The 248,634-nt window shown below is 37.4% G+C and overlaps 5 protein-coding genes across 7 annotated transcripts in view; 4 read left to right on the top strand and 1 right to left on the bottom strand.

The window, feature by feature from the left end:
* The first annotated feature begins 25,277 nt into the window (after positions 1–25,277).
* arpc5la (actin related protein 2/3 complex, subunit 5-like, a) lies at positions 25,278–31,815 on the top strand. Its single transcript, XM_073819510.1, has 4 exons — positions 25,278–25,653; positions 28,743–28,814; positions 30,947–31,123; positions 31,208–31,815. The coding sequence occupies exons 1-4, from the start codon at positions 25,513–25,515 to the stop codon at positions 31,268–31,270; spliced, it is 453 nt and encodes a 150-aa protein (XP_073675611.1). The 5' UTR covers positions 25,278–25,512; the 3' UTR covers positions 31,271–31,815.
* A 5,636-nt stretch (positions 31,816–37,451) lies between these two features.
* golga1 (golgin A1) lies at positions 37,452–68,579 on the bottom strand. 3 transcript variants are annotated; one of them, XM_073818990.1, is made up of 23 exons: positions 68,446–68,579; positions 67,582–67,868; positions 65,176–65,266; positions 64,404–64,478; positions 61,557–61,687; positions 61,294–61,422; positions 60,971–61,167; positions 59,659–59,770; positions 58,163–58,258; positions 57,502–57,627; positions 57,310–57,405; positions 54,750–54,845; positions 54,578–54,673; positions 54,222–54,374; positions 54,031–54,126; positions 53,261–53,350; positions 53,073–53,175; positions 48,065–48,225; positions 47,803–47,958; positions 47,651–47,710; positions 47,309–47,575; positions 42,779–42,865; positions 37,452–38,997 (listed from the first exon to the last, which is right to left on the bottom strand). In XM_073818990.1, the coding sequence occupies exons 2-23, from the start codon at positions 67,705–67,707 to the stop codon at positions 38,920–38,922; spliced, it is 2,622 nt and encodes an 873-aa protein (XP_073675091.1). In that variant the 5' UTR covers positions 67,708–67,868; positions 68,446–68,579; the 3' UTR covers positions 37,452–38,919. The 3 variants fall into 3 exon arrangements, with proteins under 3 accessions (XP_073675091.1, XP_073675092.1, XP_073675093.1); XM_073818991.1 differs by having other exon boundaries at positions 60,971–61,140; XM_073818992.1 differs by lacking the exon at positions 64,404–64,478.
* A 3,674-nt stretch (positions 68,580–72,253) lies between these two features.
* On the top strand, positions 72,254–132,248 carry LOC141286980 (multiple epidermal growth factor-like domains protein 9). Its single transcript, XM_073819111.1, is given in 8 exon segments — positions 72,254–72,886; positions 84,609–84,807; positions 100,154–100,293; positions 108,503–108,652; positions 118,952–119,221; positions 127,998–128,112; positions 128,114–128,259; positions 128,262–132,248. Coding segments are annotated over 8 exon segments (1,692 nt in total). The 5' UTR covers positions 72,254–72,438; the 3' UTR covers positions 128,486–132,248.
* Positions 132,249–160,835: 28,587 nt separating this feature from the next.
* On the top strand, positions 160,836–164,692 carry LOC141287591 (uncharacterized). Its single transcript, XM_073819751.1, has 4 exons — positions 160,836–161,202; positions 161,770–161,800; positions 161,896–161,958; positions 163,603–164,692. Exons 1-4 carry the CDS (start codon positions 161,014–161,016, stop codon positions 164,067–164,069), a joined length of 750 nt encoding a protein of 249 aa, XP_073675852.1. The 5' UTR covers positions 160,836–161,013; the 3' UTR covers positions 164,070–164,692.
* A 78,748-nt stretch (positions 164,693–243,440) lies between these two features.
* LOC141287167 (transmembrane protein 132C) overlaps positions 243,441–248,634 on the top strand; it is a 350,138-nt gene continuing 344,944 nt past the window's right edge. Inside the window, exon 1 of the mRNA XM_073819302.1 lies at positions 243,441–243,771. Coding sequence (XP_073675403.1) covers positions 243,576–243,771 — 196 coding nt within the window. The 5' untranslated portion in view covers positions 243,441–243,575. The remainder of the gene's footprint in view (positions 243,772–248,634) is intronic.

The following is a 248,634-nucleotide window of genomic DNA, read 5'->3' as shown; positions in this document are numbered from 1 at the left end:
AAGGGCGAAAGTAGCCCAGAATAATTGCTGCTAGTGAAGCAGAGAAAGGAGTGGCTTCCTATAGAAAGGGCAAAAGTAGCCTAGATTAAATAGTCCTACTGGTAGTAGGTGCATCAGAATGGAGGGCGTGGGAGCCCGGAGTGAGGGGGAGGTCTAACTCATAGATGTACACAAATGTAAGTGGCGTGGACCATCCCGCAGCGTTACAAATATCCTGCAGGGGAACCCCTGCTAGGAAAGCCTTGGACGCCGCAACCAGAAGACTTATAAGAGATAGAAATGGCATCCGAAATCCACCAACTTAGTGTTTGCTTAGAAGCTGGAAGACCTCTATTATGGGGACCGAAACATACGAATAATTGGTCCGTCTTCCTCCACAGGGCAGCTCTGTGGACGTATGTGTCCAGTGCTCACACAGGACACATACAGTTAAGCTTCTGTTGTCCCGGTTCCATGAAGGGGGGAGGACAGAAGGCCTGGAGCACAACGGGCCGTGGTACTACTGAGGGCACCTTGGGTACGTAACCCGATTTAGGGTGTAAGAAAGCTTTGACCATCCCAGGGGCAAAGTCCAGGTAGGAAGGGGGCACTGAGAGGGCCTGAAGATTACCAACTCTCTTCAGAGAGGAAATAGCCAACAGAAAGGCGGTTTTAAAGGACAAAAGCCTGTCCGTGATTTCCTCAATGGGCTCGAAAGGAGGATTACATAGAGCTTCTAATACCACTGCCAAATCCCACGTGGGGACGCGTGAGTGCACTGGGGGCCTCAGCCTCAGCGCACCTCGGAGGAAACGTGACACCAGGGGAAGTCTCCCAAGGGAGGTATCACCGAAGGGAGCATGGAAGGCATCTATGGCCGCCACGTAGCCCTTCAGCGTAGAGTGTGCGTTACCGGCCGTAAGGCGGGCTTGCAAAAAGTCCAGCACTGAACCAACTGGGCAGTGAACTGGGTTAATCTGGTGCTGATTGCACCACAGGACAAACATATTCCACTTCCTGGTGTACATTTTCCTCGTAGAGGGAGCTCTGGATTGGAGGATGGTCTCAACAACCTCGGTTGAGAGACCGGAATCTAGGAGCTGTGCCCCCTCAGGGGCCACACCCATAACTTCCATAGCTCCGGGCGAGGGTGCAGGATCGCACCCCCTGCCTGTGAGACGAGATTCCTCCTGACGGGAATTTCCCAACGAGGGCCATCTAGGAGAGAAATCAGGTATGAGAACCAGACTCGACCCGGCCAGAATGGGGCCACTAACAAGAGGCGGATTATATCCTGGCGCATTCTCTCCAGAACTCCCGGGAGCACGTCTCGGCCACGTCTGTACCATAGCATCCAGTCCCAGGGGAGCTGGATGACTGAGAGAGAACCAAAGGGGACATTGTGTCGTCTCCTGGCTCGCAAAGAGATCCACTTGGGCTTTCCCAAATTTGCTCCAGATGACTTCCACCACCTCGGGGTGGAGTCTCCATTCCCCGGGCCTCAGCCCCTGCCTCGACAGGACGTCTGCTCCCACATTGAGATGTCCAGGTATATAAACTGCACTCAGCGAGAGGAGTTTCCCCTGGGACCACACAAGGATCTGGTGTGCCAGCTTGTTCAAGGGGCGCGACCGCAGACCTCCTTGGTGGTTGATGTAAGCGACCACCGATGTGTTGTCGGTTCGAACCAACACATGGTGATCTCTCAGGTCTGGGAGGAAGTGTTTCAGAGCTAGAAACATGGCCTGCATTTCCAGGCAATTGATATGCCACGTAAGGTGGCATCCAGTCCACAGACCCTGGGCTGAGCGGCCACTCATGACCGCTCCCCATCCGGTGAGGGAAGCGTCCGTCGTAAGTGTCACACGACGACATGGAGCTCCAAACATCGAGCCTTGAGAGAGGAAACAAGGCTTCCTCCACATATCCAAGGCACGAAGGCAGCGCCGCGTGACCTTGATCAAACGGAGTGGGTTGCCCCAACGTTGGATGCAGCTGCCATGAGACCTAGCAGAACCTGAAACTGCTTTACAGTGAGTGAGCGGCCTATTTTGACTCTCTTGACTGTGTTGAGAATCGACACTATCCGAGCGGGAGACATCTGTGCCCGCATCGTGGTCGAATCCCAAACTACTCCTAGATAAGTGGTTCTCTGAGCTGGAGAAAGAACACTTTTATTGGAGTTTAGTCTTAACCCCAGGGCTCTCATATGGGCAAGAACGACATCTAGATGTCGAACTGCCACATCTCTTGACTGGGCCAGTATAAGCAAGTCGTCTATGTAGTTTAGAATGTGGATGCCCTGGAGTCGCAAAGGATCCAGCACTGCATCCACACACTTGGTGAAAGTTCGGGGTGAGAGTGCTAGACCGAAAAGAAGAACTCTGTATTGGTAAGCTTTGCCCCCAAAAGCGAACCTGAGGAACTTCCTGTGTTGCGTCCTTGAGATCTATTGTGACAAACCAGTCCTTGGACTTGATTTGAGACACGACCTGCTTGACAGTAAGCATCTTGAATTTGAGTCTCAGCACTGCGCGGTTGAGCAGTCTGAGATCTAGAATTGGACGCAAGCCTCCATCCTTCTTTGGAACTATGAAGTAGCGGCTGTAGAACATGAGATGAGGAGGAACCACCTCGATGGCCTCCTTCCTCAAGAGAGTTTCTACCTCTTGTTCCATAATCAGAGCCTGCTGAGGGGCCACGATAGTGGTCATAACCCCTTGAAAAGATGGCGGCCGGGCGCCAAACTAAATCTTGTAACCTCTTTCTACAGTCTGCAGGATCCATTTTGATACATTTGGTAGAAGTTTCCACACTGCTAAATGATGAGTACCCTTTCCCCAGCAAGGAAGATGTTGTTCTGAGAGGCTTGCTGGGGAGTGCCGAGGCCTTTAGGGACGATGCCGAGCTAGGGGACAGATAGCTAGAAAGCGTCTGTTCTACCTGTGGCATCGCCCCATAGCCGTGTTCACGTGCCCCAACCACATTGGAGTAGGTGGAAGCAGAAGGGGAGTGAACACGAGCAGAGAATGGTTTGGACCACGATCTCGATACCTCAGTATGGAGATCGGGAAAAAATGGCAGGCCTCGGCGTGGAGGTTGGGTTTTGGGGCGCAGAAACCTTTCGTCAAGTTTAGTTTTAATTTTCTGCTCCCCGGTCACCACGACCGGCCAACTGATGTTGAGTTTGGCAACAGCATGGGTGACCACCTCCACCAACTCCTCGTACTCGACAGGCTGTGAGGGCGTGGGACCAGCCTCCTCGACCATCTCCGTATCTTCCTCCTCAGAGGAAGAAAGACAGAGGGACGAGTGCTCCTCCTGGTGGGAAGAAGCCACGGTGCGGGCTTCCACACCAGAAAAGGGCAAACAATGCACACAATCAGCCTCCTCAAAGGCTGACTGGGCATGCCTCGCCCCCAAGCAAGCAACACACAAAGTGTGTGTGTCCTCAGCCGTAATGTAACGTTGGTATGGAGGAAAACAATGTTTAAACTGCTTGCTATTGGCCATTTTATTTTCTCTATCTATGTCAGCACTCAAATAAAAGTAGAGCAAACTGGCCATGAAAAACAGTGCTGACGGACAAACATACACACAGAGCGCGACTGAAAGACAGAAGCTGCCGGCTGCATTCACCGCACGTGCTTTATAGCTTCCTGGTTCCTGACGTCACCCTGTCCGTGACGTCACACGCGCTTCTCTATTGCATTACACATTACACACGTGATTCAGAGCGTGGTCACGCTGGAGGCGTTCCCAAAGCAAAGCGTTCTGACGCAGCTCGACGTTCCCAAAGGGGAACTTTACATTCACTTTTAAAACTTGCACATTCTCTTGTAAAAGTTATGTGTTAACACAAGAAATTTGTGCTCAACCATAAATGCATTGAAATATTGTTTTTCCATCTCAACTTGCATTCACTTGCAAAGCTCAACATTTGGTAAGCGAACTGATGCAAAGTTGCAAACGAACACAAAAGCATTAAAAAGTAATTTTTCCTACTCTCTCATATTATTGTTTTGAGTTTACATTCAAAAGTTTTTGCAAAAGAATGCAAATGTTTAGAAAGCGAACACATTTTCTTAGTGGAATGCAAAAGTTTTGTAAAAAAAATGTAAATAGAACCATTTAACAGGTTTTTACTGTAGCATTTTTACAGTTTTTTTTACCGTTAAATGTACGGCCATTTTTCCTACCATCTCATATTGTTTCCATCTACTATGGAAACCCATTTCCACCACTGAACAAAAAATAAAAAAGGTAATTGTGAATTTTTATCTTACAATTCTGACTTTTTTTTTTTGCACTTGTGAGTTTACATCTCTCACAATTATGACATATAAACTCACAATTCTAAGAAAACTTAGAATTGGACTTAACTTGTAATTGCAAGTTTTATCTCACAAGTTTTATCTCACAATTCTGAATTCTGTCACAATTGTGACAAAAAAAGTCAGAATTGCAAGATATAAACTCGTATTTGCGAGAAGTCAGAATTGCAGGGTTTTATCTCGGAATTTTGACCATTTCTCACAATTGTGAGTTTATGTTTCGATATAATGCAGTTCTGAAGAAAAAAATCAAAATTTGAGTTTATATTAAATTGTGTCGTAATTGTGACAATAACTCACAAAAAAAGTCTGAATTGAGAGATATAAACTCCCAATTGTGAGAAATAAAGTCAGAATTGAGGAATATATATCAAGCAATTTGGACTTTATAACTCATAATTGCGAGTTTACATCACACAATTTTGACTTTGTAACTCACAACTGCAATTGTGACTTTATTTTTTGCAATTGTGAGTTTATATCTCAGACTTGTGGAAAAAAAGTCAGGATTGGAGAAACTCACAATTGGTAGTTCCTATCACGCAATTTTCACTTTATTTCTCCCAGTTGTTAGTTTATATCACGCATTTCTGACTTCCTAACTCAATTGTGAGTTTATACCACAAAATTAATAACTTGCAATTGCAATTTTGAGTTTATAACTTATAACTTAACTTTACAACTCACAGTTGTGAGTTTATATCACACAATTTTGACTTTATAACTCACAGTTGCGAGTTTACATCACACAATTTTGACTTTATAACTCACAATTGCAGTTTATATCTCGCAATTCTGACTTTATTTTTTAAAATTGTGAGTTTATATCTCAGAATTGTGAGAAAAAAAGTCAGAATTGCAGGATATATATCAAGCCATTTTGACTTTATAACTCACAATTGGTAGTTCCTCTCATGCAATTTCACTTTATTTCTTCCAATTGTCAGTTTTTATCTCGCAATTCTGACTTTATAACTTGCAATTGTTTATATCTTACAATTCTTACTTTATAACTTGAAACTTGTGAGTTTATATTTAATAAATCATACTTTATAACTCTCAATTATAAGTTCATATCATGCAATTTTGACTTTATAACTTACAATTGGTAGTTTGTTTCACACAATTTTCACTTTATTTCTCTCAATTGTGAATTGATATCATGACATTCTGACTTTATAACTTGCAATTGTTTATATCTCACAATTCTGACTTCATAACTCGCAATTTTGAGTTTATATTTCGTAACTTAGACTTTATAACTCTCAATTGCAGGTTTATAGCATGCAATTTTGACTTCATAACTCACAAATGTTTTGAAAGTGAACAAAAATTTTCTTGGTGGAACGGAAAAGTTTTATCCCTTTAGACGCTCAGTATAATCCATTCTGTTTGAAATATTATTGGTATTATAATGATGAAATTTCAGAAGTAGTTAAAAAATCTCTAAGGGTACATTCAGCTCTTTATTTTCATCTTGTTAGATTGCAACTTGATCATTTTCTTTCTGTTGTGTAAATAATCAAGTCATCATTAATTTAGCTGAGTTTGACCAGAACATATCTTTGGAAATCTCAAATACCCTTTATATAAATATGTCCCCAGTGGCACAGTAATTGCGTTAAAGTTTAGGACATAGTTCAAAAGATAATACATAACAGAAATAACAGCACATTTTAGCACAAGATTTATGTTTATACTTTCTCTTTTGTTCTTTCTCCTTACATTCTCTAGGTGTAACCATGTTGACCCTCTAACAAAAATGGGCACAGGCATGCGATGCATTTCTGTCCCGTGAGACGTTTTAGAGCCCACACAGGATCCATCAGAACAGCAGGCTCAATGGCATGGAACTCCATAGTGAAACAAAGACTACAGCTCCAAGTCACAAACCAGAGAGAGGTCCCACCTCTTAAAACATTTCCAGTACATCAACATGGATCATCTTCTCCAAACACTGGTGCCTATAGCAACAGCATGCTTCAGGGGAGATTCCTTAGAGACTCAAGAAATCTCTCTGACAAAACCTCCAGGAAATCATTCACAGCCAAAAAAGCTCTGCTCATAGGTAACTATTTGTCAAGGCTTCTCTAAAATGTAAGCCAAATGTAAAGCAAAGTATGAAATATATGTTTTAACACTACATTACACATGCTTAATATGTTTTTTATAAATTATATACTATCAGTCAAAAGTTTATGAACAGTAAGATTTTAATGTTTTTTAAAGAAGTCTATTCTGCTCACCAAGCCTGCTTTTATTTGATCCAAAGTACAGCAAAAACAGTAAAAATGTTAAAATATTTTTACTATTTAAAATAGCTGTTTTTTATTTGAATATATTTTAAAATGTAATTTATTCCTGTGATCAAAACTAAATTTTCAGCATCAATCATTACTCCAGTGTCACATCATCCTTCCTAAATCATTCTAATATGATGATTTGCTATTCAATTATTATTATTATTATTATTATTATTATTATTATTATTATTATTATTATTAAAAACAGATAAAACATGTTTTTTTTTCAGGATTCGTTGATGAATAGAAAGTTTCAAAGATCAGCATTAATCTGAAATAAGCTTTAGTAACATTATACACTATACCATTCAAAAGCTTGGAGCAGGGGGATTTTAGAAATTAATACTTTTATTTAGCAAGGATGCTTTAAATTAATCAAAAGTGATGATAAAGACATTTTTAAAATCCTATTTCAGAGAAACCTCATCAAAGAAACCTGAAAAAATTATACTCAGCTGTTTTCAACATAATAATAATAATAATAATAATGAATGTTTTTTGAACAGCAAATCAGAATATTAGAATGATTTCTGAAGGATCCTGTGACTGGATTAATAATGCAAAAAATTCAGCTTTGAAATCACAGGAATAAATTACATTTTAAAATATATTCAAATAGAAAATAGTTATTTTAAATAGCAAAAAGAAATCAAAATTGTACTGTTTTTGCTGTCCTTTGGATCAAATAAATGTAGGCTTGGTGAGCAGAAGAGACCTCTTTAAAAAACATTCAAAATCTTACTGGTAGTATATATTATATTATATTAGAACGATAATATCTGTGTTACATTCTTGTCTGTTTTGGTCTTTGGTTTCTCCCATTTGGTCTCCCCCTGTCATTTTGTTGTCATTTGGTTTAGCCCATCGTCATTGTTATTCCCTGCACCTGTCCTTGTAATTAATAGTCATCTGTGTCACCTGTGTTTAATCACCTAGTCACCCTTTAAAAGTCTGTCTCTGTTTTCAGTTAATCGTCGGTCCTTAACGTTGTCACTGTGTGTGTGGAAGTTCTCCGTGTTCCTGTCTGATCTACTGAAGACTTTATTAAATATAGATTGTTATTCTTGATATCCTGTCTACGTCTCGTCCGTCCTGCACGCAAATCATAACAGAAGGACCGACCGATACAGTTTTCCCAGCGTGTTTCCCCTGCTTTTTTCCCCGTTTTTTTCCCCGGTGTTTATTTTTTTTGTTTTTTCGTCATGGATCCCGCTGTTCGAATCATTCTCCTGGAGCAGGGGGATCGCTCTCTCGAGGACCACATCAGAGACTTTGTGTTCCTCGCCCCATCAACACATTACCCGGACAGCTGCTTATGCACGTTCTTCCGCAACGGATTAAACGACACCATCAAGGCGCAGCTGTCCGGGGAAGGTCCTCGAGAGAGCATCGCTGATTACATCGTGTGGGTGCTGGTGTCCAGCAGATCTTCGTTGGATGCGGAGGATGACACCAGCCCCACACCAGACTCAGAACCCAGCCAAACATCACCCCGACAAGCGGAGTTGCAGCCCGAGCCCACCGACGATGGAGAGCCAGAGCCGAGAGCGACAGAGCCAGAGCCGGACCCATCGGACCAGGTGCGAGAGCCGACTACAACATCTGTGACGGTGGATTGTCACGTGGAGCAAGAGAGGGCGATAGAGAGCCCTGCCCACTGCACCACTGGGGGTGAGCTTGAGCATCATTCTGGGGATTTAATTGACTTTTTTTCCAAAGTATCCAACAGTTATGAACTACCTGTCTTCCTGGAATTCCCGCCCACCCGCCCTCTTCTATCTACATCCATGTCTGACTTGCCACCGCTGTCCCCTGACAGCCTCTCAGCTCACCCTCAGTCCAACACCTGTGCAGTGGGCTCGCCGCGGGGCTGCCAGCTTCCATCGACGTCTCGGCTGGAGGATCCCTTTGTTCCGCCTCCAGCCTCCGAGTCCAGGACTCCGCCTCGGCCCTCCGACCCCGCGGCTCCACCACGGCTCTCAGCGCCCTCGTCTACATCGTCGCCCGTCGGTCCACCAGCTCCACCAGGTTCCATCGTCTTTTCGGCTCCGCCCTGGTCAGTTGTCACCCCATCATCACCTCAGGACTCTGCTCCTCCGGCTGCGCCTCGTCACGCCGTCCCACCGGCTCCTTGGGACTCCTCCTTCCTGCGGGCACAGCCTCCATCCTCTGTCGCTCTGGCTCCGCCACGGACCTCCGGAACTCCGCCTCCGCCTTGGTCGCCAGAGCCTATTGTTCCACCTTGGCCCTCCGGATCCTCGGCGTCACCCTGGATCTTCGGCTCTCCGTCTCCGCCTCGGGCTCCTCCTCCACCTGCTCTGCCTCTGTCGGTCGGCCCCATGGAGTCGGCGGTCTTCCCTCCACCATGGCTCCTCCCTCCGTCGGCTCCACTGTGGGCCGTCATCATGGCTGTGGTCTGGGTCTTGCACTTTTCCTCCTGCCCCGGGTCCCTCCTGTTTCCTCCCTGGCTCCTCCCACCGTCGTCGCCCCCTTGGACTATGTTGACTTGTTTTGGTTCCCCTCCTGGGGTTGCGTCCTCCGCCGAAGCCTCCATGATGGACTCTAATTTTCTGTTTTTTCGCCCCTCTTTTTGTGTCCCGTTTTTTCTACAGCGTGAGGACGCGCCTATTCGGAGGGGGGCGTAATGTTACATTCTTGTCTGTTTTGGTCTTTGGTTTCTCCCATTTGGTCTCCCCCTGTCATTTTGTCATTTGGTTTAGCCCATCGTCATTGTTATTCCCTGCACCTGTCCTTGTAATAGTCATCTGTGTCACCTGCGTTTAATCCACCTAGTCACCCTTTAAAAGTCTCTGTTTTCAGTTAATCGTCGGTCCTTAACGTTGTCACTGTGTGTGTGTGTGTGTGTGGAAGTTCTCCGTGTTCCTGTCTGATCTACTGAAGACTTTATTAAATATATATTGTTCTTGATATCCTGTCTACGTCTCGTCTGTCCTGCACACGAATCATAACAATCTGTTTGTGAAATGTGTTTAAACAATATTATGCTTTGCATATTATCCATAATATCAATTACATATAGTTACAATTATAACCATAATTATCAGTTTAGAACGTTTGAAACAATTTATCCCTTGCACATTATTCAATAATATATAATTACTATTATATTATGTTATATCCATACATGTCTGTGTAAAATACTCTCTTGCATGTCATTCCATATTATTCATATTATTTTTATATTATAAATTATAACCATAATTATCCATTTATAGTGTGTTTAAAACAAATTATCCCTTGCACATGATTCATTACATATTAATATTATCAATTATTATATAATATCCACACATATCTGTGTAAAGCATATGTATTTAAAACATATCATCTCTTTGTCATTCCATATATTATTAATATTTTATTATATTATAAATTATAACAATAAATATCTGTTTATAATGAGTTTGAAACAAATTATCCCTTGCACATTATTCATTATATATTATATTATAATAATAATTACAATAATAATATTAATTATAATTAAAGTAAAATGTATTTAAAAACATATTATCCCTAATATTATGTCTTTCCATATATTATTATTATAAATTATAATATTATATTGTTAACCATAAGTTATATTTATAAAAGTTGTATTATTAATTATAACCATAATCATTTAGAATGCTCAAAACATATTATTCTTTTTATATGATTTTTTTAAATTACTTATGAATACATTATTAATTATATTATATTATATTATATTTTCCCAAACTCACAAAGACAATGATCAAGCAAACAAATATGACTTACAATAGGATAGAAACCGGATACAATAGGTTATTAGGATAAAAGCAAACAACTTCCATGTTTTTCCAATTAAATGAACTTTTATTATCCCCTTTTGAGTCGTGGCTAGACTTTTGCACTATTTTTCAATAATTCAACAGCTGTCCATTATTGCTTACTTATACTATGTTATACAAAGGATAATGTACGGTCAGCCGGTGAATACTGCAAAATAAAACCCATTAGGGTGATCATATTAAAGAGGTTTATTTTGCAATAAAAACCATATAACTACATTATCCTGCTTATTATTCGGCTACTTAACAGTTAAACAAATTTGCCTAATACATTACTGAGATTCAGTTGTTGCTGGCAGCGGGTGCAGTTAAAGCAGTTTAAGCCCTATTAAGATCTCTGTTTATGTTCTCACAGCATGTGGAGTGCGATGTGTCCTGTCACCACGACCCGCCAACTGCTCCACTTCATCACCCCATAAAGACGAGAAAGACAGGCCTCGTTCCACCTCTGCAAGAGGACAGAAAAGCAGTAGAGAAAACCATGTTGAAACCGAGGGTGAACTGAAGGTATGGGATGCATACACTGTGATAAAAAGAACAGGAGAGAGACAGAGAGCAAGGAGCAGTATATACAGACAGAGAGTCACGCCAGATTCAAGCCAACGGCCTTCAACTGTCCCACTAGAAAATCAGACAGGACGCCGAGCACTAAGCACACCAGGTACCACTATGAAACACTTCATGGTGTCTCTCTGTGTGACAGCTATAGCATTTTTGAACCATTAAAAGCACAAACTAAATTGGATTGTTTTAGTGTTTTAAATTGGAAGGAATAGTTCTCCAAAAAAAGAAAATGTACTCACCCTCAGGCCATGCAAGATGTAGATGATTTTGTTTCTTCATCAGCACAGATTTAGAGAAATGTAGCATTACATCACTCGCTCACCAGTGGATCCTCTGGAGCGAATGGGTGCCGTCAGAATGAGAGTCCAAACATCTGATAAAAACAAAACAGTAATTCACAAGTAATCCACACTACTCGTTTAACATCCGGTGAAGTGAAAAGCTATGTGTTTGTAGAAAGCAAATCCATCAATTGTTGATCCTTTGGTGAGCAAGTCATGTAATGCTAAATTTCTCCAAATCTGTTTGGATAAAGAAACCAGCACATTTTAATCTGCATGACTTCCATATGAAATAAACACAATTAAATACTTAAAAACTTCTTCAGAAATGTGTTTCTCCTGATAGTCAACAGATATTCTGTAAGCAACAAGGTAGGCCTCAGATTTTTGTATGGCATCTGAGACTCGAGTTAACCAACTCTTTAACATGATTGAGTAAACTGTTTATGTCATCTTGAAGGTCTCATGATCAAAGTTGTAAACTAGCGGAAGAATGTTGTTGCTGTGTTCTCCTTCCCAAAGTAAATAGTGTCAAATGCTTACACGACACAAAACAAGAGTAGCAAATTAAAAGATCATCCTCACAGTCCATGTCTCACACGCTAATTCGCAATAATGTCATTCTTGTTGGAGAAACTCCTGTCTGTAAGATTCTCTGGAGAAGAAAAGATGACCAAAACGTCCTTCAAGATAGGCCTCAACATTTTACTGAAGAGGAGAGTCTAAATCTAACCCCATCACTACATCTCTACCTGCCTTCATCATATCAGCCGCAGGAGCAGAGAGAAGACACAGCACCTGGACAGGAAAATAGGTAAACTTACCTGATAGATGATCATCATAATAACACCAGTATAACTAATGAACTAATCAATTCTGTTTCCGGCTCAGACTGCGTTAGTTAAGCTTATATGGGGTTGTCACGTAATGAAGGAACGATAGAAGTGAGGGAGCTAATCATGAAGACAGGTAAACAATGCATCAATCTTTTGTTTCTAATAGCTTATATTTTTATCTTGTTTGTAGTGTGATCAACGTTTGTATAAGCAATTAGCAATAAGCAATTTTTAATTATATTTTGGTAAAATGAACGAAATGACTCGAAAAAAAGATTCGTTCATTTTGCTAAACGAGACTCAAAGATCCGAGTCGGTAAAATGATCCGAACTTCCCATCACTAAAAAGAAAAGTGCGCCAGTGTACTTGACACGAAATCTTACCGCTCCGTCAGTGTTGCCAAGTCCTCAGATTTTACATAGAATCGGGCTACTTTAACACTGTTGTCGCGGGTTGTTTTAATATCCTCGGGTTGAAGCGACCCCAATACCAGTGGAACCCCGCCAAAAATGTGAATGTTACCCTCCGTAACGCGATTTCTACTTGGGGATCCCCTCCGAAAAGCCACTGGGCTAGTTTTGAGTAGCAATTGGGTGGGTTTTGTTGTGAAAACCTGGCAACCCTGCGCTCCGTTAACGCATTCATATCTCATTCAAATACGATAATGAACTTTATCGTTTCACTATCAAGAAACACGCAAGAGCCAGTGGCTTTAACGTTTACACGCTTCTATGGGTGGCATACCTTAACATAATCATATCTTGTCATGCTGGCACCCCAGGACCAGGATTGAGAACCACTAATATAGGACTTGGTAATAAGGAAGGGCACAATATTTTGAAAAACCAAAATGAATAGGTGGTAAAGATACATATGAGCAGTATTAATTAAGATAGTATTCTAATATTTCCCCTACCTGACTGGAATTGATAAGAACAAACATGCATTTTGTGGAAATCCTGGTTCAGTAGGCCTACCACAAACGCCTTTTGTTGACAGTTTTTTGCACTCTTCTCCTTGGTTTGTTATAACTTTTGGCAGTCTATAGTAATCCAATTGTTTTTCCCGGTCTGAACGATTAGTACAGCACAAAACATGACAATAATTGATCATTTTCAGCAGAAAATTCAGACCAATAATCAGCTAAATTTGTGAGTTTCGTTTGCTTCAATGGCATTGTTTACGTTCAGTGCCACCAATATGGCCAATTGATGACACGTCATGAAAACACTCTATACTGCACAAAAAGCGTCTGTCTTAAAGGAGTAGTTCACTTTCAGAACAAAAATGTACAGATAATGTACTCACCCTCTTGTCATCCAAGATGTTCATGTCATTCTTTCTTCAGTCGTAAGGAAATTATGTTTTTTGAGGAAAACATTTCAGGATTTCTTTCCATATAATGGACTTCTTTGGTGCCCCTGAGTTTAAACTTCCAAAATGCAGCTTCAAATGGCTCTAAACGATCACAGCCGAGGAAAGAAGGGTCTTATCTAGCAAAATGATTGGCTATTTTCTAAAAAAAAAAATTCCAATTTATATACTTTTTAACCTCAAATGCTCGTCTAGCTCAGTGTGTACTCTGTGTAGAGATTAAAAAGTATATAAATTGTAAATGTTTTTAGAAAATAACCGATTGTTTCGCTATAAGACCCTTATACCTCGGCTGGGATCATTTAGAGCCATTTGAAGCTGCATTTAAACTGTATTTTGGAAGTTCAAACTCAGGGGCACCATAGAAGTCCATTATAAGAAAAAAAAATCCTGAAATGTTTTCCTCAAAAAACATCATTTTTTTTTTTTTACAACTGAAGAAAGAAAGACATGAACATCTTTGATGACAAGGGGGTGAGTACATTATCTGTAAATTTTTGTAAACTACTCCTTAAATAGCTGGAAATCTTACAGCTCCATCAGTGTTGCCATGTCCTTGGTTTTCCTGCAGAATTGGACTATATTAACACTGTTGCCACTGGTTGTTTTTCATATCTTTGGGTTGAAGCGACCCTAATAACGTGATATTTAGGCCCTGGAATGGAATTTTACCAGTGGGAACCCCACCAAAAATGTTATTTTTTTCCACCGGAATGTAATTTTTACTGTGGGACCCTCTCTGAAACGTGATTGGGTAGCAATTGGTTGAGTTTTGTTGTAAAACCTGGCAAACCTGCACTCCATGAACGCATTGATATCTCATTCAAATGTGATTATGAACTTCACCAGTTCGAGAAATGTGAGTGAACCAGTGGCTTTAACGTTTACACATTTCTAAGGGGTGGCAAATTAGAAACTGAGAAATAGTTAGATTTTGTAGGTGTTCAAATTGAAAATCATACCTCAACATATCATAGTGACAAAATTATTCTTGTTTTGTACGGCTAAATATAGCTAAACGCAGATGAGACCAGAAACCAGACCCATAAAATGTACAAACGGCTGTGGAAAAATAAGGTGGATAGAGTGTTTATATTAGATATTTCTATATTCTTTGTAAGAATCATAAACATTTGTTGATCACTGAGCTTATTTTCTGCAATCCAAAAGGCAGTGCAAAAATCCTATCCATCTTATTTTTCCCATAAGAGTGGGTGCAGCCAATTGTAACTTTTATGGGTCCGTCTTCCAGTCTCATCCGTGACTAGCTATTTTTAGCTGTACAAAACAGCTCGTTTTGCTGCGTGATATTGCAAAGTCGTGAGTCTTACCATATTATTTTAATGTATTATCTTAGTTATGAACACACGTTTGTAGTGCAAACAATTTTACCTTTAACTGCAAGTTGTTATTCTTCTCGTTTTTTCCTTATAGCGGCTAATGAACCGGAAGTCTTGCACATATGCATAGTTCCCCGTTGAAGAATAAGGTGGATTGGGTTTTTGTGAAGGGAACCAGGGTGATTCTGGGTTGTCCTACAAAAAATACCCCTTATGAAAATAAATTATGTTTTTACTACAAAAAAAAAACATAGTTAAACTATGGTAACCACAAATTAACCATGGTTTTGCTACACTGACCATAGTATAACCATGGTACTTGTAGTAAAACTGTGATTATACAAATGTACTCAATATGTACTCAGTAGCAAAAAAAAAACATGGTTACTACACTTTTACCATAATAAAATCAGCCCTGAAGGCTGCAGCACTCTATAAATGGCAAATGTTTCTCATTGATAGCATGTCTCTTAAACATGCAGCAGTATTGGACGCCTTGAGAGTGAGAACATGTTGAGGGTAAAGCTCTTAAAAACTACATGAAACGAAATAGTTGGCCAGCATATTTAAATGCCAAAAATAATGGAATCATTCATCCATCCTTTTAAGCAGTTAATGAGGATTCATGAGTGATATGATGAGTCCTCTGTGGCACTGAGGCAGTATTAAGTGTCACTGTTAGCTGTGTGGTTAGTGTCTGGCATTCAGCTGGTGACAGTGTGATGTTCTCACTTCCATGGAAACTCACAATAGAGGAGGCCAGACTAGAGTAACTCATGCTAGGAATGGCATTAACCTGATGCTCACAGATGAAGTAAATTTAACTCAACAACTGCACTCAAGAGGTATTACAGAGCTGCAGGGCCGTCATCAGAGTATAGGAACATTGTCTCAGCCCCTGTGGTGAGGGGTTCCCATAAGGTCCTCTATGATATAGGCTATTCATTTGTCCAGGATAGAGGGATAGAGTAAGATTTATATCAGGATCAGTAAGATTTGTTTTAATGTTTTTTAAACAAGTTTTGTATGCTCATCAAGGCTGCATTTATTTGATCAAAAATACAGAAAAAACTGTAAATTTGTGAAATATTATTGCAATTTAAAATCTACTTAACATATTTAAAAATATAATTTCTTTCTGTGATCAATCATTCAAGCATTTATTAAAAATAGAAATATCTTCTAATAATATAAGTCTTTACTCTCACTTTTGATAGATTTAACACATCCTTTCTGAATAAAAGTATACATTTCTGTCAAAAAAAATAGAGAAAATTACTTTTTTTGTGAGTTGCACCACATTAAATTTTACAACCTATATTTGAATCAAGTTAAAATGTATTCTACAAATATTATTATTATTATTATATAGATACATTATTATATAGATTGAGAGATGTATTTATATATTTTAGATATAATATTTTCATGACATTAAGGCTTTTTTTTTTATGATGTCAGCAGAATTCTATCACAAAGCCATTTTTTATTTTATGCCCCCAGAAAAATCTTAGTATGAAATTGAATACAGAAATTACAAACATGCTTATTGTAGAAGAGGTATTCAAGTCATTGTGTGCATACAGTTGAGGTCAAAAGTTTACATACACCTTGCAGAATCTGCTAAATGGAAATTATTTTACCAAAATAACAAGAATCATACAAAATGCATGTTATTTTTTATAGAGTAATGACCTGAATAAGATCATTAGTCATACATATAGTCCACAAGAGAAAATAATAGTTTAATTGATAAAAATTGCCCCGTTCAAAAGTTTACATACGCTTGATTTTTAATACTGACTTTTAATATGAATGATCCATAGCTGTGTTTTTTTTTTGTTTGTTTGTTTGTTTGTTTAGTGATAGTTATTCATGAGTTCCTTGTTTGTCCCTGTCCGCTGTTAGAAAAATCCTTCAGGTCCTACAAATTCTTTGGTTTTAAAGCATTTTTGTGTATTTGAACCCTTTCCAACAATTACTGTATGATTTTAAGATTTATTTTTTCACACTGAGGACAAATGAGGGACTCATATGCAACTATTACATAAGGTTCAAACGCTCACTGATGCTCCAGAGAAAACATGATGCATTAAAGCAACACTAAGTAACTTTCCTCAACTTTTCCCTCAATGCTCCCTCTACAGGTTAGAAGCGGAATTGTCCATTACCGCTGTCGTAAATAATTTAGCCTACCGTCGTGTCACATGCACGTTATTTGTTTGAAAGGCTATCCAGGAGCGGCTTTGGAAATAACGATGTCGAGTGACAAGGTAGAGTATGTTGTATGACTTTATAAAAGTATGAAAACCTTTTGTGAAGCTTGCCGTGAAGCAAGTCGCATTTGTAGTATCATTTGAACTACAAAACCGCGACCCGACGACCCAAACTTACATAGTGCTGTTATGGCTGATAGAGGGTCGCAAAGTGAATACGAAAGTGCCGTTTCACCCTGTTATGAGTTGATGAACCACTGACATGAGTTCGGAAACATTATTTTAAGGTAAAAAAAAGTTCCTTAGTGGGGCTTTAAGAGCTTTTTGAATTTAAAAAGCAGGGTAAATGTAACTTATTTTGTCTTCTGAGAAACATGTAAGTATCGTCTGCTTCTGAAAGAAAGTACTAAATGAACAAAAAATGCTATTAGGCAAAATAAAAAAAATGCACACCTTCATTCTGTTCAAAAGTTTTCACCCCCAGGCTCTTAATGCATTGTGTTTCATTCTGAAGCATCAGTGAGTGTTTGAACCTTGAGTCCCTTAATTGTCCTTAGTGTAAAAAAATAAATAAAAAATAACATGCATTTTATATGATCCCTCTTATTCTGGTAAAATAATTTCACAAATTCTGCAAGGTGTATGTAAACTTTTGACGTCAACTGTATTTAATGCATTTTTAATAAATTAAAAATCAAAAAATGAGCATCACTGACTAACAAAGATTTACTAATGCCCTCTTGTAATGTAAAAGCATTTTCAGACAGCTAATAGTGTGTAAGTTCTCCAAGCTACGCAAATTACAATAGACAATTGTACATATTTTCACATATATGTTTTTCGTTTCCCATGACTTCCCTGTTCGCTGCATGTTTCTTTGTATCTCTGTATCATAGCAGCTGCAATACAGCTGTAGGTCAGGCTGCAAATATCATTTCACATTTGGAATTTGCAGGTTTCGCTCATGTTCTGGGCTAGCAAAACTCGTTTCTCTGAACATAGGTCTCCAGGGTGCAGCAATCGAGAAGGGATTTCTGGTTTGCCTAGCCTTAGGATGCAATCACTCCTTACAACGTTTGGACATCTGAGACCGCATAGTTTTAAAAGTAATATGCTGTAAAATTATTTTGCCCTCCAGACAAACCAGTCTTTTAATCTGTGAACAAATATGTAAACTTTATAGTCCTCATGCATTGCGTGTTACTTGGCTGGAATGTTTTTTCAGGTCAGACAAGATGTGATGTAGGCCTAAACACTCAGCTGAAAGTGGTTTTGTACCTTTTTCCCTTAAGTGTTGACAATTTGTTTTCCTTAAAAAGCAGCTCAGGGATAGACGAGAAGCAAGACGTCACAGAGGAACTCAGCATGGAGAGCCAAAAAGAAGACATCACCGTCAGTAAAACAGAACAAAATGATTTCACAGATGGCTTACGATGTGATATTAGAGATGTAGAGAATGACATGCAGAAAGATACTCCTGAGAATGACGTGACCGAGGAAAGACGTCCACGAGACGTCACAGATGACGACAGACAACTTGAAATCGTGGAAAATCAATGCAACATTGATGGATCTTTTAATATTGTGGAGAACAAGCAAGAATATGACATTACAGAGAAGACTGAAGTCATATACAGGAGAAACAGAAGTTCATACAAAGCATCTGACGGCAAACTCATCGTCAAAACACGTTATCCGGCCACAGCTACAGCGCTAACGTTCCCATCTACCTCGACGCACAGAAATCCCTCTCCCACTCTTAGCGTCCTGCCATCGTTTTATGGAACTTCTTTTGGCTATCGCATCAGAACAACGTCTGAGCCATGCCGATCCAAAACAAGGTCTAGAAAAGCCTGTGATGACAACAGAATTACACAGTCCATGATGAATGACATGCGACATGCTATAGAAATCAAAGGAAATCCTTGCTTATTCCAAACAAGGGCTGGAGTGCCATTCAGCCCCCACCCCAAAATAATGAGCACTGAGAGGGTGTCCCAACCTCATAAAATCAAAACCAGCAAGACGTTTTTGTGGGGACCAGAGGGGCCCCAAGAGACTAAGACAGTGTGTGAGCTACACAGTCATGTGAACAGGTGGAGAGGCCTGGATTAAGGCTGAGGGAACAATTGTGTGTGGCCTTTCATTTCTTTCCAATAGAAAAAATCTGCTTTGCTAAATGATGTTTGATTGAATCAAAGCAAATGTTAGACCACTTTGGGTTCAACAACTCCAATGTCTTACGGCTTTGCGAAAAACAGCTTTAGCACTGGTTGAAATGTAATTTACTCTAGTAAGAAAGAGTGATAGAGCTTTTAGGTTTTCTGACACCCATATGGTCTTCCTCAGCGAAGTAAGCTTTATTGACACTGATTATTATTTTATGATTCATCGAAAATTGAATTCTTGTAAGTTTTGGTGTTTTTTCCCCCCTACTCTCTGACTTGATTTAAACTAGCAGATTGTCTAAAATATGTAACTCCATCCAAAAATCATGTCTGGTCACTGTCTTTCAGCGCTGGGGAATGACGTTACATAAGAAATTTGAAAGTCGAAAAGAAAAATTCCTCTACAGCTGTTGATTTTGAAACTAAATGGCATATTTAAGTGTAGTTTGGTGCACACTAAAAGGTCAGTTATAGAGATACTTTGATATTAGTTTCATGAGTTGTTTTGTGAACATGTTCAGAAGTTTTGGGTTGGTCAGATTATGCTCAGCAAGGCTGCATTTACTTGAATAAAACACAGCAAAAACAGTAATGTTGTGAAATATTATTATAATGTGATATGTGACCCTGGACCACAAAACCAGTCGTAAGTAGCAATAGCCATCAATACATTGTATGGGTCAAAATTATTGACAAAACTCTATAAAAAATACTCTATAAAAATAGAATATTGCGTAAGGATGTCCCATGAAGATATTTTGTACCTTTCCTACCTTAAATATATTAAAACTTACATTTGGATTAGTAATACTTCATTTGGACAACTTTAAAGACGATTTTCTCAATATTTTGATTTTTTTTTGTACCCTCAGATTCCAGATTTTCAAATAGTTGTATTTTGTCATATCCTAACAAATCAAACATCCATGGAAAGCTTATTTATTCAGCTTTCAGATGATGTATAGATCTCAATTTGACCAAAAAATTGACCTTTATGACTGGTTTTGTGGTCCAGGGTCACATATGAGTTTTCTATGAATATATTTTAAAATGTAATTTATTCCTGTGATGCAAAGCTTCACATCTTATTATTAATAGTTGTGCGCTGCTTAATATGTTTTGGTGGAAAACTGATACTTTTATCAGGATTTTTGGATGATTAAAATGTTTAAATGAACAGCATTTCTGTGCTAGATACAGTTGAGGTCAAAAGTTTACATACACCTTGCAGAATCTGCAAAATGTTTATTATTTTATCAAAATAAGAGGGAATCATACAAAATGCATGTTATAGACCTGAATAAGAGAATAAAAAGACATGAAAAAAAAAAAAAAAATACATTTTTATATAGATATAGTCCACCACAAGAGAAAGTAATAGTTGAATTTATAAAAATGACCCCTTTCAAAAGTTTACACACACTTGATTTTTAATACTGTGTTGATACCGGAATGATCCACAGTGTTTTTTTTTTTGTTTTGTTTTTTGTTTTGTTTGTTTGTTTAGTGATAGTTGTTCATGAGTCCCTTGTTTGTTTTGAACAGTGTCAGTTAAACTTAAGAAAAATCGTTCAGGTCCCACAAATTCTTTGAGTTTTCAGCAACATTGTGTATTTAAACCCTTTCCAACAATGACTGTATGATTTTGAGATCCATCTTTTTACACTGAGGACAACTGAGGGACTATTATATTATATGCAGGTTCAAACGCTCACTGATGCTTCAGAAGGAAACCCAATGCATTAAGAGCCAGGGGGTGAAAACTTTTTGAATTTGAAGATCAGGGTAAATTTTACTTATTTTGTCTTCTGGAAAACATGTAAGTATCATCTGTAGCTTCTAAAGGGCAGTACTAAATGAAAAAATATGATATTTAGGCAAAATAAGAAAAACGTACACATCTTCATTCCGTTCAAAAGTTTTCACCCCCTAATGCATTGTTTCCTTCTGGAGCATCAGTGAGCGTTTGAATCTTCTGTAATAGTTGCATATGAGCCTCTCAGTTGTCCTCAGTGTGAAAAGATGGATCTCAAAATCATACAGTCATTGTTGGAAACGGTTAAAATACACAAAAATGCTGACAAACCAAAGAATTTGTGGGACCTGAAGGACTTTTCTGAAGTACAGCAGGCAGTTTAACTGTTCAGGACAAACAAGAACAACTCATGAACAACTATCAATCAAGTGTACTAGGAAGCAAGTGTATGTAAACTTTTGAACAGGGGCATTTTTTTATAAATTCAACTATTATTTTGTCTTGTGGACTATATGTAAACGTCCTTTATGTGGAATATCTTATTCAGGTCAGTACTAAATAAAAAAAATAACATGCATTTTGTGTGAACCCTCTCATTTTGAAGATTCTGTAAGGTGTATGTTAACTTTTGACCTCAACTGCATTTCTCTAAATCACAGTCATTCGATTTTAGTCTGTTTCATTGTATCCATATGCTATTTCTGTTATACGTTGAATGAATTATTCAGATTCTGAACAAGTTCAAAGAGTGTCTGTAACTTGAAACGCTCATCAGTGCCATAGATGATCTGATTAAACGAACACTACATTCATATAAAGCAGCAGCAGGGTTGTGTGGAAATACCCAGAGGTCTCTGTCTCCCAGCATTCGCTTCCAGTTCAGACTCTGAGTAAATATTTGCATTGCCCTCAGAAAATAAGAGAGAGGATGTTAGCTGGGCATTGATAAAGCCTGTGCATACACATTACTTAGCTGCAAGGCACAAGAAACAATAAAAAATAGAAGCAAAACATACATGTAGAAGTAAAAACACTGAAGTAATTACACTGATGTCATGAAAATGAATGGATGGTATGGGAACAGACCGGGTCAGACGCCCCCAGTGATCTGCACGCTATTTCATCAAAGTATAGTAAAATGTGAGTTCAGCATCTTTTTTAGATTCTATTTACTTGACAGATTAGTTTATTTGCTTGTTTTAAAAAATCCAGTTGTTTATTATAAGGCAGTGAATGGCGTCATTAAGATGCACGTCTTACAATGTCAAACAGCATAAAAAGAAGAAAAGGTTTTGTAATGTGTAAACAAATAAAAGAAATTTGTTCAAGATGTACTGGTTTGATCCATGATCCATCTCTAAAATACTCATTAGATTTACTTAGAAGAAATGTAAAACATTAATATGAAAACATCTGCTGTCCTCTAGTGGTCACTAGCTGCTGTTGGCCAGGTAGGAAAGCAAAGCAATGTTTAGACTAGCTTTCTTACCATTGTATATATCTAGAATATATATAGAATGAAAACAAAAAGATATCAGAGCATGTATTATGATGATTAATTTTATTGATAAAAATATATTAATAATAACAATAACAATATATTTTAGTGACCACCATAAATATTGTACATGAATATTATTAGAGAAATTGCAGATGCAAAATAAATAACTGACAGTATTTTACATTATGAATGGACATATCTGTTGGTGTTGTTTATGCTGTAATCTATAACATTCAAATATGTTTGGGTTGACAAACAATTCATTCAAATAAACTTTAATGAATTTTAGTTTACAACTGTATTTAATATCATATTTCAGTGGCCAGTGGATAGAAAATGCATATTGTATGGTTACTAATTTAAGTTGTATATAAATAAAAAAATACATAAAATAAATGTGAAAATACAGTAAAATAAAAACAAGGCTCAGAATCATGTAACATTCAGAAGATTGTCATACATTTTCACAAACTTTTTTTGTGTCATATTGAAGTAGTTTGAGTCACAAATAAAATTATTTAATTTGGGTACTGTTAGGTCAAATTTACATGTTAAAAATTTTGCCAATAAACACATTTCCTATATATTCTATATTACCGGTATGATCACAGTGAGAAAAACAACCAATTATATTACATATATACATATACATATACACACACACACACACACATATATATATATATATATATATATATATATATATATATATATATATATATATATATATATATATATATATATATATATATAATCAATTAAATATACTATCAGTCAAAACGATTTTGTCTTTTCTGCTCACCAAGCACAGTAAGATCTTGAAATATTTTTACTATTTAAAATAATTGTTTTCTATTTGAATATATTTTAAAATGTAATTTATTCCTGTGATTTTAAAGCTGATTTTTAGCATCATTATTTCAGTCTTCAGTGCTGATCTTTCAGAAATCATTGTAATATGCTGATTTCTTATCAATGTTGGAAACAGTGTTGCTTAATATTTTTTTGATTTTTAGGATTTTTTGATTAATAAAATGATAAAAAGAACAGCATTTATTTAAAATAGAAAAGTTTTTTTAACAATACACTACTGTTGAAAAGTTTGGGGTCAATAAATTTGTATTCTTTCTTTTTTTTGAAAGAAATTAATACTTTTATTCACCAAGGATATGTTAAATGAATAAAAAGTGATAGATTTACATTGTTAGAAAAGATTTATGTTTTGAATAAATGCTGTTCTTTTTAACTTGTTATCAAAGAATCTTGAAAAAATGAAAGTACCACAGATTCCAAAAAATATTTGTCTGCACAACTGTTTCCAACATTGATAATTCTAATAATAAATCAGTATATAAGAATGATTTCTGAAGGAACATTTGACACTTAAGACTGGAGTAACAGCTGATGAAATTCACCTTTGCATCAAAGGAATAAATTATTTTTTAAAGTAAATAAAAAAAACAAAACTTTATTTTATATACTGTAATAACATTTTTGCTATTTTACTGTTTTTTTTTTCTGTATTTTTGATCAAATAAATGCAACCTTGATGAGAATAAGATACTCATTAAAAAAAAATCAAGTCTTACTGATCCCAAACTTTTGACAGCAGTGTATATACACTACCAGTCAAAAGTTTTTGAACAGTAAGATTTTTTAATGTTTTTTTCTGCTCACCAAGCCTGCATTTATTTGATCCAAAATACAGCAAAACAGTAAAATCTTGAAATGTTTACTATTTAAAATAATTGTTTTCTATTTGAATATACAGTATTTAATATCATATTTCAGTGGCCAGTGGATAGAAAATGCATATTGTATGGTTACTAATTTAAGTTGTATATAAATAAAAAAATACATAAAATATTATTTTGAAATGTTTACTATTTAAAATAATTGTTTTCTATTTGAATATACAGTACAGACCAAAAGTTTGGACACACCTTCTCATTCATGTGTGTCCAAACTTTTGGTCTGTACTGTAGATATGAATTCAACTGAAAAAACTTGTGAAAAAATATCTTTCAGGTGGTCAAATAGCAAATAGTGGAGCTCTGCAGCCACCTACTGGTAAAAGTTATTTTTTTACTTTTAAAACTGGATTTTCCAAAAGATGGGCAAAAATCTTACACTAAACCATTTGAAATTATCCATGTTATCCCCATGAATTAAAGTTAGAAATGTGGGTCTTTTATAAAGTGAATTTTACATGAAAAAGCAGTTTTTGTATAAAAACCCATTTAAAATATATTTATTTATTCATTTATATATATTTAAAAAATATCACTAACCCACTGAAAACTGCACAAATGTAGAATAAAAACTTTAACAAACAGAAAAATATACAGTACAGACCAAAAGTTTGGACACACCTTCTCATTCATTTGAATGAGAAGGTGTGTCCAAACTTTTGGTCTGTACTGTATTTTAAAATAAAATTTATTTCTGTAATTGCAAAGCTGTTTTTTTTACCATCATTACTCCAGTTTTTAGTGTCGCATGACATGAAAAAGCAAATATACAAATTTCAATCATACATTCAATTTTTCTGTTAATATAGAATTCCATATCTTTCCAAAATAATATTGAGTAAATACAATGAAAAAAAAAGGATGCAAAATATTTTCTTTTTCTTGACCACAAAATTCACAGGTATATGAAATATTAAGCTTAAATCTTTCCAAAACATGCCACATACATTAATATACAGTAAGCTGCAGATTCCATGGTTGCATCACAGGAAACGGAAACACCGTGTGACAGCGTAACCATGGTCGGTAATTCCGTTTCCGGCTCCAGTCGGGATTTTTGTCCGCTCTGCAGGAATGTGTGGAGATGCTCTCGCTGTGGGAGAGGTAACAGCCGCACCTTCCCGCTGACAGATGAACCCACTAACGGCGCTGCGTGCCTTCGGCTCTCGGCACTGAGGGAAGCGGAGACACACTCGCATCCGCGCGGCTGCAGATCGGTCCCATTATCGCACATTCCCGGACTCGCATGATTGATTGAAGCCGCTGCTCCTCCTCATGGCGAAAAACACCCTGTCCTCACGATTCCGGGGAGTCGACATCGACGAATACGACGAGAATAAATTCGTGGACGACCAGGACGAGGCGGGCGAGCAGCAGGGACCGGACGCGTGTGAGGTGGACGATCTCATCAGGCAATATCCTTCAGATCAGACCAGCGCTGCTGCTGCTGCTGTCATGATCGATTATACCGACGGATCTTATTTATCATCTCTGTTAAACATGCCAGGAGTAAGTTCAGCTTTCTTAAGGTCACCCAAAAAAACAACCTTGTCCTAGTTTAGATGTACCTCATTCATTATTAACACACAGGTTGTGTCTTAAACCACATTGAGCTCCCTATCGAGACATCTGTATCCCTGTGATGTTCAGAAATGCTGTCCGGTGACTAAATTGGCAGTTAACTGTAATTCCAAATTATTACTGTTTTGTTCTTGTTTTTAATATAACATTTTTTTTTAATGAAGTTATTAGTGCTGCTGGTGACTTTCTGTTTTAGATATTTAATGTTACACTGCCAGTCAAAAGTTTTTGAACAGTAAGATTTTTAATGCTTTTTAAAGAAGTCTCTTCTGCTCACCAAGGCTTCATTTATTTGATCCTAAGCACAGCAGAAACAGTACAACTTTGAAACATTTTTACTATTTGAAATAACTTTGTTCTATTTGAATATATTTTAAAATGTAATTTATTTTTGTGATCAAAGCTAGGATTCTTAGAATAAAATGTTTAAAAGAACAGCATTATTATCAATATTTAAGATGGCTGATTGATCAGATTGATTAAAAGTGATGATAAAGACATTTATGATGTTACAAAAGATTTCTATTTCAGATAAATGCTATTCTTCTGAACTTTCTATTCAAAGAAACCTGAAAAAAATTATACTCGGTTGTTTTCAACATAATAATAATAATAATAAATGTTTTTTGATGTTAAAAATGGAGCTTTAAAACCACATTCATAAATTACATTTTAATATATATTCAAATAGAAAACAGTTATTTTAAATGGTAAAAAAAAATTCAAAATTTTACAGTTTTTGCTGTACTTTGGATCAAATAAATGCAAGAGACTTCTTTAAAAAACATAAATCTATCGATGCCTGATAAGGTATATCTATTAATATTTACTTATATAAATATTATTATATTTTGTTTTATTTTTTAAGTTTTAGAAAGTTGTCACTCTGATTATTTACATTTTTTCCAAATATTTATTTTAGCTTTAGTTTTGTTTTTAGCTGTTATAGATCAATTATTAAGTTATTTTAAGCTGTAAATTTAAATGTTATATCTTTAAGTGCTGTTGTGTTACCACACTGACTGAGAATACTTATTTTAAGGCACTTTTTTGATTACTTTTGGTGCCACTGAAATTTTAGTTATTATTACATCATTTGAATAACCTTGAACATGACAAGGTCATGCAGTTTTGACATGTGATATATAGTCTTTGGTTATATTTTTAAGTGACACACCAGAGATTCCAAATCAGTAAACAATTATTTCATTTCAAAGAAAAAAAACTCCCCCTCTTTTCTCCCAACTGTGCGTGAATGACGGTTATTTAATCAGGTCATCAGCGGTTGTGACTGGAATGATCCATTTTTGGTGCTCAGAGGCACATTTTCAGATTGGAGGAGCTTTAAAGAGCTCTGACATCTCCACTAATATGATTTGCATGAATATGAATTGCATGTTTCTCATCAGCATGTGACCCTGGATCACAAAACTAGTCATAAGTAAGTAGCACAGATATATTTGTAGCAATAGCCAAAAATACATTGTATGGGTCAAAATTATCGATTTTTCTTTTATGCCAAAATTCATTTAGATGTTAAGTAAAGATCATGTTCCATGAAAATATTTAGTAAATTTCCTACCGTAAATATATCAAAACGTAATTTTTGATTAGTAATATGCATTTCTAAGAACTTCATTTGAACCACTTCAAAGGCGATTTTCTCGGTTTTGTCGATTTTTTTCACATCAATGGAAAGCTTATTTATTCAGCTTTTAGATGATGTATACATCTCAATACATTTAAGAAAAAAAAATGAACCAGGGTGGACTACTCTATGGACTATTCTAGTTTTTGATCCAAAGTACAGCAAAAAATGTAAAATTTAGAAATATGTGTACTATTTAAAATAACTGTTTTCTATTTGAATATATTTTAAAATGTAATTTATTCCTGTGATTTCGAAGCTGAATTTTTAGCATCATTACTCCAGTCACATGATCCTTCAGAAATCGTTCTAATATCTAATATTTGCCACTCAAAAGACATTTTTTTATTATTATAATGTTGAAAACAGCTGAGTAGAATTTTTTTCAGGTTTCTTTGAGGAATAGAAAGTTCAGAAGAACAGCGTTTGTCTGAAATAGAAATCTTTTGTAACATTATTCATGTCTTTACAATCACATTTGATTACCTAAAGCATTCTTGCTAAGTAAAAGTATTAATTTCTTTCCCAGAGACTCTAAGCTTTTGAATGGTTGCGTGTAAATCGTTACAGAAGCTTTTAATTTCAGATAAATGCTGATCTTTGCATCTTTCTATTCATCAAAGAATCCTGAAAAAATGTTCTCGACTGTTTTAAATATTGATGATGATAGTTTCTTGAACATCAACTCAGCATATTAGAATGATTTCTGAAGGATCATGTGACACTGAAGGCTGGAGTAATGATGCTGAAAATGTAGCTTTGATCACAGGAATAAATGACAATTTTAAAATATATTCAAATAGAAAACACTTATTTTAAAAAGTAAAAATATTTCAAATTTACTGCTTTCGCCGTTTTTTAGATCAAATAAAAGCAGGCTTGGTGAGCAGAAGAGACTTCTTTAAAAAACATCAGAAATCATGGTGTTCAAAAACTTTTGACTGGTAGTGTAGTCCCATCCCAAAGTAAGTGTTATTGTTTGGGGCTGTTCAGGATGATTAAACAGAACAATGTTTTTATATGCCACAAAGAAACTGTTGACACTTTTCCAAGAAATCAACCTGTAAATGATTTATTTTTAGTTGTCTCTGCATATAACACTGAAAAAATTGCATACGTAAACAGCCAGTGAGACAATCTACTTCTTTGTAAACTACTTTCCCAAATTTTAATTGCACCAAAAATTAGATGTACTCCACATCTAAAGAATGCTCTTCAGGGTTTTTGGGAGTGACAGACTGGTTGGTCTGCTTTCCTTAACTAAGTGTGATGCACAGGGGACATGATGACAGCATTTCAGATCGCCTTGAGGAATCCACCAATCAACTCCAAGAATCCAGCAGTGAAAGTAAGAGCCAGTTCTGTTACTCAGACAGTTTGATGTATTGCTTTCAGATGTTCCAGAACACTGTTATTAGCGGCCCCATTTGTGCACAACAGGTTGTCACAGCCATGACATCATGTCCTCATGTGTCTGAAATGTGTTGTTGATTGACCTCGAGGGGTGTGAAATTCAGCGCTCTGTGTGGTTTATTACAACAAGAATGTTGATTACCACAAGAATAATTACCACTTCTCTTAAAAAAAACAATCTGGGCTATGCTGAGGCTCAGACAATGGAAGTGAACGGGGCCAATTTGTAATCATTAACATACTCAGTTATCCACGAAGTATTACGTTTTATTATATAAATGTATGAGTGCATTAACAGTGTGTGTTACAACATACTGACTTTTTTTGAGGTGGGGTAAGAAAGAAGTAGCCTTTTTTTTGGTAATCTACATAATGCCACAAAAGCTGTTAATTGAGCTTAAATTATACATGGGATATTCTTTTTCACAGAAACTACATTTGGTTTCAGCAGAATTAATGTAATTGCTTTTGTAACATTATACGCTTAACCTTATTGTAGGTGTCTTGTCCTAACTTGATAAAAAAAATTATTTTATTTTGAAAAAAAAAAGTATTATTTTAAAATGTATTATTTTATATATATATATATATATACCGTTCAAAAGGATCAGTAAAATGTGTAATTTCTACTTTAAAGAAGTTTCTTTTGCTCATAAATGCTGCATCTACTTGATAAAATATTGTGAAATATTATTACACTTTAAAATATTTTTTTATTTTAATATATTTTAAAATATAATTTATTCCTGTGTTGCAAAGCTGAATTTTCATCAGCTATCACTCCAGTCTTCAGTGTCACATGTTCCTTGAGAAATCATTCTAATATGCTGATTTATTACTTTTATTTTTATTTTTTGAAAATGTGATACTTTTTTTTGTAGAATTCTTTGATATATAAAAGTAAAAGATTACAGCATTCATTTCAAATAGAAATGTTTTCTAACATTATAAGTCATTGCTATCAGTTTTTATCAATTTAACATATCCTTGGTGAATAAAAGTAGTAATTTCTTAAAAAAAAAAATACTGTGTTTTTTTCAGAATTTATCAAATTAATGCAGCCTTGATAAGCATAAGAAACATAAAAAAACATTAAAAACAGCAGTATATTATTATTATTATTATTATTATTATTATCATTATTATTAAGAAAATTAGGCTTTTTAAATTATTTTATTTAACAATGTCTTTGCTATAGGTTTTCATCAATTTAACACATCCTTGGTGAATAAATGTATTAATTTCTTTAAAATAAAAAAATTAAATAAATAAAAAAATTACAGTTTTTTTCTGAATTTTTGATTAAATTAATGCAGCCTTGATGAGCATAAGAAACTCTTATAATAATATTAAGAAAATTAGGCCTTTTTAATTTAATTTAATAAAATTAGATTTTTTGGTAATCAACAGCCATAAAAGCTTCTAATTGTTTTTGGCTAAAATAGTTTTGGACGGCATTGAATCCTTTTTTTTCTTAGATGAATAAAAAGTTTAAAAAAAATTACAATTTAAGTCTTTGCTATCACTTTATGTCAATTTAACACATCCTTGGTGAATAAATGTATTCATTTCTTTAAAGAAAAAAGAAAAAATAAAAGAAAAATTTACTGACCACAAACTAAATGATAGTTTATATTGTCACAAAATAAATGCTATTCTATTTTTGGCTAAAATTGTTTTTGGACTGCATTGAATTAGCAGGTAAACATGTCGACAGTGTTGATGCATTTAAATGATGCTGGAGTAGCAATATGTAAAATTTGTTTGACTGAAGCAACAAGAGGCAGCTTGTTGCTTAAGAACATTACCACAACTGTTTTAATTCATCTTCTGAGAACCTGAGTTAATAGTTACCCCAAATTAATTTTTTGAAACTTCTTCAGCTTCTTGGCTCAATAAAAACTTTCATTTCGGTTTCTGTGTTTTGTATAAAATATATTTTGGTGCATCACTAGTTATTATGCATTTAAACAGTCTATTGAGTACATATAAACATTCTCTTTTGGATGAGTGTTCGTCTTTTACACCACCTACACTTGTTTCTTGCTCCTCCACCTCCTCTCTCAGGAGCGGGCACAGGCGGTGGTGTTACGAGTGCTGACTGCATTCAAGAGCAGCGATATCGAGCCAGCCGTGAAGTCTCTGGACAAGAACGGAGTGGACCTGCTGATGAAGTACATCTACAGAGGCTTCGAGAAGCCCTCAGATAACAGCAGCGCCATCCTGCTCCAGTGGCACGAAAAGGTCTGTCTTGGAAAAAAGAGACTTGATCTCTTGAGTCTGCTTTTCATTTCACACATCTATTTCTATTCTTGTCTTCTCGCTCAGGCTTTCGCCGTGGGGGGTCTGGGGTCTATCGTACGGGTGCTGACTGCGAGAAAATCTGTCTGAGGAGCTGAAAGAAATCGAGAGATAACCAGCCACGGGATTTGTTTCTCTTTCTTAGACACGGACAAGTTCCTCTCTCACTACTCAACCGAATCCGAGGGAAAACCACTTATGCTCAACTGATTATTTCACTCAGTAACAAGAGATATTGTATGATATTTAATGTAAATTATTGATTCTTCAATATGTTGTTACAGAAGACACGATTCTCAACCAATGAAGGTGAACGGTTGTGCGACAGAAGGATGATGAGTCTCGTGATGAGACTCTGCTGTCTAAGCCCTGAGCTGCAGTTTCAGGGCAAGAAATACTGTGACGAATATGAAACTTGTATTTGCTCGTTTTACTTAGTTGGCACTCTCGGATGTGTAGTTCTCATTTCTTTAGTTCTGGTTCTCATTTTTTCTTATTGTACAGAAAGAGGATGATGTTTAATATATAGTATTTAGGTGGTGAATTTATGGTTCAAATCATAGTGTGGGGTCAGGTTGGGAGGGTTATTGTGAAGTGCCTGGTGCAATAAAGAACATTAAGAGTGTATTTCTTTTCTTATGTATACTTAAATTATTTTTTAAAAATTCAAACTTTTATTTCAGCTAATTAACATTTAAAAAAAAAAAAATCTGTTTAACTTGATGTACTTAACTAAAAATAAACTGACAAGAAAATTAAATATACACGACAAAAACCTAAATGAAAACAGAAAAGACAAGGGTTTCTTTAACCCTGCTCCTGGAGAACTACCATCCTGCAGACTTACAGTCAAGCCTGAAATTATTCATACCCCTGGCAAAGTCTGACTTAAAGTTATTTTTATTCATCCAGCAAGGTTTTTTTTTTTTTTTTGATTAGAAACGACACAGACGTCTCCCAGAAGATAATAAGACGATGTACAAGAGGCATCATTGTGGAAAAAATATTACTCATCTTTTATTTACATTTGAACAAAAAAGTGGCAGGTCCAAAATTATTTATACCCTTCTCAATAATCAATAGAAAAGCCTTTATTGGCTATTACAGCAATCAAACCCTTCCTATAATTGCTGACCAGCTTTTTGCATGTCTCCGCTGGTATTTTTGGCCATTCATCTTTAACGATGAGCTCCTACTCTTTCAGGTTGGAGGGTCTCCTTGCCACCACCCTGATCTTTAGCTCCCTCCACAGATTCTCAATTGGATTTAAGTCAGGACTCTGGCTGGGCCACTGAAAAATGTTAATGTTTCTGTCTGATAACCATTTCTTTACCACTTTTGCGGTGTGTTTTGGGTCATTGTCCTGCTGAAATGTCCAAGTTTCTCTGCAGACTGCCTGATGTTGTTGTTGAGAATTTTGATGTATTGCTCCTTTTTCATGGTGCTGTTTACTGTGATTAGGTTCCCTGGTCCACCGGCTGAAAAACACCCCCAAAACATTAGGTTCCCACCACCATGTTTGACAGTGGGGATGGTGTTCTTAGGGTTGAAGGCTTCTTCTTTTTATGCCAAATGAAGGCTACATCATTGTGGCCAAACAATTCAATTTTTGTTTTGTCTGACCATAAAACAGAAGACCAGAAGTCTTCTTCTTTGTCCAGATGAACATTTGCAAAGGCCAAGCGGGCTTTTGTGTGCCTTATCTGGAGAAGTGGTGTCCTCCTTGGTCTGCTTCCATGGAACCCAGTGGTGTACAGTGTCTGTTGGACTGTCTGCCTTGAGATGTTGCCACCAGCAGAGCTCAGATTCATCAGGATGGCCTTGGTGGTGATCCTTGGATTCTTTTTTTCTTTTTCTTTTTTTTACCTCTCTCATTATCCTCCTGGCCAGCACAGGTGTCACTTTTTGCTTCAGACCACGTCCTTTTTTTAAAATAATACTTTGCACTGTAGCCACTAGAACTTGGAACTAGAGCTAAAAACATTTAGATATGGTCTTATAGCCCTTTCCTGACTTGTGAGCAGCCACAATGCACATCCGCAGGTCCTCAGTGAGCTCCTTTGTCTTTGCCATGACTGTCCACAAACCAACAGCAGAGAACTTCTGTTTTTCACCTGTTGAGTTGATTAAAACAGCTGTTCCCAATGAATCAGGCTAATTAGGATGCTTTAGAACAGCGTGGACTATTTGGAATGGTATATTCCAAATGGTATATGGTATAATGGATTTTCCCATAGACTGTGACAGTTTGCAAAGGGTATGAATAATTTTGGACATGCCACTTTTTGTTCAAATGTAAATAAAAGATGAGAAATTTTTTTTTTCCACAATGATGCCTCTTATACATCGTCTTATCATCTTTTGGGAGAAGCCTGTGTCATTTCCGGTCAAAAAAAAAAAAAAACTTGCTGGTTGAATAAAAGTAACTTTAAGCAAAAATTTGCCAGGGGTATGAATAATTTCAAGCTTGACTGTATGTTCCAACCCTGCTTTAACACACCTGTCTGTAATTAAGTAGCCCTGAACACCTTGATTAACTGGTTCAGGTGTGTTTGATTAGGATTGAGTATGGTAGCTCTCCAGGAACAGGTTTGGAGACATTTGCTGATACAGCATTTTACGACAAAAAGGCGATGCCCACAAAGACTGACATTGACATTGAAAATTTCTATTTGGTGTGCTGTTGCAAATCAAGATCAAAATGATTTTTGGCCAAACTGGTCAGAAGTTATAAGCAGAAATGTCAATATTTTATATCATATGACCAGTAGGTGGTTCTGTGCTGAAACTACTCATGGTCATGCTTGTTATAACATACCAAGTTTGGTCAGAATCCACCGAAGCATTGCAGAAATTTAGCCTAATAACCATTTTTGCACAAATTCGTTAACACCTTTTACGAAAACTTTTACGAAGTTTGGTATATCAAAAAGCTTCTCATAACTTTTCGTCAGAATGCTGTGAAGATGATTTGATCCAATTTTGTGGATCAACAATTCTGTGTATTTAACTACAACACGTTTTTTTATTTTTATTGTAGTGATATGAGTAACGGGGGGCCTGTGCCCCAGTAGAGCTTTAGGTCTAGCAACTCCTCTGTTTTAGACCTTATGCTTCAAAGGTTATTAGCAGAAACATGAGTGCAAATTTGGCCTGTTGGTGGCGATAGAGAATTTGATCTAGAGCCTCTAAAGTTGCTGTGGTTAATGTTGAGACTATCCTCTAACTATGTGCCAAATTTCATAACATCCTTTTAACCTATCTGTCCAGAAAAAGTAATAGTAACAGTAAAAAAAACCCAGTATTTTCCCCAAATCAAACAGCCTGTAAACATCCTTAAATCAAGATACATTTACTTGAGATGAAAAATGAAGACATTTAGTCTTGTTCTCTGACAAACTAACCAAAATTAAGAGCATATGCTTAAAACAAGAACAAATATCTGTCAGTGGGATATGAAAGCTTTTTTTCTGAGCTCATTGGCAGGCGTTTGCTTGTTGAAATCATTTTGATCATTTTTTTTCTTCTCAAATAAATGGATCTTGATTTAAGAATATTTTGACATTTGGACTAGAAAACAACACAAAAACACTGATGAAGAACGTCACTATTTTGTGGTGTGATCAGAAGGTCTGGTACAAGTTATTTCCATATTCTAGTATTTGGGAACAGAGCTATTCAATTAGTTCACTTCCAGAACTAAGATGTTCATGCCTTTCTTTCTTCAATCGATAAGAAATTGTTTCTTGAGGAAAACATCTCAGGAATTGTCTCCATATAGTAGACTTCTATTATGCCCATGAGTTCTATTATGCCCATCAAAAATGTAGTTTAAACAAAGCTTTAAAGGGCTCTAAACGATCCCAGCCGAGGAAGAAGGGTTTTAGCGAAACCATTGGTCATTTTTGTCAAATGCTCGTATTGTCTCGTCTCTGCGGTGCACATGCGTAGTCCGGGTAAATACAGTTAGGGTATGTCGAAAAACTCCCATCTCATTTTCTTCTTCAACTTCAAAATCATTCTACATCGCTGTTTTACCCTTTTTTTTGATGGACGTTTGTTCTTCTTGTTTTGCGGTGCTCAATTTCCTACACCTTCTACCTTATTTTGTTTATTCTCAGGTTAGGTAAAGATAGTCGAATCTGCCCTATCGTATAAGTAATTTTCATACTCACACCACAGGCTTCAGAAGACTCCTCCGTGGTCTGTTCAAGTCTATCAATCAGAGTCTTTTGGCAGGCAGGCTTCTTGGTTATAATAAAGTATAATTTTATTGTCTATAGGTTATATATTTTACATACAAATACTAATATATAAAATAAAGAAATATAAAAGAAAATAAATTGCTATCTTAGTCGTTCGAAGACTTCAATGGAGGTCGTCTGGCACCGGAGAAGCTGTTACAGAACCAGCATCTGATGTCCTCTTCGTACTTCAGCCTTTTATACCCAGCAGGTGCATTCCAATGTCCTGAGATACCATGAGTTTTTGGAAATCCCCTAAGAAAGTACCTATATAACCTCTCTACATCTTCGCATTCTTTCTTCTCCGGATTCTTCTCCTCTTCTTCACTCTACGCCTGTCTACTACAGAACACTCGACGGTAACATTTGAATTCCTCTTGGTCATTCTTTTTTAGCAAAGCTCTTTCTAATACATGTTTGTTTCCTAGCTATGTTCTTGCTAGTACATGTTATAAACCTTTTCTTAATAAATGCTTTAAAACAACAAGTATGGTGTTTTTCTTAATAAACTGCTTTCAATAAAACGTATACAATACAAGTGTGTGGTGTCTTTCTTAATAAACTACTTTCAATAAAACGTATACAATACAAGTGTTCGGTGTCTTTCTTAATGAAGCTAACACAATACAAGTGTTGTATAGAAGAAAAGGACATACTTGCAACAGGAAAATTGCATATTTCATTAACATTCTTTACATGTTCACTTTGTAAACACTGGGTCGGTACTTTTGCAGCGATATAGAACGATTTTGAAGTTGGGGAAGAACACAAGATGGGAGTTTTTCGACACACTAACTGTATTGAACTGGAATACACAGAGTTCACGCAGACATAGACGAGACAAGCGTTTGAGGTTAAAAAATATATGAATTGTTTGTTTTGAAAATGACCGATTGTTTCGCTAGATAAGACCCTTCTTCCTCGACTGGGACTGTTTAGAGCCCTTTGAAGCTGCGTTTTGAACGTTCAAACTCGCGGCCAACATAGAAGTCCACTATACAGAGGTAATTTCCTAATTTTTTCCCTCAGAAAACAATTTCTTTACGTCTGAAGAAAGAAATACAATGGGGTAAGTACATTTTCTGTTTTTGTTTTTGTTTTTTTTGTTTTTTGGGGGCTGGAAGCTGTATTTCCAAACCCCTAAGATCTTCGTTCATCCTCAGAACACAAATTAAAATATTTTGATACCTCTCTGGCCCTTGATTGTGTCAGTTGCGTTGCTGTCTATGCAGGGTCAAAAAGCTCTCATAGTTTATCAAAAATATCCTTAAAGGAGTAGTTCACTTTCAGAACAAAAATTTACAGATAATGTACTCACCCCCTTGTCATCCAAGATGTTCCTGTCTTTCTTTCTTCAGTCGTAAAGAAGTGGTTTTTTGAGGAAAACATTTCAGGATTTCTCTAATGGACTTCTATGGTGCCCCCGAGTTTGAACTTCCAAAATGCAGTTTAAACGCAGTTTCAAAGGGCTCTAAATGATCCCAGCCGAGGAAGAAGGGTCTTCTCTAGCGAAACGATTGGTTATTTTCAAAAAAACATTTACAATTTATATACTTTTTAATCTTTAGTACACACATAGCTAGATATGACGAGCATTTGAGGTTAAAAAGTAATAAGATTGTGAATTTCGTTTTGCTAGATAAGACTCTTCTTTCCTCGGCTGTGATCGTATTTTGTAAGTTCAAACTCGGGGGCACCGTATTAGTCCATTATATGAAGAGAAATCCTGAAATGTTTTCCTCAAAAAAACATAATTTCCTTTTTTCTCTAAAAGTGAACTATTCCTTTAATTATCCAAGGCCTTACAGCTGAGGGTGAGTAATTAATGACAGAATTTTCATTTTTGTCTGAACTATCCCCTACATTTTCATTACTCAGTCTTCAGATTATTGATCTTATGTTAGTTCTGCATTACAGCGATTCAGAAAAGCTTTGTCTCATCACTTTCAGATCCACTGTTAGAACAAAAGCACTGAAGTCAGCACTGCTAACCACACAGAAGCACAAAAATGCATCTTCAGACAAAATCACTGAGAAAGATTTTAATTTGATCAAGTTTTGATATTCCTGACATACCATGAAGTGAAACCAAAGTAAGGATGTAGTGGTATTTCGCTGAAAGCAGAGGCAAATGGATACTGTGACGGCTACAGTATCGTAACATGAATACAGTTGTAGAAAAGTGCATTTTGGATCTTTCAATAGAAATCTCATTCCTAAGCGGTTCATACGCAGGCCACTTATCTGCTTTTTCCAGAAAACCTTCATTTACGGCAAAACAAATTCTCTGAATTGACCGATTCAAGCTTTGTAATTCCAGTCTTTACATAAAACAGAAATCTTTGGGTTTCTTTTTCTAAAAACAGGAAACACGTTAAGCATCCTGCAGAGATGTTCAAATCTCTATATTCAGCTATATTTACACCAGAAGAGTCTGTCATTTTTCAGAGTGTTAACCTTAGTGCTGATGTGGCCTCAAAGTGTTAAAACACACAAAATTACATTGTTCTGACAGCAAAACACTTGTTTTCGCAGATAAAAACGAAGGAAAGATGTTTCTATCGACATGTTCTCAGAGAAATACAAATGCAGTTAGCCTTGAACGTTAAGGCTTCAAGTGTACTCGAATGCTTTAGTATACACTCGAAACCAAAGTACAATCAAAGCATTCGATATAAGGCATGCATGCTTGTTTCCTCAGTCTGTGCATATATGCCTCTATAATACAGTTTCAAGCCCACAGTGAAGAATCTCACACACATATACATACACACTCATATGAACAGTTTCGGAGGCTAATGCATGAGTATGATAAGCGAAAACAGAAACATAAGTTATGCATCCACTGATTTATAAATCCTCTTCTCACTTATATACAGGTATTCATATATAAATACTTGTATGGAATGTACTTAACTGTAATTTACACACAAACAAGGCAGATTAAAGTAAAATGCTTTCACATATTCAAAATCATGATAGTTTATGACATCCCATTCCTGATTTTCACTAACGTCCAGTATTGGAGGAAAAAGCACGCCGTTTATTCTTCATAAGCAGTGAAATGAAACGGCGAATATGATTTGCCCAACTGTGAGTTCAGATTGGAGTTACAAAAAAGGAAATGAAAATTAGATTCGTTTTTCATCCTTTTCCAGTTGAAGGATCTTGGAAACAGCAGTTTTCTAGAAGCAGATGAAGTATGAGCGAGATGGATGACGCCACTTAACCATAACTTAAAAGATGAATTTCGCCAGTCAAGAAAAGATGATGTTCTTAAAGCATTTGTTTCCAGTCCCTGCAATATTTTAGTGAAAATTGGACAGAGTTGTTTTTGTGTCCCGTTGTTTAAAGGGCATGAGCTACATAGGAACTGTCGAGGCAGGGATCCAAACTGCGGAGTCGGCAATTGCTCCATTCAGATGTCGGTAGTTTTTCTACCGAGAGCATTTCCTGTTCCCTCTTTTACTTTTGTTGCCTCTGAGTATTTGTCTCTCAACTCCAACTTGAGGTTCCTGAGATGGAAGGCCGTATGATCCCTTTGGGTGAGGGCTTGGATCCAAACCACGACATCTGAAACACATATGAAACATTAGATTCAAACAGTGTTTCTATCATTCAAACACATTCTATCAGTGCACAAGATGTGACGAGGAATACACTGCTATAGAAATGTTGGTACATTTTTTGTAAATTTGTAAATAAACAAAATAGAATGAATACCATTTATAATAAACAAAAATATAATATTTATAAAAATTTAATTATTTATTTTTCCCAAATAAATTAAATGAAAAAAATAAAATAAAACAGTTGTAGTTCACAGTATTTAAAATAAACACTATAGAATAAATACCATTTTTAATAAACAATAAAAAAATATTTATTTTTCCCAAAGAAATTAAATGAAAAAAATAAAATAAAACAGTTGTAGTTCACAGTATTTAAAATAAACAATATAGAATAAATACCATTTATAATAAATAATAAATATATTATTTATAAAAATTAAAAGCATGAAGATGTCTTGGAAACACTTTATTCTTTGCTCATTTAAGTTTCATATATATATATATATATATATATATATATATATATATATATATATATATATATATATATATATAATACCATTTAATAGTTTGGGGTATCTATTTATTTATTTAATTTTCCCAAATACATTTTTTTTTTTAAACAACAAAACAGTTGTAGTTCACACTTTATAATAAACATTAAAAAAATATTTCTAAAAAATAAAAACCACGAAGATGTGTTTTAACACTACCATTTAAAAGTTTGGGGTCGGTACAGTCTATGCATTTATTAATTAATTTTTTGTATTTTTTTTTGTCAGTACAATCTATTTATTTATTTATTTTCCCCTCAAAGAAATGAATATATATATTTTTTTAATAATAAAACAGTTGTAGTTCACAGTACTTTAAATAAACAATATTAAATAAATAATTAAATATTTTCATGAGTAATAAATTGATACTTTAATTCAGCAAGCACTGAATAAATTTATCAAAAGTGACAGTAAAGATTTATAATGCTCCAAAAGATTTCTTTCAAATATATTTTGCACTTCCTATTCAAAGAATCCTGGAGAAAAAAAAAAATAATAATAAAAACTGAGCAGCACAAATGTTTTTAACATTACATTAATAAAAGTGCAAAAAAAAAAAACTGAGCACCACAATGTATTGGAGTAATGATGCTGAAAATCACCTTTGCCATCAAAGAAATAAAGTACATTTTAAAAATATTTAAATAAAAAAATAGTTATTTTAAAATATAGTATTTCACAATATTGCCATTTTACTGCATTTTTGACAAATAATTGCAGCCTTGTTTAGTACGAGACTTTTCTAATACAAAAAAAAAATCTTACTGTACAGTCGTGGCCAAATGTTTTGAGAATGACACAAATATTAGTTTTCACAAAGTTTGCTGCTCAACTGCTTTTAGATCTTTGTTTCAGTTGTTTCTGTGATGTACTGAAATATAATTACAAGCACTTCATACGTTTCAAAGGCTTTTATCCACAATTACATGACATTTATGCAAAGAGTCAGTATTTGCAGTGTTGGTTCTTCTTTTACAGGACCTCTGCAATTGGACTGGGCATGCTCTCAATCAACTTCTGGGCCAAATCCTGACTGATAGCAACCCATTCTTTCATAATCACTTCTTGGAGTTTGTCAGAATTAGTGGGTTTTTGTTTGTCCACCCGCCTCTTGAGGATTGACCACAAGTTCTCAATGGGATTAAGATCTGGGGAATTTCCAGGCCATGGACCCAAAATTTCAACGTTTTGGTCCCCGAGCCACTTAGTTATCACTTTTGCCTTATGGCACGGTGCTCCATCGTGCTGGAAAATGCATTGTTCTTCACCAAACTGTTGTTGGATTGTTGGAAGAAGTTGCTGTTGGAGGGTGTTTTGGTACCATTCTTTATTCATGGCTGTGTTTTTGGGCAAAATTGTGAGTGAGCCCACTCCCTTGGATGAGAAGCAACCCCACACATGAATGGTCTCAGGATGCTTTACTGTTGGCATGACACAGGACTGATGGTAGCGCTCACCTTTTCTTCTCCGGACAAGCCTTTTTCCAGATGCCCCAAACAATCGGAAAGAGGCTTCATCGGAGAATATGACTTTGCCCCAGTCCTCAGCAGTCCATTCTCCATACTTTTTGCAGAAGATCAATCTGTCCCTGATGGTTTTTTTTGGAGAGAAGTGGCTTCTTTGCTGCCCTTCTTGACACCAGGCCATCTTCCAAAAGTCTTGGCCTCACTGTGCGTTCAGATGCGCTCACACCTGCCTGCTGCCATTCCTGAGCAAGCTCTGCACTGGTGGCACTCCGATCCCGCAGCCGAATCCTCTTTAGGAGACGATCCTGGCGCTTGCTGGACTTTCTTGGACGCCCTGAAGTCTTCTTAACAAGAATTGAAACTCTTTCCTTGAAGTTCTTGATGATCCTATAAATTGTTGATTTAGGTGCAATCTTAGTAGCCACAATATCCTTGCCTGTGAAGCCATTTTTATGCAACGCAATGCAATGCAATGCAGGCTGCACGCGTTTCTTTGCAGGTCACCATGGTTAACAATGGAAGAACAATGATTTCAAGCATCACCCTCCTTTTAACATGTCAAGTCTGCCATTCTAACCCAATCAGCCTGACATAATGATCTCCAGCCTTGTGCTCGTCAACATTCTCACCTGAGTTAACAAGACGATTACTGAAATGATCTCAGCAGGTCCTTTAATGACAGCAATGAAATGCAGTGGAAAGTTTTTTTCGGGATTAAGTTCATTTTCATGGCAAAGAAGGACTATGCAATTCATCTGATCACTCTTCATAACATTCTGGAGTATATGCAAATTGCTATTATAAAAACTTAAGCAGCAACTTTTCCAATTTCCAATATTTATGTAATTCTCAAAACTTTTGGCCACGACTGTACATTACAGTTTAAATTCAACATTGTGATTACAAAAAACATTCTTCTGAGTAATTAACTGTAAATACACTCAGTAAATTATCATAATAAAGGTGTGTTAATGTTAATAAAATGATTAATTTAATTGTTAATACTACTCCTATTAAGAGACTTTATGACTTTATTAATGTTTTATTAACAACAATTATTAAACTTAAATCAATAAATATTCCATTTTGATGCTAATAACTGATTATTTCATTGATTATAGTCATGTTTTGGCCTGTAACTAATATGACAAGCAGATATTTTGACAAGACGACCCACAGTAGCAACACAACAGCTTCAATCTACAATTTTTAGATGCTTGAAATTAATTAAAATCTATGTCAAATAATAAGTCTACAGTAGAAGTGATAAATACCCATTTCACTTTTGAAATATCTCAGAAAGGAGAAGATAAAATAATAAATCCTAAATATTCTGTTATTATGATCCTTTTAAAAAAACTGATAACACGTGCATCCCTAGTGACATTTAACCCCATTTCAAATAAGGTTAAACTTCTGTAATAAAACAATCAACTTTTTCCACAAATCCCCCGCATAGACCACAGGGTAGCTCTGAAACGGGGCGGCAGGGACTGAGGCGGTGAGCGTAATGTAGCACAGAGATATGCCGTGATTTCCAGCGCTGCTGGGGTGAGCTATAAATACCTGCCAGCTGCTATTCCTGACCGTGTCACTGAGTGCTAATGGTTTGACTCGGAGCGGTGAGCCAGATATCCTGACCCACATTGTTAGCCACCCTAGCAGTGTGGCCTAGTTAGCTCGCGGATGCGGAGGAGACACTGCTGGGTGTGATGAGGCTACAGAAGAATGCAAGAAAACATGTGTTTTTTTCACACACCTTGTACTCCAGTGTCTGTTTGAGCATGTCCTCCTCTTCTTTTGAGAAATGTAGAAGTACAGAAACGGCTCTGATGAGCTGGAAAGCCTGAAAAGAGAAGCAGAGAGACTTAGAGAGAGGTAACCTCTCATGGGAGCATTCATAAAAGCATCACTTATGCTGCTATAGTCAAGAGTTAGCAGAGGACTCTCTGGTGTTTGTATACAACTGGTTTGTATTGAAAAGTAAATTAGGGTAAATAATGTACCAGAAAATCTTTTAAAGGACACCGTGGCTCCAATAATCTGATACACTACTGTTTGAAAGAGTCTTGTCAGTGGTAGAAGTCTTATATGCTCATAAAGGCTGCTTTTCTTTGATCATTAATACACTAAAACAGTAATACTGCGATACAGTTAAAAATCTATTTAAAGTGTCCTCACTGCAAAAAATGCTTTTCTTAGATTTTTTTTGTCTCGTTTCCAGCCAAAATATCAAAAAATTCTAGACTTTTCTAGACACATAAAAACAAGTCAAAATTAAGTGCATGTTTGCTTAAAGCGAGCAAAATAATCTGCCAATTGGGTAAAAAAAAAATCTTGTTTTCTGTTTGAAATAAGATTATTCTTCTTACCCCATTGGCAGATTATTTTGCTTGTTCTAAGCAAAAACTCACTTAATTTTGACCTGTTTTTACGTGTCTAGAAAATCCTTCTTGATTTAAGAATGTTTAGATATTTTGGCTGGAAACGAGACAAAAAAAATCTAAGTAAGAAAAGCTTTTTTGCAGTGCTTGCTAAATAAAAGTATTTATGGTATAGTTTAAAGTTTTTTCTTTTATCTGAACAGATCTAGTGGAATTTAGGATTGCATCACTTGCTCACTAATGGATCCTCTGCAATGAATGGGTGCCGTCAGAATGAGAGTCCAAACAGCTGATAAAAACATCACAATTATCCACAAGCAATCCAAACTCCAGTTTGTGAAGTGAAAAGCTGCAAATCCATTAAGGTGTTTTAACTTTAATCCATCACTTCTGGACAAAATATAAGTACATATTCATAATAACACATATCCTTGCACATCAAAATGCACAGACATATTTGTTTAGAACTGTTTTGGACTTTTAACTTGCAATCGATACTTGATCTATGCATATTTTTGCTTGCCTTTGTACTGAAAAAAAAGCAGTATTAGCAGTATTTTTATTTAAAAATTATTTATTTGTTTAAAAGACGTTAATTGACTGAAGTCGTGTGGATTACTTGTGGATTTTATGATGTTTTATCATCTGTTTGGACTCTTATTCTGACGGCACCCATTCACTGCAGAGGAAAAAACTTATCTATATCTTAGATGGCCCAAAGGTGTGTACATTTTTAGCAAACATTCGTTTCTAGGTTAACAATTCTTTTAATTTCTTTGGAAAGAAAATCTAACTGAGCTGAAACTTTTTAAACGGTAGTATATGTTGATTTTTTTCCTCTTCACTTAATTATCTGCCAGGTTACAAACTAAAGGTTTATGGGAAATAAATATATTATAAAACCAAATAAAACCATTTTATTTTTCCAAATTCATTTTTTCAGTTTTAATTTTTCTAAACTCTGTTTTAATGGTTAAATTATAAATATTAATTAAAAAGCATGTCTAATTAATTGAAATCATGAAATATACACAATTTAACAGCAATTTATTAAACAAATTACACTACCAGTCAAAAGTCTTTTGAACAGTAAGATTTTTTATGTTTTTTAAAGTGGTCTCTTCTACTCACCAAGCATACAATTATTTGATCTAAAGTACAGCAAAAACAGTACAATTTTGAAATAATTTTACTATTTAAAATAACAGCTTTCTATTTAAATATATTTTACATTTTAATTTATTTCTGTGATTTCAATGCTGAATTTTTAGCATCATTACTCCAGTCACATGATCCTTCAGAAATCATTCTAATATTCTGATTTGAAAAAAAAAAAAAAAAAAACATTTATTATTATTATTATGTTGAGAACAGCTGAGAGTTTCTTTGATAAATACAGCATTTATCTGAAATAAAAGCTTTTGTAATTATAAATTATAAATTTGCATTATAAATGTCTTTATAATCACTTTTGATCAATTTAAAGCAACCTTGTTAAATAAAAGTATTAATTTCTATAATTTCACAATATTTCTATATATTTTACAATATTACTGTTTTTGCTGTATTATGGGTCAAATAAATGCAGGCTTTGTGAGCCTTTTAAAAAAAAAAAATCTTACTGTTCAAAAACTTTTGACTGGTAGTGTACATTTTTAAGGCCCTATGAAATACATTTGTTTTTGTCCTTAAATTCAGTTTCCTCAAATAATTTTTAACACAATTTTGTGTTTTCCATTCCATTATTTTTTCCATTGTAATAGTTTCATTAAATTTTAATAATCAAATGCATCTCTAATTAATTTTATAAAAAATATATTATTATTATTATTTGTTTATTTATTTTTCATAAATACTGTGGTGTGTATTTACTATTTTCTGGTAAATATTCCTTAAAGGTCCCATATTGTCAAAATCGAAATTTCCTGGCTTTTTTCATGATAACTGAGGTCTAGGGGCTATGTAACAACCATATGAGTTTCAAAACAGTAAATCCACAGTAAACTGCACACAGCCTGCTTAAAATAGCTGTTCATTTTCACGAGCAGCTGTGACTTCCGTAACGATGTGACGTCCGATCTACTCAGTCACCGCCTTCAGTCACCACCCTGAGCACCAATCACGTCCCACCCTCCTTTTGTCAAACCCAGACAACATCGCGTCCATAACATTGCTAAGCAACAACAACACGGAAACTAATCTAGAAAACCCTGTTCAGTCGATAGATGTCGAAACTACATCATTGCACAGGCTTCAGAACAACGTGAATATAAGAGACCAGTGGCACGTCAACTTCAGCCTCTTTCACACAGCGATTCCGGTAAATACACGGATAATGTGTCCCATGATTTGTTCCGGAGTTGTTTAATTTGGTTCATTCACAGTTGTTTTCCGGAATCTGTGCTTGCTTTACACACAACCCATAAAGACATGTGACGTTTGGATGTGAGATGTAATGCGATGCGTACGTTTCACTAAACTGAAACTAACCTGAACAAACTGTGCTTCAGCGCTGATAGTGCGGAGCTGGCTCTGCCCGATCGCCGCTTCATTCCACTTTGCACGTATGTTTTCGTCGTGAAGAGTCGCAGGGTAACGTGCATCATCACTACAACACTGCCTTTATGGTTCTGGCTTTTGTTCACACAGCGCTCGTTCCCGTAATTTTCCAGAATCAGCGCGCATTGTGAAAGGGGCTTTACTAAAGCAACAGTTATGTAGCTTACTGCATTCGGTGTTTGAAAAAGAAAAAACATTAATGATCATTCTGAAATATCCTGTTGAGTATCAGCAGGCTAGGCTCTCTCTATTGCTCTGAGCTCGCTTAAAGCATACATGACGTAGTTACCTGTGATTGGCCTGGCTGTGCGTCACTCAGAAAACAACAGGCCAATCAGAAGAGAGGCTCATGAATATTAATTAGATGGGCCAAAATCGACCTAAAAAAGGAGCTGTAAAAATATATTGAGATGGATTTTGGCACTTATACCGCAAATATATATTCTTAAGGACATCAACAACTTAAATAAACCTCCAGAAATGTGTACAATATGGGACCTTTAAAAAGTGTTTTAATCATTTTATGTGATTTTCTTTTATAAGTAATGTTTTTCTGTCAAAGTTAAACCAAACTTTTATTTTGATGGGCTGCTGTGAAGATCTTTGTTTCTGTTTGCATATAACAATAGTTTTTCTCAAAAGAAGCGGTACAATGCTCATGAAGTGACCCTCAGACAGGGTTGCCAGGTTTTCACAACAAAACCCGCCAAATCGTTACTCAAAATTAGCCCAATTGCATTCCGTTCTGGGGGTAAAATACATGTTTTTTGGCGGGGTTCCCCTGGTAAAAAAAAAAAAAAGAAACAAATCACATTCAATGGGCTACATAACAAGTTATTGGGGTTGCTTCAACCCACGGACATGAAAAACAACCCACAGCAACAATGTTAAAGTAGTCCAATTCCACAGGAAAACTGCAGACTTGGCAACACTGCTCTCAGAGCAGTTCTAGAGATTATGTTCATGTATTCGTATATTGAGGTGGCAGAGGATAAAACACTGCAGGTGGTTTGTGTTTTAGTATGTGTAGTAAACAAAACCGCACATCTGTGCCACTCATTCACACAGACACAGAAAATGCACGATTCATATTTAAATAGTCCTTTTGCAACTTAATATTCAGACAATAGTCAATGTCAGGTTGATTTAAGCGTACTGACCTACTTTTAGTTTCCTAAATTTGGCAAATTCCGTGACATTCTGCGTTATACAGTTAATTTTTATGACTGGATTCTGATTTCTACGAGTTTGTTCTTCTAACTCCAAGAATGAACAGCAGTAATAGTGCCACATTAATTACATTACTCCAGTGTAGCAAACAGGTCAGATACGGATCGAGCCCTCACCTCTGCCTCTCTGGATGACATGAACTTCAGCACCACGTGTTTGAGGTACTCAAAGTTGATCTCTCTTGTGTCAGTGAGGTCTGAACTGTTAGTGACTGTGGTGTTGGCGGTGATGGGAGGTGGGCCTGGGATTTGGGTGAGTCCTGGGGCAAGGGTTGGAGCTGTGGTGGGCATCTGTGTTTCTGACACTGTCTTATCAGCTGATCTCTCCTGCCTGTTTTCCTGGAGTCTCTCCCTGGTCTCAGAATCAGGATCTGGCTTCAGTTTCTGTTGCATAAAAAGGTGAGGAAATGTTCATTGACAGCTGACACTGACATAATGCTTCTGAATAAACACACGCACCAGCTCTTTCTGTAATGTCCTCTTTAGTTCTGCAAGCCTCTGCTGTAGCTGCTTTATTGTCTGAAAAAAATAAAACAAATATATTTAAATCTAAATACATGTGATTTTGTTTAACAATCGACTCTATTTCACTGGGTTTTTTTTGCTCTCACCTTGTTCTTTTCAGCTAGTTGTTGTTCCAAGTCTTTATTGACCTTTTGTAACTGGTCAAGATCACTTACAGTAACCGTCCCGTTCTGCTCACCGTCACACTCGTCTGCATGCGCCTGTGCTGTTAAACTCAACACCTCACTCTCGAGATCAGACACCTGTTACACAAAAAGAAACAGGAAAATACAAAAACATTAAATTGGTTACTAACAGCAACAGGCAGCTGAGATGTTCAATGCTCAGGTAGGTAAGAGACACACTAACCCGTGACTGGTAAGAAGAGAGTTGTTGTGTTTTTGTGAGGACTTCTTGCTGCAGCGACATCAGTTGAGAGTTGTGTTCTCGCTCTCGCTCCTCAGCCTCCAAACGACGGGACTCACACTCAGCCTGCAGAGTAGACAGACTGCTACGGGCCGCCTGCAGCTCTGACACACAATAAGAAACAGACGGTTTTTAATGTGAACCATTATGAAACAAAGAAAGGTTTCTTGAATCACTGGATTTAATCTACAGTGTTGAAGTAGGTTCTTTTAATACATTGCGCAAAAAGACTCAGCTCTTAAGTTATCATTGTAACAAATCTTTGATTGAATCAAATCACTGAATCAGTCAAAGCAGTTACTGAATAAACTTAAAATTGATGTATAACCTTTTTTTATAATATATATATATATAAGGTTATTACAGGGCTTTTAACTAGTGTTACTGAAACACTATTATATATATTTTTTAACATTTTAAATCAGTTATTTTTATACACTAAGTTTTTGAACAATAACATTTTTAATGTTTTTTTTAAAGAAGTCTCTTCTGCTCACCAAACCTGCATTTATTAGATCCAATGTACAGCAAAAACAGTACAATTCTGTAATATTTTTACTATTTAAAATAACTGGTTTAATATTTAAATATATTTTGTAATGTAATTTATTTGCTGTGATCAAAGCTGAATTTTTAGCATTAGTACTCCAGTCTTCAGTGTCACATGATCCTTCAGGAATCATTCTAATATGCTGATTTGCAAGAAACATTTTTTTTTTTTTCAAGATTCTTTGAAGAATAGAAAGTTCCAAAGATCAGCATTTATCTGAAATAAAAAGCTTTTGTAACATTATATACAATACCAAAAGCTTGGAGTCAGTATAATTTTTATACAGTATACGTTTATTTAGCAAGGATGTTTTTAATTGATCAAAAGTGATAAAGACATTTATACAAAAGATTCTTTTTACAAAGGATTTTTATTTCAGATAAATGCTGTTCTTCTGAACTTCAAAGAAACCTGAATCTGCTCAGCTGTTTTCAACATAATAATAATAAATGTCTTTTGAGCAGCAAACCAAAATATTAGAATGACTCATAAAGGATCATGTGACTGAAATAATGATGTTAAAAATTCAGCTTTGAAATCACAGGAATAAATTACATTTTAAAATATATTCAAATACAAAACAGTTATTTTAAATAGTAAAAATACTTCAAAATTTTTACTGTTTTTGCTGTACTTTGGGTCAAATAAATGCAGGCTTGGTGAGCAGAAGAGACTTCTTTAAAAAACATTAAAAATGTTCAAAAACTTTGACTAGTAGTAGGGGTGGGCGATATGACCTAAAATTAATATCACTGTATTTTTCATCTTTTGAACGGTGACGGTATAATATCACGGTATTACTTTTTTTTGGTACATTTTGGGAGGAGTAGCCTGTCCTGTCCCTTTAGTATGTGAATAAAGTTAATATTTTTATAATATAATAAGTAAATGGTAGGTATCCTTATCAAAAAGAGACATGGGAGAGTATTATGGATTCTCAAAATATTTATTTTGAAAAAACCTAAAGATCTTACTTAACAGTGTACAACAAAACATAAAATATTTTTTATTGAAATTTAATTTCTGCAATATTTAAAACCTTTAAATAACTGGGGGAAACACAACCCATGGCAACAGTTTAAAAGTAGACCAATTCTGTGGGGAAAAACGCCTGCATCCAACACAAGCTGCTGGAGTTAATGTCATTGCACACATGAATACGAAATTTTCGTCCGAGATTTTTGCATGTTAAAAAAAAATACAGGTTATGTTAATCGAGTTTACACACTGCCTCTGAAACTTTCGTCCGTCATAAAAAATTCGGATCGTGTTTGATTTTCTGCATTTTCTCATCCATAAGCATTTTGATAAGGATGCCAAATATTAGAAAACTAAAAAAAAAAAATGCATACGAAAATTGGACTCAGTGTACAATGACTGTTAGATTTGAATGATCACGGGTCGAAAGTAAAGAGAGATGACAAAAATTGACTGGAGGATTTGCTGCAATCTTGTACTCACTGACAAATATATATTATAAGATGTGCTGCTCCCTTTACACTAGGGCTGCACGATACATTGTTTCAGCATTGTCATCGCGATGTACGCATGCGCGGCAGTCACGATGCAGGGCAAAATAAAAAAAAAATTATGTGTGTCTGATTTAAAAATTTAGTTTCTATATTTCTAAACTTTCTACTCACAGATCTATATTTGTCTAATATAAAGTAATTAACTCATATTTAAGGGTTCTTTAAAAACTACAAAGCACACATTGCTTCACCTACTTCTTGCATGCAGTCTCTGCGTGCGCATGGCGAAATGAGCGCGGGACACGAGAAAAGCGCCGAAATGGAAGATTTGGTCGCAAAAAGAAATGCAACGTCGGTCATATGGAAGTATTTTGGATACAAAAAGGATGCTGCTGAGCAAAAACGGGTGCTTTGTCAGGAGTGCCTGGCAGTTGTTGTCACAACTCGCAGAAACACTACAAATTTGTTTAACCATTTAAGGGGCCGTTCACATGTCGCACCTAAAAACGCGTGGAAAACACTAGGCGCGCCGCTTTCTCCTTCTTTCCAAAGCGCTCTGTAGCTTGCGCTCCAGTGGCGTCTGCCGTTGCTAAGCAACCATGACCTGCTCTCTCCTAAAGACGCGGAAGTTTCAGCAAAGGATAAATGGATTTCCAAAACTAAGAATCGCTTGCAGTTGCTCTGCTGCTAAAAAATGTTATCCCTGTAACAGCTATGACCAGCTGTTTCTCCATCTTGGCTAAGCTTTTAATGTTTCTCATGAAAAAGAAGAAGCTGATTTCCCTTTCATCAGGGTAAAAGCAACATTCATTATTAATTTCATAACATATTAGAGCCTTGATTTGCCTGAATTGACAGTGAATAAGGTGAGTCAAACTGTTTATGAAACAACCCAAAATAAGCTTTAAAAAGTTTTTTATTTCAGGGTTTTGATTATACTTTTACATTTGTTTAATCTTTGAAAATGCTTACAAAATTACCCCAATTATTCTTGAAATATTATTTGATTTTTAAGCACCTGTTCAAAACACCTGATGAACATAAATTAATTTGTACACATCGCAATATATATATCGCAGGAAAAAAATATATCGCAATGTAATTTTTTTCCCCAATATCGTGCAGCCCTACTTTACACAGAGTGTGCGTTATCACAAAATCGAAGGTAAAAGTAAACAGCGCGAGCACTCATTTAAAATCGATTTCTATACCCTGCATATTGAAAGTGCGAAAATTATATACAATATTAGAATATATTATTAAGATATATTAAGAAAAAAATATGGAGCTCAACTAAATATCACGCCAATTTTGTGATTGGCTATGTAGTGTGGGGCTCGGGTCTGGTGGGCCAAGCTTCTGATTGGGTGGCCGTGGAGCCGGGCCTGTAAGGAACTACAGAACTAAGAGCATTCTAGAAAGAACTTTGTGATTGGATGGAAATTTCAAGCATCATGCAAGGACATGCAACTGATATAAATATTGGTTGGACGTTAATTAAAAAAAAAAAAAAGAAAAAAATAATAATAATAATAATAATAATAATTGGTTGGACGCATAGACTGTAAAAAAAATATGGACATAGTGTCCGTGACGTCATCCGTAGGTTTTTGAAGAGCGATTTAGAAAGCTTATAGTCGGGTGTCGCCATCTTGGAATCGCGTCATCGCGCGTCACTCCCGGATAATCGAAAATGGACAATAAGGCGGGACGTGGGTAGAGCTGCGTGCTGAAACCACGCCTACTTAGCACGCCAGTGGTGACAGCAGCAGCAATCCCCCTGTCACTCAAGTGGCCACGCCCTTAATTATGCAGAACTTTACGGCTTAATATAACTTAAATGGATGAGTTATAAAAAAATTCACCCCCCTCACAGTTGACATGAAGGGCGAGATTAGCTATATAGTCTAAAACCACTTTTTGAACCAGGCTGTAAACATGTTTTTTTCTGCTGTAAAGTTGGGCATTTTAACATGGGGCGTCTATGGGATTGACTCCCTTTTGCAGCCAGTCTCTAGCAGCCAGTCGATGAATTGCAGTTTAGGCCACTTCCGTGTTGGTTTCAATAGAGAGAGCGGGAGGTTGACGCTTGGTTGGACATTCAGGGGGGAGTATGTGGGAGTATTTGGCCGCTATTCACAGAGAATTTAGTAACGTCAATGATTCTAATAAGCTCAGGCCGGTCGCGTTCGCCTCGCTTCCGCTCAATTTGTGATCCGCTATGAAAAGTCCCGGTCGTCCCGATTGCCACTCCGCCCCTGGTATAAGCTACAGGCCCGACCTTTCTTCACAATGTTTCACCAGTCGTTTAATGGCCACTCCCCTTTTACCTACCACCTGCAAAGCTGATACAAATGTTTTACTTTTTATTTACAACAAGATATATAGTATAAGGACAGGTATTCAGACCACAACTGAACATTTGACGAAAATTTAATGCCTTATTATTTAGAATTAGCTATTATTGATGTAAATGCAGCCGTTCAAGGCACATAATTGATTTATTACGGTATTGACGGTATTAGAAAATCCATGCCGTGCCGCAATGTCACACCGGTGCTGACTATGACACCGGTGTACCGCCCACCCCTAACTAGTACTGTATTTAGTTTGATTAGTTTTTATTTTCATTTTTAAAGTTTTAGCAATTTTGCTGTGTGTGTATCATTTTTACTGAGTTAAATTTTTTTTTCCAGTTTTAGTTACTTTTGTACCTCAAATTAACGTAAATTAAAATTATTAATGCTTCTGTTTTACTTAATTTTTCTATTTTATTTAATTTTATTTCCGTTAATGTGGAAGTAAGGTTTTTTGTATCGTTTTATTTTTAGTTTTAGTTTAGTTTAAATAAACTACAATAACCCTGGTTTGAACTAGGAGGGTTTCTGAGGGGTGGACAGGGGCTGCCAAAACACAACTGGTCCCTCACCTTCCTTCAGCGTGTTTAGTTCCTTGTCCTTCTCTCCTAAATCCTGAGAAAGACGATTTACTTCCTGTTCCGCCTTCTTGAGAGACTCTGTCATTTTGCTGACCTATCGAAGTCAAGCAATAAATCAAGTTCCTGACACGGGTACATGACTTCATGAGTGCAAAAATTCATGCATGTTTGAAATTAACCTGTTGTTGGAGTTCTTCTCGCTGTTTCCTGGTTTCCTCCAGAGCTTTGGCAATTTCAACGCTTACCGTCTGTCTGCTGATCAACTCCGCCTGTAACAGACAAATATGTAAGACAAATGTTCTACTCGTCAGCAACATAAGTCAATCTCTCAAAAGTGTATATGGCCATTCGAATGATCAACTAGTAGAGATTTTGCTCAACCAGTTTATAATATTAATTTTAGTCTTTTGTTTTCAACTTACACTACCTTTCATATATTTTTTTTATTTTTTTTAAGAAATTAATACTAAAACTCAGTAAGGACACATTAAATTGATCAAAATTGAAAGTAAAAACATTTATAATATTATAAAAGATTTCTATTTCAAATAAATGCGGTTTGTTCACAGTTTTCACATAAATAGCAGCACAACTGTTCTCAGGATAAATAAGAAATGTTTCTTGAGCAGCAAATCAGCATATTAGAATGATTTCTGAAGGATCATGTAATTATAAATTATATTTTAAAATATTATATTTGAAATTAAATAATATTTTAAATCAGAGTAATTCCAAGAGGGTCCTCGCACCATTGGTAATCAGGCCTTAAATATGTTAAAAAAGAAAACACTTATTTTAAACTGTAATAATATTTCACAATATTACAGCTTTTACAGTATTTTTGATTAAACAAATGCTGCCTTGGTAAACAAATCTTATCGATCCCAAACGTGTAAATGGTAGTGTATGTTATATAGTGAATTTCTGAAGTAAATTAGTTGATTCTCACTCTGGACTGCTCTAGTTCTGCGCTCAGTCTCTCTACAGTGCTGTCAACCTCAGTTTTGCTCTTCAACAGTGAAGCTTTCTCCTCCTCCAGTAACCGCTTGAGAAAAGGAGACAAACATCAGATAAACTTTTAATAACGTTCCCATTTTAAGCGTATGATAGTTAAGGAAAGACTAGTGATGTTTCACACACCAGGTTGTCTTGATGCTTGCTGGCATCAGTTTCTCTCTCCCTCTGTAGTGCAAGAAGTTCCTCCTCCAGTCTGGCTGTTTTCTCCAAGCCTCTCTGTCTCTGTGTTGAGACCTGCTGCTGTAGTCTTTCTCTCTCTTCTGCCCACTCCGCCTGCTGTGGGACCAAAAGTTAGGGGTCAACAACTAAATGAAGTTAGCCAGTCGCTGAGCTCCCATAAGTGTTTTTCTTTGTCTAATGCTGGCGTCCCAGTAGGTATGACCGATATTTGACAGAAGGGGGCGGCATTTCAGCAAAAACAGTCTGTGACAAAACTGTTTGGCAGACAAACTGAGGCAACTTTGACTGACAGCACATACCAGCTTATCTGTATGCGTTTCGCCGTCTTCAAGTTGCTGTTGCAGACTCTTCATTTTGTCTGTGCAGTCAGCCAGTCTCTGCTCCAGATCTGATATCTGACACAATAACACGCACGTCATTCAGGTCATTCAGCCGCAGTCACATATGTGGGTTAAGTGTAGGTTAACTCACCTGTGCGTCTGTCCTCTCTCTGTAAGCCTTAGACGAGTCTTCTTTGTGCTTGACCAGAGTCTGCAGATCTGTGATGCTGGCGTTCTGCCGAGAAATCTGGAAATTAATGAAAAACTATGAGAAATCTATTACAGTACAATAGTTGTATAGAACAACAGTATATAACTGTACAGTATAGTAGATTAGAATATTAAAGGTGAAAATATTTGTACACAGAAAATCAATTATTTTTTTAAATGGTTTTTGCAGATTCAATTCAATCTGTCTCAATTCACAATGAAATTCAATATGATCGAGACAAGACCAGAGGCTGGGTTCACGAGAACGAGACGAGATTTTTTAACTTTTTTTAAAGAAATCCTCAATGATGAAATATATAGGGAAAAATAGTCTTTTATTCAACTAAAAAACACAAAATGCAAAACAAATGTTGGTGCATTCTGATATGAACTTCTATATTAATGAATTATACGCAGTCATAAACATGTAAACTAAATCTGCATGATTCTAGATAAATTGAAAAACTATTTTCTTTTATTATAAATTGGAGATTACGATTCTGAAGAAAAAAACTTGAAATCTAAACCAAATTACATAATTTACTAGTGGTTCTGACAAAATGTCTATATTTGAACAAAATTTTAAAAAATGAAGTCAGTGTCTCAACTAATAAAGACTTGTTTCACTATTAAATCTCTTGAATGTGTAATTCAATGATAAATACTCTTTTAAACGTGCAGTTGTCGCCACCTCCTGGCTGAAGAGGATAAGCGTTACAATACATACAAGTGTTAGGAAGATACTTTCGTTTTGATCGCTACTGTAGACAATAAGTGTTTATACCCAAACTATAAGCTTTTATCCCACTACTTACGTTATTTAAATGTCTGTAACAAAGAACTAATGATGATTATGTGGTTAAAAAGACTGTTTGTGTTGCTCTTTCTGAATCATGAATGCAGATTTGAATGTCTTTAATACCTGTTTCACATCGTAAGCGTCAGTGGAGCCTGTGAAACAGTTGTAATAGACACCGCTGAATCGATGTCAATCAGGAATAAAGTCGCGTGGGTGTTTGAATAGAGATCGTGATGTTTTAAAGATTAATCATGCAGCTCTAATGTAAACACTGCAAAATGTTTTGCGATTATATCGCCACATTCTCGTGAGACCAGTCAGATTCCGCGGGACACATCGGACCTCGTCACATCCCTAGTCTATGACTTTTTTTATTCAGACAAATGCAATCGAAGTTAGATTAAAAAAATGCCCTGGCTCTTCTAAGCTTTATAATGGCAGTGAATGGGTGTTGAAATTTTGAAGTCCAATAAAGTGCATACATCCATCATAAAAAGTGCTCCACACAGCTCCAGGGGGTTAATATAGGCCTCCTGAAGTATATTGATGCGTTTTTGTAGGTAAAATTTCCATATTTCAAACTTTATAAACAGTAATCTCTAACTTCCGTACCTGTGTTCAGGAGAGAGTGCCGTTCCAGCAGATGACGTAAGATGTAAACGTAGCGGAGCTCCAGTAAGAATATGCTAGTGTTGCAAGAACCAAGTTTTGTTTACAGCAAAGGAAAACCAGTTTCTTCTTGGCTTAGATCAAAATCCTCCCAACATTTTTTTAACAAATCCATGTGCTGTACTTATTTGTGACCAGTGCTTTATTTAGCTTTCTTCTCTGCGTTTCTGCGTTCGTCACTTCTCACCAGAGCCTACAGTACGCCTACGCCATCAGCTGTGTGGGGCACTTTTTTTTTTATGATGGATGAATGCACTGTATTAGACTTCTATTGGACTACTGAATCTCAACAGCCATTCACTGCCATTAAAAAGCTTGGAAGAGCCAGGACATTTTTTAATATAAGCCATATACACCTAGGATGTCTGAGGGTGAGTAAATCATGGGGTAATTTTCATTTTTGGGGGCAAACTATCCCTTTAAATACATTTTTCACTACCATTCAAAATTTGGGGTCAGTATTTTTGTTTTAAAGTTTTTTGAGAATTAACTTTTGAGTAAGGACGCATTCAATTGATCAAAAGTGTCAAAATTTGTCTTTGTATCACAGAAATGAATTACATTTTAAACTATCTTCAAATATGAAAAGTTATTTTACAAATTTAAGGATATTTCACAATATTACAGTATTTTTACATACAGGCTACATGAGTGCAATGTATCAACAAAATACTTTTACATTTCAATATTTGACTATAAAAAATACTTTTGTTAAAGACTTTCCATTTGATTTTCTTTCACATGTTACTTGCCGGTCAAAAGGGAAAATGGATGTGTTTTATCAGATATGGACTCCTTTCTTTAAGTATGAAGGCCCCAGGATTTCACATACCTTTTTGCAAAACCTTGGAAGGTTAACATTTTATTTTTTTTGTTTAAACTGTCGTGGACTACTTGTGGACTGTATCTGTGGTCATTGTTCTGTTTGTTTTATTGTTTTGCTATGTTTAAATAAAGCATTGAAAAAAATGGCCTAGAACTTACAATTGTAAAACATTATGTAGAGCAGTGCATGATATAGATGCTGGTTTACCTGGGCCTCCAGTGAACTGACCGCAGTGGTGTGATTTGTTTTCTCCTCCAGTAACTCTCCTCTGGCCTCCTCTAACCTCTGCTCTAATGAACACTTCTACACACACACACAAACAAAACATGTGGATATTAGATGTCTGATGTCTGAGACTGCAGTAAGATGAAAAGAATGTATATGTCAGTGTCCTCTGACCTCTTTGAGCAGTTCCTGTAGGTGCTCATCCTGAGAGTAGTTCGCTTCTAGTCTCCTCTCTAAGGAAGCAGCTTTCTCCTGCAGATTAGCCAACAGACGTTCTCGCTCCTCCTCTGTCACTGCAGCCTGACCAATCACAGTACGGTATTTTTTATTGTTTTAAGTAATATTTTCAGTTAACATGACGGACAGAATCAACAGCAACCCTGACTTATCAGTTCATGAACATCTGAAAATATGTTATATGCAATATATTTGATTGCAATTAAATGTTAAAATGCAGTGCAATGAAAAGGAACTAAGCACATTATAATAATTATTTGTAATGAAAAAACTAAATGAATAAAAACAGCTAGATGCAATGCAGTGAAAGGGAACGACACAAGTATATCAAGATGCATTGTTAAAACTATGTGTCTTTATACTCTGTCTAAAAACTTGAATATAAAGACAAATGTAATTTGCATATATAGTTCATTTTTGTAGGTCCTAATAATTAACGAATGTTTATTCTGATGTAATTATAGAGCCCACAGAGTTTGATTGGATGCTACTCGCAAGTGCGTCTGCATAATTTAACACATTCGCAGACAGTAATTTTCACTTGCAAATGCGAGTAAAGGCTTTAGCATCAATGAATTCTTTGTAGAGTCAGTCACACCTTGTTCTTGTGCTGCTCGTGCTGTAGCTTCAACTTATTGTGCTCAGACTGAAGCTGCTCCATTGATTTCTCTAGTGCCGTTGCATTGCTTTGTGCCTGGAAAACAAAGAAGAAACAATACAGAAATAATGTGGAAATGATTTTTATCATACCATTCAAGCAAAATGGAAAACACATTAAAAAAAAAACATACTCCTGTTTTTTAAACAGATCTTGACTGTTTTCCTCCAGAGTGTATGATAAGGGACACTTTATGAAAGGACTGGTTTAAATATTTATATAGCAGATAATGCTTTTTTTTTTTTTTTTTTTAAATATGAAAATTATTAATTTAATAAAATACAAGCTTTTTTCTAAGATATCAGTCTGGAATTGTCACAAAACAACATTTTCACTAGTCAATTGCAATTCCATAATGTTATTGCACACATATATATAAAAATAATAATAATAATATAACAAGGCAATATTGGAAATAAAATAGTATGTGTGTTTAATAAAAAAGCAAAAAACTCATTAAATTAAATAAATCATGAGCAATGCTATAACACTATTATAAATACAATGCTATAAAGCAATGCTAACATATTAGAGCTGGGTTTTGACACAAATTTCACAATTTGATTCTGATTTGATTCAATATCAATTATTTTAGATATTATTCAGGTACAGTACATGTCAAATTTTCTCAAGGGACAAAAAAAGGTAAAATATACATGAAAGTCGTTTTTTTTATACTGATTTGCATATAAACGCTTAAATTAGTTCTTATAATAATAAAGTTACAATTATATAATTATATTATTTCTACTCCAATTTGTTTTTGTTTTGTTTTTTTTAAATACAAACATTTAAATGGTGGCTGTCATAAAACTTGACAGATTTATTAAAACTTAAATTAAATGTTGAAGAATGTCATTTTTAGCAAAATGCTTTTTCTGAGGTAAATGTGACATGTCATGACTTTGTATTGACGTTGTTTGTACGATTGAAACACTGATTGAGTAATTGCATGAGACAGGATACAAATTCTTTTCTTCTAGGATGCAGTTCTACCGTTTCTTTTAACATAGCTTTGGATGTTTATTAATGCTTATTTTGTGCTGTAACTGATATTAAAGCAGAGGAAATTATGAGTTATTCCACAATAAACAGCATCTATTGTGTGAATACTGTAATAAAGTGGACAGAATTTGAAATCTTTGTTTTTATATCAAAAGTAATAAAGCACAAAGCTTATTGTGAATGGGAGGTCTCTTTCATTAACTAAAAAGATGCCAGAGTAATAGATTCTTGGGACTTAAGAATCAATATAGTTTCATAAAAATGAGAATCTAATAAATTGAGAAATCAGTATTTTTACCCAGTCCTACACAAATAAAAATGAAGGAAATCAAAAAGTGCAAGGTGGGCTGAAAACACTTTCAAATGGGAGAGGTGGCTTTGTTCCAAAAAGTGGCCCTCTTGTGACAAGCTGAAGATTGCCAAGTGCTCACCTTCTGGAAATCCTCTGACACCTGCTGGACCAGCTGCTGTAACTCCTGCTCTCTCCTCTCCAGAGCCACAACCCGCCTCTCTGCCTCTGTTCTTTCACTCAACAACTCATCCCTGAGAGAAACAGATATACAAACTGAGGATTTTTGTCTTTGAGATCAGTGGCGGCTGCAGGTGTACAGTGTACTCACTGTGTATACCATGAGCGCTTAGACTGACCCGAGAAATGTCTGCCCGGCAAATATTTCAGCCTATTCTCACTGTTTCTCCGTAGTAGTCCAATCTCATAAAAATGCGTAGCGGTAGCACGATTTTCTGTGTATTTTGGCATAAACTACATTCTTTCATTGGCATAAACTACATAAACTACAAAACCCTCTGTGCGCACCCTCGGAAGAAATCCTGCAAGCGCCCCTGTTTGAGACATTATGTTTTCTGAAAGAAACTTCTACAGAATTAAGAATTTCCAACCAAAAAAAAACCAAACTGGTTCTTTGAAACATTTCTATCTCATTCCAAATATATTGTAGTAGGGATGAATCAAGAGTGTGAACTATTCCTTTAAGAATTAGGGCTGGGTATTGTGACCAATTCGGCGATTCGATTCGATTCTTATTTTTATGGTTTCGATTCGATACGATTCGATTTCGATTTGACTCGATTCAATATCGATTAGCTATCAATATTTCATTTCAAATGTTAGTTTTGCAGACATGGGATCCATATTTTGATATAAATGCTGGTAACTGAAATTCTGCACTTAAGTTTATTACTGAAATACACATCTACATTAATAATAGGGTGCACACAGTTGTTTATTTTAAACAACTTTTATTTTAAATGAACACTGTAACAAGAAGTCATAAATATGTGCATCCATTGTACACCATGTAAACAAACTGCAAAATGCACATTACTGTAAAAAAAAGACTGTAAATGTGCAACAGTGAAATCTATTAAGATCTTCAAACATGTTTAAGAAATAAAACATTTTTCTAAATTCAAAACGTTCAAAACAGGCCCATCATAAAGCCCTTGTCTACGTATACAAAACATTCTAACTGTCCATAAAACTAACAGTTCTTAACTACAGCCTAATAATTTTCGATCACCAGATTTTTCTGCAAAAAAAGCAGCTGATGGTGACACCTTCAGGAGGAGAGGTGAATATTCATATCCGCTTACTTCACGTAAGATTCGGATTTCCCGAATCGATATCGTTGCGTTAAACTGAAGATCGATTAAAATCTGAGAATCGATATTTTTTACCCAGCCCTATTAAGAATGCCAAATTATTCTGTAATAATAACACACCTTTGGGCCTGTAACTGTGAGTTGATCCTGGACATCTCCTCATGCTCCTCTCCCAGCTCATACAGCTTGTCTTGGGTTTGGCTCAGGGTCAATCTCGCTGTGTTCAGCTCCTCTCCTCTCAGTTTGAGCTCTTTCTCACGCTGACTTAGCTGTTCCTCTCGCCTCAGCAGCTGCAGGACAAAGTCATGATCAGGCCTCTTAAATGGATCGGGAATAAGAGTTTTTGACAATTCTTGGTGTTAGATTAAATATTCCTTGGATATGTATTCGTGTAAAAACTATATACAACTAATAAAAGAATACTCAAGGTTGACTGTGCTGACCATGTGTTTGACTTTGGCCAGTTCCTGCTGCTGAAAGCCCTCCAGCTCATCCAAATCATCTCTCTTCTGGAAAAGACTCAAACTCTGCTCCGTCATCTCGTCTAACCGAGCTGTCAGTGACAACTTCTCCTGTTTGAGAGAAATATGATTAAAAAAAAAAATGATATAATAATGTTAGAAATAATCATATAGCAGATACTTTTAACTTAAAATGACTTTAAAACACTAATTTGAGCAACTAATATGTTACAAAGAGTCTTTACCTGCTCCAGTGCAGCTAGCTTATCCATCCACTCCTGGTCCTTCTTCTCTAATGCTAAGGCCATGCCTTCTGCCATCTTGGCTCTGTTAGATTGGAAAGCTTCATTCTGGTCCTGAAGCTTGCGCATGGATGCTGATTAAACATAGAAATAAGATAAAAGCTTAAATCTTTCTGATTTCCTTCTTAAAGAAATATCCCATGTTTCTGTGGTGCACCTTTGGTTTTCACAGATGATACTTTAAATACGTTCCTCAGCATGTGGAAACGAGCACCAAACATGTTTACAATAAATACATTTGCATTAATAGTTTAGCAGGAAAGAGATTTGGAGGGTTTAAAAAGCAGAAATGTGCAGCTTATAAGAACTTTAATTATTTTGTAAAAATATATATATATATTTCTATAACCCTTAAAAGGAATAGTTCACCCAAAAATGAAAATTTGTTGAAAACTTGTTTACCTTTAGTTCATGCAAGATGTAAGTGAATTCATCAGAACAGATTTTGAGAAATTAAGCATTACATCACTTGCTCACCAATAGATTCTTTGCAGTGAATGGTTGCCGTCAGAATGAGAGTCCAAACAGCTGACAAAAACATCACAATATTTTTGCTTGACATCTTAAGCAAAAAGCTACAAATTTATAAGAAACAAAACGATTAAGACATTAAAACCATTGCTTCTTCAAAAACAGTCCATAATCCATAATTAAATCTTCTCCTGTGGATTACTTGTTGATTATTGTGATGATTTTATCAGCTGTTTGGACTATCATTCTGACGGCACCCATTCACTGCAGAGGTGAGCAAGTGATGTAATGCTTCATTTCTCCAAATCTCTAATTCCAATGATGAAACAAACTTTCTACATCTTGGATGACTTGAGGGTGAGTACATTTTCAGCAAATCTTTACTTTTGGGTGAACTATTCCTTTAAGGCAGATAGACGTTATATGAAATCAGTGGTTAAGTGTTCCCACAGACCGATGTTACCAACATATGAAAAATACTTTATACAGATGAAGTCAAAAGTTTACATACACCTATATGAAATATACCAAATTAAGATCATACAAAAGGCATGTTATTTTTTATTTAGTACTGACTTGAATAAGATATTTCACATAAAAGAAGTTTACATATAGTCCACAAGAGAAAATAATAGTTGAATTTATAAAAAATTACCCTTTTCAAAAGTTTACACACACTTGATGCTTAATACGGTGTCATTTACTGAATGATCCACAGGTGTTTTTTTGTTTTTGTTTAGTGATAGTTGTTAGATAGAGTCCATTGTTTGTCCTGAACAGTTAAACTGCCCTCTGTTCTTCAGAAAAGTCCTTCAGGCCCCACAAATTCTTTGGTTTTTCAGCATTTTTGTGTATTTGAACCCTTTACAACAATGACTGTATGATTTTGAAATTCATCTTTGTACACTGAGGACAACTAAGTGACTCATATGAGGGATATGAAACTATTACAGAAGGTTCAAAAGTTCACTGATGCTCTAGAAGGAAAAACAATGCATTAACTGCCGGATTTTGAAAATCAGGGTAAATTTAACTTATTTTGTCTTCTGGGGAACATGCAAGTATCTTCTATAGGCTCTGAAGGGTAGTACTAAATGAAAAAAATGTTGTTTAGACAAAACAAGAAAAATGTACACATCCTCATTTCGTTCAAAAGTTTACACACCTGGCCCTTAATGCATTGTTTTTCCTTCTGAAGCATCAGTGAGCATTTTAATCTTCTGTAATAGTTGCAACTTGCATATGAGTCCCTCAGTTGTCCTCAGTGTGAAAAAATGGATCCCAAAATCATACAGTCATTGTTGGAAAGGGTTCAAAATCAAATACACAAAAATACTGAAAAACCATACAATTTTGGTAAAATAATTAATATTTTACAGATTCTGCAAGGCATTTGTAACCTTTTGACTTCCACTGTATGTAAAAGTATTTTATATATCAATACATAAAATATTGATTTTGTTATCTTTTGTTAGTTTCATTAATCAAACAACAACACCGACAGTAATTTCCAGACGTCCTTGTTAGTACAGCTGTAAAACAGATTGTTAGTACAGTACATGCCTGTATTTTTTTTAGTTGATTATAATCAGTGTATATTTTTTTCTGTGTACTTTGGTTATGTCTAGAAATAAGCTTTGAGATTCATGACACTTCTGATGACACCCTTACAAAAACAGTTTTAAAGCAACAAAAAACTTTAGATTTCACCTCAAACAAAATTAGAAGCCATAGCCCCAGACACATATTTCCCAGGCGTGGAAAACTCCCAAAGAAATATTACAGGTTCAACACAAGTCAAGCTCTACCAACAGCATTTGTGGGATATTATTGATTATTTTACCAAAGAAAATCACTGATGCCTCATTTTTTTTATTTAATTTTATCTTTATTTTTTATAGTAACAAATGGATTTTTTTATACTTTAGCTGTAATAAATAATAACAATAATAGTGTAAATTGTTATTTTTGAAACTGACAACTTATCTTAACAAAAATAAGATAAGAAAGTGATTCTATTACAGTAGTCAGATGTCAACTTCTTTGAACAAATGAGGGAGAAATAACATTCTGTGACAATCAACATTATAAAAAGCTTAACTTATTAAATCCTGAAGCAGTTTGTGATAAAACAATCAATTAAATGTGAATAAATGTGAGTTTCTGATCAAGAACCAACCTTATTTGTCTGTTAGAATGCATGTTTGATTTGTGTGAGGTATGTGTAAAAGCATTAGACAAACGAATGGAAAACAGAGCATAGTAGAGAAAGCCAAAAGAAGGAAAAGGTGAAAATGGGAGGAAAAGAACGGTACGTACAATCCTGATACTTCTCTAATGCAATCTCAAGCTTCTCCTTGGTCTTCTGCATTAGCCGAAGCTGCTCAGCGTAGTCTAGGGTTGGGGAATGGGATACCGACACACACAAAAACACGACCGGAGGGAGGCAGAGGAGGATGAGGGGGGGAGGAGGGGCAAAAACAGGGGGGGAGAAAACAAAGGGATAAATATGATTGAGAAGATAAACAAATGGAGGGAAAAACAGAATGATTTTCTGAGATGAGAAAACCAGACTGATTGTGAGGCTGTACAATGACTGACCTTTGACCTTTGCACTTATAGATCATCCCTGATTGACTCAATTATGCAATCATCTTATCTAGCACTGCTCATTTAGGGTTAAAGGAGTTTCTAGATCGGGCTATGTAATTGCATACCATGGCAGGCTGATAGTGAGAGCCAGGTATCTATTATTTATGGAGATTGTTCCAGGCCGTTACAGTGGAGTCATTTGCATTCATTCCTGCCTTGATCTACATTGAATATGGCAAATCTGTCAAATGATGTGTGCTTTAAACATTTCCACTGTGGCAAAAGAGTTTAGAGGTGTCTGAATAGAGACCGAAATAGATTCAACACATAAGAGTGGCAGATGAGAAGGATGTACACATCTCTAGTTTTTCCTTTTCTCATTGATTTCCACTGACGTTTTGGAAAGTAGTCACGTTGGCCTTTCGTATCTTTTTTCCTCCTTTCAGTCTTTTTCTCTTGTTGTGTTTACATGGGTTTCACTGTATTGTGTTGGTGATACCTGAGAGTTTGGCCTCCAGCTTTCGTATCTGATCGTTTCTGCGCTGAATCTGAGAAGAAACATCATCTCTGGAGCTGCTGCCATCAGATGCCTAAGACAGAATGACAGAGATGGAGACACATTTTTCTTAAAATATACCATACACAGCAATGCAACTGACACATTCAATGCCCAGAAAGGTAGTAAGGACATTGTTAAAATAGCCCACGTGACATGAGTGGGTCAACCGTAAAACTATGAAATATTCGCACAAAAAGTATTCTTGTCGCTTCATTAAATTACGGTTGAACCACTGATGTCAGATGGACTATTTTAATGATGTCCTTACTACCTTTCCGAGGCTTGAATGTTTTAGTTACACTGCTGTCTATGCAGGGTCAGAAACCTCTTGAATTTCATCAAAAACATCTTAATTTGTCTTTCAAAGATTAATAAGTCTTACTATTTTGGAATGACATGAGGGTAAGAAATCGTTGACAATTTTTATTTTCGGGTGAACTATCTCTTTAAGATTTTATTTTAATTATTAAAACATTTACATTGGTGTTCAAACCCATTGGTTTCTCTCAGCAAAACACCTCTGTATAAGAGCGACTTTGATTTAGACCTGTTACTGATACTCTTATTCTCCAGCAAGCCTACGGCTTTAATTATTTAAGGCGAAAAACAACCTGAACCTAACCCTGAGTGTGTTTGCCATTAATTGCTAGAGGACAAGAGTGTCAGGTTACACTTGTTTGTCGAAGCATGTGATATTATTTAGCAATCTCTAAATTTCACTGCTTTCCCAAGAAGCATAGCACAGCGCTCTAGTAATAAACTTCATCATACTACCAGCTCATTCAGGTGCAGCACTGTGCAAACACTTGTCAGTACACAGTCATATAACTTTCTCTAGAATGGATACTGTAAATATGCCACTCATTCAAACAGGAATAATTAATGTGCTGATTTATTAGGGCCATTCTGCTTTTGTTATAGGCAATAATAAAGTATTTACTATGTCTGCTTATCAAAATGTGTCAATTGGCATTTTACTGATACCTAGATGTGAAAGTACACTACCAGTCAAAAGTCTCTTCTGCTCACAAGCCTGCATTTATTTGATTCAAAGTACAGCAAAAACTACAATTTCAAAATATTTTTACTATTTAAAATAACTGTTTTCTGTTTGAATATATTTTTAAAAAATAATGTATTCCTGTAATGTCAAAGCTGAATTGTTAGCATCTTTACTCCAGTTACACAATTCTTCGGAAATCATTCTAATATTCTGATTTGCTGCTCAAAAAAACATTTATTATTATTATTATGTTAAAAACAGCTGATTAGATTTTTTCAGGTTTCTTTGATAAATACAAAGTTCAGAAGAACAGCATTTATCTAAAGTAGAAATCTTTTGTAACATTATAAATGTCTTTATCGCCACTTTTGATCAATTTAAAGCATCCTTGCTAAATAAACATATTAATTTCTATTATTTATTTCCCAAAAAATGTTACAAAAGCTTTTTATTTCAGATAAATGCTGATCTTTGGATTGTTTTTACATAATAATAATATTAATAATTGTTTCTTGAACAGAAAATCATCATATTCTAATGGTTTCTGAAGGATCATGTGAAACTAAAGACCGGAGTAATGATGCTGAAAATTTAGCTTTGACCACAGGAATTAATTACATTTTAAAATATATTCAAATAGAAAACAGGTATTTTAAATAGTAAAAATATTTCAGAATTTTACTGTTTTTGCTGTACTTTGAATCAAATAAATGCAGGCTAGCTGAGCAGAAGAGGCTACTTTGAAAAACATAAAAGAACCTTACTGTTCAAAAACTTTTGACTTGTAGTGTACACTTGGAAGGTTAAGTTTAATGATTATATTACATTAATATTCACATGTCAACACCTAATATTTTAGTAACATTTCATGATAATATTTTTGAAAAATGTGCCACCATTCAGTACAAGCCTGAGAATTTTTTTTTGACCAAAATCCACTCTAAATAAGCCAGAAATAAACTACATTTTAACATAGTAAAACAGAAAACTGTTTTTTATATTGTAAAAATATTTCACAATGTTACTATATTTTTGATCACATTATGCATCCTTGTTCTTACCAAAAATATTACCAACCCTAAACTTCTGAATGACAGTGAATCACCAAAGCAGAACCAGAATAGATTAAAGCAAAGTATACATTAAACATGAAGAAGGCTGTAACATCAAAATCTGATTGAGATATCCTATCATATCCAATCGTGGAATGATTACTGTATATATTACTGATATTATATCCAGCTAGAATTTTAAAACAGACCAAACAACTTCATGGGTCTAATTATTGCATGAAGACATGATATCGCAATAAGTTTGAGACTGAGAAGCAAAGATCTACTCACAAAGTCATCGCCTGAATCTGCGCCCACAGAAGTGATGGACTCTTTGCTCATGGAGCGAGGGATGCGGCCTGATCGAGGGGCAGTGGCGGCCTCCTCAGCCAGCTTCTTCTTTAACTTTGCGAACATCTCTGTAGTATAGATGTAGCGTATATCTGAGTGTGTGAAGCAATGATTTGAACTTCTATGCAACTGTCAATAAGTCACTTTAGGATCCTCGTAAAGCAGAACGGTTTATATCCACAGTGTATGCAGATTTCATTCTGGTGTTACTCTCTGTTGCCTTGACTCTGTGGAGAAAATCACAACATTAGCAGAAGGATCTAGTGGTCAAAATAATACAATCAAACAAGGATTTTAAAACAGAAGATACTTTAGTGAATGAAATGAGTTTCACCCTACACACTAAGAGTGAATTGCTTAGTGCAGATCATTATCTAGTGTACATATGTGTTTGTTTATATAGTAAATGGAAGTGACATATCAAATAGCACTGCACGTACAGTATTAATGCTCAAGTTCAGGATTATTTTAAGCAAGACATGGGTTATACAGTTAAACATCAACTCATAAAATTTAATTCTGATGTTTTATAATAGACTTGATGCCTAGACTCAATGTTTACATGCCTTGATATGCTACATTGTACTAAGCTAACCAGTGTCAGATTTGATTATGACACGTAAGCTTGATGCCAGAACCATTCATCAATCAAATGCTGACAGCGCTTGATAACATCTTCCCCAAAACTGTCGATTAAAAGCACAGAGCCGAGCAATTACAGATAAATTGTAAACAGAGCTAGCTGGTGTTAGCTCTCGTCCGTTTCCTTTATTAAACCAACAAAACAGACAAGCATAAACCTACCGTATAAACGCCATAAACCCTGACAGAACTGACGTTCATTGTAATGGAAATCACGTTTAACGCAAATGTTTCTCCAAGCGTTACATCTGTGTGTTCTTTTTGTCGGGGCTAGCAGCTGGCTAACTAACTTCACCACGTAATCTTCAGTCACCAGATTCCTGATGACGTTCCAGGAACAACTTGTCAATTGCGCTCGTCGCTGATTGGGCGAAAGCAGGATGAAGGCGTGGCTACAGGTTCGCCTGATTTCATGTCAATCATACAAGCTGTCATACAAATAAGGGTCACAGTATTGTAGTCTTGTACCGCATTGATAAATTAGACTTATAATATTATTAAAAAGTGTCATATCACATTGATGTATTTACACTTATAGGATGTTAAAATAACAATTAACGATTGTACACTATATTTGAACAGTAACATTTTTTATTGTTTTTTAAAGAAGCCTCTTCTGCGCACCAAGCCTGCATTTATTTGAACAGTAAATTTTTAAAACATTTTTACTATTTAAAACAACTGTTTTCTATTTGAATATATTTGAAAATGTAATTTATCCCTGTGATTTTAAAGCTGCGTTTTTAGCATGATTACTCCAGTCACATGATCCTTCAGAAATCACTTAATATTCTAATATTCAAAAAACATTTTCATTTTTATTATGCTGAGTAGGATTTTTTCAGGTTTCTTTGATGAATAGAAATGTATTATTTAGCAAGGCTGAATGATCAAAAGTGATGATAAAGACATTTGTAATATAAATATAAATATAAATATATTTACTTCAGATGAATGTTGTTCTTACGAACTTTATATTCATCAAAGAAATCTAAAAAAAAAATCTCCGCTGTTTTCAACATAATAATAATAATAATTGTAATAATAAATGTTTTTAGCATTTTTGAAGGATCATGTGACTGGAGTAATGACGCTAAACATTTAACTTTGAAATCACATTAATAAATTACATTTTAAAATATATTCAAATAGAAACTAGTTATTTTAAAAAGTAAAAATATTTCAGAATTTTACTTTTTTTAGTTTTTGCTGTATTTTGGATCAAATAAATGCAGGCTTGGTGAGCAGAAGAGACTTCTTTGAAAAAAACATTAAAAATCTTACTGTTCAAAAACGTTTGACTGGTAGTGTATGTTAGATTTAGCTTTCACTTAATGTATTCTAATGTTGGAATTACTATATAAGGGCAGAAAGTTTATTGGACAGTTTAAAGGGACAGTTCACCCAAAAAAGAGAAAATTGTGTCATCATTTACTCACGCTCCACTTGTTGATAACCAAATGATTTTTGAGTGTTTTAACAATGCGTCATCAATTTGCCACATTTGTGCACTGAACGTAAACAATGCCACTGAACCAAACGAAACTCGCATATTTTGCTGATTATTGCCGCTGAAAATGGTCAGTTATTGTCATGTTTTGGGCTGTAATAATTGGTCAGACTGGGAAAAACATTTGGAGTACTATAGACCGACAAAAGTTATAACAAATCAAGGAGAAGAGTGCAATAAAACTGTCTGAGGAACAAAAGGCATTTGTGGTTGGCCAAACTGAACCAGGATTTCCAGGGCAAGAATCTTGACAACATTCGTGTTTGTTCTTATCATTTCCGGTCAGGTAGGTGAAATATTATGCTAATATCTTAATTAATACAGCTTGTATGTATCTTTACCACCTATTAACTTTAGTTTGTCAAAATATTGCGCCTATGTCTGCTTACTAAGTCCTTCTCTATATGATTTAGAAGCTTCCACACATTTTTTTTCTGTGGTTTAGACAGCATAAATTAGCAGAACAACGTATTCAGTATACATTAACCATGCAATCATGCTGTTGTTTACATCCGAGTATTACCAGTATGGCAGTATGGCTATTTGACCAAATCGTGGCGTAACTTTGGCTCAACTTTGGTTTGGTTTTGTGTTCAACAGAAGCAAGAAACTCTTAGACGTGTGGAACAACTTGAGGGTGAATAATTGATAAAACAATTTTCATTTTTGGATGAACTATCACTTTAAGGTTGCTTCCAAGCATAGCCTGCACTGAGTAGGCCTACATGCCCTTTAAACGATTCTCCTATGTGTTGTGTAATCACCACCAACAGTGCATGAACTGTTTTAACCATCATATATTTTCACTTGTTGGCCCAGGCCTGCATCAATATTCTGAGAAACAGCTCTGTCCTTCAGCAGGTGTTTCTGTTAACACTGTGCATAATTTACAATGCCATTTGGGACTCTTTTAATTGGTTTATTATAATAATCACAACCTGTTCCCTCCAAAAAGCTAAAAGCATTAGCTCTAAATAATTTAAAAAAGTTAAAAGTTCTTTCAATCAAGGACAAAGGTACACTCCTACACATTTATAAATTGATTGAAGAATCACTATTTAAGACCTACACTTACAGTCAAAAGTTTTTGAATAGTAAGATTTATTTATTTATTTTTTTAAGTCTCTTCTGCTCACCAAGCCTGCATTTATTTGATAGAAAGCACAGTGAAAACAGCAACATTTTGAAATATTTTTACTATTTAAAATATTTTAGAATGATTTCTGAATGATCACAACATTTCTGCAAGCAATTTCTGGTTATTATTATGTGTCTCCACCTGTACATTACAGCTCACTGCCCGAGCCCCAGGTGTTCGTCCACACATCCATGCGATGTCCATATGGATGTTGGCCTTCACCTTGATGAGGTCTCAAAACAGCAGGAATGTGGGTAAAGCGTAAAAAGAGTCTCTGTTGTAGGACTAGAAATTCTCGGAAATCAAGTGTTTATGTTTTATGGTGCAACCAGGATGTAAAAACATTGCTATCATTCTGTCAGGTTTTAGATATACTGCAAGCAGCAAATCCATCACACTAACTCATTTATGATTTTTATCATAAAAAGCAAAACATTTTCATTATTTATACACAAACTGAGAAAGCTAAAACATATGCAAAAGGGGGTGGGGGTGGGGGAGCATAGTCCGTTATTAAATTAACTGAAATTTGAATATGGCTCTGTTACTGAAAGCTATTTTACAATCGAGCAGAACAATTTGACTGCTCCATCTTGCTAATATTGATGCTCAGGATCACAATCCCACCACAAGATCTATCTGCAAAAACTGTTCCTCATTCTTTTGCACAACCAGAAGATGGTGCTGCTGATGATAATAACCTCCACTGACAGCGCACAGCAATTGATGCCGCAGAATATCAACCCAGAGCTGCAAATACCACCACAATGAATAAATGTATGAATAAATTGCTAAATCAATAAATAACATTAAAAAGCAAGCAAACAAACATAAATTAATAACATAAATCCCATAATATAAAACCAAAACATTTATAGAAAATAATAATAAATTAGAATACAATTATTAAGATAGTCGTTGTTCAGTGTAGCGTAGGCTATATAATAATTCCTTTAGACAACTTTAATTCGCATATAATGGTAATAATGCATTAATAATTGCTCACATAGATAAACAATGAAGTAGCACTGTGTGATATTGTTGTTTTGAAAGTCCTGAAATATTTTGAAACGTGTTTTCTTATTTTTATCCACGGTGGATTCAACAATAGGCTATAAAACGAAAATATTTTAATGATCGCCTGACTGCATGAACCGGCCAGCGAGGTTTCAATGCGCCTGCTTTTGACCAATCAGACGCCTCACCGTCTTTCAAGCGCGGAGAAAAAGCACTCACTACAGCGGTTATCTCGTCCTGCATTCTGATTGGCCAGTAAGTGTGCCACTCTATGCGCCTCGCTACTACTACAGGTCTGAGCGGATCAAACACCTTGCAGTCGGATCAGAGCCATTGAAAAAAAGGGGGTCTCTCTCGGATATGGTGGAGTAGGCTACATCGGGGCGGCTTGGAAACCACCTGGTTTGGAATAACCCGATGGAAATTGGAGGACCGGGGCCTTGCGAAGACCGTTTTGAGGAGGTTTACATGGAGCGTTGAGATTATTATTATGTGGTGGCTTGCCTTAATGATGTTTACATCTCCGGCTTTCCCATTCATCGTGTTTGTGTGCATGGGGTTATCCGAGGCGGTTCATTCCTATGATGCGCTGCCTTTAGTATTAAGGAAATCTCGTTCCATCGCCGAAGAGCATCCAAATACGAGCGAAAACGGCTTTCCAGGGTACCGGCTCGGTATTGTCGCATTAACACCAGCGCCCACGATCGCGTCCGCCAGAAAACCGATAAATGTCGCCGCACCAGCAGCCACCATTAAACCACCACCAACAACGGAGCCCACCACCCCATCTCTGTCTAATCCCAGCTACATGGCCGCATTTGCTCGGAGGAGGCTCAGCTCTGTTGAAACACAGATGAAAGAATTGCAGATGTCTGATAATAGAGCGGACAGATCAGGCGTTGTGCCCGATTTTAGTACAACCTCTGATAATTCTCAAGGTGAGTTAATATGGATAACGAAATAGCAGAATCATATTTCTGGCAACAGAATTGCTATTTAAAATCAGAATATTCTTAAAAGCGTATGCTGTTTAGTCTATCTAATCAGTTATATGCGTTTATCAGGCCTTCTGCTTCGTGATCTGTCATTTTAATCTCGTACTGTACCAACACATCATTCCTGCAGTCCGCCGTCTGCCTCTCAGGAATCACTTCATTAGCAGTCATAGCCATGCAACATGATATATTGATGAGGTATCGATCAAGAGGCACGTTCACCCTCACTCTATCTATCTATCTATCTATCTATCTATCTATCTATCTATCTATCTATCTATCTATCTATCTATCTATCTATCTATCTATCTATCTATCTATCTATCTGTCTATCTGTGTGTCTGTCTGTTGTTCTATCTATCTCGTTCTATTCTATCTATAGTTCTAACGTTCTAATGTTCTATCTATCTATCTATCTATCTATCTATCTATCTATCTATCGTTCTGTCAGTCTAGCGTTCTATCGTTCTGTCATTCTATCTATCTATCTATCTATCTATCTATCTATCTATCTATCTATCTATCTATCTATCTATCTATCTATCTATCTATCTATCTATCTATTGTTCGTTCTGTCATTCTAACGTTCTAGCGTTCTGTCATTCTATCTATCTATCTATCTATCTATCTATCTATCTATCTATCTATCTATCTATCTATCTATCTATCTATCTATCTATCTATCGTTCTGTCAGTCTAGCGTTCTATCGTTCTGTCATTCTATCTATCTATCTATCTATCTATCTATCTATCTATCTATCTATCTATCTATCTATCTATCTATCTATCTATCTATTGTTCGTTCTGTCATTCTAACGTTCTAGCGTTCTGTCATTCTATCTATCTATCTATCTATCTATCTATCTATCTATCTATCTATCTATCTATCTATCTATCTATCTATCTATCTATCTATCTGTCTGTCTGTCTGTCTGTCTGTCTGTCTGTCTGTCTGTCTGTCTGTCTGTCTGTCTGTCTGTCTGTCTGTCTGTCTGTCTGTCTGTCTGTCTATCTATCTATCTATCTATCTGTATATCTGTCTGTCTGTCTGTTGTTCTATCTATCTATCTAATCTATCTATCTATCTATCTATCTATCTATCTATCTATCTATCTATCTATCTATCTATCTATCTATCTATCTATCGTTCTATCTATCGTTCTATCGTTCTAACATTCTATCTATCTATCTATCTATCTATCTATCTATCTATCTATCTATCTATCTATCTATCTATCTATCTGTCTGTCTGTCTGTCTGTCTGTCTGTCTGTCTGTCTGTCTGTCTGTCTGTCGTCTGTTGTTCTATCTATCTATCTATCTATCTATCTATCTATCTATCTATCTATCTATCTATCTATCTATCTATCTATCTATCTATCTATCTATCTATCGTTCTAGATTTCTATCTTTCTATCTGTATGTATATCTATCATTCTATTCTTCCCCCATCCATTCATGCACCAATTTAACTTGACATTTTGTTATTTACATTCAATTATTATGCAGCAGGCTATCTTATGATGTCTAATGCTGGGTAAGTGCCTATCCATTGATATAATATGGCAAATCATAATGTAATGTGCCCATACAGGACCTTCATTGATTGAGCTGCAGGGTATTTGTCTTAACTAGTCAATTGTTGTCCTGGCTTGACCCCTTCATTATGAAGGGATTTAGGACCTGTGGGCTGTTTCAGAGCTGTTTCAGGACATCATCAGCTAGTATTTTTCCCGTAGCAGAGGTTATTTACATTCCCTGTTAGAATGCTTTCATTAGTATGTTGCTATAATAGCTGGTAGTAAATAAGGGCAGCAGATTATCCATTGTGTGTAAGTGTTGAAGAACCAGGTCACGCTGTTAATGAGAGTGAGGTTTACATAAATCTTGCATTTACATGGTCGTTTGGGTGCACCAATTGTTCATATAGCAATATCTATAGACATGACCTACTTTTTCATAATAATCCCCAAGATAACAAAACTGAGAGTTATCACCAGTGCACTGGTAAAAAGGTCATTGACCCCGGTGATTTTACATTGCATAGGATTAGATATTTGCACACATTAAGAAACTCCTGAACAACAGGGGGACAAAGAAAATCAGCTTGCTTACAGAGGGGATTTCTGCATAAGAACATTTTGACTAAATTTGCATTCTTGTGCTATATGTTTAATAACATTCCTGACCCAAATGGCAAGAAATGATCTTGAAAAACACCAACATATTTTCAAATCAGAAACAGGCAACATGTACTACAGATGTTTAACTCTTCTCTGCCCTGCCATTATGATTAGAAATTCCACAGCCATTGTTCCTGATGGTGAGGTTATAATCGGGAGACAATGTTCACAAAAGCATGGACTGTATCTAAGCCTGCCTTTATTAGGACACAGGAAGTGTCAGGGGAGCCCTTTAGATAACAACCTAAGGGCTGGAGAAAGTGGGCTAGAAATCAAGAGTGGACAATAAATGGAAATATGCTTCCATTTAGACTGATATGCTTGAGTAGAATACAAGCATCTTGTAAAAAGGTGTCTAAAATGTCTAAAAGAGACCAGGGTTGGGCAAATATAGAACTGAACAATTGACTCCTTTTACTTTCATGAGTTTTAGAATTAATTTCATTTTAAAATGAATTGGCCACATCCATTTGCAAACTGAATGTTGCACTGGAATTTGAATTTGACATTTGCAATTTTCGAATGTCGGTATATATGTGACCCTGCCTGGATCACGAAACCTTAAGTAGCACAGGTTTATTTGTAGCAATAGCCAAAAATACACGGGTCAAAATGATAAATTTTTCCTTTATTCCAAAAATCATTAGGATATTAAGTAAAGATCATGTTCCATTTATATATTTTGTAAATTTCCTACCGTAATTATATCAAAACTTATTTTTTAATCAGTAATATACATTGCTAAGAACTTAATTTGGACAACTTTAAAAGCAATTTTCTCAGTATTTAGATTTTTTGCACCCTCAAATTCCAGATTTTCAAATAGTTGTTTCTCATAACAAACCATACGTCAATGGAAAGCTTATTTATTCAGCTTTCAGATGATGGAACAACAATATAAGTGTTCACTATTACATTTTATCAATTTAACACAACTGTGCTGAATAAAAGTATTCATTTCTTTCAAAGAAAGAAAGAAAGATATAATTAGCTGACGCCAAACTTTGAAAGGTAGTGTATTTTATTCGAAAATATTTATATTTTAAATAAATGCTGTTCTTTTTAACATTTGATTCATCAAATAATCCTGAAAAAGGTTCACAGGTTCCAAAAAAATATTATCCACCAATATCCAGTATCCAACATTGATAATAAATCAGCATATTAGAATGATATTAGAATGATTTCTGAAGGATCATGTGACACTGAAGACTAATGATGCTGAAAATTCACCTTTTCATCACAGAAATATATTATATTTTAAAGTATATTAAAATAGAAAGCCGCTATTTTAAATTGTAATAATATTTCACAATATTATTTTTTTTCTGTATTTTTAATCAAATAAACACAGCATTGGTGAGCAGAAAAGGCTTTTTTTTTAAATTACAAATCTTCATAGCTTTACTGATTTTGGTATTTAATTAACTTATAATTTTTTTTTGTTAAATGATTCTTTTTAGCTTTAATTTATTATGTAATTTCATATGACCTAATGGAAATACTTCATATGTTTTGTTTATGATAAGAGTAGTTTATACACACAAGAAAAAAAAATATACATACATACATATATTTATACATTTATTTTCATTTAATTCCGTATTATTTTGACTTTCTTAAAATTATAGTTCAGTTTGAATTTAATTGGAATTTAAAAGGCATTCCTAAAAATTCAATTCTGAATGTTGGACAACCCTAGAAACGACATCTGTTTACATGTTTCTTTACTAATTCAGATGCATTTGCAGTAGAGAGCTTTCCTCTTATGTACAGGACTTTAGCTATTTGAACATCTGAAATATTCTAATGGAAAAAAATAAACCCTTTATGATGTGTACGATTTAAGAGGTGAGCGACTTTGACCTACATCCTAACAGCTGTGCATTAGATGGCCCAGTGAACTCTCTTTACCCCCTGCGTTCGAGTCTGTATGCTAGAGTGGGATAAGTGCCATTTCCACTGCTTCCACTAATGGACAGAAGAATATGTTTGTGTCTAGAGACTCACTCTTTAACACTTCATATACTAGCTTCATATCCAACATCGTACGGCCATTAATATTCAACGGCACCCAAGTTCAAAATAAACAAATGGTTTAATTCCAGTGTTTATTTACTGACAGTTCATTATAACGCCTGAGGTCAATGAAGCCACATCACATTTACCTCACATCAAAGGTTCATCCTCTCAGCTGGTTCGGTTGTAATCGCTCTGTCATATTTAATATTTTCATAATATTGCCATAAAGCGATGAGTCTGGTCGGCAGCCTCATTTACATGGATGTATGTATAATCTGTCAGACTGGGATCTGTAAGCTTCTTATCCGCGCCCTCCACAGCCCCCCTCAGGAGCAGAAGGTGTTTACGTACACACTCCACAGCTCCGTGTGTGAGAAGGTGTGTCTGTCTCTGCATACAAATGATGTTTTTCCCTTTCGGCAGGTGCCCCTCTGGGTGACCTACTGCAGTAAATCTAGTAAAATGGGTTCTTGGGGATGAAGGCATGAGAGATGCACAGAAAGGCGTCTGGCTCTTAATGGAGTTCATTGATCTGAATCTTCAGTCATATGCATTAAACTGCACACTGAACATGCCATTGTTAATGTTATCGGTAACGTTACATTGACTGTGTTCGTTAATAGAGGTGACTGAGTGCATTGATTATTGTGTTGTCATAGACTACCAGTCAAAAATTTTCTCTCATTCTCACAAAGGCTGCATTTATTTGATCAAAAGTACAGTGATATTATGAAATATTATTACAATTTAAAATAAGCGTTTTCTGTTTTAATTTATTTTAAAATACAATTTATTCCAGTGATGGAAATTCTGAATGGAAGTCTTCAGTGTTATGTGATCCTTCAGAAATCATTCTAATATGCTGATTTGGTGCACAGAAAATACAAATCTTATATTATTAATTATATTATAAAACATTATAATTTTGTAGAAACCATGATACATGTTTTTCATAATTTTTGGATGAGTACAAAATTCAAAAGAACAGCGTTTATTTGCAATAGAAATCTTCTGTAAAATTGTAAAGGTTGTTATTATTATTATTTTGATCAGTTAATGCATCTGAGCTGAACAAAAGAATGAACAACTCAGAACAGTTGTGCCATTTAATATTCTTGTGAAAACCATGCAACATTTTTGTTTTCAGGATTCTCTGATGAATAGAAAGTTGTAAAGGATAGCATTAATTTAATGCATGCTTTCTGAATAAAATAATTACATTCTTTAAAAAAGAAAAAAAAAATACTAACACTAAACTTCTGAACAGTATTGTAAAGAGGAAATTTTAGCAATGATGATTCTAGGGGTATGGAAGCCACTACTGAATTAAAAATAAAAAAGGTAATTGCGAGTTTACCTCTCACAATTCTTTTGTGACTTTTTTCTCTGAATTATGAGATAAAAACTCACAATTGCAAATTATAAAGTCAGAATGGTGAAATATAAACTTGCAAATCTGACTTTTTTCTCAGAATTGTGTGACATAAACAATTGTGAATTATAGTCAGAACTGCGAGATATCAACTCACACTTCAGAATTTTTTTCCAAGAATTAAGATATAAACTCACAATTGCAAGTTATAAAGTCAGAACTGTGACATAAACTTGCAAATCTTGACCTTTTTCTCAGAATTGCGTGATATAAACTCACAATTGCGAGTTATAAAGTCAGAACTGTGACATAAACTCGCAGTTTTGACTTTTTTTAAAGAATTGTGAGATAAAAATTCACAATTGCGAGTTATAAACTCAGAATTGCAAGATATAAACTCACAATTGCGAGTTATAAAGTCAGAACTGCGAGATAAACTCGCAAAATCTGACTTTTTCTCAGAATTGTGAGACATAAACTAGTAAATCGAATTTTTTTTGGTCAGAATTGCGTGATATAAACTCAATTGCAAGTAATAAAGTCAGAATTGCGAGATATAAATTCGCAAATCTTGATTTTTTTTTTCTCAGAACTGCATGATTTAAACAATTGTAAGTTATAAAGTCAGAACTGTGAGATATAAACTTGAAAATCTGACTTTTTCTCAGAATTGTAAAATATAATCTAGCAAATCTGACTTTTTTCTCAGAATTGCGTGATATAAACTCGCAATTTGCGAGTTATAAAGTCATAATTGCAAGATATAAACTCACAATTCCTCAGAATTGCAGGTTTATATTACAACTGTGACTGTTTTAATCCCCCCTCCCCTAAAATTGGACTTTATTATTTGCAGTTGAAAGTTCATATCTTACAATTTTGAGAAAGCAAGAAAAAAGTCAGAATTGTGATATACAAACTTGCATTTCCGAGAAAAAAGTTAGAATTACAGTTCTGACTTTATTTCTTGCAATTATGAGTTTATATAACTCAATTCTGAGAAAGAAAGTCAGAATTGTGAGATTAAAAAGTTGCAATAAACTTTTTTGTTTTTATTCAGTGGCGGAAACAGGCCTCGATAGAGTTGCAATGGTTTAACAATGATTATAACATTTTATGATCAAAAAAACTAAACAATGTCAACATTTACACACCCTCATCTCAAATCTATATGACTTTCCTTTCTTTTATGAACTAATGTATATGAGAATCAATATGCGTTTTATGAACCAATTATTACTCTTTTGAGTTAGATCTTTTCAATGAATCAGTGAGTCCAGTTCACAGAATCAGTGACTGATTTGTTCATCAATCAGACTGATTCGACTTTAAAGTTCATTGGAGTTCACTCTTTATTTTGGTTACAGCTCACTGGACTATCATCAAACAACAGTTTAAATTTCAGTCTGTTCCTCACATAAAGCTGTCAGATATCTTCAGGAGACTATAAAATATAATGCATGTGTTGTATGAACACCTACTGTGATGTTTTTACAGCGTTTATGCTTGCTTTTCGAAGCTTGAAGCCTTTGTACCCGTGGGAACTAATTGCATGTAAAAGACTGACAACTAAAATTCTCCTGTTCCATGGAAGAAGTCTAGCTTTGGAACAACATGAGGGTGAATAAATGCTGACAGCATTTTAATATTTGGATTAACTATTCCTTTACCACCTCGCCTGGCTTTGATTTCTGTCCCCTGAACTAAATGACCCACCAAAGGGAATAAGCCGTCCTCTCAAGGGATAAGAGGTTGCTTCGGGTACACGCAGATGAACAAAGGCTGATGAATAAAAACATGTATTACATGAAAGATGGATTCAAATGGGCTGTTTCAGATTTACATTTTCATAAATATAGCCCTCTTTGCTTTTTGAGATCAAACGCAATTGATCATAAGCAAAGATAGAGAAGCTGTGGCCTAGCAGTTAACACATGCTGTGGCGTTCATGTGGTAAAAGCAGGTTCAAATCTGTCTCTATCTACTGTGTCTATCAATTACTAAATAGTAGAAAAAGAAAATATACAAGCAACTATATTCCAGAACTAATTGCAGCTGGCTTCCACATCCAGATGTTGCTGGTCAACTCAGTAATGCTGAGCCAAATAGTGACCAGAATCAATTAAGAGCAATTTTTAAGTACCACAGCAACACTGCATCGAAAATCATCTTTGATTTAATTGATTTGCAATTATACAAGCTTCAGTTGTTCCCAGCAGCTGGAATTTGCTTCCATGTTGAAATACAACGTCACTGCTTTGCGTTAGAGTTTGTGTTTTTCTTCAGTGGTCCTACTTCCTCTCCTGCATACTAAAGATCTGCTCTCTCAGTCTAATATCATCTTAATGAGCTATCAAAGAATCAGGCTGCAGGGAGTCATTTATTATAGCCGGCAGAGATCAGCAAGATGGAGTAGTGTGATGCATAGCGGACTTGAACTTGAAGGAGAAATTTACTAGAGAGCAGCAGGGCTGCATTTACAAGACTTTGAACGCTGTACGGGTGACAATTTATCATGGATTTCTCCATTAGTATGGGGTATGAGTACCCAAAAGTGGCACTTGGAAAGATTTTGCTTTGTTAAACCTACGTTGTAAAAAATAGTAGCAGTTGTGGCTATACAGAGCTATTTCAACCTGATCTAACTCTTAAATTTAGTGATATAAACTCACAATTGTGCGTTATAAACACAAATTGCTTTAAGTAAAGAAGAAAAAATGATCGGTTCATGTGTCATCGATCTAATAAGGCAATACAGTGATCTGTCACGACTAGTGTTGGGGAAGGTTACTTTTAAAAGTATTGAATTACAATATTGAGTTACTTCCTCAAAAAAGTAACTAATTACATTACTTAGTTACTTTTTATGGAAGGTAATGTGTTATGTTACTTTTATGTTACTTTTTAACACAAAAGTTTGTACAATGTATAAAACCGATCCGACCCCACAAGAAAAATGTAACTGTTTTAAATTTTGGTGAAATAATGGCTAATTTGTAAATTGTAAAAATATGTGTTCATAAGTTTAACCGTAAAGACTGTAAATCACTATGGTAAAAACAGCAGTTTTTACTAGAGTTGTGGTACTCGGACTTGTACTCGGGCTCGAGTCCGGTTCAATTTTTAGCGGACTCGGACTTGTCACGGACTCGGATGCATTTTGACTCGGACTTGACTCGGACTCAAGCTTTTCGGACTCGGGAATAATTGCCGAGTCCAGGAACAGTTGACGGAAATTTTACTGACTCGATGCATTATTACGAAAGTGGCATTCAGTATTCGCACGTGTTTAAAAGTCTTGCCAGTACTTGAAAGCCTGTTGGGAGAAATACAGATGTGTCACAATATCTGATCTGTGCATCCGGTCTTAAAGCGACAGCAGCGTAAACCTGCTGCAGCAGACTGCGTCATATTACATTTACCTATTTTATGACACAATTCAGAATTTTTTTATATGATGTTTATATGTTGTATTTCGGACTTTATTACTCAAATTAACTCAACAGAGTTTTCTGAGGGGAAAAATGTCAGAAGTGTGGGATTTAAACTCATGATTTTGAGCTGAGGGGAAAAGGGAGAATGTCATTTCTTATCAAAATTGTGATATATAATCTCGGAATTGTGAAACTAAAGTCAGAATTTTGAAATATAAACTCAAATTTACTTTTTTTACTCTTTTATTCCATGGCCTCCATAGACTGCTACTTAAAAACTGTCCCCTTACAAGCCTCATTTTTATCCAAGAAAAAAAATCAAAATGCCATGCCAATGCCAATGCAACCCTGTCTAAGGTCTTACCATTCGTCATATAAAACCCAAAACAGCCAAAATCAGAGATAAGAGGTGAATTTTCTGCTCCCCAGGTCTCATTCACTAAGCTTCCTACCCACCCCGTTGAATTTACATATTTACTATATAACAGCAAATAAAGTCAAGTCCTCTCTTGCCCTATAATTTTTCACATTCTAAAAGCTGTTTCACTATAAAATATGTTACAATAGATAAGTTATAACATTTGTTACATGACTTTAAAGTTTGCTGAGCAGGACACTAATTAGGAGATGAGATGAGATGAGATGAGATGGTGTGAAATAAAAAATCCAAATGGCAATATGCAATAGCGGTTTGCTGTTTTACATTTAAATTGTCATTGCCTTATTGTAGTTTTAAAGGTTAAAACAAGGTTAAAATACTGAAAAACAGTAGTGTTTAGTTGGACTCGGACTCGACTCGGACTCGATCCATTTGGACTCGGACTTGAGTCCGACTCGACCCATTTTGGACTCGGACTCGACTTAGGTGGACTCGACCCAACACTAGTTTTTACTATATGTGACCCTGGACCACAAAACCAGTCATAAGGGTCTTTTTTTTTTTTAAATTGAGACGCTTGAAAGTTGAATAAATAAGCTTTTCATTGATGTATTGTTTATTAGGATAGGAGAATATTTGCCTGAGATACAAATATTTGAAAATCTGGAATCTGAGGGTGCAAAAAAATCTAAATATTGAGAAAATCTCCTTTAAATTTGTCCAAATGAAGTTCTTAGCAATGCATATTACTAATAAAAAATTAAGTTTTGATATGTTTAAGGTAGTAAATTTCCAAAATTAAAATTGTAAAACCTAAAACATTCCTATTGTATTTTTTACAGTAAAATTCTGGCAATCGCAGGTGCGTTTTTAAACAGTACATTTTGCATTTTGTTATTTACAGTATAGTTAACAGAACAAAATGAAAAAAAAAAATCTAATATTTTATGTTTTTTTAAAGGGGTCATGAAATGGATGTTTGTTTGTTATTGTAATATGTTCCATGAGGTTTACTTATAATGTTAATAAAAAAGAAATCACAAAAAACTAATAAATATTTGGAGAAATGATTATTTTCAACCCTAATTTTAACTCTCTGTCTGAAACTTTATCGGCCACTGTTATGATTGGCTAACATCACTGCATTGGAAACAGTACCAACACCCCCTCACAACTGCATGTGAGTGTTTTGACAACATGATTAAAAAAAAGGTAATTTCCAGACAAATTATTATGAAATCATTTACTTACAGTTTGTGATGCAGCTGCAGTCAAATTTAGTTCGACTCTTTATGACACTGTGCCTTGTTTACAAAACAAAATTCTCCAAACAATCCGCAGACATGACCCGGTATCCCATTAAAAATAAACTAACCACTTGTTCCTTACGCTCAATATCTGTACAAAGATATGAACAAGCTGTTTAAGCCAAACGCATTAAAGCAAACGCTCTTTCACTTCATTTGTCCAATTGACGACAGACTCGAAGACGTGGACTGTGTAATTTTGATTTGTTTTTGACGCAACAAGACACTTGCATTCAGTGTATTCAAGTGATCAGCCGTTAAGCTACTGAGCAGCAGTGGGCAGGGCCTATGGTGAGAAGATGACTGTTTGTCGATGCCTTGCTCTGGAGGCAGTGTTTATGCAAATGTTTGTGCCTATGTGATCACCTGGCACCTCAGATCCAAATGAGCCGTTTTTGGAGCTTGATTAAATAAATGCTTTATTTCTATTGAGGGGGACATTTTAAGCTATGAAACTTGCAGGATCTTACAGGTTTTAATGGTACAACGACCTCTTATGTGCCAAAAGATCAAGGCAAATTTGATTTCCCATGTCATGACCCCTTTAATGTGCAATGATAGATTTGTAAAGTAAACCAAATGTTAAAAAAAGGTTAATTTGTGTGGGAATGACATTCATTGCAATATATGTGCAATATATGTAAGTTTGTGAACTTGTTTTTTCACCAGAGTACTGCCTGTTTTTTCTAATGTGTTTTTAATTAAATGAATGAATTATTAATTATTATTAAGTTGTCAAAATCTGAACACATTCCTGGTTTGATGTTAATTATGGGATTCTTGAGCTGTACTGAAAGGCCTGTGGGGTTTTATAAGACATAAAGAAATGTCTGGGAACTGTCTTGAACCATTAAGATATTAATGGTTCACTTTGTTGGTGCTTTAAATTAATATTTGATGATCTTAGCATTGCCTGTCTTTGCTTGTCAAAAATTCAGAAGCAATTCTTTGTCTGTGTTTTCTCTGAAGAGCTGGTGTGTAACTGCAGCGGTGAAGGAGTGTCGGACCCTGATGAGTGCGACCGTGAGACGGGTCAGTGTGACTGTATGCCGGGATACACTGGGCTGCAGTGTGAAGAGTGTGAGGAAGATCACTTCACCAACGGCACCATCGGATGCCTGCCCTGCGCATGTGACTCCTTCGGTGCCGACGGCTCAAGCTGTGACAGGTGAGAGATGCGTTGTGGGAAAAATGCATTCTTATATGTCTTGCTGTTTTAACAGCTTGTAATTATACAAGATTGGCTATCGAATCTCATGACGAAAACGTACCTGTGGGAACTTTTTCGCAGGATGCAAAATACATACTAATAAGTACACATCACTGTAGTTTCCAACAGAAATGAACACTAGAGGTGGAAAAACACGGCATAGAATTGGACTTAGAATGCAGAATCTTAGGGTACGAATCCCGTGAAAAACATGACTCACGATAAAAGAGCTGAAAGATGAGAGATCTAAAATAAAATAACTAAAATGCCAAGCTTGCGATTGCGTTGTATGTCACATTGGCTTTTGTTCATACTATCAGGTAGGTTTAGGTGTAGCGCAAATGGTATGTTATTTTAAAACATCAAGGAGCATTAAAGTTATAGCACCATTTAATGGCCTTTTTTAAGTCAGAACTGTGGTAACACATACAAAACCAACATCACATAAAACGTACCTTATGTACGTTCATCTGTTTCGGGGGGAAAAAAGAACACTCTTTTAGTGCCATTCAATGGACATTTATTAATATTTCACAAAACGGTATTTCGCGTCTTTTGAAAAAGTTCTCACAGGTATGCTTTCGCCATGAGATCATGTAGTATTTTTACCTTGGAAAATGTTCCTGGATTTTCCCAGAAGAAGATTTTTGTCAGATTTAGCTAACTTCCTCCCTAATGTATAGAGGATAATCAGGCAGATTAGCTCAATCCTGTATTGCTTCTCTCACTCAAAACCTCGAGGATGGCTCAGTTTCCCGTCGGCATATTTCTGCTGTACTTTAATTGTTTAGTGGGTTTACAATGAGACATGCTGAGCATTGCCAGTTTGAGCCTAATTAAATGACATTCCCTGCAGGGAGGAGATTGTTGTGATCCCGGCTTTGTTTTGCCACAAGAGCGCAAAACCATGACCAAAATTAGGATTAAGCCTGAATTCCAACATATTTTTCAGCACAGTTGTACTGTTTGGTTGGCTAGTGATATCAGTTCTGAACTGCAACATATCAGACGCTTCAGCCTCACGTTATGAAGGTCATATTTTATGATCTGTTTTATACCTTTTCAGAAAGCAGCCAAGCATTCAGTCTCATTCAGTTAATCAGGTGGTCAAGTGGACCATCGTATTTTAAATCAGTAATAATTATTTGATGTTGTTTGATCTTTGTAATGAAGCTTCTAATAATAATTCTATTATACTGAACTTGGAAGGCTAGAGTTTTTTTATGTTTGAAATCACTGGTCTGCTAAAGCCGGTATCCTACTGTGTTCATACCTCAAGAGCTCCTCAGGGAAATTATAACCGCCAATATGAATCCAGTGCATATTATGAATTCTTATATTAGCATATCCTAATGGCCATATCAAAACTGAACTTGCAATTTTTTGTTCTTCAATAGAGATTAGATTAGCCATAGTGCCCACACTAATGGGCATCCACACATTTGAAATTGCATTTGTGATGTACACAAATTGCATGAACGTTACACAGAGGAGTGGATATGATTATTTTAATCTTACAGGAGTGATTGTAGGACTGATTTAAGTAGTATGTGAGCTAAATCTCATTGCAACCCAGGCTCATTGGAAATATGTTCCTATATGTGACCCTGGACCACAAAACCAGTCATAAGGTTAAATTTGACAAAACTGAGATTTATACATCATATGAAAGCTCAATGAATAAGCTTTCTATTGATGTATGGTTTGTTAGGATAGGACAATATTTGGCTGAGATACATCTATTTGAAATCAGAAATCTGAGGATGCAAAAAGACTGAGAAAATCACCTTTAAAGTTGTCCAAATTAGGTTCTTAACAATACATATTACAAATCAAAAATTACATTTTGATATGTTTGGAATTTTACAAAAAATCTTCATGGAACATGAACTTTACTTAATTTCTTAATGATTTTTGGCATAAAAGAAAAATCAAAAATTTTGACCCATGCAATGTATTTTTGGCTATTGCTACAAATATACCCCAGCGACTTAAGACTGGTTTTGTGGTCCAGGGTCACATATACATTTCTACAGCACCGTAATTATGTGCCTGCATGTTTCGTGGCAGATTCAAAGTGAAATGTCCAGAGAGTGGTTAAAACACACGTTCAATACATAACCATGGCATGTTTTTATTATGTTGGTACAGGCACCTATTGCTGCATTTTTCTTATGCTGCTTGAGGTATGTATTGCAGCTGTTCAGAATTCAAATATCCAGGGTGTGTCGCTATGCTCTTTTCTGTATTCTACCCGATAGTGTTAACAAATGCAAAAGTGATATAAAACTCATTTGTTGAGCAGCTGTGCTATTTTAAACTTCCCTATGCAGATTTGAGCTGTTTTGTCGAAGTGTAGTTTCAAGGGATTTGTCTCAAGTGCAACACCTCATCGCATGAGCTACCAAATCTACTGTTTTTAGAAAACTCATGCATGTGAAGCTGTATATGTGAAAACAATGTTCAAAAGTATCAGTTTTCAAATCATGCAGGATTGTTTTGAAGCCTTAATATAATATTCTGCAAGTAATTGTGTGAAAATTAGTCTTTATTAATCAAAGCTGTGTGAAAAGGAATAAAAGATGTTGGAGTTTTACTGCCTCTAGTGTTAATTTAAACTGGAAACTGCAGTGATTTGTACATACAGTTACGTTTTTTCAGTTTTGCATACTTGAGCAGACTTTTAAAAATAATAATAAAAATAGTAATTATTCTGTAAATAATAGACTTTAAAAGTAAATACTAATTAAATGTTTTTTGGACATGTCATTGAGTGTATTATATGTATCTATAAAATCTATTACAGTTTAAAGGGATAGTTGACCCAAAAATGAAAATTCTGTCATTACTTACTCACCCTCATGTCGTTCCAAACCCCGTAAGACCTTTATTCATCTTCAGAACTCAAAATTAAGATATTGTTTATGAAATCTGAGCACTTTCTGACCCTGCATAGACTTAAATGCAACTGACATGTTCAAGGCCCAGTAAGGTAGTAAGGACATTGTTAAAATAGTCAATGTTTCAACTGTAATGTTATGAAGCTACAAGAATACTTTTTGTGCACAAAGAAAACAAAAAATACAGCTTTATTTAACAATTTCTTCTCTTCCGTGTCTACATTTCTGGTCTTGAACGTATCAGTTGCTTTGCTGTCTATGCAAAGTCAGAAAGCTCTTGGATTTATCAAAACTATCTTAATTTGTGTTCTGAGGATGAACAAAGGTCTTACAGGTTTAGAACGTCATGACGGTGTGTAATTAATGACAGAATTTATATTTTTGCGTGAACTATCCCTTTAAATGTATATTAAATGCAGTTAGCAGAGTGTTTTTTGACCCACTTAAGTACACTGTAATACTTTTTGAAGTTATAAATTAAACAAAAATGATTGGAGTTCATTTTACAAGAAAATCGTAGTCGTTCTACTTAAAAGAATCATACATATTTAATTCACCATTGCTGTTTCTTTGTAATTAACTGTGAAAGCAATTTCTGAGTAAACATTTTTTTTCCTAAACCAAATATAACTTCATATGTAATTTCACAATTCTATTGAAATATGGTTCAAGTGTACTGTTGAATGTACTTACAAGTAGGGCTGCACGATTAATCGCACAATGTTGTGAGGCGCGTTTAGTCAATGAAGCCGGTACTTTGATTAGTAGTAAATCTCCATCACGTGCGTTCAGCTGGAGCGGCAATTAATACACAGAGACGTAAATCACTGACAAGCTACGCCAAATCGCGCTCAAAATCGCATTCGATTTTGAGTGCGATTTGGCGTAGCTTGTCAGTGATTTACGCCTCTGTGTATTAATTGCCGAACGCTGAACGCACTTACTACTAATCAAAGTACCGGCTTCATTGACTAAACGCGCCTCACAACATCGTGCGATTAATCGTGCAGCCCTACTTACAAACATTTATGGTAAACTAAAATATACTGTAATGTTCATACTATTGTGAAAAAAAACATATAAAAAAAAACATTTGTAATGATAAAAATGATAATGTAATGAAAATATTATTTTAAATGTAATATTAAATAACACCCCTAGTGAAAAAGAAATATATGGGTATTCGAAATACACTATTTCATGCTAAATATTCTATGAATATAAGAAGAGTTCATTCGCAAAAACAGATACCTCATTTTTTTTTTTTACCAATTTTATGAAAATCATGTTTTTTCAATGTGCATTCCAATTAGTCTCAATCGAACTGCAGCTGGTTTATTTTGATATAAAATGAAAAAGAAAAAACTAAAAAAGTACAGCTTACTAACAATGAAACACAATAAAAACATTATGAAATGAACTCTTCATATTTACATATTACATTATGTACTACTAAACTGGTATACTGAACTGGTATACTTAAGAATTTATAGTTAATGTACTCATCCCCTCGCCATCCAAGATGTTCATGTCTTTCTTTCTTCAGTCGTAAGGAAATTAATAAATAATGGACTTCTATGGTACGGAGACACATTGCTGCCACACACATATTTTTTTCCACTCAGCTATGTCGTTATGCTGCCTTCATGTGCTATCGTAATTATGGTAAATACCAAAATCCGACATCGAAATTGCACATGAACACCCACTCACGTTGTAATTTCCACTGGAAAGCTCGAAATTTTTTATGATACCCGAGCTGCCGAGATGGGATAAACTTTGACCTTTCAACATGGCGGACAGCTACGAAACTATACTGAATGGTAGCATTGCATGATGTTAAAAGTTCTCTGCTGTTTAGTTGGTTAGTTTGTAGCCCCCATAATGCTGGGGCATAAAGGATTTAAATAACGTCGCTATTTAAACGTAGTGTTGTCTTTAAAAATACCGTTAAGAGAAGATGCTAGCTTGTCGTGGCTCGCCTCCAGTAGGGTGCTGTGCGGTACAGTGTTCTGAAGGAGGCAATTTTCTCATGTTATTTTATTTGGTCTGTTTTACCAAATTAGCATGTGAGGACAAATTCTGAGTCCGCCATGTTTCTCTTCACTACGACAACAAACACCAGAACACGGCACACTGGTAATTTCCACTTCACAAGTGGAAAGCATCATCTTTCCCATATCACATGAAGGCAGCATGAAGATCTCGTTATTACGAGAAAAGATGTCGTTATTATGAGAAAAGATGTCGTTTTAACGAGAAAAGATGTCGTTATTACGAGAAAAGATGTCGTTATTATGAGAAAAGATGTCGTTTTAACGAGAAAAGATGTCGTTATTACGAGAAAATATGTCGTTTTAACAAGATAATTGTGTCTTTTTTACGAGAAAAGATGTCGTTTTTACGAGAAAAGATGCCGTTTTAACGAGAAAAGATCTCGTTATTACGAGAAAATATGTCGTTTTAACAAGATAATTGTCGTTTTTACGAGAAAAGATGTCGTTTTAACGAGAAAAGATCTCGTTATTACGAGAAAATATGTAGTTTTAACAAGATAACTATGTAGTTTTTACGAGAAAAGATGTAGTTTTAACGAGAAAAGATGTCGTTTTAACGAGAAAAGAACTCGTTATTACGAGAAAATATGTCGTTTTAACTAGGGATGCACCGAATCCAGATTTTTGGGGTTCGGCCGAATACCGAATCCACTGTTTAAGATTCGGCCGAATCCGAAACCGAATACCGAATCCTACTCGCATCCTTAATCACACGTTTTTAGCTGTGACTGTCCAGCTGCCGTACCTGAAGTTGCTGCATTTTGGCTGCTGTCTGTAGATTCCTTCATGCACAACTCGTATTCTTTTGGATGTTTTAGACGCAAATGTTTTAACATCGGCGATGTTGTGTACTGCTTAGGGTCCTTGCCACCACGAGACAAATTGGCATTGCAAATTGAACATAAAGCTCGACTTGAATCGCCTTCTTTTGGTTGAAAGTACTGCCAAACAAAACTTTTTTTGCTTACGAGTTCCATTTTCAGATTCTTACAGCCTACTACATTCGAACGGGTCCTATGTAAACACCTTCGCGTAATCAACGGCCGTGTGACGTCGTAGTGCAAGTCTAGGGTTCGGTTTCGGTGGAAAATAAATCTAAGGTTCGGCCGAAACCGAACCCCGTCAAAAAGCCCAGGATTCGGCCGAATCCGAATCCGAATCCTGGATTCGGTGCATCCCTAGTTTTAACAAGATAATTATGTCGTTTTTACGAGAAAAGATGTCGTTTTAACGAGAAAAGATTTTGTTATTACGAGAAAAGATGTCGTTATAACGACATAGCTGAGTGGGAAAAACAATATGTGTGTGGCAGCAATGCGTCACCGTACTATGGTGCCCTCGAGTTTGAACTTCCAAAATGCAGCTTCAAAGGGCTCTAAACGATCACAGCCGAGGATAAAGGGTCTTATCTAGCAAAACGATGTGTTATTTTCTAAAAAAAAATTACAATTTCTATACTTTTTAACCTCAAGTGTTTGTCTGGCTCGGCAAGATGAGCGTTTGAGATAAAAAAGTATATAACTTTTAAATGTTTTTAGAAAACAACCGATCGTTTCACTAGATAAGACCCTTCTTCCTCGGCTGGGATCATTTAGAGCCATTTGAAGCTGCATTTAAACTGCATTTTGGAAGTCCTACTCGGGGGCACCATTGAAGTCCATTACATGGAGAGAAATCCTAAAATGTTTTCCTCAAAAAACACCATTTCTTTACGACTGAAGAAAGAAAGACATGAACATCTTGGATGACAAGGGGGTGAGTTCATTATCTGTAAATTCTTGTTCTGAAAGTGAACTACTCCTTTAAGCATGGATATATTTGTAGCAATAGGCAAAAATACATTGTATGGGTCAAAACTATTGATTTTTCTTTTATGCCAAAAATCAATAGGATATTAAGTAAAGATCATGTTCCATGAACATATTTTGTAGATTTCCTACCGTAAATATATCAAAACTTAATTTTTGATTAGTAATATGCATGGCAAAGAACTTAATTTGAACAACTTTAAAGGCAATTCTCTCAGTACTTTAATTTTCTTTTTGCACCCTCAGATTCAAGATATTCAAATAGTTGTATCTCGGCCAAATATTGTCCTATCTTAACAAACCACACTTCAATGGGAAGTTTTTTGGCCCAGGGTCACATATTATAATCAGTGTTATAAGTGTTGTAAAAATCTCAGTGTTGTAAAAAGTCTCACAAACATAGCGCTGCCAATCAAATTAAAGAACTGTAATATACTGTTCTATAACAACGCCAAATCAGTCACCAATTAGCATACATTGCACAACATACCAAAAATATATAGTGTTCTGTGTGATTCAAGTCAGTAAAGTATGATGCAAGTAAAGGTTTTTGTATCTGCACGGCATCAGTTGCTTAGAAACCGGATCTTTCATGCATTCTTCCCCCTTTAGGAAAACATCTAAGTCTTTCACTTTGAAAGCATCAGGCGAGGTTTAGAGCAGGCCGGTTCCACGGTTGTCATGGTTGTGAAGGATGCAGGCAGGAGAATGATGCTGGCATCTCCATGGCAGCAGAGAGAGAGAGTGTGTGAGGGAAAGGGAAAGGGGGGTCCAGTCGTTGTGTAACACTGACCTAGTTAATATGCAGCTGATCTGCCCCAGGGTCTCTGAAACATTAATGAGCTTTCTGCTACTGCTGCCTGCTCAACGCAGTCTGTCTCTGTGAAAACACACTCGTACACACACATACACAACCAATCCAAATGATTAAGGAAGTCCCTGGTGATGCTATTATGATATATTAAGTGTCAAGCCAGCAGTGCTGGAGTGCTAAAAACCGGCTGTGCTGCCTGATGTGGGTCGATTTTTGCTCTTGTTTGATCAAACGCCATTTCAGTGTGTGGATTATAAGGGTTAAGAATGAAACAAGCACAGTCACTCATGAGTAATTAAATCATTTTAATTAATTCAGTTTTATTAATGTCTCAATTTCCAATTATTACGTTTTCTTTTTTTATTAATTCACAATTTGATCATAATTAAACGTTACTTTAAATGTCATGTTTTAGAAGTCAAATAAGTTACATATTTGACTTTAAAATTATATTTATAAATAAAAAATGTACGCTACTATTAACCATTTGGTCAGGACATTTTTTTTATGTTTTTGAAAGAAGTCTCCGACAGCTTACCAAGGCTGTATTTATATGATTAAAAATTCAGAAAGAAAATGGTAATATTGTGAAATATTATTACGATTTAAAATAACTCTTTTCTGTTTTAATAAATTAATAAATGTAATTTATTCTTGTGATGCAATGCTGGATTTTTAGCATCATTTTAGCATCCAGTCTTCAGTGTCATGTTCCTCCAGAAACATTCTAAAAAAATTTTTTGGAACCGTGATACTTTTTTTCTCATAATTCTTTACTGAATAGAAATTTGAAAATAGAAATTTGAGGCTGTGGGAATACCCATAGTTCTCTTGCACTTGAATACTTTTTATCATGTACTGTACATTTGGGCAATTTATTTCATATGCAGTAGTATTTTAATTTCTTTTGATTTTAATTGTAGCTAATAATTTCATTTCATTTCATTTCATTTCATTTAGTGCTATTATGTATATAAACACACACATGCATGTGTATATTTAAGAAAAAATATGTTGTTTATATATTAAATTAATATATATATTAATATATAATTTATATATTAATGTATATAAATTAAATTTATATATAATATAAATTATATGAATATAATTATATGTAATTAATTATATATACTATATACTGTAAAAAAACATATACTGTATGTGTGTGTCTTTATATATACATTTATTTATATATATATATATATATATATATATATATATACACACACACACACACACACACACACACACAATATTTGTGATTAATTGCATCCAAAATAAAAGTTTTTGTGTACATATTTTGTTAAATCTGTTAAATATTAAATATTAATATATAAATAAATATATATTATATTATATTATAAATAAAATATATAAATTCGATACGATGTGATTAAATCTGATTAAATTAAAATTAAAATTTAATTAAAATATTTCATTTAATTCTGTTTGCATATGTGTTATACTAGAACAATAACAAAAAATGTTAATTGTGAATTGTGCTGGGAGTCTTGTGCGACAGAGTATCTTATTACCAATGAGCAGTCAATACCATCATGCCTTGCTCACAAAGCTAAGATGGTGCTAATAGCTAGACAGGTTTATTTCTGGTATTTCGGGTATTTTCATTGATATTATGGCAACAAATAACCTACATGCTTTGCCAGTCCGGATTTTAGTAGCCTGCTTAAAAAAAATCATTTAAAATTGTGTTTTAAGCCGCATTTGCCAGCTTTTCTTAATACACAGTGGTGTGTTTTTATCCATTCGCTTGGCTTGTTTAATAAGGCTAAATTTATTGCTGTGGAATGGGGGTGGATGCATTTAGATAAAGATCTTGATGCTAACAGCTACAAAACGCCGGCCTGTTTTGTGTTTACACAAATGCTAAATGTGCCGCCCTAATGAATGGTTCTGCTCAACAGCTGGCTTTAGAGAGCTGTTTGTGGCTCACAGACACACAGACGACGGCTCTGTCTGCTAATGAATGTCAATGCAAGTGAAGGCCATGAGACAGGGTGTGATTGATCACTATCTGACCTTGATAATTACTCTGTTTGTGGGAGATACAGCGTGTGTGTGTGTGACACGGGCTTTTTTATATGCTCTCACTGACTCCGTAGTGTTTTTAAGCAGGCCAGATGTTTGTATTTTGAGAAAAGGACCCTTTTCTCTTGTATTAAAGTGATAACATTCGTCCTTTTTCTCTTTCTTGATCTCCTTTGCTCTTTCTCTGGAGAATGTGATTGATAGGTCATATATGTCACACCTCACTCTCATTCCCCAGAATGCTTTGGGAGCCGAGCCATCACCATGGCAACCTGTCTATTGGCACGTGCACATCCACATATCCTCGTACCCACCCACACGCTCTGCCGCAGCAAGTGCAAATGTATCTACTAACACCCCATAATCTTAAAAGAATGTGTGTTAGGTAACAATGCTGAGGTTTTTTTTTTCGATTAACGTATATACAGTGGTGGCAGCACACATTAGGATGTGTTAGGAGGTGTTACACCATTTCCAGTGAATAGGAACAGTAGCAACAAACTTGATATAGGTTTTAGTCAGAGTAGATGACATTCACCTAAAGGGAAAACAATGGAAAGGCTTATATAAATAGAAATATTCAGGTCATATTTCACACCAAAATTAAGACAAAATATAAGATATTATATAGAGCTGTCACAATCCCTTGATTCAGTTTGAGTACTCAGTTATAAAAAATCGACGATTGCATTTTGCCCGTGCCGAGTAACCAGCAAAATTCTGGAAATACTGGACGAGAATTCATTAAATGCATTATTAGACTGTTTTTTAAGGCTGCATGATGTATTAAACCCCTTTATATTGCCACAAATGCCATGATTCCATTCAAATGAATATACAGTTGAGGTCAAAAGTTTTCACCCCCCTTTCAGAATCATTAAAAACTTTAATTATTTTACCAAAATAAGAGGGATCATACAAAATGCATGTTATTGTTTATTTGTTTACATATAGTCCACAAGAGAAAACAATAGTTGAATTTATAAAAGTGATTATGTTCAAAAGGTCCCACAAATTCTTTGGTTTTCCAGCATTTTTGTGTATTTGAACCCTTTCCAACAAGGACTGTATGATTTTAAGATCCATCTTTTCATGCGGAGGACAACTGAGGGACTCATATGCAACTATTACAGAAGGTTCAAACGCTCACTGATGCTTCAGAAGGAAAAAAAACGCTTTAAGAGCTAGGGTGTGAAAACTTTTGAACAGAATAGAGATGTGTAATTTTTTCTTATTTTGTTATTTTGCCTAAATATATATATATATATATATATATATATATATATATATATATATATATATATATATTTTTTTTTTTTTTTTTTTTTTTCATTTAGTACTGCCTTTCAGAGGCTACAGAAGATGCCATTATAAAGGTCATTGCTATTATAAAGGCTATATTATATATTATAATAATATATCTAATAATATATTATACATTATATTATAAAGGCTATTGTTTGCTTTGGTCTAATAATATAATTAAGTAATATAATTATTCGATTACTCGATTAATCGTCAGAATAATCAGCCAATTACTTGATTACATTTCACATGATGCACATTTCCCCCGTTAAATTCTCATTATTGTATTACAAAAAATATAGTATGTAAGAATATATGAAAATCACCCCCATCTGGACAAATTTTAAATAAAGTCAGCATTAAAATGAGTACAGCTAATAATAAATACATATCAGAGGCTTAATTGTCATAAAATATTTATAATTGTATGTGTCATATTTATATCTAGTGTGAGTATAAATTTAAAACATACATTTTTTACATTGTGACATTATTTTGACATAATTAAAATATACAGTACAACATATTGAACAGACATTTGTTTCTCACTAGCTCATTTTCACTCATGTCATATTAAATATGCCTTCTCTGACTAAGATCTAGTCAAAAGAGGGTGTAGCACTCTTTGTTTCTTTCCCCTCTGTCTGTTTTTGTTCACTCCCCTGCTTCCCCTAGACCAATAATGTATAATTTAAGATGTGTGTCTGCGTTTATTCATTCAGATTACAGATTGCGTGAGTGTATGAAGGTGCAGGGCAGGTGTGATTCTTTGATGCATCACAGGAAGCATCTGTGTGAAACAGAAGTGTCACAATTTCCATATGTTATATCGATAATTCGCCTGTACGTGTGGGTGGATGGTGATGGCACCGACGATGTTGATCCTGTCCCTATTTTAAAGACCATCCAGTGGCATTATTTTGACAATTTACACACATCTTTACTGTAAATCTCATTACTGTATTATAAAAAAGTATATTTCATTTATATTTACAAGGCATCAAACTAAAAAAATATCAACCACCATGATTTGTTTATTTCACCCTCTTTCTCTCCCTCTTTCAAAATCTTCTTACTTCCTTTCAAATTTCTTTCTTTTGTGCTTCACCCGTCGGCTCTTTTATCGCTGCTGTTGTTGTTTTTCAGGGGTCCCCAGCGTTGAGCTTCTGTCAGCATGGCTGAGCGCTTTAAGCTTGTCCCACGGGTGTCGTCATCCGCTCCTCTCTCATCTATCACCCGTTCCCTTCACACACAAGAACCAATCACACAACCTCTGGAAACCCCACCTCACCTCAACCTTCACCCCAGACCTGATGCAACAGCCCTGGGGTGTGAGAGTGTGTAGGTGATTGGGGGATATGGAGGCGTGTTTATATGTTTGGGGAGTCGACTAATGACTGTTTTACAAGAGCGAGGGCTAAAGCATCCATTAAATGACATCATAATCAGCAAAATCACTAAATGAAAGAGTGATAAGCATAAGGGATCATTAGTGGACTTGCTAAGGCAAGCATCCCTGCTGCTATTGCTTAAAGGTCCACTGAAGTGCCTTGAAACACGCAGCGTTATTCTATGTGGTGACGTACTTTTAACTGAAACAAAATCATATCGCCCAGCCCCGCCCACTTATTTTGAATAGCCAATAGCGTTCCATTAATATCTGCTGGGCCAGAGCCGTGAGCTCGGTAAAGCCGCATTTGTAGCTTATGACAGCCACAGTCTAATAAATTACCCCACAGATTCAATATGAAACTCTTGCTAAAACAAAATAGTGATCATAATCATGCTGAGGCTGTGTAGTTTAATACATGCCGATCGCACATATGAGCGCATATGATCTGCTCTGTGTATTGCGTCTTTGTGTAGGGGGCGGGACAATACGGACTCTAGAGAGCATTTGATTGGACAGAACGTTTGATGAGAAACTGAAGTGCACGGTGATATCATCAAAATCGTTGATTCATATTGGCGGAAGTGACGAGGCTGTAAGTTTTGAATGCCCATATCTTGTAAACACGAATTTTGTCGTTGTTTTGAAGCACACTAGACTATAGATAATCTTAAGGGTAATATATTCATACTAAAAGCCAAAAAACTTTAATTTTGATTTCAGGGGGACTTTAAAGGGAACCCTGGTTATTGAGATTTGTATGGCTTAATATAACGTAAATGATGTCTCTTAATGAAATATGTAGTAGAAAACCCATGAAAGATTATTTAAAAGTTATTTTAAAAATACACATTGTTTTATTAATATTTTGCCTAGTAACTCGTTATCAAACTTCAGCTGTTTCCAATCAGGAGGACTGTTTTTGTGATTGTTTATTCCTTCTGAGGATAGTTTCCTAGTTTTCTAGTTTCCCTGTTTCCTTGCCTTCATTTAAAATGGCAGGTTCTATGACCCGCATAATAATAGCGGGCTCTGTGATTTTCCTCTATGTGCGAGCTACTGAAATGAGCCGCTTTGTGAAACAAAGGGACAAATCCTAGGGTTGTAAATAGACCTGTAAAACCGTTTCTGGAGAATTTTGCCCATTCTTATGCCATATACGTCTATGTAAATAGAGAACAATTTAAAATATTGGATCAATGCATTCTATGGCACCTTTAAACCAAATGCTGTACCATCGATTTTCACCACAAGCAGTCTAAACACCCCCAGATATTGAGTAAAATCTGGCACTGGGAAACTTCTTTAGTGTCATGACAAGCGTCGCAGGTTTACATTCTGCCTAGCGTTTCTTTTCTCTGCCGCTTGTAACCTCTTTCAGTAGCCTCAAATGTATCAGGGCTAAAGTGGAGAGAACAAAAACCCGGGTCTTAAGGAAGTTTTATTTGTCCACAGGCATCTTCCATTCTTTTTTCATCTTGTTATCGCTAGGAAAGCAGTGAAGACTTACATCACTTTTCTTGTGGCCCTTCGACAGAAAATTACAACCATAAGCCGCACAATGTGGCATCATATCAGCGTTTTATTTTCTGAGCTGTATTCCGAGTTGTGTCGCCATTTCACAACATTCGATATTTCACAACATCTATGTGGATTTTTTAAATAACATAAATCTTTCATGGATTTTCTACTAAATATTTTAGTAAGAAACACCATTTGCGTTATATTAAGTCATATAAGTCTTAATACCCAGGGTTCCATTTAAACATGGTGTTCAGGACTTTATCTGAATCCAAGTATCTCTGTGGTTGCAGGAGCCATCAGAAGTACAATTTGAAATCTGCCATCTTTGCTAATGGATGCTTAGTTCTGGCCAATCACATGAGCCACAATTGACCCTTCGCCAGGGGGTTTGATTGCCAGGTGATCTGACCAAATGTCAGGAGAATCTGCCATTTTGTCTGACAAACAAACCAGGCCGGAGTGTAGATAAACATTGGTGGACTTAAACTTGAAATATTGTGTGTATTGACATCTTTCCGCTGTTGAAACAAGATACCGTCTGATGTTAATTAATGTTTATTTTGTGGTATAATAAATAGTAAAGAGGAATAGATGATCGGTTCCATGACGCTTAAACTGAGTCGCTAGTGCGGTCAGTCACAACACATTAAAGAGCCACAAAACGGTATTTATTGTTTGAATTTCTTAAAAATGATACGATTTTAAAGCTTACTTTGTCTCATACCTAAAGTAACCTGCTCTGCCTTGTCTGTTGGCGCAAAGCCAGTTTCCTCTTTGCTCCGCAATGTATTTTTCACTGTGTGAGAAGTGAACGTGATGTGTGGAGTGAGAGCGCCATGGCTTGTCAATGGACATGTGACACTTCAGAAAATTTAAAATTACTGTATAATTAGTGGTTGTGTGATTTTGGTTATGCATAAAAAATCTTTTGGGTGTCTGATTTCCTCTTTTGATTGATTTTGTGAAAGCCTACATATGTAACACTTCCAACAGCTTCTGTAGATTCAGTAGTCAAACCGGTGTCATTTTGAGTTGACAACTTTACAGGCACATTGAGATTAAACACAATTAGTGTGTCTGTGTGTGTGTGAAAGAGAGAGAGAAATGCAGAGGGATTCCTGGAATCAGGTCTGAAGCAGCAGATGGTTTTCAAATGTGGTCTGGGCCACAGGTCCCTAATGTGTACCCACATGTAGAGATGGTGGAATTAAAATGAAAGGTCTAGACTGCTTTAAAGTGTGCATGACTGCATTTTAAACCAGGATTGTTAGCTGTCTAGAGCAAAGCGACGTGTGTGCTGAAATATGTGTGATAAGATACCACAGGAACTAGATGCGCAAAGAGGACGCTGCGCACACGCGTGCAGGCAACATTTCTAGGCTGCCAGTGTGATGATTGAAGTCAAGCATTAATATAGTGTTATTTCATGTGTTTTTGTGTTTTCTCTTTTGCAGTTCAGGGCTGTGTAAGTGTAAGACGGGTGTATACGGGCCCAAGTGTGATGACTGCCACCCTGGATTCTTCCACTTCAGCAGCACAGGATGCCAACCGTGCCAATGCAACAACCACTCTACCTACTGCCACCCTCAGTCAGGTCAGTCCAGCACACGTATGCGATATACGTATATGTTTTTGACATAAAGTACAGACCAAAAGTTTGGACACACCTTCTCATTCAAATGGATGAGAAGGTGTGTCCAAACTTTTGGTCTGTACTGTATATTTTTCTGCTTATTAAAGTTTTGACTCTACATTTGTGCAGTTTTCAGTGGGTTAGTGATATTTTTGTAAATATATATAAATTAATAAATAAATAAATATTTTTTAAATGGGTTTTTAAACAAAAACTGCTTTTTTATGTAAAATTCACTTTATAAAAGACCCACATTTCTAACTTTAATTCATGGGGATAACATGGATAATTTCAAATGGTTTAGTGTAAGATTTTTGCCCATCTTTTGGAAAATCCAGTTTTAAAAGTAAAAAAAATAACTTTTACCAGTAGGTGGCTGCAGAGCTCCACTATTTGCTATTTGACCACCTGAAAGATATTTTTTCACAAGTTTTTTCAGTTGAATTGGTGAATTCATATCTACAGTACAGACCAAAAGTTTGGACACACCTGAATGAGAAGGTGTGTCCAAACTTTTGGTCTGTACTGTATACGAATAAAATAATCTTTTCCGAAGACAAAATCATCTGTTCTGTTGTAAGCGACAAGAGCGAATCAAATAATGGGATAAAAATGGGCTGATAAGGTCAGAGCAGTGTGATGGCCAGCTTGTCCCTAGACACAATTCGAATAACTTTTATTTGAGAAAATATTGCTGCTTCATTTCGGAAGATTAACTCTTCCCTTCTGTATTCTTTATAACCTGAGAATGTGGCTACACATATCTGGGGTTACGCCACCCAATCGTTGCAGTGAAGCAGCTATCTCTATCTCTATCTGTATAGTTTATGCATATACAATTTATAGTTTATGTGACGATTGCTTTAAAATCACTTAAATTAAAAGTTGTTATATATTTCAGAACCTATTAATTGTTAAAAAATAATGGCTTTCAATTATACTGTAATGTTGAATGGCTATAATAAGTCAAATTAAGGGAAAATGCATTTAATAGAGACACCAGTAGCGGGACAGTTTAATGGCCGGTAAAAAAAAATTTGGCCAGTAAATTTTATCACATCACCTGGACATTGGCAGGTGTGGCCAAAAGTTAGTTTTAGGCCCTGTATGAACACGTTGTTGCATTTTTAATAACTTCTGAAACTGTTATTCCAAATGTTAAGAAATTCTAAAGACCGGTTACACATGGTATTCCGTGCATAAACTCTTACAAAGGGAAAACAAACACTTACTTGTGATCCATGTACACATTTCACACTTCTCGTTCATGAGTTTGAAGCATCTGTCATAATGAAGAAACACTATAGGTGTGAGAAAATGTCATATGGTATGCTTAACACAAAGAAGAGTTTAAACCTGTGAGACGAAAATAGCAAGAAAAAAACCCTCAAAGCTAACCAGTTTCCTCATATAATTAAAATCAGTGTTAGGAAATAACTAGTTACATGTAATGGAGTTACATAATTTAATTACAAAAAAAGTAACTTTAATCTGTTGTGGTTACTGTAAAAATGTTTTAAATTACAGTTATGAAAATGTTAACAATTACACATAGGATGCGGAATCCTTGGGTTCCTGTGAAAAACATGACTCACGATGACAGCTAAAAAATGAGAGATTGAAAAATGATAAAAATGGTTAACTTACAATAAAAAAAGGATAAAACGGCATGTTTTCACGTCACACATGCAAGTTTTTATTTTGGGAATCAGAAGGTATCTAATAACCTACCTGATCTCATAACGAAAACGTACCTGCGTTCGTAAGGACTTGTAATCGTTTTCATATGCAGTTGTGATTACAACTCCTTATGCTTTGGTTTCCGTAACAAGCTGGACGTCCGGCAAGGAATTGGATTTAGGATGCAGAATCCGGATACAAATCCTGACTCACAATGAAAGAGCTGAAAGATGAGAGATTGAAAAACAAGCTAAAACGGCATGATTACATTTGCATTTTTACCTCACATTCGCTTTTGTTCATACTTTTGAGTATCTGTAGATGTATTGCAGATGGTATTTTAAAACATCACAGAGCATTACAGCTATAGCGCCACTCAACGGACATTTCAAGTCAGAACTGCGATAACACGTACAAATAGCCTGACAAGCCAGACCCACATAAATGTAGGGTCTGGGCACTCTCCATAGACAGGGCTCAACCGAAGGGGTGGGATAAACGGTTGTCTTTCAAACTCCCTCTCCACGCAATAGGATAGCGCTACAACCAATCAGAGCAACGAAGAAGGTGACGTAGTCAGAGCGACGGAAAAGAGAGTTCCTTGCATGTGTGTTGTGGAAAAGTTTGATGAAGAGATGTGATAATAGATATCTTCAAATCACAACAGTGATAATGGAGCTCAACGACTTTTGCCGTTTTGAAAAAGGAACCTGAGAATTGTTGTGGCAGAGTCCCATGCGTTTTCCCACCAGCGGAGCTAGCTGGTAGATCAAACTTTTGCCGTATCCAGTTGGCAAAACACCAAATACATCCTTCTTTTGTAAGAATGACCTCAGTGCAGTTTCTTGTTCTTTTCTCAGAGAAAAGCTTAACTTCAAGTCTTTCAGAGTGGCGGCCAAAGCCGATTCGAAAGAAAGTTGTTCTCTCACGCGTAATTCACGAAACCAGAGAATGTCTGACGGAACTTATGGTCGCAGGTCAGTCGTCATCACGTTAAGCCTGCCCACCGACTCGTGATTGGCCCGGTCCATATTGGATTTTTCGAAATCTCAAGTGAACTGAGAGTAACTAGACTGTCCTTGGAAGCAAATGTAATTTGCTGCCACCAGGGGCGCGTCTAGATTCTAGGCTAACGTACAAAACCAACGTCACATAAAACGTACCATATGTACGTTCATCTGTTCCGGGGAAAAAAACCAAACACTCTTTTAGCGCAACCCAATGGACATTTCATATTGAATACGTATTTTGCGTCTTGCCAAAAAAGTTCCCAGAGGTACATGTCCGTCACGAGACCAGGTTGGGCTTTGTCTCAGCAAAAAACTAATTTGCTGCTTATTACTAGTTAGTAAGATAGGTGTTAAGTTTAGGTATGGGTATTTAGTCCTTGAATTCAGTTCTCTGAAAAAAAAAAAAAAAAAAAAAAAACATTGTTCAAATTAGTGATAAAACACACACTATACTGTCTTTAAAATATAGAATTAATTTTAATTATTTATTCTTATTTTTTATATTTTTGAAATGTAATGTAAAATTCATACAGGAATATTATGATACATTTATTTTACAACATGAATAAATAATGATTTTCTTTTTTCGGGTGAACTGTTCCTTTAAAATGATATCTCCCGATTTGAGATTGACTCACCTAGAGCGATTCATCACAACATCCTCCACACTTCCCTCTCTTTTTCTCTCTTCCTCTTGTATCCTAGGCAACCTGGGCTTAATTAACCTCAATTTGAATCAGGACCAAAAAACCCTATCAACAAAATGCTCATGCCGGTGTGTGTGTGTGTGTATGCTCATGTGTGTTAATTTAAGCAAACCTGCTGACATCTGAGAAGTGTAGGCGTGTTTGTCTTAAATCATTTCACTCGGGCCCCAGTCTACTGATGTCACAGACGTGTTTGTCAACTGCTTGTTGAAGTGCATGTGCGCGCGTGTGTCTAGGAACCCATCTGTCTCTGTCTTTCTCTGTCGGCGCTGTGTGTGTGCAGATGGTAGCTGGTAACCTTGCCCCGATGTGGAGAGCCACAGTCAGATTTACAGCCCTCCTCAGTCATAAAACCCAATCAGCATCTCCGGAGACTGCTTACAGTTCATAGACACACAGCCGGCCTGCAGCATAATACCACACACACACACACACACGAGAGCGCAGTAACTCACAGAGCCAGAACAATACTGGGTATATTACACAAAAGCTTTTGGTCTGTGGCCAGTTAGTTTGCATTGTCATTGTCCACACAAAACACCTACTGAAAAACTGTAACATACAGCTTCAAATGTGATAAAGCCCAAAAGCAAATGCGGTACTTTCATGTTATTGAAAGAAAACATAAAAAAGAACACTATAAACTCTGACATAAAGAGTAAACAAAATTAAACCATAGCAAAATCTCTTCAGAATAACAAAGATGTGCACAAGATTGCATATTCTCATCAAGCACAATATAAACCATATACAAAATATAAACAAATATGTACCATTAAGGCGCTTTTGTACTCTTATGGGGTAAATAAGGTACCTTTGTAACTTTTTTTCTGAGAGGACCCTCACCCATACTTGTGTAAAAGCTAAATATTGACAAAAATGCCTTTAAAGCTGTCCAAATAATGTTCTTAGCAATGCATATTACTTATCAAAAATAAAGTTTTGATATATTTATGGTAGAAAATTGACAAAATATCTCCATGGAACATAATCTTTACTCAATATCCTAATGACTTTTGGCATAAAAGAAATTGAATGAGAAGTTGTGACAATGTGTTTTATTTTATAATTTATTTTTTTATTAAATTGTTGGATATTTAACATAGCTAGATGTGTCAGGGGTGCGTGCAGGAGTAGACGAGACGATAGACAATATTTACAAAGTTCAATATATTTAATATAAATCTCCGAATGGAACAAGGCTGGAACATTCACACACGTCTATTACACAGAAGGACCGACAGGGAACTGAAATCAAAGACAGACTTTTAAAGACAGACTAATTAACAAACACAGGTGACACAGATGACTAATTACAAGGACAGGTGCAGGGAATCACAATAACGAAGGGCTAAACCAAATGACAGATCAACGGGGGGGGGGGAAGACAAATGGGATAAACCAATGATAAGACAGACAGAACTGTGACATTACGCCCCCCTCCGGAAAGGCGCGTCCTCGCGCCGTGGAAAAAACGAAAAAACGAGAGGGGTGGAAAACCAGGAAACCAGAGTCAATGAGGGAGGGGGCTCCGGCGGAGGACGCAACCCCCGGAGGAGGACCAGAACAAAAGTCCAGGTAACAAAAAAGACAGTCCAAGGGGGCGACGACGGTGGGAGGAGCCAGGGAGGAAACAGGAGGGACCTGAAGCAGGAGAGCAGGACCCAGATCGCAGCCAGGATGACGGCCCACGGAGGAGCCGACGGAGGGAGGAGCCATGGTGGAGGAAGGACCGCCAACTCCGTGGGGCCGACCGACAGAGGCAGAGCAGCTGGCAGAGGAACCCGAAGCGGAGATGGAGAGCCGAAGATCCAGGGCGACACCGCGGATCCGGAGGGCCAAGGCGGAACAGGAGGCTCTGGCGGCCGAGGCGGAGGCGGAGATCCGGAGGTCCGCGGCGGAGCCGGAGCGACAGAGGACGAAGGCGACGCTGACGGGAAGGAGGAGCCTGACAGAGCCGGAGGGACAGAGGGACGAGGCGAAGCCAGAGGAGTGGAGTCCCGAGGCGGCGGATGGTCGACGACTGACCAAGGCGGAGCCGGAGGGACGATGGAGCCCGGTGGAGCTGGTGGGCCGACGGGCGACGGTGGAGAGGAGGGCGCCGAGAGCCGTGGTGGAGCCGCAGGGTCGGAGGGCCGAGGTGGAGATCTGGACTCGTAGGCTGGAGGCGGAGCTGAGGGATCCTCCAGCCATGCCACCGATGTTAGTTGGCATCCCTGCGGCGAGCCCACTGCAGAGATGGTGGGCTGAGGGTGAGCAAGGGGACTGACTGATGACCTGGGAGACTTTGGGCGGCTGGGCGGAACCAGCGGGGACTCAGGACGGCTGGGCGGAACCAGCGGGAACTCAGGACGGCTGGGCGGAACCAGCGGGAACTCAGGACGGCTGGGCGGAACCAGCGGGAACTCAGGACGGCTGGGCGGAACCAGCGGGAACTCAGGACGGCTGGGCGGAACCAGCGGGAACTCAGGACGGCTGGGCGGAACCAGCGGGAACTCAGGACGGCCGGGGCGGAACCAGCGGGAACTCAGGACGGCCGGGGCGGAACCAGCGGGAACTCAGGACGGCCGGGGCGGAACCAGCGGGAACTCAGGACGGCTGGGCGGAACCAGCGGGGACTCAGGACGGCTGGGCGGAACCAGCGGGGACCAGGCAGATTCAGACAGAAGAGGGCGGGTGGGAAATTTATGTAATCCAGAGGTTCAGAGAAAAAGTCTATCAAATCAGGCGTGTTATATTCCACAACTTCGGAAAACAAAGTCTATTAAGTCCCCAGAGATGTTTTCCAGCTCACCCCCAGCGGAGTTGCAGTGGGCAGGGCTCTCCATTTCCCTCATCTGCTCCACGTCGCAATCCACCGTCGCAGATGTAGAATCCGGCTCACGCACCTGGTCAGCCGGAGAAGGCTCTGGCTCTGTCGCTCGCGGCTCTAGTCCCTCATCCGCGGTGCGCTCGGGTTCATGCTCTGCGTGTCGGGGTGATGGTAGGCTGCTCTCTGGGTCATGAGTGGGGCTGACGTCCTCCTCGACGCTGCCGACAGTCCAGGAAGATCCACAGGACGCCAGCACCCACTCGATGTATCCGGCGAGGCTCTCTCGAGGACCCTCCCCGGACAGCTGCGTCTTGATGTTGTCATTTAATCCATGGCGGAAGAAAGTGCATAAGCAGCTGTCCGGGTAGTGTGTTGATGGAGCGAGGAATACAAAGTCTCTTGTGTGGTCCTCGAGAGAGCGGTTCCCCTGCTTCAGGAGGATGATGAATACATTCGGGTCATCCATGACGGGGAAAAATAAAAAATAAAAATAAACACTGAGACCAAAACGGAAAAGAAACGCAGGGGAAAAATGCCGTGACTGTTTGCGGTCGGTCCTTATGTCAGGGGTGCGTGCAGGAGTAGACGAGACGATAGACAATATTTACAAAGTTCAATATATTTAATATAAATCTCCGAATGGAACAAGGCTGGAACAAGGCTGGAACAAGGCAGGAACATTCACACACGTCTATTACACAGAAGGACCGACAGGGAACTGAAATCAAAGACAGACTTTTAAAGACAGACTAATTAACAAACACAGGTGACACAGATGACTAATAATTACAAGGACAGGTGCAGGGAATCACAATAACGAAGGGCTAAACCAAATGACAGATCAACGGGGGGAAGACAAATGGGAAAAACCAATGATAAGACAGACAGAACTGTGACAAGATGACTAATTAACTTATTGACAAACATTATATTTTAAGTTTTCATTTTAATTTTAGTTTATTTATTTATTATATATATATTTATTTAGTTTTTTTTTTTCTTTTTTAAGTTTTAGTAATTTTAGTGCTTCAACTGAACTTTTTACATTTGTACTTAGTTGCCAAGGTGACATTTACATTTTTTTAATATAATATGTTTTTTTTTTTTAGTTCATCTTAAATTAAAAGTTTGGGATCAGTAAGATTTTTTTTTTTTAATAAGTTTCTTATGCTCATCAAGGCTGTATTTATTTGTAACAATATTTTATATTAAACTACAACATTTAAAAGTTTGTGGTCAGTGAATAGTTTTTTTTTTTTTAAGAAATTATTTTGTTCAGCAAGGATGTTAATAAATATTGTTAGAAAAGATTTCTATTTTAAATAAATTCTGTTCTTTTGAACTTCTTTAATATCAAAGAATCCTGAAAAACACAGGTTCCAAAAAAACATGAAGCACAACTGCTTCCAACATTAATAATAAAAGCAATAAATCAGCATAAAATGATTTCTGAAGGATGATGTGACACTGAAGACTGGAGTAATGATGCTGAAAATTCAGCTTTTCTTCACAGGAATACTATTTTAAAATATAATAAAACAGAAAAACATTATTTTAAACTGTAATAATATTTCAAAATTCTATTTTTGATCAAGACATGCAGCCTTGATATGCAAAAGAGAATTCTTTAAAACTGTGTCAGACTGTGTTTTGTTTTTATATATCTCTCCACTTGACAACTCTGGTCTTGAACAGTGTTAACTGCATTTTTCAGACTAAAGCCTAAATCATCAACAAATTACCCAGTGCACATTTAAGATTGAGAGCACTTTAAACTAGTGATAGGTTCTGCTCTGAAAAAGCAGATTCCTTTGTTTACGAAACAGCTTTTTAAAACTCACTGTGCTAAACCCATCCTTACCTTACGTAATGATTTACATAAGACCCACAGGAAGTCTCATGTTCAGTCTACACTATTTCTAATGATCGGTTGTTCTGTATATTTTCATTCTTTCCCTCAGGTATTTGTTTGGACTGTCAGGACAACACTCAGGGCCACAACTGTGAGGAGTGTCTGCCTAACTTTTACCGGCGTCATGGTGAGGGGTCTGCGGATGCTTGCCTGCCTTGTCCCTGCTCCTCTGAGACCTCCAGCGGCAGCTGCCATCTCGGTGAGTCTGCATCTCTGTGACACGATGACAGGCTTCAGGGCAGCTTCTGCATTCAGCACATGATGTCCTGAAAGTGACTGGGAATTATTCAGCAGGGCACAGAAAGTTCACATTTTTTGTCCCTTTTTGCAAAACATGCACTGATGAGTCTTACTTAGCACTAACTTTTGAATGGTAGTCTATCACTTTTTCCATAAAAGTATTAAGGACTTTTGTTTTGAACACTTATAATATTAAGAAATGTTTCATAAAACACCAAATCAGCATATTAGAAACATTTCTGAAGGATCATGTGACACTGAGGACCAGTGTTGTTTTCGTCAACGATGACGATGACGAAATCATTTCGTTGACGCCACTTTTTTCCATGACGATAACGAGACGTTGACGAGATAAAAATGGCTCGTTGAAGACTAAAACATGACGAGACGTGTGTGAGTTTTCGTTGACGAGACGAGAATAGACGAAAATGTTAGTGGGTGGTCCGTCAGACGTTTAAAATGCATGACATTTCTGCTTATTGTGCATGCCAATTAAAACCGGAAAATATCTGCCGCTATGGCAAGCCGTTTTAGCATTAAATTCTCTTTGCCATACTACTATGGCAAGCCGTTTTAGCATTCCATCCTTGTTTGTCTTTTATGTTTTAAAACATTCCTTCATTATTGTAATTATTGGTAAAAATAGTCGATCCGGAAGCTCACATTGTGTTGAACTATAGATCTGCTATTTTCAGAACTTATAAGTGACACTACCCAACAGCAAAATACTTACTGACCTACATTAATTTCTTAAAAGACTACTTTTTCCCCTTTTTTGACTAAAACTAGACTAAAACCTTTTTGACTTTTCGTCGACTAAAACTAGACTAAAACTTTCTTGACTTTTCGTCGACTAAAATTGTACTAAAACTATCACATATAGAAGTGACTAAAATTTGACTAAAACTAATAAGCATTTTAGTCCAAAAGACTAAGACTAAGACTAAATCTAAGATGGTTGTCAAAAACAACACTGTTGAGGACTGCAGTAATGATGCTGGAATTAAACTTTGCATCACAGGAATAAAATACTATTCCTGATAATAATAAATTATGTTATTTTATAAGTTTCAACCTATTCCTTGATGGATTTATACACAATCTGGATGGTCTTAGCTAAAAATGTATATGGTACCTAGGAGCCAATCAGAGACCTTGTTTCCATCTCAGGTGGCCTTCATTGGATGCAATTGCACAGCAACAGCTACGGTGATGTGGCTTTGGGTTGTCACTTTATATTTACGGTCACTGGAGCCTGAGGAGGAAAGTCAATGAGCCAGTGTGAGGAAGAGAGAGAGAGAGAGAAAGGGCACTGAAAGTTCAGAACTCTTATATAAGTGTACTCAGTATTATTTATATATTTATAGGTCAAATACGAGAGGCATAATGTGCAGTCAGCCGGTCATTGTATTTGTACTAATAATGATAGTTAGACCGTACATTACGCCAACAATTACGTGGCTACCTAACAAATCTACAAATAAATAAATATGTGGACATGTAATATTCATTTTAGTTTACGTTATTTTATCGTTTTATATAGGAGAGAGAGGGAAAAGGCAAGGGAGTGCCTTAGTTTCCACAACTAAAGGCACTTCGTTTTAAAGAGATAGTTCACCCAAAAATGAAAATTCTGTCATTAAAGGGTCCTATTATGCTCTTTTACAAAGTCTTTATTTTGTTTTGGGGGTGCACTAGAACATGCTCTCATGCTTGCTGGTTGGAAAAAACACATTATTTTTCACATAATTTACATTATTACAATAGCTTTCTCCCTAGCCTGGCACAAATGGCTCGATTAGTTCCGGGTTTGATGAAGGTCTGCCTTTGGAAAAACGAAATGTATTGTGATTGGTTAACAGTCCCACTGTGCAATTGGCGAATAGCATTTCAGTCCTGCCACAGCAGCAAATCCCGTGTACAACTGTGCAAACTAGATTAAAGTAATTATTACGTTTAAATATAGATATTCATCTTACAAAAACACATCGGATCGCTAAAGGAGGCTTTTACTGACCCTGCCGGAGCCATGTGAGGCACTTTTTATTATGGATCGACTTGTTTTGGACTGATGAAGAGAAACACTTGTCTGCCGTTCAGTGTATGCCTATATGCCTGTATTCTAAATCCTGGGAGTGCCAGGATTATTTTTAACTCTGATTTATGACTGGGTCCAAAACGTTATATTAGTGATTCATTTAAAGATAGCAATACAGCAGAAAAAAGTTACAAAAAAAAAACCCCAGTGCTTTAAAAAAAATACTTTTATGCAAGTCTAAAGTAGTCTAATGGTGCGTTCAGACGCACACCAGACGCGAATGGCGCGTTAAGCGCGAGTGATTTACTTGTTAAGTCAATGCAAAGACGCGATAGACCTTCCTGCGGCGCTATTCGCGCGAATAAGGCGGCGCGAATTGAGCGTTTCGGGCGAGTTGAAAAATTTGAACTTTGGCGAAAATTCGTGCCGCGTTAACCAATCAGGAGCTTGCTCTAGTAGTGACGGAGGCAGAAATCTGAAACAACAATGAGGACAAAATCACCGTTGCTGTCTGTGGTTACTAGGAGCTGTACCATACATCTTTGTACTTTTATAGAAACAGAAATAAAAAGGATCTTGCTTGGAAGAAAGTGAGTGAAGAGGTCGGACAATCTGGTAAGTTTTAAAAAACGCTCTTTACTCAATTTGACCTACATATATGTGACCTTGGACCACAAAACCAGTCGTCGCTGGGGTATGTTTGTAGCAATAGCCAAAAATACATGGTATGGGTCAAAATTATTGTTTTTTCTTTTATGCCAAAAATCATTAGGAAATGAAGTAAAGATCATGTTCCATTAAGATTTTTTGTAAGATTCCTACTGTAAATATATCAAAATGTAATTTTGATTAGTAATATGCACTGTTAAGAGCTTAATTTGGACGACTTTAAAGGTGATTTTCTCAGTATTTTGATTTTTTTGCACCCTCAGATTCCAGATTTTCAAATAGATGTATCTCGGCCAAATATTGTCCTATCCTAACAAACCATACATCAACAGAAAGCTTATTTGTTGAGCTTTCATATGATGTATACATCTCAGTTTTGTAAAATTTTACCTAATGACTGGTTTTGTGGTCCAGGGTCACATATATACATATTGAGACTACAAGCAAGCTAAAGCTGGCAAATTGAGCTCATTCACCTATTTTACAACTACTTTCCCGCTGACGAGTGGCAGACGTCCATCCCATGACGCGAATTCGCGTCTGTTGTGAAGTAAATTTCACGCGCGATTGACGCGAATTTCACGCGCGAATGAAGCGAGTAAACTTAAATGTTCAAGCGTCCAACTACGCGCGAATAGTCGCGCCTGGTGTGAACACCCCATAACATGTCTCCACTGTCATAGTTAAACATGCTTTGTTTCTTATCAAAACTACAAAAGTCCTTCAGTCAAGAGCAGTGAGTGATTTTTCTCTTTGTATTTTTACGTTTTATTAATATTAAACACAGAGAGAAGGAATAATATTTGTTGCTGCTTTAAGTGCCACACGGATCCAAAATACTGTTACACACGTATTTTTACTCTCAACCGTTTATGATCATTTAAGACTAGGGATGCACCGATACCAATCGGTCGATAAAGCTTGCGCGTTTTGTCAGTAAAGCCGGTTCTGTAATCAGCGGTAAATGCCATCAGGTGCGTGATTTCACGTTGAGCCGTACAGTATATACTACACACAGCCGTTGTTGTATCAGTGTGAATGTGCGCAGCTCGTCGGTGAACAACGGCTGTGTGTAGTATATACGGCTCAACGTGAAATCACGCACCTGATGGCATTTACCGCTGATTACAGAACCGGCTTTACTGACAAAACGCGCAAGCATTATCGGCCGATTCGTATCGGTGCATCCCTATTTAAGACATAACTGACAAGAGTTTACACAAATAATCACCAAGTGCCTCATTTTTAAATATTTTTGAGTGTATTTGACCATTTAGGTGCGCACCATAAGCTAAAATAACTTTACATGTCCGTGTTCTGCTCTGTCTCTGAGCGCATACACAGAACAGCACAAGTTTTCTTACTCACTATTAAAAACACAACATCAAAGAAACATTAATAAATCAAGCACGTCCCGTTTTATGACAGTCATTGTTATGGATGAGCAAAAGCACACCACTGGAAAGGGGGTGGAATGGGGTGCAATAATCGTTTTATCTCGATTACTGCATTTTCATGATCGTTAGAAGAAAAAGTCGAAATCGAAACTTCGACTAATTGTACAGCCCTACAGCATACGCTGTATGCGTCCAGTGGATACTCTCCAAAATGGTGCTACAGTGATACGGAGGAGACAAATGGTTGAATAAAGTCATTATTTTTGTTGTCTTTGCGTACACTAAGTATTCTCATATCTTTGTAAAATTATGGTTGAACCACTGATGGTAGATGGACTATTTTGACAACGTCTTTAAAACTTTTCTGGGCTTTGACAATGTTATTTACTTGGCAGTCAGTGGGACAGCCACAAAGCTCCCGTTTTTCATCCAAAATATCTTAAATTGTGTTCTGAAGATGAACTAAGCTTTTACCGGTTTGGAACAACATGGGGGTAAGTGATTAATGACAATATTTTCATTTTGGGGTGGAATAACCCATTAATTACTCACCCTCATGTTGTTTATCTTAGGAACACAAATTAAGATATTTCTGATGAAATCCGACAGCACAGACAGCAATGCAACTGACATGTTTAAGGCCCAGAAAGGTAGTAAGGACATCTTTAAAATAGTCCATGCGACATCAGTGGTTCAATAGTAATGTTATGAAGCTATGAGAATACTGTTTGTGCACAAAAAAAACTAAAATAACAGCTTTATTTAAGAATTTCTTCTCTTCCTTGTCAGTCTTTGACGCACATTCACGAGAGTACCATGAAGCATACATGTTTCATTTTGTGGAGTGGTGTAATAGTTCAAGATTTGGGCTAATGAAGGGTTGTAGATTTAAATTGTGCTTTTTTATTATTATTATTATTATTTTTTTTTTTTACTGATCCACCATTGTGCTCTTGAGGTAAAAGCTTGAACCCAGGTTACTTCTATAAGTTGCTACCTATTAAGCTGGGTGTCCACCGAAAAGTTCAGAGAAAAATAGTGCATAAAATTAAATAAAATATTTTAATAAATAAATACATTTTTTATAAATAATTGATAAATAAAATGTAAATAAAATTTAAATGTTTGAATAAAAAAAAAAAAGAAAATGTATTATTTTATTTTAATTTGGAATTAAAAATAAAATGTAAAATTAAAAATAAATGTTAATAAATTATAAAACAAATAATTAATATAATAGCTATAAATAAAATAAATAATATTATATTATAATCAATAAATAACTTAAATACGAATAAATACTTTAATAATCCCAAAAGAAGTGATTAATATATATATATTTTTAAAAAGTGATTAATATAATATTTTTGAGAAAAAATAAAAGTAGTACAATACAAAATAGTCAAATAAGCTAAAATTTACAATTTTGCTTTTTAAAGACAGGTTGAAAATCGTAAGATTAATTGCTATATTTTGTTATATTTGCTATATGATATACAAGCTTGCATTTATTTGATCCAAAATACAAAAGCAGTAATATTGTTGTTATCATTTATTTATTAATTAATTTTTTCAGGAAAGAAATTAATACTTTTATTTAGCAAGGATGCTTTGAATTGATCCAAAGTGATAATAAAGCATTTTTAATCTTCGAAATATTTATATTTTAGATAAATGCTGTTCTTCTGAACTTTCTATTCATCAAACCTGAAATTTTTTTTACTTAGCTGTTTTCCACGTAATAAAAAAATGTTTCTCGAATAGCAAATCAGAATATATATATATAACACCTATATATAAACATCTAAATAAAATCAATGTACATTTAAACATCTAATAATACTTCATATTGATTAGAAAGTAAGATGTGCACACTCTGAAAAACTATAGATAGATAGATATATTCCTCTTTTAATAGGAAATACCTCAACACAGGAAATAAAACTCATATCAAGCCATTTCTTGGGGTCTTTCATGTTCACAAAACTCTCAAACCACTCAAAAAGAGCACAAATTCAGGCCAAATGTGTGCTTGTACATGTCTAAACTCTTGAGTTGTCTCCCCCTGGTGACGCTAAAGGTGGTAAAGCTTTGTCTGTTGGCTTCACACTGTCAGTAGCTGCTGCATGAAGCTGGCACAGGGCATGGCCCACAAGTTCTCATGGCAGGAATGGGAGGAGTGCCGAAATGAATTCCTCCACCTTCTGGCCACTTCCTTCTGTCACTGGCCGGCAGTGTGTCTCCTCCATCTTTCTGATTTCATGTCACAGGCAGTGACAGTGAGTGAGGCCGGTCAGTGGTGTGGTGTGAGGAGAGATCTGCTTCAGGGAGGGGTTGCCCTGGTAACAGCGGCCATTGAGAAAACGGAGCAGCGGTGTCATGACTATTGAAACTGCAGAGAAGCTTGCATTACTGCGTGATGTGTCTGCTAGCAGGCGGTTGTAGGTCAGTCAGCGAGTGCCGCAGTAGTCAGGCAGGTCAGGATGTTAATCCAGTACAGTCATTCACACATCCTGCTAACTGGGTTTCTTTCCTATCATGAATATTTCATTATGTGTGTGTGGTCCTGGTAAACCTTAATTTATGGCGACGAAATTGTCTCCACAACGATGGCAGTATCCAACATTTTTTGGTCTCAATGAGGAAACAAGCTTATAAATCATTTAAAATTAGGTTTTTTGAAAATCTAAAAATGCAGAAAGTTTCCTGTGAGGGGTAGGGTTAGAGGTTTGTTAGGGGTACAGTTTGTACAGTAGAAAAACCATTACATCTATGGAATGTCCCCATAAAACATGGAAATGAAACACTCTTAAGAATGCTTAAAACTTTGTTCCACCATATTCCACCTACAGTACAAACAAATGTGACCCTTGACCACAAAACAAGTCATAAGGGTCAATTTTTCAAATTGAGATTTATATACTTTTTTTTTTTTTATTATACTTTTTAAGTTTTCCATTGATGTATGGTTTGTTAGAATAGGACAATATTTGGTTGAGATACAACTATTTGAAAATCTGGAATCCGAGGGTGCAAAAAAATCTAAATATTGAGAAAATCATCCTTTAAAGTTGTCCAAATGAAGTTCTTAGCAATGCATATTACTAATTAAAAATTTAATTTTGCTATATTTATGGTAAGACATTTACAAAATATCTTAATGGAACAAGTCTAATGACTTTTGGCATTAAAGAAAAATAATTTCAATAATTTTGACCCATACAATGTATTGCTACAAATACACCTGTGCTACTTAAGACTGGTTTTAACTGTACAGGATTTAGACTGAAAACTATACAGGTTTGGAACAACATGAGGGTGAGTAAATGATGACAGAATTTTATTTTTGGGTAACTGTTCCTTTAAGAACAATCTAAACGTACTCATTTATGTAGAAAATGTTTTGAATTAGTAAATTAAAAGGCAGTTTTCAGTTTTACCACTTAGTTTTCATTTATTTTATCCTCCACTTCTGTAGAATATGGTGTCAGACTTGAAATTTGGTGCTGTGGCGACACCTTGTGGTTGGACTTTGAACTACAAGTGGCCTCTAAGCGTATTTTACACTTAAGTTACATAAAAAAAAAAAAAAACAAAAAAAACCTATCTTCACTATTCAGGGCCATTTTTGCCAATATTTTTGCCAAAAATGCTTTTTTTTTTTTTTTTTTTTTTTTTTTAATGTAAAGATAATTACTTAAAAAAAGATTTCAATTACGTTTTTTTTAAAAATATTTCTTCAAACATAACAGAGACAAGATGAAAAATTTAATTGTAACAATAATTTGATGAATTAAAACAGACTGTTGGCAAAAAATATGCCAAAAGTACAGCATGAATAACAACATACTAATAATACACTAATGTTTTTAGAAACTGTGGTTAAATTAATAAATGTTTATACATTTACTTGAATGTTTGAAAATGTTGTTAGAGTTTGACAGGCTAAAGAAATGACATATAGCTAAAATGATCAACTAAAATGTTATTTTCATTCACAAAAAAATGTAGTCAGAGTGAAATGGAATACATTAAAGGGATAGTTCACCCAGAAATGAAAATTCTGTTATTAATTACTCACTCTTATGTTGTTCAAAACCTGTAAGACCTTTGTTCATCTTTGGAACACAAATTAAGATATTTTTGATAAATTCGATGTCCCTGCATAGACAGCAACACAACTGACACATTCAAGACCCAGAAAGGTAGTAAGGACATCAGTAAAATAGTCCATGTGACATTAATGGTTTAACCATAATGAAGCGATGAGAATACTTTTTGTGCGCAAAGAAAACTAAAATAACAGCTTTATTCAACAATTTCTTCTGTTTCGTGTAAGTCTTCTGATATAGAATGTCCATCCCTCTTAGTTCATCATCTGTATATTCTGGTTCAAATAAGTAGGGCTGAGCAAAATTGCAAGTTATCCTCTCTGGCAAAATCTTGAGACATGTTTGCGCTTCATTTGTGTTCTGAAGTTTCAAAAAGGTCTTATGGGTTTGGAACAACATGAGGATGAGTAATTAATGACAACATTTTCATTTTTGGGTGAACTGTCCCTTTAATATGACATGACAAAAATGGCTAAATTAAAAAAAACTTTTTTTAGCAAAAGACAAAAACCATGACTAAACCTAAAAAAAACGTTTGTAAAAACTGTGAATTGACCGTATGAAGTCTAAGTTTCCTTTAATTTCACACTAATGTCTGACAGAATATGTAATTTGTTGGATTATGTAATGACATTCATACATTCATACAAAGTGTTTTCAACTATCTAAATACCTTTTATAGGCCCATTGTACATTAAAATGAGCCCAGCATTAGAAAGGCAAATGAAGGTTGTGCATGGCGAGACTACAATATTCCCAAGCTCGGGAATCCACTCATTATAACATAGTGTAGATGCGATGTAAACAAGAGATTCATTGTGCAGTGCAGAAAGCTTATTAACTGAACGTCGACTCGTGAGAACGAAAGTGAAAGTAAGTGGCAGCTTTTAGTGATTATATGAGGGAGGGCTCTTTGCTCGGATTCTAGGCTGTATATTACTCAAGTCATAATTTTATTTGTCTTGATGTTTCAAATGACTCCTTTGTGTGCTTTTCCTTGGCGAACTGCCACGCACTCGAATAGAACGCACGTACTGTCAGTTGGGCTATAAATGCACTTGTATGAATGCACAAAAGCAAACCCCACCGCATGTCTTCAGAACACTTGGAATATGGAATTAGTTGCATGGGATAATTTCATGTTTGTAAAAAGATTGAAAGTTGAAGTTTACAATTGATTAAATGGACAAGTGCAAGCATTTATTATCTTTTGTGATCCGGAAAAAAACGATAGACTCATATAATATGGCTTTAGAACAGCACCAGGTTGACTAATTACTGGTTGTGAAGGGATAAATAAATTAAAAACTAGGAGAGCGAGTGAACAAAATAAGGGTTAGGCATAAAAGCCTGATAGCACATGTACATCTTAGAGACGTGACGTCTGCATTTACATCTGCAAGACGTAGTTTGCTCATCTGCAATGCGTCTATTGGACGTTTCAGATGTCAAATAGACGTCTTTAAGATGTTTATTTAGAATGTATGTAAAACATACATCTTACAGACATCTGCTAGACATTTGTACACAGCGTTGCTTTCCAGATCAAGAGATCTTTTACAGACATCTTGCAGACGTAAGTGTGCTACCTGGGCATAGTTATTGTGTTGGGGCCCCATACCTGGAGTTTGCTTAGGGCCCCCAAATCACTAAGTCCGCCCTTGTCCATGAAGATAAATTTCTTACCGTAAATATACCAAAACTTAATTTTTAATTAGTAATATGCATTGCATTTGGACAACTTTAAAGGTGATTTCCTAAATATTTCGATTTTTTTGCACCCTCAGATTCCAAAACGTTCAAATAGTTGTATCTCAACCAAATATTGTCCTATCGTAACAAACCATACAAAACTTATTCAGCTTTCACGTGATGTTTAAATCTCAATTTCAAAAAAATGGACCCTTATGACTGTTTTTGTGGTCCAGGGTCACATATTCTTGTAATGCTAGATGAAATAACCAACAAATCTCTTTTTTGCTACATTGTGTTTGCATATTTGTGTCATCATGTAACCTAGGGCTGTTTGATTGCATTTACAGATTCCAGTGGACGACCTGTATGTGACGAATGTAAGCCTGGCTTCTCCGGCCCGACATGCAACATCTGCACGGATGGTTTATTTAAATCGGCAGGCATGTGTGTGCCCTGCGACTGTAACGGGAACGCGGACCCTCGCTCCATGCCACAAATATGCCACCCTGAGACTGGCCACTGCCACCGCTGCATCAACCACACAGCGGGAGCACACTGTGAGATCTGCGCTCGCGGATACATGGGGGACGCCCGCTACCACAACTGCACCCTGAGAGGTACGACAAGTGTGCATAAGCACTAATGGTCAATTTTGGAATAATTTAGATTTTGAGCTTTTTGAGCATATTTTATGTAGCCTAGAAAAATCCAGACCCTAATCTATTAAGATTAAGGGTCTGGCATCGAGCAATGAAAAGGGCCTAACTTGAGGGGCGGCACCAAGCATGCATTTGAAACTCTCACTGCACGCAACTGGATAACGCCACGACCAATCACAACAATTCTTGCAAAGGAACGATTCGAGCGCGGTTTTCTGTTCCTCTTTTATATGAAAAGCCAAGTCTAACATTGTTGCGGCCAAAGCCGTTTCAAACAACTGGTGTTCATCTGTAGCCATCTTTCAATGTTTACTAAATGATTCCGGACGTCGCAGCGCTGTCGTCATCAGCGTAGCTCGCCTCTGGCCCGCCTACATCAGATACACCGATTTGATTGGTTCCCAGAACTGCTTACGTAATGCAGTAACGGGCATCATTGCTCGATGCCAGAGTGTCTTGCAAAGACAATTCAAATTGTGCTCTCGCGAGACCTCTGGATTTCCAGGGTATATCTTATGCTCACCATAGCTGCATTTATTTAATTTAAACCATAGTCATTTTATATTTTAATATAATTTTAAATATTAGAATAATCAGCATATTCGAATGATTTCTATAGGATCATGTGACACTGAAGATTGCAGTAATGATGCTGAAAATTCAGCTTTTCATCACAGGAATAAATTACATTTTAAAATATATTTAAACAGAAAACAGTTATTTTAAATTGCAATGATATTCTTATAATTAATAATACTACTGTATTTTATATTTAATCAAATACAGACTTACAAAAAAAAAGTATTTTAGTATAGATACAAACATTCCCTGACTTGACGCGTGAAATATCATATTTTCTCTCCATCTAAAATTACCAATTATTTTTAAAAGAAACTCATGATATCATGAAACTTGCAAACGCTTGCAAGTCCCATGATTCGTTCTTCCTCAAAAGTGGTATCTTGTTAACAGTTTCAAGGCAGACAAATAAAAATGTGCAGGCAGTTTCCTTGAAACTGCATATCTGCCAGCAAATCCAAATGGTGCATTTTAGCAAGTGCTTGCTGTTTTGTGTACAATATTTTAGTATATAAGTGTTTATTGAATTTGAGTTTGAGTCTGTCATCCCACTTATGAAACAGCATGTGTCACTGCATTTTTTTTTATCAGTAACTCATAATTGCGTCATGTCAGAGGTATGCGAGTCCAGACCATTTGTTGCTGAAGTGGTTGCTAAGATCCCATCACATGAGTCATGAACATTGAATGCAAGCTTTGTAGTCTGGATAATTTTTAATGATTTTATTATACTGTTTACCGTAACTAGGAATAAGGCTCCATGTTTATGGTCAGTGTAGACTTCCTGTGTGGGCAGCCTGTTACATTAGTTTAACTTTAGGGCAGCTGACAAGTGGACATGGACATACAGATGACAAGGTTTTAAGTATATTTGCATCTTTCTTTAACACTTTTGACAGGTTTTAATATTTAAACTTCCATCTGCTGAATCCACACAAATCAGAACATAAAGTTTGAACATCTCTTTAATGCTTGTTAATGCATTAATGCTTTCCGTCACACCATAGGACTGAAAATATGAACAAAGTTCATAGTAGCTCCATGTCAGATATTACAAATGTTATGAGTAGTGGGGACGTGTGTTACGTGACTTATCTGCTTCCTGTTGGGGTGCTTTTTTAAACATTTTCTTTTAATTTTAGCCCATTTTGAAATGGATTTTGTGAGTCACATTATGCAATAAGTAATTACAAAATAGGAAATCCCTTTTTGTAGAAATAATTTTTGTTGAAATGGACCTACAGAATGTGGAAAAATAATTGTATTTTTATCCACATTTTGATCATACAAACAGCCATACCACCGAGTTGTTTCCTTTTTTTCCATTTAACCGGAAAAATTGAAAGGATAATTTTGTTTGTTGTCAACACCTGCATTCTTTGCTGTTCAAAGGATGAAAATCTATAAGAAAAATACACACACACACATACAGTGCCTTGCAAAAGTATTCATACCCCTTCATTCTTATCTTGTTTTGTTTCAGCATTATGTTAAACTGCTTTAAATTACTTTTTTTCCACATCAATCTACATCTCATACACCATAATGACAAAGCACAAAACAGGTTTGTAACAACTTAGCAAATTTATTAGAAAAAAAAACCTGGAAAAATCCTGTTGCATAAGTATTCATACCCTTTTCTGAGACACTCGAAATTTAGCTCAGGAGCATTCATATTGCTTCTAGATGTTGCTACACTTCGAGTGGAGTTAAACTGTGGCAAATTCATTTGAATGAGTATGATTTAGAAAGACACACACTTCTCAGAAAAGGTCTAACAGCTGAAAATGCATATCAGAGCAAAAACCAAGTCCTGAGGTCAAGATAACTGCCTGTAGAGCTCAGTGACAGACTTGTGTTAAGGCAATGATCTAGAGAAGAGTTCAGAAAAAAATCTGCTGCATTGAAGGTTCACAGAAGCATGTAGCCTCCATTATCCATAATGGAAGACGATTGGAACAACTAGGACTCTAGAAAATGTCTGCCAGCCCCCATCCAACTGAATGAGCTTGAGAGGTGAAAAAGTGTGGCAAAGAATGGCAGATAATTGCCAAATGCAGATGTGCAAAGCTTGTCACATCATACCCAGAAAGACTTGAGGCTGTAAAGGTGCTTCAACTATGTACTGAGTTAAGGGTATGAATACTTATGCAATGTACTTATTTCAGTGTTTTATTTTTAATAAATTTGTAAAATTAGCAATTCTGATTTTTGCTTTGTCATTATTATGGTGTATGGAGTGTAAACTGATGTGGGGAAAACTAATTTAAAGCAGCTTAACATAATGCTGCAACAAAACAAAATGTGAAAAAAATGAAAGGCACTGTATATATATATATATATATATATGTGTGTGTGTGTGTCCTCGTCACATTTTCTTGGTTAATAAACTATCAAAAAAAATAAACAATCAACTATTAACAATTAACAAATAACTAAACTATTTCATGTTTTTACATTAACAATGTAATCATTATTTTTTTATTAAAGCCAAGTATGGCTCATCAAGTTCCAAGGCAGCAGCAATTTAAACAATATATTTTATTTGTGAACTTATGTTCATCTATTCTTATTAATAGTTCATTTAAACTATTTTTAGAATTTTAGATATATTCTTATGCTGATTACTCACTAAAAACTCCCACAGATCATGTTTTCATGCTATTTTAAGCCTTATTTCGTAACAAGTGGTTATTTGTAAGTGTGTGAGTTATTTACTTATTTTTAAATTAGTCTTCCTGTTAACGCTGTTATATTGTTCATTCAGACTGATTCATGAATGTGGAATGTGCATGAACACAAGAAGCAGGATTTATAGCATGAACCAATCAGAGTTGTAATATTTTGTAATATTGGAATTTTTAATTTTTTTTACTACAAATGTTTTTCTCATCTAATATTTTGAGGAAACGCTGTCTCCCTATCCTCCTTGGAGAAAATGCCATTGATATATTCAGTTGAGGTCAAAGGTTTGCATACATCTTAAAGAATTTGCAAAATGTGAATTATTTTACCAAAATAAGAGGGATCATACAAAATGCATGTTATTTTTTATTTGGTACTGCCCTGAAGAAGATATTCCACACAAAATATGTTTACATGTAGTCTACAAGAGAAAATAATAGTTGGATTTATAAAAAATAACCCGTTCAAAAGTTTACATACACTTGATTACTAATACTGTGTTGTGAATCTGAATGATTCACAGATGTGTATATATATTGTTTAGTGATAATGATTTTGAGATCTTTGAGGACAACTGAGGGACTCATATGCAACTATTACAGAAAGTTCAAACGCTCACTGATGCTCCAGAAGGAAAAATGATGCATTAAGAGCTGGGTGGTGAAAACTTTTGGAATTTGAAGATCACGGTAAATTTAACTTATTTTGTCTTCTGGGACACATGTAAGTATCTTATGTAGCTTCTAAAGGGCAGTAATAAATGAAATATATATATATTAGGGGTGGGCATAGATTAATTTTTTTAATCTAGATTAATCTAGATTAAATCTTGGAATTAATCTAGATTAATCTAGATTAAAATGGCTAATTTGAATTCTGCTGAAGGCATTCAGAATATGTTTGCTACCCAAATAATGACTTAAAGTCTTTGAGAATGGATCATAAAGCTCATAAAGCTGTTCTATGATAATTTGTTGATGAAAATAAATTATGTTCAATTAGATGTACTTGTGTTTACTAACTAACTAACAATGAAATTATTTTTTCTCCATATTAGATTGTGTTTTTTTAACGTCAACACCTACCCAGCCCATTACATGTTACACCGTACTTTTATTTTGACAGGTTGCCGTGAAGTTTCTGTGTCATACAGTATGATATGATGCTAGGTTTCTCAAATGAAACGGTAAAAGTGACACTCACAGCAGTTTGGGAGATTGAGTTTATCTGTTCATGTGAGATGAAAATGCCAAAAATTACCGGGAGCGTCACGTGTGTTTCAGTATGCGTGTAGTAAAAGCTCGTCTCCGCAATGCATACATACAGCTAGGCAAACGGAACATATCGGATTCATATTAAAACGGTCTTTTTGCATTTCAGTTTTCACATACACTAGTCCATATCGCGATTTGAATTAAGTGACTGACCAACATTTGATTTATGAATCCAAAAAACGACGAATTTACGTGGCATTTCGCTATAGTAGATTCAGTTTTTATGAATGGAGGACGACGCGATCCCGTCTGTGTCAGAGCCATATAAAAAGATATCTTTTTATATGGCTCTGGTCTGTGTTTTGGCGGAGGAGACTTAAAAGCGCGACCATATTCTATAGTCTTCGGTATACATCCGCGTTAAACTATCAAGATGAAAGTCATCATAGCTTGCGTAGTTTAGACCCAGCTCCCAACCCAAATTTGAGAATAGATTAACGGCGATATTTTTTTTATCGCGCGATAAGAGTTTCACGTTAACGCAGCACGTTAACGCCGATAACGGCCCACCACTAATATATATATATATATATATATATATATATATATATATATATATATATATATATATATATATACATATATATATACAGGTCCTTTTCAAAAAATTAGCATATTGTGATAAAGTTCATTATTTTCTTTAATGTACTGATAAACATTAGACTTTCATATATTTTAGATTCATTACACACAACTGAAGTAGTTCAAGCCTTTTATTGTTTTAATATTGATGATTTTGGCATACAGCTCATGAAAACCCAAAATTCCTCTCTCAAAAAAATAGCACATCATGAAAAGGTTCTCTAAACGAGCTATTAACCTAATCATCTGAATCAACTAATTAACTCTAAACACCTGCAAAAGATTCCTGAGGCTTTTAAAAACTCCCAGCCTGGTTCATTACTTAAAACCGCAATCATGGGTAAGACTGCCGACCTGACTGCTGTCCAGAAGGCCATCATTGACACCCTCAAGCAAGAGGGTAAGACACAGAAAGAAATTTCTGAACGAATAGGCTGTTCCCAGAGTGCTGTATCAAGGCACCTCAGTGGGAAGTCTGTGGGAAGGAAAAAGTGTGGCAGAAAACGCTGCACAACGAGAAGAGGTGACCGGACCCTGAGGAAGATTGTGGAGAAGGACCGATTCCAGACCTTGGGGGACCTGCGGAAGCAGTGGACTGAGTCTGGAGTAGAAACATCCAGAGCCACCGTGTACAGGCGCCAGGTCAAGCCACTTTTGAACCAGAAACAGCGGCAGAAGCGCCTGACCTGGGCTACAGAGAAGCAGCACTGGACCTGTTGCTCAAATTTTGCATGTCATTCGGAAATCAAGGTGCCAGAGTCTGGAGGAAGACTGGGGAGAGGGAAATGCCAAAATGCCTGAAGTCCAGTGTCAAGTACCCACAGTCAGTGATGGTCTGGGGTGCCATGTCAGCTGCTGGTGTTGGTCCACTGTGTTTTATCAAGGGCAGGGTCAATGCAGCTAGCTATCAGGAGATTTTGGAGCACTTCATGCTTCCATCTGCTGAAAAGCTTTATGGAGATGAAGATTTCATTTTTCAGCACGACTGGCACCTGCTCACAGTGCCAAAACCACTGGTAAATGGTTTACTGACCATGGTATTACTGTGCTCAATTGGCCTGCCAACTCTCCTGACCTGAACCCCATAGAGAATCTGTGGGATATTGTGAAGAGAAAGTTGAGAGATGCAAGACCCAACACTCTGGATGAGCTTAAGGCCGCTATCGAAGCATCCTGGGCCTCCATAACACCTCAGCAGTGCCACAGGCTGATTGCCTCCATGCCACGCCGCATTGAAGCAGTCATTTCTGCAAAAGGATTCCAGACCAAGTATTGAGTGCATAACTGAACACAATTATTTGAAGGTTGACTTTTTTTGTATTAAAAACACTTTTCTTTTATTGGTCGGATGAAATATGCTATTTTTTTGAGAGAGGAATTTTGGGTTTTCATGAGCTGTATGCCAAAATCATCAATATTAAAACAATAAAAGGCTTGAACTACTTCAGTTGTGTAGTAATGAATCTAAAATATATGAAAGTCTAATGTTTATCAGTACATTACAGAAAATAATGAACTTTATCACAATATGCTAATTTTTTGAAAAGGATCTGTATGTATATATATATATATATATTAGGGCTGGGCCGATAAACGATATCATATCGAATCGCGATAAAATTTATGTTAATAACGATGATAAGCTATAGACATTTTTTGGCTCGATATGGATTAATCTAAGAGCCAATCACACAGCAGAAATATGCGACAGCGGCCAATCAGCGTGCAGCGTGCGTGTGCACGTCAAAGTACAAAGTTCATTTTCTACAGCACTTTGCGAAGCAACCCTACACCAGGACGACAAAAAAAGAGAGTGGAAGCAGCGACGAAAGAGAAAACTAACCTCGAGTTATTATCCAAAGATGTTGAAGTTGTGACAAAAAAAGGTAGCACGAATTCCGTAAATGGTTTGACTATCTGAAAAGTGACTCGATTGTTAAAACTGAAGCCGAAAGCAAAAAACGCACGCGCATTCAAAAGCAATTTTAATCCCCTTGTTTAGAGAGTGACTCCCCAATGCACGCAAATTAGGCTACATGATATATCTAGGCTGTTATTAGTATGTAGGCTATAATAGGTTGTGTTTGTCTATAGCTCTGTATCATGCTTGAAATATTCCGTCTCTATTTGCACTTTGAATAATGAGAGAGTAGCCTACTTTGATTATGGCTGAATTGTCTGCACTTAATACGATTAAGAAAGAGCTGTGTCGTAATTTTTTTATATTTATACTGTAGATTGTTTCAAAATGCAGTGGTTGCCTCTAATTTAAATAGCTCAACCTATAATAGAGAAAATAAACAATTGTGTTTATAATAATAAATAATAAAGAAATAAATAAATGTTACAAATGATGTTTTTACAATAATTTTATGTTCACTTTTGTACATTTACTCTCATTTACCATACTCTGTCACAACTTTTATTTTTTTTTTCATTTATTTTAGTAAGTTATTTTAATTTTAAGGCCAAATCTGTAATCTGCTTTTGTTAATAAACTATACTTAAAAATGTAATTTAATGAATCCTTTAATTTTTGTGGCTTTAGTCATTGTTGGGATACTATTTTTAAAGCTGGCAACATCAACAGCTTATATCGAAATATATATCGTCATCGTTCAATATGGGAAAAAATTATCGAGATTACATTTTTGCCATATCGCCCAGCCCTAATATATATATATATATATATATATATATATATATATATATATATATATATATATATATAATTTAGGCAAAATAAGAAAAATGTACACATTCATTCTGCTCAAAAGTTTTCACCCTGGCTCTCAATGCAATGTGTTTCCTTCTGAAGCATCAGTGGAGTGTTTGAACCTTCTGTAATAGTTATATATGAGTCCCTCAGTTGTCCTCAGTGTGAAAAAGTGGATCTCAAAATCATACAGTCATTTTTGGAAAAGGGTTCAAATACACAAAAATGCTTAAAAACCAAATAATTTGTGGGACCTGAAGGATTTTTCTGAAGAACAGTGGGCCGTTTAACTGTTCAGGACAAACAAGGGACTCACAAACAACTATCACTAAAAAAAAAAAACAAGAACAAGAATCAAGTGTAAACTTTTGAACATAGTCATTTTTATAACTATTATTTTCTTTTGCAGACTATATGTAAACGTCTATTATGTGAAATATCTTATTCAGGTCAGTACTAAATAAAAAATAACATGCATTTCGTATGATCCCTTACTTTGGTAAAACAATTAACATTTAGCAGATTCTGCAAGGTCTATGTAAACGTTTGACCTCAACTGTGTATATACTGTTGTGCAACTGTTGTGCCTTTTCCGCTAGATGTACTCAGAACATATAAATTGTATTGTCAGATGATTTTGGAACATCTTTCCACAAAAGTCACAGTTTAGGCCTGCACAGTTAATGGAAACGTTTGACAATAATGGCATTATTGCCTTCTGTAGATCTGCTTATCAGTTGACCTTATTTCATAGTTAATGAATTTTACACAGTTACTGACGTAGTCCCAATCCCAATTTGGTTTGGTGTTTTGGCAGATTAGTGATTGAAGTTAATAATTTTACATTTTATTATCTCTTTTAACACACTAACCATTTCAATCATTGACTCTCTCTCAGCTGTGAGAATCCTCCCGACTCAAGACATCAAGACCTCCACTACAGAAATCCCCAAATCCACAAGTTCTGTTGCTTCTAACCTGCTTCCCGCCTCCTCACTTCCTCCTCCTCTTCCCTACCACCCACCCAAGCCTGCCGACCCTTCAGTCCGGCACAGGAGACTCCTCAGGACACAACAGCACGGCCTCTGCCCTAACAGTAGTGTCCTGGACGCAATTCAACATCATTATCCTCGCCGTCATCATCGTGGTGGTCGTTCTCCTCATGGATTCGTCGGAGGTGTGTATACGTATCGCGAGTACCGCAATCGGAAACTCAACGCCCCGTTTTGGACCATTGAGCTGAAGGAGGACAACATCAGCTTCAGCAGCTACCACGACAGCATCCCACACGCCGACCCCAACGGACTGCTGGAGGAGGAGCCGTGTGTGGTCGCAGCCAATGGGCAGTTAGCGCTCGCCACTGCCGCCAACATGTACAAAGCTTGAAGTCGTCGGTACGATTGTATTTTCTCTTAAAGGAATAGTTCAGGCAAAAATGGCATTCTGTTATTGTTTACTCACTCTTATGTCAAACCTGACTTTTTCAGTGGAATTTAAAGGAAGATATTTTGAAGACACCGAAAGTCAATGTTAATAAAAGATTAGTTCACTCCAGAATTAAACCTTCTTGATAATGTACTCACCCCCATGTTTTCCAAGATGTTCATGTCTTACTTTCTTCAGATGCAAAGAAATTATGGTTTTTGAGGAAAACATTTCAGGATTTTTCTCCATTTTGTGAACTTCAGTGATGGCCAATGGGTTGAAGGTCCAAATTACAGTTTCAATGCAGCTTCAAAGGGCTCTACACAATCCCAGGTGAAGAATAAGGGTCTTGTCTAGATAAACGATTGTCCATTTTCTTAAAAAAATGAAAATTTATTCCAACAATGTCGGACGATTTTGAAGTTGGAGTTTTTCGCCGTACCCTACCTTTTTGAACCAAAGTACACAGACAAAGAACTGACTACACGTGACTTTTTCTCTTAAAAATAAAGGTGCTTTAAAAGGTTCTTCACAGCGATGCCATAAAAAAAACCATTTTTGGTTCCACAAAAGACCAATCAGTCAAAGGTTCTTTAAAGAACCATTTCTTTATTACCTTTTCATAATATGAAGAACCTTCTTTCGCCACAAAGAACCTTTTGTGAAATAGAAAGGTTCTTCAGATGTTAAAGGTTCTTTATGGAACCATTTCGACAAAAAAGGTTCTTCTATGGCATCGTGAAGCACCTTTAATTTTAAGAGTGTTGTCCAAGATGAACATTTGTGGTTAAAAAGTATTACATTTTTATTTTTTTAGAAAATGACCAATCGTTTCGCTAAATTCCTTGACTGGGATCGTGTAGAGCCTTTTGAAGCTGCATTGAAACTGCAATTTGGACCTTCAACCCATTGATCCCCATTGAAGTCCACTATATGGAGAAAAATCCTGAAATGTTTTCCTCAAAAGCCTTCATTTATTTTCGACTAAAGAAAGAAAGACATGAACATCTTGGATGACATGGGGGTGAGTAAATTTTAATTCTAGAAGTGAACTTCTCCTTTAAGGGTGAGTAAAGAACCAAATTTTCATTTTTAGATGAACTATCCTGTTCCCATTTTGATGATTACTGAAAGAAGAAACCCTGGGAGCCAAATATAACTTTATTTGATTCTACACACTATTTAGCTCCCCATTGCTTCCTATGTGATATCCTCATGCAAAGCGTTTTCACATACAATATTTCCTGTAACATTTCAGCGAGGACTGGAGGAAATACCAGGCAAGCCATTAACATGTTACTCTTTGAACTTCATTTGACACTTGAAAGGAGATTTCACTATTTCAGAGGCAATTAAAAGACCTTTTAATCCACATGCCAAGATAATTTCACCCAAAACTGCTGTTTGTAAAAAAAACTCGCAAGGTTTTCAGACTGTCCCGATTGCACCGCCTGGGAAATTCATATTGGCTTTGCGATTTTCAGTGGAAATCAGAGGAAGTTCATTTAATCTGCAAGGCTTTTGTAAAGGAAACAAAAGTCCTTTGTGTGTGCGTGTCTTTGACAGATACTATTTCATAAGCGGCACTTCTTTGGATTTCTTTGGAATGCAGTCTCGCCTTGATTTCCTCTTTACACGATTCCTGTCATGGATAGGTACCAAACTGAACATGCTACATAACAGTCATACCTGTACCACTAGCACCCGTTTCAGCCTTATTGTATTTATGCGCGAGTGGGTGGATGTGTATCCGTGTGAGTGGGAGAGCGAGAGAGAGAGCCAGTGCTGTGTGTGGGAACAGTTTCAGATCTAACTGTGTAGAGCTGGATTCTACGCAGGAATGTACAAAAAGACTGGATTGATTCTGCTGCATAGTTTCACGAAAACTGATCAAACGTTTGACACAATATTGTAGACATGAAAGCCATGTTAAAAATGACCCAGGAGGAGCGTGTTCAGAGGACTTTGTGCTTTGTGAAGTGGTGGAAAGATTTTTGGGAACCTATAAGGTACGACGATGGACACAGTGTTTTTTTTTTTTTTTTTTTCCATTTATCTGCAAGGACCCTTTTAAATGTGATTCAGGATCATTTTGATGATTTGGACAAAGACCAGTGTTTGAATTACTGTGTGTGTGTGTGTGTGTGTTTTTTTTCTATTTGAATTTGTCTTGTTAATTCCTATTTATTTATCATTTGTGTTTGTCTCTTTTATTGTGGTCTTATTTTATTGCTGTTTTTCAATCTTCATGCTGCATTGTACAGTGTACCATACCGAATGCAAACTCTGTAGACCGAGTTGTGAGCACAACCTCAAAGATGTGTTGGAAGTCTTATTTTCTCCTCTTATTTTCTTTCTAATTTATTTAGCCAGGCGTTAATAACTCACAGTATACAATGGGATGTCAGTGGAAAATACTGTATTTTCATTCCTGAGTGGTCAAATGACTGAAATTAAAGGATTATTAAATCAAAGGACATTCATTATTCAAATGACAGACTGCTTGTGGGGGTTAACGGGAAACTAAAAACAATCATGTCATTCCAAACCTGCGAGTTTTTCTTCTTCTCTGGAACACGAAGCGGCCTGATGTTGTTTTGGACCTCATTCTTTTTCATTATATGGACGTTAGAGTTTAAAATAACATTTCTTTCCTAGTTTAAGTTGGTTGCAGATGGGTTTCACAATCTGTGCTGCTATCAAAACATTGCACTGTTTGTTTCATCATTCTGACCAGGCTGACATAGCAACTGCTCAGCCATGACGTGAGTTTTAGGTGGGGTTATCTCTATCAGATCTGCAATCTTCAGTCGCATGCAGATGCTCACGAAAGTGTGCAATCGCTCTTGTCCGTTCAGTGGATTTTTGCTTTCACCTCATGCTTTTGAATTCGATAATGTTCAACAGAGAGAGGAGAGAAGGTGCTGGCCCTGTGGTTTAAATGCTCTGACTTTTCAAAGCAGGAGGTTTCTGATTGGCTGTCGATGTACTTATCAATCATTGGCTGGTAAAACAGTAAAAAATCCTGTGTGAAAGCATTTTTCAGCATTTTTTTGTATTTGAACCCTTTCCAACAATGACTGTATGATTTTAAGATCTATAATATCACACAGAGGACAACTGAGGGACCCATATGCAACTATTACAGAAGGTTAAAAAGCTCACTGATGCTTTAGAAAGGAAGAAGAAATCATTACGGGCGAGGGGTGAAAACTTTTGAACAGAATGATGATGTGTGGTTTATTTTGCCTAAATATCTTCTTTTTTTTTTTTTAGTACTGCACTTTCAAAGCTACAGAAGATTAATCAGTGAGCGTTTGAACCTTCTGTAATAGTGAGTCTCTCAGTTGCCCTCCGTGTGAAAAGATGGAACTCAAAATCATACAGTCATTGTTGGAAAGGGTTCAAATACATAAAAATGCTGAAAAACCAAAGAATGTGTGGGACCTGAAGGATTTTTCTGAAGAACAGCAGGCAGTTTAATTGTTCAGGACTAACAACGGACTCATGAACAACTATCACTTAAATACTATATGTAGACTATATGTAGACATCTTTTATGTGAAATATCTTATTCAGGTCAGTACTAAACTAAAAACAACATGCATTTTGTATGATCCCTCTTATGTTGGATAAAAACAAATAATTAACATTTTGCAGATTCTGCAAGGTGTATGTAAACTTTTGACCTTAACTGTAATCAAATTAGCAGAATAAATTATGTTGTAACCCTAATCAGCCTGCAGCCTTGTGTTTAGGTTTCACTGTACTTTCCCAGTAAGTGACAAAAAAAAAAATTGGTAGAACTACTAACCAGCAGGGATCTGAATTTACAGCAAAGCCACTTGGAAGTTTCTGTATTCAGGATAGTCTTTTGTCCTTGATCGTGTAACTCCGTCCAGCTCAGCCAACAGTAAACATGACCCAACCTTCCTTTTATCCGAGAGCTGTTGGATGACGGCCATCTGTCTGGAATCTTTATACTGGAATGAGTGAAAGATATGAACTGATTAAAATCAAAGATAGAGCTTGTTTTACAAAAAAACATTGATTGTTTCCTGAAATGGATAAATGTACACGTTCATCATTCAATCATTAAAAGTTTTTAAAATTTCCCTTTTTTACAGGCCTATCGAGCACATTTTGTGCACGTACCTCACTGGCAGAGGCTATAAAAAGAATATTGTAAACTGAAAGTTCATTTGACAACACTTTTTTATATCCAGATCCAATATATTACTTAACATCGACTTTTCACCAGAGCAACTGTGATGTTGTTTGGTTGTAGAGGAAACAAATAGTTTTATTCCGCAAGGGCATATTACACTTATCAAAAGTGTCAGCAAAGTTCAAATAAATGCTGTTTTTGACAGCTTTTCAAAACAAATCCTGAATTAATAACTAAAGGAGAAATTCACTTCCAGAATTCAAATTTCCTGATAATTTACTCACCCCCATGTCATCCAAGATATATACGACAAGATAGATCGTGTCTTTCTTTCTGCAGTCGAAAAGAAATTAAGATTTCTGAGAAAAACATTCCAAGATTGTTTTCCATATAGTGGACTTCAATGGGGATCAACGGGTTGAAGGTCCAAACTGCAGTTGCAATACAGCTTAAAAAGGACTTTACACGATCCCAGCCAAGGAATAAGGGTTTTATCTAGCAAAACGATCAGCCATTTTCTAAGAAATTTTCTAGAAAAATTTTCTAGAAATGTATATACTTTGTAACCACAAATGCTCATCTTGCTCTAGCTCGACCTCACGCATTATGACGTTTCACTAACGAAGTTCGGGAGGAACGTGTCAGATACTTAGCGTAAACATCACCGTAAACATAAAGCCGACTCACCTCTATTCACCCGACGGTTCATCAGTATCCCTCCACCACCCCGACTCCGCACTCCGAGTTCTCGCTACTCCCATGGGGGGTTCTCTGGGCTCGGGACGCTCCCGAGATCGGAGCCTTTTCTCCGGACAGCACGCCAATCACGCAATACCATACTCCGGCTAATTATATGTAAGCGTGAACTCGTGAAATGAAATCATGCATGCATTTACAAGAAAGGTTGAAAAACATGCAAATTTCTGATCAACTTAGAAGCACAAACTGTAAAAAGAAAAAAAAAATCTTATAATTTTTCTACTCATACAGACTGAATCAATGATTTGCATCACAAATAAAAACAGATTAGTAAAGGCAAGAAAAATTTGACAAGTATGCGCAGTCAGTTGGAGCTCTATGCGGTTGAGAAAAATCATTACGTGACAATCTTTGACATTTAAACAATGTTGAATTACTTTAATAAACCATGAGTAACGTGTGTCAATAATAATACACCCACCCACATTTTTATAGCGTCTTCCTGGACAAACCCTGTTTAATCCAATAAAGGGGATTTTTTTTGCATAATTCAAGAGTTGAGATATCACTTTGATCAGAACTGTAATGAATAGCTGGAACACTTTGTAAAAAATTATGTGTTCAATTGAGTGTGAATGATTACATTTTTTAGGAACTATCAATTACCTTCAGACCTGATTCGGATAGCAACAGGAATGCTATGGATGGCCTACCTCATGCTCTCATGTTTGGACTTTTTTTTTGTCTGAAAATGGTAAGAAACACTTTGAACTACAAAAAAGGACGGAAGTAGAGCTAAAAAGCAGCATTCCTTTATGCAAGATTGCTCTTAAGCTTCCATTACCTAAATAGTCTGGGTCAAGATGATGTCAAGCACTATAAAGACAGCCACGTGCCCAAACAGTCAAAGTGACAGACAGTAAACCAGGAGATGTTTAATGAATAACTGTTACTGTGGGGGAGAAAAAAAGAGAAATATTAGACAAAAGCAAGACACTTTTATATTTTGCTTCCAATGAGAGATCCTGCAACTAGAGACCTGCAATGGGGGACCCAACGCAACAGAGTGCGACGCGGGACGAAACTTGATGGGCGAGTGCGGGTGCGGGCGGGTAGAGACTCGTGTGTGTGCGGGATGCGGGAAAATAAAATGATTCGCGGGACTCCCGCAAAATAGAAATATCTAAACATAAAATATCTAAAAACAAAAAATTGTTATTCACCTATTGCACAAAAGCTGCAAGAACAACATAAATATGATTAGTAAGCGTGAGAATAGGCAGTTTCGATTTAAAGCTTCGATCTAAAGTTTGCATTTCTGGAACGCATCGCCAATCAGTGGTGTTCAAGTTAAAATCCACTCACTGCTCAAAAGTTTTGCACAGTGCTGAATATTGCGTGCTTACGAATTACAACACACAAAGTGTAGACATTTATGAAAGGCTAATTGTGCATAATATCAATTGTGTTATAAGAGCTTTATGAGATTGCGTACTGAGATGTCAGCTTTAAAGGAGCTTTGTTTGTTTGCAATCTGCCGTGGATGCACGCAGTAGCTCATGTTTACTTTTTTGTTAATAACAGTGGTTTGTGAATGTTGATGCTTAGCGTAAATAACAAATATTTTATCCAGAGCATTTATGCTGGGGTCTAGTGGAACTTACAAGATGTTACAGAACTGTTTCATGTAAATTCAACCGATGTACTGAAAAAATCTATATAGGTTAATTTTATGCAGGCTTTTGCGGGCGGGAGCGGGACAAAACATGAATGTCGCGGGCGGGAGCGGGACGAGATAACATTTATTTCCGCGGGAGCGGGCGGGTGCGGGACACAATCTTGCGGGAGCGGGACTGAAAAATCCGTCCCGCGCAGGTCTCTACCTGCAACCTAAGGCCACCCCTGGTGAAAAAAAAAACAGTTAAACCAGCCTGGGCTGGTTGGCTGGTTTTAGCTGGTCATAGTCTGTATTCTGGTTTTAGAGGGGTTTTGGCCACATTTCCGGCCTGGCCAGTAGTGATGTCCGGTTCGCAAATGAATCGTTCAATTTACCCGGATCTTCTTAGTGAACCGGTCGAACCGGTTCACCAAATCGAACTGAATCGTTTGAAACGGTTCGCGTCTCCAGTAAGCACTAATCCACAAATTACGACACTCCCTCTGATTCGAAATAAACCAATTTCCCGAGTTATTCAGTTACTCAAACAGTGTATGAACGACTGTGAAAAGAGAGCTGATGATGCGCATGAGCAGAGCAGCTGCCAGAGCGGTTGTCGTTCTTGAGTCATGAATCGGTTGCAGCGGTTGTCGGATCACCAGTACACTGAACGAGAACCGGTTCTTTCGGATCACCAGTTCACTGAATCGAGAACCGGTTTCTTTCGGACGCGTCCGATTTGAGAATCGATGAGCTGATACTGTGTGTATGCGTGACTCATGCAGCTGCCAAACAAACCCTACTCAAGGTTAACTGAGGACTTGAATGAGGGGATCTGGTAAACGTATGTTTATAACAAATACATCTTTATGGATTGTGCATGTGCATATAAGCTGATCGTGTTTCTGATTAGAATTAATTTATCTTATAATTTATTATATCAGGACTTGTAAAACTTACTCATATGATCACTGCATGTAACTGTATATGGGTGCTTAGATGCAAAACTTAACTGTCAGAAACTTGTCAGACCAAAATTATGTTTAAGTCATTAGCTACTGACTTTATTTGAATGTTGACTTGAGTCCCGGCCCGGGTGGGACGATAGTAATTACGTTAATGACGTCATTATATTATAGCGTAAAAGAACTGGTGAACCGGTTTTTTGAACCGGTTCTTTGAAACGAACTGTCCGAAAGAACCGGTTCGCGGAAAAGAACCGAACTTCCCATCACTACTGGCCAGGCTGGTTAGGCTGGGAAACCACTAGCTAAAACCAGTTACTTCCAGCCTAAACCAGCTAAGACCAGCCAACCAGCCTAGGCTGGTTTTAGCTGTTTTTTTAGCAGGAACGTTCACACAGCAACAGAATATGGTTGTCAGTCTTGTATTTGAGTCCTTAATATGGTTTGTGTTCACATACAGTATGGTTATATTAGCGTACCCCTACATTTTCAGGACTCACAACCGAATTCTCAACCGAAACATGCGCTGTGTGAACGGAACAGAACTGTTCTGTTACAATTGAGGTCAAAAGTTTACACACACCTAGCAGAATCTGCAAAATGATAATTATTTTACCAAAATATAATAAGAGGGATATTTGTATGTTTTAGTCATAGTTGTTCATTAGTCCCTTGTTTGTCAGCATTTCTGTGTATTTGAATTCTTTACAACAAAGACTGACTGTATGATTACACAATGCGTTAAAAGCTGGGGGTGAAAACTTTTGGAATTTAAAGATCAGGGTAAATTTAACTTATTTTGTCTTCTGGGAAACCTGTAAGTATCATCTGTAGCTTCTTAGGGACAGTACTAATTGAAAAAAAAAAGATATTTAGGCAAAATAAGAGAAATGTACACATCTTCATTCTGTTCAAAAGTTTTCACCCCCCGGCTCTTAATGCATCGTTTTTCCTTCTGGAGCATGAGTGAGTGTTTGAACCTTCTGTAATAGTTGCATATGAGTCCCTCAGTTGTCCTCAGTGTGGAAAGATGGATCTCAGTGATGATTTGACGGATGAACTTGTGTCTCGATTGGACTCTTTGATATTACTTGACTCACGTTGCACGTTCATACAGACAGTATTCAAGAAGCTACTGTAAGCTGCTGTGTGAACGGGACATTATGCGGTTGTCGATCCCAAAAACTGACTGTGTGAACGTGGCCTAACTGATAATAGACAAATAAAATGTTTAATAAAAAGATACCTAGTAAGAAAACAATGCCATGTGTGCTATTGGAAACCTGCTTTGAAAGCAAAAGACTTTGCCTCCTATATTAATTTTTTATTGCAAACTTGCAACAACATTCTTCACAAACTAAACAGAATAGACAATTGCTTAAAATGCTTTGGAGAGCTGTGAGAATGTGATTTCCCTTCCAATGAAAGGTGGGGAACATTTTTTTGCTGCACTGGGGAAACAATACAAAGGCAATTTGAAACCACAGTTTTGGAACGTTATGCAAACAAAATGTAATCAGCAAGTTTTGCAAGAACTTTCTCTTTGCAACACTTGTTTGACTGTTCTACATACCTAAAACCTACATGCCTGGCAATGTGTGTCATTCCTGGCCTTGTGCCATTTTTCTGCATTCTTATTCCAAAGTATAAAAGTTCTATGTGCCGCTGCAAAATATTAGAGGTTGTAGTTTGAAGTTTTAATGTAATATCAAATAATTTATAAATCTAGATTGGTCAGAGTTTTTGGTCTAATTTTTAATCAGGACTAAATGTGGCTTTTGTGGCTATGATGGAGTTTCATAAATATGTTACACTGGTTAATATTTTGGATCACTTCCATTTCAATGAACAGGTTACAGGCAAGATTCAACTACATAATTTGTTCTGAGGATAAGGGTATTATTTATAAATATCAAGTTGGGGCAAGTTGTGTAGTAAATCTCACATGCTTATTAGTGGTGCATTACTGGAAAGCATTCTTGCAAAAGGTCCTGAATTGAGAAATCTACTTTTCCTTCATCTTTTGACATGTAAGACGTTGCTGTAGCCTACTGTAAAAAAATCATGTCAGTTTCAGTACTCAGCAGTTCCCAAAAACAGTTTCCATTGAAACCAATTCTTCAAAAAGAATTGTTTTGCATTTCATCTTAGAATGACGCAATCCCATGATAAAAGATGATTGATGCCTACTTCTACATCATTGACTCTTTAGCCCCGCCCACCATCCCGTGCATATAGGAGGTGAGTAATATGATGCAGACAGGTTAAAAGGGGTCATAAACTGAATTAAAAAAAATTTATGTTCTCTGACATCCACTCACAATGTTATCAAGATTTTATATAGAAAACATAATTTAGAAGTAATATTTTCTATCCTGTTTTTGACCCTCTTCTTTAAAACTCTTTTGATTTTTAGGTGTGCAGCTGTACAGTCAGTACATATCAAATGATCTGTAACAGACAAAGCAATAGTGACACATCATCAAAACAGTTGCTCACACTTGTGTGTTGCGACATTGCTGGCAGGTTCAATAATAGTACTGCATCATTGTCAAGGTGTGTATTTTTCTGTGGCCAAGTTTATACGGTTTATATTGTAATCCTGACTTTATAACTCACAATTGTGAGTTTATATCACACAATTATAAGAAAAAAAAAGTCTTAATTGCGATTTTATATCTTGGAACTCTGACTTCATTTCTCGGAATTGAGTTTTTATCTTGCGAGATGTAAATTTGCAACTGCAAGGAAAAAAGTTTAATTTAAAAGTCTTTTTCTCACAACTGCGAGTTTATATAACACAATTCTGACTTTATAACTCATAATTCCAAGTTTTATTATTAATATTCCAAGTGCATTATAACTTGCAATTGTAAGACTATATATGAAATTTTGACTTTTTTTTCCAAGATTATATCTTGTAATGCTGTTTTTCTCACAATTGCGAGTTTATGTCTTGGAATTCTGATTTAAAACTTGCAGTTCTGTTTATATCACACAATTATGAGAAAAAAAAAAAGTCAGCAAGTTTATATCTCACAATTTTGACTTCATTTCTCAGAATTGTGTATGTAAACTTGCAACTGTGAGATACGAATCGCAATTACCTTTTTTTAGTCTTTATTCAGTGGCGGAAACAGGCTTCCATTTGGATCCCCACAGAAAACATATTTGGTTGATAATATTAAAGCTGAATACTTTGCCTCTTTGTCAAAATATGTAGATCGTGATCGGCGTATTCCTTTTAAAAGCAAAAGTAACCTTAATCCTTTGCGTCTTCAGCGGCTCTGATGTCGGGAGTAAATGACGACTGCTATGTTCATTATTACATCTAACAACAGAACACCTCAATCGCTCAATCAGAGACATTCTTGTCTTCCCCTGCACCTGATTCGACACAATGGCGATCAGAGTCGGACTGTTTCAGCTCGGTGAGGGCGGGTCTAAGGTAAGGCACTCATGTCAATCAACTACTGTGGGAGCGGCCTCTGTCAGTGTGAAAATGTCATCTGAACAAGCCAGTAACATGTCTGCCAGTTTTGTTCTGACCAACTGAAAAAAAGGTTTTAGGCCTGCAATAAATCACGCTACAAAAATTAAATCTAATGACTGCAAAGTTAGCTCAGATTGCATCAAACCATGTAAATTATTGTTATACTTTTATTAATTTGTTAATGTTAACATTAACATTGCAAAACTGTGTATTTAGTGTATCAGCGTTATTTTTAGTTTTCAATTTCTATATAGTCTAATCTCTAATTGACATACCATTCAAAGTTCATCAAAAGAAATTATTCTTTTAACTTTAAAAAGCAATTTAATCTTCCTTAGAACTCTTTTTTTTTTAAATACAAATCTTTTACAGTGTAATCCTACTTATCTTTAATCAGATGCACATTTAAAACTGGAATATAATTTATTTACACTTTTATTTTTAATTTACACTTACATGTGTTTCATTGCCATAGTGTCACGGATTGGCCAGGTTCTTCCACATCCATCACTCAACGATCACAATCACCCGAGTTCTAACTAGCTGCACCTGCACCTCATCATCCACTCTGCTACAAATAGTCACCACACACACCACTCATTGTCCGGGCTCGTTAATACGAAGCAGACTCATTCTGCTACTCTCAGCGAAAGCTACTCTAAGATACTTACCTGTTGCTATTTACCTGTATTACGTCTTTTCCATCTCTGTCCAGATCCAGTCGTCAGAGGCGAGCGAGCCGTAAGCCTGTCCATTCGTCAAACGGTGTGTGTGTGTGTGTGTGTGCCGTAAGTCTCCTGGTCCTTAGCCACGGCAAGAGTGGCATTCTGGTGTTCTCCCCCCGTCGTTCCTGCAAGGGAAAAACTTCATTAGTCATCCACGGACTTCATCTACGAACTATTCATCAGTGAACTCTATTACCCTATCCACCATCCGGAACCACGTATCACTCACTGCTGTTTCAATAAACCATTCTTACCGTTACTCACCCTGTTGTCCGTCTGCTTCCCTAACACATAGTGCACCGTTTATGACAGGAGTAATTATTCCAGCTGTAAGAAGAGTTTATAAATGATCCACCACCTGCAGCAGCCACACATGCGATGCAGCCTACTAGCCAGGACTCATTCTTTATACAGATGTGATGTGACACAAAGATGAACGACCTGAGCCACTCAAATTTTAAAACATTATTACAAGTTTACCATTGTGAATCAAGATAAGGAGACAGAACACTAATTGGTTATGTACTCGCTCAGTTTGGGATAATTTTTAACCAAAATAAATGCAGAGAGAAGGCAGCTCTAACAGGGCTCATGTGTTAATAATCAATCTGTGATTCATCTATATCCCAACACATTCATGTTTGAGTAATCAAGCACAGCTCAACCTTCATTTTGCGTTCTGGTCATTTTGAAGCAGAGGGGAGTACAAAAATGCTATTGCACTGGAGTAAAACCTACTGACTTCCTAAAAGAATAAATAAAACATATTATTATTATTATTATTAATTATAAAATGTAAAAATCTCAATATAATAATAATAATCAGAAACATAATCTGAAGAAAATGTGAGTAGTGTTTGCCATGACAAAACTCTAGTAAGCTTGTAAAGTTTTTCTGGGTGGTTGTTTTCGTGTTGCTAGGTGGTTGGTAAATGTCACAGATTGTTATTATGAAGGTATAGAGTTCTAAGCATGTTTAACTATTTTTTAGCCTGATGTAACACTTGTAGCTATTCGCTGCTACAATGTGTAGCATGTTGAGAGTCCTACTTGCTAGCATGAGTCAAAGGAACTAACCCCCATGTCAATACAATGTTCTGATGCAAAGATATATAGTAGGTCTTGCTAAATGGCTCCTAGGGAGTGGCTTGACAGCTGTCAATCATGATAGTTCATAAGTTTTGCTGTATATTTTTGCTTGATAGCTTCAAGATGATCCTAAGGGACTTATTGGCTGCCTGATTAGGATGAGCCAAAATAAGCACAAAATGATAAGTGTCTATGGATGTTCTGACTGATGAGTGATATTCCTCTCACCTTTTTTAATGGAAGTCTATGGGGTGGTTGCTTGGGTGTGGCTATGAAGATAATAGGTCATTGCTTATTGGTTACTTGAAAAGATGAGTCAGATGAGTGTGAGAGAGTTAGAGAGAGAGAGAGAGAAAGAGAGAAAGGGTTCCTGTGTGTGTTGTGTGTGGGCGAATTCCAAGCGGAAGTAAGCATGCCTATACCCTACTCCTTTCGAAGGGCAGTGCCCTTGAAGTGTGTTCTTTTAAGGGTGTAGGGCAGGGCTATCAATTATTCATACTCAGAATTTGTGGTCTGCATTTAAAGGAGTAGTTCACTTTCAGAACAAAAATTTACAGATAATGTACTCACCCCCTTGTCATCCAAGACATTTAAAACATTTCAGGATTTCTCACCATAGAAGTCCATTATATAAAGAGAAACCCTGAAATGTTTTGCTCATAAAACACCATTTCTTTACGACTGAAGAAAGAAAGACATGAACATCTTGGATGTGGCTGCGGCGCCCGGGGAGCAGTTTGGGGTTCGGTGCCTTGTTCAAGGGTCTTACCTCGGTACTCAACCTTCGGGTTACAAGTCCGACTCTCTAACCATTAGTCAACGACTGCCCCAATATTTATATTAGGGCTGTCAATAGATTAATTTTTTTTTTTCATGTGATTAACTGCGTTTATTCGTACACTTAAAGTGAAATTAAACATGCAGTATTTATTTTTTTTTAACATGTTTATTTTTATTATCATTTCACAAAATTGCTATATCCAGTTTCCAGTTTATATCCAGGCTCAAAGGTAGCATGGGTGCAATCAAATTCATAAATTCATGTTAAGATGTTGTATAAACTTCTGAATATAGAAACATTGCACGATTTAAATAAATGAAAAGATGAGCTACTTAAAATTAGGCAAAATCAAGCAATAGTCAGACACTGTATATCACCTAATATTAACTTATTATATGTTTAACTGTTGTATCAAATCAATATCTCTGTTACGTCCTTATGTGACGTTGAATAATAGTTTTGATTATCTTTGAGTTTGTATTTTGTTCCCCGAGTTTCCTCTTTGTTTTTCCGCCCTTTTTACTTTCACTTTCGCAGGAATCGTTTGGATTGGCTATCTCACCTGTCCATCACGTGGGACGATCTGATTGGGTGTGCTGACGTGAGGGCGTTGGTTTTCGATTGCGCCTGCTGATTGAAGTTCCAAAGGCTATATAAGGAAAACGCCGTTTGTGTTTGAGGACCGGCCTTTTGAATTTGAGCTGTGATGCTTTTTCTTTGTATTGTTTATTTGCATTTGGTTTAGTTCGTTTCAAGTGTGTTTTGTGTGTCATGTGACGGTCTACCTATTCTGGCTGTCCTGAAATCCTTCCCGTTATTGTTAAGTGATGTTAACAGCTTTTCGTAACTCTGTTAAAACTGGATGGAGGTGAAGGCGTAGGTGAGTTATGTCACGTGACGTACATGGTGCACACTTAGGTTGGTTTGGATGTTTATACACACTAGGTTAGGAATCGATGCCACCTTCTGTATTTATGTTTGGTTAGTTAGTGTAGTTGAGTTACGACGTCTTGGACGTTGAAGATTCCTTTTCTTTTCATAGTTTTCGTTATTAGTTTAGGTTTAGTTTCGATAATGGGTTAGTAAGATTTATTCTTTGGTTTTGATATTTTCTTTTCTTTGGCTCGATTCAAGTTCCCTTCATTCTCCCCAGTTCTTTAATTTTGTAAACTGCCGGTGTGGTTTGCTACCTTTTGTCTTTTGTAAATATTTATCTTTCTTTGTTTGTTATCTTTCTACTTATTTTTGTAAAAAATGTATCACACTTCATAGTAATAAAACAAGTTTACTTGTTCTTTGGTTTCCGTCTTGCTTACTCTCAGTCACACACCACTGTTAAGTTGGGGCAATGGTCCGAACTGGTTTTTTATGTTCCCCTTCTGATACCCTAGACACTTAATATCTATCGAAGGGTCGTAACATTAATGGGGGCTCGTCCGGGATCAGAATAAATTATTCTGAGCCTTATGATCCTGGAATAATGTTATCCAGTTTGTGACATTGCCGTTGCTTTCATTGGTGTGTGTTGAGAGTTTGTGTGGGCCTGTCGTAGCGTTGTAAAACATGGCCAGTTTCGATTTAAAAAAGTTTTTAGACAACCCCTCATTAGATCAATTAGATAGTTGCAAAAAGGATGATTTGTTAGTGATAGCAAGTCATTTTCAGATTGTCGTAGGGAAGCAGTCTCGTAAGGGAGAGATTAAGGCTATTTTGTATGACCGTTTAGTGAAGATGAATGTGCTCGGTTTGTCAGAGGAGGTGGATGCAGCAGTGGGCAGTGTGGGTGTGGGAACCTCGGTTGGGAGTGAGAATGGGGGTGAGGAGGAACTGATGTCTGCGGTGGAGGTGGAGGCCGATGCTAGGGCGAGGTTACCTCCATTTGAACCATTCTCTCCCATGTCTACAGGCTCGAAAGGGGAAACGAGACTGAAAGTCCGTTTGGCCCGTTTACAGATGGAAGCGCAGGAGAAAGCGGAGGTTCGGCAGGCGGAAATGGATTTGCGATTACAAATCCGTAAACTAGAGATCGAGGCGGAGAAGCAGGTAAAAATGCGACAGCTGGAGCTTGACGCAATGAGAATTGTAGGAGGTTCAGCTGCGCAACCTAGTCTCCCTCGAGTCACTGCCGCCGCCGCTGTTAGTCCTGTTACCGCTGGTTCTTTTATTTCCCCTGTATCCTCTGTATCGGCCCCATCTGCAACCGAGTCATTCGATGTGAGTAAACACATTACGTTGGTGCCGCTTTTCCGGGAGACGGAGATTGATTCATATTTTAGTGCTTTTGAGCGCATTGCAACGTCCCTTCGTTGGCCGAAAGAACTTTGGGCATTATTGTTGCAATGTCGGCTGGTAGGCAAAGCGCTAGAGGTTTTTTCTACCCTTTCTGTGGAGGATAGTTTGAACTATGAAGTTGTAAAGTCATCAATATTACGTGCTTACGAATTAGTTCCAGAAGCATATCGACAAAAATTTAGGGGTCATAAAAAAAACTTTGGCCAGACATTTGTCGAATTCGCTAGGGAAAAATCTCTGTTATTCGATAAATGGTGCAGTGCCACTGAGACGGAAGACTTTGGCTCCCTAAGAGAATTAATTTTGCTTGAGGAGTTCAAAGGGTGTTTGCCGGAACGTGTGGTGGTTTATTTAAATGAGCAAAAGGTTCAGTCGTTATCACAGGCCGCCGTATTAGCCGACGAGTTCATGCTCACTCATAAAGGCGTTTTTTCCGTGACGCGTACTGAAAAGAACTTGATAAGTAGTACATCTCAAAGTCAGAGCGCTCGGGTAAAATCCGTAACGTCGCCATCAAAAGAGGTAAGAGACTGTTTTGATTGCCATAAGCACGGACATTTGATTGCCGACTGTCCTGTGCTTAGGCGTAAGCAACAGGCTCAAAATCCTAAAAGCGTTGCATTGTTAAAAACTGTGCCACCGTCTGAGCTATTAAGTGGTACTGATGCCCTTGACGTCAGTTACAAGCCGTTTGCTATGACAGGGTTTGTGTCGTTGTCCGGTAAAGAGGAGGATCGGAGAGAAATCTCCATTCTCAGAGATACTGGGGCCATGGTGTCTATTATCCTGTCTGAGATCTTACCTTTCTCTAATGAATCATACTGTGGTTCAAATATTCTTGTCCGTGGCATTGAAATGCAAGCTGTGCCTGTCCCTTTGCATCGTGTACATTTAGATTGTAAACTGGTGTCTGGATTTGTGAGAGTTGGAATTCGTAGTTCACTTCCCGTGAAAGGGATAACTTTCATATTAGGAAACGATTTCGCTGGAGGCAAAGTGGTGCTCGCGCCAGAGGTTACTGATGTTCAGAGTGTTTCACATTCTAACGATGTTGCTAACTTTCATCCTGAGGTTTTTTCTGCTTGTGCAGTGACTCGTTCGCAGTTAACCAAAGCTGTTGAGCAGGTTGATTTAGTTGATTCATTGGTGGGGCATGTGTTAGCAGGTGATGGGGAAGTTTCTGAAATTAAGGCAGATGATGCACGAGTTTCTAAGGGGAAAACTTCAGCGGGTTTACTGGAAAATTCTCATTCTTTAGATCTGCCTGTTTCCCGTTCTCAGATTATTGCTGCTCAAAAGGATGACCCATTTTTGAATAAATGTTTTTCTGCCGTTGTTAGCTTCGAGGCTGCTAAGAAAAGAGACACAGCATACTTTGTAGATGATGGTTTACTAATGAGGAGGTGGCGCTCTAAGGCTGAAGAGGATCTGGATTGGAACATTGTATATCAAGTGGTTATCCCAAGCAACTATCGTTCTCATGTATTGTGTTTAGCTCATGAACACTTACTTTCTGGACATTTAGGGGTGACAAAAACTTACCATCGTATTCTCCAGCATTTTTTTTTGGCCGGGGCTGAAACGTGATGTTGCTAAATTCTGCCGTACCTGTCATACGTGTCAAATAGCCGGTAAACCAAATCAGGTAATCCCGCCTGCCCCGCTTTCTCCTATTCCGGTTATTGGAGAAGCGTTTGAAGAAGTATTGATTGACTGTGTCGGACCGTTGCCAAAAACGAAGGCAGGGAATCAATATTTATGTACCATCATGTGTAGAGCGACACGTTTTCCAGAAGCTGTTCCATTGCGCAACATTAAAGCTCCTGCTATTTTAAAAATGCTGATTAAGTTGTTTTCCATCTTTGGTCTTCCCAAAGTTATACAAACAGATCAGGGTACGAATTTTTTGTCGCGCGTTTTCACACAAACATTGAAGTCATTGACTATAGAATATCGCATTTCTAGTTCACATCATCCGGAAAGCCAGGGTGCGATTGAGAGATTTCATCAAACCTTAAAGACCATGCTTCGAAAATATTGTATGGAAACGAACAGGGATTGGGATGAAGGAATCCCTTTAGTATTGTTTGCCGTACGTGAGAGCGTGCAAGAGTCACTAGGCTTTAGCCCGGCTGAGATGGTTTTCGGGCATATGGTCCGATGTCCGTTAAAAGTTCTGAAAGAAAAGATGATTGAAACTGAAACAGATGATAAAACTAATGTGTTGGATTATGTTTCTCGTTTCAGAGAGAGACTTCATAGTGCTTGTGACCTTGCCCGCAGATTCTTGAAACGTTCTCAGTCTGAGATGAAGGATCATTATGACAGGCACACAGTTGCACAATCTTTTCAGTCCGGTGACAAGGTATTGGTATTATTACCTAACCCAGGTTCGGCATTGACTGCCCGATTTACTGGTCCATACAGCATAGTCAGAAAACTTAGTGAGACGGATTATGTAATATGTACTCCTGAAAGAAGGCGCAAAACCCGTGTTTGTCACATTAACATGCTTAAAGCATATTGTGAACGTGAAAAAGATGAAAGTGACAAACAAGCAGTCAGTAATGCAGCCGTCCTAGTAGCGTCTGAAGTTTTGCTGGTTGAAGAGGATGCTTTGTGTCCAGATGAAGATGGTTTGTTACTAAGAAATACTCCTCAACAATGTAGTAAACTGGATAACTCGGATATGCTGACAAAGTTGTCTTCTCATCTTTCTCACCTGCCTGATGAGAAAATGCATGATGTGGCAAAACTCATTACCTCATTTCCATCATTGTTTTCTGATGTTCCGTCGCAGACTAATGTGTTGCGACACGATATTGATGTTCAAAATGCGAAACCAATAAAACAACATGCATATCGACTTAATGCTGTAAAGAGGTCTGCCATGAAGAAAGAAACTGACTACTTGTTAGAAAATGGGTTAGCTCGTTACAGCTGTAGTTCATGGAGTTCTCCCTGTCTTTTTGTAAGTAAACCTGATGGTTCTTTTCGTTTCTGTACGGATTTCCGTAAAGTCAATGCTGTCACCGTACCTGACTGTTATCCACTTCCTAGGATGGAAGATTGTGTTGACAGTATTGGCTCTGCTAAATTTGTTAGCAAACTTGATTTGCTAAAGGGATATTGGCAGGTTCCGTTAACTCAACGTGCGTCTGACATCTCTGCATTCGTAACTTCTGACTGTTTTATGCAGTATAACGTTATGGCCTTCGGACTAAGGAACGCGCCCGCAACATTTCAGCGTTTAATTCAAACAGTTCTAGCTGGTGTTCCCAATTGTAACGCGTACTTGGACGATTTGGTGCTTTTTTCTAATGATTGGGAAGAACACTGTTTGCTTTTGCGCACAGTACTTGAACGTTTGGCACGTGCGTCATTAACCCTCAACCTAGCAAAGTGTGTGTTTGGCCAGGCTACCGTTACCTACCTGGGTAAACAGGTAGGACATCGACAGGTGAAGCCGGTGGAAGCGAAAGTCGAGGCCATTACTGAATTTCCTGTACCCACTACTCGGTGAGAGCTCAGACGATTCCTCGGGTATGGTTGGCTATTACCGGAATTTCTGTAGGAATTTTTCCACTGTCGTTGCCCCTCTTACTAATCTTCTTAGTCCCAAACAAATTTTCGCATGGACTGAAGATTGCCAAGTGGCTTTCGAAAATGTTAAGGCTTTAATGTGTAACAGTCCAGTTTTGGCGGCTCCACAATTTGAGAGTGCTTTTAAGTTGGAAGTCGACGCCAGCGCAGTTGGCGCTGGAGCGGTCTTGTTGCAAGAGGGCACTGATGGAGTTGACCATCCAGTGTGTTTTTTTTCTTGTAAATTCAACAAACATCAAATGAATTATTCTACGATTGAGAAGGAAACCTTAGCTTTGTTGTTGGCCTTACAATTCTTTGAAGATTATTTGGGTTCTTCTAATGTACCTACAATCGTGTACACTGACCATAATCCTCTTGTCTTCCTTTCTCGAATGTATAATGCAAATCAGCGACTTATGCGTTGGGCTTTGTTTGTACAGAGTTACAACTTGGAAATCCATCATAAAAAGGGTTCTGAGAACGTCCTTGCCGACACGCTTTCTAGAGTTTAGGAACGATTATGTGGGTGAGTTGTTTTGTTTATAATTAGTTTTTTGTTTTGTTTTTCTTTTCAAACGATATGTTTGTTTTTAATTGTGGGGATGTTACGTCCTTATGTGACGTTGAATAATAGTTTTGATTATCTTTGAGTTTGTATTTTGTTCCCAGAGTTTCCTCTTTGTTTTTCCGCCCTTTTACTTTCACTTTTGCAGGAATCGTTTGGATTGGCTATCTCACCTGTCCATCACGTGGGACGATCTGATTGGGTGTGCTGACGTGAGGGCGTTGGTTTTCGATTGCGCCTGCTGATTGACGTTCCAAAGGCTATATAAGGAAAACGCCGTTTGTGTTTGAGGACCGGCCTTTTGAATTTGAGCTGTGATGCTTTTTTCTTTGTATTGTTTATTTGCATTTGGTTTAGTTCGTTTAAAGTGTGTTTTGTGTGTCATGTGACGGTCTACCTATTCTGGCTGTCCTGAAATCCTTCCCGTTATTGTTAAGTGATGTTAACAGCTTTTCGTAACTCTGTTAAAACTGGATGGAGGTGAAGGCGTAGGTGAGTTATGTCACGTGACGTACATGGTGCACACTTAGGTTGGTTTGGATGTTTATACACACTAGGTTAGGAATCGATGCCACCTTCTGTATTTATGTTTGGTTAGTTAGTGTAGTTGAGTTACGACATCTTGGACGTTGAAGATTCCTTTTCTTTTCATATTTTTCGTTATTAGTTTAGGTTTAGTTTCGATAATGGGTTAGTAAGATTTATTCTTTGGTTTTGATATTTTCTTTTCTTTGGCTCGATTCAAGTTCCCTTCATTCTCCCCAGTTCTTTAATTTTGTAAACTGCCGGTGTGGTTTGCTACCTTTTGTCTTTTGTAAATATTTATCTTTGTTTGTTTGTTATCTTTCTACTTATTTTTGTAAAAACTTATCACACTTCATAGTAATAAAACAAGTTTACTTGTTCTTTGGTTTCTGTCTTGCTTACTCTCAGTCACACACCACTGTTAAAGGAGAACTCCGGTGTGATATTGACCTAAAGTGTATTGAATCATGATACCGAGTGTGAACGTACCTTGCATATCTCATCTCGTCTTGTCCACTGCTGTCCGAAATCTGGGGTCAGTTAGCCGATGCTCACAACAGGCTGTCAATGAGAGTCAATGGGGCATCGAAGCAGTCATGTAAAAAAATCACTGTTTTATGCCATTTACAAGGCACAAAGTAGCGCCACACTTCATCGGTAGACTTCCAAGGGCCCTGACATTTAAAACGTGACATTGAAAACTCATAAAAAGCACCGGTAGTTTATTTACGAGAAGATTTATACAGACAGTAACTGCAAGAAGTTAAGCGATCGCCGCAAGATGTCTGGCTCCCATGTTTCTTTTGTACATTATGCTTTGGGGGTGTCTTTCTGCTAAGAGGACAGGACAGCTGTACAAAGGGATGATAGACAGGACCATGTACTGTCAAACCTTGGGTGAACCTCCTCCCCTCAGCCAGGGCATTGAAAATGGGTCGTGGATGGGTATTCCAGCATGACAATGACCCAAAACACATGGCCAAGGCAACAAAGGAGTGGCTCAAGAAGAAGCACATTAATGTCCTGCAGTGGCCCAGTCTCCAGACCTTAATCCCATAGAAAATCTGTGGAGGAAGCTGAAGGTTTAAGTTGCCAAATGTCAGCCTCAAAACCTTAATGACTGAGAGAGGATGTGCAAAGAGGAGTGGGACAAAATTCCCCTGAGATGTGTGCAAACCTGGTGGCCAACTACAAGAAACGTCTAACCTCTGTGATCGCCAACAAGGGTTTTGCAAGTCATGTTTTGCGAAGGGGTCAAATATATATTTCCGTAATTAAAATGTAAATCAATTTATAACTTTTTTGAAATGCGTTTTTCTGGACTTTTTTGTTGTTTTTCTGCCTCTTACTGTTCACATAAACCTACCATTAAAATTATAGACTGATCATTTCTTTGTCAGTTGCCAAATGTACAAAATCAGCAGGGGATCAAATAATTTTTTTCCTCACTGTATATGACAACTTTTAATGTAGGTAATTTTAAAACAATCTTCACATAAACTATAACTTGTATATGCATAAACTATATAGATTTTTTTTAAATTCTAGCTACAAAAGTTAATCAGCGAGCAGTCGATTGATGATTTCTCTTTTTCTTTCGTTCTTTGATTTCCATCAGTGACAGTCTCTTTAAAACTGTCTCTTCTACTTCTAGTGATTTCCACTACAAATACCATTACAAACATTACAAACCATTGAAGGGGTCCTATTATGCTCTTTTACAAAGTCTTTATTTTGTTTTGGGGGTGTACTTGAACATGCTGTCATGCTTAGTGGTTCGAAAAATGCATAATTTTTCACATAATTTACATTATTACAAAAGCTTTCTCCCCAGGCTGGCACAAACGACTTGATTAGTTCCGGGCTCCACCTTCTGAAAAACCAAATGTGTTGTGATTGGTCAGCGGTCCCACTGCGTTGCGATTGGCAAACAGCGTAGACCGCTTTCCACCCTACTGCGCCCCACTGCGCCCCTTCCCAAAGCAGCAAACTAGATTAAAGTGATTCTTATGTTATAAATATGGATATATTTTTTTTTTTTACAAAAACACATCTGATCGCTAAAGGAGGCTTTTACCAACCGCCCCAGAGCCATGTGAGGCACTTTTTATTATGGATCGACTTATTTTGGACTGATGGAACACTTGCCCGTCCCGTTCAGTCTATGCTGTTGTATGAGTGCCAGAATTGATTTAATATAACTCCGATTGCATTCGTCTGGAAGAATGAAGTCATATACACTTAGGATGCATGAAGGGTGAGTAAATAAAACGCTACAGTATTGTTGGTCCTATCGTCAGCCTGCGAGATCGCGGATACGTGATATTGTCATTATTGTGCTAATGTATTTATTATTTACATGCCCGAAACCATAGGGCTAGTGAAGCTATCTACACTGTATGATGAATAAATCTCTTACCACATACTGCACGTCTATGGTGAGGTGCCGACGCGTCCACGAATGATCACTAGGCAATGTTCATGTCTACATCAGCCGCGGATCTGCGTGTGTTTGGACCCTCTGTACCTCACACGAGAACGGCACGGCTTCAGCACGGCTACCGGAGCAGTTTGCAGACCCTTTAGTTAAAGCTCGCGTTTAAACGAGCCGACCTGCAGCTCGCTGAAGCATCCTAAAAGCGGCTGTCCATAATACATGGCTAAAGTTCAAAGAATAGCCTCCGTAAAACGCAAATTAGCCGTTTCATTGTAGTTCTTGAAAAGGGATTTTTTAAAAACTAAATATCTCCCTTTGGAGTGGACTTTGAGATTTGCAACTTTGTAGATGTTTTTTTATGCCCAAACATACACACCACACACTGGCTAAAGTTCAAAAAGTGAAAAAGCATAAAAAGACCCCTTTAACTTTTATCTATTAAAAAATGATTTCCTATAGAGGGTTTTGGGACATATTTTATTAGCATTTAGTGGTTTTAACAAGCCAACAATAGAAGGCAACCAATTTTCAGTAGAGACCAACAGGCACCATTACAGTTACCAGTAAACCAGTACAATTTTTTCAGCAGAGCTAAAACGGCTGTTGCTGGCAATCAAACAAAAACAAAATGTGCAGAGGGCAATCATGGAGCAATGATGAGGTAAAGTGCTTTTTATGAGCTCTTTTATGAGTTTGCAGGTGGTTAAAATCAAATCATATACAGTACATGCAACAATAAGCACGCTTAATCCAGCTGACGACATTAGGTGAAGTCGACTTTAAGTCACTTTAAGCCAAGATCACCTTATTGTTTGGCGTGTTCGGTGAGTTCCATCACAAAATATACGTAATTCAACCCGACCAATCAGGTTGTGAATGTATCACTATGCCTTTAGGTTTGGTATTTTTAGGTTCGCTGACAAAAATGCCAGTGTGAACACTAACCGGACCAAATGTATCATTTTCCTTTTTGGTCCGGTCCAAATGACTAAGTACCTTTGAAGGTAAAATTGGTGTTTTTTTACACTACCATTGAGAAATTCTAACCAAAGTATATTGTAGACTTTTCATTAAGACCCTAAAGAATCATATCAACTTGTGAAAAATGGGCATCCAATGGTTTCAAGAGAAAGACCGGAAGGTAATATCAGTTAATTTTATTATAGTTACTTGATAGAAAATTGAAACATCCTTGATGGCATATGCAGTCTGAATGCTCATATGATGTGTTTTTGGTTGTGTAGTGTAGATGGAGATCGTTTCTTAAACGCAATGAAAACGCCAGTGTAGACGAGAATCGTTTTCATTTTGAAATGCCATTTTTGAAATGAAAACGCACTAGTGTAAACAGGGCCTACGATGTACTTTCATCGGAACGTCCCTACAAATGGTGTCCCCATCCTGAAGTGCCTTAGAAAATATAAGGCACACCTCTCCTCAATAAGCCTTTTGATTTGACACCTCATTCATAGGTATACGATAAACGGTGTGGGAGGAGTAGCGTGTCGAAATTTTGTGTGGAAGAACAATAATAGAGAGTTTGCACTTACGTCACGATTTGGTCAGTTCCCCGGATGCGCTGCCATACTGGTGATACTTGGATGTAAACAACAGCATGGATTGCACAGTTAATACTACTGAATAGGTTGTTCTGGTAATTTATGCTGTCTAAACCACAGAAAGCTGCTATAACTAAAGTTAAAGGGGCTATATGCAATTTTCTGAAATTTAAACTCGCGACTGACACCTGTGGCCAAAAAACGGAACTGCTCTTCTTTTCTGCTCGCTCTCGCAGCAAGCGCTCGTACGTGCACACTTCACAAGTCATCCGCTGCAAAGAAGTCAACATTATGTTTACAGAGGTAAGAACAGTCAAATACATATATTGTTTGAGAAACTAAGTTTGTTTGCAATATATATGACACAACAAAATGCAAAGTAGTGCTTCGGAGTTATATAGTAATAGTGTTTGTATATTTCAGTGTTTGTTTAGAATAGTGTGAGTGTTTTATAAATCGTAACATAAAATTAAGATAACGTGTCACAAAATGTCAAGTGTTCTCTTATCAAAACATCAAACATGTAGCTGACCAACTACTAAATAAAAAAATTCATACATTAAATCTCTTCTGTGTATTCACTAGTGGTGGGCCGTTATCGGCGTTAACGTGCTGTGTTAACGTGAGACTCTTATCGGGCGATAAAAAAAATATCGCCGTAAATCTATTCTCAAAGTTGGGTTGGGAGCTGGGTCTAAACTACGTAAGCTATGATGACTTTCACCTTGATATTTTAGCGCGGATGACGTATACCTAGTCGAATTGTACTGTAGGAGGCGAGAACGAACTTCTGTGAAATTACCACATCAAATGAGACGTGCAAACATGGATGCAGTTATGAAGCCGCTTCAGGGCAGGTGCGTGCGTTGCTAGACCCTTTTTACTGGGGCACGTGCCCCAGTGAAAATCTGCTGTGCCCCAGTAAAATCTCAAGTTTGAGTTATAATTTACTTTGATAATCCCGAAATAAAGACATTAAACTATATGCAACAACTGAATTGACGCTTCTAAAAGCAACGCAGTTTAATCGAAGACTATGCACGCAGAAATCCATGCTCGTGCGCGTCTGTGTATTTAACGGCAACGCGCACGTCGTGCAGCCTTTTGCGCAGAAGTAGGTTACACAAGTTTGTATAGTTAATTGTGTTGTAAATGTGTCATGATCTGGGCTGTGGGGTTTCCCTCAGCCACCTGAGAGTGCTGTTTCCCTTCCCTTGCACTGCACTTCCTTGATCGTTCACACCTGTCTTTGTCATTAGCACTCATCATCCCACACCTGTTCTCAATCACTCAGACTATAAGAGCTCTCATTTCCCACTCATCATCCTGTCTGCATTGTCTTCCGTATGGTTTGTTTCTGTTCCAGTTCTGTTTATTCCTGCTTTAGTCTAGTTCTTGACGTGTGTGCCGTGTTGGCCTTTTGTTTGTTCTGTTTATTTAATAAAAACTCCCTTCCCTGCATTTGGACCCAGACCCCTCCTTTTCACGTGACAGAATGCAGACAGCACAGATGGGTCCAGCGGGGAAGATTTTTTTCAAGGAGGCCGCTTGGGGGCGGCGACCACCCACTCTGTTCCCGAGACAGGGGAGATGTCCTTTGAGGCGGCTTCGGACGCTCGCTTCGAGTTCCTCTACGCCTGTCTGGCGCAGATGGACGCCTATAGGGCCGAGGCTGCGCAGATGCGCCCCTACTTTGCGGCGAGGGCGGAGACGCTCTTCCGCGGGAAGGCGGCGGCGTCTGCTGCCTCGATCCCCGAAGCGGCAGCGACTATCTCTGTTCCGGAAGCGGCGCCGACCGCTATCTCTGTTCCTGGCGCGGCGGCGACCGCTATCTCTGTTCCTGGCGCGGCGGCGACCGCTATCTCTGTTTCTGATGCGGCGCCGACCGCTATCTCTGTTCCTGGTGCGGCGGCGACCGCTATCTCTGTTCCTGGCGCGGCGTCACCGCTATCTCTGTTCCTTGCGCGGCGGCGACCGCTATCTCTGTTTCTGATGCGGCGGCGACCGCTATCTCTGTTCCTGATGCGGCGGCGACCGCTGTCTCCGTTCCTGATGCAGCAGTGACCGCTCACTCTATGCCCGAGGTGACGGCGTCCGCTCTCTCTGTTCCTGATGCAGCGGCGACCGCTATCTCCGTTCCTGATGTGGCGGTGACCGCTATCTCCGTTCCTGATGCGCCGGTGACCGCTATCTCCGTTCCTAATGCGGCGGCGACCACTGTCTCCGTTCCTGACGCGGCAGTTACCGCTCACTCTATGCCCGAGGTGACGCCGTCCGCTCTCTCTGTTCTTCAGGCGGCGGCGTCCGCTGACGTTCCTCTGGCGGCGGGGCCAGCTCACGTTCCTCTGCCGGCGGCGTCCGCTGACGCTCCTCTGGCGGCGAGGCTAGCTCACGTTCCTCAGGCGGCGGCGTCCGCTGACGTTCCTCTAGCGGCGAGGCCAGCTCGCGTTCCTATGGCGGCGAGGCCAGCACACATTCCTCTGGCGGCAGCGTCCGCTGACGCTCCTCTGGCGGCGAGGCTAACTCACGTTCCTCAGGCGGCGGCGTAACGCTGACGCTCCTCTGGCGGCGAGGTTAGCTCACCTTCCTCAGGCGGCGGCGTCCGCTGACGTTCCTCTGGCGGCGAGGTCTGCTCACGTGACTCCGCTGCACGGGCCTGGCCCGCCATCCCTCCCCCTGATTCGCCTTCCCCCGTTCCTCCTCCCTCCAGACTTATGGAACGTCTGGGAGCCGTTCCGTAGGGAGTGGGTACTGTCATGATCTGGGCTGTGGGGTTTCCCTCAGCCACCTGAGAGTGCTGTTTCCCTTCCCTTGCACTGCACTTCCTTGATCGTTCACACCTGTCTTTGTCATTAGCACTCATCATCCCACACCTGTTCTCAATCACTCAGACTATAAGAGCTCTCATTTCCCACTCATCATCCTGTCTGCATTGTCTTCCGTATGGTTTGTTTCTGTTCCAGTTCTGTTTATTCCTGCTTTAGTCTAGTTCTTGACGTGTGTGCCGTGTTGGCCTTTTGTTTGTTCTGTTTATTTGTGTTTATTTAATAAAAACTCCCTTCCCTGCATTTGGACCCAGACCCCTCCTTTTCACGTGACAAAATGCAATTGTCAAGCAGTTTGTGATGCATTTTGGAAACAGGAGATGAGCGCCTGATCTAATGCGCCACCTGGCCCGTTCTCGAAGACTTACTTTTAGTCATTATTTGGGTAGCACACATATTCTGAATATGCCTTCAGCAGAATTCAAATTAGCCATTTTAATCTAGATTAATCTAGATTATTTCCAAGATTTAATCTAGATTAATCTATGCCCACCCCTAGTATTCACACAATCCATTGCACTGCTTGCGAGTGTAGGCTAATTGCTGACTAGCGATGGTGGCAGAGTGATCTGAAACGTTTAACATGAACGCGCTTGACGCAGGGACGGATTACGGACCGGGCCAGCGGGGCCGCTGCCCAGGGGCCCTTGGGGTGCAGGGGGCCCGTGGGGCCCCTAGCCCAAAACAATTTGCAACGCTTATCAACAATGTATTTTCGTTTGTCTATTTTAGAGGGCCCACATTCTTTAAACCTCTGCTTACAAGGGCCCCTGCCCTGACCCTATAGGGAGGGCGTTTTGCTGCCAAGGGCCCTTGAATTGTGGTGGTGGTGCTGGTGGTGGTGGGGGGTCGGTGCTTTCAGGGGGCCCCCGGCCCTGCTATAGAAACTTTATAGGGAAATGGGTGCATGGGAGCCTACTTTTAGAAGGCCCTCTTAGGCCCTCCTATTATGGTCCTGGCTTCTGGCTACAAGGGGGTCCTAGGGAGGATGGGGTTTTGGGGGCTTTTAGAGGGCCCTCTGATTATGAGGGCCCTACTAGGAGGCCCTAGGGAGGAGGGTGTAGTGTACCTTTAGAGGGCCATCTGATTACAAGGGCCCCTACCATGGGGCTCCTGGTTTCTGGGGGGAGGGGAGGGGGCCTTACAGAAGGCCCTCTGACTAGGGAGCGGTAGCATGGTGGGATGGTGGCGGTTAACCTGCCCTCTGAGTGGCCCCCAGACCAGTGTAAGAGTTTGACCAGTGTAGTCACTCCCAGGGCTGTAGTGGAGTAAACACGGTTTACCCAACTCTGAAATTTCAGAATTAGAGTTTACCCACTTCTCAATTGATCTAAATGCACATCATAGTGTAGTTTATGCACAAAATGTGATCACAGAATTCGTAGTTCACCCACCTCTTATTTTACCACTACACCCCTGATCACTCGGTTGTGTACGGGGATATGGTACACAGGTGGATTCTGGCATGGTACAGCTGGACACGGTACACATGTAGTGTGACCACTAACTGTGCCCCAACATGGCTCTCACTGTACGTTCACACTAGGAGAGACCAAAGCGAACACGTCGCCAAGGTCGTTAAAGAAGCTTCGTTGTTGAATTTGCTTTATTCAATTTGTTCGCTCATTGGAATGTTTGATTTAGCCTGTTACCGTGGGGCGTTGGTAAATCTATATATTAGAATTGGTTTTCACCGAACCACGTCATAACTCATTACATAAGGTTAACTGACTTTTAACTTCTCTTTTTCGCTCTGGTCGCTTCGCTGCCAGTGAATTTGCTTTGTTCGGCCAATTCGCCGACTCTCAATAGAGAAATAATGACTTTCGTCGCTCTGGTCTCTTCTGATGTGAATGTACGTGACATCAATAATGACACTCCAAATAATAAATATTTGAATTAATTTGAGAAAGTTGGTGTTAATAACAGTGTTTAGTGGATGACTTTGCAAGAAGGAAGAGTAGTGACAGGTAGTTTAACATTTGCATTTTTTAAATTATTTTTTTTACTTTTTCACAAAATATCTATAATTAGACCTAAATGTTATCCATATTATACAAAATGGTGACTTGGAGTAGGAACAGTAAAATTAAATGTTATTTCTCCCTTTAGCTGCATAAAAAGTCCCCAAAGTTTCACAACTGGTTCATGGTGAATTATTTTCCAAATGTATCAAAATCTCCCTCCCTCCCCCCTTAAGAACGTGACACATGCTGGCTGCCAGTGTAGAGCCCAGCCCACCGGCTGCTGCCAATACACAATCTATGGCTGCTTCGCACAGGTTATGGAATGTTGCTAATATTCGGATCAAAGATTCTAGGGTGTTATTCTACTCTAGGAATTTCTGCATACAATACATTGTTTTAATGCAATTTTAATCCACGTTATTGTACCAAATACATTGCCGATTTTATCAGCAAAATAACCTAGATCATATTGCTTAGTTTATTTTGTTTACCCATGCCAACGGTTGTTAAGGGAAGAAAAGCCATGCTTTTAAAAAAGGGTATTGTTAATTTAAGCCCAATTGGTCAGTAATAGCAAATGCACACGGATTTGACAGAAAATTAAGCAATTTAAATGAAAAATTTAAAAATCTGTTTTATAGTATGCTTGCCCTCCTAAATCTATATGGCATAAAGTAAAAGAACGAAAAGTAATGTAATAAAATTAGATCTACAATCGCAAATTTAAACTGATAAAGACTTCCATGAGCCGGCAAGAAGACAAAAGGATCACACAGCCAGAAGTGGGTAGAGTACCCAAAATCTGTACTCAAGTAAAAGTACAAGTACTTATGGAAATATTTACTCAAGTAAGAGTAAAAGTAACAATCTTAATAGTTACTTGAGTAAGAGTAAAAAAGTATCTGATGGAAAAAGTACTCAAGTAGCTAGTTACTAGTTACTTCTGATCTGATTGATATGAAGTGAAAACCCTGAATTTCAAACTGTTTGGAAAGCTTCCACACACCTCTCCTTGAAAACATAGGCTGAAGTAAGGTCTGAAAATCAGATAGGAGTCTAATTTAAAAAAAAAATTAATACACAAATGTAAACAAATATCAAGGACGTAATTTTATTTCATTATATTTATTTCATTTAGTGTATCTGTACATTTTTTTTATATTAATTTAAAGCAATTCATACCCCTTTCTAAGATCTGCACAAGTAAAATAAACGGTAATGGGATTGGACAATGTGAAGTGGAATATTAAGCCATAAAATGGCATGATTTAAAATTCAGATACAGTTTCACACACAAAAAAAAATATGTTACACTATGGCATTTCATCCTTTATAACATTAAAAGGGATAAATTGAGTATATAATTTATTATATTTATTTAAAATATTACTGTACTTGTTTAGATTTTTAGAAGGCACCTTAACTTTTTACATTTACAACTCTGTGTTTGCTGCATAAAAACATGGGTCGATAATTGCAATCATTTGACCATAAACAGCTGAAAAAATGTATTGGAAATTAAAAATTAATTCTCGGTCACGAGGGGGCGCTTTAGGAGCGCTGAAATATTACGGTTTCCATAGTAACAGCTGAATACAAAGCAGCATTAACGCAGTTTCATCAGACATGAAATGAAGATTCCAACGACACGTTTCTGAGGACAGTAACGGAGGAACTGCATCAAATGTAGCGAAGTAAAAGTAAAGTTTTTTCACTATAAATGTACTTGAGTAAGAGTAAAAGTACCTATCTTTAAATATACTCTAAAAGTACTTGTTACCCCAAAAATCTACTCAAGTACATGTAACGAAGTAAATGTAATTCGTTACTACCCACCTCTGCACACAGCTAACGACAACATTAACTGTAGCTACGAAGTTTTAAGGTAGGACAAAAGGTTTCATTTATCATTTGCCCGCTGTGGCTCTAGTTGGCAAGAAATTCACAGCACATATTATTTTGACCGCATCGTCAGATTTATACATGTCATAGGGAGGGGGAGGGGGGGGGGGGGGCATCGCGAATGTTTTGCCCAGGGGCCCACACAACCCATAATCCGTCCCTGGCTTGACGTCACATCCGCAGACAGCGCGTGAAAAATCCGACCCGACAGAAAATAGGAAAAATAGGATACAGGCTTATAGATGCACCCACTGTGAGCTGACAAGGTGTCAGTATGCTCATCAGGAGATGTCTGAGTCATAAATGGTCAAATAAAAAGGCTATTGTTACGTTTATTTTGGGGAAAAAGTTGCATATAGCCCCTTTAATAGGTGGTAAAGACACATACAAAATGCATCAATTAAGATATTAGTCTAATATTTCACCTACCTGACCAGAAGTGATAAGAACAAACACAAATGTTGTCAAGATTCTTGCCCTGGAAATCTTGGTTCAGTTTATGCCTTGTTCCTCAGACATTGTTTTGCACTCTTCTCCTTGATTTGTTATAAATTTTGGCAGTCTATAGTACTTCAAATGTTTTTCCCGGTCTGACCGATTAGTACAGCCAAAAACATGACAATAATTGATCATTTTCAACAGCAATAATCAGCTAAATATGCGAGTTTCGTTTGGTTCAGTAGCATTGTTTATGTTCAGTGCCGCCAACAAAGCTGATTGATGACGCTTTGTGAAAACAGGCTATAAGTATGCAAGAGAACAATAGTGATGTTTCACCTTTGGCAAGCGCCACCACTAATAATATTGAGAAGAGGAAGAACATACATGGATGAATAAATAAATAAATAAATACTTTTATTCTTAGAAAGCCAGATTAATTATCAACATTATCAACATTTAAATGGAAGGGGGCGCTAAGACCTGGATAATGGATAGAGGGGTGCTGGCACATTAAAGGTCGAAAACCACGGCTTTACAACTTCGAACATTCACTACTAGATGTGACGAAATGTCATGTAATTGTTTATTTCCTCAGGCTGTAAGAATTTGGCACGGAGTCAAGCAGGTCTTGCATGAGCAAAGCAGGAAGCGACACTGGATCGACAGGACTGAGAGCCTCATGTTTTCATAGTGCCGAAACTCCACGAGTAGGCTGTTTGTTTTGGGCGTTGAAGAAAACACGTGGGAGATATATACATATATATAGAGGCGTCTGAGGGCATGGAGCGGCGCTTTTAAACTGTCCGTCACGGCGATGGCAAACGAAGAGGCAGCCTGTCAAGTCTACGCAGTTTTAATGGAGCCCGAACCCGTGAGCCGTCTGATGATAAAGTATCACTCACTGCGGAGACAAGTGTGCTTCGTCCAGTCCATCTGCGTGCTCGTCTGCGTCAGCTGCTGCCTGTTCACGCTCCTTTTTCACGCGTTCCCGCCACCCTGCAAGGTAAGACGCACATACTTAAAAAATAAACGTCAAATAATTACTTTACTGCTCAGTGACCCTATTCAGTTTATACAACGAGTTTATTTATAAGTATATTCATACATGGCTTTAACATAGATTGCATAAACGTTTTCCAATAATGTCTATCTATACCAATAGAATTGACTATTTTAGGCTTATTTAGGTACTAAGATTAAAAGAGTTACTAGTGTTAATTGGAGTATAATAGGCAATAGCTGAGCCTGAAATAGCTTTGTGTAGTCACTATAGTTAGAAACAAGTTACTAGTGACTGTAATGCATAAAAAGTGAATAGCTGATGCAGTCGGAAAATTTTGCAATGTCTTACTAGTAGCAATGCAATACGACCATGACTCCTAAGGTAATGACTAATAAAAAAAGAAATAAATGCTAGTATCTAATAAATACCTAATAATACATAGCTACATGCGTAATGGAAAAAAAAAATCCTGCTCACTATTTAAAAATTAATGAAACAAATACATCTTACAGTTATGACTGAAAGAATCAATACATTGATTAACATTGCTTTGCTCTCTTTTCAAAGGAAAATGGAACCAACAAGGCACCTACTATTGGTAAATTCATTATTTACTATTATGGTACTAAAGCTGAATTCTGTTGTAAATACTGAATTTAGTGTAATACAAATTTTTTGTTTTCATCCATATAGGAATGCAGTTTCAAAAAGCTGAATTGCTGACACAAAGAGAAACATCTTTCACTCGCCTGACAGGTAAGAAGTAATACATTAACTGCAGTAAGGCGTAATGCAAAACACAATTACAAATATAGCTGCAAGCAGTGATTACCGGGGTTCAAGCGCTTTAAGGCATATAAGAAAAAAGACTTATTATTTAGGAAGCTTGCAACTACCTAAATCAATGATTTAAAAACACATTTTTGCCAAATACAGGTAATTTGCCTTCAAAATATGTTTATAAATATGTTATAGCCGCAGATTTGGTCCAATCTCCATAAAACTTTGCATGTTTGTTTAGAATCACCTGTCGCATATGCTCTCCAGGTTTCGTGAACCTCAGGTTTAGGTTTTGAGTTTTCATTTAGGCTTTTGGATATAACTGGACAGGCCCCTCTTCTAAACAACCCCTTTATAGCTTCCCAAAGGGTACATTTCAACATTTTTTTAATTTTATTTTATTATTAACCAAGAGAGTCCAGAGAATTGTTCTGCTGTGTTTTTTCCAGATTGAGTTCACAAAAGTAGTTTTTTTTTTTTTTTTTTACATCTTCTCAATTATTTAGCTAACAGTTTGATTGGCAGCAGTGGTTCCAGAGACAAAGTTGTTAGGAATCAGGAGATGTATTGTGTGATACAAATATAATGCGTCAAACAGGCCCAAGTTTTGTTTTGATCGAACCTCCATTAACCTTGTCTCATAGGTGCTCAAAATGAATTGGCCAATGGCGGACATGTTTTACAAAATACGCAAATGTCCTTATAAATGCTTTAGACCAAGACCAATTTTTACATAGATAAGACTAACGGTTGTGTAGTTATGGCCTCTTATAGTGTTACCAAGTGGCCAAGCTCACCCTGATGAAAATTAACAATGGTTTTACTACAAATAAACTTATAGTTATAGTTAAACCATGGTAACCACAAATGAACCATGGTCTTGCTACACTAACCATAGTTTAACCATGGCATTTGTAGTAAAACTATGGTTATACAAATCGTCACCTTAGAATTATAAGGTTCTATCTGACATTTTTGTCAAAATTGATTTATTTACTTATTCTTATTCTGTGACTTATTTACATTATGTGATGTTTCTTTTGTAAGCTGTGTACATTTTGGGCCTTTTTTTTTAGAAAACAAAAGTTATGGCCATATATTAGTTTTAGCACCCCTTTGTGTCTTTTTTTGATAATTATTGATATTCACTCTCCAGAGAATCATTTTGCTCTGGTTTGGTTCCGAATGGGCGAAAAACCTAGGACTAGTTCGCTCAAGTAGGTTTTTCAAAATGCAAAATACGCGAAAATTTCAAAACACTAGAGCCGGCGGCGAACGGTTTAGGAGTTATGATGGATTTCATACTTTTGAACGCTGTAGCACCCCTGCCAGGTCGATTGGGGTGAGACTTGGTGACGTTGTAGATGGTGTGAGTACTACCATCCCTCCAAGTTTCAAGTCTCTATGACTTACGGTTTGGTCTGCCGGATCAGTTTTACTTGCTGATCCTTGGCCATTCTAACAATTACAACAAAGTTTCAGCGTTACACACTTGAACCTCTAATTAAGGTGAACTTTAAGTACAATGCTGTCACTAGGGCAATTTTCATTCTCAGAGATGCTTATGAATGTGTAACTTTTTTTTGGCAAAGTGTATTTACATATTTTCCTTCTCTCTAGTTAATAACGATGTCAGTCTACCTGAAAGAGGATATGTGCCATGGATGTCTACACCAGAGTATCCGTCATTAGACTCTACCAGGTACTTCATCTTGGAAAACGATAATAAAACTCTGAAAGTCCTTCGAAGTGGAACATATAAAGTTTCTCTGCAGATTACGTACAGCAAAGTGGAAAGTAGAAAGCTCAGTGGTAAGCTAGAAAAGGATGAAATATTTCTGCAGCATGATATTCATCATTTTACTGACAAGTATAAGAAAGACATGCCCCTGCCTTCGCCCCTGCTAACCTACTGCGAAACAGTGAACTTGAATAACTGGAGGAAAAGCATGTTCTCTGAAGGTATTTTTGTTCTCGAAGCTACGGATAGACTGAAGGTGTGGTCTAACAATCTGAACCTCATTGATCTTGGAGAAAAATTTGTGGAAAAAACTGTCTTTGTGGCATACCCTCATTTTTCCACATGAGGAAACAGTGAAGACTTTGCATGAAGATCAAAAGGGCTGCCTTAAAGCATCATATTCATCTCTGATTCTTCTGCTGTCAGCCATTTGAATCTCAGATATATTTGTGCTATATCAATAGCAGAGCCATGTACAAAAGAAAACCCTTATAGAAAAAATACTGAGGTACAGTAATACCATAGTATTTTTGGAATTTTCTTTTGTATAAGAAGACTGTTCTGCTTCACAGGTGGGGACAAAACAGGCATTGGCTTGGGTTTTTAAAAGCTACATATTTTAAGCACTACAACAGTGGAAAAAAAATATTTAGAAGTTATTGTACAAAAATATACTGTTGTATGCGTAAACATACAACATAAACTGTATACTGTAATATTTATGCTATTGTAATTGTATTATATGCTTGTCTGATTAAGGATTTGGGCTTCGTAACATTACGAAGTAAGAAGAATGATCAATACCCTGTATTGCTCTGTTCCCTAGTGTGTTTTTGTGGTGCATAATGGGTGCTGTTGTTGGAATCAGTAGACTTTGCATTAAAAAGGGTATCTCCGTAAAGATTATTTTATGTATTTTAATACATCTCTTCATAATTACACAATTTCTTTGACTGTGAAGAATCAATAAAGACTATTACGTATGTCTTTGTCTCAGAAAATTCATAATATTTTTCTGAAATGTTCAAGTATATCATGTATTTAAAATCATTTAAGAATATAGAAAATGTCCATGAACCATTCAGCAAAATTGCTCCATAGGCAGAGTTGGAAATGTCTTAAATGTCTTTAAAAAAAAAAAAAAAAATTATATATATATACAGTTGCAATCAAAATTATTCAACCTTCCAGAGACTGCAGTAGTTTATAAATACAAGCTTTTCTGAAGATCCAGGAATTAGAAAAAAAAAATTGCATCTATAACCAATTACTGGCATTTTAAAAGTGATAATGTCAACATATAATGCAATATTTTTGAGTTCTAGGATTTTTTAATAACACAGCTATGTCATAATTATTCAACTCCTGTTTAACATTGCTGTTTTTTAGTCTCTTATTTGTATGGTGGGGAACAAAATTGTCCTAAAACATAATTAAGCCTTTAGAAACTCTATTAGAAAACAGAATTAGGTTGTGTTGTTACACATGCATATGCTAAGATTTTAGTGGCTAATATGACGAAGTCAAAAGAGCTCTCACAAAAGCTATAGAGACGCTACAGAGAATAAATAATTTTATTACTTTAGAAAATAAGGCTATATGAAGATTTCCAAGGCATTAAAGGTTCCCAGAGACACGATTTTTAAACTAAATTGTTAGTTTAAAATGTGTTGTACCAGAAAACCTTTGAAGGTGTTGAACAAAAAAGCACAATATCATCAAATGTTTGATCAGAACAACTGAGGAAAAACCTGCAATGTAAAACCAAAGAGTTGTGAGATGACCCAACAAAAGGAGGAAAAACATTTCAATGCAGTGTATAAGAAGAACACTAGACAATTATGGCCTTCGTGTTGAGACATCTTGCCGAATACCACTCTTGACCAAGAAGAACAAAAGGCTAAATTGAACATGTTAAAATTAATTTAGATAGACATGAGGAGTTCTGCAAGAATGTTTTATAGAGTGATCTGACCAAACTGGAACTTTTTGGACCTATGGATTAGTGGTTTGTCTGGTGCAAAAAAGGCAGAGCTTTTGAGCAGAAGAACACCATCTTCATCGTCAAACTTTGAGGTGGACCAGTCCTGTTCGAGGGGTGTTTTATTGTAGCAGTAAGTGGAAATCATGACCGTATGAAGGACATCATGGATTCTTTGAAGTATCAGGCCATTTTGGCAAGAATTGTGTGATGCCTTTAGTGCAAAGACTGAAGCTGAGGATCAATGGACTTTTCTGCAGGACAGTCATCCCAAAGCATACATCCAAAATTTACTTATGCTTGGTTCAGGGATCAGTTATGGAATGTACTTGAGTAGCCTGTTCAGTCTCCAGGTTTAATTTTCATTGAAAACATTTGGTTGAATTTGAAGAAAGCAGTGGCAAAGTGAAAACCAAAGATTATCAGTGATCTCAAAGCTTTTTCAGGCAAGGAATGGGCCAAGATTGCAGTAGAGAGGTGACAGAAGCTTCAAAGCATTTAAAGGCAGCGTTTATTGGCGGTTTTAAAAAATAAAAGATTCTGCACAAAATTAGACTTTTAGGGGTTGAATAATTTTGAACATGAACATTTAGAGCCAATTTGATTTTTTTTTATTATTCACCAGCTTCCGTTTTCAGAATGATTCAAATGTGTATTTATACATTTCTCTAATAGTGTACTGATCCCTTTGTTGAGTTGCTTTTACAAAATTGTGTTCTCTGCAGCAAAATGTTTTGCAGGTCAAGGGGGTTGAATAATTTCGATTGCAACTGTATAAATGGCAAATTCTGACTTAAGGTTGCTTTTATTCAACCAGCAAGTTGATTGCCAGCATCATTGTGGAAAAAAAAATTATTACTCATCTTTTATTTACATTAGAACAAAAAGTGGCGTGTCCAAAATTATTCATACTCAGTAATCAATAGAAAAGCCTTTATTGGCTATTACAGCAATCAAACGCTTCCTATAATTGCTGAGCAGCTTTTTGTATGTCTCCACTGGTATTTTTGCCCATTCATCTTTAGCGATGAGCTCCAACTCTTTCAGGTTGGAGGGTCTACTTGCCATCACCCTGATCTTTATCTCCCTCCACAGATTCTCAATTGGATTTAAGTCAGGACTCTGGCTGGGCCACTGCAAAATGTTAATGTTTTTGTCTGCTAAACATTTCTTTACCACTTTTGCTGTGTGTTTTCGGTTGTTGTCGTGCTGAAATGTCCACTGGTGCCCAAGGCCAAGTTTTTCTGCAGACTGCCTGAATTTTGATGTATTGCTCCTTTTTCATGGTGCTGTTTATTGTGATTAAGTTCCCTGGTCCACCAGCTGAAAAACACCCCCAAAACATTAGGTTTCCACCACCATGCTTGACAGTGGGGATGGTATTCTGGGGGTTAAAGCCTTCTCCTTTTTTATGCCAAATGAAGGCTACATCATTGTGGCCAAACAATTCAATTTTTGTTTCATCAGACCATAAAACCGAAGACCTGTCCAGATGAGCATTTGCAAAGGCCAAGCGGGCATTTATGTGCCTTATCTGGAGAAGTGATGTCCTCCTTGGTCTGCGTCCGTGAAACCCAGCGGTGTGCAGTGTCCGTTGGACTGTCTGCCTTGAGATGTTGCCACCAGTAGAGCCCAGATTCATCAGGATGGCCTTGGTGGTAATCCTTGGATTCTTTTTTTTTTTTTTTACCTCTCTCACTATCCTCCTGGCCAGCACTGGTGTCACTTTTGGCTTCTGACCACATCCTCTGAGATTTTTCACAGTGCGTAGTATTGTATTACGTCTATAATACTTTGCCCTGTAGCCACTGGAACTTCAAAACATTTAGATATGGTCTTATAGCCCTTTCCTGACTTGTGAGCAGCCACAATGCGCAGCCACAGGTCTTCAGTGAACTCCTTTTTTTAGCCATGAATGTCCACAAACCAACAGCAGAGAGCTTCTGTTTTTCACCTGTTGAGTTGATTAAAACAGCTGTTCCCAATGAATCAGGGTATTTAGGATGCTTTAGAACAGCGTGGACTATTTGGAATGGTATAGAACTTTGGATTTTCCCATAGACTGTGACAGTTTGCAAAGGGTATGAATAATTTTGGACATGCCACTTTTTTTGTTCAAATGTAAATAAAAGCTGAGAAATATTATTTTCCATAATGATGCCTCTTGTACATCGTCTTATTATCTTTTGGGAGAAGCCTGTGTCATTTCCATAAAAACTTGCTGGTTGAATAAAAGTAACTTTAAGTCAGAATTTGCCAGAGGTATGAATAATTTCGGGCTTGACTGTATATATGTATGCAAATTGTATAATATCCAAGGTACACATTTCTAGTAACTGTGCAGTTAATTCTCATATTGTATTTTTTTTAGAAAGTTTTGGAATATTTGTCCTCTCCCCAAATTTGTCATGAAACACACAACACAGTAATATTAATTTAATTAGAAGGGTTATATCGACCTGTTAAGATTTTGCTTACATATTGTAAATATATATTTTTTGAACTTCATTTTCTAAAAGAATCAAAAAGATTATTTTTTAAAACAACAATGAAAAAATACAAAAATGATTTTAATATCATTTTCATATATTGAAATTTAGGGCTTAATGTTTGGGACCGCCACCTCCCAATTGAAAGTTACCAATAAATAATTATTTTAAATATATTAAGCTTACTAAAATGTAAATATTATTGTGGGTTTCAATAGATAATAGAAGCACCTTTGTAAACATAGAATACTTAAATGTTTTTAAATGTGTTTTTTGGTTGTGGGACAGCAGTTTGCAACAGTTTTGTAGAATGGCCCCTATATACAGTATAGTTTACACACTAGAGAAAAATGATTTATTGTTGTTAAATAACACTAGTTGTTGCTTGTGATGGAAACTGCTCTGACGGCATTTGCTTCAGAATTGCTGTCTGAGAGATAAGAGACTAAACCTACAATTATTTGCCAAGTAAACAGTCCTGTTGGCTTTGGGGGCCAGTCAAGTGGGTTAAATAAACAATCCTAATGATATCTTTACATTAGAAGCAAAAATGTATGCTAAGTTAAAAAAAAAAATTAAAAAAGAAAGAGAAAGTAGACTAAACTGACAATTATCTGATTAGTAAGCAGTCCCGTTGACTTTGAGGACCAGTCATGGCTAGACAACTGAATCAGACAGTCTTGTGGGATGTTTCTGGTATGCAATGGTTCATACTTACCAAAAGTGCTGGAAGGAATAGCGTAAAACAGCCTTAGGCCATGGGCCATTGTCTAGTCCCATCGCAGAAAAGAGCTACTGTAGCTCAAACTGCTAAAAAGCTAATGCTGGCCATGATGGAAAGGTGTCAGAAAAACAGTACCTGCAAGAAATTTACCGGCCGCCGCCATCTTGAATTTAGTCACGATAAGTCGAGTGACGAGCAGGAAGGAACTTATCAGGTTATCAACTTATCAGGTTGTAGTTTCCTTCCAGCTCGACACTCGACTTATCGTTACTAAATTCAAGATGGCGGCGGCCGGTAAATTTCTTGCAGGTACTGTCTGTATAAATCTTCTTGTAAATAAACTACCGGTGCTTTTTCTGAGTTCTCAATGTCTCGTTTTAAATGTCAGGGCCCTTGGAAGTCTACCAATGAAGTGTGGAGCTACTTTGTGCCTCGTAAATGGCATAAAACAGTGATTTATTTACAAGGCTAGTCCGATGCCCTATTCACCCTCATTGACAACCTGCTGTTAGCATCGGCTAACTAACCCCAGATTTCGGACTGCACGCACAAACCGAGATGAGATATGCAAGGTACGTTCACACTCTGTATAATGATTCAACACACTTTAGGTCAATATCACACCGGACTTCTCCTTTAAGGCAAGTCATTTCACTCGGTGGTCATCTTTGAAATGCCTCTCGGGCTTGCAAGTGCAGCTCTAATTTCTTCTTATAAGAAGGCGAGGCTTTGCGGCCATAATGAGCGTTGCATTTTCCCCATTCAAAACTATACGAGAGATATGTCTTGGGTATTCTATAGTCTTTGGAAAGTCTTTACCTGCTGGTGTCACTGTTGGGCAATGTTTGTTTTTAGAAAAACGAGTGATTTATACACTTTTAATTTTAATTATTGTATTATTTTAATTAGATTTTGTAATCTTCCTGTTTTTTTTTCTCATTTAATATCTTGAGGAGACACTGCCGGCCTTTCCTCCTCTGAGAAAACGCCCCTGTGATATAAATTGTTGAAAGTTTTTTCTTGTAGAAAGAAAATGATTTTTTACCATATATGCACCAAATAAAAGTGGGCTAAAAGCAAAAGTTTGATTTTATTAATATATTTTAAAAAAAGATCTCAGGATCCACGTGTATTAGAGATGATGCACAATACTGTTATGGAACCAATCACCTAGAAGCCTGAACTAATGTCCAACTAATGTCCAGTGACCAGGTAAAGAGTCATGACAAGAGTCAAGTGAATCAAACTGAGAATATACTAGTTACTCACACTTGTACATAGAAGTATGCTTCCGTATTAAATAAAACACAGAACTGTGCAGGCCTGTACAAAACAACAATCAAACTATTTATTAGAAACAGGCCTAGGATTGAAAAGATACAGAGATGTGGAGCTCTGACAATGAGTTTGTGAAAATGAAGGTTTTCAGTCCCAAAAATTTAATAGAAAACGCCCGCTTGATGGATGGGCTAGGTGCAGGGACTTGAACAGGCAGATATACAATAATATGCATCCTTGTATGTATCATGATGCCTCTATGCTGGGTGTGTGATGTGATGACAACACTAGTGTAATGCATGGGATTTGTGATGTGTGTGGTTTTACAATAAAACAGATAAAACTCAAATACTTTTCTAATAAGATCGGTTTAACAAAGTGCTGAGTCATTATCACTTCACACAGTCAAACATGTGAAACATAATATTATACACTTGTATATACAGAAACCTATTTATGCCCCTTCTTACAATATGTAACATAAGTCTCCTAGAATGTAGCTCAAAATACCCCATAGATCATTTATCATATAATTTTAAAAATGCATATTTTGAGTGGAAGAAGAAACTGTTTTCATGCATCCCCATCCTCTTTTCCAGAATAGGGCTGTGTCTTTACATTTCATACCTCAGATACTCTGCTAAAAAACAAAAAATCATGCGTTTTAAACCATATAGTTTAAACTTCTGATACAGGGTTTTCTGAGCGCACACATCCGAAACACACACACAGAAAGCAGATGTCACACGGCATGTGAGTACTAAACTAAGTTCTCTTTCATGTCTTATTGCGCTTAACCCTCAAAGACAGAGACAGCCGCCCACGGCTAAAAAAACTATTGTTCTTAAATGTTTAATAACTTTTGAACCGCTAATCCAATTTTAATGCTTTAAAAAGTCTGGCAATGCACAGAGTCTACTCTTTTCAGTTCATTTGGATATTCAGAGGCTCTATAGTGAGCGTGATCACGTCATCACATTTCCTCAGCACTGATTCGTCAAATGAAACCAATGAATTTCTGTCCTCTGAGCCAAACAGGAACGATTGTTGATGCTTAGTCCCACCCCTGTGCCCAGATTGGTTAAAACGGTCATCTATACAAACAATAAACATAGGTTTTGATCTTTTGAACCACCAGTTAGCATGGTTCTTTGCAAATCTGAACAAACCCAAAAAGTAAAAGTAAAGTGCTTCTTGCGTGCATGAAAACAAACGCAAAATAACACATTTGCATGACAGCATTCTTTGAAAAAGCACATAAATACTCACAACAGAGCCCTTTGACTCAACACAAACCAAAAACAGCAGTACATATCGGATAAAGCCACTAGGCGATGTCCCAGTAAAATAGATTCTGTAACTAATTCTTATATAGTTTGTAAAGACTATTTGCACTATTTTTTTCTGTTGCACTCTGTGTATTTCTATCTCATTTTGTGTTTGGTTTGTGAATAATTTGGACTGTTTATATTTTTGATGCACAGGAAATTTTGTGCAACTGTTTTTACTACTTCCTATGCTGTTCGTGTTTATTGTTCATACTCAGATTAAGAATATATTTATCTGAAACGTTTTTGGAAAGGTCTATATTGTCAATAAACAGAATAGGCCTGTTTTTCACTGAAAAGCACCTATAATAATATTGTGATAAATGGCTATAACTTGTTAGGGGAATGTTATATATAGACAAAATTTATTTGGAAGTGTAAAATACCTAAATACAACTTTCTAAAGAAACAAATTTGAGTACCCAGTAAAAAACACCCAATTGTTGCTAGTGTTTTTTTTTTTTAATTCTGGAAATGTACTCATTTTTAGAGAAAACAAAATGAAAATTGCAATTTTAAATTATCTAGACATAAAGTTCAAGTTCCTATGCTTATAATGATATATGACAATTGATGCTGACTGCTAGAATAGGTCTGAAAAAAACAACAACAAAGAAATGTACAGGTGCCTCAGGTGCCTCAAAAGTGTTCTAGGTCTTTAAGGGTTAAACGGTCTAATACACACAAGGTTATGTTAAAAACACAGGAGTTACAAAAACAGTTGGTTATGTCTGTGAAGGTAAACAGGTAGGAAAGAAATTGCGTGTTTATATTAGATCTGTGTGGCAGCAGCGTAATATACAGTAAATAAATAAACAAATCCACTGCTCTCTTGTCTCCTCTGAGGTTGGCAACTTATGGAAAAAGTCTGATTTTCATGATATGTCACCTTTGGATCAAACATGACCTTTTGCAAAACATACGTCCTTGAAGTGACCAGGGCATGTAAAAGTTAAAAAGCTAGCAACCTTGTTAAAGGGCCCTTCCTGAAGGGATCTGGGTGTAGTCGTTTGTAACAAATTTTGTGTGGCAAATTCCCCAGGCAAAATGTAATCATTTCAGTCAAAGAATATGTGAGATTTAGAATTTTTCCCCATGCAGGTTTTTACATTGAATTCAGGTTAGTTTGAACATGCGAATTCATCATGACCAACACTGCTTCATGCATCGCTACACTACTAACCATTTTTTGCTGAAATTTGACTACCCTTTAAATTATCTTCCATTCCAATTCTGCCATTTATATCAGAGTGAATGGCTTCTCAATAGAGGAAAATTTTGAATGGAACTTGATTTGGTCCATGAGGAAATTATTGGATTGTTGTTGTTTACTAATGCAATCCCTGTGAGATGTGATGGGGGTCCAGCTAACAGAGAAAATTCTTAGAACTGTGGGAACTTTCTGGCAAGGTTATAATCGAATGCTCTTCTAGTGATGTAACAGAATGAGTGTTCAAAGTTGCCTTTAAATATTTCTGCGTCCAGTCACAGCCCTATTTCTTGTCATGCAGTCTCTGGTGCATTGTAAAATAAAGGCTTATTATTATTGTGAGTGAGTGAGTGACCCAAGACCCAAACTGACACACCCCACACCATTATACACAGTACTTCCTGTCTGATAAAGGTTTACATTGCCTGACACAGTGAACTGAGTAATTATAAAGTTGTGACTTGAAAGTGACACTCCCTTTGTAGTGTGGAATGGCATGAAAAGGATTTCAAGCTCATGAGTCAACACTGTAAGGTGTGATGCAATCACATCCTGCTATAGTTCACACCCTCTGGCTTGCTTTTGCAGACACTTTGACGTTTGCTGTCATGTGCCAGTAAGTGTTATGGTTGCATTAAAGAGGCAAAATATTTTATATAATTATTACATAAAACATACGTGCAGTTTAATATGAATATTGTATAGAGGACTTACAATTTACAAAATACAATAAATTTGAAATTAATGATCACAGTTTAAGACCAGTTACTGAAAAAGGGGTAAAAAATAAAGAGAAATAAACCTGCCAATAAATCTGGATTATAACGTGATTTAATTTGAATTATAATTTGATTTGTGATCACCTGAATCAGCAGATTCTCTAGTTGTATTTGATATATAACCTCACACGAGAAAAGAACACATGCTTAGTAATTTGTAATGTTACAACTCTTCTCTGTAGTGCGAACAGTGCATTTTGTATTTGACATTAAGCAGGTAAAAATAAAATCTTAAAGGGGTCATCGGATGCAAAACTCACTTTTACATGTTGTTTGAACATTAATGTGTGTTGGCAGTTTGTGCACTCAACCACCCTACAATGATAGAAATCCACCCAGTGGTATTTTTTGATCTTTAAAAGTAAAATCTCCTTTTTAAAATCAGGTCATTCTCAGCTTCTTGTGAGTGAGTCCTGCAATAGTTGATTGACATGAGCACCTTACCTTAGACTCGCCCTCACCGAGCTGAAACAGTCCGACTCTATCGCCATTGTGTCGACTCAGGTGCAGGGGAAGACAAGAATGTCTCAGATTGAGCGATTAAGGTGTTCTGTTGTTGGATGTAATAATGAACATAGCAGACATCATTTACTCCCATCATCTGAGCCACTGAAGACGCAGAGGATTTAACGTTACTTTCGTTTTTGAAAGGAAAGCGCCGATCCCGATCTACATATGCATCTATGTTCATGTGAATCATTTATGATGCAGCTTTACCCACTTTTTATGCATCTTTGAAAATGGCTTTTCTTAATAATGTGCTAGTTTGCAAATTTCGCAACTAACCGCAGACAAATTCGGCTAAAGTAAACATTACGGCTCCGCAGAGAGGGGCGGGGCGAGCAGAGCTCATTAGCATTTAAAGGTCCAAGCAACAGAATAGCTTGCTCTAAAAGGGCCTGATTTTGGTAAGGTTTTACACTACCATTGAGAAATTTTAACCAAAGTATGTTATAGAATTCTCATTAAGACTTTAAAGAATCATATCAACTTGTGGAAAATGACACATTGTGGATTAAGACACATAGCTTGGAACATTGCTCATTAAGTTAGTATAAGGTCATTTACCTAAAAATTCTGTTATTTACTCACAGGGTTGCCAGGTTTTTACAACAAAATCCTCCCAATTGCTACTCAAAACCAGCCCAATCATGTTTCGGAGTGAGTCCCTGGTAAAAACCATGAACCATGAACCATGAAATTAATATTTTTTGGCGGGGTTCTCCTGGTAAAATTCACATTCCAGAGACTAAACATCACGTTTTTGGGGTTGGTTCAACCCGCGGACATGAGAAACAACCCGCGACAACAGTGTTGTATATAGCCAAATTCCGTGGGAAAACCGTGGACTTGGCAACATTGTTTACTGACAGGAGTAACTGGCAGGATTTTTCACTTTGTTTGAAGTCAATAGCATTAAATTCAAAATTTGTAGCAGTTTTTGAAAGGTGCCATAGAATGCATTGAGAGAATATTTTAAATTGTTCTCTGATATCTACATAGAAGGTATATGGCATAGGAACGGACAAAAAATCTCCAGAAACGGTTTTACAGGTCCATTTACAACCCTAGGATTTGTCCCTAGAATGAAATGCTCTGTTATTGCCTTATTTGGAAGCGTCATGAATATTAATGAGCTCTGCTCTGATTGGTTGTTTTACAGAGCTGCTCATCTCTATAGCTGGCACATTGATAAAAATATATATTTAATTAGGAGCTCTAGCCGCTTTTAATATGTGGTTTGTTGAATCTGCCGATTTGAATCGCCAACATTTTAGTCTCATTACTGTGATCGCATGTGCTCTGTGTAAAGTTATAATGCAGAGGGAGTGCTTACTACCACACAAGTTCAGCTGCTTGACAGTGATTCTCGGGATCTGTAAATCATTCGCCATCATCAGCGCAGTTATTTCTCCATCATTCACCATCATCAGCGCACTCATCTCTCTGTTTATGTGGTAAGTGAAATCTTTTGTACTGCAATGTAACAGGCTAGCGCTAGCATTAAGCTAACCGTGTCCCTTCAGTGGCTTGCCTTGTTTAACTGATGTGCTGACGTTAGTGATGATTGGGCGATGCAAATGTTGGAGGCGTAACTATTAACGATCCGGGGGATGTTGCGTAACAGTCGGTGTTATGTTGGAATTGACCTATTTTTCGGTGGTCTTTTGCAAACACTAGATTTATATAAGAAGGAGGAAACGATTGTGTTTGAGACTCATGGTATGTCATGTCCATGTTCAGAACTGTTATTATTTAACTATGCCAAGGTAAACACAGTTTTCCATTCTATGGGACCTTTAAAACTACACAAAAGCAACATGAAAACAAAGTATACAACTCTAACCTATTCAAAACTCTAGTTGTCTAGTTGTCACTGACACAACCATGAACTTATTATCAATAAACACATTTTGCATTGTAACAAGATTTTAAGGTTTTAAGATTTGTTTAAAAAACATCCCAAATTTCTTCATTGTAAATGAATGTCCCAGAAACTTTACTTACGGTTATCAAATGCTCTGGATTCTAAACATTGTTTCGCTTTTTCAGGAAATGCACACCTACGGTGCTGATTGTTTGGTGGAATCAAAGTACTTCCCTTTATTGCTCTTGAACAAAAACAGAAACTAGTATGAGTGAAACCGTGACTCTGCATATTACAGTACTGTGTGTAGGTGTCAGTGTGGGTATGGCTACATAATACTTCTACGCCTGTACTTTGTTTGTGCCGCAAATGCAATTTGCGGGGATTCCCCATTTCATACTAGAAACACTGGAAATATTTGATATGGTGAGAACAATGATGAAATGGTCTCACCGTGGATATTACTTAAGGTTCTTCTGTGTTTATATATATTTGTATGTTTATATATATGTTTATATGTTTATATATATATATATATATATATATATATATATATATATATATATATATAACAGATGTGATTTGGAATTCTGAAGTATCTATACACTATCTGGACACTTTACCATTGAATTATGCTGCGTTCCAGGCAGGTTTTTTAACTGGTAAGTCACCACTTCAAACCAAGACTCACAAATTTGTAGCGTTCCAGGCAAGTCACGCCAAACAGCCCGGGCACATTTATGAATTATTATTATTTTTATATTATTATTAATTTGATTGCAACGTAATATTGTCCTAAGCTCTATTTTTCCACCGTGTACTACTTGCATAAACACCGCACCCATTAGGGCTGACATTGTTGTTTTTTGCGGGCTATGTTACGTCAGAACTCGGAACTGGGAGTACATCAATCTAGTACGAGTTCACGAGTGGGAAGTCACGGGTTTGACTGCCGTTCCAGTGCACTTTCACTGGTAGAAGGTTGGAAAAACACGGGTTACGGGTTGTCTGGAACGCGGCATAAGATCACGAAATAAAATAAGGTCTAATTTTTAGTGGCTGTATGTATGAATTCATCACATTAACTATGAACATCTTCCTCTAACGTTTGACCAATGTTGTATATCTTTGAAATTTCGTACAAGGCAAATACAGTATACTGAATAAGGAATGCCTGTAGCTCATCTGTTTTTTTTTTTGTTTTTTTTGCAATCTGTCTAAAACTGTGATGAAATTTTCTTTTCTGCTAGTTTTTAAATCTACAACTTATCATTGAAGAATTGAGGTAGAGTAAATTAGGTACAAACTACAGGGTTAGTAGTAGGCCTAACAGTATGTTGTAACACTATTGGAAAGCTTACATTTTGTACATACAGTTGAGGTCAGAAGTTTACATACACCTTACAGAATTTGCAAAATGTTAATTATTTTACCAAAATAAGAGGGATCATACAAAATGCATGTTATTTTTTATTTAGCACTGACCTGAAAAAATATATTTCACATAAATGTTTACATATAGTCCACAAGAGAAAGTAATAGTTGAATTAAAAAAACTTTTCAAAAGTTTACATACAATATGCTTGATTCTTAAAACTGTGTTCTGAATGATCCCCAGCTGTGTTTTTTTTTGTTTGTTTGTTTAGTGATAGTTGTTTATAAGTCCCTTGTTTGTCCTGAACAGTTAAAACTGCCCGCTGTTCTTCAGAAAAAGCCTTCAGGTCCCATAAATTCTGTGGTTTTTCTGCATTTTTGTGTATTTGAACCCTTTCCAACAATGACTGTATGATTTTGAGATCCGTCTGTTCACACTGAGGACAATTGAGACACTAATATGCAACTATTACAGAAGGTTCAAACACTCACTGATGCTTCAGAAGGAAACACAATGATTGAATTTGAAGATCAGGGTAAATGACACTTATTTTGTCTTCTGGGAAGCATGTAAGTATTTTCTAAAGCTTCAGAAGATACAGAACAGTGTTAAAGTAGCCAAATTCTGCAGAAAAGCCACAGGCAACACTGTTTACTCACGCTATTCTCATACAGGTTTGAAACAGGTTTCACTGACCCACATGTGAACATATTAAGAAAGGCATTTTGGCAATTGTAACAAGCATTCAGATCAGAATGTTTTAAGAGTAGTAGTAGAGTTGAGTAGAAACTTCACTTACGGTTATCAAATGCTCTGGATTCTAAACATTGTTTCATTTTTGAGGAAATGTACACCTACGGTGCTGATTGTTTGATTGAATAAAACTAAACAAACAACAACAACAACAACAACAACAACAAAACAACAACTGTGGATCATTCAGGTAACAACACAGTTTTAAAAATCAAGCATATTGTATACACTTTTAAACTATTTTTATAAATTCATTTTTTTTTTTTTTTTTGTGGATTATGTAAACGTCTTTTATGTGAAATATCTTATTCAGGTCAGAACTAAATAAAAAAAACCATGCATTTTGTATGATCCCTCTTATTTTAGCAAAAAAACAAACAAACAAAAAATACTTTTGCAGATTTTGCAAGGTCAGGTAAACTTTTGACCTCAACTGTAAATTAATATTTTATTTACCAAATCAACTTAATAATACATTGATTCCAACCTTGGTCAAATCCTTTCCCCCAACTCCACCCTACAGCATTTAATCTAAAATATTTTAAACCAGAAACGTTACACGTTATGATTCCAAATTATGAGTTATGAGTCTTTGTGGGGTTATAACCCTTCCCCTCTGCCCAAACATTAAAAATGCATTTTTATAAATATAGATGAACATTTTGAGTAAATTTGTACATGCAAGATCTTAAATTTAATTCTTCATTCTGTAAGATGTCTATTTCTCCCTGCCATGTGACTTCAACCACGAAAATCTGAGATGAAGTGCAGGGTAATATGCCTTTTCTGTCAAAATGATTTCTGTCTATATAAATAAACTATTATTTGCAATTATTTTGTTTGTGCAAATAGTTTCGACACCACATTTTTTCAGTGTAAGCCTGAGTGAAACTTGATTTCTTGATGTATTGTATTGTAAGAGTATCAGTGACTTTTCCCAGGAAAGGAAGTTTGAAATGGAGGACTAAAAGTAGTGTTAACTATGCTTTTTCTTTGAAGCTAGGAATTCATGTGTGTAGGTGTGAGAATGCATAGCTTAGTTGTGTTAAAGGACACCACATTTTTATGTGTGATTATATGCCAATTTCCACATTCTCTACATTTTATTTAATGGGTTACGGTTTGCTTATATCTAAACAAACTCAATTTCTAGATAATATGCGCGGTAGGAATGCGGGAATTATGGCCCATGACGCAGTGTCTCGTTCCCTCAGGGAACCAGGGTTACATACGTAACCTGAGACGTTCCCTTTCGGGAACTCTACACTGCGTCATCAACGCTCTGGGGAACGATATGCCAACATCTCCAGAATTCCAAATTCCTGCCCAGTAGTGTTTGTCTGGGAAAGAAAAGGGAAGCGCTGCTTCTGGTGGATCAAGCCAGGAAAAACTCTCTGCCTGGGGTTACCAGGACAAGAGAGACGGTACACCTCTGTCCGGGGGACCAGCCCAGAATCAGAGGGCAGTGCCCGCTGATACTTACCTGTAGGAGCACTGACGTAGGCGACCAGGAAGTATATAAGCATGTGCGTTTCAAACCGGCTTCAGCTTTTGTCATTCAGCGAAGCGCTCTGTGTCTGTCTGTCTGTTTCATTCCACTGTTTTTCTGTGCCAGTTTGCACAACTTTTATTTGAGTGGATATGTTACCAACCAAAAAAAAAAAAAAGAAAAAGGGGGAAAGTAATTCAGCGGTTTAGCAGCTTCACAGACAGCGTGTCCCTCCCTGCCAAGCAGAGAAGCGTCTGTTGGTGGGGATACACGCAGTCTGTGTGTGGCTGTGTGGGTGCGGAGCACGCTCAGTCAGCTCTTGAGGGGGCTGGCTGTTTGCGGTGTGAAAGCGCGCTTCTTTGAGGAGAGAGTGTTCACCAGCGTTCTTCGCGGGTAATCCCCTATCTCCTCCCTCGCATAGCAGATCGGATGATCTCCTACTGGGTGAGGAAGCCCGCGTTGCGGTTCTTCCTACCAGAAAGAGGTCTCAACGTTTCTCTTGTCTTCCTCCGAGGAGGATGATGTGGAGAACGTTGTCAAAAGTATTTAATCCCCCCCCCCCCCCCCGATTGCCTCAATGTTAGGAGCTTTGGAAGTACTGAATAAAGCGGTGGCCAATCCAAATAATAAAGTAATTATTTTTGACCACTGCTTTAGAGATGAGCCGTAGGAAAGCAAACTATTTGTTTTCTTCGGACTAAGTCTGCACTTCCAAAAGGGAGCCTTTTTGTGTTTTCCCAATCTACACAGTCTAAAAAGAAAAACACTGTTTAGATCGGAAAAATCTAGTTTTAACCCGCTCTTCACCCCCTTTTTTGAATAGTTTACTATTAATAATGGGGGCTGAATGAGCACGGGTATAAGATGGTGCCGGGGGTTGAACAGACGCTTACCAGCTATCTGTCACCCAGTCTGGCATCATCACTGGAAGCTCCGTCTTTGCTTTCCAGGCCACATGTATATAATACAAGCCTGATGTGCAAAAGTACACGTGCCGGATGCTGTACGGGAGCAGTAACCGGCCGTGTATCAGCTCCTTACATAAAAGGCTCTTAATGGAGCGTTGCAGTCCGTTTTTCCTCCGGTAATACCTAGAGGACGGGGTTAGCAACACTTCTGACAGGGGGCTTCGAATTAAAGCCCGATCTGAGCATCGTGCTTCAGTCTGAGAGGTCCTCGGCTAAGACAGGGAGATCTGTCAGCCAACCCTTCCAGTGTAGCAAGGCGCGGCAATCTCCCGCGAACATTATTCTATAGTCGTTCCGCCCGGAAACGTAGCAGAGCTAGAGAGTTCGCTACCCCCATGGGGGTCCTCAGAGGAATTAATTCAGATGCTTCCTGCCAGTGAGCTGCTACAGAGCTCTGAATTAAAAACTCTAGGTAGTACCAGAACCAGTCTGAGACTGATTCCCTTAGTAGGATTTCGAGCAGCATGAAAACTACTGCTGAATATATCTACATGGGACCTGCATATGGGGCGTTTTTATTACTACTGCCCAGAGCAGGGTCTGGTTATCGATGGAGGGACAACTGGCAGACAATTGCTGGTTTTGGAAGCCCGCTAGGCGGTACTTCCTCCAGCAAATGGCCCTCAGTGCTCCGTTTATCCTCCTCTGAGGAGGTGGATACGGAGAGTGTCACCGACGTTCCGTTCCCTCAATCGCCCGCACTTGCAGCTGCAGTTCAGGTGTCTCCTGCCAGTTCACCGCTACAGGGCACCGAGCTGTAAGCTCAGGGCAAAATAGAGGCCAGTCTCGAGAGGCTGGTACCCTCAGTAGAACTTCTGGCAGCGTTAACACGACTGCCGACAGTATCTATGTGGGTCCTGCGTACCGTGAAGAAGGGTTGCTATATCTAAGAACCCTCCTTCAACGCGGGGTTTCCACCGAGGTGGGCTCCGAGCAGGCTCTAGACAGGGACCATCGAGGTGGTCCCTCTTCATGAAGGATGGGGGGCTACGGCCCTTCCTAGATCTCAGACAGTTGAATCTTTCAGTTAGAGTACTGAAGTTCAGACTGCGGTTACGTCACAAATCAGGTCCGAGGATGGATTTGTCACGACAGATCAAAGTGTGTCTCCATCCTTCCTTAATAAAAGCAGGGAGCTCTTCTTTCAGCCTAGCACTCTCCCCCCCCCCAAACTTTCACAGAGTGGGTGGATGCGGCTCTGGCTCCGTGATTCCGGAGCATCCATATACTCGACCACTGTGAGCCGGGCAGGATCGAGGTGCTGCTCTCGCTCACATGTAGGAACGGGGGTTGAGACTCAACGCCAAGAAAAGTGTGCTGTCTCCATTACGGAGAACCACTTATCTAGGTGTCGTATGGGGTTCGACCACGATGCAGGCACAATTGGCACCTGCTCGGATCGAGTCGATCCATTCTGCAGTGAATGCGGTCAAGCTAGGCCTGTCACTTACTGTAAAACAGTCCCAAGTACTGCTAGACCTCAGGACAGCTGCAGCCAACGTAATACCTTTTGGCTTGCTGCATATGAGGCCGCTACAGTGGTGGCGCAAGACCAAGGGATTTTCCCCGAGGGGAAATTCATTCCGCAAGTTCAAGGTCATGCGGCAATGCCTTCGTGCCCTGGACATGTGGAGGAAATCTTGGTGTTTTATGAGAGCAGACGTCCTGTCGAGGCAGTGGCTGAGGCCCGGGGGATGTATGCTTCACCCAGAGTGAGTGAAGTAGAGTTAGAGAGTGTCTTGCCAGATTCTGGGGGCTCATTTTGCGACTCATGAGACATCGCAATGACCCCTCTGGTGCTCTCTAGTGCTTCCAGCTCAAGGCAAATTTCCCAGGCGAAGCAACCGAGCGTCCTGGCATACTCCCCAGGCGCTACCTGTCCCTCTACGTCTGGCTGGTCCCCAGACTGAGGTAGACACTCTCCTCGTGAGCCCGAGGGCCGAGGCAGATCATATTCCTCTTCGCTGGGTACTCCCAGGCAGAGATGTAATCCCACTCGCGTCCTGGCAGTTTTCCAGGCGGAGCTAATTCAGTCCCTCTCTTGCTGGCTGTTCCCCAGACAGAGTTTGGACTACTCTCCTCGAGCGCCTGAGGGCCGAGGTTCCTGCTATGATTCCTCTTGCGCTGGGCACTCCCCAGGCAGAGATGTAATTCCACTCGCGTCCTGGCTGTTTCCAGGCGGAGCCATTTCCCGTGCTCTGGCCAGAGTTTCCAGGCACTAATTGCATCCCTCTTGATCCGGGTGTGCCCCGACAAAGGATTGCCCTCTCCTTGTGTGCTCGAGGGCCAAGGAGGACCCCTCTCTGGCTGGTGACCAGACTAGGGTGTATGACCTTAACCTCGTGGGCTCAAGAGCGGAGGTTTATATAATCCCTCTTCGCTGGGTACGTCCCAGGCAGAGATGTAATCCCGCTTGCGTCCTGGCACTCTTCCCAGGCGAAGCAACCTAGCGTCCTGGCATACTCCCCAGACGCTTCCCTCTACGTCTGGCTGGTCCCCAGACTGAGGTAGACACTCTCCTCGTGAGCCCGAGGGCCGAGGCGGATCATATCCCTCTTCGCTGGGTACTCCCAGGCAGAGATGTAATCCCGCTCCCGACCTGGCAGTTTTCCAGGCGGAGCTAATTCAGTCCCTCTTGTGCTGGCTGTTCCCCAGACAGAGTTTGGACTACTCTCCTCGAGTGCCTGAGGGCCGAGGTACTTGTTATGTTCCCTCTCGCGCTGGGTGCTCCCCAGGCAGAGATGTCATCCCACTCACGTCCTGGTTGTTTTCCAGGCGGAGTTCTTCTGGTCCCTCTTTTGCTGGTTTCCCCAGACAGAGCGACCACTTTCCTCGCGAGCCCGAGGGCCGAGGCATATGCCACTTCCCTCTCGCTCCGGCACTATCCCCGGACGGAGGTGTAATACTTCTCATGTCCTGGCAGTTTCCCAGGCGGAGAACCGTCAGTGCTCCTACAGGTAAGTATCAGCGGGCACTGCCCTCTGATTCTGGGCTGGTCCCCCGGACAGAGGTGTACCGTCTCTCTTGCCCTGGTTACCCCAGGCAGAGAGCTTTTCCTGGCTTGATCCACCAGAAGCAGCGCTTCCCTTTTCTTTCCCAGACAAACACCACTGGGCAGGAATTTGGAATTCTGGAGATGTTGGCATATCGTTCCCCAGAGCGTTGATGACGCAGTATAGAGTTCCCGAAAGGGAACGTCTCAGGTTACGTATGTAACCCTGGTTCCCTGAGAGAACGAGACACTGCGTCATGGGCCATAATCCCCGCATTCCTACCGCACATCGCTTCACTCCTGGAAGCTGAAGCCGGTTTGAAATGCACATGCTTATATACTTCCTGGTCGCCTACTCCCGTCATCCTATTGGTTGAAGACTGATTCAGAGCTGGGTTCGCCAATGGCATTCCCCAGAGCATTGATGACGCAGTGTCTCGTTCCCTCAGGGAACCAGGGTTACATACGTAACCTGAGACGTTTTTTATTATTATTATTGTGATTGTTATTGTTATACTGACTTTGTGTACTGATTTTAACCTTTTAAAAATAAAAATGTGACAGTATACAGTTGAGGTCAAAAGTTTACTTACACCTTGCAGTATTTCCAAAATGTTCATTACCAAAATAAGAGGGATCATACAAAATGCATGTTATTTTTTATTTAGAAATGACCTGAATAAGATATCTCACATTAAAGACATTTACATATAGTGCACAAGAGAAAATAATAGTTTAATTTATAAAAATGACCCTGTTCAGAAGTTTACGCTTATTTTTTAATCCTGTGTTGTTACCTGAATGATCATGTTCCATGAAAAAAATCTTCATGGAACATGATCTTTAATTAATAATGATATCAAGAAAAATGTATAATTGTGACCCATACAGTGTTTTGTGGTCTTTTTGTGGTCCAGGGTCACATATAGTAATGTACATGCTGATAAACAAAACATAAATTTAATATCAATTTCATATAAAATTCACATAAAATTACATTATGATAGCTTGAATGTCAAAATTGTCAGTTTTTAGTTTATTTTAATTTATTTTTAATTATTATTACTTTTAATTGATTTCAACTTCCAGGCAAACATTTTGAAAAATGATTGTAATTAAGTTGACCGTATTAAGCAATGCAAATCAGAAACAAGTCAGTGCTATTCATTTCATAACCTTCAAAATCTGAAACAAATGTTTAATGCTAAACAGGATTTTAATTAGCTTCTCATGAAGGGGAACTTTGAAAAAATTCTTTATCATAGCTATTATGTCGTGTTATACTTTTGATCTCTATGCCAAACATTTATGTGACATAGTTGAAGAACTAAGTGTTTTATTAAATAGCTGTTAGGTTTATAAAGTCAGTTTGTCAGTAATATGGACCAGTTTTGATGTGTTTTCGCCCTGAATTCTTTTTCCTTATTTGATGTTTCCTTATTTGGTCATGTTCCTGTCCTCGTTTCATCGAATTACTCATTCTGTACACCTGTGTTCCAAATTACCCCATGTATTTAGTTCCAGTTTGTGCGTTCCTCATGTATCGGGTCTACTAGTTGTGTTCGTGTGTCATTCCTCCCTTGCTGATGTTTTGCTTATTCACGTCTCCATCATTCCTTTCGGCAGTGAATTGTGACAGAAGACCCGACCAAGACAGTTTGACTGCATGTTTCCCCATCCTGGTGTCCATTTTCCTCTCAGTGTCGTTTGCTTCCGTTGTGTCCATGGATCCCCTTGCCCGCCCTGAATACCTCCTCCTCCTGCTGGAGCCCAGAGGCTCACAAATACCCCCTCCCACCCACTCCTGTCTCCTCCTCCACTGTTGTCTTGTAGCCACTCCCCTCACCCTCAGCCCTCCATTCTGTGTGGTGGGCTCACCGCGGGTCTGCCAGTCTCCATCGGCGTCATGGCTGGAGGATCCCCTGCATGCCTTCACCTACAGCCTCAGAGTCCAGGATTCTGCCTCGGGCCATCAACCCAGTGTCTTCACCATACCTTCTAGTTCCATCCTCTCCGTCGTGGCCCGGCAGTTCAGTGGCTCCACTGGCTCCAGTGGGCTCTCTCGTCCCTCCAGCTCTGCCTTGGTCTGTCATCGACTATTCTGCGCCTAGGGACTCCACTCCTCTGGCTGGGCCTTGTCCTTCTAGCCTTCTGGCTCTGTCAGGCTCCATAAGGCTCCATCAGGGTCCATCAGGCTCCTCCATTCTTTCGGCTCCACCTTGGTTCTCTGTTGCTTTGGCTCCACTGCAGCCTCCTTGGTCCACGCCTCCATGTTGGTCGCCGGCTTGGCCCTCCAGATCCTCCTCCTCCTCACCCTTGCTAATTGGCTCTCCGTCTCTGTCTTCTCCGCCGCCACTGGTCGCCCCCCTGGAGCCACCAGGCCTTCCTCCTCCATGGCTTCTCTCTTTGGTTGTCATCGTGGCTGTGGCCTGGATCCCACCTGGTTCCAAGTCCCTCCTGTCTCTTCCCTGGCTCCACCCTCCCTCTGGTCCTCCCTGGTTCCTCTTGTCGTCTACCTGGCTCTTCCTGTTTTTTCCTTGGCTCCTCCCTTTGTTGTCTTCACTCTGGACTCTGTTTATCATCCTCCTTCCTGGTATCTGTCTTTATCCTTCCTCTTTTGTTTTCTATGAGGCAAGGACGCATCTTCTGGAAAGGGTGTGTTTCCTTATTTGGTCATGTTCCTGTCCTCATTTCATCTAATTACTTATTCTGTACACCTGTGTTCCAAATTACCCCATGTATTTAGTTCCAGTCTGTGCTTTCCTCATGTGTCAGGTCTACTAGTTGTGTTTGTGTGTCATTCCTTCCTCGCTAATGTGGAGTTACCATGTGTTCTGGATTTATTCGCGTATCCATTGTTTCTTTCTCTTCTAAAAAACACATTTTAACCATTCAGAAATAGATGCATTCAGGAATATGATTATAAGCAGCATGTTTCTACTCATGTAATCGCACACACACACACACACACACACACACACACACACACACACACACACACACACACACACACACACACACACACACACACACACATGTTGGGTTTACATGTTTTATGGGGACATTCCATAGGCATAATGGTTTTCATACTGTACAAACCGTATTTTCTATGGCCCTACACCTACCCTACACCTAAACCTAGCCCTCACAGGAGATTGTGCACACTTTTACTTCCTCAAAAAAACTCATTGTGCATGATTTATAAGCCTGTTTCCTCATGGGGACCTAAAAAATGTCCCCACAAGGTCAAAATCTACTGGTATTCCTATCCTTGTGGGGACATTTGGTCCCCACAACGTGATGAATACCAGGTACACACACACACACACACACACACACACACACACACACACACACACACACACACACACATGTTGGGTTTACATGTTTTATGGGGACATTCCATAGGCGTAATGGTTTTCATACTGTACAAACCGTACTTTCTATCGCCCTAACCCTACCCTACACCTAAACCTAGCCCTCACAGGAGATTGTGCACACCTTTACTTCCTCAAAAAAACTCATTGTGCATTATTTACAGTATAAGCCTGTTTCCTCATGGAGACCTGAGAAATGTCCCCACAAGGTCAAAATCTACTGGTATTCCTATCCTTGTGGGGACATTTGGTCCCCACAACGTGATGAATGCCAGGTACACACACACACACACACACACACACACACACACACACACACACACAATAGGAAAACTGTCACATAGTTGTTGACAGAACTTTGAAATGTGAAAGTATTTGGCTGAAAGCTCCTGTCATGTACTTTTGGCTGTCAGTAATCACATAGACGTTCAGGACTTAATCAGGGTGGAACCCTACGTTTTTGTTTACAATACAGAAGTATGGTAAGTCACACCTTTGTTTATGCAACAAACATGAATGTAACAAACTTGAATGTCTTTAAAACTAATCTTTAATCTTTTTTGTAACTAATTGTTTTAATACATTTGCTAAAATTACAAGGTAAGAGGCTGAACTAGAAAATTTACATTTTTGCTTGTTGCATCCAATAATTAGCTAAATATATTAAGTTTCCCATAAAGCATGTTATTCTTTTTGCAAATGAACATGTTTAATGTACTGTAGATTTGGTCTTAACAATATTAAAAGGAAAGGAGGTGACATGAGGCCAAGTATGGTGACCCATACTAGGAATTTGTGCTCTGCATTTAACCCATCCAAGTGCACACACACACAGCAGTGGGCAGCCATTGCTGCGGCGCCCGGGGAGCTGTTGGGTGCCTTGCTCAAGGGACTCACCTCAGTCGTGGTATTGAGGCTGGTGATTCACTCCCCCCACCTACAATCCCTGCCGGACCAGAGACTCGAACCTGCAACCTTTGGGTTACAAGTCTGACTCTCTAACCATTAGGCCACAGCTGCCCTGTGGCAGAGGCAAATATAAGTTGTGAAATGCTTTATAAACATGGTGTGTGCTAATGTATCACAGCTGTCAATTTTCTTTTCTTTTTCTGTCAAGGCTGGACTGTGTTGGTAGTTTGCCCCTGCTTGTCCATACCGTAACTGCACCAATAAATAGCAAAAAAGCAGGATAGGTGGCCATCAGTGATGCTTGGGTCAATGTATAAACAACCCAAACCGGACCGACGTTTTCAATAACCCGCCCGCAACTCGGACCGCAAAAAAAAAAAAAGTAAATATTGTACCCGACCCGCTTCCTGACCCGCATGTTTAATATTTGCGACTGACACCAGCGATTATATGCGGCTAGGCGGTGGAGATGCGTTCACTGTCAAACAGCATTCGGCATTAATTAGGTAATTTTGTCAAAAGAAATGTTCTTGATGACAAGATTGTTCTTGTTGTGATTTATTTTGTCTTTCCTTTATACAGATTTAAGTAGTTTTGTTTTCGAAGTACTCTAAATTATGTCAGTGATTCTCCGATGTTAAATTTGATCAAGAATTATTTTATTTCGATCTACAGTGTAATAAAAGTTAAGAAAAATATCAGCCTATAGCCTTAAACATTTAGGCCCGGTTTCACAGACAGGGCTTAGACTAAGCCAGGATTAGGCCATAGTTCAATTAGGACATTTAAGTCATTTTTATAAACATGCTTAGAAAAAAACATTACTGGTGTGCATCTTGAGACAAAACAAAGGCACTGATATATTTTAAAATCAATCAGTGCAATTTTATTTTAGTCGAAACAGCTCAGACTTACATTTTAGTCTAGGACTAGGCTTAAGCCTTGTCTGTGAAACCGGGGTATATAGACTACAAGCTAATTCCTTTGTTCTTAACTTTTAACTTCTTCTAAAAAATATCAATAATATTAAAACAACTTAATAGGCAAGGTTACCGAATTTTCTTATACAAACATAATGAATGCACTTCAAAACGAAGTTTTCATATATAAATTCAGGAATCACAAAATGATATTATTTTATATTTGTATAGCTATAATAGTTGTATCAAATCAATAAGGAAATTATAGTGCCTTGAATTTATTACAGTTTTTTTCAGTCGCTAACAAGCGTTTGTCCAAACAGTTGTCACATTTTCAAAACTCTAAACACAATTAGCACAGCATCGGTCTTTTATGGCCATACCATTCACACATTTCATGTCGTTTTCACCCAATATGCAGTCAGTGAACACATTTCCACAATGCTTACATTTTCTTAACAGACAAGCTATACCTCCCAACAAAACTATGGATTGTTTTTGTAGTATTTACGAATGTTAACACACAACATCCCACAATAGCAAAAACAATATTCCAAACCTTAGATACAGTATAAAAACCTCTGCTTCTGCAATGATATCAGTTCAAAAATAATATCAATATCAAAAATATATCTCAGCTGATAATAAACAAACAATTGAATAATTGACACACAGCTGATTTATGTTGGGTAAATTGGGCCAACCACAGCTGATTCCAGTCTGGCTTACACTCAGAGGCAGTGGTTATTTTTTCCTATTACATTTACACTTATACAGTAAAATGAGGACTTTGAGGAGTGATGTTTTGGAAACAGGGTTGGGGTCAATTCAGGAATGAACTCAACAATTCCAATTCAAAGAAGGAAATGGAATTGGAATTAGAATTCAACAACAATTACAGGAAACAGAGTTGGAATTGAATTGGAATTACAGGAAGTGGAATTCAATTCATGGAAATTCCACTGAATTCCATTCATTGCTGTTTCTGAGCATCTATTTGTGATTGCATTTAGAGACATACATTTGAACTTTATTTATGATGCTTTACAAATACCAAGTAAAGTACGAAATAGAGTTGATCAAATGCAAGTAAATAAAAATTTAATTGAATGACAGTGGTGATGAGTTTCTGTATGTACTGTACATTCAATATATGATTACCACATAATATATGTCAATTCACAAAAAAAAAAAAATTAGTCATGTTCATTCATGTATTTCATTCACTTTTTATTGCATCGAATTATCATCATTTCCTGAAATTTGGCATGTGACATGACCATGCTTCTTTTATTATTCATTATTTCTTTTATATGTTTGTTGTTTGTGTGATTTACAATATTTACAGTTTTTTTCAATCGCTAACAAGAGCTTACCCATACTTCAGATACTAAACTTTTAACACAGACTCGCACCTACAAAACACAATTGGCCAAATGGATAATTTTCTTCTCAAAAATACATTTTGTTAAATATATACTAACACTTCATTTCAAAACAGAACACATCTTTCTCTGCACACACTAACTTTACCAAAACACTGGAAATCTGACGCAAAATGAAATTATTCTGTCAAAGAATGTCACTTGTTTTCAGTTCACAAGGTACATGCAGTCAATCAAAGTACACCAGGTTTCAAAATACTGGCTATTGTTGACATTACAAAAACTGCATAGACTTTTATGTTTCAGTTTTACAGGTATTTGCTTGCAAAATATGCAATCCACCGTTTTGACACAAAATTTCTTGGTTGGGAACTGTATGTCCTCATGTACAGTAATGTTCACATTCAAAAGCATTCCAGTAAAAAGCAAATACGTTTCTTTTTCTGTTTATTACAGGAGCTACAGTAGAAACACGGTATGATAGAACAGAAAAAGTTTTACAGTATTGCTTACAGTGAACAAAATATCCATGAAACACAAAATCTTAACCTTGTTTAAACCTTTACAACTAGAATAAGGCAATGCCAATTTAAATGTAAAAAAAAGCAAACCTCTATTGCATATTGCATTTTGGATTTTTGATTTCACACCATCTCAAAATTAGTGTCCTGCTCAGCAAAATTTAAAGTCATGTAACAGAAGTTATAGCTTATGTATTGTGACATATTTCAGAGTGAAACAGCTTTTAGAATGTGAAAAAAAGTATAGGGCAGGACAGGACTTGACTTTATTTGTTGTTATAGAGTAAATGTATAAATTCAACGGGGTGGGTAGAAAGCTTAGTGAATGAGACCTGAGGAGCAGAGAATGCACCTCTTATCTCTGATTGTGGCTGTGTTGTGGATTTTATATGATGAATGGTAAGACCTAGAAAGGGTAGATGGCATTTAAACATTTTCGTATTTCTGCAGCCGACTATCAACTGGGCCTCATAACTGTTTTGAAGTTCTGCTGTTTCAACTTTCTCTAGTGAACCCTGTTGTTTTTGCCGTCATCTATCGACCACCCAATGTTAATAAGGATTTTCTTAATGAATTTGCTCAATTTTTGAGTGAAATTGTCGTTAGTTATGACAGGATTTTAGATTTTAACATCCATGTGTGTTGTGGCTCTAAACCACTTTCAAAGGATTTTCTTAGTTTACTTGATTCCTTTGATTTTGAGCAATGGGTGACTGGACCTACTCATGTTCAGGGACACACATTGGACTTGATCCTATCTCGTGGTCTGTCACTGTTGGATATAAAGATCATGGACGCTGCTATATCTGACCATCTGCCTATACGGTTTTCTATGATGTTCGATGGAAATAATCCAAATCAATCATCACTGCTACGCTGGACTCGTATTTTTATGGATCGCTCAAGTGAAGAATTCTCCTCGAAGTATGAACTATTAAGTGCTACCCAGGTTATGAACTCTCTCACCTGTTGCTTGGATGCCAATGAACATCTTAGTATTTTTAATAATAACTGTTCAAATATCTTAAATTCTATCGCACCACTAAAAGTGAAAAAACGTAAGCAAAATTCAGTACTTTGGCATAATGATACTACTCGTTCCCTTAGACAGGCTTGCAGAAAGGCAGAACGAAAGTGGAAAAAAGACAAATTACAAGTTTCATATGAAATCCTACGGGACTCTCTTTCTGCCTTTCAGCGAGCTGCTAAAGCAGCAAAGTGTAAATATTTCTCAGAGTTAATAACACAAAACAGCTATAAGCCAAATATTTTATTTTCTGCCATCGAGACTGCACTTCATCCAAAAGTTAATCTTTTTCCTGAGGTATCTGTCACTCTATGTGAGAATTTTGCTGTTTATTTTAATGATAAGATTTCTGAAATAACAGCTACATTGTCAATGTCATCATACAAATTGGTTGATGCTCCATACTCTGGTTCCATTTGGTCTGAATTTGAGTCTGTGAACCTGAACACCTTGATTAGGACTATGTCTAGTTTGAAATCCACAATGTGTCCCCAGGATGTTATTCCACCACGCTTTCTCAGGCAGATTATTGACACTGTTGGCCCTGATCTGCTGTCTGTTATTAACAAGTGTCTCCAAACTGGGACTGTTCCCCATGATTTCAAACTTTCTACAGTGAGACCTCATCTTAAAAAAACAAATCTCGATTCCACGCTGTTGTTGTCACGGGTGAGTAAGGAGGAGATCTGGGTCCAAATGCAGGTAAGTAGTGATTTTTAATAATAACACAATTAAACAAACAAAAAGGCCAACACGGCAAACTAAGAACTAAAACACAAAATAAACAAGATCTAGAACATAACTTAAGTCCGGGAATTCAGGAGCATGAAAAACAAACATGACACGAGACAGAAGACAATGCAGCCATGAAGCAGGAGTGAAAGGTGAGAGTTTTTAAAGACCAGATAATAGTGAACAGCTGTGAGTGAATCAGTGCTAATGACAAAGACAGGTGAATGTAATCAGGAAGTGCAGTGTAGGGAAGGGAAAACAGCGACCCCAAGTGGCTGAGGGAGGCCCCACAGCCCAGATCATGACAGTTGTCTAACTTTCGTCCCATTTCAAATTTGCCTTTTTTTTATCTAAAATCCTTGAGAAAGTTGCTTTAAACCAACTTCAGTCATATTTATCTTATAATTCTATTTATGAAAAGTTTCAGTCTGGTTTTAAATCTTGCCATAGCACGGAGTCAGCCCTCTTACGAGTTTTAAATGATGTCATGTTGACTACGGACTCTGGCCAGTTTATGGCTTTGGTTTTGTTAGACCTCAGCTCTGCCTTTGATCTGGTCAATCATAACGTTCTAATTTCGCGTCTTGAAACGTGCGTTGGTTTACGGGGCACAGTATTACAATGGTTTAGGTCATATCTTACTGATAGGAGGTTTGTGGTCAATATTGGGCACCATTCCTCTTCTGAGATACAGTTAAGATCTGGTGTACCTCAGGGATCGATTCTGGGTCCAGCGTTGTTCTCTCTTTATCTACTTCCACTAGGGTCTATCTTTAGTAAATATGGGGTCTCTTTCCATCTGTATGCAGATGACACTCAGATTTATATTCCTTTAAAGCGTGGAAATAAGAATGCCATTAAGCCTATTCTGGATTGTTTGGAGGAGCTAAAACTTTGGCTGGCAACAAACTTTTTGAGCCTCAATGAGAGTAAAACTGAATTCATAGTGTTTGGTCCCACTGATCAATGTGTACATGATTTCAAAAGTACATCTCTATCACCGTACAGTACCTCATGTGTCAGAAATCTGGGTGTTTTGTTTGACAGTAACCTCAAATTTGATAAGCAGATAAGTACAGTGGTTAAGTCTTGTTTTTACCATATTCGTCTTCTTTCAAAAGTAAAGCCATTTCTATCTCTAAAGAAGCTTGAAATAGCTATGCACGCATTTGTAACATCTCGGCTTGACTGCTGCAACTCTTTATATGTCGGTGTCTCTCAGTCTTGTGTCTCTCGTTTGCAGTTAGTCCAAAATGCAGCAGCCCGGCTTCTCACAGGAAAGCGCAAATACGAGAATATTACGCCGGTTTTAATTTCACTTCATTGGTTGCCAGTTAAGTATAGAATTGATTACAAAATCCTAATGTTTGTTTTTAAATCTTTACATAGTCTGGCCCCACAGTACTTAACTGATTTGTTACAGCCTTACATTCCATCAAGATCACTCAGATCTACTAATTTTAATTTGTTGCAAGTGCCTAGGACAAGACTAAAAACCAGAGGTGACCGTGCCTTTTCTGTTGTTGGTCCAAAGTTATGGAACGATCTCCCGTTTCACATCAGAACTGCCCCAACCTTGTCTGTTTTTAAGTCCACTCTTAAAACCTATCTATTTTCCTTGGCGTTCAACATCTCTTGAACTATTGTTCTGTGTTTTTGGCCTTAGGAACCTCGCCTGTGTTTACAGCTTGTGTGTTATTATGTTTTATAATTTGTGTCTTTCTTACTGCGTATTTATTAATAGTGTTGTAAAGCACTTTGGTCAACCTCGGTTGTTTTTAAATTGTGCTCTATAAATAAAAATTGGGTAACACTTTATAATAGCGTTCAGTTGTAAGTCTTTTGTAAGTGATTAGTTAATGATGAAATAATCATTTACAAAACGGTCACACTTTATATTAGGTGGCCTTAATTATTATGTACTTAAAAAAGTACAATGTACATATTGCATTGCAAAATGCTTTTGCTTCTATTAAGGTGGGATATGGGTAAGGTTAGGGGCAGGTTTGGTGGTATGAGTAGGTTTAAGGGTGGGTTAGGGTGTAAGGGTTGGTTCAACAGTGGTAATTACAGAAATTAATCACAAATGTAATTACATATAGTTTTTTTTAAAAATATATAAATTCAATGTAAAAACATGTATGTACACAATAAATACACTGTACCAAATTATTAATTTAAATGTAAGTACATATTTATTAAGGCCACCTAATGTAAAGTGGGACCTACAAAACATTCACAAATGATTATTAAGTGATATGCTCACAATTTGTGTATGTTTTGTTAATTCATTAACAAGTCATTTACAAATTAATTTACAAGTAATTAGTTAATGATGAACTAATTATTTACAAAACATGACTATGTGTTTATAAATTATGAATAAGTGATATGTTCATTTTATTGTAAGTACTATGCTAACGATTTACCCATCTGTCATAAATTAACTGAAAAATGGCATCATGAAATAATCAAACAGATCCTTAGTAAATGGTTAAAAATTACTAGTTAACCCCTTAACTGTCACCCCCATTTTTTAAGTTTATCCAAACATAAATTGTAATTCATGAACACTTTGGAGCTAGGTCTCTTTTTAAAGAAAACTTTACTGTAAAGAGAATACACTGTACAATTTTTATTATATAAAATACATATTGTACATAACAGGTTTTATCCTAAATTTGATATCAATTTGAAGTCTTACATCTAAATAAGTTATTCCAAATTTGAAGCTGATATGAAAAAAAAATTGAGGTTCTTGTGAAAGTTTGTTTAGGGCGTTATATACTAAATAACATTATATAATTCATACACTACATGGTGCAAAGTGCATTAGTGCATAAGTACATAGTGAATAAGCGCAGAGTGTATAGTGCGTCATTTGGGGCGCAGCTCATGTTTGCCAGAGAAGACATCTTTACCCTCACCAGTCAGCCCTTACATTGCAGTACACACTACAAAGTATTCAAAAGCTGTTGATGAATAAATAATGAATAAATCATTTACAAATCTTTCTGCATCCCCTAATCTAAAGTGTAAACTACTCATCAGTTGTAAATGTTTTACAAACCTGCCGGTTCCAGGTTGTGTGGGTATCAGGTGGGTATACACACTGGGTGAAAGACCTTTGAAAAATGAGTAAAACATTTACAACTGATGAATTGTTTACACTTTAGATTAGGGGATGCAGAAAGATTTGTAAATGATTTATTCATGATGCGATCTTCAGTGAAGGATAAAAATGTAAATGATTGATATTTTAATTATTTTTACGTGACAAATAATATATTAACGAGTAACGTATTAGCCACTTACTAAGGATCTGTTTGATTATTTCATGATATGCTATTTTTTTAAGATAAATTACGACAGATTTGTAAATTGTCAGCATATTACTTAATCATCATTTGTGAACGTATAATCATGTTTTGTAAATTATTAGTTCATCATTATCTAATCACTTGTAAATGATTTAGAACTTAATCTACAAAACAGATGAAAATAACATATCACTTATTAATCATTTATGAATGCATAGTGATGTTTTGTAAATGATTAGTTCATCATTAACTAATTACTTGTAAATAACTTGTAAATGAATTAACAAAACATACACAAATTGTTAGCATATCACTTATTAAACATTTATGAATGTTTTGCAAATCATTAGTTTATCATTAACTAACCACTTATAAATGACGTACAACTGAACGTTATTATAAAGTGTTACCAAAAATTGTATTGTATTGTATCTTGTCTAGGTCTGCGTGAACAAGACAGTTAGAGTATGTTGAAAAACTCCCATCTCATTTTGTCCTCCAACTTTAAAATTGTCCTACATCGCTGCAGAAGTACCGACCCAGTGTTTACAAAGTGAACATGCAAAAAAGATTAAAAAATGATAAAACAGTGATGTGGGATGATTTTGAAGTTGAAGAAGAAAACGACATGGGAATTTTTCAACATACCCTAACTATATTTGGCTCTCACAGACTATGCATGTGCATCGCAGAGACAAAACAAGACAACCATCTGAGGTTAAGAAGTATATAAATTGTACATTTGTTTTGAAAATGACCAATCGTTTCGTTAGATTGATCTTCCTGAGCTCTGAAGCTGCATTTAAATTGCATTTTGGAAGTCCAAACTCTTGGGCACCATAGAAGTCTACTATATGGAGATTATTGTTGAAATGTTTTCCTCAAGAAACATAATTTCTTTATGACTGAAGAAAGAAAGACGTGAATGTCTTGGATGACAACGGTATGAGTAAATTATCTTTAAACTTTTGTTCTGGAAGTGACTCAATCCTCTAAAGGAAAGGATCACAGAGCACAGAAGTGCAATAAATAGAAAAGATCTGAAGAGTCCTGCTGCAAAACATTTTGTGAAAGAAAGACCGTCGTCTTTCTTCTTTATCATAATTGAAAAGGATAAACAAAATTCAAGAGGTGGTAACATTGATTGTATGAGAAAGAAGCTATACATACAGTCAAACCTTTAAAAATGTATTCAGACACCTTCAACATTTCTGATATTATCAGTTTATTTGCTATAGTTTAGGAAACAGTAATAAAATATGAGAAGAACTCAGAGTAAAACAGTGTCACAACAAATTTATTTTGATAATGTCAGATAACTTTGAAAGAAAGGTATGTAATGGATTACAATCAACCAAAAATTCAGACTGTCAGTATGACAATATTTACACAATTATCAATACTTTGTTGACCTTTGTTTACAATACATTGTTTACCAAGCAATGCTTAATTTTGTTCAGCCTGTGGTGTAAAAAGGTTGCATTAGCAATTAAAGAAAAAACTTTATTAAAGAAAAAATGTTTACTTTATTTTGCTATCCTCACTTGCATAAATGAACACATAAATAAGACAAAAAGTACAAGTTATGGTACAACTACTAGAAATCACAAAAATTAATTGCTTTATTATTGGTATTATTATTATGTTCCCTCCTGCTTCTCAACATTTGCTTAGATTTTTCCACAGCAGGCAAATTGTAAACAGAGACAGTAGATGGTTTTGGCACACAATGTACTTGTCATCAGCCCTTGTCAAAAAAAAAAAAAAAAAAAAAAAAAAAAAACAGAGGATGATTCATCAGTCTAGGAATTAGCAGAGGAGACAAGGACTTGAAATTCGGTGTGGGATTTTGGGTATTGCACATAAATCTACAATTTCCCACAGGTTTCACGCTTTTAACGCGATGACAGATGACGGAATGTATCATTTGCACATGCTTTTGAGCCTTGCCAGTTTAAAGTGAAAGAGAGACTCAACACAGCACTTGTTGTCTCTTTTAGAGTGTCATCACTCTGGAAATCAGCCATTGTGGCGGCACCTGTTGGATACTTTTTTTATAGAGAAAATGATCAAGTGTTAAAAAATCTGTGAGTTTCAAAAGTATGTGAATCTTTGTTTTCAGTATCTGGTGTGATGCCATTTTACAACAATATCTGCAGGTAAAGTTTCTTGCAACTATTGATCAGTCCAGCACAGCGGTTTGTAGGAACTTTTAGCCCATTCCTCAGTATAGAACCGCTTCAACTCTGATTTGGTGGGTTTTCTTCCTGTGAACTGTTTGCTTAGATCCTTCCACAACTTTTCAACATTCCAGACTTTGACCCATTCGTTCCGAAACATTAACTTTGTTCTTCTTTAACCATTCTTTGGTAGAATATCTTCGGTGCTTTGGGTGTTGTCTTGCTGCATGACCAACTTTCTCTTGAGATTCATCTTTTGGACAGGCATCCTGACATTTTCCTTTAGAATTTGCTGGTATAATTCAGAACATTCTGGCCCAGATGCAGCAAAACAAGCCCAAACCATGATACAACCACCACCATGTTTTACAGATGGGATAAGGTTCTTATGCTGGAATGCAGTGAGTTCTTTTCTCCAAACATATTGCTTCTCATTTAAAACAAATAGTTCTGTTTTGGTCTCATTCGTCCACAAAATATTTCTCCAGTAGCCCTCTGGCTTGTCCACATGATTCCTAGCAAACTGCAGACAGGCAGCAATGTTCTTTTTTGAGAGCAGTGGCTTTCCTGATTACTCATGGTGGACTTGATCAACATCAACCATTGTGAGAAAGGCATTTAGTTGCTTAGAAGTTACCCAGGGGTCCTTTGTGACCTTACAGACTATTACACATCTTGCTTTTGAAGTGACCTTTGCTGGATGCTCACTCCTAGGGAGTGAATTTCCTCAATCTGTACACAATCTGACTGTGGGTTTATGGCGTTCAAATTCCAAAATGTTTTAGAAACTTTTTCTTAGGTGACCTAAGTATTGAGAAATGTGTCCTAGCGTCTGTAAAAAACTGTAATGAAATATTTTGAAATAGTGATTCCAGTCTCAGTTGAAGGAACAGTCAGGTGCTGAAGTTCTTTCCATTACATCAACAAAGTAAAAAATACCTCTTTGAATTGGTTTTGTGGATGCAGAACAACACAAAGAATCAGAGAGAGAGAGAGAAAAAATAATGCCTGGGAGAGGGAGAGAAATAGTTGTAGGAGGTAGAGGAATAGTTGAATCAGAAAAAGGGAGAGAGAAGTAAGAATGTGTGCTGGACTATGCATTTTTATGTTTGTTTTTCCCCTTACACACGTGGAACCTATGAAAGCTTATTTCTGCCACAGAATATGAAGGATACAGGGTAATTGTGAATTTTTTATCTCACAATTCTGATAAAGTCTGAATTATAAACTCGCAATTCCAAAAGCAGAAATCTGAATCGTGAGAGAAAAAGTCACAATTACTGTATTTTCTGTATTTTCTTTGTATTTTCTTTGTCTTTGATGGAAACAAGCTTGCATAGTAAATGAAGGCCATGTATGTTGGCAATATTGTTGATCACTGGCATTAGCTACTGTACCATGGGGGCACTATCCACATCCAACCCAAACCCACTGGAAAGCAACTTCAATCAAGGTTCCAATTGAATTTCTGTATAGGGGACCCTATCTTTTTCTATTGTACATTCTATAAAGTAACGACTTATTTAGTTTTAGACAGTATGTTAACTTACAATGTAATGTAAGGGTTCAGTTGAAGGTAAACTGAAGGCTAAATTAGAAAAAAACAAAACAATGGATTTTTATATTGTCTGTTATATGCAAGTAGAACTGAAACATGAAAAGTAATGCCGTTTTTGTAAAGCCATCAGCTGTTAGTATTTTGACAGTCGCTGTGCTATGATTTGACTATATGTTTCTGTTGGATAGGAACTAGTGGAAATGTTTTGACCGAATTACTCGATTTTGAATCGGGTTTGCTGTAATTAGATAGCTTAGAGTTGATATATGTAGAAAAATTATTCAGCATTTTGAAATGTAGAGTTTGTATTTATTTAACAAAATGTGGCTTTGGCCAATTAATTAACTACTTGGCTATTTGTGTGATGTAGATGTGTTGCTGTGTTAAGAGTTTAGAAAAAGTACTTTAAGTATTGGTAAATGCAGGTGTGTTACTGTTACTGCTGTGTCCAAATTCAAGTATGAGTCTGATTTTGAACTTTCTGTCTGTCCAGTTTCTATCAATGTGCCTTAATGTGAATTGTCTGCCTGTCTAGTTTCAGTCACTGAACTGTCTGAAAAATCCAGTCAATTTTGAACTGACTGCCTGTCCAGTTTCTGTCTGTCCAGTCACTATCATTGAGGCAGTTCATGAATCCTCTTCCGTGTCTGTCACAACCAAGGAGACTAACTCTGTTGAGGGTAGGCAACTGTGTTAGTTCTCTACCCCGGCACTTTGGCCTGTAAATCAAAGACTATAGAAATACAAAGACAGTTCACTCCTACATTTATGAATGGGAGAAACTGCAATGCGCAATATGGCGGAATAGTCCCGCCTTCTAAATGAAAGAGCAAATCACTGATTGGTAAAGTCATTGCGTCACTTCAGTGGCTGTTAGAAGCACCAATTCCCATAGAAACCTGAGGCTGGACCGACCAATGTGCATACGCAGTCATAAGCCTGTTGTCTGTGCATGTGCATTGGCTGGTCTAGTCTTAAATAAGCTTTTTAAACACTATTTGAGCATGAGAAACGGCCTTCATGAGGCAGTTCATTTCAAATTTTGTTGCTGATTTGAAATATGTTATTTAATTGTGAGTTCAGTGAGCCGTTTTTAAGATTTCCCCCATTCATTTAGATAGGACTTGGTCTTGTCTGAGCTGCCCAGAGGCATTGCAAATATGGCCGCCGAGTGAACAGACTTTCCTTAAAAGGGACTTTGCCGTAAATGCTCTGTCTGTGCTTCATGTTTTAGATTTCCAGGTACCGTCTGCTCTGCCCTGTTGGTTTTCTGCCCTGCTCTGGTGGTCTTCTGTAGTGTTGGGAAAAGTTATTTTTAAGAGTATTGCATTACAATATTGTGTTACTCCCTAAAAAGTAACTAATTACAATACTTTTGTACTAGTAATGTAATCAATATTATTATCTGATGTATGTATGTTTCCTTGCAAATTATTGAGAATTGTGAGTTTGTATTTTTATATTTTTTATAATTTATTTCTTTATTTTTATTGGCAGAAACAGGCTTCCATTTAAAACAGTAGGTAATTCACCTGGGGATTTTTACACAGGCAGTGCATGAAATGCTGGATGTGACATATCCATTCTAATCTGTCATGCAGATCAGTGATTGCTACTGTTTTTCAATGTTAAATGTTATCTGGGAAACTACAGGTTGTTTGTTGGTTTGTTTGTCTTGGGAAAGTATGAAACAACGTATGTCTGTTAAGCTGACATTAAACTGACATAGTGACTCACTTTAAAGCCTCTGGATATACCTGAAGGCTTATATTCACGAAAGTGTACAATATATAATTGAAAAAATACAACCATTTAAAAACATTTTTGGTTTGTTATTCCACAGTCCTGATACTGTTCCCTTCACGTAAAAGACACTGTACTGCACAAAGTGTTCTTTTAAATTCAAACACAATTGTTGAGCAATACTTATTTGGTTTGGAACCTGTTGGTGTTACAATTGCGTGCTGCACGGACAAGACGAGAGACACAATAAACACTATCTTTAATATAATCTTCAGATCAACAGGCAGGAATGTCCACACATGTAAACATCAACAATGAATAAAGACCGACAAAGAACTCAAGAAACAAACAGACTTATAAAGGGAAACTAATCATTAAACACAGGTGACGGGGATTATGCTAACAAGGGTTAAACCAAAGTACACAGATCAACGGGGGGAGACAATGGGAGAAACCAAGTACCAAAACAGACATGAATGTGACATTACGCCCCCCCCTCCGCATAGGCGTGTCCTCGCGCCGTAGACAGAAAACAAAACAGACGAGAGGGACGACAAAACAGAACAACAGAGTCACTGATGGAGGAGGTTTCCGAGGAGGACGCAACCCCAGGAGGGGGACCAAAACCAAAGTTCAAGTGGCAGACAAGATAGTCCAAGGGGGCGACGATGGTGGGAGGAGCCAGGGAGGAAACAGGAGGAACCCAGAGCAGGAGGAACCTAGCAGGACCCAGACCACAGCCATGATGACGGCCCACGGTGGAGCTGACGGAGGGAGGAGCCATGGTGGAGAACGGGCTGATGACTCCATGGGGCCGACCGACAGAGGCGGAGCAGCTGGCAGAGGAGCCCGAGGCAAAGAATAAGAGCCGGAGATCCAGGGCGACACTGAGGATCCGGAGGGCCACGGCGGAGCCCAAGGCTCTGGCGGCCGAGGCGGAGATCCGGAGATCCGTGGCGGAGCCGGAGCGACAGAGGATGGAGGCTGTGCCCGTGGGACGGAGGAGTCCGTAGGAGCCGGTGGGACAGAGTGGCGAGGCACAGCCCGAGCAGCAGAGTCCTGAGGTGACGGAGGGGTGACGACTGACCAGGGCGGAGCCGGAAAGACGAGGGAGCCCAGTGGAGCTGGTGGACCGATGGGCGACGATGGAGATGAGGATGCTGAGAGCCATGGTGGAGCTGCAGGGTCGGAGGGCCGAGGCGGAGTTCTGGACTCTGAGGCTGGAGGCGGAGCTGAGGGATCCTCTAGCCATAACACCGGTGGAAACTGGCACACCTGCGGCGAGCCCACTGCACAGGTGGCGGGCTGAGGGTGAGCTGAGGGGCTGTCAGGGGACAGCGGTGGTCAGACAGACATGGATGTAGACAGAAGAGGGCAGGTGGGTGGGAATTCCAGGCAGACAGGTAGATCATAACAGATGGATACTTCAGAGAAAAGTCAATTAGATCCCCAGAATGTTGCTCAAGCTCACCCCCAGTGGTGGTGCAGTGGGCAGGGCTCTCTATCGCCCTCTCTTGCTCCACGCAGCACTCCACCGTCGCGGTTGTTGATGCCGGCTCTCGCATCTGGTCAGACGTGTCAGGCTCTGGCTCTGTCACTCTTGGATCTGGCTCTCCATCTGCGGTGGGCTCGGGCTCGAACTCCGCTTGTCGGGGTGATGGTTGGCTGGGTTCTGGGTCTGGAGTGGGGCTGCCAGCACCCACTCGATGTAATCTGGCAGGCTCTCTTGAAGACCCTCCCCGGATAGCAGCGACTTGGTGGTAGTATTGAGTCCGATATAGAAGAACTTACAGAGCCTGCTATCCGGAAAGTGGGAGTTTTCCGCCAGGAGGAGATAGTCACAGATGTGGTCCTCAAGAGAGCGTTCACCCTGCTTCAGGAGGATGAGGAGAACAGTAGGGTCCATGGTGAAAAAAATACTTCAAAAAAAACAAAACACTGAGAAAAAAAGACGAAAAACAAACGCAGGGGAAAACGCCGGGTAAACTGTATTGTTCGGTCTTTTCTGTTACGATTGCGTGATGGACAGATGAGACGAGATACACAATAAACACTATCTTTAATATAATCAACAGGCAGGAACAGGCACACACGTGAACATCAACAACGAATAAAGACAGACAGAGAACTAAATATACAAACAGACTTATAAAGGGGAACTAATCATTAAACACAGGTGACGGGGATTACGCTAACGAGGGTTAAACCAAAGTACACAGATCAACGGGGGGAGACAATGGGAGAAACCAAGTACCAAAACAGACATGAATGTGACAGTTGGTACATGTGAATGTAAATTTAACTTAGGCTAACAAAAACATTCATCTGATAATAATGTTACTAGTACAACTTTTGGTGTACTGTATTTTATTTTATTTTTATTTTTTTAAAGATAAGATTTAACAGTCTAGGATTCAGTGCATGTTATCTGCTTTGCTTTAGTTAATTTTATGGTGAGACTTTACCCTACAGGATACTTAATATCTACAGATTGGCTCTGACAATGGAATCTGGAGCAGACTGTAAGTTAATGAGTACTCCTTACATGTCCTATAACAAGCACTCTCTGACCTGTGTCTTTGTCATCCTGCATTCAAGCAATATTACTCATGTTGTGTTTACATGTTTTATGGGGACATTCCATAGGCATAATGGTTTGTACAAACCGTATTTTCTATCTCCCTACACCTATCCTACACCTAAACCTAGCCCTCACAGGAGATTGTGCACGCTTTTACTTCCTCAAAAAAAAAAAAACTCATTGTGCATGACTTATAAGCCTGTTTCCTCATGGGGACCTAAGAAATGTCCCCACAAGGTCAAAATTTACTGGTATTACTATCCTTGTGGGGACATTTGGTCCACATAACATGATAAATACCAGGTACACACACACACGCACGCACGCACGCACGCACGCACGCACACACACACACACACACACACACACACATGTTGGGTTTACATGTTTTATGGGGACATTCCATAGGCGTAATGGTTTTTATACTGTACAAACCGTACTTTCTATCGCCCTACACCTACCCTACACCTAAACCTAGCCCTCACAGGAGATTGTGCATACTTTTACTACATCAAAAAAACTCATTGTGCATGATTTATAAGCCTGTTTCCTCATGGGGACCTGAGAAATGTCCCCACAAGGTCAAAATCTACTGGTATTCCTATCCTTGTGGGGACATTTGGTCCCCACAACGTGATGAATACCAGGTACACACACACACACACGCGCGCACACACACACGCACGCACGCACGCACGCACACACACACACACACACACACACACACACACACACACTACTATGATAACCATTGCTGTCACTAAAATAACATATTTCCTTTGTACCTACTAATACTGAAATTGCATTTATAGAATTTTAGCCAGTTACTTGTGTGTAAAATCTTCCAGATAACTCATAATCTTTGGTTCCCATGGTTTCACTGCTCTCTTCAAATTCTACCAAATATTGTAAAGGCATTTCCATTTGGAGACTGAATAGGGCTCTCCAAAAACATTCAGTGACTAATCCCTGAGTCAGGCCTCAGTAGATTTGCATGCTTTAGATATATTTGCTGGAAAGTCCACTGCCCAGCTGTTTAATGTTTTGGGAATGTTTTCAGTGGCAAGCTTCCATCACACTAGATGTGGAAACCCAATCTTTGTTTGATGTCAAGCTTCAGTGTCATCAAATATCTAAAAAAAACTTTACCAGCTTTCCTTATTATAAACCAGATTGACTTTATTCTGTCATACATTTACACAAGTTTTTATGTGAGATCACAGTTTTTTTTACAGACGCTAGGACACATTTCTCAATACTTAGGTCACTTTTGCAAAACTCTTCACACAGTGAGCACAACAGAAGTCTATGTGGGCTAAACTGAGGATCAATTATCATTGTTTTGGCACAAAATGCATTCAATGACTACATCTCTCAAATTTCATGAGTTCTTTTCTCACTCAGACACAACAACTGCCAAAAATCTTTGTACGTACAGGACATTTTGCACGTGCTTACATACTGTTTTCAAAACTGTTAAACTTATGTTCAAAACAATAACATAATGCAAAACTGAATAAGACAGCAAAATTCAACAGCAATATTTTATTGAAACATATTTCAAATCTAAAAATGCGAGCAGATTAGCATTACTATTGTATCTGTATCAGTGGATGGTGTGTATACAAATTCTTGTATTTTGGAATTACTTAGTGCAAAAAAATAAAAATAAATAAACAACATAAAATATTGACGAATTCTGCATCATGTCTGATTCATTCCAGTAACATATATTGCAGTTAAAAACAATATATATTGCAATTATAAACAGAGATGTGTCCTTGTTTTTCACAAGAAAACACTGTGTAATGCTACATGTTGTTAGTGTTTTTTAGCTCATTGTTTTGTGGGTGACAAAGTGTGTTTGTCGGCTGTCAACCTTTGCTAGTGTTCTGGAAGAATGAGTTTATTTGATACCTGAATAAAGTGTTTTGGTAGTTGTAGTGCAGTTTGAATGTGAAATGAACTGCTTTGCCAAACTGAAAGTCGGTTAGGAGAATTGTGTGAAGAGTTTTGCAAAAGTGACCTAAGTATTGAGAAATGTGTCCTAGCGTCTGTAAAAAACTGTAATAGAGGTTTAGATGTTGATGTCTGTTTGAAAGTAATACTTTGGTTTGATGTCACCATTTCGACTCTTGGCCTCTTTTAATCTAAATAATACCTTTTGGAAAAGTATGGAAGAAATAAAGTCAACCTGGTTTATACAGTTTTTTTCAATCGCTAACAAGCGCTTACCCATACTTCAGATACTTTTTCTAAACTCTTAACACAGACTCGCATCTACAAAACACAATTGGGCAAATGGATAATTTTCTTCTCAAAAATACATTTTGTTAAATATATACTAACTCTTCATTTCAAAATAGAACACATCTTTCTCTGCACACACTAACTTTACCAAAACACTGGAAACCTGACTCAAAATGAAATTATTCTGTCAAAGAATAACACTTGTTTTCAGTTCACAAGGTACATGCAGTCAATCAAAGTACACCAGGTTTCAAAATACTGGCTATTGTTGACATTACAAAAACTGCATAGACTTTTTATGTTTCAGTTTTACAGGTATTTGCATGCAAAACATGCAATCCACCATTTTGACACTAAATTTCTTGGTTGGGAACTGTCTGTCCACATGTACAGTAATGTTCACATTCAAAAGCATTCCAGTAAAAAGCAAACAAGTTTTTTTTTCTTTACTGTTTACTACAGGAGGTACAGTAGAAACACGGTATGATAGAACAGAAAAAGTTTTACAGTATTGCTTACAGTGAACAAAATATCCATGAAACACACAAGAGCATTCTGAACAAAAAAACAACAGCAAAAAGCCAAGATAAAAAGGGGAGGGGGGGAGGGGGAGGGGGGGCTAAAAAAAGGCAAAAAATTTGCATCTAATCTCTGCGATCTTCAGGGTTAGGCCACATGTTTTCATCAACATCACATCTGATGTTATCCAAGTCGATGCACCTGGGATAAAACCGCCTGGTATGTCGGATCCACCCTTGGCAATCATCAACTGTGATGTCCCTGGAGCCAGCATCCATGGCTTCAAGGAGGGACATCTGGTCATGTGGCTGATGGTCATAAACCTTCCACCTCCATGCAGAAAAGAACTCCTCTATGGGGTTGAGGAAAGGTGAATAGGGTGGAAGGAAGAGACTTACCAGTCTTGGGTGGACTTCAAACCATGTTGTTATTGCTTGTGAGTGATGGAAAGCCACATTGTCCCAGGTAATTACAAAGGTCCTCATGTTTTCACCCTCCTGACCCTGCTCTGGAACCAGGCGCTGGTGGAGATCATTGAGAAAGGCAAGCAAGCGCTCTGTATTATAGGGTCCAACCTGACATCTGTGAAGGAGTAATCCTGCATTTGCAATTGCTGCACACATGGTAATGTTTGCCCCTCTCTGTCCTGGCACATCAACTGTGGCCCTTTTTCCAATTACATTTCGTCCACGTCGACGCCTTTTGGCCAGATTGAATCCTGTCTCATCGATGTATATGAATTCATGAGGGGCCTGGTTGGCCTCCAATTCCATAACTCTCTGATACAAAGTTTATGTAAGTCATGTTATTACTGTATACCATACTGTACTGTAACCTAGTATTGTGTAGGTTACCTACTTGCAAAGTGCAAAGCTTATAGAACTGGACATTGAATTGAATATACACTATACCTGGACATATTGTCGTCGTAGCTCCTTGACCCTCTCACTGTTCCTCTCAAAGGGAACAGTGTAGAGCTGCTTCATCCGCACTCTGTGTTTGGACAATGTCCGCGTAATGGTTGTGAGGCTGATTCTATCGATATTGTCAAATATCTCATGGTCCGCCACAATTCTAGTTTGAATTTCACGCAGTTTTATTGCATTATTTGCAGCAACCATTTCTACAATGGCAAGCTCTTGATCATTACTGAGGAGCTTTCCTCTTCCCCCAGAGGGTGGAAGACGTTGCATTCTTTAGAAAGACAAAAAATTCAACATATGCATTACTGTATGACCATATTGACATGTCAAGTGAGAATAGAAACAATCCATGTAAAATGCAATACTTACCTGTTGGTTTGTTGAAAGATGCGTATAATGGAGGCAACCGTTGACCGCCTCAAATTGGGCTGCACTCTTTCACCAGCCTCTCTTAGTGAAAGACCATGGTTGATTACATGGTCAATGATAGTGGCACGAATTTCATCACTGACTACTGTTCTTGCAGCCCTTGGAATGCCACCACCACGCATTCTTACACCTCTACCTTGCCCTCTCCTTGGGCCTGCTCTTCTCCCTGGCCCTGCTCCTCTCACTGCTCCTGCTCTTCTCCCTGGCCCTGCTCCTCTCACTGCTCCTGCATCTCCCACTGCATCTCTCACTGGGCCTGCTCTTCTCCCTGGCCCTGCTCCTCTCACTGCTCCTGCACCTCCCACTGCATCTCTCACTGGGCCTGCTCTTCTCCCTGGCCCTGCTCCTCTCACTGCTCCTGCTCCTCTCACTGCATCTCTCACTGGGCCTGCTCTTCTCCCTGGCCCTGCTCCTCTCACTGCTCCTGCTCTTCTCCCTGGCCCTGCTCCTCTCACTGCTCCTGCTCCTCTCACTGCATCTCTCACTGGGCCTGCTCTTCTCCCTGGCCCTGCTCCTCTCACTGCTCCTGCTCTTCTCCATGGCCCTGCTCCTCTCACTGCTCCTGCTCCTCTCACTGCATCTCTCACTGGGCCTGCTCTTCTCCCTGGCCCTGCTCCTCTCACTGCTCCTGCTCTTCTCCCTGGCCCTGCTCCTCTCACTGCTCCTGCTCTTCTCCCTGGCCCTGCTCCTCTCACTGCTCCTGCTCCTCTCACTGCATCTCTCACTGGGCCTGCTCTTCTCCCTGGCCCTGCTCCTCTCACTGCTCCTGCTCTTCTCCCTGGCCCTGCTCCTCTCACTGCTCCTGCTCCTCTCACTGCATCTCTCACTGGGCCTGCTCTTCTCCCTGGCCCTGCTCCTCTCACTGCATCTCTCACTGGGCCTGCTCTTCTCCCTGGCCCTGCTCCTCTCACTGCATCTCTCACTGGGCCTGCTCTTCTCCCTGGCCCTGCTCCTCTCACTGCTCCTGCTCCTCTCACTGCATCTCTCACTGGGCCTGCTCTTCTCCCTGGCCCTGCTCCTCTCACTGCTCCTGCTCTTCTCCCTGGCCCTGCTCCTCTCACTGCATCTCTCACTGGGCCTGCTCTTCTCCCTGGCCCTGCTCCTCTCACTGCTCCTGTTCCTCTCACTGCATCTCTCACTGGGCCTGCTCTTCTCCCTGGCCCTGCTCCTCTCACTGCTCCTGTTCCTCTCACTGCATCTCTCACTGGGCCTGCTCTTCTCCCTGGCCCTGCTCCTCTCACTGCTCCTGCTCCTCTCACTGGGCCTGCTCTTCTCCCTGGGCCCCTTGCTCTTGCTCTTACTCTTCCTCGACCAGACATTACAGTGTTTGTCTTTTTTTCTGTTTCCAAAAACATCACTCCTCAAAGTCTTCCCTTATAAACCCCACTGAGTCTAAGCCAGAATGGAATAAGCTGTGGTTGGCCCAATTTACCCAACATAAATCAGCTGTGTGTCAATTATTCAATTGTTTGTTTATTATCAGCTGAGATATATTTTTTATATTGATATTGTTTTTGAACTGATATCATTGCAGAAGCAGAGGTTTTTATACTGTATCTAAGGTTTGGAATATTGTTTTTGCTATTGTGGGATGTTGTGTGTTAACATTCATAAATACTACAAAAACAATCCATAATTTTGTTGGGAGGTATAGCTTGTCTGTTAAGAAAATGTAAGCATTGTGGAAATGTGTTCACTGACTGCATATTGGGTGAAAACGACATGAAATGTGTGAATGGTATGGCCACAAAAGACCGATGCTGTGCTAATTGTGTTTAGAGTTTTGAAAATGTGACAACTGTTTGGACAAACGCTTGTTGGCGACTGAAAAAAAAACTGTAATACGTAAAGCTGACCATGCTGTTTTTGAAGTTATTTAATTAAGTTGTAGCTTCATTGTGATCAAACAAAGATTGGGTTTTTACTTTCAACCAAAATTTGACATCTGAGCAACATTAGAGTCCACATCCAATGTCCAGTGGGAAGCTTCCCGATTAAATCTATATTTAAATGTTGAGGGGATAATGTTCTAACAATGTTATCAATAAACACTTGTAGAATGTTTTTAGAGAATGTTATCCTACCTTTTAGGAAAATATACAAATATGGGAACAAAAATAAAACTTGCTGCTGAAAAAATTACCAGAACATAGCATAATGTTCTCAGAACATTCTTTGAACAGAAAATTGTTAGCTGGGTGATCAAAATGGCCCGATACTTCAAAAAGGCATAATGTTCTTCATACGGTCAAAATTTCCACTCCTTGTAACATTAAAACACCCTCATAACAAGACTGGACTGTCTCTATATACTTGACCATGGGAATGGTGTTCTTCTGTTACGGAAGCAGACCAGAAGACTGAGGTAAGTGATAATATAAACAAGTTTATTTACAGCAGAGCAGGATGAAGATGATAGCGTGCAAAACCGGGTAAGTGAACAGTCCTGGATGAGTTTCTTGAGGTGTAGATGGATACGTGAAGACAGTATATCTTTTCCTTTCCAGGAACGACGGGAGGAGGACCGGTGAAGGTGGAGACACACACACACACACACACACACACACACACACACACACACACACACTGCTGGAGATCCGTAAACAGACTTATGGCTGACACACCGCTGACTGGAGACTGAGACATGACTTCGACTGGAATAGATGAGAACACAGGTAAGTATCAGAAGGTAAGGTTGACGGTAAGTATAGCAGGGATTTGAGACCACAAGAGTGAAGCTCAATGAGTCCGCTTCATGCAAACGAGCCCGGACAATGATGACTGTGTGTGTGGTGCTCTTATGGTGAGTTGCTGATTGAGTGCAGGTGCGTGGTGATCAGAACTCAGGTGATTGTGGTCGGGGTGTGATTGTGGGTGCAGAACCTGACCAATCCGTAACATCTTCTGCTTATTACAGTAGCTTTGTCTTTTTTTACACCAGACAAGCTGCTAATCCATGGGTCCAAAAAGTTCCAATTTAGTCAAATCACTTCATAAAACACTCTTCCAGAACTTCAAGGCCTTGTTTTCTGATGTTGTTCTTATGCTCTTCATTGAAATGTTTTAACCTCCTTTTATCATAGAGGTGTTTGATATCACAATTTTTGATTGTGGATGATTAAAATGTCTCCACAATCTGCTTTTAAAAAAAAGTATCATAGTATCGTGCTACAGCACACATTCACAAAAGTACATTATTTGCATGTGCTTTAAAAGGCAATTATTATGCCCTTTTTTACAAGATGCAGTATTGGTTTTGGGTGTCCCCAGAATGTGTCTGTGAAGTTCAAGCTCAAAATACCTTCTATTTGTTTATTATAACATGTGGAAAATGTGGCGTGTGTATTACTTTAAATGCATGAATAATTCCGTCCCGTCTTCAGAAGAAAATGTAGTATATACATCTCTGCTTTGCATACCTAAAGCAATAAACAGTCAGTAGAAGCAACAGGACTGAAAGCAAGAGAACCGGTGTTCAGCTATACATAAGGGAAGTTGAAAGTTGAACAAAAGTTGAACAAACAGTGTTCATGTTACAGAGCTGTAAAGGACCAACCATTTGACAGCGCCAGGGAGCATGGCACTGATCAGTTAAAATACTTTGATAATATATGCACACAAATATGGTTAAAACGTTAGCTAAGCACTATATTTTTTTCACGTTTTGCTATGTTGCTGCCTTATGTTAAACTGTTTTAAATTACTGTTTTTTTCAATCTACATATCAATCTACACTACATGCACCATAAAGACAAAGCAAAAACAGAATTTTCACAACTTCTCAAATTTAAACTTGTGTAAATGTATGACAGAAATGAAGAATAAAGTCTGTCTAGTGTATAATAAGTGAAGCTGGTAATGCAGTTTTTTGGAAATGTTTGATCACGCTGGAGCTTGACATCAAACAAAGTTTGGGTTTTCACTTACAACCAAAATTTCAAGCAAAAATCCACATCTAGTGTGATGGGAAGATTTATTAGAATGTTAGAGGAAAATGTTCTAACAATGTTGTCAATAAACATTTTTAGAATGTTTTAGAAAGTGTTATCCTACCTTTTAGCAGAACATTCTGGAAACTAAAATAAAACTTGCAGTAGAAAACATTCCCCAAACATTATACATGGCTAGCTGGGTTAAAGGGCAACAACGGCAGCAAAATGTGATAAAATAAAGGGGTATGGATACTTTTGCATGGCACTGTAAACGTATTTAGGTAGATTTAAAGATGCATTACCTTCAAAAATAAAAGCAATCCAAGACTTTTATGTTCAGTCCTACATCCAAACACAGAATACAAGACATTGTTGACGTTACAGAGAAAGCGGAGGACAGCTTACAACAAAGTTTCAGTTTCAGTTTCAGTTTCAGTTTATTTATAAAGCACTATTCCAACAACAGGAAGTTGTACCAAAGTGCTGTACAAGCAATTCTAAAATTAAAATAAAACAATAAAACAACACCACAATAAAATCCACATAATAAAACAGATGCAAAAGAGCTCAACCCTCTTCACCTAAAGAAGACATATGCAGTAAGTGAATTTTCAAAAGGCTTTTAAAAGAGCCTACAGTTGGGGCAGACCTAATATAAAGTGGTAGCATATTCCATAGCTTAGGGGCAACTACAGCAAAGGCCCTATCACCCCGTTGCTTGAATTTTGTGCGCGGTACAGACAGCAGGATCCCTTTCTCTGCAGATCTTAAAGATCTAGAGGGCTTATGGACCTCAAGAAGTTCTGAAAGATATGATGGAGCTAGTCCATTTAAGCTCTTATAGGCATAGACTAGCATTTTAAAATCAACTCTATCTCGAATGGTCAACCAGCCCAGGGAGGCCAAAACAGGAGAGATGTGATCATACTTACGGGTGTCTGTCAAAAGTCTGGCTGCAGCATTTTGTACTGCTTGCAGCCGACGTAAAGATGCTTGGGAGACACCAATGTATAATGAATTACAATAATCAAGTCTTGAAAACACAAAAGTATGGATCAATATCTCTAAATCTTTTTTAGTTAAAAAAGGCTTCACTGATTAGGCAAATAAACAAAACACAACTCTCCGAGGGTGGAAACTATGGCAACTATGGATTTCTTGTCTATTTTTGGAATTACAGTACAGACGTGTGGCCAAAAAGCTGAGAAAGACACTTAAAAAGTCAGCTTTTGGGCTGGTTCATGTATCCGTACCGTAATTTCATTAACATGGTGGCTGGCTTGACAGATGGTGGCTAACTTGATCACAGTGCTTTTTCTAAGCCATATCGCCCACCCCTAATTCATCAGGTCATCTTGAAAATCTTTGGCAGTAAATCAACGTTTTTTTTTCTTTAGTTGCTCTTTGGTTGCTCTTTATCTCTCTACACTGGCTATTGGTTGCAGCTCATGTCAATACACTAATGCCTGCATACAGAACAGCCACATGCTCCACAACCTCCTACTTCCACTCTCTCTTACGAATTTACAAGCCCTATAGAACCACGTTCTGGTTGTCAAACATTAACTGTGATTGTTTTGAATGGACATGGACTCGTTAAAAATGCTCATGAAATGACGTTTTGAGAATATCCAGCAACACATCTGTGGCAGAACCCGCTTAGATCCAAATGATTTTTGTTGATGTTTGTTTAGTGCAGAGCCATAGAGAAAGAGAGTTGCGACACGCTTTGATCTCGCCGCCGCGCGGTCACGTGGTTCGTGGAGCGCCCAATAGTTCCAAACAACTCCGCGCTGTCAATGTGTTTGAATGGGTTTAAGTAGGATAGACAGCAGTTTTACTATATTTGCAGCAATTTCGAGTAATTATTAACACATAATGTGCATTGATTGTGTATTGATAACTTCTCTGAATACGCTTTACAATCGCATTTTATTCTGGGCAGTGATAAATAGACATAATTAATATGTTCTCATACTTTTGGCAGTCAAATGTGACCAAACAGTTTCCATCGTGGAATAACTTACTGATTAGGCAAATAAACTGGTGACATAGGAATGCGTGTGACTTTCAGACTTGCATTGCATCTGATAGCACACGCACATCAAGGAGACGTCTATTTGACGTCTGTATTTACATCTGGAAGTTTTTTAGGTTGTTTGCTCATCGGCAAATCTATAGGACGTCTCCTGTCAGATTTCAAATAGACATCTATTAGGTGTCTTTAAGATGTTTATGATTTAGAATGTGTAAAACTGGTACACCGGAGCAAAATCAGGGGTAAATGTAGAAGGACTAACCAAGGTAAGGCGCTCTAGGTGGGACACATGAGCACTGAGTGTCACAGTTCAGTCAGTTCATGTCTTTGGTTTCTCCCATTGTCTCCCCCTGTAGATCTGTGTGATTTGGTTTAGCCCTCGTTTGTCCCGATCCCCGTCACCTGTCTGTAATTATCAGTTCCCTTTATAAGTCTGTCTTTGAGTTCAGTGTATTGTCGGTCCTTAACGTTACGTGTTTGTGTAAGAAAGCCTTCTGTGTTCCTGCCCTGTTCCTGCCCTGTTCCTGCCCTGTTCCATTTGGAGTATTATATTAAAGAAACTGTCTACTTTGACTTTCGTCTCGTCTCGTCTTGCACGCACCCCTAACACTGAGCGCCTGAAGCTCACATTTCCGAAATCGGCAAAGAACATTTTTTAAATAGACGCTGTCTTTATAAATAAACTTAAAATTTCAGTTTTAAACGGCTTCATTCTCAGCTGAAATAGCCTTAAATTAACATTTCATGACACAATAACAGCAATATTTAGAAAATTATGCGAATAAATGGTGGTTGAATTACATTGCTGTTTGAACTCAACCAATCAGCATATTCAGCACCCCTGAAAGTTCCGGACAGTTTTGCCAAGTCCGCAATTTTCCCACGGAATTGGGCTATTTTAACACTGTTGCAGTGACCACTGTTGAAGCGACCCCAATAACCTGATATTAAGCAATTGGAATGCGAATTTTACCAGGGGAAACCCAGCCATAAAATGTGTATTTTATGCCTCCAAACACAATTTTTACCAGGCACCCCTCCTTCGAAACGCAATTAGGCTATCAGTAGCAATTGGGCGGGTTTTCTATCTCGTGAGCAGGGACTCTCTGAGGGGCAAATTTCTACCCAGAACTTTATTTAGATCCTGGTTCCTGTGGTGGAAACACATTGAGTACCGCCCCATAGCCCCTATAGGGAATGTGCGGTGGAAACGGGGCTTTAGACATTAAGACATTAAGCTTATAAAATGATACCTTAAATTTAGCTTTTTGTCAGCTGTATGGTAACTTAGCATGTGATTGACTAGAACTCATTTAAGTTGGAAGTGGGACATTTCCCTTTTCTGACCTGGTCTGGAATGCGGCATTAGAACTGGTACACCGGAGCGAAATCTGAGCGGCTCGTTTTATCACAAGCTGAGAAAAGCTTACTAAAAAAAATGACTGGGTTCTTTTTCACATTTTCTGGGTTGGAATCCGATTATAGCACTTAAACATGGAAAAAGATTTAATCAAATTTCAAATTTAATAATTAAATGTTTACATACATGTTTAATTTAATATATTCTTTTTCTCTGGTCACTTTTATTTAATGTGTTTATTGGCAGTTAATCAGATACATTTGTGTATTTGAACTATAAAGATAATATATCAGCCATAACAGTTTTCTTCCCTGATAAGATTCAGAGCATTTTCCTTTTTACTCATGTTTCCTCATCTTTTGCATCACATTTATCTGAGATCACCGCTCTGTTTTGACTTCCACTAATCTTCCTACAATAACCTTACTCACAATTTACAGTGTACATGTCACGTATTTCAGCATTACAACAGAAGCCTTTGCTTTGGTGATGTTTTTGTTGTGAATAATGTGAACTGGGTGTCGACAAATTCACTGTTTGACTCACTGTTGGTACTTACTGTATTCAGCATGATGGCCTTTTGCCAATAGATAGATTTGTTTTCTTCTGTTTGTGGTTGTTAGCTACAGTCATCTGCTTGTGATCTTGTTCTGTAAAAATGTCTAAAAAAAGACTATAACTCTGACAAATCATATTACTTCATGACAGGGTTAGAAATTAACATTTCCATTAAGAGGCAATATTTCTATATTTCTATAATATTTCTATATTCTATATATCTCTGTCAATCCTTCTGACACAGCAATACATAGTTTAATTGGGGCAGGACCACCTCCCCTTTTCCTTAAATTTCTGGTGCATTTTTGTGTATTTTAGTGGCATTTTTGTCAAAGGCTCTAATTTCTGACCCTAATAGAAGACTGGTAAGTAGCATGAAAAACAGTCCATCTTTACCTCAAGATTAAGTATTCTAAGCAGTTTCACTTTACATAACTGTAAACATAATTTAACAGGACTGGTATTTTCAATATTTGGACTAAGTAACTGGGTAGGTTTTTATTTTAGACATCCTGAAAATGTAATTCAGACAGCTCTGTTGAAATTATATATACAGTCCAGAAAAGCCATGAAATTATGGCATTATTTGTTTATTAGTTATGATTTGAAAATAATGAGGTATTTCAAAAAAAGCTGTGTAACTTAATTTAAATTTCAGCATCACATCATTTAGTCTTGTTTCAGTGATTCATACAATGGGTGTGGATTCATACGAACTTTGACTCATTCTCTTGGAACTTTGAATTATTAATTAAAAAATTATTTGTTATGTTTTACTTTTTCATTGTTAAGCGACTCTAGGCTTCTTAAGGAAAATTAAGTGTCTTAAAATAGCTGCTACTTAAACTGTGTCTCTGCAACAAATACAAATCTAGAGGAGGAAATTTGTCTGTGTGTGTGTCAGGGTCAGAAATATCTTTTCCATTAAGGGGCCATTTTTTGACCCTAGAATTGTGTGTTTTTTTTTTCTAATTTATCTAGATTATAATGGATATAGCCTAATATTTACATTAATAAATCAGATGACACTACTCATTACTCAGGCACTACTGTATATATGAGGATATGAGTAACAGGACTTAAAGTATCAGGATTGAGATTTTAGAATAAAATGAGCAAATACATAAATCTAGCCACATGGAGTACATGCTAATATTATGATAATACTCAGCAAATGTAGTGATTTACCAAAGATTTGTATTTTTAAAATAATTTAGGTAACATGACAGTATATTTATAATGAGGCTCCCAGCCACTGTTACGATATCATCAAATATAAAGAATTGAATTGGAATTGCCCCAGTTTTTCTGAGACATTGAAATAAATGTATTTAAAGCACAGGTGGGATATGGGGGTACACAAAAAATGCAAAATAAAATGATTCTGAAAGATTCTAAACATTATATTTCATGTTAAAATGTAGCGTTAGACACTGGGGACATGCTATACAAATGCTATATTTTCTGTGTTTTAGGTAGTTTTGAATTTTTTCATGATATAGGCCGACTTAAATTTTGCAGTTACATTAATGTGCAGGACACTTTGCTTAATAAAAAGTATTTTATAATTAATTTGTATGCATGTCTGTACCTATAATGTCCTGCGGACAGAAATGGCACCCATCGGTGAATGGCCCATAAACATTTTCCTGGCAATCAACAGGCTCCGGTGACTAATTTTACAGACTGATTGGCGCATTTTCAGCGCTGACTAATCTAAGCGCCTCTGATTGGCCAATACATTCTTAAGTTCAACGGAAACACGTTTGATTGGTTATAAGGCTCAACGCTGCACAAAGCAGCGCGTAAAAGCAATCTAATGCCGCGTTCCAGACAACCCGTAACCCGTGTTTTTCAAACCTTCTACCAGTGAAAGTGCACTGGAACGGCAGTCAAACCCGTGACTTCCCACTCGTAAACTCGTACTAGATCGATGTACTCCCAGTTCCGAGTTCTGACGTAACATAGCCAGTGAAACAGCAATGTCAGCTCTAATGGGTTCAGTGTTTACGCAAGTAGTACACGGTGGAAAAATAGAGCTTAGGACAATATAACGTTGCAATCAAATTAATAATAATATAAAAATAATAATAATTCATAAATGTGCCCAGGCAGTTTGGCTTGACTTGCCTGGAACGCTACAAAGTCGTGAGTTGTGGTTTGAAGTGGTGATTTACCAGTTAAAAAAACCTGCCTGGAACGCAGCATAATGCAGTGTAAGAGAAATGTAATTCCGTAATTGACACTTTTTAAATTAATTTTCTTGTTTCATTTTAATTGCGACATCCGCGATACATTGTTTAATTTTGTAAGGCCATTATTTGCCCGTTTATCTTGAATTTATGTGGCATTTTTGTTCATTTTGGTGACATTTTGTGCTACAAGCCCTCATTAATTTGTGTGTGTGTGTGTACCTGGTATTCATCACGTTGTGGGGACCAAATGTCCCCACAAGGATAGTAATACCAGTAGATTTTGACCATGTGGGGACATTTCTTAGGTCCCCATGAGGAAACAGGCTTATAAATCATGCACAATGAGTTTTTTTGAGGAAGTAAAAGTGTGCACAATCTCCTGTGAGGGCTAGGTTTAGGTGTAGGGTAGGTGTAGGGTGATAAAAAGTACGGTTTGTACAGTATGAAAACCATTACGCCTATGGAATGTGTGTATTTTCGGTCTCCGTGAGGAAACAAGCTTATAAATCATATAGAAAGAAGTGTTTTGAAAATCTAAAAATGCAGAAAGTTTTGATTGAGGGGTAGGTTTAGGTGTAGGGTTAGGATAAGTGGATAGAAAATACATTTTAGACAGTTTAAAAACCAATATGTTAGTATAAAATGTCCCCATAAAACATGGACACCAATGCCAATTTCACGAATGTATTATTTTATGTATAAATGTATTTATTTACATTTACATTTTATTTATTTATGTTTAACTCACTCTTGAGAAGTAGGCTAAATGTTATACAAAATATTCAAAAAATAAACATTTACACTAAAACAAACGTTATACAGCTGAACATCATATAATTTGCACTTTGCCCAAACTTTCTATCCATGTACTGATGTATTGGTTCAGCTATTTTGTGTAAACACACAGACAGGCCTCCAGTACTGGTGATGCAACATTCTCTGACTATCCTCTGATTCATCAAAGTGTTTAGTCAGCTTTTATCACTGCTGAGCCACACTTCTGGTCATTCAGAGTATAATGAGAATACAATGTTCAGTGAGTTCATGTCAGGATCTTTGACTTTTGATTACAGACTTTAGTGTCTTCTTGACCATTTTTTTTACAGTCTGTGCTATTTTTTTCTATCTTGTGATCTTTCTGTCTATTTTTTTTTATCTTTCTGAGAGACTAGTTTTTCTCAGGATAAGGCATTCGACCTCATTTCATTGGGGCATAGAAGAAACTAAATATCGGAGAATATATAAAGACATCACAGTAAATAGATCACGTGTGATTTTTCTGTGGCAATGAGAGGCATTCTGGCACTTTGACACTAGATGGCAGCACAGAAACAGTTTACAGAAGGCTGTGTGTCATTCAAAACCGGAGTGAACTTGTTTTTATTTGCTGGTCATCATCATCATCCTGATTTTCCAATCTAGCTTTAAAAATATGTTTAAAATGCCCTTCTTAAAAGTAGCTAACTTTTTTTCAGCCTCTATGTCATTTTGTACTGCTGTAAGATATAATAGAGAAAAGAGAATAATATGTGCTTTTAATGATGCAAATTATAGTTTGATTAGAGGTTATTTATGGTTCTACATATTTGTTTTTTTTTTTTTTTTGCTCAGATCCATCCTTTCAGAAAAGGTAATAATAAATGGTTTTGATAATTTATGGTACCTTTTTATCTTTAGAACTCAGAGCGTGTTCTGATATTTGACCAGCTGCATTAAGAACTAAATTAGGACATAAGATTAAAGATTTTAAAAAAAATGAGATGTCTACAAGGTGGCACTACTATTTAACAATATGCAAACATAGTGGAGATAAATATGCTGTATACCACACTCACGCAATCAGTCTGTGCTTCATTCATTCTACAGTTGTCGTCAAAAAAAGTCCCTTAATTTACTGTTAATTCTCAAATGTCATTTTATTTTCACATATTCAAATTTACTGTGTTGATGGTGGACGCGAGAACCAATGAGGTTTGTGTGCTCTTGTTTATTCTCCGCCTTCTTTTCCTTATATGGTGACCAGATGGTGACGAGTGCTCTTATAGCGCAATGCGCCATGCTTACGTAAACAAACAGGCATTCTCGCGTGCGCGCCAGATTTAAATGCAGGTAAATGAAGATTTCCAGGGAGTTACAGCTTATATTTTGGTATACCTCGACTTCAACTTGAGAGAATGAGAGTGACTTTAGAAAATCTGGAATTAAGCACAGGAAATTCATAAACTATTTTTTTTTGTACTTTTATTTTTTTTTTGTACTTTTAGGAGCTTGACAGTTACCCTTTTCCCATCCCCTCATTCGTGTTTCACTGATGAAAACGTCAACAAGGGTGAGTATATGACAAGTGGGTGAACTATTGCTGTTAGGTTGCTTCTGAAAAGGAGTAGGCCAATCAATTTTATTAGTTAATTTAATTAGGGCTTTGTAATATTTTGTTCACATTATGTTATGTATCTCTATTGTAACACAACCGTACTGTTTGCTACGACGTCGTTTTGGTGTCACGTAAAAAAAAAAAGAAAAAATCTAAAATTACAAAATTTGTTGTAATATTTTGTAATAAGTTGTAATATTTTGAAAAAAAAAAAAGTCGAAGTATTTTGAGAATAAAGTAAAAATTATGACAATAAATTTGAATTATTGCGAGAATAAAAGTCAAAATGTTTCAAGAATAAAGTCGAAACTATACAAATTAAATCATAACAATTAAAGTTATAATATTTTGAGAGTAGAACCTGCACATACAAATAACCTGGATTTGAAGCAACTGTTGCCAGGTCACCGGATTTTATTGGAATATATACGGGATTATTATCAGAAATGGTACCATTTGTTATACTCGCAGGGACAGTATGCTTGGAAATTAGGGCTGCAACAACTAATCGATAAAATCAATTGTTATCGATAATGAAAATCATCGATAACGATTCTCATTATCGATTAATCGGGTCCGCCCACAGTGCACATACAACAAATTACAGCACTGAATGACGCATTTCTATAGACCCAATGCATCTAAAAATAGTGGAGGAGACAGAATGAGATGCTGCAGGAGAGTTATGTGATCCAAGCTGCCCAAAACATGAGAATTCTTTATTTGAAACTTTAAGATAATAGCGTAAAAAGCAACCTGTGAGGCGCTTTGACCGATTTGTTTGCATCCTCAGCATGAAAACTTCAGTTTACGGTCATGTCCTTATCTGTAAATATCACAAATTCACAAAAGCATTTCCATTTTTGCATAAAAGTCCATCCTGACAGTCTGTTTTAAGTTTAAATCTTTACTGAATGAGCGTGTCAGACAGATGGAGCACAGAGAGGGAGCCAATTAATACTCAGCGCTTCAGCACTGTTTTCATAACATTCAGTTGGCACGTTTGTTTGAAGGACTTTGGGCAAAATGTGGAATATTGTGATTTTTGCCAATAAAATAAAAAATTGGGATTTAAGCCAATTGATCGATTAATCGAAAAAATAATCGACTAACTAATTGATTATCAAAATAATCGTTAGTTGCAGCCCTATTGGAAATCATATTTCACATCTTCAGTTACATTCATTAGGCCTATTTGTGGTACGCCAGCCACCCAATAATAGCAATAAGCTTTGTGCTTTGAGCATTACTGAACACAGAAAATGTCGGTCAATGGTAAATTACATCTTGAAATCATCATTTTTAGTGTGGCTATGCATAAATAATATTAATTAAAATAAAAAGTGGGTTTAATATATGATTGTCACATTTCTTTTTTAGAGAATCTTTTTCAGCTGCAATGCCGCCGCAATCATAGAATGGACATTCTTTGAAATATCTCGTAACATTGCGCATGTTGTTTGTTTATATTGCACATAATCGTAATCTCTAGCCAGTCTCCTCACTGTTTTTCTTTCTATTTAACGCAAACTCATACATGAGCAGTCTGCTCTTGTGGTCTTGTAAAGTAATGTAATCTAATGAGATGAGATGGTAGATTTATGTTATTGCTGGATCATCTGTTTGGGGGTTTCGTTTTGTCTCTCTCCACAGCTCTAAGCACACATACAGCATCTGCTCCTGAGTGCTCTAGTCCCCTAGAGTGGACCTTTGATGCTCAAACACATTCATACACAGATGCCCACACACTCCAAAACACATTCATTTGGACCCCCGCCGGGGATCAAGGGAAACCTTGGAGATGTCTCAAAGTCTGAACAGACTGGACACACTACCAATGTGTGTGTTCAGAAAAAATACTAGTGTGTTTAATGGAATGCAGGAGTTAAAATCTGCTGCTTACTTGTAAGTTAATATCTGTGGTAAGATTAGATATAACAAGCAAAAGTAAATTGTACTGTAAAATAGTTTTAATTTATTTATTTTTGACAACAGGGGCAATAGCTGTTGTCTCTGTTAGCAACCAAACAATAGCAATGAAATTTTTACATTAAAACAATTGTGGGGCATCCTTAAAATTAAAGTATTATCTCAGCAAAATTGTGGTGATGAAGCTAGAAATTTAATTTCCCCATCGATTATAATGGTACCCCTCTGATAAATAATTACAGTGGATCCATCTCTGTGCATTCCACATTTTAATAACTTTTACAATTCACATCTTTTTTATTCACACTTGTCTGTATGTTGAGGAAGATCATGGTCTGATGTGTGTCTGAGTTTAATTATTTCAGCAGCAGCTGGCCAAACCTGAGACAGTTAGACAAACACAGCAGGGGGAAAGCTCAGTCCTTAACAATCAACTCTATATCACATCAAAACGTCATCTCTCTCATACACTTCTTTCTCTTTATTCTTACATTTTTTTCACAGTTTCCCTTGCTCTCCCACAGAGGTGGGAAAATATAGATGGATCTATGCTATCTTGGGTAATATGTTAAAAACAAAAATTACTGTTCTGCAAGGAAAAGATTGTTTCACAAACCTATACTCATCCCCTTGTAGCTTACTGGCACCTTGGGTAGTAAATGTCTGGAATGTATGAAACTATAAATCCATGTCCACAGAGAAATACTTTTCAACAATAGTATTTTTTTTTTGTCTTAGTGTCAGAGTCATCACTAAAATTCACAGGGCCTGGGACAAACATGTTATGGGCCCCCAGCCCCAAATGCATACATAGACTGTACTAAGGCAGAGATTCTTAAGCTTTCTAACTCCAAGGTCTCTCGTTGTCCACAGCAATACATTCAAAAGCCCCTAAGCGAAAGGACACTTCTAGTTTCTGTAAATTAAAAAGACTAACTAAAACCATTATAATTACAAATAAGTAATTTATGATTTCATAAGTCATAAGAGCTGGATGTTCTTCAGGGGTCCCACTTTTTTTACAACCAAGAATTTAAAACCAAGTCACTGTGATAGATTACAGCGATTTTGACTCCTAAAATCTTTCTGTGTCTTGGACAAAAAACGTCTTTAATGACGTGCGAGCTGTCATTGAAAAGTCCAGAAGGGGCTATGAGCGTAAACAAACAATGGCTAGCAAACAGTGTATTTTGCTCTGTCTTGTCATCTGAAAAGCCCTAACAAGAAAGAAAACCTGACAATGGACACAATTCTGGATTGCTTGACTGTCAAAGAGAATTGAGTTAAAATAGTTTTTATATTTGACCTTTGAAAAGTAGTCCTTCAAGGACACATCATAAATGCAGGAGTATTGTTGCCGTAGCTCCATGAACATTTCCTCTATTGTAAATTTCCACTTACACTCTTAAAAATAAAGGTGCTTCACGATGCCATTGAAGAACTTTTTTGTCTAAATGGTTCAATAAAGACCCTTTCTGTTTCACAAAAGGTTCTTTGTGGCAAAATAAGGTTCTTCAGATTAAAAAATGGTTCTTTCTGAATGGTTCTTTGTGGAACCAAAAATGGTTATTTTATGGCATCACTGTGAAGAACCTTTTAAAGCACCTTTATTTTTAAGAGTGTAGCAGGACCATCATGTTTGAAAGCATGTATGAAGGCGCTTCATGACGAGTTCCGTCAGATCTGTGCCACTGGTCAATAGAAGCACAAAACCACTTTTGTACATGGTTTCAAACAAGCCAGAATGAAAGGTATCAGTCCTGCATTTATGATGTTTCCTCAAGAGATCTATGCGACAGAGTGAAAATAGGGTCTAGTAAAAACTATTTTACCTCAGTTCTCTTTGACAGTCCATACTATCCTTTTCACGCAATCCAGATTTGTGTCCAGTGTCAGGTTTTCTTTTTTGGGGGGGATTTTCTGACGACAAGATGCAGCGCAAAACACGCTGTTGCTAGCCATTGTTTGTTTACGCTCATGGCACCTTCTGTCGGGCTTAAACAACATGTTTTGGTTTCTCTTGTCATCAGACAAGCCTAAAAAAGAAAACACCTGACAGTGCTTGTATTTTCACTCTGTCACATCCTTGAGGAAACATCATAAATGCAGAAATATTGTTGCCGTAGCTCTATGAACATTTCTTACATTGTAAAATTCCACCTAGTAGGACTGATACATTCCTGATACGTTTTGTCATGTTTAAAAAAAGCATGTATGAAGATGTTTCTATGCTCCTACTGGCCAGTGTCACAGATGCGACGAAACTTGTTGTAGATAAAAAAAAAAAGAGAATTAAACGTGCTGTAGAGATGTTGTGAAGTGTTGTGGGCCCAATGCCCTTTGTTTTTTACTAATTCCCATTACACCCTATGTCACGCAGATTGTGCCAAAATTAGGCTAAAATCGTGTAGTCTGAACCAGACTCAAAGACAAGTATTAGGCTGGGTGCAGACAGGTTTTAGCCCGATTTGGGCATAATCTGCCACATCTGCCAATCTGGGAACCAAGATTCAATTGCTTCATCTTGTGTAGTGTGTCATAGTGGACAACAACTGATGCCATGTCTGCGATGCTTCACAACGTCAACACAAAAAGACTAGCATGTTTTTTTTTTTTTTTTACATCGTCCACGATGAGTTTTGTCACATCTGTGACACAGGCCAATAGGAGCACCTTTGTGTGCTTTCAAACATGCCGAAATGAAAGGGAGACAATGGTATCTGTTCTGCTAGGTGAAATTTTACAGTGGAGGAAATGTTTGTTGTACTATGGCAATAATACTCCTGCATTTACGATGTTTCCTCGAGGGACTACCAGTGAAAAAAGGTCATGTAAAAACTGTTTTCTCTAGCTGTCCCCTTCACGCAATCCAGATTTGTGTCCATCATTAGGTTTTCTTTCTTTTTTGGGCTTTTTTGATGACAAGGCAGAGCAAAACACACTGTTTGCTAGCCATTGCAAACCATCTCTCGAGTCCCGCCCTATCTATCACAGCACACATGTCGTTAAAGACGCTAAGCAATGAATGGTTGGGTAATCTGACATGTTTCTTGTTCAAGATTTTAGGAGTCAAAATTGTATAATCTGACACACTGTTAAAAAAAATGTGTAGTCTGAAATGAGCTTAAACAATTGATAGCTAGTAAACAGCATTGCTGCGTCCGAAATCGCATCCTGCTTCAGTAGGTACTACATTTAAATTCAAACGTACTTCATGACCGTTAAAACAGTACGTTCTATATAGTATGAATATGGGTAGTACGAATGGAATTCGGACATACTACATCCGCCGCGTCTCCACTTTACGCCATTTTTTCGAATAACGACTCCTCTCCTGGAGCCTGAAGTGTCCATCGGATGCGTACTGCAGAATTCAGGCGGAAGCAGGAGGTCATCCGGGTACTTCTCGCCTACTGTATTTCGAATACTTTGAATTCGGACATACTACTCGCCTCACATACTGTTTTTCGCGTGCTAAATAGTAGGGAAGTATGCGATTTCGGACGCAGCGCATGTTTTGCTTAGTGTTGTCATAAGAGAATCCCAAAAAAGAAAGAAAACCTCGATTGCATCAAGAGGAAAGTATAGACTGTCAAAGAGAACTGAGGTAAAAAAAAATTATTTCACCTTTTTTCACAGGAAACATAAATGCAAGAGTATTATTGCCATAGTGGCATTAACATTTCCTCCATTGTAATTCCACCTAGTAGGACCGATACCACTGTCTTTTTTTTTGTTTCGGCATGTTTGAAAGCATATATACGGAGATGCTTCTGTGTTTCTATTGGCCAGTGTCACATATGTGATTTAAAAAATGTAAACATGTTAGTCTTTCTGTGGAGAAATCGTGAAGCATCGCAGAAATTGGTTGTCGTCCACCGACACGTTACACGAGATGAATCAATTTATGAATCCCTACGACAGCAAATCATGCCAAAATCAGGCATAACATCTTGTAGTCTGAACTGGGTTTATGGATAAGTATTAAAAAATACTCAATTTATACCTGATAATGCCTGTGAGATAACTATTAGTGTGTATATTGTTCATTATAAAAATGCCTATGGAAATTCATGGACTTTATTAATTTACATAACTTTTCAGGTCTAGAAATCAATAAAAGTAGGCGTCTTGAGGCCTTCTTTAAAGCTTTCAGAGAACCACTGATAGAGAACCAAGGGCCATCTTGTTCCAGTGGACAAAGGCCATGATTTGTGAAAATATGCATGAATGCACCACAACAGAAAAATAGATAAATGAAAGGATTTGTCCTTTTTGATTTTCTCAAAGAGCCTATTACTACATAGAGGCAGTTAATCTTAGTGAGAATCTATCAAGGTACCCTTTTCTTCACTTCGCCTCATTTTTCACATACCAACATGATTCTGTGAGGAAGCAAATAGCCCTTGATTGAAGTACTAATTCATTTACAGATTAGAAAGAACATGAAAGTGACCCCAGGGGAGGAACCTACAAAGATAAGCCTCTCAAAATCTTTAAACCAATTTATTGCCTACCATAAGTAGGCAATAAATGGTAAACTGCACTAGTACCTTAGAAAGTCTGACAAATGTTGACTTCATAGGTCTAAAAAAGTTATTGTCCACACTTTAAAAGGGTCATGAAGAATCATGAAAAATCAAATTTTCTTGGGATTTTCAGATAGGAGTACATTTTACTTACTTAAATGTTTTAGAGTGATTGTGTGGAAAGAGAAACCAAGAGATTCTTTGATGAAATGTAGTGTCACACATCACTGTCAGGGTTGGATAGAACAAAAACTCTGTTTAATATGGAACAAACACCTTTTATTGCTGGTTGCTTTATCATGTTTGGTCAGGACACAAGATTTCAAGAGGCTGTTATTCCAGTATGGTGGCGCAAACTTTGTTATAAACGATATTAAACCCAACAGCAGATTCAAAGTTACCTATGTTCAAACTGCAGGCAAATGTGGCCCAAATCAGATTTTGTGATCTGTTTTTCTATGTGGCACTAAATCTGATATCAGTCACATGTTTTGCATGGCATGCTGCGCAATTGTTGCCAAGTCCACAGTTTTCCCGCAGAATTGAAAATAAAACCTGCGGCAACAGTGAAAAAGTAGCTTTTTTCACTGTTGCCGTAGGTTGTTTTTAAACTCTGTGGGTTGAAGCGACCCCACTATAATGGTATTTACCCCCTGGAACGTGATTGGGCTAGTTTTGGACTAGTTTTGAGAAGCGATTGGGACGATTTATTTTTATTTTTTGTTAAAATGTGCCAACCTTGTTCGTATTGTTTTTTTTTTTTGCACATGTAGGTCAGTTCAGAACTATGATCTGTTCAAACTGGCAATCTGATATTGGCCACATTTGAAACAAAAATGTGAACAGCTATACAAAAAAAAATCTGATCTGTTAAAAAATTGGAATTGACTCTATTTTCCCAATCGACCCCCTGAATCAGAACTCGATTCAGTTCTCACCCTTGACCCTGGTCAAGGACGACTGATATCCACCATCTATTGTAAAACAACCTCCCCAACCTCATCTCCAGTTAATTTTCTTAAACAAACCTAGGAGCAGGATTTGGGTTTTGACATATCTGAAGATCAGTGGAAGAGCAGCCTTGGTTTAGTTCATTCTTTGCCTATCTGTGCAAGATTAGCAATGCTTTAATGCAATGTAAAGTGCTCCATAGAGCTCATTTCACGAATGCTAAACTGGCTAAAATATTTTCAAACAGAAGTGATGCATGCAATCGATGTAAACAATCTCCAGCTGATTATCTTCATATGTTCTGGTCTTGCCTGAGGCTAAGAGACTACTGGTCAGAAATTTTTAGAACACTTTTGCAGGCCCTCAACACCACCATTGCCCCTAATGTGTTGACTGTTCTGTTTGGACTTCTTCCAGCTTCAGTTACCTCATCCACAGAGCGCTGCTTAATGGCCTTTACCACTTTGTTAGCTGTGCAATCCTCCTTAAATGGAAAATGCCTCTCCCCCATGACATGAGGATTGGATACGAGAGTGTTGTGTTGAGAAGTATAGAATATGTGACCTTCAATTTATAGCCTAATTGTTCACTATAATACATGTAAGGTGGAACTGCACCACTAGGGGCTCTAGTGGTAAATTATGTGGAGAAATTTAAAGGAAAAAATAAAAGATAAGGATGCTAGAGAGAAGCCGTGTGAAGTGTGTTCTGTTTAAAGTGTAAAAACACCACAAATTGGCGACGAGGATGAGCGCAGCAGTGCCGAGCCCACCCCCGTTTCTTTCTGTCAATAGGGAGCCGCCGATTCCATTTGAAACGTGGCAGAAAATCTTTCAAAATTACATGATAGTTATTCAGGCCACCAGAAAGGCATGGCCAGAGACACGCAGACAAGCGGTCTTGCTGCATTGCTTGGGGACAGAAGGTCAGCGCCTGTTTTATACTTTGCCAGACCAAGGTACTACTTTTGATGAAGCGCTGACTGCACTTCAGAAACACCACAGAGAGGTATTGCAATGCATCCAACTTGAAAAAATCAGATACTCTTACAAGGGTTCATTGAGATCCTATACTGGCTACTATTGGACAAGTAAACATCTGGATCTTCTCTTTAGAGACTTAGTAGGGAAGCATTTGACTAGACCTTAATTTTATTGTAATTCATTTATTTATTTGTTTATTTTGTGTGTGGCCTTTGGGAAGGGTTGTGGGTGGGGAGCTTGTTGTTTATTTTGTTTTGTTTTTTCTTTCTCCACTTACCAGACACCGTTTCATTTTGTAACTGAGGTAATACACTCTGTATGTCTGCAAAATGTAATAAAAAATGATAAAATATTTATACTGTGCAAAAAATAATTGGATTTGAGCACTAAGGCTTCCAGTGTGAATGTAGCCTATTCTACCTTTAGCTTATTTGATAGGCCATGGCACTAATTACATGATCACAGGTTTGATTCCCTCAATGTAAACCTTGCATTTACTGTAGGCTGTTAAAAGCATCTAGCAAATGTGTAAATGTAGGTTCAGGTACAGCAAAAAAAAAAAAGAAAAAAGTCTGTTCTATGGGTTAGAATACAGAGAAGGCAAAACGGTCTTATCCACCCTCAGAAAAAAAATAAATAAATAAATAAATAAATAAATAATACAACGCATATGATATGGCCCCATTTAAATATTATTTATTTATATATAACAAAAAAGCATGTCATGTTTGGCCATTTCTCATTACCATTTTTTTTAGCTCCTTCAATCAATGCAAGTACTGTTTTGGGGTAATTTTTGGAAACCAAATCCTAATGTTCTTGGAACATTCTTTAATGTTTTACTAATTTAAACAAATGTTTCCAGAACATTTCCTGCCAGTTTTGGCTCTCTCTTATCCTCCTGTTTTTTTTTTTTTTTTGGCTTTCAGCTCCTTCAATCAATGCAGGAACTGCAGTCAAAATTACTTTGTTCGGAGTCACTGTCAAAACAACCTGTCTCCTGATAGAGGGTCCTTCCATTAAACTGTCCTGTACACACACACGCTCACTCTCTCACACAACGAGTCCCATAGAGAGATGAGAGCAGGACATATGAGAAGTAATATTTGTTGGCGCAGTGATAGATGTGGCCACGTAGAAGCTGTGATTACCAGGGTATGGGGGGCTTTAAACGCACATCCATTAGACCATCGTTTAGACCTGCTGGGCTCCGGCCTGCCTCCTTCATCAGAGGGAAACCGGAGAGAACGAGAGGTGTTTATGAGACAGAGGTCTCATGTTTCGTCTTTAAAGAGGGCTGTCGTAGCCATGGCGACGGGTCTGTTATTGCTTTTGTTCTGAGATACAGAAAATGATTTTTCATGTGGATGATTATTAGAGGCACCTCTATCCCTCATTCTCCCAAGCGATCAGCCATTGTAACCTCCGCCACAGATGCACAGCCAACCTTACTGCGTACAAATGGTAAAGTGCAGAAGCACAAAGAGCAAGCCCTCCTTGAATGGCTGCATTGTTGAGCTTCACCACACACAAAGAGCACTGAAAAAAACTTTGTTAAATAATTCTTTTAAACTCAGTGTGGAAAAACAATCGATTCCACTTATATTGGTATTGGCATAATCCTGGACGAATTGGATTTAGCGCTGAAAGGCGGTGAAGTTCACCTTTAAATCTCACAATGGAGTGATGCAGTAAATACACTCTGTCCCGAGCTAAGCTTTTGCCTCATAGGGAGGGTAGAGGTAACTATTATGGGATGTAGTGAGGAAAAAGCAGGAGAATGGATAGAGTGCTATTCTTTAGTAGCCGGATTTATCAGTTTTTTTTGGTGCAGCCGAGATTTCCTTTATAGTTGAAATACTGAATGAGCAACTTCAGGGGGAATTTATCAGTCACCGCAAAAAGTCCTAGAAAGTTAAATACATGCCGTAAGCGGGTCTTGACCTCTTTCATTTCTATAATATAACTGAAAGATAGAAGGAGAGAGAGAGAGCGACAGACAGACAGAAACAGAGGGAGGGCAGACCAGCATGTTCCATTATCTCCAGTCAGAATGACCCACCTGCCAGTCAAAGTAATGGACTGTGAAAGAGAGATTAGAATGAGGTTATTTTCGGAACGACTCTTTAAAGAGCAAAGTAGCCCAAGACCTACAGTACAGTACTGAAGAATCAAAGAACATTTTACTTTACTTCGATTTTACTTTCACTCAACCAGATTTGGACCACTAGTGAACAATACTCACACATATATTCGGTATAATAACTAATTGCGGATGGAATTGCAGTGAGAAAGAGTTTTATTTGAAGAAGTGACTGCTTGGAGAATTCTTCTGTTTAAATGTTTATAACTCAGCGTCTCTTTGTGCAATGTTTCTTAAACTTGGATGCAATAATTACTTATGTCTGCAATAAATTTAAGTAGCTGAGACAACCAGTTTGAAAACATTATGTTTGCAATTATGTTTGTTGATTCTAAAGGAAACTTTAAAAGATTTAAAGGGATAGTTTACCAAAAAAATTAAATTCTGTCAATAATTATTTACCCTTATGTCATTCCCAAACCTGTAAGACCTTTGTTCATCTTCAGAACACAAATTAAGATATTTTTGATAAAATCTGAGAGCTTTCTGACCCTTTATAGACAGCAACACAACTGACACGTTCAAGGCCCAGAAAGGTATAAAGATATTGTTAAAATAGTCCTTGGGTATTCTCGTGAATGTGTGTCAAAGACTACCATGGAAAAGAAGATTTTTTTTTTTTGTTACAAAAAGTATTCTTGTAGTTTTATAAAATCATGGTTGAACTCTGACGTCACATGGACTATTTTAACAATGTTGTCCTCACTACCTTTCTGGGCCTTGAACGTGCCAGTTGCGTTGTCTATACAAGGTCAGAAAGCTCTAAGATTTCATCCAAAATATCCTAACTTGTGTTCTAAAGGTCTTAAACAACATGAGAGTAAGTAATTAATGACAGAATTTTCATTTTTGGATGAACTAACCCTTAAAGGTCAAGCAATCTTGTAACATAATCTTAACCAGAAGTTTACATACACCTTGCAGAATCTGCAAAATGTTAATTATATTACTAAAATAAGATATGGATCATACAAAATAATTAACATTTTGCAGATTTTGCAAGGTGTATGGAAACTTCTGGTTTCAAATGTATATAACACCATTCTAAATTAGACAAAACTCTTATATGAATATTTGATGAACAATTTACACAGAACGTTATTCTCCTTCTTTTTCATGAATAACTCCCAAAACCTTTATTTCTAGAGGTAGCCCTAACACAGGCAGCCATTCAAAAGTAGTCATGTATTCTGACAAACTAAAATTTCCTTGTGTCAGTGGTGTGACAGACAACTACTTGCTCTCAAAATTTGGTTGTGACTCCTGTCACTTTGGTTATTGAAAGCAGTTGTCATTCTGTCATACTCAAACTGTGTGAACAGAACTGTGTTTAGCTTTCTAAACAGGACTGACAAGTGCATTCTGTGGCTGGGTGACTGTAGACAAGGTGTTCAAGTCCCTAAGGACTGTGGTATGTCTGAGTATCCTGTGTTAGTTCTCTGAAGGTCACCTTCACCCTCTCTCCTGTGGACAAACAAAAGAGCACCACTGGCAGGGGATGATAAGTAAATATAGCTTAAATGGGACTCCAAATGGGCTGCAGTTATCTGTCTTTACCTGGTGTGTGTGTATGTCTAAAGTCCTGAGGTGTGAGGTCTGGTCTTAGTCAGGTCTATGCAGTTTTTATTAGAGCTATAATAGATCAGATACTGACAGCTGAAGTGAGATGGTCTATGACTGATGCTTGAAACCCTCATGACTAAAGAGAGAGTGAGATAAAAGAGGCTGAATAAAAGTAAAGACTGAAGGACATAACCCTTGACTTACATTGAAGTACTCTAAACTGTGCAGTGATTTATTTGTCAGTAAGCTTTTCCAATGTGCTCAATAGCATACAACTTTAATACACAAAACTGCAAGCGCAATACGTCAAGACAAAGAGCTGGACTGACTTTATAAATTTTGTGGCACAAAAGTATAAAGTAGCTGGATTGTGGTGGTTAGTAAATAAAATGGAGGGTTTGTGGGATTCATGATACTGTAAACACCTTTATAATGTTACAAAAGATTTCTATTTCAAGTAAATGCTGTTCTTTTGAACTTTCTATAAATCAAAGCATCCTGAAAAAATTAAGCAGCACAGCAGTTTTATCATTTATAAAAATAAGAAATGTTTCTTGAGCAGCTAATCAGCATATTAAAATAATTTCAGGAATTAATTAATTTTAAATTTTTTTATTTAAATGTTATTTTTAATGGTAATAATCAGTGGGTTAAAGGTTTAAATTGCAGTTTCAGTGTAGCTTCAAAGGGCTCTACATGATCCCAGTCAAGGAATAAGGGTCTTATCTAGTGAAACGATCGGTCATTTTCTAAAAAAAAAATTAAAAACATATATACCTGTAGTTTTAACCATAAAAGCTTGTCTTGCACTAGTTCTGCGATGTGTGCGATGTTGACAAAAAAATGATACCTCAGTATTTTCTGGGATTTTATCGATAACGATAATTAGACCGTATTTTGGGTAACACTTTCTATGAAGCCTGTATTTATAATACATTATAAGGGTATTCTTAAGGCGTTATAATAAATTTATAATGCATTATGAAAAACCTTATAATATGTTGTATCATCTTATGAGTATTCATAAGAACAGTTTTAATGTATTATAATGTTTTACTTATTTGTGGTTATAGCTTTTAAGAGTATGATTACCTCCTCCATAGTTATAACATATTATAAGTCTCATATCTTGCCATGTTTCTCATGTCACTTTACTTAAAGCATACAAAGACCACTTATAAGTAATTATAATAATATTTCTCAAAGAGCCATAAGATCAGGTATTAGATGAGATAAATGTGTTTGTATTTGTATTATCAGTTTGATTATTTGGATGGTATCCTTCAGACAGCTTTTGATAAGTAACTCTGCAACTGCATGTCAGCTAACAGTAATTATTATTAGTAGTATGCAAAATATATGCTAACACTGTATTTTGATGGTTCCCCAAATGGCAAACTGATTATAAGTAACTTTGCAAGTACATGAACTACTAGCCTAACCTTAACCTAAGTCTACTACTACTCTAAGGAGTGTTAGTTGACATGTAGTTGAAAAGTTGCTTATAGTCAGTAGAATAAGGGGACCATATATTAATAAAACATAATATAAATGAAAAAATAAATGTAATATGATATAGTCCATTATAAATTAGATAGATTAAATGGCATCCATTGTGTGTTATAAATAATCATAATCTTAATAGTTATAACCTCAAATACTCAAGTATTATAATGTATTATAACTGTTGTTACGAGTATTAATGAGATGATATAACATATTATAAGTTGTATTATAATGCATTATGCATTCATTATAATACCTTAGAAATACCCTCATAATGTATTATAAATAGGGGCTTCATAGAAAGTGTTACCGTATTTTGCTTAGTGTGTTATAGTGCTGGTATGTTAAAGGCATGATATGTGTTTTTTGTCGCTAGAGAGCACATATTCAAAATAAACAATGAAACAAAGGCATAGTTTGATGATACTGTGATTAGGTGTGGAATCATGGGAGTTGTCCCCACAGCCAATGCAATCCGACGGGACTTGGCAAGAAATCATGTTCATGGATGAGCTAATGTACTAAAGTTGTATTAACATCACTGTAGTGTGAAGCAGGGTGGGGCATTAAGCCGTGGAAGCAAAACGAGGCTGCTTGTTAATGAGAGACGATCACACAGCTGAAAAGCAGCAGAGCTTTTTTTGTGCCACAGCTGACTGCTTCCGCTCTTTCCGGTCGTGTGTATGTGGGGTAAAACAGCGCTGTTTTGTCATACTAGATACATTTGAGTGTGTTAAAGTTCTGTTATACAATGAGGTAAAAATGATTTGATCCCCTGCTGGTTTTGTACATTTGCCCACTGACAAAGATATGATCAGTCTACAATTTCAGTTTATTTGTACAGTGAGAGACAGAATAACAACAACAACAACAACAACAACAAAAAAAATCCAGAAAAACACATTTCAAAAAGTTATAAATTGATTTGCATATTAATGAGTGAATTAAGTATTTGACGCCTTCGCAAAACATGAACTACTAGTGGCAAAAGCCTTGTTGGCCATCACAGAGGTCAGACGTTTCTTGTGTTTGCACACATCTCAGGAGAAATTTTGTCCCACTCCTCTTTGCAGATCCTCTCCAAGTCATTAAGGTTTCGAGGCTGACGTTTGGCAACTCAAACCTTCATTGTCCTTTACAGATTTTCTTTGGGATTAAGGTCTGGAGACTGTGCTTCTTCTTTGTGCTAATGTGCCACTCCTTTATGTCTTAGCCTTGTGTTTTGGGTCATTGTCATGCTGGAATACCCATCCACGACCCATTTTCAATGCCCTGGCTGCGGGAAGGAGGTTCTCACCCAAGATTTAATAATACATGCCCCCGTCCATGCTGCATAATGTTTCCACCTCCATGTTTGATGGTGGGGATGATGTTCTTGGTGTCATAGGCAGCATTCCTCCTCCTCCAAACACAGGGAGTTGAATTGATGCCAAACACCGTGTCTACACCAGACGCAACGTCCGATTTAGACACGGTGAAAGAGATCGATTTTGGTCTCATTTGACCAAATCACTTTGACTCGGTTCTCCTCTGTATCATTTAGATGTTAATTTGGCAAACTTCAGCCTGGCCTGTACTTGTGCTTTAGGGGGATAGGGGGACCTTGCGAGTGCTGCAGGATTTCAGTCCTTCACGGCATAGTGTGTTACCAATTGTTTTCTTGGTGACTATGGTCCCAGCTGCCTTGAGATCATTGACAAGATTCTCCTGTGTAGTTCAGGGCTGATTCCTCACCGTTCTTGTGATCCTTGAAACTCCATGAGGTGAGATCTTGCATGGATCCCCAGACTGAGGGAGATTGACAGTCATTTTGTGTTTCTTCCATTTTGCGAATCATTGCACAGACTTTTGTCACCTTCTCACCAAGCTGCTTGGCGATGGTCTTGTAGCCCATTCCAGCCTTGTGTAGGTCTACAATCTTGTCCCTGACATCCTTCGACAGCTCTTTGGTACTGGCCATGGTGGAATGGTGGCCAGAGTTTGGAATCTGATTGATTGATTGCTTCTGTGGACAGGTGTCTTTTATACAGGTAACAAACTGAGATTAGGAGCACTCTCGTTATTAATTTTAACTCTTTTGAAATGCGAGGTTAGTTATTCGTCTGTGTACTGTGTTCCGTCTCATTTTCTCCTCCAACTTCAAAATCGTCCGACATCGATGTTTTACCTTTTTTTGTTAAAGGCATTTGACTTTCTTTGCATATTCGCTTTGTAAACACTGGTTTGGTACTTTTGCCTACGTCATGCCTGACCTTTCCAACATGACGTCGAGCTAGTGCAAGATGAGCATTTGTGGTTAAAAAGTATATACTTTTTTTCTTCTAGAAAATGACCGACTGGGATTGTGTAGAGCCCTTTGAAGCTGCATAGAAACTGCAATTTGGACCTTCAATACGCTGATCCACTATACAGAGGAAAAACCTGTGACGTTTTCTTCAAAAAAAACAATTTCTTTTCGACTGAAGAAAGACATGAACATCTTGGATGACATGGGGGTAAGTAAATTATGAGGAAATTTTTATTCTGAAATGGAACTAATCCTTTAATATCAGTGCTATTCACTGAAATGCTTCACATTATTACAAGTGGTGCAACTGTTATGAAATCATCTCTTGTATGATCTACGTCCTGGTGAAGATCTAGCCCCACGAATGAAAATGCAAAGCCTACCTAATATTTTAAGCAACTTTTGGTCTTGAATATTGAAAATCCAGATGTTGCAATATTACCTTTAAGATATGAATCTAAGCACTGCAAAAGACTATCAATTTTTCAATGTTCTGCCAGAGAGCTGAACATGCAACAATACTGTCGTTAGTGACAAATGACACTGCTTTCGATAAAAAGCTCATGTGTACTGCACCTCCAGCAAACTTCGCCTCTCAGTTTTCCTCAATATGGTCCAAAATGAAGTCCAGACACTTCATAGCTGCCAATGTAAATGTCAAAAACATGTTAACACATAGAACAAAAGGGGCTCTGTTCTAACAGAATAGAGTTAATATCTTCAGCAGCTGTCTGGATGGGGTCTTGTGGAGACCCACACTTAGGGCTCGTGTAACTCTAGAAGCAGTGGTCGGGTCTCTGGTGGGATTGTGTGTATATGTCATTATTATATGTTTGGCAGATCTCATTCAAGTATGGTTTCTTTTGCATACTGAACTGAAAATAGCTTTTGTTTTAGTTATTGTGATACGGTTTCCTTTGCATTTCTTTAGTTACAGTTTAGTTTATTAGTTTATTTATTTATACATACATTTTACATTTTAGGATTCATGTATTGATACTTCTTAATAATATAAAATATGAATACCATATGTGCATCTTCAAGTGTTGCCTGCTTTGCCTCTCAAACAACTGACTTGAATCAGCTTTCTGGACTACCTGGAATCTTTTAAACCTAGCTTTTTCTAGTCTGGCACAACATGCTCTGGCTGACAGCCTGAGGAAACAGCTTCTCCTCTGATCTCATGGCGTATTCCCATTCCACTAACAGTCTGATGAGCTTACCAGCTGATCTGAGACCCATGAACGCATGCACTCTGACCCCCATGGCTCATATATATAATAGCTCACATATGAAGACAGAACAGTAAATTAGGTGGATATGAGAATAAGTGGTAGTGGAAAAGCAATCTAGACGTGAGGAAAGCAGGTAGTGTGAATATCAGTCATTTAGATGGCTCTAGGGGGAATAGGATGTAATCAATGGGGATTTATAATTGTCTTTGTGACTCAAGTTTGAATGGATGATGGCAGAATAATGCCACATCTGAGGAGAATTTAATCTCTGACTCCCAGCATTCTCAGCAGGATACAACAGTGTTTGTGTGTGTGTTTATGTGTGCATTTCAGCGAACATTTAAGCTCTTATTTCTTTACAGATCAGGCCTCCTGCACGCTCAAGCCTTTGTGTGTTTGCCTTTTGCCAGAAGTGTGAAATAATAGCACAATGCAAAACAGCCAAAATTTAATCCATATCCTCTGTTTGTTCTCTGAAAAATCCATTTCAAATCCTATTACTGCGTTGGAGTGGCTGCATTTATATTTTGTTCTCCAATTCAGTCCATTTCAACTCTATCCAAGTATTTATTGAAATTTTTTAAAATGGAAGTTCACTTTAAAGTTTTATTTGCATGGTTGTCTAATGCAGAATATAATGATGTGTAACCAAAATAATGTTAGACAAAATGGTAACACTACAATATGGTTCATTAGTTAACATTAGCGTTTATTAATCTTCGTTCATTTCAACATGCTACTTTTTACTCATGCATTATTAAAATCAAAAGTTGTGCTTGTTAACACACATTAGTTAATGCACTGTGAATTAACATGAACTAATAATGAATGAAAGAAATTGTTCATTGCAATTGTTCATTGTTTGTTCATGTTAGTTAATACATTAAGTAACATTAAATAATGGAACCTTTTTGTAAAGTGTTACTGAGAAAAATAATGTTAAAACAATAATTCTGTTTTTTTTTTTTTTTATCATACAATGACCCCAAAAAGTATTTGAATACTTAAGCCACATGTAAACGTATGTATATAGAATATATCAGCATGTGGCATTTATTTTATTTAAAGATAGCACTTTTCAAGGAACACATTTCATAAACATTTGAATAATTAGATAGCTTAATTATACAAATATATTTTATTTAGTTTTAGGACAAAAGGTACATATACATAAAACTTTTGTATGTATTTGTAAATATTGATTAATGTGCCTTTCATTGTTAAAGGGGACCCTGGGTATTACACTTGTATGGCTTAATGTAACATAAATTATGTCATTTACTGAAATATGTAGTAAAAAGCCCATTTAAATGCATTATTTAAAAAACACACACACATCAATGAATAAAACATCGTACACTAATCTACGCTATTTTAATGTTGCTTTGGGACAATTTGTGAGACTGAAAAACATCCTACAGATAAGAATATGGTATCGTTTGAAACTGCAAAACTGCACTTTTCTTTGTGTATAGTTATAATAACAACAGAACAATGTACTTTTGTAAAATAAAGCAAATAAACAGGGTGCAGTCTCTGCTGTCTCAGTCTCCATCACCTCTCTTCACAGACACGTAAATAAAACAATCTCAGCGAATACCTACTTTACAGACATAAGAAATATGTACAAAAACAAATATTCTCTGATGAAGTAATCCGTATGATACCAATGCAAGCTCCAGTTTTTCCAGTCTAAATTCATCTTTAATGTAATCACGCCCATGAGCTCTGCATTTCAAATTTTAAACATCCACGTGAGATGCGTGGACATCAGGTAATCACCCATATCATTTCCGTAAACAAACATGAACATTTTCATCTCAGCTACTTTTGTTTCTGGAAGAAGACATGCTGAGAGGAATTTACCTCAGTAAAAGAAGACAATGCGATGCACTGTACAGCTTTACAGGTCCTACGGCTGAGAGAGAGCCTACTCGGATGAAAAATGCTACAGTGAGCTCAGTTATAGTAATGCCGCATTTTATTGTCAGTAGTGGTAACAGCGTTGTGACGGGGGAAACAGTAATTTGTTTGATTACTCGTTACTGAAAAAAGTAATGCCATTAGTAATGCAGTTTATTTATAACAGCATTATTCCCATCACTGCATATCACTGTAGTTTCCAACAGAAATGTCCAGTGAGTGGACCTAAAAGAGTGTTCACTTTTTCCCCCAAAACAGATGTGATGTTGGTTTTGTACGTCACTGCAGTTCTGACTTAAAATGTCCATTGAGTGGCGCTGTAACTCTAAAGCTTTGTGACGTTTTAAAATGACATACCATCTGCACTATGAACAAAAGCAAAAATGATGTAAAAACGCAATCACAAGCATGCCTTTTTAGCTTGCTTTTCAATCACTCAACTTTCAGCTTTTCCATCATCAGTCATGTTTTTCGTGGGATTTGTACTCAAGGATTCCACTTCCTAAGTCCAATTCCATGCCAGCTGAGCTACCTAGCAAGCTTGTTATGTCTGGAAAGTGAAACATATAGAACTGTAATCATAACTCTGTAAGATAACGATTACATGTGCTCACTGTTTTACCGCTTCTAGTAGACATTTCTGTTAAAAACTGCTGTGATATATTCTCATTGGTACATATTTCGCCTCTTGCCAAAACATTTCAGGTGTGTTTTCGTCTTGAGATCACTCTGTGAGCTACTGGCCCTACCAGTTGCTATTTTTGCCCCAACACAATTTGGAAAATAAAATGATGATTGGTTTAGTAAGAGACATCATTTATGTTTTATTAAGCCATACAAGTTTTAATACCCAGGGTTCCCTTTAAATAATGTAGGCTAGAAAACTAAATTGTTAACAGATAACTAATTACACTCCCTGTTGAAAAAAAAAAAAAACAGCTTATGCTGGTTAGGTAGGTTTTGATGCTGGGATGCTGGTTTTTGCTGGTCCTTTGCTGGTTATGTTGCTAGTCAGGGACCAGCATAAACCAGCAAAGGACCATCTTAAACCAGCATACCAGCATCAAAACCTACCTAATCAGCATATGTTGTTTTTTCAACAGGGCTGTTAGCAAATGGAATTGTCTTCATATATTGACACTTGCAGTAAAAGTTACATTTTCTGCATTTTATTTCTTTAATTGGAAAAAGTTTTATGTACCAATACCAAAAGCCCCACAAAACAACTTTACAGTATAGTGACAAAAGCTTGCTTGATGGTCTTAACTGGTGTCCCAGCCTGTGGTGCATTTCCCAAAAACAACTATGGTAGCAAGTTCTGTCATTACCAATAGTTCAGATCTGGTGAGGCTAGACAGGCTTTACCCCAGGCTTAACCCAGATAAAACCATCTTGGCCAGACTGGTAGAGTAGCATGAACCAGCCAAGACCAGCTTAAAACAGCTTTCAGTGCCGTCACCGTTCAGAAGTCTGTTCATTTCAGCTGTAATGAAGTCAAGGCAACTTTAACATAAAACGTTTCTGTTCCGGGGATCCTGCAGCACGCTATTTAGTAAATAACACCGCTGTTCATTTAACCCAACCTGTTGATCCTCAATCCCCTTTTCCCGCCTCTCATCTGTTTTGCGAGTCGCGAGACATCAAAGGCCCTCATCAACAAATGGAGGCGCAAAAGACTTACATGAAAGGCTGATTGTAGATGAAGCAGCTGATTATAATTGCATTTTGTATTCAATCATTTTTTCCCCCTCCTCTCTCTTTTCTAATCGGGCCGACTGCCAGCTTTCTTTTCTATCATTCGGTAATGTGAGAGAGCGTCCTCATTAGGATTCAAGCGCGATGCTCGCTAACTTAATTAAGCATAAGATAGACATGCATATAGATGCATTCTGATCTCAATGTGTGTGAGCCCACGTTTAGCTAGCGTTCAAGGGTTCTCAAAGGACGTGATGATGCTATGATGGCAGGAAAGTGGGGTATCTTGTCAGGTCTGTTTTTTTTTCTGTGCTGCAAGAAGGTTTATGACAAATGGCGAAGTGGCAGCTAAAGGAGTGTCAGATACAAGAATCTGTTGAGTAGCTTGTTGAAGATGCAATTGTTTCTTTTTCTCTTCCTTTCAGAGGCAATCATCTCTTTAAGTATGCCTATTTCTGATGTGTAGTATTGCCTCTTGTGATCAGTGTCTGGAAACCGAACAGTTACACGTGTTATTGCGGAAGCATCTATTTACTAGATACTATATGATTTAAAGATGTGGAAAAAGAGGGATTTGGTGTAATGTCCTATAATTTTGTTAACCGCATTGTACTGAAGCTGCAGTGCGGAGGAGTTGATTGATTGATGCGTGAACATTAACTCAGTATTCGACAGTTTTATCTGACAGCCCTGATGGATGCTTTTTATAACAAACCCAATGAATCTGATAAAACCTGTCGTGAAATGCAAACTAAGTACAAAAGCATTCTGCAACGGCCTACCAAGCCTAAGCCGCATATGCATTGCATATGAACTGATCAATCCTTGTAAATTTTAGTTGGCATGACAGAAGCACACAACGCAATGACTTCCAAAATGCAAAATTACTTTCAGAATTAGACATCTGTTTAGATCATCTGTCACAATTTTGTCTGTCTCCTTCTGTACACTGAAAAAACAACAACTAAAAATTAGTTTTAAAATGTTAAAACTAATAACATAAAACAAGCAATACATTGAATCAAGAGTTTTTAAAACTAGTACTTATTTACAACTTTGTCTGCCTTTTCATTTGACCAGTTTCACACACACACACACACACACACACACACACACACACACACACACACACACACACACACACACACACACACACACACACACACACACACACACACTTTTGTTTTTCCACAATGGTGTGGACTTTCCAATCGACTTCCATTGTTTTTATACGGAATGAATGATAGTTTAGCCTCTGTAATTTCCGAATCTAACCTTTGCATTGATACCCACCTTTAGGTATTCATTAAGACATCTATTAGGTTTATTAAGCCATTTTCCTCACAGGCTGTTGGCTGGTCTCCACATTCAGGTCATTTCGGATTTGACTATTTTTCATTGGACAAACGCTCTCCTAAATAGAAGTAAAACCTCACCCACATAAGCATATGCACATTGTGCACACAAGGGGTCGCTGTTGCTTTGCAGTGATTGAAATTAGATTAAAAATGACCATATTTATTACCACTTGTAATTATCATCAAAACCGTGCACATTAACTTCTGCCATGGCACATTAATGTTCCTTACTTACATATTTGGGAAAAAAAGACGGTTGTAAACTACCAAGAACTTTTTTTTTCATTCGTGTCTTGAACTTTTTATTTCTAAGGGCAAATTTTGTCCACCGCTTTAGTAAACGCAAACGTTTTGCAGTCGATTAAGAATCTGAAATGTGTTCTGATAGCTACTGTGATGTTCAGGTAAAGTTATTTGCACAGAGGTCTGCAGGGAGCCCTTGATGTGAATGTTGGCGCCTCAGGTGATGCTTTAACCCTGCACCTCAGTTTGGACTTGCCAGTGTCTGCGCTGGAGTGGAGAGGAGAGGTTGGCGCAGAAAAACCCCTTCAAACCCACATGCACTTATTTTTAAGCGCACATTCGCTGACGGTATTTGTTTTCTTTTATGTGTTCGTGAACATCAGAAGAAGCTTGTCGTCTTTATTTTTCCTGAGGAAGTGTTATTCTTCATCTCTGCGGGTTATTATGAGCGACACCGAGGATATGGAAAGCGCAAATGGTGCAATCGTGCGCTTGAGCAACTTTTAGGATGTGCAGGATAATTCTGCATTAGAGGATGTGAGAGTGGATGCGGAGGAAACACAGATCCTGCCTTGCGCATCACGCATCACGCATCAGGGGGAAAAATCCCACAGCTTCGCCACCCAACCCGCCAGACTTTACTAGAAAGACAAAAGTAGCAAAGGAAGGGAAATTAAATTCACTCGCTGCTACCTAAAACCAAAATACCACAGACTGAGCAGCAGGATACAGCGACGCATGGGAACATACTTCGGATGTGAGAAAAGCACAATATTTGTGAAGGATCTGTCGCGTAACGAGGAGACACAGTGGCATCCTTCGGGATCCTGACAGAGCCTATAAATCCTATCTAATGCGTTACGGGATGCTCGGACTCTTAAGTCTTTTTGACCTGAAGTAAAGTAAACCGATCCCGGTGTGAAGTGAAGAACATTATGATGAATGCTTCTGGATATCCTCCGAGAGCGATGCTGGAACTTAATCGCGCAATTTTGTGATCATCTCTCGGCGCGCAAAGGGATCCCTTTTCACTTTCACTGCCCTTCCGTGCCATCCAAGAAGATGGAAGTTTCTCACAAGGCGAGAACAAACATGTTGCGTCTCCATACTCTGCATTTCATTGTAATGCTGCTCAGAGGTAAGTTAAAGAGATGAATTCTAGCGTTTTTTTTTTCATGTGAACCTTATATTAATGTGACACTTGCAGTATGAGATTTCCCTGTCTAACTCCTCTAAGAGAAATTAATAATTTAAATCTAATAGCTGTTAATTCCGGATCCTGCCTGAACCTTATCTGTCAGTGTGTGGTAAGCTATTGTGAACGTGCGACACGAACAGGATCCTCACCACAAGGAGCGCGACATCGCGGCCATTGACTGACACATTTTGTGCTGCAGCTGGGGATTAGCGATGTCCGATTCAAGAACGAGTTGTTCTCGAGTCGAATCTTTTTAATGAATCACTATGGAATTCGTTCATTAAACCGGACTGAATCAACAACCTGAAATTAACTCATTGCACTGAGAATCTTTTTCTAAAAGCGTAATCATTTCCAGATCATAAAGCCTAAAATAGACGGTGCAAAAACAGATAAGGATTGACCTTTTTGAACACACTTTGCTTAAACACAGCCACGAAACCGATATAATTTTAATTATAACGTAAAAGTTTTCTTTTTATACTAGTAATGTAGGAAGTTGTGAACCTCACTGGACTGGGAAGTGTTGCTTACATTATGTTTTCATCTGGGGAGTTATTTAGTAGCGGCACATTTTGGTGGATCATTTTGAAAACTTTAAACTTTAAAGTAAACTTTAAACACAAATTTTGAGGTTATAATAGGAATTTAAACTTATTCCTTGCGTAAATACACATTTTCATAATTGTTTGGTTTGACATGTCTTGTAGTTTTGAATGGAATTTTGTTGTAGGCTATATGGATTTATTACAACGTGCGGACATACACCCTGCTGAAAAAAAAAACAGCTAAAACCAGCCTAGGCTAGTTGGCTGGTTTCATCTGGTCATAGCTGGTCAGTAGGCTGGTTTCAGAGGGGTTTTGGCCACTTTCCCAGCCTGGCCAGGCTGGTCAGGCTGGGAAACCATCTTAAACCAGCTACTTCCAGCTTAAACCAGCTAAGACCAGCCAACCAGCCTAGGCTGGTTTTAGCAGTTTTCTTCAGCAGGGCAGTCAAACCACAATTTATTCAGACACCTTCAACATTTCTTACATTATCTACACAGTTTAGAATATGGCAATAAAATATGACAGGAATTCAAGAGTTAAACTTTGTCACAGTAAATTAGTCTTGATAATGTCAGATAGCCTAACTATGATAGAAAGTTAGTTATTGGATTACAATCAACCAAAAATTATTCAGACAACTGTTAGTTTGACAATATTTACACAACTATCAATACTTTGTTGACCAATTACTAAGCAATGCTTAATTTAGTTTAGTCTGTGGTGTAAAAAGGTCGCACTAGCAATTACAGAAGAAAAACACTTAAGCAAAACATAGTCAGGACAAAGTGACCAAATCATACTGATAGTCCACTGTAGGAAGAATATTTGGGTATAGTATGTCACAGTTTACTTTATTTTGATATCCTCATTTACATAAATTAACTCCTGCACCAGCTAGTAAAAACATATCATACATTATATCTGGTGTCCAAATATTTTTTGGTTTGACTATAATTCTGTAAAAAAAAAAATAAAAAAAATAAAAAAACTGAATCGTTTTGAAACAAATTGTTTAAAAGAACCAATTTGTGGAAAATAGGCCTTTATTAGGCTATATGCTGGAGTTTGAATGCCCAAAATCTCAGTCTTTTCCCATCTCTCTCTCTCTCCCTCTCTCTTTTACACACACATACACACACTCATACACTGGTTCTGCACTGGTACGTTTTCATTCACTCATAGTTTGAAGCATTTCATTCAGATGGTCAAACAAGCATGTCTATGTTTTGCAGAATTTGAACTCATTGTGAGAAATGCTCTACTTAACTAAAAGAAAGACTATGCATACTATTTATGATGTTTTTTGTAGTTCTAATTTTTCATTGTTTCATTTCATAATTGTAGAAAGCACATTAACTTTTTCTGTTTGTATGTCTCTGTTGTTTACCTCATAGAGAGGTGGAAGTCCTAACATGCACAGCTTTCTGTCTGGATGTTTAATGGTTCACTACACAGGGTGAAGTCAGGTAAATCAAGGCTCTTTTGACATTTAAAAAGAATGGTGTTTGATTTACCTGAATTTACCTTGGTTTGTCAGTTGAAAACGCAGCTGAAATGTGTGCATTATGAAAGAAGTCCATGCAGGGCTTGATCAGGTGTGGGGACAAACATGGCAAATTGCCTCTTATCATTAAATCTAAAGCACTCAGACTAAGCTAGGGAGCATTTGGTTCTCATATTAAATGGACATAATAATAATACGAACCTTTAAATGAACAAGGCCATTATTTTATGTCTGTTTTCTTCTTTCAGTCTCCTTTCTTGCTCTGTTTTGTTGTCTTTCTGTCTTTGGCCTTCTCCTCCTCCTCCCTCTGTACCTCAGTGGTCTAGTCTTGTGTGAGAACATGTAGTAGTTAGTGCTGAAATGACCTTGGAATTATTCAGGTCTTTGAGCTTGATGTTCAGCAGGCCCACACATTACTCACAGCATTTTAAACTGTGAGAAAAAGAAGTGGATAGTTTCATTATTAGGCTGGAGAGATGTATGAGCATTCTGGAACATACTCTGTTGCTGAAGTGAAAATAATGAGTGATGAATGAGTTTTTAAAGGTGTACTTTACAATTGAAATAAGCCTAAAGAAATAGAGATTATATGAAGTAGGGATGCACCAATGCACAATTTTTGGTTTAATAAATGTAAAATATAATGCTGAAAACAACAACAAAAATAGTTGGTTTTAATAATTTTAGAAAAATGACGGCATTAGAAAATATGAAAATTGGATTTTTACAAATGATTCCTCAGATAAAATGGAATGGGTAATTTAAGATCTGCTAAAGATCTAGATTTAACGGTTTTATTAAATTACTGACCTATTTGTGTTTTTAAATATTAAATTTAAAAAAGGCAAAAATGCTATAGGAACAAATTTCATATATTTAAATATATAAAAAATTTTGAGGTTGAAATAGTATTTCAAAAGATCATTTTTACAATATCTGACAGCAAATGTAATCTAAATACAAAAACGAGCATGCATAATTAATGCAAACTTATTTAAAATATCGACTGATACCATTACATTAACAAATCTCAAGTATCTGATAAACAGGTACAATACCAATGAAGTCTTTTAGGATTATGCACAGCTCATATGCATTACAAACGTCTCTATTATGTACAAAGCTTCATTGGGACCATTGTCACCCCTACAGCTAAATCACTTTAAAACTCAAAATGAACTAATACCTTTGTGTTATGTCACATTGCAATAATTACACCCTGCATTGTGCCTGTTGTGTGTCACCATTGTGACATGTTGAAACTGAAATCAGCTCGTTAAAAAAGAACATGTCAAGGCCAAGACTTCATTTGTTTGAAAGCTGGTAAATGAACACTCTTTGACTTTAACATCTTAATTTAATTTCCATTATGTGTTTCCTCAGGAGTTTTCTAAAGACATGGATATGACACTTCCCATGTCATGAACAAAATCTTTCAGTGATCTGTAAGAATTACAGCAATGTCAAACATAAATGGCCTGTAAATTATGCCACTTGTCTTTCTTTCAGCCGTCACGGCTTCAGCGGTGACATCTGGATAAAAAGCAGCTTTACTCAGACCTTTAATGGAGTGCATTTTATCGAGCTATGATGGATCTGTTTGCCTAGTGAAGTACTGAGTTACAGCAGTACATCACGTCTTATTGTGCCACCTTGTACTTTGTGCTGACCTTAAAAGGCAAATTAGCTTTTTTGATAAAATGATATTTTATGCAGTTGCATGGCATTTAAAAATTCAATTATTCGAGAAAAGCTGTAACAATAAGGTCTTTGTCATCCATTGGATGGACAAGGACAAGGTTAGTCCCTTTTGCAGGAGTCCTGAGGCCTCATGCATAAAACTTTGCAAGATCTCTAAACTTGTTGTTTGGAATTCAAATTGTATGTGCACAGAGCACTTTAAAAATCATAAGTTTTGTAAATGATTATGCATTCGCATTCATAAGCATCTGACAAAATGATGAATGGTTAATAAAAGCAATTTTTATATGTATGATCTTATATGCATATCAGCTCCATTTTCTCCGAGGAGGCAAGGGAGGCAGTGCCTCCTTAAATATTGGATGAGAAATGAATTTGTAGTACAAAAATAAAACATTGTCAATATTACAAAATATAACATTAAAGGTTGTATCAGCGATTTCTAGCCTGAAACATAAAGTGTCAAATTCAGCTGACCTTTCATCACGATCCACTCGCTGCCTGCCCCATAAATTGTCTGTGAAAAAAACCGCGTCTCTCTGGTCAGCCTAGGGTCCGAGATATGCCATAAAAACAATCGGCACTACCAACCTTTCCACAGATAAACAAACAGTGTTCCAACCAATCAGTGTCAGGGGTTTGGTGTTGTGGACTTTCGCTCCGCCTCCCTCACATCCCTGCACCAGTAGGAAGTCCACAACACCAAACCCCTGACGCTGATTGGTTGGAACACTGTTTGTTTATCTGTGGAAAGGTTGGTAGTGCCGATTGTTTTTTTGGCATATCTCGGACCCTAGGCTGACCAGAGAGACGCGGTTTTTTCACAGACAATTTATGGGTCAAGCAGCGAGCGGATCGTGATGAAAGGTCAGCTGAAATTGACACTTTATGTTTTAGGCTAGAAATCGCTGATACAACCTTTAAGCCTATTGAGCCCACTGAGTTTTGACAGAACTCCTAAAGCATGCAGTGAGTTTCGGTGGGGTGTAATTGAGAATGAATGGGGGTAAGTCACATGAGATGAGTCAATACCTCCATTGTAATATGAT

Source organism: Garra rufa, chromosome 15 (assembly GCF_049309525.1).
Source record: "Garra rufa chromosome 15, GarRuf1.0, whole genome shotgun sequence".
In the NCBI taxonomy this organism is placed as follows: domain Eukaryota; kingdom Metazoa; phylum Chordata; class Actinopteri; order Cypriniformes; family Cyprinidae; genus Garra; species Garra rufa.
The sequence above is the reverse complement of the archived record's forward strand: the minus strand, read 5'-3'. Positions and strand labels throughout refer to the sequence as shown.

Bases quoted from the DNA above. Each gene is read 5' to 3' on its own strand.
- LOC141287591 (XM_073819751.1), top strand. From the start codon at position 161,014: ATGGCAAACGAAGAGGCAGCCTGTCAAGTCTACGCAGTTTTAATGGAG. The intron at 161,801-161,895 runs GTAAATTCATTA...TCATCCATATAG, and splicing joins CAACAAGGCACCTACTATTG to GAATGCAGTTTCAAAAAGCT. The intron at 161,959-163,602 runs GTAAGAAGTAAT...CCTTCTCTCTAG, and splicing joins ATCTTTCACTCGCCTGACAG to TTAATAACGATGTCAGTCTA.
- arpc5la (XM_073819510.1), top strand. From the start codon at position 25,513: ATGGCGAAAAACACCCTGTCCTCACGATTCCGGGGAGTCGACATCGAC. The intron at 25,654-28,742 runs TATCCTTCAGAT...GTGTGATGCACA, and splicing joins TGGACGATCTCATCAGGCAA to GGGGACATGATGACAGCATT. The intron at 28,815-30,946 runs GTAAGAGCCAGT...CTCCTCTCTCAG, and splicing joins CCAAGAATCCAGCAGTGAAA to GAGCGGGCACAGGCGGTGGT.
- golga1 (XM_073818990.1), bottom strand. From the start codon at position 67,707: ATGTTCGCAAAGTTAAAGAAGAAGCTGGCTGAGGAGGCCGCCACTGCC. The intron at 64,479-65,175 runs GTATCACCAACA...CCCCAACCCTAG, and splicing joins GCTGGAGGCCAAACTCTCAG to ACTACGCTGAGCAGCTTCGG. The intron at 61,168-61,293 runs GTCAGCACAGTC...GATCCATTTAAG, and splicing joins TGGCCAAAGTCAAACACATG to AGGCCTGATCATGACTTTGT.